This window comes from Macrosteles quadrilineatus, unplaced genomic scaffold (assembly GCF_028750875.1).
Source record: "Macrosteles quadrilineatus isolate MER2022 unplaced genomic scaffold, UCM_ALF_1.0 Scaffold_8__2_contigs__length_117827958, whole genome shotgun sequence".
In the NCBI taxonomy this organism is placed as follows: Eukaryota; Metazoa; Arthropoda; class Insecta; order Hemiptera; family Cicadellidae; genus Macrosteles; species Macrosteles quadrilineatus.
Genome location: NW_026542601.1, coordinates 35,648,869 through 35,903,374, shown reverse-complemented (window position 1 = coordinate 35,903,374; position 254,506 = coordinate 35,648,869). Strand labels below are relative to the sequence as shown.

At 34.9% G+C, this 254,506-nt stretch overlaps 4 protein-coding genes across 7 annotated transcripts; all 4 read left to right on the top strand.

Moving 5' to 3' along the window:
* Positions 1-20,617: 20,617 nt before the first annotated feature.
* Positions 20,618-70,547, top strand: LOC129000317 (transmembrane protein 214-A-like). Its single transcript, XM_054427279.1, has 16 exons — positions 20,618-21,074; positions 37,290-37,477; positions 43,704-43,888; positions 44,458-44,555; positions 48,735-48,923; positions 51,161-51,360; positions 52,175-52,276; positions 53,410-53,521; positions 53,906-53,994; positions 54,663-54,780; positions 55,135-55,277; positions 57,700-57,823; positions 59,104-59,200; positions 64,648-64,816; positions 67,664-67,815; positions 70,236-70,547. The coding sequence occupies exons 1-16, from the start codon at positions 20,951-20,953 to the stop codon at positions 70,363-70,365; spliced, it is 2,220 nt and encodes a 739-aa protein (XP_054283254.1). The 5' UTR covers positions 20,618-20,950; the 3' UTR covers positions 70,366-70,547.
* Positions 70,548-75,632: 5,085 nt separating this feature from the next.
* On the top strand, positions 75,633-113,059 carry LOC129001185 (BTB/POZ domain-containing protein 3-like). 4 transcript variants are annotated; one of them, XM_054428398.1, is made up of 6 exons: positions 75,633-75,700; positions 83,203-83,368; positions 86,260-86,399; positions 87,593-87,800; positions 110,247-110,397; positions 112,218-113,059. In XM_054428398.1, exons 2-6 carry the CDS (start codon positions 83,225-83,227, stop codon positions 112,865-112,867), a joined length of 1,293 nt encoding a protein of 430 aa, XP_054284373.1. In that variant the 5' UTR covers positions 75,633-75,700; positions 83,203-83,224; the 3' UTR covers positions 112,868-113,059. The 4 variants fall into 4 exon arrangements, with proteins under 4 accessions (XP_054284373.1, XP_054284372.1, XP_054284374.1 ...); XM_054428397.1 differs by lacking the exon at positions 75,633-75,700 and adding an exon at positions 75,746-75,818; XM_054428399.1 differs by lacking the exon at positions 75,633-75,700 and adding an exon at positions 75,761-75,777.
* Positions 113,060-142,258: 29,199 nt separating this feature from the next.
* LOC129000316 (uncharacterized) lies at positions 142,259-147,304 on the top strand. The gene is made up of 2 exons (XM_054427278.1): positions 142,259-142,397; positions 143,391-147,304. The coding sequence occupies exons 1-2, from the start codon at positions 142,259-142,261 to the stop codon at positions 147,302-147,304; spliced, it is 4,053 nt and encodes a 1,350-aa protein (XP_054283253.1).
* Positions 147,305-174,844: 27,540 nt separating this feature from the next.
* On the top strand, positions 174,845-245,080 carry LOC129000315 (voltage-dependent T-type calcium channel subunit alpha-1G-like). The gene is made up of 2 exons (XM_054427277.1): positions 174,845-174,918; positions 244,584-245,080. The coding sequence occupies exon 2, from the start codon at positions 244,802-244,804 to the stop codon at positions 245,078-245,080; it is 279 nt and encodes a 92-aa protein (XP_054283252.1). The 5' UTR covers positions 174,845-174,918; positions 244,584-244,801.
* Positions 245,081-254,506: the final 9,426 nt, after the last annotated feature.

The following is a 254,506-nucleotide window of genomic DNA, read 5'->3' as shown; positions in this document are numbered from 1 at the left end:
GTTTTTAAAACACAGAGTGGTTACTCCAGTTATTGCCCAGCCCACCACATATGTTTATAAGCTTTCTGAGTTATTATAGCATGGCATTCGAAGTACAGTAGACTTAACCGGACACCTTTTAACCGTACATCGGTTTAACTGGACTACACTTACACACTTGGCAGAAATATTTTTATCAGCACATCGGTTTAACCTTACTATTACTAATGGTTTTAAGTTACCTTTGTCAGTAGCTCAAATGGTCGTTAAAATTCTACAACCAGGTTTCGATGCTGAGTTGCACCATGATCACGTAAGTCAGCAGGATAACTTCTTGCCGCTTCATGAGTCCTCCTGCCGCCGATAACCGTGACGGGCCCGTTCGATAGATTGACCTCGTTCGTAATATGTTTTGTACTTGTTCGTGTTTAAATGTATGTGTTTTTTACGTAATGTATTGTTTTATAAACTTTTTAACGACGTCAACTTGACCGACATGTGAGCAAGAAGTTATCCTGCTGACTTACGTGATCATGGTGCAACTCAGCATCGAAACCTGGTTGTAGAATTTTAACGACCATTTGAGCTACTGACAAAGGTAACTTAAAACCATTTATTAAGTCTTATAGCTCAGGGGCAGAAAAAACAAAAATGTTTAAAACTTACTATTACTGTTTAAATTAAACAATGACAGATTTCAAGATTTCACATCAAACCTCTTTCTCCATCTGAAGCTAGTGACTACTCCCTTTGGAAAGTTACAAAAAACTTACAACGTCCAAAAATTTGCATTCCACCTATTCTAAAAGAAGACGGTTCTTGGGCCAAAAACAACATCGAGAAAGCAGATGTCTTATTTGCTTCACTTCAAAGAAGTGTTCAAGCCATAATATAAATTAAAACGTTGAACAAGAAATTTTGGAATTCCTCGATTCTCCAAATCAACTTGATTTACCGATAAAATTGTTTACACCATCTGAAGTAGCTTAAGTAATAAAAGACTATTTAAACGGCAAAAAGCCCCCGGTTATGATCTGATAACAGGTAAAGTGTTGAAAGAGCTGCCTAGAAAAGGAATAGTATTCCTTACAGTACTTGTCAATGCAGTTTTACGCCTCGAATACTTCCTAATACAGTGGAAGGTTTCACAAATTGTTGTTATTCCGAAACCTGGTAAACCTTTAAATCAAGCATCCTCGTATCGGCCTATATCTCTTCTTCCCGTGGTTTCAAAAGTTTTTGAAAAACTTTTTCAAAAAGACTCCAAATTATAATTGATGAAAAAGAATTGTTGCCTTCCCATCGAGTTTGGATTCCGCCGAAAGCATTCCACCATTGAGCAAGTGCATAGAATAGTGAATGTAATCAAGGAAGATATTGCTTGAAAATAAACATTTTTGTTCATCTGCTTTTTTGGACGTAGCCCAGGCGTTTGATAAAGTCTGGCACACAGGATTATTGTTCAAAATTAAAACTTTGCTGCCCCATACACACTATGGAGTGTTGAAATCAATGAAATCGTATTTGTCCAAACGCTTTATTCAAATTAAATATCAAGATGTAGTTACATATGTGCATGAAATTGAATCAGGTGTACCACAAGGCAGTGTTCTTGGACCTATTTTGTATATTTTGTTCACTTATGACCTTCCAAGTACTCAGGGTATTACGGTTGCAACATTTGCAGACGACACTGCTTTTTTATCATCAAATCAGGATCCTATTCTGGCATCATCAAACCTTATTCAGGCTGCATTAGACGATTTGTCTCAGTGGCTACAGAATTGGAAAATTAAAGTAAATGAAACAAAATCCGTTCAAGTTACATTTACTATGTCTACAAGAACTTGCCCCCCAGTAACATTGAATAATGTCACGCTTCCACAATCCAACGAAGTTAAGTACCTTGGTATGCATCTTGACAGACGGCTTGCATGGCATTCACACATTTGGAACAAACTACTTCATTTAAATTTAAAATCAAACAAACTAAATTGGCTTATTGGTCGAAATTCAAAATTATTTGTTGAAAATAAATTACTTTTATACAAAATGATATTGAAACCTATTTGGACCTACGGTATCCAACTCTGGGGAACCACTTCAAACTCGAACATAGAAATAGTTCAACGATTTCAACCCAAAACACTAAGGAAAATTTTACAAGCACCTTGGTTTGTCACAAATAAAGTTATCCATCAAGATACAAAATTACCCAATGCCAGAGAAGAAATAAAAAAAAGAAGTGAAAAATATCAAATTTCCAAATTTCCTGGCAGTTAACCTCCTCGATAATAGTGAAGCTACATATAGGCTCAAAAGAGTTAATCCAATAGTTCTTCCAAATCGTTTTTAGTTAAACTTTTTATCGTGGTAACAGAACAACCCTTTTTCCATTCAAGGCTATGGTGTCTTATGTGGTACTTGGATTTAAGAACGGCCCTGCTGCTTCTTTTGCCTTTTCATTATTTGCTTTAATTAGTTCAATTGCTTTATTTTTCCGATCCCAAAAAAATTATGTTGTGTCACATCCAGACACAACAAGTGCAAAGTTGGTTAGGAAACAAGCTTACACCCACTAATTGGGGTTGGATAAAAGAACAATTCCAAAAACTCTATCTAACAAAGCAAAAATACCCCCGCCGCAGCAAACCTGCCGACTAAGCGAATTTCCATTTGTGTGAACTGATTTTCAATAAAATCTATTTAAATAACATTAGGTTTAACGAGTACCTAGGTTTGCTACTACAAGGAAACTAATAAAGCGTGGTTTTTAGTAAAATATTAATAGTTTAGTATAAAATAATAAATTGGACAAATTTGATCCAAGATATCAATAAACAGGCAAACTATATTATTTTACAATATTCTCCATAAGAATAACATGGGAATTTTAAATTTACAATTTTTGGAAGTTTCTCCGTTACCGATAACCGTACAAAAACAATTTGATAGCTTATTCCCTATGTGGGAAATTCGTTACAATGTAAATTATTTGTTTTTTAAGCCCTTTAAAAAGGTCTAAAGAAAAATTAAGAAATTTTGTATTTTGAGGGTCAAAAATGAGAAAACCCGTTTTTTACACCATAAAAGCTCCCGTAAAACCCTGTTCCCATGGTCCGATCGTGCTGGTTCGCGAACTCATTCAAGTTTATCCCGCCTTACACCTTCAAACCAAATTTCATCAAAATCGGAAAAAATTACTCAAGTTATCGCGTTCACGGACGTATATATATACATATATACAAATTTGAACGAACGGTGTTTTTGGCCTCTGGGGACATCAAAATGAAAAAGTAAATTAGTCCTGGGCCTAGGTCTTGCCATGAGACCTACGGTAATAGCTACTTCCCTATAGGGAAATTCGCTAAAAGACCTAGGACCCGTCATAAGTAAGAAACCTATTAAGTAAGAAACCTGATAGCCTATTCAATGGTTTCATGTTCATGCAAGAAATTATGTAAAAATTATTGTGGCTGCAGATCATCTGATTCCACATTGTAATGAGCTATCATGTTCAAATCCATTGCAATATCATGTCGACTCTGATGATTAGCAGTAAAGATCTGTTATATGACAGGTAATAATTATGCTCAATACTCTGTCGATAAGATATTGTACTGTGATTAAAAACAACCTCGTTTGATTAAATGATTCATTGTTAAATTCCGAATCATTTGGTTCAAGTCCTATGCATTTACGATTTTTTTCGATAAAGTTATAGGAATTTGAAATTTGGTTATGAAAAAGAGTAATTTTGAGAAAAAACTATTTCAAAAATGTTAAATACGTATAAAAACAGGTGTTTTGTATTTAAGAAACGATTCTGGTATCAAAAGAGTGCGTCCTCTTTGGAGGCAAAACTAATTTTAACTCAAGGTAGTTTTCATTAAAATAATTGTTTTATTGAAGCATGTCGTAAAAATAGCATTTCAGAAAAGAGACCTCTTGTCGGCCCTATATGTTTATTTCTCCATAAGGTAAGAAAAGGTACCTATTGTCGGGACAGCAAAATTTGTGAGATATTTTGTTCCTCGAAAACTGAACTTTGTTGTAGTTCTCTAAATCCTTTACAATGCAGGACAATTCATTTTTGGACTAAAGTTTGCTTATAAAGTGAATGTTAGAAATGGGACCTCTTGTCGTTATGGCGAAATAAAATTGAGCAACAAGAGGTATCTTTTCTCAGACCGTGCAGAGGCTAACAAAACGATTTATTTCGACGTTCTACATCGTCAATTCGATATTTTAATCGATACTGTCCTGTTTTATGATAAATGTGGTATAACAATCGATAGAAACCTATAATTGCGATATTTTCGACCTTAATTAAATCATCCGTACTGAGCATTTTGCATTGCCGACAAGAGGTCCTTTTGTGGGACCGCGTCTCGTTGTCCCTCCGTCTCGTTGTCCCTCCGTCTACTTGTACCTCGAGGCCTAGGGACAACTAGTCGTAGGTACAACTAGACGTAGGTACAAGTAGACGGTGGCTCACCCGACTAGTTGTACCTGCAGATTTTTAGGAGGTACAACTAGACGTAGGTACAAGTAGACGTAGGTACAACTAGACGTGTATCCCACCGACAAGTAGTATCACCTAGCTTGTACGGATGCGACCAGTTGTCCCTACGACTAGTAGTCTCTACGACTAGTAGTCTCTACGACTAGTGGTCCCTCCGTCTAGTAGTCCCTACGTCTAGTTGTACCTACGCGTATTTTGCGTCCTTATAGTCTAGTTGTATCCATCCTTCAATTCGTTACCCTGTTTAATTGATTACTGCACGAGTACTTTTTAATAATACCCTTAATTAAATCAGGAACTGCAGTCGATTGAGTATGATTGGCAAATATTTTTCACCGCAATACGATGTTTTAGTAGTTTTACAGACGTTAATTGGAGGCTGAAAGCTACGCATTGCTGTCCAGGGTCGAAATGGCAGCTATAGTTGTGATTAAAATTTTCCAGCCCTAGTACCGAAAATCGCTTATTTAATTAAAACATTTATATATATATCATTAAATATACAAGCAGTATATCCCTAATGAATTGCAATAGACCGCTGCCCAGCAATTATGTATTACTATTTTTGCTGATTCCTTTAAATATTTTTTCACATAACCTTAAAGTATTTGCATTGTTTAGTGTGCATATCTTATAGTTTACAATGGATTTCCCAGTGATCAATGAACAATGAAGTGTACAATGAAGTTGAGGTCCAGCGGTTGAAAACTCGACAAAAACTATGCAATGTACTACACATACTTTTCCTTTTAGCGAATTTCCCTATAGGGAAGTAGCTATTACCGTAGGTCTCATGGTAAGACCTAAGCCCGGGACCGATTTACTTTTTCATTTTGATGTCCCCAGAGGCCAAAAACACCATTCGTTCAAATTTTTATATATCTATATATAGATATATATATATATATATGTGTGTGTCCATCCGCACGATAACTTGAGTAATTTTTGTCCGATTTTGATGAAATTTGGTTTGAAGGTGTAAGGCGGGATAAACTTGAATGAGTTCGCGAACCAGCATGATCGGACTATGGGAACGGGGGTTTATGGGGGGTTTTATGGGGTAAAAATAGGTTTTTCCCATTTTTGACTCTAAAAACACCAAATTTCTAAATTTCTTTTCAAACCATTTTGTAGAGCTTAAAAAAACAAATAATTTAGTATATTGAAGCGTTATTATGCGCCTAATTGTTACGGAGAAAATTCAAAAAAATTGTAATTTTAAAATTCCCATGTTATTCTCATGGAGCAGAAGTCAACTGTTGTAGTTTGCTTGTTTATGAAAATATTTTAATCAAATTTGGAAAATACATTAACTTCTTACTAAACCACAGTACCTTTTAACATTTTACATAAAAAAACTTGTTTACCCTCCCTGTTGCAGTAAACCTAAGTACTCATTAAACTAATTCTGTTTAAATAGGGAATAAATGTGATATTTTTAAGGAGACATTTTAGTTTAAATCCAATCAGGCAAATGGAAATTCGCTAAGTCTGCAGGTTTGCTGCGGCGGGGGTATTAACATACACTGTAAATAATAAATGTGATTGGAATATGTTCCATTTGTTTTGATTTTATTTTCATAATTAGTTGTTATTTCGTCACCAGCATAGCAACCCGTTAAACCCATGTTAGTTTTAAACATTTGTAATTCTTTTTTTTATGTCTTTTTAGCCTATTTTAATTTATAAAGGCATTCTGTAGATCGACAGGAAAATACATTTCCACCGATATGCGGATATTTTCTCTGTGATGTTCACGAGCTGATAAAAAGGTTGTAAAGAAACATGCTTGCCTACATTATTGATATATTTTCTCAGTTTTGTATAGTTTGGTGAAAAACAGCAATCGTACCACGGACCGATTTCATCTTCGTCTCGAACTTAAAAATGATCCCGAGCTGAAAAAAGTCATTTTCGGCCCTAGGTACGAAATATACTCTTAAACTATCGTAGGATCGGTGAATACTAAACTCTATCTTGGAATTGCATACACTCGCTCCTATCTTTAAGTTTACGTTGTTGCCATACAATAAATGTATAAATAAACACAAAAATTCACAAGTTTTGTTGTAAGTACCTATATCATGTATAAATAAAAACATACAATAGCATCATGTGTAAGTGTATTCTGTAAAACTTTAAACAAATATTAGTAAAATAGTTTTCAGGTAAACTATTGTTGAATGAATTAGTTTTAAGATGTTAAATTAACCTCGACCCGTGCTATATGTTTAATGGAGTTTGTCCGGAAAAATACCATAGTAAAATTAAATCAAATAAATAAAATCAAAAGCAATTCATAACAAAAGAATAATAGATACAGAATGAACGTAATTTCTGAAAATCGACAGGGCCCACATATGCGAAGCCTGTGCGTGGGGACCAAGTTGACTCAATAATTGGCAATTTGTCATAGTCTTGTAACATAACTAACTACCACTACTATAATTATCAATACATTTTCAAAGGAGAAACAAACGTCCGATTATTTCTAGGCAGCCACAACAGATAACTTTAGAAAACTACGTTATAAGAATTAGAACAACTCAAAATTAAATTGTTAACATGATTTGTTTAGCCTAACGAAGAAAATCATGAAAACCAAATTTAACTCCCATAAGAAAAACATGGGGAGCAATTTCGTTTACGTATAAGCCGAGTGAGATAATAGAAAAATATACGCCGATGCTTGATGGCAAATCTGTGCGTGCATACCTTTAATTTGAGACCTCAATAATAAAAATGGTGGGGTAGCAGAGCCAAACGAATAACCCATTTTCTTAAATTTATAAGATTATTTAATTATTTATTTATTTTAATTATTTATTTATTTTACTTGACTGTTAATACCAAAGCAAAAGCTTCAACTTCGTATGCGTCCGGATTACGAATAAACCTAAAACAATCTTACACCAATTTACCAATAAGTTTAATAAACCAAAATTGCACATACTCCGGACAGATTTCTTATAAAGAGATGCTATGACAATATGATCAAATCTCTATTTAATATCGTTTAGGTTGTGTATTGATTAGTCAGGACATTGATTGAATTGAATAAATAAATATTTAAACAGTATATATACTAAAACATAAATACAGTACAAAACAAACATAAATGTAAAACATAAAACATAAATGTACAGTACATAAATATCCTAAGTGTTACAATAAATTAACAATTATCATTTGTTAAATTAATCAGTTCAATGTTATTTATATAATACGACCATAAAGATAGGCGAATGTCTCTCGTGTTTATTAGGACAATAACACAATATACCTTATTGTTGATTCAGGAACACGCCATGAACAGCTATTTCTGAGAAAGGTGAACGAAATACCTGTTGTAAAATGCAGCCAAAGACATCTGCTACAACGTATTTGACTTAACGTTATTAGTAATCTACAATAGTACAGTTTCTAAATTAAAACTATTTACATTAGTCAGTTCTTTTGGTCTTAACAAACTTATATATAGTTAAATATAGTTACTACCCAAGTTTGTGGAGGTATAATATCGCTTTAAACACGGAGCTATGTCTCTATTGTAATGATACCGGTATTGTTTGCGTATTCTTTCGATCCTTTGGTCCAGCATAAGATAGCGACCAGAAATCATAACGTAGCCAAAATAAAGTGTCTCCTAAAACTAATAATGTTTAATGGTAGCTCAACGTTATTATCTGAAGCAACATTGATTGAAACCCAGATTTGTGTATGTTAAAAATAGTATTTATATGTTACTATAACTTTTACAGTTAAAGATATTTAACAAGGGATTGCGACGTTGTATTCCGCGTTGGATGGTTACTACATTTAGCCATGTAAAACAGGTTAGTTAAACCTTCAAACCTAACAGAACTGAGCGATAAATAATTAATTGTAATTAAGAAACTGTAAATATTGTACATTACTAATAACGTTGATGTAAATAGTGGCCGCTAAGAATGTACATGGTAAGAACAGCATATAGGAATACAACTGAAAAGACCAAAAGGCTGCTTCATACATTTCCAGACTTGAATTTGGCTTAAGTAAAATTTGTCTAGTAATGTATGAGCGACTGTTACATCTACACTCTATCTATTCTATCTATATATTAATTACGTAAGCCGATTCTTTGCGTCAAAATTGTGGTGAGAGACTGGGAAATCGTAGAACGATTGTGGCATCTGTTGTGGCTGCCTAGAAATAATCGGACGTTTGTTTCTCCTTTGAAAATGTATTGATAATTATAATTAAAAAATAAATGATTCAGGATTTAATGGAAAACTTTTGCTTTGTTTTAATTTCAAAACATATGTTCAAGATTTATTCAATTTTTTTTATATTTTATTTTACCAATTTTAATTTTAGATTAATTTATTGTGGTGTTTAATCAATTATTGTATAAAGGGATAAACCTCAACGGCCACTCTTGGAAATCAACCTGGGAATAAAGATGAAATAGGTTCGTTCAGGACAGGCAATATATTTGTTCATTAATCATCAAGTAAGTACTATGACAAGTTCCAATGGGCGGAAACACATAATTTTTTAGAGGAGATTTTAACCAGGTACTCCAAAAAAGGTTCAAATAATATAGCCCAGCATGTACGGTTTTAAAGGAAGCATCCATATATAACAGTAAAACCTAGAGGTAGTTTCCGTTTCTTAAAACCAACCAAAAATATGCATGTCGAAGATTCTGATGAAAAGTAATTAATTGTTTTTTAACTGGGTAATGGAAACCTAACCAGTCGCAAAATAGTTAGGAATCAGCCGTTGAATAGACCCCTTTTTGATAGAATATTTAAAATCAATCGCACCTTTAGGAGGAATACCACCACATAATCTTACACTAGGCTAATAGTAGTTTTTATGTTGATCAGAAACAAATCTAGCGATACGTTTGGTCAATGGGATGCTTTTACTTTACACTAATTTTGTTAAACCTTTCCAAAAGGAGCATAAACGTAGAAATAATAACTTCGTAGGGATGCTAATTTAGCGGTTTTGACCAAGAACTAAGCTTATCTCAACACACCTTTATTTGCCTTTTCATTTTTGACGAAGACGATTTCCAATCTTTCAATCAGGGAAGCCTTTTTATTATCATCATCATCAAACACAAGACCAAAGCTACCTTAGTAAACCAATATTTATTCACAAACATGTTTGCTGCCTTTAGTAGTAGAGTTAAACCTCTGGAGTGATATAAATTATTTATTAAAAATAACGTCAACAAAAGCAAAGAAAGACTAATAACAAACTGTTTCTCAATGAGCTGCAGACAAGCCAAATTTTCCTGGCTTTTGTAGCAAGTTGTTTATAATAAATTGTTGTAAGATTGTATGATTTTTAAAGAAATAAAATAAATCTCTTAAACCGGTGACAAGTTGAAGGGGAGATACAACTAGCCGCAGGTACAACTAGACGTAGGTACAAGTGGGCGTAGGTACAACTAGTCGTAGGTACAAGTAGTCGTAGGTACAAGTAGTCGTAGGTACAAGTAGTCGTAGGTACAAGTAGTCGTAGGTACAAGTAGACGCAGACGTATGAGGTACAAGTAGACGGTGACGTTCCCGACTAGTTGTACCTGTAGATTTTTAAGAGGTACAACTAGACGTAGAGACAACTAGACGTAGAGACAACTAGACGTCCGCACCATCGTCAAGTTGTCTCTACAGCTTTGGACGGGGTACAACTAGACGCCTGTCACCAAAATGCAGCAGGTACAACTAGACGCCGGTACAAGTAGACATCGCCCCCCTTTTGTAACCGAATTCCCAACTCCATTGATCAAAAGGGTGAAGCCCTTGGAAGCGCAAAATCAATGGTGGGATTCCGGCACAATATTGCTGAGGTGGAGGACAAACAATGACAACACAAGAGCTGGCTGGACAAAATATAAATTTATTCAATTCAATATATATAGGAAAAATATAACAATACAACAATAAATAACAATAAACATTAGGCATTGCCCTAGCCAAGATAATAATCAAAGCTTTAAAAAAATTTAAAAATTTCTTTAATAAAACAATTTAATTTAAAATTAGAAATGCTATATTTTGGTAAGCCTGAAACTGCCATAAGGCGAAAACATTTAGATGTACTATTTCAAACAAGTTTAACTTCAGTTAGGTTAGGTGGCCACCTTATAAAATCATTTTTAAAACATTTAAAAGAAATCACATTAGCCCTAGGCCTACATTTAAAATAAATAATCTTTACATTTACAAACATGAAAAAACATTTACGCTATCAACAAATGTGGTCGCCTCGCAAAAATATATTCCAACAATATATTCCAAGCGGTAAAATAACCGTCAAGGGAAAAAAAAATTTTTACCCTCAATCAAGGGGTGTGAAACAGAATTAAGAGAAAAGAATTTAAAATTTGAATAAAATATTAAGGATAAATTAAATTTAGAGAATGAAAGCCTAATTTGTTAAATTGCAGGTAAAAAGATTACAAGGTTTAGTTATATAAGTTAAATAAAAAAGTGCCTATGTTGAGTGAGATTTCTTCATGATGGATGAGACTCTCCGAATGGACTGGACTGACCTGACCGTAAAACCTCGCTGTTGTCCAGGTGGGTTAGCAGGGAGTAGAAGTGAGCCAAGGGCATGGTGGCCGCTCCCCAGACACGGCAGCACGGTGTTAGGCCGGAGTAACTGTAGTCCTAGCGGTGTAGGTGGGTGGTGCACAGGGAGTGGTATGGCGCAGTCCCATCAGAAGTCAGTCCCACCGGAGAATGCTCATAAGGGTGCAGGTTCTAGCATTCTAAAGGTGGCAGGCCGCAGGTGGAGTCACCGACCCCGTGGTATGAAAACTCTACTCGCAGAAATGCTCCATTCCGAGCAGTTGGAAACGGGTCTATGAAATTAAAAACTTCAGGGTTCACAAAAGAAAACTCTTCCGGAAGAAAACCCCGTAGCCTTGGAACAATCTCAAACCCAAAGTCTGAGAAACGGGAGCCACAAAATGTCAGCCGATGAACGTCCAGCAGAACGCAGCCAGTAGTACCAACCACGCAACAATTTAAACAGTGCCGTTGAGCATTGAGCACAACACACGGCACAACCTCCCCCACGAAAACCTAACCTCCCGGGGCAACAACAGAAAACCAGGACAACGACTCTGTCTTCTGGAAGGAAAACTCACTTCCAGGGGACGATTTTGCTGGGCCTAGCAATGGCAAAGAAACAAATTCGACACAACAGAGTAGTTCACATTCCTACACTGCAGGGTGATCAGGCCTACAGGGCAGGAACCTAACCTAACCTAACCTAAGATCTGGTTGTCCCCGAAAAGCCTTCAATTGGGAGATGTGGGCCTTTCTGAAAATGACCCCAGTGTCGGGGTGAGCAAGCCTCACGGTGACAGGAGACAAAAATTTCATGATTTTGTGTGGACCAGACCACCGATAACACAACTTCGCAGCACGCTTGTCTGCAGCACAACTGATTGGATGAGTTTGACAAAACACTAAATCACCAACCTTGAAAGGGTTTGCCTTGCGTCCTTCATTGTACCGTTTCCGCACCCTTTCCCTGCTGGCAATGAGATTTCTCTTAGCAGCGTCCCATGACTTTCGGACGTCACTAACGCCAGGAACAGGTAACAACTCCGCCACTCCCCAGAGATTTGAGAGTGGAGAAGAGGGTGGGTAACCAAGGAACAATTCGAAAGGCACGGCTTTGTGACTCTCATGCCGGGCAGAGTTGAAAGCCAACTGGAGCCACTCAAGTGACTCGTCCCAAGTGGTTTGTTTTTCTGCATGGTAGGCAATCAACGCAGCCTTCAGGTTGCGATTGAAACGCTCGGCATGAGAAGGTTGGGGATAATACGGAGATGTGGTGATATGTTCCACCCCAAGTCCGAAACAAAAACGGTGAAACTCCTTGGAGGTGAATTGAGGACCATTGTCAGTGACAAGTTGGGTGGGAACGCCAAAGTTTTGGAACAGACGGCTCTTCAAAGCCTTGACGGTGAGGCTGGTGGTCGCTTGACGGAGGGGAAACAACCAACAAAATTTTGAGAAGGCGTCAACGCAAACAAGTAGGTAGGTGTTACCTGACCTGCTACGTGGGAACGGGCCCACATAGTCGATGAAAACCTTCTCAAAGGGTCGGCTGGCGACCTCCGAGGCCAACAGTCCAAGTTTGGAGTTTTGTGCGGGCTTGCTTAGACAACAAAGTTTGCAAGCTCTCACCCTTTCGGCAATGTCTCTGTCCATTCCCTTCCAAATGAACTCCTTGCGGATTTTCGCAATGGTTTTGTGAATGCCCAGGTGCCCACCTACAGGAGAAGAATGGAAGTAGGCAAACACCATGTGAACCAAAGCACAAGGGAGAACAATGCGGGTACCGCCTCCATACCTGGGACGACAACAGAGGACTCCCTTGGAGAGGGAGTACGGGGTTTTTGGGGTGCCAGACTCGATGCCTTGCATGAGGGGACCGAGCTCGGGATCAGAACGCTGGTGCGGAGCAATGTCTCCAAACGCCAGGGGAAACTCCAACAGCACCGCACCACAGCTGGGATTTTCTCCAGGTGTGGGAGCGTCGTGATAAATCCGAGACAAGGCATCGGCGATGATGTTCTGCGTACCCCGCACATGCTGTACCTTAAATTTTAAGGCAGAAATTTTGACAACCCAACGCCCTATCTTACCAAGCTGGCGAGGGTGCGCCAGCAGCCAAGAAAGAGCCTGGTTGTCTGTCTCGAGGAAAAACTCAGCATGTTCAAGGAAACGCCGGAACTTGTCAACGCCAAACACCACCGCTAAACACTCCAGTTCATAGACAGACGAAGCTTTCTTTTCTGGAGGTGTAAGGGTGCGTGACGCAAACGCAATTGGTTGTCTGGCACCATCAATTTCCTGGGAAAGCACCGCCCCAATGGCACAGGAGGAGGCATCCGTCTGTAAAACAAACGGCCGAGAGAAATCAGGCATCCGGAGCACAGGTGGCTGCATGATAGCCTCCTTGAGACGCTCAAAGGCCGACTGCTGCGCATCTCCCCATTCAAACCTTGCTCCTTTCTTTCTGAGCGCATTGAGGGGAGCAGCGATTTCAGCCACATTGGGGATGAACCGGAGATAGAAATTCACCATCCCCACAAAACGAGAGACACCCTTTGCGTCCCGAGGGGCGGGGAAATCCCGAATACCTTGTGTCCGGGCTGGATCAATGCGTATTCCCCTGGAAGAGACCATATGCCCCAAAAAGGAAATTTCATTCTGGGCAAAAGTCACCTTCTCAGGGTTTACTGTGAGTCCAGCCTGTTTGAGCCTAGTCAACACGTCCTCAATGTGACGCAAATGATCCTCAAAAGTTTCACTATACACCAACAAATCATCGAGGTAATTGAAAACAAACTTGAACTTGACATCATGGAAAATTGAGTCCAACAGACGGGTCAGTGTTTGAGCTCCTACGGCAATTCCCATAGGCACCCACGTGAACTGATAGAGATTCCAGGGAACACAAAAACTTGTCAAATGTCTCGACTCTTTCTTGAGGGGGATTTGGTGATAGGCCTGATTGAGGTCGAACACAGTGAAAAACTTGGCCTTTCCAAACCAGTCAAAGGCAGAGTGGAGATCCGGTAAAGGCACACTGTCAATCTCAATTTTGGCATTCAACCTCCGGTAGTCAAGAACCATGCGAGACTTTCCATTTGGTTTTGGGACCAAGAAAGCCGCACTTGAGTATTGAGATCTAGAGGGTTCAATGACCCCATCCTTCAACAGATCATCAATAATGGCTCTGAGAGCTTCCATTTTTGGAGGCGCCAACTTGTAAGGTTGACTGCGCACCGGTGTGTTGTCATTGAGCCGGATCTCGTACTCCATCAAGGTGGTGTGGCCAAGTCGCGAAGTGAGAACCTCAGGGAAACGAGAACACAACTTCTGCAAGGCCTCTCTTCGATTCGGCGCCAAATGTTCAAAGGGTTCAGGCTTCTCTTTGTTTTTGGGCCCTTCTTCTAGTGCTACTTCCTTGACCATGGCACGCCCATTGGGCCCTGCCAAAGGCACAAGCACGTTGCGCTTGAACTTGAAATAGCAGCACTCACGTTGCAAATCTACAATCAAACCGGTTTTCTTCAAAAAATTTGCCCCCAAAATACAATCTATCCCCAAATCCTTGGACACCAAAAATTCCCAAATCCAAGAAAATCCCTCAATTTTGAACTTGAAAGCCACAGACAACTGAACTTCCATGGGAGCATTACTTGCTGTGAGACAAGTAATAGAAACCTCCCGAGTTCTTCTGATGGCGCCAGATTCAAGCAAAATCTGATGAAAACCCGAGGAAATGAGACTCACAGCCGCCCCAGAGTCTACCAGAGCAGGGAACATGGAATCTCCAACAGTGACAAAAATGTGAGGACAAACGCTTGTGGGAGCACGGATGCCAAGAGGCGCGACACCCACTAAGCCCTTGGCTAGAGGTTCGCCAGGCGGAACAGATCCCGGCAGCTGAGGTGGTGGAGAGCGGGGGTTTACCGAGGCAAACCCCCGGCATCCCCGTTTTTTGGCACGGCGGGAACTTGTTGCCGACAAAAACGGCGGATGTGACCACGTTGTCCACACCCAAAACATATGAGCACAGGACGACGGGGCACATCTCCGCTTCCCAAAGAGACCTGACCCACCAGAGCACGAGGCGTGCGCTGGTTGGCCTCCCTAGTCCCTTCCACCCTGCGTTGGTCGATGAGCTGCACATTTCTGGCGGTGACAACCAGCTGGTCGAGCTCCGCAAAGGTGACAGGTTTGGAACAAAACACCAGGCGGGAACGCTCTTCCGGTGTTATCCCGTCCAGAATGACCTGAACCACCTCCTCCTCACTGAGGTCCAAACGCAACACACGACTGGCACTGCGAACCTCCGTTCAATAGGCAGCGAGGCTTTCACGAAGCCCTTGCGACCTATAAAACATCTGCATTTTGAGGTCCTCACGCATCCTCCCAGGGACAAAAGTTTGAAGCGTTTGCCTGTGAAATTCCTCAAAATTTCCCTTCTTGGACAGAACCAGATTCAACAAATCAGACAGTGGAGAACGGCAATATGGGATCAACAAACTGAGAAGCAGTGAGTCATCAACACCCGGAATATCCCTAATTCGGAACAAGTCTGCCAAAAATTTCAACAATCTGTGGACTTCCAATCCGTCAACACAAGGCAGAGCCTGCAAAAGAGGCGTCAAAGGGTTGGGAAGCTTGTTGTACGAGGCAGAGGCCAAAGAGCCAGAACACTTGGAGGTGGGCTCGTTTTGTTGAGCCGGAGCGCACGGAATGGGAGAGCAAGAGGCTGGAGCCGGACCAACTTCGGTCGAAACCTCATTGCGACTGACCGGAGTAACTTCGGTCGCCACGTTCGGTTCTTCCGAAGTGCGTTGAGTCTTAGGGCCAAGGGCCGCTAACATCTCTTCCAGGCTCCCATAAAACTTGTTTGAGCCAGGCAAGGTCGTCCCCCTTGAGTGAGCCTACGGTAGCCAACAGGCCAGCGCGTCCCCTCAAATGTCCAATGCGAGAAATCGCTCGGGACCTCGCTCTACCGGTCAAGGGCTCATCTTTCAGTTCCTCGACACGACCATCCCACTCCTCAAATTTTGACCTGCAAGCCTCCAACTCATCAGTGACCACTAAGGTGGGTGGCCACGATGTGACAAACTTGCTCGCTGTCAATCCTCGCAACTGTGTACGCAAAGAGCTCACATCAGTCGCAGGTTCAGCTCCCCTAGCCTTCACCTCAAACACAAGCTCGTCCTTGAGCAGAAACTCGGGAATCAAAGAGCTAGACATTCTGACACCTAACACAAAAATTGACACTTTTCAGACACAACAATGCGACAAATAACAATCACTAACTTCCTAAGACCTCTAATTCACAGATGAGAACACAACCACGGGGCCAACAATCAACATCAGCCTGCCACCAACAGGCCAAAATCAGATTCATGAGACGACCACAAAAACAAATAAATAACTAACAGACAAAGAACAAATGAACCACTATGACTAAACACAAATGCCATGTCCTCCTAACCTCAACAAATTTCATTTGAAAAAATTACCAACTTTATTTACTGTGCAAAAAAAATTTTTTTTTTTCTACTACTTTTATCAACCTATTGCACAGTAAATTGGACCAACCACGCTCTGCTACCATTTGTAACCGAATTCCCAACTCCATTGATCAAAAGGGTGAAGCCCTTGGAAGCGCAAAATCAATGGTGGGATTCCGGCACAATATTGCTGAGGTGGAGGACAAACAATGACAACACAAGAGCTGGCTGGACAAAATATAAATTTATTCAATTCAATATATATAGGAAAAATATAACAATACAACAATAAATAACAATAAACATTAGGCATTGCCCTAGCCAAGATAATAATCAAAGCTTTAAAAAAATTTAAAAATTTCTTTAATAAAACAATTTAATTTAAAATTAGAAATGCTATATTTTGGTAAGCCTGAAACTGCCATAAGGCGAAAACATTTAGATGTACTATTTCAAACAAGTTTAACTTCAGTTAGGTTAGGTGGCCACCTTATAAAATCATTTTTAAAACATTTAAAAGAAATCACATTAGCCCTAGGCCTACATTTAAAATAAATAATCTTTACATTTACAAACATGAAAAAACATTTACGCTATCAACAAATGTGGTCGCCTCGCAAAAATATATTCCAACAATATATTCCAAGCGGTAAAATAACTGTCAAGGGAAAAAAAAATTTTTACCCTCAATCAAGGGGTGTGAAACAGAATTAAGAGAAAAGAATTTAAAATTTGAATAAAATATTAAGGATAAATTAAATTTAGAGAATGAAAGCCTAATTTGTTAAATTGCAGGTAAAAAGATTACAAGGTTTAGTTATATAAGTTAAATAAAAAAGTGCCTATGTTGAGTGAGATTTCTTCATGATGGATGAGACTCTCCGAATGGACTGGACTGACCTGACCGTAAAACCTCGCTGTTGTCCAGGTGGGTTAGCAGGGAGTAGAAGTGAGCCAAGGGCATGGTGGCCGCTCCCCAGACACGGCAGCACGGTGTTAGGCCGGAGTAACTGTAGTCCTAGCGGTGTAGGTGGGTGGTGCACAGGGAGTGGTATGGCGCAGTCCCATCAGAAGTCAGTCCCACCGGAGAATGCTCATAAGGGTGCAGGTTCTAGCATTCTAAAGGTGGCAGGCCGCAGGTGGAGTCACCGACCCCGTGGTATGAAAACTCTACTCGCAGAAATGCTCCATTCCGAGCAGTTGGAAACGGGTCTATGAAATTAAAAACTTCAGGGTTCACAAAAGAAAACTCTTCCGGAAGAAAACCCCGTAGCCTTGGAACAATCTCAAACCCAAAGTCTGAGAAACGGGAGCCACAAAATGTCAGCCGATGAACGTCCAGCAGAACGCAGCCAGTAGTACCAACCACGCAACAATTTAAACAGTGCCGTTGAGCATTGAGCACAACACACGGCACACTTTTTCGCTTTCCACATCACATAATAAAATGAGTCCCACGCTCCACGCATACAACAAAATGCACAATATTTATTCATAAGTATTCACAACCTTATGTATATGTACTAAATGAACTACAGAACGTTAAATATGTTCTATATAAAGCGGCAAATTTAAATACAAAACCAAATACATGTAAATTGTTTTCATTGTTGTGGCGCATAAAAAAAGCCAGAGTCCTGTGAAATCATAATTTACTGTACAATAAGCACTATACGCGAACAAACTGTTTTTAACTATAAAATCATTATAAAGCTTAATGTACAACAACTTTTACATGAAACATTTTGTTGTGCTACCTCATACAAAATCTGCAAAAAAGATGCATACAAATAATCTGAAAAAATTAATTTTTTATATGTTTATTATATTTATATTTTTATATATTTAAATTTTATTGACAGTGTAAAATGTTCTTGTAAAAGATCTGATGCTGTGGACTTAAGTCCTCGAAACGCGTAATTCATTTGGACTATACATAAGATCACTCTGGCAGTATTCAGCTAATTCTATACCTTTTAACAAAATATAAATTGTTTGTTCTGTGTTATCTAGAGACAAAACGTGGGGGCTAAAAGCAAAAGCCGCAATCTCCACTCCTGAAAATTTTACAGGAGAGCCAAAATACAATTTGAGGCGGTGAAACCAAAGTTAGAAAGCTAAAAATTTTTCTCTACCTTCCAAAAATGAATATTTAAAATTAATTAGTTCTTAGAACTCATTATTTTAGTAGTTACACAAGCTTTTAGTTTGGACATTGCTAGTTTTGCTTTTAAGATGTGGATTTTGCTGCTTTTGCTTCCAAGTCTTTACTTAATTGGTTTTGTGATGAATATGTTTTTAACATTTATATGTGAAAATACCTATTTTAACACTAAATTATAATTCAATAGTGTTAACTATAATGTTAGCGTTGCCTTAAATATAGTATTAATTAGGTGTGAAGGAAATAATAAATAAAACATAAGGATTTAAAAGTAACTTTATTACATAAAAACACAGAGTTTCTTAGCGTAATTAAAAAAGCGAATGAAGTCCTTCATTTTTCACTTATTCAACACACACATCAACAACACAGACACAAACATCAACAAGAAGCAGCCATTACTCAAGGTGATCACGTGACTGACCCAAGGACTCTGATTGGTGGAATTGGATTTTGCTGATTTTGCTTCTCAAATGTCAACTATTGAACTTGGATTTTGCAGACTTATTTGCTTTTAAGGCCACTTTTCAAAGATATAAAACAAATATTTCTGAGCTGATTTTGCTTCCAAGGTTTTCATATTATAAAAGTAGATGCAATGGAGCACACAGTGGTACCGATAACTCAATTTCCCAAAAAAATGGACTTTGCAGCTTTTGCTTTCAGCCCCCACAACATCTCAAAATATGAATTACTAGCTGTAACCCGCGGGCTTTGCCCCGTTTAACTTCTTAATTTTCAAGATTATCTCGTTCGCATGGCTCAATCACGTCCTGGTTGAAGTTTGTTCGCTACGCTCACTCACCTTTAGGTTGGAGCTCGTTCGCTACGCTCACTCACCTTTAGGTTGGAGCTCGTTCGCTACGCTCACTAACCTTCAGGTTAGCTCGTTCGCTACGCTAACTCGCCTCCAGGTTGAAGTTCGTTCGCTACGCTCACTCACCTTTTGGTTGCAAATTAGCTGTTGTCATAAATGTAAAAGAAATAATAGTGCTGCACCCTGTTGGTAATTTTTGTAACTTTAATGCTATTGAACATCACAGAACAGAACCAACATGTTTAATTGAAACAGCTGTTAAGATTCAATAATTTCATTTCTCATAAGGTTAACATGGGAAACTCCAGAGCCACTGGGGCGGAGCCCGAAAGGATTTTTGAAATAAGAATATGCCTATATGTTAATCGGGAATGTGAGCTATCATCATGCCAAATTTCAGCCCAATCCGACCAGTATTTTTCGCGTTCACTTGTCACAAACATACATCCATACATCTATACATCCATACATCCAAACTTTCTCATTTATAATATTAAGTAGGAAGTAGGATTGTTTTTATGCTTATGTTATTTTTGTGACGAAACTATCAATACTGTATTAAGGCTAACACGGTTACACTTTTTGTAGAAAATCTTATCGCAAAAAGGGTTAATAAAAGATTGCATTGTTATCCTTACCCGTTTTGAAGTTATCGCTAATTTTCTAAGAGACTGTGAATTTATTTAAAAAGTGGTGGAGAGAGGAAAGCACAGGGGGAAGGAGTGGGGACTTTTGGGGAAAATACATGGTTTAGCAGCATAGAAAAATCCAGTTTTCCCAAAATTACTTCCGAAATTTACCTTATTTATATCTTTATTGACTGGGCTAATAGGGAAATTCGCTAACACAAAACATTTAGTTTTTGGTCGTTTTATAGTACACATTCGTTTATTTTACCTTTAGAACTCGATGGTGTTGGCTAGCTTTATTGTCCTGTCAGACAAGGTGACGTAGATTTTGACACTTGTCCAGTGTTATTGTTGAAAAATCCGTTAGCTTTCCGTTAACGTCCACGCCAGCTCCAGCTGATACTTCGTCGTGGCCTGGCTTGTGTAGCGTCGCTGTCGTTGTCGGCTCGGGCTCGGCGTGTTCGTGTTACCTTACCTGTTCGTTGTGTTGTGTTGTTTATGACATTCCTGTCAACGTTTCAGTGTCAAAAATATTAAAATTTGCTTGATTTACTTGTTCAATAATTTGTTATTTCCAAAATACTCAATAATAATTTTCATTTAAGCCTAGGTATATATATTTTTTACCAACACGTATAGGTTTTGTACCATCTCTAGGCCAATAATTTATCTCGATTAGGCCTAGGTAGTAAGTGTAACTTAGTGTCCCTTCTGTTCAGTGAACTTTTCTATCAGTTTTTAAATATCACCAGATAAAATCAAATCCCTCATAATGTCTGGCCAGTGGGAAGTTGTGGGAAAGAACAAAAAAGACAAGCAGTCGGGAAAGAGTAAAAAGCTGTCCAAAGATGAAAAGAAAAAGTTTGTTGACAATGCACCGAAAGTGGAAGACCTTAGTAAGTAACTTAACGTAAGATAGGCCTAAATTAATAGGCTATCTCCTTAAGGCTTTGGTCTCAAGTTTACCTGAACTAACATAATATGTGCATTCTTTGCATCGTTTTGTGTAATCAGTATGGGCTTAGGCTACTCTCATAACTTAGTTAAAAGAGCCATCAAGGAAACTTGCTTACAGAGACAAGTTACCAGAGACAGTTACCATACAAGAAGTTACAATACGGCAATAAGTTTTAGGGCTAGGCTAAATAAACAGTTTTTGTAGATGCATGGCTTGATCATAGTGTATTCTTAGTTTCAAGTGGTGATAGGCCTAGCTGTAAACTTACCTACAACATAATTGCCATCCTCTTGACCGTTGACCATTTCTGGATAGGTCGCGTCAGTAATGATACAAAAAATCATAAAACTTAAAAATTAAAATTACTTAAACATCTTAATTACTATTAATTAGGCTACGCAGAGGATACGTTAAATAAGTTACGTTAAGGTAAAAGGACGTGGATTAGGTGTCCGGCAGTTACTGTCATAACCTAACCTAACCAACCAAACTTGTTGACAATAAAAAAAATCAAATGAAGGTTAAATTCTGTTCATAAAATAAAATTTTAAATGCAAAAAATTCTAAGAAAAGATGTGCAGTTAAGAAGAAAAAAACATTCAAAGCAAAATCTTCGACAAAAAGTTAAGGTTACCGATAGGATTCAAATTAGGGACCTACTGCGTATCAGCCGAGCTCTCAATCCACTACACCACAAACACCAATGGCTGAATCGTATTGTGGTAATGGCCTTCCGGGCCCCCACAACCCCGTGACGTCACTGCCGGATGCCTAATCCACATCTGGTTACCGGACACATATCCTCTGTGTATTAATTAATTAACTTGAGTTGAGTGTCAGGCGGCATAAAAATAATTAAAAAAATAAACTGTGCATCAAAATAATCGTCTAAGGAAAATTTAAAAGCTCTGTTGGCAACACAACGACTTTAGCTTCTTTACAGAACCCGCAGAGAACCTATGATCTATTAACTTATTGGATAACATTTTTATTTGCAATAAATATTTATACCGTACTGTAAAGTTAAGTTAGCCTATAATAGGCCTTTTTTAGATACCGGTAGGCTTATGTTAAATGTTGATTTTTGGTTAAAGTTGTAATGGCTTTAATTCAAGAAGATGACAGCACGCCACACTCACAGTGAACAGTAGCGTATAGGTTAGGTTAACTTAGTTGGATCAGTTTAGTTTATGATAGACCTATCTTAATTAGGCCCTGTACACATGAGAGCGGCAGCCGCCGCGGTGGCCGCAGCGGCGGCCGCCTAGGACCGTACACATGACAGCGGTTGGAGCCGCGGTTACGCTGCGGTTGCGGTGTGAATTGACCGTCGCTCGACAGCCAGTACTGTATTTACCCAATTACTTTTCTTTTAAACGCGCAACGCTTGACAATTCTTTTCAGCAAAAACTCAACTAACTCTTTCCACGCAATCTTTTTTAGTTTATGTCCTAAACGTATCTTCTTTTTGTACTTCTATAATGAACAGTTCAGTGTCAAAGTTTTCTGGTTCCACAGCAGCACGCATGGCCATTGTAAACTTACACTACGAGCATTACATCAACTCCAGCCACAGTTACACACTTCACCAACACAGAGAGAGAGAGAGAGAGAGAGAGAGAGCGATGTCCATAGGGCAAGCGCGCAGATGTCTGTGATCCTATAGTAGCAACTGCAGTCAACCGCGGCGGCTACCGCCCTCATGTGTACGCTCTCATGCCAACTCTAGTAACTTCAACCGCACGGGAACCGCGGTGGTCGAAGGGAAATCTACGACCGCCGCGGTTTGTTGCGGTTGATTGGAAGTGGACGGTTGCATGTGAACGGTCCCATTTGCTCCTTTGTACTTTCAACTGCCGCGGTTCCCGCACAATGGCAACCACGGCGGCTGCCGCCCTCATGTGTACAGGGCCTTAGGCCCTAGGCCTACCTAATTACAAACCAAATATCATATAGTTTACGGTAACTTAAGTAAAAAAATTGACATTTTGGTAATTATTTAATAGCCTATGTCTAATATACCCAATACTGTATCTTGTAATTTTTTATGTCTACTTACAGTTTTTTGACGCTGAATCCAAAAATACAATCAGTTTTTGTCGGAGAGATTCCTAAGTGACCGTAATTAAATAATGAATATAAAGATTCAGTTTCGTTGAGTTATTCAGATATTATATTCTGAGTCCAAGTTCTAGTGGCGACTAACACTGAAAGGGGAGGATGTTTTGTGGAGTGGAAACAGCTGTTAGTTGTTTACATTCGGTACTAAACAGGCAAAACCACACACGACGACATGAGAGCAAAATCAGAATTACAATATGCAATAATTAGATTTTTAAAAGCAAATGGACTTTGGTGCCGTTTAGAAAATACAATAAATCAAACGATACATAAACTATTAATCACATCGACATTTAAATAAAAAAAAAAAGAATTTATTCTCGTAAAATACCAGTAATAAAAGCTAGGCCATTGCCGACATGATCACCCTCATTCCAACCCTCAACGTCTGTTAATGAACATGCCACAGTGCATAATCCCATAGTTCTTTAATTGTTCGTGGATCAACAGTAGATAACAAACAGATTTGTAATTATTTAACCCATCTTATCAAGAAGTTCAATGCCCATATCAATGTGAAATATGCAGTGCAGCTAAATCTGTTTAAAGTAAATTTATGAACATATTTATAAATACCCCCGCCGCAGCAAACCTGCCGACTAAGCGAATTTCCGTCTGAATTGATTTTCAGTTAAATATATTTTAATAACATTAGGTTTAACGAGTACCTAGGTTTGCTGCTACAAGGAAACTAATAAAGTGTGTTTTTGAGTAAAATATTGATAGCTTAGTACAAAATAAATAAATTTGCCAAGTTTGATCAAAATATATTCATAAACAAGCAAACTACAACATTTGACAATATTCTCCATAAGAATAACATGGGAATTTTAAATTTAAAATTTTTTTAATTTTCTCCGTTACTAATAATCGAACAAAAATACTTTTACATACTAAATTATTTGTTTTTTTAAGCTCTTTAAAAAGGTCTAAAGAGAAATTGGGAAATTTTGTGTTTTGAGGGTCAAAAGTGAGAAAAACCAATTTTTACCCCATAAAACCCCCTGTAAAGCCCCGTTTCCATGGTCCGATCGTGCTGGTTCGCGAACTCATTCAAGTTTATCCCGCTTTACACCTTTAAACCAAATTTCATCAAAATCGGACAAAAATTACTCAAGTTATCGCGTTCACGGACGTATGTATATATATATATAAGTCTATATATATATATATACATATATAAAAATTTGAACGAATAGTGTTTTTGGCCTCTGGGGACATCAAAATGAAAAAGTAAATCGGTCCCGGGTCTAGGTCTTACCGTGCCACCTACGGTAATAGCTACTTCCCTATAGGGAAATTCGCTAAAAATCTACCATTTAAGATGCAAAGAATACAATTGCCTCTCCTGTCAGCGTTTTCTATGTCAATTAATAAAGCACAGGGCCAAATGCTAACCAAATCTGAAATTTACCTACCTAATCCTGTATTCATTCACGGCCAGCTTTATGTTGCCCTTAGTAAGTCTAGGTCATTCAATGGCACTAAAGTTTTCATCAACGAAACTGGTAACCAGAGGGTAGGCCTACTACCAGATGGATTATTTTCCACATCTAACGTGATGTTCAAGGAAGTGCTACTTGACTGACAACATTTTTTTTCAATTGAAGTTTTATTAGTTTATTCTCCTTTAATTTTTAAAATAATTTTGTGGCGCATAGAGCCGCACGGGTGTACTAGTTAAATATGATTATTAGTTTAACGAGCACTTAGGTTTACTGCAACAGGGAGGGTAAAAAAGTGTTTTTTGTCTTTTGTTAATAGTTTAGTAAGATATGATGCAATTTTCCAAATTTTATCAAAATATGTTCATAAACAAGCAAAACTACAAAAGTTTACTTATTCTCCATAAGAATAACATCCTGGGAATTTCAAATTTACAATTCTTTGGAATCTTCTCCATAACCATTAGGCCCACAATAACGCTTCAATATACTAAAGTATTTGTTTTTTTAAGCTCTACAAAATAGTTTGGGGATAAATTGCTAAATTTTAGCCTATGATTTTTGGGTCAAAAATGTGAAAAATCCATTTTTACCCATAAAACCCCCCATTAACCCTCGTTTCCATAGGCGATCATGCTGGTTCGCGAACTCGTTCAAATAAATGTAGGTTTAAACGTTATTTCTTCAAAATTTCATCAAAATCGGATTACTTTTGATTGATCATGGATGGTGTTTTTGGCCTCTAGGGACCTCAAAACAAAAAAGTAAATCGGTCCTGGGTTCAGATCTTATGATGAGTACTACCGTAATAGCTTATTCCCTATATAGGAAATTTGCTAAAACAATGCAATGAGGAGTAAACACATTTTAATATCAATAAAACTGTAAGAAAAATATTTTTATCAATTACTAGTTACCCGGCGCACGTTGTTGCGCTAACAAAATACATCTGTCTGTGTGAAAAGCATGTTTTTTCTACATTTAAACTGACGATAGTCAGGGATTGTCCCTTATTGTTGCCTTATGGTGATTGCGAAAGCAAGACACTAAGGAAATTGTAGTTGCTTAAGATCAGAGGGTAATTCGGATGAAATCATCAGTATTCTTGGGATTAAGACTATAATTAACCCTTAAACCTACCGCCGATAATTTTTGCTTTAATCAATTTTGACGTAATTTCGTTAGTCTGGTAACGATGCACAGCTTCGGTAGATTTAAGTTTCGCATTAGTAGGCCTATTATTGGAGTTTTTTCTTTTAATGACAGTAATGTGGTGGGTTAATGACAAAATTGAGAGGCATTTGAATACCCGTGATAGCAGCACGATTATTATTCACTTAATAATTTATGTTAGATTGTTTGGGTATAGAACGAAAGATAAAAATATTAAGGCATTGTCATCCCTTTTATTGTTTATAATACTTTGATTAAGGTTTTTATGGTTTTAATATTTAACATTGGAGAATTTAAACGTTGTTGAGTGCACAGGTGTGCTGTGATTGGGGTTTAATACATTTGGACTTATTAAAAAGTAAAATAGTTTTCTGTGCTGCTCTCTGTAGAAACACTGTGGCACTATTTCAAATTATGACTAGGCCTAATGCTAATACAGAATGTTGGGATTATTCAAACCTACAAAACAGTTGGTGAAAGTAAACATCTGCTTTTAAAATATATTTATTTGTAAACATTGTAGATCAAAAAGTCTGATATTGGCCCACTTAAAACCCTCTGGGGCAGAGCCCTTTTGATGGATCTGCACCAAACTTCACTCGAACCATCCTTGAAAGATGCTTAATAATGCCTGAAAGTTTCATTACAATCTGTCGAGCGGTTTCGGATCCCATAACGTATACACACATACATACATAACTTACATAGTTCCTCTTTTATAGATATAGACAAGCTGCTATACACGTGCTTTGCAACGGGAAGAAAATGTGGCCTAAAGAGCTATTAAAGTGGTGCTGATGTGTGTTTTAAAATACAGCAACTCTATGATTAAGTTTGAAAATATAAACTGATTTAAAAGCGTTAACGTACTTACTTTCAAACCCCTACTTTTGATATTAATAGATCCATAAGAATATGACAACATACCTTAGTGTAGCAATAGCATCAATTGCTTCATATTGATGCTTTATGAATGACATGTTTCATTACTAGGTGGCGTTCGCAGAGGCATCCACAAAATTGAGCGGAGTCATCAAGGGTTTATATTATATTGTTTTGGTCATACTGCAGTAATACCAGTGGTTTTTAATGCATGCGTTGCGGGTCTAAAGTAGCAATTTTACTCTTTAGGAAGTAAAAAAAGTTTTTATCCTCTATGGAGTAAAAATAGTTTTTATCCTCTATGGAGTAAAAATCAGCTGTTGTCAACTCAGTTGTAAATTTCTATTATAAACGATTGCATGTATCGAAATATGTATCGATTCGTGCTTCAAAATTATTTTAACCTACAGTCAACAGTCTCTTCCCATAGCGTTTTAGCTTTGCAGATACATTAATCCATTCCCACACTCAACACGCTCACCTTTACTACTTCCTTCACCACCTAATACGTCGTGGACCTATTTCCCTCTCTTCCCATAACATTTTAGGATTGCAGATATATTAATGTAATTGCCAAAGACAGTTCCCACACTCTGCACTGCAATCCTTACAACTTCCTTCACCATTTCCTACGTCATAGACTTGTTTCCTTCCCTTCTCATAGCATTTTTGGATTAAAGATACATCAATCTAACTGCCACAGACGGTTTTCACACTATGCTCTTAGTTTACTACTTTCTAAGCCTTTTTCTACATCGTGGACCTGTTTTCATCACTTTCCATAGCAATTTAGTATTTTAGATACGTTGATCTAATTGCCACAAACATTCCACACACTCCGCACTGCTAGCCTTTACTACTTCTTTTACCATTTTCTATGTTGTGGGGATGCTTCCATCCCTTCTCATAGCATTTCAGCATTGCAGATACATTAATTTAACTGCTACAAACGGTTTCCAGTTCCCACACTCCACACTGCTCACCTTACTAATTCCTTCACCACTTCATACGTCTCGGGCCTTTTCTCTTCCTTCCCATAGCATTTTATGAATGCAGATACCTTAATCTAATTGTCATAAACAGTTCCTATACTCCGGACAGCTCGCCTTTACTACTTCCTTCACCACTTCCTACATCGTGGACCTGTTTTCCTCCCTTCCCACAGCATTTTGTGATTGCAGATACCTTAATCTAATCGTCATAACCAGTTCCCACACTCCGGACTGCTCGCCTTTACTACGTTCTTCGCCACTTCCTACGCCACGGACCTTTTTCCCACCCTTTCCATAGCATTTTATGAGTGCAGATACCTTAATATTATCGTCATAAACAGTTCCCACACTCCGGACAGCTCGCCTTGACTACTTCCTTCATCACTTCCTACGTCGGGGACCCGTTTCACTCCCTACCCATAGCATTTTATGATTGCAGATACCTTAATCTAATCGTCATAAACAGTTCCAACACTACGGACTGCTCGCCTTTACTACTTCCTTCGCCACTTCCTACGACACAGACCTGTTTCCCTCCCTTTCCGTAGCATTTTATGATTACAGATACCTTAATCTAATCGTCATAAACAGTTACCACACTCCGGACGGCTTGCCTTGACTACTTCCTTCATCACTTCCTACGTCGCGGACCCGTTATCCTCCCTTCCCATAGCATTTTATGATTGCAGATACCTTAATCTAATCGTCATAAACAGTTCCCAAACTCCGGACTGCTCGCCTTTACTACTTCCTTCACCACTTCCTACGCCACGGAACTGTTTCCCTCCCTTCCCATAGCATTTTATGATTGCAGATACCTCAATCTAATCGTCATAAACAGTTCCAACACTCCGGACTGTTTGCCTTGACTACTTCCTTCATCACTTCCTACGTGACGGACATGTTTACCTCCCTTCCCATAGCATCATAGGATTGCAAATACCTTAATATAATGGTCATAAGCAGTTCCCACACTCCGGACAGCTTGCCTTGACTACTTCCTTCATCACTTCCTACGTCGCGGACCCGTTTTCCTCCCTTCCTATAGCATTTTATGATTGCAGATACCTTAATGTAATCGTCATAAACAGTTCCAACACTCCGGACTGCTCGCCTTTACTACTTCCATCGCCACTTCTTACGCCACGGACCTGTTTCCCTCCCTTTCCGTAGCATTTTATGATTGGAGATACCTTAACCTAATCGTCATAAAAAGTTCCCACACTCCGGACAGCTTGCCTTGACTACTTTCTTCATCACTTCCTACGTCGCGGACCCGTTTTGTTCACTTCCCATAGTATTTTATGATTGCAGATACCTTAATCTAATCGTCATAAACAGTTCCAACACTCCGGACTGCTCGCCTTACTACTTCCTTCGCCACTTTCTACGCCACGGACCTGTTTCTCTCCCTTCCATAGCATATTATGATTGCAGATACCTTAATATAATGGTCATAAGCAGTTCCCACACTCCGGACAGCTTGCCTTGACTACTTCCTTCATCACTTCCTACGTCGTGGACCCGTTTTCCTCCCTTCCCTTATAATTTTTGGAATGCAGATACCTAAATCTAATCGTCATAAACAGTTTGCACACTCCATACTGCTCACCTTTAGTACTTCCTTTAACACTTCCTACGTCACGGACCTCAAGCTAGTGTCGTCATTTGATTATTTTATGATCCATACCACCGTTTATGTTCTAATATCTGTGGAATAATGCTATCAGCTATTTATTTATCTACTGCATTAAAAAGTCAACAGCTGATCATATGTCTTTGTTTATGTGTCAAATACTGCTTCCATAAGGATTACATTGAAACTTTGAGACCCAGTGGGGCGGATTCCTGAGAGTTATTTTTAACGCCATATAGATGTTGGCACTCACCGATATGGTCTTTATCACCATCCAAAATTTGAAAACGATTGATTCAGCCGTCTAGGAGGAGTTTGCGTATTACGAAATGCATAAAAGTCGACGTATAAGAGCTTCGCTCCGCTCAATAATTCTTCAATTTTAGTCAAGCTTCTTCACATGTAGCTTACTATATAAACTAGGTGGCGTTCGCAGAGGCATCCACAAAATTGAGCGGAGTCATCAAGGGTTCATATTATATTGTTTTTGTCTTACTGCAGTAAAAACAGTATTTTTTCATGCATGCGCTGCGGGTCTAAAGTAGCATTTTTAATATTTAGGGAGTAAAAATCGTTTTTAGCCTCTATGGAGTAAAAATCAGCTGTTGTCAACTCAGTTGTAAATTTCGATTGTAAACGATTGCATGTATCGAAAATATGTATCGATTTGTGCTTCGTAATCATTTTAACATATTACAGTCTACAGTCTCTTCCCGTAGCATTTTAGCATTGCAGATACATTAATCCATTCCCAAACTCAACACTGCTCACCTTTACTACTTCCTTCACCACACCCTACGTCGTGGACCTGTTTCCCTCTCTTCCCATAGCATTTTAGGATTGCAGATACATTAATTTAATTGCCAAAGACAGTTCCCACACTCTGCGCTTTTAGCCTTACTACTTCCTTCACCATTTACTACGTCATTGGCCTGTTTCCTTCCTTTCTCATAGCATTTAAGTATTACAAATTCATTTATCCATCTGCTCAAACGGTTCCCCCACTCTGCACTGCCAGCTTTTACTACTTCCTTCACCACTTACGTCGTGGACCTGTATTCATCGCTTTCCATAGCATTTTAGTATTTTAGATACGTTAATCTAATTGCAACAAACATCCCCACTGTCCGTACTGCTAGACTTTACTACTTCTTTCACAATTTCCTATGTCTTGGGCATGCTTCTATCTCTTCTCATAGCATTTCAGCATTGCAGATACATTAAAACTGCTACAAACGGTTTCCAGTTCCCACACTCCACACTGCTCACCTTACTACTTCTTTCACCTGTTTCTACGTCGCGGATCTGTTTCCCTCTCTTCCCATAGCATTTTAAGATTGCAGATACCTGAATCTAATCGTCATAAACAGATCCCACACTCCGAACAGCTCGCCTTTACTACTTCCTTCGCCACTTTCCACATCGCGGACCTGTTTCCCTCCCTTTCCGTAGCATTTTAGGAACGTTGTGACCTTAATCTAATCGTCATAAACAGTTTCCATACTCCAGACTGTTCACCTTTACTACTTCCTTAACCTCTTCATACGTCACGAACCTCAAGCTAGTATCGTCATTTGATTATAGTACCTGGGGACCGAGCTTTGCTCGGGGAAAATCATTAGTTCACTCTGAAAGCACCGTAGTATTGGAGATGCATAAATCCACACATCTACATCCTACACAATTTCCTACGTCATGGATCTGTTTCCCTCCATTCCATTGCATTTAAAGATTGCAGATACCTTAATCTAAAAGTCATAAACAGTTCCCACACTCCGGACTACTCGCCTTGACTACTTCCTTCACCACTTCCTACGTCGCGGACCTGTTTTCCTCCCTTCCCATAGCATTAGGATTGCAAATACCTTAATCTAATCGTCATAAACAGTTCCCACACTCCGGACAGCTCACCTTGACTACTTCCTTCATCACTTCCTACGTTGCGGACCTGTTTTCCTCCCTTCCCGTAGCATTTTAGGTTTGCTGATACCATAATCTAATTGTCATAAACATTTAAAACACTCCGGACAACTCGCCTAGACTACTTCCTTCACCACTTCCTACGTCGCGGACCTATTTTCCTCCCTTTCCATAGCATTTTAGAATTGCAAATACCTAAATCTAATCTTCATAAACAGTTCCCACGCTCCAGACAGCTCGCCTTGACTACTTCCTTCACCACTTCTTACGTCACGGACCTGTTTCCCTCCCTTCCCATAGCATTTTAGGATTGCCCATACCCTTATCTAATCGCCATAAACAGTTCCCTCACTCCTGACAGCTCGCCTTGACTACTTCCTTCACCACTTCCTACGTCGCGGACCTGTTTCCCTCCCTTCCTATTGCACTTAAAGATTGCAGATACCTTATTCTAATCGTCATAAACAGTTCCCGCACTCCGGACTACTCGCCTTGACTACTTCCTTCACCACTTCCTACGTCGCGGACCTGTTTTCCTCCCTTCCCATAGCATTTTAGGATTGCAGATACCCTAATCTTATCGTCATAAACAGTCCCCACACTCCGGACTGCTCGCATTTACTACTTCCTTCATCACTTCCTACGTCACGGACCTGTTTCCCTCTATTCCCATAGCATTTTATGATTGCCTATACTACTTCCTTCACCACTTCCTACGTCGCGGACCTGTTTTCCTCCCTTCCCATAGCATTTTAGGATTGCAGATACCCTAATCTTATCGTCATAAACAGTCCCCACACTCCGGACTGCTCGCATTTACTACTTCCTTCATCACTTCCTACGTCGCGGACCTGTTTCCCTCCCTTCCTATTGCACTTAAAGATTGCAGATACCCTAATCTTATCGTCATAAACTGTCCCCACACTCCGGACTGCTCGCATTTACTACTTCCTTCATCACTTCCTACGTCGCGGACCTGTTTCCCTCCCTTCCTATTGCACTTAAAGATTGCAGATACCCTAATCTTATCGTCATAAACAGTCCCCACACTCCGGACTGCTCGCATTTACTACTTCCTTCATCACTTCCTACGTCGCGGACCTGTTTCCCTCCCTTCCTATTGCACTTAAAGATTGCAGATACCCTAATCTTATCGTCATAAACAGTCCCCACACTCCGGACTGCTCGCATTTACTACTTCCTTCATCACTTCCTACGTCGCGGACCTGTTTCCCTCCCTTCCTATTGCACTTAAAGATTGCAGATACCTTATTCTAATCGTCATAAACATTTCCCGCACTCCGGACTACTCGCCTTGACTACTTCCTTCACCACTTCCTACGTCGCGGACCTATTTTCCTCCCTTTCCATAGCATTTTAGAATTGCAAATACCTAAATCTAATCTTCATAAACAGTTCCCACGCTCCAGACAGCTCGCCTTGACTACTTCCTTCACCACTTCTTACGTCACGGACCTGTTTCCCTCCCTTCCCATAGCATTTTAGGATTGCCCATACCCTTATCTAATCGCCATAAACAGTTCCCTCACTCCTGACAGCTCGCCTTGACTACTTCCTTCACCACTTCCTACGTCGCGGACCTGTTTCCCTCCCTTCCTATTGCACTTAAAGATTGCAGATACCTTATTCTAATCGTCATAAACAGTTCCCGCACTCCGGACTACTCGCCTTGACTACTTCCTTCACCACTTCCTACGTCGCGGACCTGTTTTCCTCCCTTCCCATAGCATTTTAGGATTGCAGATACCCTAATCTTATCGTCATAAACAGTCCCCACACTCCGGACTGCTCGCATTTACTACTTCCTTCATCACTTCCTACGTCACGGACCTGTTTCCCTCTATTCCCATAGCATTTTATGATTGCCTATACTACTTCCTTCACCACTTCCTACGTCGCGGACCTGTTTTCCTCCCTTCCCATAGCATTTTAGGATTGCAGATACCCTAATCTTATCGTCATAAACAGTCCCCACACTCCGGACTGCTCGCATTTACTACTTCCTTCATCACTTCCTACGTCGCGGACCTGTTTCCCTCCCTTCCTATTGCACTTAAAGATTGCAGATACCCTAATCTTATCGTCATAAACTGTCCCCACACTCCGGACTGCTCGCATTTACTACTTCCTTCATCACTTCCTACGTCGCGGACCTGTTTCCCTCCCTTCCTATTGCACTTAAAGATTGCAGATACCCTAATCTTATCGTCATAAACAGTCCCCACACTCCGGACTGCTCGCATTTACTACTTCCTTCATCACTTCCTACGTCGCGGACCTGTTTCCCTCCCTTCCTATTGCACTTAAAGATTGCAGATACCCTAATCTTATCGTCATAAACAGTCCCCACACTCCGGACTGCTCGCATTTACTACTTCCTTCATCACTTCCTACGTTGCGGACCTGTTTCCCTCCCTTCCTATTGCACTTAAAGATTGCAGATACCTTATTCTAATCGTCATAAACATTTCCCGCACTCCGGACTACTCGCCTTGACTACTTCCTTCACCACTTCCTACGTCGCGGACCTGTTTTCCTCCCTTCCCATAGCATTAGGATTGCAAATACCTTAATCTAATCGTCATAAACAGTTCCCACACTCCGGACAGCTCACCTTGACTACTTCCTTCATCACTTCCTACGTTGCGGACCTGTTTTCCTCCCTTCCCGTAGCATTTTAGATTTGCTGATACCATAATCTAATTGTCATAAACATTTCCAACACTCCGCACAACTCGGCTAGACTACTTCCTTCACCACTTCCTACGTCGCGGACCTATTTTCCTCCCTTTCCATAGCATTTTAGGATTGCAAATACCTTAATCTAATCATCATAAACAGTTCCCACGCTCCAGACAGCTCGCCTTGACTACTTCCTTCACCACTTCTTACGTCACGGACCTGTTTCCCTCCCTTCCCATAGCATTTTAGGATTGCCCATACCCTTATCTAATCGCCATAAACAGTTCCCTCACTCCTGACAGCTCGCCTTGACTACTTCCTTCACCACTTCCTACGTCGCGGACCTGTTTCCCTCCCTTCCTATTGCACTTGAAGATTGCAGATACCTTATTCTAATCGTCATAAACAGTCCCCACACTCCGGACTGCTCGCATTTACTACTTCCTTCATCACTTCCTACGTCACGGACCTGTTTCCCTCTATTCCCATAGCATTTTATGATTGCCTATACTACTTCCTTCACCACTTCCTACGTCGCGGACCTGTTTTCCTCCCTTCCCATAGCATTTTAGGATTGCAGATACCTTAATGTATTCATCATAAACAGATCCTAGACTTCGCACTGCTACCCTTGACTACAATGTATCGAGTAATCTAAATATATAAAAGGCAAAGCCCTCACTGACTCACTCACTCACTCACTCATCACTAATTCTCCCACTTCCCATTTACCTAGGAGGCTGAAATTCGGTAGGCTACACCGATTCTTTGGGCATTAAATAGGAAAACTAAGTAGTTTTTATTGTGATCGGGCTTTCGGGCTCCGCCCCAGTGGCTCTGCAGTTTCCCATGTTAACCTTATGATTTTTCATATTTAAAAGGAATTAATGAATCTTAACAGCTGTTTCAATTAAACAAACTGGTTCTGTTCTATGATGTTCAATAGCATTAAAGTTACAAGGATTACCAACAGGGTGCAGCACTATTATTTTTTTAAATTTACGACAACAGTTAATTTGCAACCATAAGGTGAGTGAGCATAGCGAACGAACTTCAACCTGGAGGCGAGTTAGCGTAACGAACGAGCTAACCTGAAGGCAAGTGAGCGCAGCGAACGAGCTCCAACCTAAAGGTGAGTGAGCGTAGCGAACGAACTTCAACCAGGACGTGATTGAGCCATGCGAAGACTTATGAAGTTAAACGGGGCAAAGCCCGCGGGTACAGCTAGTCTTAAGTATAATCTTTGCTCAATATTAACAAGTGATGTTTTTCCTTTTGTACTGTATTTGTAATTTCCTAGTATACTGTGGGTAGTTGGCTTATTATGAGCACATGCTAAAACTTCAAATCTTTTGTTTACTTTTTACTTGTTATTTAATTCAGCCAACATGGTTACCTAGCAACCCATAAGACTAATGTTAAAAAAATGTGATTTTCAGTTTCATTTTTCTACGGATTCCTGAGAGACTTTTTTAACGCTATATAGATGTTGGCACTCACCGATATGGTCTTTATCACCATGCAAAATTTGAAAACGATTGATTCAGCCGTCTAGGAGGAGTTTGCGTATTACGAAATGCATAAAAGTCGACGTATAAGAGCTTCGCTCGCTTCGCTCGCTCCGCTCAATTAAAACATGAAACTTTGAACAATACTTTACAAAACGTATACAACCTCACTTTAAAACCAAACATAACCCTCCTCAATCTACTTAAAGCGCCACAAACATATTTTTCGAGTAAATAAACAAACACCAGTTCATTGTACTGACCAGCTGTTTCAACGGCCCCACCAACTTTCATGATGAGCAACGCACTGGGTACGGGGACATTATTGACGCCACCCATTGCATTACTGTCCCTGTACCCAGTGCGTTGCTCATCATGAACGTTGGTGGGGCCGTCTTAAAATTCCCTTACCTACTTGCGTGCCATTATAGCACTCATAATGTTCTCGCCATACCCTTCACTAATCTGTCGATGATTTTCAATGGCTTTCACACCTTTAGCACTTAAAAATCTAATTACAGCGAGCACTTCACAGTCGGCGGCAGTCTCAATTGGCGGCACCATTTTGAATGCTCGAAACCGGATGTAAACACGGCCAATTTTTCTCCCAATAGATGCCCGTACACAGCGCAAATGTCGAAAATGCCAATCGCTGTGCTGGGACGGAGAAATTTAAAAACGGTACTTAAAAAACATGCCTCGTATATTACGTTGGCTGTAAAATTGGACTGGACGTTGATGAGGTTTTGCTTGTCGTATTTGTGAGCGTGATTTATTTCCACTTCCTCTAACCTGTTAGCCTACATGATTTGTTGCATGTGCGCAGAACTTAACAGTCTTCAACTGGTTTATAATCATGCATGGTATCCCTAATGTGTGCTGCGAAGTTGGATCTTTGAAGGCTGGGCTTGGAACCAATTGCTTTAATGTGCTCTTTGTATCTTAACTTAAATTTATACCCTTATCTAGGCCTACTTATTTACTACTTTCTATATTATAGTATTTAAAAGCAAATCCTGGTCAGCCAACCACAAAGTAGGCATACACTTATAATAATCTTATATATAAAAAAAACATTTCATATATGGACACCTTATTTTGTCCAAGCTATTAGAAAAATTGCAATAGTGTATGAAATAAAACACCTATGGTCTAATAAAAAATAGCCTTAATCATTTGTTGGAAGTACTACCTACTCATTTTGTCAAAGCTCTTTTTCCAAGAACAAATGGGCCGGTAGATCTTTCCACTAAGTGTTGTTCACTGCTCTCCCTTTCAACTCTAGCCAACAATCACGCAATTCGTTCTTCCATTTTATAATATCGCAAAATAAGGTCAAACACAAGGGCGTACACAGATATTAGGCTCCGGGAAACCCGTTACATCACAGAGCGCTCACGGAAGCTACTTCCAGTAGTGACACAAACCACTTCCCAAGGTCAACTGACAACTGGGAAAGGGGTAAGAGTAGCCGAAACTGATTCCGCGAAAGAGGTGCGTGAGGTACGTCAGGCGACAGCCCTGCCGAACGCAAACTATGGTTTTAATAAAGGAAAAATATAGTGACCCGTAACTTCCTAGTGAGGTAACTTCCGTGATGCACCCGATGCCGTTAACGTTAGGTTATGACCGTTCCCCTTGTAAAAAATGTGAAAATGCCATTAGTGTCAAATCACACATAATTGGTTCATAATAGGGAATGGAATCTCAAAGTAATTTGAGCTTGGGGTTGGTGTCTCTTTTGACTTACTTATAATGATTCCATGTTTTTAGTACCATTGGCACAAGTGAAGACATTGTATTCAGCTTTGGACACCAACAAGGAACTTCCAAAACCTGTTGAAAAGGCTGTAAAAACCAAAGAAAACGAAGCAAAAAAGGCGCAAAAGAAACCTAAGGAAAAGAAAGAGCCTGTGAAAGAAAGTAGGCCACCTAAAACTATAGATGCTGCAGTCGCATTGGTAAGTAGTCATTCAAAATAAAGAAATATTAGAAACGTAAAAAATAAGAAACAACTATCGGTACGGTTTCTTTAAAACCTAAAAGAATAGTACCCTTGGTAACCACCAAGGGGGATAAAAGTAGCCTAATAGCCTATCTATTGTAATTTTTTTCAAAGAATAAATCAATAATTTTAGGAATAAGGAAAAATGAAATTTTTATTAACACGTTAACTTAGCTTCAGTGTGAGCTCAGCCACACACGGGGAACATTGCTTCCGATTGCCGCTTATTGTGCCAGTGTTTTACTTCAATTGAGTATAATTTGTTTTCATATACAAAAGTGGAAGGGATTGTTCCAAATTTAGTGTAGTGTGGGGTTATGGCTTGGATATAGTGAAATGAAATAGAATATAATGATAACAATAACTACAGTGAAGCATTGTGGAAGGAACCTGACCTAAAAATTGTGCTTGACGCCTTTTTGATGTTTTTGTTGATGGTGTATCTAGATTTTTCATAACCTACTTTTTCTAATACTAAGAGCCTGCTGTTTAATGCTGCTATCTGTTGAGTTCTTGTAAAACTATGTCCACAACGACTGAAACACAGTACATGTTATAATATGCCTCTCCTATTGGATGAAACTAAATTTAAACATTTTGACACACTCATCTACGCAGCGCTTTGGCTGCTCCCATCACCGGCGCCGCCAGGCATCTAAAACCTCAACCGCAGATGGTATAACAAAATCTTGTGATATGTCTTAAGTGTGTTATTGGTTAAGAATAAGTCTAGCGATTCTTTTGCTAACTTTTTAAGGAAAGACTATGACAAGCATATTGTGATAGAAAATATTCCCAGCTGTTGTTGGACATTGTTATTTTATTTGTTTATGTTGAATGTTTGTAATCATTATTTCATTCTCTAGATTTAACTCTTACTTATGAATTCCATTACCTACTTGAGTTGTCTTACTAATATTATAAATGTGAAAGTTTGTGTGTTTGTTTGAAGGTCAATCACGCTTTAACCATTGGGATTGGGCTGAAATTTGGCATGATGATAACTCATATTCCCGATTAACATATAGGCATATTCTTATCTCAAAAATCATTTCGGGCTCCGCCCCAGTGGCTCTGTAGTTTCCCATGTTAACTTTATGAGTATTCATATTTAAAAGGAATTACAGAATTTAGTCAGCTGTTTCAACTAACAAAGTTGGTTCTATGATAATGCAAAAGTATTAAAAAGTTATAAGATTTACCAACAGGGTGCAGCACTATTATTTTTTACGTTTATGAAATCACCTAATTTGAACCAAGGAGCAACAAAAAACTGTGATAGGCAATGGAGAACTGTCAAAGTAAGATTGTTTACAGTTATGTTCATGTTTTTAATTGCATGAAAAATTTAAAAAAGCAAATTTTATCAAACTGTATTCTCCCCCATTGCAAACGCTAAGTTGGAGTATAACTGCAATAATCATTTTACACTTTTATGCCAACCCCGTACGAAGGACGGGTACTCTGCTAGTGTTAAATAAAGCCTACTTATTCAAGGCAAACAATCTTTATTCTTCAACAATTTATTTAACACAATATCTGTAATCATGGAAAAACATTTTGCTCCTGCAAAACTTTCAATAGATCCAAACTCTTCAACAGCAGCAATGGAATGGAATCACTGGCTCAGGACATTTACAAATTTTATTGAAGTGACAGAAGCAAATGAATCTGAGAAATTGAAACTTCTAATCAACTATGTGGTGCCGTCAGTATATACCTACTTATATCAGTGAATGTTTGAATTTTAAAGATGCAATTGGTAATCTTCAAAATCTATATTGTAAGCCAGTGAACGAAGTAGGCCTATTTGCTCGCCATATCTACTCAATATCTACATATCGCAATATCTACTCGTCAGCAACAACCAGGAGAATCAGTTGACCAATATCTAGAAGCTTTAAAGATACTCAGCAAAGACTGCAATTTTAAAGCTACTTCTGCAGAAGAAAATAGAGATGCATTTGTAAATGGCCTGATTGCTCCACACATTCGCCAGAGACTGCTAGAGAACTTTAAGCTGCCTCTTCAAGATGCTTATGAACAGGCCCGTTGTTTGGAAAGTGCACAACTACAAACCCTCCTATATCAACCCAGCTCAAATCTCAATTCAGTTTTAAAACAAGGAAACTCAATCGTTCAAGACGATGATACAAATAATCCAACCATAGCCGCTACTTCTAGGAGTAATATTAGATGTTTCTTCTGTGGATTCAATAGACATCCAAGAAATGACTGTCCCGCAAGAAATTCTTACTGTAAAGGTTGTGGTAAAAACTTTGTTAACTTTGTCACTTTGTTAAGGTATGTAAGTCTTCCTCTCAAATAAATAGATCAAGTTTTGGTCAAAACTCAAAAATTAAACATATAACTTCATCAGTCATAAGCCACATAAGTTGTTCTTCAAGTTATCCCCTAGGTCTTTCAAAAGCTATTGTCCCAGTTAATGTAAATGGTAAAGCAGCTCAAGACCTAATTGACACTAGTAGTACCACTATTTTCCTGAGTAGTGACTTAGTAAATCAACTGAAAATAAAAACCTATCCTTCTAAAATCAGTCAAGTATCAATGGCAGCTTCTTAGTTAACTTCTAAAACTAAAGGTGAATGCAAAGTTAATTTGAAGATTCTTGGTAACTCATACAATAATGTGATTTTGTACATTTTACCCAATCTCTGTTGTGATTTGATAATAGGTCATGATTTACTCAGTCGTCATTCTAAATTAGAACTCAAATTAGGTGGACCCGAACCTCCTCTTGCTATAGTATCTATAGCTGCTGCAAATGTACCACAAGCTTCCCTATTTGAGCATATTTCACATGATTGTCACCATATTTCTGTGAAATCTCGCCGTCATACAGTAACAGATTATCAGTTTATTTCAGAAGAAATTCGCTCACTATTGCATGAAGGCGTAATAGAACCAACTATATCTCCATGGAGAGCTCAAGCTTTTGTTACCAGCTCCAAAAACCATAAGAAGTGTATGGTAATAGACTACTCTAACACTATAAACAGATTTCCAAGTCTCGATGCTTATCCAATCCCAAATCTTGAAGAAATTGTCAATAAAGTTGCTAACTATGAAGTGTTTAGTGCCATTGATTTAAAAAGCGCTTACCATCAAATACCGATCAAGGCTGAAGATAAGCCTTTTACAGCTTTTGAAGCATGTGGTCAGCTGTATCAATTTACCAGAATTCCTTTTGGGGTGACAAATGGAGTTGCTGCGTTCCAAAGAGTTATTGATGGCATAATCAGGGCAGAAAATCTTAATGACACCTTTACTTATTTAGATGACATAACAGTATGTGGTAAAACACAAGAGGAGCATGATAGGAACCTAAACAGGCTGATGAACGCTGCTAGTACGTATAACTTGACTATTAATGAAAATAAATGTTCTTTTTCAATGAAATTGATTAGTCTCCTTGGATATACAATAAGCAACAAAACCATTAAGCCAGATTCTGATTGGCTTTTACCTCTAAAGAACTTCCCCTTGCCCACAAATGCATCATCCCTAAGAAGGGCAGTAGGAATCTTTTCCCCACGATTTTTAGAAAAGGTTAAAGTTCTGACAACCAGCTCTTTCCCTTTATCCGCAACGGCTATAAATGCATTTAATGAACTGAAACAAGAGATTGAAAATGCCTCAATGAGTCCCATAAATCCTGATCCACCCTTCACTGTTGAGACTGATGCATCTGACACTGTAATAGCAGCAACACTGACCCAGGAAGGAAAACCTGTAGCCTTTTTCTCAAGAGCTCTGTCTATAGTGAACTAAAGCACAGTTCGGTTGAAAAGGAAGCATATGCATTATGCAATCATGGAGTCAGTACGAAAATGGAGACACTATTTGCTAGGCAGACATTTCAAACTAATATCAGACCAGAAGTCTGTCTCTTTCATGTTCAACTCTAAGATATCGGGGAAAATTAAGAATGACAAAATCATGAGGTGGAGACTAGAACTATCAAGCTATAGTTATGATATTGTTTATAGACCTAAACTGAATGTAGCTGCTGACTCTCTATCACGAGTATGCTCGATGAGCGACAAAATGAACAGACTTCATAAATATCCTGAAAGAATGTGTCATCCTGGTGAAACTCGTATGTATCATTGGATAAGAAGCAAAAATTTACCATACTCCCTTGATGAGGTAAGAAGAATGACTGCTTCCTGTGGTTTCTGAAGTAAAACCAAGATTCTTCAAACATGATGGAAAATTAATAAAAGCAACATCACCGTTCGAGCGTCTTAGCCTGGATTTTAAGGGTCCTCTTCCCTCTTCTACAAGAAATCGGTATATGCTAACAATCATTGATGAGTACTCACAATTTCCATTTGCGTACCCATGTCCTGATATGTCCTCTTCGACTGTTATTTGCAAACTGAAACAGTTATTTTCATTGTTCGGTACTCCTAGCTACATTCACTCCGATCAGGGATCTCCTTTTCTTTCAAAAGAACTAAAGGAGTTTCTCACTTTAAACGACATTGCTTCTAGTCGGACTACTGCTTACAACCCTCAGTGTAATGGCCAGGTTGAGAGGTATAATGGTACAATCTGGAGAACAGTAGAACTTGCCCTTAAGAACTATCAACTTGACGTGACAAAGTGGGAATTAGTTCTGGATGAAGCTCTTCAATCTATCCGATCCTTGCTTTGTACTGCCACGAATTGTACGCCACATGAACGAATGTTTGGACATCCCAGAAAATCACAAAATGGTGTTTCCACACCAACCTGGTTGATGACTCCTGGAAAAGTGTTGATGAGACGTCCTATCAGAAACTCTAAGTATGAACCAATAGTGCAGGAGGTGACGTTGCTGGAAGGAAACTCTGATTACGCTCATGTACGATTGCCAGATGGGCGTGAGACAACAGTGTCTACACGCAACTTAGCTCCTTGTGGAAAACAAGGTGAGAGAACAGATTTTGATGATGGATCAACACAGGAGAACCACACAATGGAACTTAATAGCGATGTAAACTTAGTAGACGAAACCCAGAATGTGTCTCATCCCGATCCAGAGGTGATAGAAGAATCTGCAACTCAAGAGCCTCTACAAACCTTAAGGACTGATGAAACCAAATCACAGAGACGAAGCTCAAGACAGAAAAAACTACCTTCTCATCTTAAAGACTTTAAATTATATTAGCGGGGAAGAATGTGATAGAAAATATTCCCAGCTGTTGTTGGACATTGTTATTTTATTTGTTTATCTTGAATGTTTGTAATCATTATTTGTATTTCATTCTCTAGATTTGACTCTTACTTATGAATTCCATTACTTGAATTGTGTTAAATAAAGCCTACTCATTCAAGGCAAACAATCTTTATTCTTCAACACATATTAATTTGTTTTTGGGTCTTTGCATTCATAGATTCTACTTTTACGCAGTGCTCAATTTGTATAAAATAAGGTGCCGTGTGATTTGTGCTATTTATTGTGATTTGTACCAATATTTTTATCTTTCCGAAAGAGATATCAGAACTCGGTTCCGTCGCGTTCCCCGCAAATCGAGCACTGCTTTTCGTATTTGCTTACTTAAACTACACTAATAATCGGGTCTTCAGGGTTCAACCACGTCACAAACTTAAACTTATAACATGAAGCTAACCGTTTTGGACTCATTGCAGGAAGCCATCATTGGAGGAGGCTTCTGTAGATGAGACAATGAGGCTGAAATGTTATAAGTTTATGTTTGTGAAGCAGTTGAACCTTGCAGATAAAATTCGTAGTGTTTGTGTTAGTGACCCAGGAAATCTTAGCTCAAATATGCTATTTGCGTACCTGTTCTTTGTGAATTTAATTATGACTTGTTTACCTCGGTATAGGTTAATACAAGAACAAGAAGTATTTTAATTTTGACCATGACCACTGTATAAAGGTCCCCTACAGTTTGACGTTGGAATTAAGTAAGAATCTAGGTTTTTGGTGAATTTCCCATATAGGAAACCAGCTACTACCGTAGGTCTTGTGGTAAGATCTGGTACCAGGACTGATTTACTTGTTTGTTTCATGATGTTCCCATAAGCTAAAAACACCAACTGTTTGAATTCATATAAAACCTAGTTCTAGTTATATATGTATACAGGGTGTCTTGTAAGTAGGTACAAATAATTTAAGAATAGGTTTATAGAGTCGTTGCACAAAATTGCAGATAACCGCAGTTGACGTGCAGAACGTGCTGGAGGTGGGGCAGGCTAGGTTTCCTGACGCACCTCTAGTGTGGCTCAAAGGGTTTGCTTCGTGGCTCAACACCAAACTGCCTGTTGATCACACGGATAATACGTTTACTGCCAAGAGTTGGGAATACCCTCTGTGTTTGCTACACAAAGATATCAGGTAGGGCAGGGTTCTTCCTACTATTAACTAAGGGGTTTGCTATAAAATCAAATGTATAGCTTCAGCTTGATACTTTCTGTAGCGGTCTACATTTTTAAATCAACATCTGTGAAATCAGTAGACAGAGAAAAACTGCCTGTGTATCTTCTGCGTTGCTATAATTTGTTTAATTATGGTATAAATGAGCTTGCATTAATTGCAAAATTCTTTTGTTTCACACCTCTCTGTGGTATAGTGAGCTGATGTAAACTCTTTTGGTTTTTTCTTCCTATTATTAGCTGCATGGTAGCCAAGAAAGTAATATCTTTTCACATCTCTTGTAAATTAGAAAAGTAAGTAAAATTGAATAAAGAACATTCTCAAAGTTTGTATTTTTATTATAAATTAATTCAAATTTATTGTATTCACTCTACCTTTTTATCATTCAATATTTCTTTCACTTTAATTAATTTTAAAACAATATTATTATTTAATACTAGGTTTTAAACCTCCAACTTGAATATAATTGACCCATTACTTTATTTAACTAGGTACTTAGTCAAAAAAAATTAATCGATAACTGTTGTCAGGTCTGTTCTAAAGAAAGCTTTGAAAGAGGTGCCTGATGCTGCAGTCCAGATGTTCTTTGATTACTGCCTTACGTCAATGGCAAATGATATGACCAAAGGTAGGTTATGAATAATGAGAATTATTTCAGGTTTGAAATAACAGGTTCATTAAGGGGTTTAACCCTCTAGACCACCTAGCCTAGCACTTAGGTGGAAAAGACCTACATTGTGTTTCGGTAATTACTGTATGGGAAAGCAGGCTGAGGTTCACAGTCACATAAACTCAGGGAAGGGGTTGCATGAAATAGTAGTAGTGTCTAGTCAAACTTCTTGTTAGGATCATGTTATACCAGCGCATTTGTCACGGGAAATAGGACGCTAAATTTCCAGGTTAAGTGAAGCTGCAAACGCAGTGGGAACCATGCATCGCAAGGGCATACCCTTGTACACAGATCATTGGTAAGACAACGGGGTCACGGGGTGATCGTCAGTATGACTCGCGGTCACGGCGTGATCGTTGGTAGTATTCCTGAAATTTCAGGACCTGTCCATCCCTACTTATTTCCACGATAGACACCATCCAGTTAGGTGGCTTTTTGTTATGATCTGAATGGATAAGAGTCCACTCCGACACAAGAACACTGAAACACTTTTTTCTTTGGAAGAGATGTCCCTTGGTTGAAAATGCTGTTGGTTGTGTATGATGAAAAATCTTTTGTGTTTATTGTTCTGAAGTACACTCTTTCACATTCAGGTACGCCTGCTGTTCTAACAAAAATCCTTAAATCTCCTTTTGATTTATGCTGCATCCATAAATAAACAGTAAACAAGTTTTTACTGAAGTCTATATTTACAAAAATGTTTACACACACTAGTATCGCGGTCTTATCAATCGGACAACGAGACGACAAAAGTCCAAACAGCCGTCGAACGGCCAAAATGCCAACAACCCCAGTCCATGAAATGAAACCGAGGAAGAAAGACCTCACGCCATAACTCCCTTGGTAGTCTAAAATAGCATTGTGTGTGTAAATACTTTTTTTAAATATAGACTATAGTGTAATAAAAGAAGATGAATTAAGAAGACCTCTGAAGATGTCACATAAGGTGCAGAAATGCATAGGGTGACACAAACATCTTACACAAGAACTCAGGCAACAATGAGTCTAAATCTAATATCATTCAACTGTTTCCTTTTAGCGAATTTCCCATATAGGGAATAATCTATTACCGTAGTACTCATGGTAAGACCTGGATCCGGGACCGATTAATTTTTTTGTTTTGAGGTCCCTAGAGGCCAAAAACACCATCCGTTCAAATTCATATATATATATTTATATATATATATATATGTGTCCGTTAGCACGATAACTCAAGCAAAAATGATCCGATTTTGATGAAATTTTGTACAAACGTGTAAACCTACATTTATTTGAACGAGTTCGCGAACCAGCATGATCGGACTATGGGAACGGGGGTTTATGGGGGGTTTTATGGGGTAAAAATAGGTTTTTCCCATTTTTGACCCTAAAAACACAAAATTATACAATTTCTTTTCACACCATTTTGTAGGGCATAAAAAAACAAATAATTTAGTATATTGAAGCGTTATTGTGCGCCTAATGGTTACGGAGATTATTCCAAAAAACTGTAAATTTAAAATCCCCATGTTTTTCTTATGGAGAATAAGTCAACTGTTGTAGTTTGCTTGTTTATGAACATATTTTGATCGAATTTGGAAAATACATTAGTTTCTTACTAAACTATTAACATAAAAAAACAGTTTTACCCTCCCTGTTGCAGCAAACCTAAGTACTCGTTAAACTAATCCTATACTCTAATACGAGCAATGTTTGCTTGTATGTATGTATGCTTGCACCAAGATCTCGAAAACGGCTCCGACGATTTTCTTCAAATGTTGTAAATAGTTTATTTTTGGCCTAAAAACGAGTTTACTGCAGTTAGAACTGCCAACAAAAATCTAATTACGTAGAAAGATGAAACTGAAAGTCACATTTTTTAACATTAGTCTAATGGGTTGCTAAGTAACCATCTTGGCAGAATTAAATAACAAGGAAAAAGTAAACAAAAGACTTGTAAGTTGTCTATCCACAGTATACTAGCAAAACAAAATACAGTACAAAAGGAAACATCAGTTGTTACCGGTACTATTGAGCAAAGATTATACTGATGATTACTCGATACATTGTAGTCAAGGGTAGCAGTGTGGAGAGTGGGATCTGTTTATGACAATTAGATTACGGTATCTGCAATTTTTAAATGCTCTGGGAAGGGAGGGAAACAGGTCCATGACGTAGGAAGTAATGAAGGAAGTAGTAAAGGTGAAGCGTCTGGAGTGTGGGAACTGTTTATGACGATTAGATTAAGATATCTGCAATCCTAAAATGCTATGGGAAGGGAGGGAAACAGGTCCGTGACGTACAAAGTGGTGAAGGAAGTAGTAAAGGCGAGCAGTCTGGAGTGTGGGAACTGTTTATGACGATTAGATTAAGGTATCTACAATCCTAAAATGCTATGGGAAGGGAGGTAAACAGGTCTGTGACGTAGGAAGTGATGAAGGAAGTAGTAAAAGCAAGCAGTCTGGAGTGTAGGAACTGTTTATGACGATTAGATTAAGATATCTGCAATCAAAAAATGCCATGGGAAGGGAGGGATACAGGTCCGCGACGCAGGAAGTATTGAAGGAAATAGTAAATGCGAGAAGTCTGGAGTGTAGGAACTGTTTATGACGATAGATTAAGGTATCTGCAATCAAAAAATGCCATGGGAAGGGAGGGATACAGGACCGCGACGCAAGAAGTGGTGAAGGAAATAGTAAATGCGAGTAGTCTGGAGTGTGGGAACTGTTTATGACGATTAGATTAAGGTATCTACAATCCTAAAATGCTATGGGAAGGGAGGGAAACAGGTCCGTGACGTAGGGAGTCATGAAGGAAGTAGTAAAGGCGAGCAGTCTGGAGTGTAGTAACTGTTTATGACGATTAGATTAAGGTATCTGCAATCCAAAAATGCTATGGGAAGGGAGGGAAACAGGTCCATGACGTAGGAAGTGATGAAGGAAGTAGTAAAGGTGAAGCGTCTGGAGTGTGGGAACTGTTTATGACGATTAGATTAAGGTATCTACAATCCTAAAATGCTATGGGAAAAGAGGGAAACCGGTCCGCGACGTAGGAAGTGATGAAGGAAGTAATAAATGCGAGCAGTCCGGATTGTGAGAACTGTTTATGATGTTTAGATTAAGGTATCTGCAATCCTAAAATGCTATGGGAAGGGAGGAAAAAAGGTCCGTGACATAGGAAGTGGTGAAGGAAGTAGTCAAGGCGAGCTGTCCGGAGTGTGGGAACTGTTTATGACGATTAGATTAAGATATCTGCAATCCTAAAATGCTATGGGAAGGGAGGGAAACAGGTCTGAGACGTAGGAAGTGGCGAAGGAAGTAGTTAAGGTAAGCAGTCTGGAGTGTGGGAACTGTTTGTGACGTTTGATTAAGGTATCTGCAATCCTAAAATGCTATGGGAAGGGAGGAAAACAGGTCCGAGGCGTATGAAGTGGTGAAGGAAGTATTAAAGGAAAGCAGTCGGGAGAGTTGGAACTGGAAACCGTTTGTAGCAGTTATATTAATGCATCTGCAATACTGAAATGCTATGAGAAGGGAAGGAAACGTGTCCACGGCATAGGAAATGGTGAAAGAAGTAGTAAAGGCTAGCAGTGCGGAGTCGAATGTTTGTGGCAATTATATTAATTTATCTATAATACTAAAATGGTATGGAAAGAGATGAAAACAGGTCCACGACGTAGGAAGTAGTAAAGTTTAGCATCGCCGAGTGTGGGAACTGTGCCTGGCAGTTAGATAAATGTATCTTACATCCTAAAATGCTATGAGAAGGGAAGGAAACAGGTCCTTGACGTAGGAAATGGTGAAGGAAGTAGTAAAGGTGAGCAGTGTGGAGTTTGGGAATGGATTAATCTATCTGCAATCCTAAACTGCTTTCAGAGTAAACTAATGATTTTCCCCAAGCAAAGCTCGGTCCCCAGGTACTTCTATTTAAATAGGGAATAAATATGATATTTTTAAGGAAGCATTTTAGTGTAAATCCTATCAGGCTAATGGAAATTCGCTTAGTCTGCAGGTTTGCTGCGGCGGGGGTATTTTAATAAATATTGGGCTACAGGTCCACATAAACGAAGGCCTACTTCAGCGCCTAACAGTTAATACTTTCACATACTAACCAAGATGAGTGGATTTGCATTTTGATAAGTTTGTTGTTATTTTTCAGGCAGTCCAGTGACGGGATACAAGATGTTGCTACAGTTGGTAGCATCGCAGACTCCATCTGTCGCGGTGGCAGACCTGGCGAAGGCAGCGACGTTACGTCACTCATACCAGAACCGTCCCGCTATCGGATGCTCGGTGATGTGGGCGCTTGGACAGGGCGGATTCAAAGACATCCTTGCTGGACTTCAGGGTAAGACTTTCTGAGCTATTGTGTTTTCCAGAGTATCTAATTAGTTGAATATTCTAGACCAGTGTTTCCTAACATGTGGTAAGCGACCTTTGGGGCTGTAGGATGATCTTAATACAAGAATTATATTTCACATGTATGTCAGGATTGTTTGGTGTATATATACAACTTGACATTAGAACAACCATAAGAGTTTTTGGTAAGTTTAATACAGTAAAACCCCGATTATACGAATTAATTGGGACCGGGGTCAGTCCCGATAAAAAAAAATTAGGATAATCGGACACAGAATGGTAACGAATGAACTTTATTGAGTATAACCAAGACAGAGCTGTTAAATTTAATTGAAGTACAGTAGAGGAACAAATACTGAGATAAATAAAAACAAAATTACAGTACAATATTAAGTTCTTTTCAAAAAGTTCTTTAACAACGCTTACTTATACATCTCGATCAGTGTAAGTTGCCATGACATTGTAGCTCATTTCCGCGCAGCTAAAACCCGCAGGCGCCGGACGGCAAGAAGCTGTACACCGTCACACACTGGTTGCCGCTCCATCCATTTAAGGGCGTTGTCAAAACAGAATTGTTCTTGAAATTGTGTATCCATCCCGTGCTTGTTTTAAAATCAGCTACACCCATTTTTTCACAGAACATTTGCGCCTTTTCACATAAAATAGGTCCTGAAATCGGTTGTCCATTAGATCGTTGGTACCAGGTAAAAACTGCATTCTCAAGCTGTTCATCTTTTGCCTTTTTCATTACTTTTCGCGACAAACATCCATCATCACTTTCCAATGTTGTCACAAAACTTAAAATGTTTTCACTTATTTTTAGCGAATTTCCCTATAGGGAAGTAGCTATTACCGTAGGTCTCATGGTAAGACTTAGGCCCGGGACCGATTTACTTTTTCATTTTAATGTCCCCAGAGGCCAAAAACACCATTCGTTCAAATTTTTATATATGTATATATATATATATAGATATATATATATATAGATTTATATATATATGTGTCCGTGAACACGATAACTTGAGTAATTTTTATCCGATTTTGATGAAATTTGGTTTGAAGGTGTAAGGCGGGATAAACTTGAATGAGTTCGCGATCCAGCATGATCGGACCATGGGAACAGGGCTTTATGGAGGGTTTTATGGGGTAAAAATTGGTTTTTCTCACTTTTTACCCTCAAAACACAAAATTTCCCAATTTTTCTCTAAACCTTCTTAAAGGGCTTAAAAAAACAAACAATTCAGTATATCAAAGTGTTTTTGTACGGTTATTGGTTACGGAGAAAACTAAAAAAATGGTAAATTTAAAATTCCCATGTTATTCTTATGGAGAATATTGTAAAATGTTGTAGTTTGCTTGTTTATGGATATATTTTGATCAAACTTGGCAAATTTATTTATTTTATAGTAAGCTATCAATATTTTACTAAAAACACACTACTTTATTAGTTTCCTTGTAGCAGCAAACCTAGGTACTCGTTAAACCTAATGTTATTTAAATAGATCAATTGAAAATCAATTCGGCCAAATGGAAATTCGCTTAGACGGCAGGTTTGCTGCGGCGGGGGTATTTTATGTCAGTAATCGTAGCTGCCCTGACACCAAAACTCTGCACAACTAATACCTTTCCCGCCACTCCGTTTTTTAACTGGTTGATTATTTCCACTTTGTCCTTTAGCGATAGGAATACATGTTTTCGTTTTGCACTCAATTTTCCTACTTATTTAAACACACATAACCATTAAATAATTCAAATCACAAGTTTGACAAACTCACAACTAAAATAAAATAAAATACGAACAAAAACAAAAAAACAGCGATCTGCACAGTAGGAGAGGGAGGAGCTAACTAACCTAGCTCTGATAGTTCACATGTCATTGGGTAGGGGGAGTGGCTGCAGGTGGATGCACAATACACTCTGCGCATCAAAACACTGCCACGCTGTCAATTCACTACACCGCCGGGTGGGGTGGCATCATCATTGTGTTAACACGACAGTCAGTCGAATTTTTGCACTTGGTTTTAATTTTTTATACTAAGCTTAGAGCCGATTTGGATAATTGGCGATGCGGTTAATCGGTACTCAGATAATAGGCGTTTTACTGTATAATAAAAAAATAAGTGATTGGTTAGAAATTATTTATCTCAAGATGTATGAGTGAGAAAACAAAAACCTCTTGTGTCTGGTGATCGGATTAGATTATCTAACATATTAGTGACTTTGCAGTGTGGAAGCACGTGATGTTCCCAGTGTATCCGTTGAGGAATTACACACACTTTGTAACAGACTACCTCAAGCATCTCCTAGCCAGACATTTAGCCAGCAAAACGATTACAGCCAAACACTACTTGGACATTGTAGATGTGGTTATTTCCTCAACACAACCAGCGAACCACGAGCTGTGGAGTCACTTGAAGACCTTACAGGTACGTGTTGGTTTCTGTAGTGATGTACGATATTTACTAATTGTTACTATCGACTTATTACTTATTAGTAGGGATGGACGGGATTGAATTTATAGTTCGGGACGGGACGGGACGGGATTTTTATTTCCTTCCCGATTTTCGGGACGGGACGGGATGGGATTTTTTCCTGTGCATAAAAAGAAAGATTGGAGTAATGCAGTTACCAAAAAAGGCAAACAAAATCAATTATGACCATTTGCAGCACTGATCCATAAAAAACAAAAAATGTCACAGGGATTGGTATGACTCGCGGTCACGGCATGATCATCGGTATGACTCTGCGGTCATGACGCGATCGTTGGTATGACTCTGCGGTCACGGCGTGTTCGTTGGTATGACTCCGCGGTCACGGCGCGATCGTCGGTATGACATCACGGTCATGGTGCGATCGTCGGAATGTACTTCTTCAAACAAATCTCTTCAACAAATCCTAAGAAGAAGTCCTACAGCAGGACAAAATATTTTTTTCTATATTTCATGTTCTTTTATTGTGTATTTATTAGCCCATGGACTCTAATTTTCTCACAATTAAAAACATTCGTAACTTGTTAAATGTCTTGAAATAATAATATGATTGGTTGATTTACGATTTAACCCAGTTTTACTGGTAAGAATTTGTAAACTTTTGACGTTTAAATAATTTCCTTGATGAAATTGACGAATTCAGATGGATTTTTTCTCCCTTCAAAAAGGTGCCACCTTGCTCACTAATAGCACAAATAACAATTTTTCATTGGGAGTTAATTTCAAAACGTTTACCCTCGTGCTGTTTCAGGAGATATTGTGTAACTCCCAGCCCAGCAACTCTCTACACAGTCTGGTGGAGCCGCTGTTGACAAGACTGAGTAGCAACAGCTCACCTCCTCTTAGGCAAGAGGCAAGTCAATGTAGTGATAAGATACCAGTTATAAAAATAAGCCTTAATAAGATGAGATGATAAGACATTATAGGATAGATAACGTGATAAGACGTTATAAGATAAGATATGTGATAAGATAAGAGTTTTCTCCAGTCTTCACATTAATATTTTACTTCCTTATAAATATGTTTTTGTTGTACTGAATCCAAAACGGCTAATTTCAATGTGCTGCAACGGGCCTAGAAGTTCTTTTAGTCATTGGGGCAACAATGAATCTGCAGCTACCAAAATGTTGAGCGTTTCTTTTTGTATTGAAATTTACTATAGAAAATATGATAATAAATTTAATTGATTTGGATCAAGTGTGAACGTGTCATGGTGAATAGATACATTAAAGAAAGTTGTAAAGAAATATTTATATAACATCTTCTACAAAGGGTAAAAAGTAGTGAAATGTTGTAAAACGGTGATCATTAGTAAAAATTATTATATATCAAAATTTGTCATAATTGTGTAAATTTTTATCTTTTTCCTACAATAATCCTCCTAAATGAGTCATTTTCAAAAACCTCAACTGCCCGTTGTCATAGACTACTTTGCAGAGATTTAACGACAGTGAAGTACTGATGCAGTACAAGTGAAATTAGTGATGACAACAGTGATGAGGTAGAGCAGGCGGGGTTGGTTTGTTATAAGCAAACGTATAATCTCAAAAAAAGCCCAAAATTCCCAACCATCCGCAGTTTGCTATAAAATTCCCACAACCCCTCAATGAAGAAGTGTGTTACCTCAATATATTTATTACATGGTTATGGCTATGGTTTTTTACATGGTGTCTACTGGAAATCACGGATGTCACTGATTTTTCTATAGGGTCACGGAAGTCACTGAAAAGGAAAGGCTTTTCATTTTAAGTCACAGAAAAAAACGGGCCTAGCTAATATTAAGTTCCTCCAGACCTGTCCTTTGTTTTGCTGCAGGCAACGATTATATTCATAATGCAGAATCAGCGAGAATCTATTTTGGGAGCAGGCAACCAGCTAAAATCGGCATTACACAAAAATATTTTATGGACGATTATCTCATATTCAAGTCACAGAAAATTGATGTCCTATATGTACCAAAGGTAAAAGCTTTTTTTGTTGTTTCAGCTGGTCAGATATCTGTGCCACTGTCTGGCTACGGACACCCAGAGTTGGTCTGAGTGGAGGAGAGTCTACACTAAACTACAACCTCAGTCCGCTATTCTCCTTAGGCGTCTCAGTAAGTATGATGACTTGTAGTGTGTAAAGATATAAGATAGTGTCAGCTGGTCAGATATCTGTGCCACAGTCTGGCTACGGACACCCAGAGTTGGTCTGAGTGGAGGAGAGTCTACACTAAACTACAACCTCAGTCCGCTATTCTCCTTAGGCTTCTCAGTAAGTATGATGACTTGTAGTGTGTAAGATATAAGATAGTGTCAGCTGGTCAGATATCTGTGCCACAGTCTGGCTACGGACACCCAGAGTTGGTCTGAGTGGAGGAGAGTCTACACTAAACTACAACCTCAGTCCGCTATTCTCCTTAGGCGTCTCAGTAAGTATGATGACTTGTGGTGTGTAAAGATATAAGATAGTGTCAGCTGGTCAGATATCTGTGCCACAGTCTGGCTACGGACACCCAGAGTTGGTCTGAGTGGAGGAGAGTCTACACTAAACTACAACCTCAGTCCGCTATTCTCCTTAGGCTTCTCAGTAAGTATGATGACTTGTAGTGTGTAAGATATAAGATAGTGTCAGCTGGTCAGATATCTGTGCCACTGTCTGGCTACGGACACCCAGAGTTGGTCTGAGTGGAGGAGAGTCTACACTAAACTACAACCTCAGTCCGCTATTCTCCTTAGGCGTCTCAGTAAGTATGATGACTTGTGGTGTGTAAAGATATAAGATAGTGTCAGCTGGTCAGATATCTGTGCCACTGTCTGGCTACGGACACCCAGAGTTGGTCTGAGTGGAGGAGAGTCTACACTAAACTACAACCTCAGTCCGCTATTCTCCTTAGGCGTCTCAGTAAGTATGATGACTTGTAGTGTGTAAGATATAAGATAGTGTCAGCTGGTCAGATATCTGTGCCACAGTCTGGCTACGGACACCCAGAGTTGGTCTGAGTGGAGGAGAGTCTACACTAAACTACAACCTCAGTCCGCTATTCTCCTTAGGCGTCTCAGTAAGTATGATGACTTGTAGTGTGTAAGATATAAGATAGTGTCAGCTGGTCAGATATCTGTGCCACAGTCTGGCTACGGACACCCAGAGTTGGTCTGAGTGGAGGAGAGTCTACACTAAACTACAACCTCAGTCCGCTATTCTCCTTAGGCGTCTCAGTAAGTATGATGACTTGTAGTGTGTAAGATATAAGATAGTGTCAGCTGGTCAGATATCTGTGCCACTGTCTGGCTACGGACACCCAGAGTTGGTCTGAGTGGAGGAGAGTCTACACTAAACTACAACCTCAGTCCGCTATTCTCCTTAGGCGTCTCAGTAAGTATGATGACTTGTAGTGTGTAAGATATAAGATAGTGTCAGCTGGTCAGATATCTGTGCCACAGTCTGGCTACGGACACCGAGGGTGTCTGAGTGGAGGAGAATATACACTTAAGTACCCGATAACCATATAATAGGTAATAAATCTGAGTTCTTAAACTAAATATTTTTGTGAAAATCCATTCAGATGAATGGACATCGACATAGTCTACTGGTTTACCGCAACAAGTGTATATCAGAGCAAGTGTTAGTGGCCACAAACTAGATCAAAATACACTGGGGAATCCGCAAAACCAGTCAAACCCCTAACAGAAAGACTGACCCTACAAATTCTCATCTCAATGTTTACAGACGCAGACTGGGAATCCGTCAGTTCCCAGCTTCCGTTGAAGAATCTCAAGGAGACTTTGAGGACTTTTAAGGTCACTAACGACGACCTTCACAAGAGCAAGCAGAGAAATGAAGGCCTGCAGGAGTGCTCTAGGCTTTGTGTGGTGAGTGAAACAAAATGTTTGAACCGTCAGAAGTTATTTCAAAATTAAATTTAAATAGATAATTTTTAATACTTAGACAGTCAATAAAATATAATACCCCCGCCGCAGCAAACCTGCAGACTAAGCGAATTTCCATTTGACTGATTTGATTTTTACACTGAAATGTCTACTTAAAAATATAACATTTATTCCCGATTTAAATAGAATTAGTTGAACAAGTACTTAGGTTTGCTGCATCAGGGAGGGTAAAACTTTGTTTTTTTTGTAAAATGTTAATAGTTAGTAAGAAATAAAAACATTTTCCAAAATTGATCAAAATATGTTCATAAACAAGCAAACTACAACAGTTTACTTATTCTCCATAAGAATAACATGGGAATTTTAAATTTACAATTTTTTGGAATTTTCTCCGTAACTATTAGGCGCATAATAACGCTTCAATATACTAAATTATTTGTTTTTTTAAGCTCTACAAAATGGTTTGGAAAGAAATTGCTAAATTTTATGTTTTTTGGGTCAAAAATGGGAAAAACCTATTTTTACCCCATAAAACCCCCCGTAAACCCCCGTTCCCATGGTCCGATCATGCTGAATCGCGAACTCGTTCGAATAAACGTAGGTTTACACGTTTGTACCAAATTTCATCAAAATCGGATCATTTTTGCTCGAGTTATCGTGCTAACGGACACATATATATATATAAATATATATATATATATAAATACTAGCTGTACCCGCGGGCTTCGCCCCGTTTAACTTCATAAGTATTCGCATGGCTCATTCACGTCCTGGTTGAAGTTCGTTCGCTACGCTCACTCACCTTTAGGTTGGAGCTCGTTCGCTGCGCTCACTTGCCTTCAGGTTAGCTCGTTCGCTACGCTAACTCGCCTCCAGGTTGAAGTTTGTTCGCTACGCTCACTCACCTTTTGGTTGGAAATTAGCTGTTGTCATATATAAAAAAAAAATTAATAGTGCTGCACCCTGTTGGTAATCCTTTTAACTTTTATGCTATTGAATATCATAGAACAGAACCAACTTGTTTAATTGAAACAGCTGTTAAGATTCATTAATTCCTTTTAAATATGAAAAATCATAAGATTAACATGGGGAACTACAGAGCCACTGGGGGCGGAGCCCGAAAGGGTTTTTGAGATAAGAATATGCTTTAATGTTAATCGGGAATGTGAGCTATCATTATGCCAAATTCCAGCCCAATCCGTCCAGTAGTTTATGCGTGATTGAGCAACACACACACAAACACACACACAAACATACACACAAACATACACACAAACTCACAAACTTTCAGATTTATAATATTAGTAAGATATATATATATATGAATTTGAACGGATGGTGTTTTTGGCCTCTAGGGACCTCAAAACGAAAAACAAAATCGGTCCCGCGTCCAGGTCTTACCATGAGTACTACGGTAATAGCTTATTCCCTATTTGGGAAATTCGCTAAAAATCTCCTAGGAAGACTTAAAATTTCTTGTTATGAAATTTATATTTAATTTTAATAAAGAATACTTAAAAAAATATATAAACATAAACTCAGTGATGTCATCAAATTATGGGACATAGGTCACCCATAAGCACGGAGGAAGTTTTCACCATGAGGGACGCCGGTGCTCCATGAGCACTGGTGAAAGTGTTCACTTACTCATTACTAATTCAAATAAATCTAAAATGTACCGTCATAGACTAACCAATAGAAGTAGACTTCTCATCCCATTGTAAATTTTGAAGCTTTTTTTTGGTATCTAGTCGACACTGATCGCTAGTGTCGTCACAGTAGTGTCAACAATTTTATTTTTTTTTATTTTAGGGTTAATTTCATGATTTGTGATTTACTGTTTGATTTTAAAACTTGGGTAGCCTACAAGTTATTGTTTATATAGTTTTATTTTGCTTAACGAGGTATTAAATTACTGAAATTACAAGAAACAAATTGTAAACAAAACACAACCTCTACAGTGCACCGGACAGAACTAAAAATAAAATTGGGATCTTCTGTTCCATAAGGATGAGAAATCTACTTGTACAACACAAACTGTAAAGAATATTTCTCCACGCGCATGAAATGTCGCTCTCCTCCGACCGAGCTAGGTGGGTTAGTTGGGAAATGCATGTGCAAGTGCTGCCGAACCGCAATAGGTTGCTGGCGACCCCTAGTGCAGACAAGTTGTTGAACGTCTCACATTTTTTAGAAATTAGTAAACTTAAACTACAATAATATGCAATAATTTGGGTGATTTCATTGTACAAAAATACTATAGAAAGCTATTTACACTAACTTTTCATCATTCAGGTCAATTTAGCTCCTGACTACATTGTTTTGATTGAAATATTCTGTTAGTTTTTCTGAAAATCAACAGAAAAATTATTTTCTCTATGATAATTTTCCTTTTAATTTTTAGGCTCTTCTTGAAAAAATCTCTGGATCCAAGAAATCATTCCCTTGGAAAACCATTGTTTTTGTGGTGTTTTTGGCCGTGGCTGGTGCAGTGGCTTTTGATTCCAAAGTTCACAACGGATTCAAAGGTAAGAACCGTATTTTCCTCCTTAGTTTATCCTTTTTGTCTGAAATGAATTGTAGAATAAAATCGCATAACATGTTTCTTACAGTATAAGAAATAACACAAACATTAAACTTCTAATCAAATTAAGTAACTCTCTTACTCAAGTGTGAAAAGAAAACAAGTTGGCCTAGCGAAGCTAGCCGATGTTTACTGAGCCTAAACTTTTAAGAACGCATTTAATAATGTTTTTAACTCCTGTAACAAAATTAGAAAGACAAACCTTACCATAGTCGCTTATCTAAGAACTATACCTATGCCAAAGCCTATCGTTGAGTATTTTATGTTCCATTTAAGAGGATTTCAATTCAAGGTATTAAAAAATTCACTACCGAGCGTTACAATCATTGCCACAGACCATGGTATACAATTTAATCTTACACATAGACCGGGTGTCACTTGGTTAACAGTACATGCAGACCACGGTCAAAAACCAACAACATAAATAGACAACGGTCTATAGAATCTATTGAAGACAATAGTGAAAATTATTATATTTTTCTTGGAATAACCCAAACGCCGCATATATGCGACACTTCATTTTTGTTTGTGTTTTGATGTGGAAGTAAGTAAAAAAAGAGATTATTACAGAAAAGTTTATAATTGAACAAATATAAAAGCTACATAAGATGATATTGCAACATACATAACTTACTGCATACATACATACAGTGATGCAGCAAAGTAAAGAACAGTTTTTCCAACTATCATATAATGTCACCAATCATCAAATCTAAAGACAAAGCGATGAATTGTGCGTCAGACATCCCTGTGGACCACTGCAGAGAATTCGGTGCCTTTAGATAGACCGTTACAAAGATGTAAGCCTTTTGATAACATTGGAACACTGATGCAAATATGCGTCGTCAGTCTATTTTAATGTAACTAGCCGCCGCATATATACGTCGGCAGTCTATGGGGAGAAACCGGCCATCGTATATGTACGTCGCTGGTCTAGATGAATGGAAAATTTTTTGTACTATTGCGGTAGCAAATGTGTTAAAGAAATATTTATCAACTCATTGTGTTCTTGTAGTCTTTTTGGTGTTTCAATAGGATGGAAGAAGGCTGCCTTAATACTTACAATGAGATAAGAATATACTGTCAATTATACAGTTCTAATTACCAAAATTTAGATAATGAACACGGTTAATCTACTTTAAAATAAGCATTCTTTTGTCTGTACTTAAATAATTTATAGGTAGTTTAAACAATTGAATTTCCTTTAATTATGTGTTATTTTAGCATCCAAAACTGGAGTCTTTCTGAAAGACATTGGAGCTTTGAAGTACGGTGAACAAGCCTTTGACAGAATAAAAGAAGTTTCCATTCAAGGCTACAGGTAAGAACTTAACTTTTTTGTTTAGACTAGCCTACAACATACACTGTCACATTTGGTTGACTGGAGTCATTAGTATGGCTGACTGTTAGTACTTATCAGCAGTCGCCGAGCCAGAAGGCAGGGAGTTTGTATACAAAGAGTTTAGAATCATGTAATGGTGTTTTATTTGTGAAGAGTTCACCTGCTTAATGTATATACCAGGTATGTGAGATCCTCTCAAAATAAACAGTTCACTTAGAAGTTGATGGGATGAGTGAATCGACCTATCAGGAAGTATACAATTTGGATGGGTATACAATGAAAGGACAAAGTTCCTTGGCATTCTGTTGGATAGAAAACTGTTGTTGAGTCATGTTCACATGATCTGTTCAAAAGTTAGTAAGAGATCGTTGTCTTTGTTAGGAGTCTGCAAGCAAATTTGTAGGTCAAGCCAACAGTTAGCTCGAGAGATTGGTAGCCAGATATAGTTTTTGTGTCAATCAGATGATATACAATTTTGTACATTTGTTGTCCTAACACCATTAAGGGTGCGCTCTACCTCAGCTCGGAAATCTCAGAACGATGTTCGAAGTGTCCACCAGACTGCGCTGTGTCGGTGCAACCCAGTTGGAGGGGAAGTGGTGGGAGGAGCTAGGAGGTTCGCGAGTTGACTATTACGCTAGGCACTCGCCCTGCGGAGCTCCCGACGCACACGCGCGCAAGCGCAACCGGGTTCTTGTTCGCGCGTCCGCTTATCTTTTGCTTTTGCTCAACCTCCATCATGCCCTGCCACCGACACTCACTGGCAGCAACGTGACGTTCGCTATCGCTCCCATAAGCTTATACAGTAAAAAGTAAAACATTCCTAAATATTGAGTCTTGTTTGTCATCTATAATATTAAAACAAAACAGTGTTTTTTTATTTCACGATTCTGAATCAACCACTCGACGGATTTTCATGATTTTTGTGTTGAAAGAAAGATAATTTTGAGAACTAGGGAATGTCTAAGCCATAATTTTAGTTCAGGGTCCCAGTTTTTTAGAAATTAAGTTTTAATTTTTAAAAAGTCTAGCAGCCGAAGCTAAGATTCTAAACTAGCTTTTGGCATGAAATAATTTGCTTAACATAACAGCTGTAAACATTCAGCTTTTGTGTCACAAATTCAGCATTTGGATAAAAAATGTAAAGACATACTTAGGGTTGACTTATTTATACGATGTGTAATGCTAATCATTGATACGTTCTGGGGCCCATTTCATAATAAAGTACAAACTAATATTATTAATTAATCAGCTGATAGCCCAATGCAAATCTAATGGAAATTACAAGTTACATGTTGTAACTTGTAACTTGTAGTTTATTATGAAATGGGCCCCTGTAAGAGGATGACAGATTAATTAAATATACATAGTAAAATACTAGGATGTTCAAATTATATTTTAAAGCAATCTTTGTAATCTTCGATTTGTTTTAGAGCAATATAATTTGTTTTTACTAACAGCTGGTTAAATATAAACTATGGAACTATGAAATTATTTTATTTACTCATTTTGTCATTGATTATAGGAAATAAGTAAGATTAGTAGAGATAATTAGACCACAGTTTTAACCAAAATTAATCAAACTACAGTACAAATCTAGGCTCTGTACACGAGTCTCAATAAAAAAGGATAAATGCAAATTATTTTACTGCTACACTTTTCAAAGAAAGATTGACATAGATTGAACACAACGTCAACATTGACCTAGGATACTGCAATTAGACAAACCATCCTTTTATGAAATCGTGTTCAGTTGTGATTACGTTTGGGGGCGCCTGTATCGGCGGCCACGTGAAAATATCACTTTTATTTCAACTATGAATATTGTAGTTTAAATTAACTAATATGGGAAATTACGATGTACATTTATTCAATGAGGGTGGGTAATTATCAAGGATAGAACTGATAACGGTATGGATAATAAACATTGACAATTACGTCATTAGCTTTACTAGTGTGTTTACTTTTTATATTCCTGCTATAAGTGACCAGTTCTTTTTTTCAAATGAATGTTATTTGAACCGAACAGCTGTTTCAAAACCAACTGTTATTGTTTTTACTTCTCTTTGTTTACGCTTATTTATTTAGCAATTAATGCAGTGAAATTGATATAAAAGATAGGTGTGACGATTAGTTTTGATGTTAGGACACCAAAGTTAAATTATGTGTACTGTGAATTTTATTGGATATTATCGTTTTATTTTAGGTCTTTCTATTTAGACCTACTGGAAATTGTGTATAGTAGTTGTATTGTGGTGATAATAATTATGGAAGAAGCAGGTATGCTATGGAAGGTGGTATCGTTGACTAGGTCTATACACTTCTCAATTGACTACTACTCCCTCTACTGTAGGCAACTTATAATCAGTGTGCGTCTGTGCGAATCGGCTGCAAATCTCACTTCAACGCTTTTCATCGTAGCGTTCTTTTTGCATCGTAAAAATTGCAGAATTACTGTTTTTTTTGTAACATTATTGGATTTAAAATACATTTCGTATAGGCCTATGATGAAATAAAAACATATTTGGTCACACAACATTTGATTACAAGATGATTTTTCACATTAACACTGCAAGAAACTTACAAGAAACTGTCTTTATATGTGTAAACTAGCTGATCTGAATTGTACACGGTTTTATTAACTGACTACTGAATTCCCGTACGTAGGACGGGCTAACACCTCGTTATTGAATTAAAAAAAAATACTTTAGTTATACTTTGTAAAGTATCACTACATTAAATTATAATAATCTTAAGGTTTTTTTTAATCAACTGTTATATTTATTTATTTACTTTTGTTGATGTTTAAGATTTTCATTATTATTTAACTCTATTCCAACTGTAGCTACACCGTAATGGGCACAGAATCAGTCGGTATCATATTCTTGGGGATTATAATTATGTAATTAATGTTTACAAAAAAGGCAATGGTGATATGAAAATTTCATTTTTAAAGTATCTTTTATCACATAAAGAAAGAATCCACTTTTTAGACGATTCGTTGACTAACATACGTGGCGAGTCTTGTTTACCTTTTTAATGTTATCTCGCAAATAACGTCATAGCAACCTATTACATACATACGCTACAACATACGCTTGTAAATTTAGTTACCCATCCTTCATAATGTAATGACGTATTTAATGTGTATTATGATAATTAAATGCGAGAAACTGAGTATCTAAATCCCGTAGGCCTAAACTGATGCCTAAATATCGTACAAACACCAGACTATGTACAAGCACCCGCTGCCAGTCGCGGGAGACATTTTTGTTTACAAATATAAATCTGTTTAAAAAACACCTTTGTTCGCGCTATAAATCTGTAATAGTGGTGTTATTTCTTGTGTCACGACAAACAAGATGGTATTTTGAATGGAATTTTTAGCGTCTTATTAACGATGTTAGCATACGTTTTAAAAATTAACAGCAGCATAAAAACTATTGCGAGTAAAAATTTTACAATGCATGGAAATGTAAACAACAAACCTACCAGTAAGCCATAACAATTTCAGAAAGATTGGCTCAGTTATTTGTTTACAATTAAATTTTAAACTTCAGTGTTGGTGCAGAGTTTCTTAAAAACCGGTACTTTTTAGGATCTTTCAACTATATACATTTTTCTGGTAAACAGATTTTTTTTCGTTATTACCACGTAAAATTTATTTAAACCAGCTTATATTTTATTTTTTTTCAACAAACTCGGATAATTCATCTAAGAGATATTTAGGCTCAAATTCGAGTGCACAAATTTATTTCCCTGACAGTAGCCGGCTGAGCTCCTAGCGCCAATGCCGCGCCAAGCGATTTTATGCCCATTTTTAATCGCTTAAAAATGATACAAGCAAACTCCGTATCAAAAAAAGCTTCATATAAAAAATAAAATTCATACTTTAATCTAAAACTATGACGCAGGAATTTTTTTCCTGACCAAAAAATAAAAAAGTTCCTCGCTTACTACATTTTTCATGTTTTTAGTTGTTTTAAAAAACGATCATCAGTTTTAATTTGCCCAAATAAATTATAAAAAATATGTTTAGGTTAAAACAAACTATACAAGTAAGAATCACTGTCTTTTCCAGAAAATAAAAATAAAAATTTGAAATTTTTATGTCGGCAAATAAGTGAAGCAGGGCAGGTTGAGTGAAAGTATGTTCGTGTAAAAGACAGAGGTTCATTCGGCCCGTCCGCCTCGGTATCCTACCAATTCGACTGGTGGGCACGGACCGTTTTTCCACCACACAGCGCGCTATCCAGTAGAGTATTATACCATGGTCTGACCTTGACTAATTGCGTACGTTGTGCACTAGTGTAGTTGACAACTAACAGTTCATACTCAATGTCAGTTGACAATCAATGTCAACTAAATAAATAAAAATACTTCATTCCACATTTAATTCCACTAACTTTACCTTCCCCGTAGCAGCAAACCTAAGCACTCGTTAAATCTAATGTTATTTAAATAGGAATAAGTTTGTCTTACTTATGGAAATATTTTAGTAAAAAATACTGTAATCATACAAGTTGAAATTCGCTTAGTGAATAGTTTTGCTGCGACAGGGTATTTTATTTGTAGACCCGTGTTATGACTTGTAGTGAATTTGAACTTGAAGTTGAATGGGTGAGTGGTCAATAGTCTAGCTAGAACATTTGAGGTATCAGATTCAAGTCCCCAACTTGGAGGGGTTAATTACAAAAATTTAAAAATGCTGTTTTAATACAGTAGGCCTACTATTGAGTACTGGTTTTCTTAAAACACTTTTATTATGGTTGTTATTACAACAATCTCATACCCGACGTTTATAAACAAACTTATATTTTGGTAAAGTTTTAAAGCTGTATCTGTGCAAGCAAGTTGCGTTGGCTGAGTATAACTGTTTACAAAGAGGACAGTATACTCATATGTGTAAAAACGGCGACGACGCAAAGATAGAACAGATCAACTGAGAGGAGGGGAAATATCGATCGATGGCTGTGGTGGGAGAGCCGACGACAGGTTGAGCCGTTGGCCGCATGGCCGCGCCACTGCACGGCGCCTTGAAGAGCGCTTGCAAGCCTTTCGAGTCTGCGTGTTTACATAGTTATCATTCAACTTTTTAGTAAACTAATTCCAGGTTCTTGTTTTTAAGAATCTATTGCAGGTTTCCCGTTTTTTATTTTTTCTCTAAAAATTATTTTAATGTATTAAAACTCATGATAAAAAACGCCTATTTTTACATTTTTCACCAACCTTTGAGCCCAACATTTTCTAAATTATCAAAATTTAAACAAACGGGAAACCTACAATAACATTTAACGAAAAATATGACACCAAGATCTTTTAAATCGGTTCACACTTGGGGCTACAATCAGGAAGAACTAAAACCCTTACATTTGCTCGTGCCAGACGGGTAGAGCGCACCCTTAAGAAGTGTACGATTATTACAGATGGAGTGAAGTGAACGTGCCTCTATACACCGCCAAGGCCAGGGAACTGCTGGGTCCGTATGTGTCAGTTGCTGTAGACGCAGTGACGTCTCTCTCTCTACAAGTGATGGCTGCGGCCAGAGCTGCTGTTCAATATTGTGTGGACAAGAAACCAGTCGTGGAGCAATGGGTGAGTGTACAGCTTTCCGATAGTGGCTATTATCAACTGTGCGGTTTCCATGCCACTATTGGCTAGATAAACTGTCATTTGCAATGTTACATGTCATTTTTAGACCATTCACTACATTCATTCTTTAGTTATATAATTCTACTTCTTTTATTGTACCAAAATTCGCCATATAGCCTATTTAACTAAATTGTCAGAAAATTCATAGCAAATTTAAATTATATTATCCTTTAATCACCCCTCAGAAACCATCATCACATTTTAAAATATATTGTATATATTCAACAATTATTGTTAATAAAAACCTGTAACATGTAATTAAGTCCATAGTTGCAATAACACTTTTATCCAAAATTATTAATATAGTATAAATTATTTCTAAAACCCCAACATTAAATTAATATCCAAAAGCCTGATTATTAGTGCATGTGTAAGTGATGAAGAAAGAAGACAGCTGGCTTCAACAATGAACTTTGATCTTCCTGTGTGAAATAAAAATTTTCCTCCTTCTCAGTTGGGACATGGCAGCATCAACACCTTAAATTCAGTGAGGGTATAATCCCTAACATTTTAAAAAGTCAAATTGATTAAAATTATTTAACTGAACATTAACTTAATAACAGAAGAACAGTTTAGCTTTTATATATACATTTTTTTCATTTCAAAATTGTACTGCCACCTCGAGATTTATATAAATTGGACACTATTACTGAAGATCTGGTGAGAACTCTCCATTTTGTATAGGCTTAGCCTACCTTCAAGAAATTCAACTTAATAGACCTATTTTATTTACTTTCTGATCATCGAACCTAATAATTTGAATTCAAAAACTACTTTATTTTCATCAAGAATAATCCCAGAAAAACCATTTGAACAATAGACCTAAATTCAACTTTGATAAATTTTTCACCTAGTCTATTCATCGTTGGACTTATTTAATTTACCTATCCAAGCCTAAGAGCAATATCAAAATTATCCCATTTTTCATAATAATTGACATATTTTATTTCATAAATTAAATATTTGAAGATCTTTTTAGCCAGCCGAGTTCCCCTCCCTGGGATTTATGTAATTAAACTAAATTGTAAACTCATTGTTATGTTTTTACTGAGCTAGGCTAAACCAAAGATGGCGACCCTGTAACTTAACTTATCTGTTCATTTAAAATCCCATTCATCATTGTAATATATCTTATTCCTAGTTCATTAAATTTTTATTGTTAAGAAATTCTTCAGCTTAATCATTTGTCTTGCTATAAGTATATTTAATCCAGGCTGAACTTAGCAGTAAGTTAAAGGTACAAACCTGAACTAAATTTTATTAACTTAGTCTAAATTATTACAAACACGACACGCATAGTGTTTTCTTTTACATTAAACAAGTCTTGGAATAATATCTCAATGGATTGTGTACCATAGTAAAAGTACAGCATAACACACTTAGATTTTTTAGCGTAATGTAGATCAGAAGGATGTTAAGTTAAAAATGTATCCATTAATCATACTAAATCTCTTCTACAGTTGAACCTCGTTTGTACGAACCTCGTTGAAACGAATTCATCGATAAGACAAATTTTTTTTAATCCCCTTGACACTTTCACATATGTCAATGCTAAAAAACACCTCTATACAACGTAGTAATTAAGTTAAAAACATCCATTAGACGAATTTGTTTGTGACATGGGTTAGGACTGATTAACCTCTATACAACGAATATTCTTAGCACAAAACCTCTACAAGACGAACGTGACCTCTATAAGACTAATTTATCATAATCTTAACCTTCATAGTACGCAGTTTTCAAAACAAACAGAAGCTTGTCTCAACAAGAAACCACCACCCATCCCTCCTCCTTCCTCAGTCATTGTTTGGAGAAACCTCTATAAGAAGAATAACAGCAGCATTAAACCTTGATAAAACGACCCTCTTTATTAAGAATACCTCTATAGTACGAATTTTTCCCGTACCCCTTGAAATTCGTTTTATAGAGGTTCAACTGTATATAGAAAATTATTCGTTTTTAAGCTCTACCTTAAAGGTTTTGGAGGAAATAGCAAAGTTTTATGTTTTGAATGTCAAAAATGGGGAAAAACTATTTTTATCCTCTTAAACCCCCATAAAACCCTGTCCCCATGGTTCAATCATGCTGGATTGCGAACCCGTTCAAAAATAAATATAGCCTGACACGTTTATGCCAAAATTTCATCAAAATCAAATAATGTTAACTCAAGTTATTGTGATAGAGGATGATTTTTAACAGATGGGTTTTTGGCCTACAGGTACATCAAACCAAACCAAGTAGTAAATTGGTCTCGGGACCAGGTCTTTCCATGAGACCTAGGGTAATAGAATATTTCATGTATGGAAAATTCACTAAGAAAGTCGGAATTTAAAACTGAGACATAATATAGCACATTTTTCATATCTGGCTTATGAATACTTAATTTCAAACATCATAACATAGAAATACATATATTTAACTTATTGAACAAAATACATGGCCAACTTTATTCTATAAAAAATTTGTGATTATTGTACTGGCTGAGCTAGTGGCTAGCGCTCAAATTGTCAAATATGCATGACCCTCGTGTGTTGGTTTCAAGTCTGCAAAGTTATTCCTGACAGTTTCCTTTCTATGTCCTGTCTGAAATTTGTGTTGTTTCGTTTCCTGTCTACTCTTGTGTAGCCGGAAGCTTAAAGTGGAACTTGAGTAGAAATTCTGTAACAAATTCACCAAAAAATTTCAACCGCTGGGTTATTGAGGATCCAGTTTCAAGTGTTGAAACACCAACAAATTTAATGAATAGTCAATTTCATAGAACAGTTACTACCTTGTACATCTGTTTGGCAGGTTAACCAGTACGCGCCAGGACTTGCACAGACTGTCACGGTTTGGGCTCACAACTGCTGGGAACTCATCAAACATTACGGGCTCCAAGCTGGAACTTTGGCGTTAAAATATCTCTCTGTATCAGCCGAATGGCTCAAAGAGAATGTTTTTGTGTAAGTACTCACTTTATTGGAATTTCAATTTTCACCATGTATGTAGAGCAAATTGTAATTGACTTGAAGTATGTGAAGTATTCAAGCATTTCATCCTAGTTTAAGATTAAGATTTTTTGGGTCGTGTGTCGTGATAAGTAACGTTGGAGTATATTGAATTTCACTAAATGTTCCCTTAACCAGAATGTAAAAACTTGTATCCGTGTCCGCTTTGTTGAAATGCCAATTTAATGCCATTAGTTATTAAGAATAGTTGCAAAGAGATGCCCAATTTATGAATTTGATTCTGTACATTGAAAATCCCTTTGAGGCTGTACCATTTACCATCACCATTTACCATCCGGTGTCTTCTCCACAATCCAGGGATCGGGGAATCGTCAAACTTCTTCCTGATCAAACTTCAGGGGAATGATGGGTTTGTAGGCCTATTCACGTCTCAGGTGTTGGAAAGTGTGCTCCACAATAAATTCGAAGACTGTATAGTATGGCCTATCTGTTAAGTATTGTTTTAGTTTACTATTGAAGGTGACAGGTTTTTTGATGGTTTTGAGTTGTGGTGGTAATAAATTGAAGAAGTAAGAGCCAGAGTAGTGAGGACTATTGTTGAATTTCTGCAATCGATGTTGTGGCAGGTCTATGTTATGTGTGTTGCGGAGGTTGTATGAATGTTGTTCTGATCTCAGGGTAGGTGTCGATTGTTTTGCAAGTGTGATGGATTCCAACAGGTACAGGGATATAACTGTAAGGATTTTGTGTTCTCTGAAGATCGGCTTGCAGTGTTCATGATTTGGCAGTTGAAAGATTGTCCTTATGGTCTTCTTTTGGATGGTGAGGATGCGTTCCATGTTCCTGTCCGCTGTGGATCCCCATGCAGCAATCCCATAACGCAAATGTGAACAAAAGAGGGAGTGGTAGGCTATTAATGCTGTAGTTTCATTGGCGATGGCTCTAATTCTTCGAACAACGTGGTGTGCAGAAGATAGTTTTCCACAGAGGTAGTCAACGTGGTCCTGCCAGCTGAGATGTTGATCGACATATATTCCGAGGAACTTTGTTGAGCGTGATAGGGGTATGCTGAGGTCATGCCAATTGCCACCAGATTCGTTTTTGTTGTTAGGAGTAAAGTTTACGAGGACAGTCTTAGATTTGTTGATGTTAAGTTTCATAGAATTGCACGTAGTGGTTGCGCTGTCAATTGTTGAGTTTACTAGGTTACTATTGTCAATATGATGGTTGGTGGGTACTACTATGGTTGTGTCATCTGCAAACAATATACAATTTATGTTGCCGTTGAATGATTCTGGTAGGCTGTTGATATAAATCAGGAAAAACAGTGGACCGACTATCGAGCCCTGTGGAACGCCTCTGGTAGTCTTCCTCAAACTTGACTTAATGCTTGAAACAGTGTTTTTCTGCTGGTGCTGAATTTCTACAAACTGGAGTCTGTCTGTAAGGTAGTCTACAATCCAACGCTGGGCTTTGTCTGTAATGTTTAGTTTTTGCAGTTTGCTCATAAAAATATTCCAGTCTAAGTTATCGAATGCCTTTTGCAGGTCTAGAAAAATCCCTGTTGCACTTTTTTTGCCTTCCCAGATGCTATTTATGTCCTTGCATAGCTTAGCTATTGCTGTGTTTGTGCTAAATCCCTTCCTAAACCCATGTTGTAGTACATAAACAATAGTCTTCCAATGTCTGAGGCTTATATTGGCATTGACAAACAAGCGTTCACATACAATAATCCATTGATGTTAAAGGACAGTTCTGCATCCTACATTGCATGGCGTGTTGTCCATGCTTGAACCTACAGCTCTTTCAAGTCATCATTATTCAACCATAGTAGAAGTTCAGTTTCCAGCCTCTCGACATGCACTAACAAATTTTGGAATTTGGACCACTTTTCCTTAAATATGTTTATGATTTTTATTCCAAAAATTACACTGACATAGTCACTAAACAACAACCGAAAAAATTGTAGCATAGCATTATTGTGCTGCCATAGTACTGGATGAGGAGCCAAACATTAAACTCCCACGTCCCACGTTGTGCTTCACATCAAACCACTCTTGTTGCACAAATACAAAATAATTATTAATCTCTGCTGATATAACATTTGCTTTCCAAAATCTTCACCTTTGGTCTTAATATAATTTGTATTATTCTTTAATTTAGGAAAGAAAACACACTTTATTTGGTCAAATATTTTAAGTAATCAAAATAACCTATTACCATAATGAGAATAAGATACCAATTCAGTTTCACATTACTACACAAACAAACCCCAACCTTACCTTCAGCGTATCATATTCAGGATGCTAACTGTAAATCTTATTTTATTTAATGTTCTAATGTAATTCTGTAGCAATAAATTACAAAAAAATAGCAAATTCAAAATTTACATTGTCTTGAAAATTCTTTTTCAGGGGAAAATTTTCTCCAGAAAATCTTCAGAGAGTTACTCTGGAGGCTCTAAACACCACTCAGGCTTTTGCTATTCAGACTATGTCCTGGATCAACAGCAAAATGGTTACAACCGGAGCTGAAAAAGTGTAACCGGCATGCTCGACGCCATCCCAACATGTTACGATGCCACGACGTCGCATCAAAATGATGCAACTGACGTCACAACTCTCACTACACGAGTCATTCCACAAGACTGCCTTAAGGTTTTGGATTTGCATTTCTACTTTTATTTTTACCACCTTGTATATTGTGTAATAAAGTTGTTTTGATTACCTTGTGTTTTGTTTTGTGGATAAATCCCTTTCTGACAGAAAAAAAACATAGAGTGTGTTTTGCAATTGCAGGTATTAAAATATGTTTGCGTATGCACGATTAGACAACCTCGACCGGGCAACATTTGTAGGCCTCCAAACATCGCTCGGTCAAGGTTGTCTAACTGTACCTAAGCAAACATGTTTAAAAACTTGCAATTGCAAAACACCTTCTATGTTTATTTCTGTGTGTGCGTGTGTGTTTATAAACTGTAAATAGTCGACAAACATCGTTCGATGTGAAGTACAAGAATGCTGCTGAAGATGAGCTGTAAGTAGCTCGAAACATGTACAGCATGAACTACATTTGACACCTTCCGGCAAAAGTAAGTAACATCTTACCCGTAGTAAAAATATTAAAGGTGTCAAGGTTGATTACAAAATTAATATAAAATTAATTTGCCAAAGTCAATGCAACGTAATGCAATTTTTTGGGTAGTCTACTTGCAGTATCCAAAGTCAATGGTCCATTTGGTTCACATAATGGATGTTTATTAGCAGACAAAGATTATGAAACAAAAGACTTGTAAAATTATGGCAATTTGCTAATATTTTGTAATTTACAACTTGTAACTTGTTAATTGGTATTTTCTTATGAAGCAGAATATCAGTTTTACAAATTACAAGACTAATATTCTGTTTCATAACAGGAAAATACTAAGTTACAAGTTGTAGATTACAAAATATTAGTAAATTTTCATAATTTTACGCGTCTTAATAGTTATTTGTGTAACTAGTGGTGAAAGTGGCACTTTGCTGCACACGAGAGCAATGTTTACGCACGAGCCGCAGGCGAGTGTGGAATGATCTCGAGTGCAGCAAAGGCCTTTTTCACTCGTGTTACACATTATATTTTTCCTACAGTCACTATAAAGCATATAAATAATTAGTCTTTCAAACACTATGCAACACGTTTTTAGGTTCAGCTGGCAACACAAATGGTGCCCTAGAGAAAGTAGTACCCGCGGTCCATATCACTCCGCTATTTTTCCTCGGCAAGAAATGTGCTCCGCGTTTTGATAATATAGTTCCGTATGTTTTTGTAATTTGAAGTGGTTTCCGCGCCTAAAAAAAAATGCTTAAAAGGTATTTTCTTGTTTATTAAGATCGTAGGAAGGTTTTAAAAACGTTTAAAAGAAAAGTCCAGAAAGTTCAGAAATACCGAAACTATAAACACGAAATGACAGGTTAAATCGTAGTTATAATAGTCAATCAGCTGCTCATAGTATAATTATCTTTAAGTGTTGCCAACCTATTTCCAAGCGTACACGGATTACGTGCATAATGGAACCACGCTGTTTTGTGTTGTTTCGTTGGAATCCTGATGTGCGGCAAAGTATAAACCGTACGGCAAAGTATAAACCGTACGGCAAAGTATAAATATGCAGCAATTAGCAGCTTTCTGTACTATAAACAGTACAAGGAAGCCAACTTTGTCGGGTGACTGTAGGAAAAATTAATTTTTACTTCTTTATTATTTAAGGACAAAATATTTGTAAATATTAATAACGAGGAAAGACCTACAAACATATTTATGATAACCCAACCTACCATAACCGCTGCAGCACGCTGTATAAGGGTGGCTTCCGTTTCAACTCAATTCTCGCTGACATCGCTGCCTTCTGTGAGGCAGAACTCTTCTGTGAGGGGGAGAAGGCCGCTAATGGTAATCATGTCAAATTTGGACAGTAAGTCAATTAAAATATCTTCTTTCCAATCATGTAGTTATTTTTGGTCTCCGTTTAAAAAATCCCTCTAAAATAAGTGGATAATACCAAAGTACCGATTCATACCACACACTATCACCTGGTTTTATAGTCTCAGTTCACACTTGTTCTTACATGCAACATTGAAAATAAAACAGTGTGTAAAACCTATTTAACGAATGAGCGTTTGTGATGACTTTACAATGGTGTTTAGTATGGCAATAATAACATCTAATATTACCCAATAATTCAGTTTGATGTTCTAATTTTAATATAATGTAGGAATTTAATGCTAGTCGAAAACTATTACTAATTAAGTAAAAGCCTATTTCAAAATTAAACAAATCAACAAGCCTAAATTAATAGTTATTCACTAGTAGTTGGAAACAAATTTTTTCTTCTTTAATCTGCTGGACCTGTTTCTTTGAAAACAGTTTATAAAGCCTAATTTAGATGATTTGGAATTTTACAGTCTAGGCCTAATAAGCTAATACGGTTGAAATTGTTTCTTTGCAGTTTGGAGTGTAGGTACAATAATTAAATGTTAGTGTGTCAGTGTGTGAAAATGTTACAACTATATATTTATTACCTCTATTTAAATTACTTTGTGAATTACCTGTTGAATCTTGTATACTTATTTGTTACTTGATTTGTCTATGGATATTTTTTGTAGAATAGTAGCCTATTTAGGATTTGTGATAGATAGTAGATTTTGTAGTATCGATTTTCTTGCACTTACTTAGTCCTGTGCATTGACTATATAACACTACTGTAGTGAGTGCCGTGAAGCTGGCCCGCCCATTCCAGCACACTTTTTTTAAATGTATACAAAAAAGTGTGCTAAAAGTGTGCTCTTTATAACGTCTATTAAAAAAAGTGTGCTCTTATAATAATTATGATATAATCAATTGTATTTGGGCGGGCCAGAATCACGGCTGGCCCGCCCATTTCAGCTACAGATCTATAAACCATACCAAAAAACTGTGCTGAAAGTGTGCTCACAGGAATCATTAATAAAAAAAGTCTGCCGCCCCCGTTACTATACAAACAACCCCTAAATGGTAAGGGTAATAAAATGACCCAGCCCGCCCATTTCAGCTATAGATCTGTAAACCATACCAAAAAGAGAGGTTTAACAACGGTGGAATGGATGTAGGGGTGTTAACAAACGTGAAATGCTCCCTGGATGACATCAAAAAAGAAATACGGTACTCTGATAGAACATTCACACTTAGAGGAGTCGTCGTGTTCATACCTCCTGCAAACGACAATCACGTGGGACACTACACATCATTAGCATTAAGAAGTGACAATATTTGGGAGTTGTACGATGACCTTAGTTAAACCTCTCTTCATCGCTTAAGACCTCAATTATTAAGTGGGGCCCAGACTGAACCTCTCGGGTCCGAATACCCGAACATAGCGCACCCTGAAATTAATAAGAAATAATGTATATTATCCACAATGGTAGTAAAATGAATTTAATCACAAAGGTATAATTGTATGCATTAATGTTTCATGAAAGTATGCGGGCACCTGGTTTTCGGAGGTATAAACACCAGTTGTTTGGTCCCCAAATAATGATGACACCTTGCATGGCCAGCAAAACCCACCAATTAACGTATGTAAAACAGCTAAAAACATCACAGTGTAGTGAAAATTATATTTTCCTACCAGTTAATGTTTCTAATTCATGTTTTTATACCTATTACAGGCATAAAGACAAATTGTTGTAGTAATTCGAAATTGTAAATAGCCTACCATAATTAATTTAAAACACATTTTTGTGGACTTACCTGCTTGGTCATGTCCTCGTCAACAACAAAACATTCAGGAGGAATATTGGTTGTGCCTGGAATTATTTGTGAGCAATACGTTTCTGTGCTTGGGTCACTGGCAATCAATGCTTCTTGCAATCCCAGCAGGTTGTTCGTTGGTGATATTCTTGCAGAAATTACTACCACATTGTTGACTCTTATTCTTCCAGGGCAATATGGTGATGAACAATTGTATGTTTCTCTTAAGGAAGGATATAAATTCATTTTACGTAAAAGAGCAGATGAGTCCATTTCACAGTTCAGTTTCATCACTGCCCCTTTCAGGATGGTTGGTGGAATTGTGTCCAGAAGAATTTCAGCTCTCATTCTGTAAGCCCCTCAAGTAACGCCTGATTTGGCAATGTTCTTCGCAACTAGTAAAATAGTAAAAATGGACTTCCCCCATCCATACTCTATCTATTCTTTCTCTGTAAAGAGGGCTATCACAATATGCTGTTGCAAATGTTTGACATGGCGCATCAAAACTACATGTATTAGACAGTAAAATAGGATTTTCTCCAATTTTAACGATCTTCAATCTTGGGTCGTGTCCATTTTTTAAGATTCCAAGTTTGATGTTCTTGTTTGTATCCTGTAGCATAGGAAAGTCAGGGTTTGGTCTCCAGTAAAATGCAGTCTTTTTCTTAAGTTTTTTATTGAGACCTTTTATTCTTTTCTATAATAATCATCTAAGTTATTGGCTTACAATTCCTTTGCAAAATTAGGGTGTGCTAAATCAATTAAATGGGCGTTAATCAACAAATAATTAATCTTTTTTTATTAATGATTCCCATGAGCACACTTTTAGCACAGTTTTTTTGCATGGTTTATAGATCTGTAGCTGAAATGGGCGGGCTGGGTCATTCTATTACCCTTACAAGTTAGGGTTTGTTTGTTTAGTAACGGGGGCGGCACACTTTTTTTATAAATAATTCCTGTGAGCACACTTTCAGCACAGTTTTTTGACATGGTATATAGATCTGTAGCTGAAATGGGTGGGCTGGGTCATTTTATTACCCTTACCATTTAGGGGTTAGTTTGTATAGTAAAGGGGACGGCACACTTTTTTATTAATGATTCCTGTGAGCACACTTTTAGCACAGTTTTTGGCATGGTTTATAGATCTGTAGCTGAAATGGGCGGGCTGGGTCATTTATTACCCTTACCATTTAGGGATTGTTTGTATAGTAACGGGGGCGGCAGACTTTTTTTTATTAATGATTCCTGTGAGCACACTTTCAGCACAGTTTTTTGGTATGGTTTATAGATCTGTAGCTGAAATGGGCGGGCCAGCCGTGATTCTGGCCCGCCCAAATACAATTGATTATATCATAATTATTATAAGAGCACACTTTTTTTAATAGACGTTATAAAGAGCACACTTTTAGCACACTTTTTTGTATACATTTAAAAAAAGTGTGCTGGAATGGGCGGGCCAGCTTCACGGCACTCACTACAGTAGTGTTATAATATAGTCAATCAATGGACTGGAGGTAGTAGAGATTCGAGAAGTCGAGTCGTGTCGTCACATCACACACATCACACATCACTAGTCTGCTGCTGCTAACCTCATTGTGCTAGATCATTGTTTGTAGGTGTTATTTTATTTTGTATTTTATCGTTGCATATTAGTGTTTAGTTGTAAACAAGGATATTGTCCTTTAGTGTGTTAGTAAATAGTAATAAGTTATTTATTCATATTACTATGGGTAAATGGCATTATTTATGTTCCAAATGTGTTTTTGGAAATGTTGGCCTAGGCCTAGGAATAATTATTGTAATACTTATCCATATAACTTACTATGAGCAAATATTATTATTTATGTTTCTTAGTGTATTGGATACAACACAACACACTATTATAAGCGACAAGTGTTTTTGGGTACAGTTTCTTAACTGGGCTATGCTAATATTGATTGAAACAATCGAATTTAAAATATTGATTAATAATCAATATTTTTAAATATATCAGTTATAAAATAAAACTATCATAACCTAACCTAACCAACCAAACTTGCTGATGGTGAAAAAATCGCATGAAGGTTTACTAATCGAATCGATAGTTTCAATCAATTAGCATAGCCCAGTTAAGAAACTGTACCCGTGTTTTTTTCACTTATTTTATTTATTATTAGTTATTAGTATTTTCGTGTTGTGTGTTAGTAGGTAGGTAGTAATATTTATCCATATTTATCAAGTTAAGGCAATAATGGGTAAATATCATTAGGCCTACAGTTATCGAAAGTGTGTTTGAAAAATTTGACTTTATCTCAAAATCTACCGAACCACAAAATATTTATTTTATTAAAATTCTCTGTTCTTTTGTGAACAAAAAGAGTAGACCTATGCATATGATAGGGTTATAGTTGGGACACCAAAATGGTTTAAAGTTACCGGTAAGTTTACTGTACCTCTGCTTATTTTTCTCAAAATACGGCTAGGCAAATATTTTGGTAGAAAAATCAATATCTGCGTCTCGTGCCACAAATGGTTATGGAACCTTTACTGTATTATATTTCACGTGTAAGTATTTTCTTGTTCAGAAATGTAGGCTATTTCCTACAAATACATGTATAGTAGGCTATCATTTATCATATTACATTATAGTAAAGTACAAAAATTAGACCTAGCAATGAATAACAAATTTTGGCTTTTGTCGAAACTGAAATTTTGTTTTTCTAGGGGTACACTTCCATATCTGTTGGCACAAACAACCGAATGAAAATATCGGTCTATATAGGCTATAGATTATTCGGTTAAACCTAACCTAACTAACCAAACATTATATCGAATTGAACAACCGAATAATCAATATTATTCATCATTCGGTTGTTTGTGCCAACAGATATGGAAGTCTACCCTTTTCTATTCATTCTTACCTATCTATATTTTTATAAAAGAGGAAGTTTGTATATAGCCTACATATATATTTGAACGTTATGGACTCCAAAACCGCTTGATAGATTATAATGAAACTTTCAGGCATTATTAACTTAATCATTATTTAAGGATGGTATGTGTGAAGTTTGGTGCAGATCCGTCAAAAGGGATCCGCCCCAGTGGCTCTGGAGTTTCCCATTTACCTTATGAGTAGGCCATATCACTGCTAGACATTGCTTGTTCAAGACCTACACACATATCACTGCTAGACATTGCTTGCTCAAGACCTACACACATATCACTGCGAGCGATCACCTCTGTCTTCTCTGTGTCTGATACCATAATAGGTCTAAATCACATTATTTGGAGTCTACCATAAGATTTTATCCTCACTTGTACTTAATGTAGCATATTCTAAATAAACTGCAACCTAAGACTTATAATTGAGTTTTAAAACTGTTAATGCATAAATCATAAATCATAAATCTTTATTGGTCATTAAATAACATAGGCTATGTTACAATAGACCTCATTAACAAAAAAAGGGCCATAGATTCTAGATAGTATAACATGGTCTATAACATGGAATCTTCACTAAACTTAAATATAACAAAGACAACAAGAAAATAAAGCTAAAATCATTTGAAAAACACAGAACTATATATATGAAACAAAAGTGAGGTACCTACTTAAACAAGTGTTTGAAAGACTAGGTAACAGTTGACTAGGGACTAAGTAAGAACTAGATAACAATTTTACCATTACAATTGTATTCTGCAAAAAATTCATCTAAACTGTAAAAAGGGTGGTCAGCAAGCCAAACCATCAACTTTTGTTTTAGCCGAGTACAAGGAATGTCAAGTATTTCACTTGCAAAACAATTTACTATTTTTACTGATATACTAGCAAAACTTTGCTGTACTGTTGTTAGTCTGGTGTAGGGCCTATCCAAAGCAGATCTTCCCCTTGTGTAATATGAGTGAAAATTATTTCTTGAGCTAAAGAAATGTGAATTTTGTTTTACAAAAATAACACACTCTAATATATACAAATTTACAGTTGTCAGGATACCTGTTGCTTTAAAAAGAGGTTTACAATGGTCCCTCAACCCTGAATTGGTCAACAGTCTTACAGCCTTTTTTTGAAGCTTTAAAATTATTAGAATGTGGGTGGAGTTACCCCACAGTAACAGACCATACTTTAACAGACTTTGAAAAAAAGCAAAATACGCAGATCTAACATACAAAGGAGGAACAAAATCTCTTAGACGTCTAATTAAAAATAAAACTCTTGACAATTTCTTACTTAAGTTATATAAATGGGTTGACCAGCTTAAATCACTATCCAAATCTATGCCTAATAAATTTACACTTGACGAAAAATTCTTTTCTTCCTCAGGTGTGCGACCTAACCTAAAAACAATAGTTTGAGTCTTTTCAGGATTCATAAAAAACCCATTGACACTGAACCAGTTCCTAGCTTCATTGAGGGAAAGTTTGGACAGCACCATGAGTTCACTAAAGGTACCTTGACTATTTAAGAAAGTGGAGTCATCCGCATAAATCACAGAAGTACAGGACATACATTTATCCAAATCATTAATCATTATAAGGAAAAGAACAGGGCCTAACACCGAGCCCTGGGGCACTCCGCAAAAAACCTCACTCTCATCTGACAATATACCCGCAACATCAACCTGCTGCCTGCGGTCTGATAAGTAAGACTTAAAAAGATTGAGTTCTGTGCCACGGATACCGTAGTACTCAAGTTTATTCAAAAGTAAACCATGGGGAACACAATCAAACGCTTTACTCAGGTCAACTAGAGTTGCCTGGGTAAGAGAGGCGTTTTCATAAGAATTTAGCACATGCTGCACCAAGCGCCTTACCGCATCCGTGGCACATCTACCCGTTCGAAACCCAAATTGCCAATCAGATATTAGGCCATGGTATTCAAAAAATTTCATTAATTGTGATTTTATTATGGTTTCGAACACTTTGCCAATCACAGGAACTAACGAAATGGGCCGGTAACTACTAGGATTCTCCCTCGGACCCTTTTAGCGAATTTCCCATATAGGGAATAAGCTATTACCGTAGGTCTCATGGTAAGACCTAGACCCGGGACCGATTTACTTTTTCGTTTTGAGGTCCCCAGAGGGCAAAAACACCATCCGTTCAAATTCATATATATATATATATTTATATATATATATATATATATATATATATTTATATATGTGTCCGTTAGCGCGATAACTCGAGCAAAATTGATCCGATTTTGATGAAATTTGGTACAAACGTGTAAACCTACGTTAATTCGAATGAGTTCGCGAACCAGCATAATCGGACCATGGGATCAGGGGTTTATGGGGGGTTTTATGGGGTAAAAATGGGTTTTTCTAATTTTTGACCCTAAAAACTTTAAATTTCTAAATTTATCTCTAGACCATTTTGAAGAGCTTAAAAAAACAAATAATTTAGTATATTGAAGTGTTTTTAAATGTTCATTGACTACGGAGAAAATTAAAAAAATTGTAAATTTAAAATTCCCATGTTATTCTTATGGAGAATAAATAAACTGTTCTAGTTTGCTTGTTTATGGATATATTTTAATCAAATTTGGCAATTTGGTTTATTTCATACTAAGCTATCAATATTTCAATTGAAAAAACACACCTCAACATCTTCCCCGTAGCAGCAAACCTAACTACTCACTAAAATTAATGTTATTTAAATAGGAAATAAATCTGAAAATTTATAGGGAATATTTTAGTAGAAATCAAGCCGGGTAAATGGAAATTCGCTTAGTATGCAGGTTTGCTGCGACGGGGGTATTTATAAATTGGAACAACTTTTGAAAACTTCAGTTTTTTGGGGAAAAAGCCAGAGAGCAAGCAGCAGTTAATACTTGCAGTGAGTGGCAACAAGATATACACTATAATAAGCTTTAGAAGGTTAGAGGACATACCATATGCATCTGTGCTGAAAGAGGATTTCATATTATGCACAACACTATATACTTCCTCACAAGACACTGCACTGAACTTGAAGGATGATGGAGAAGCTGGTGTATTCTCAAGTAGTGAAGTGGATGCAGCAATCGAAGGTGTCACCAGTGCCGCTGTCTGCTCCACAGATGACACCAAGAAATCACTGAAGTCTTGTGGAGATATGTATCGTAGGGGGTTGGTGTTTGGCTTCTCCATATTACCACGGATGATGGACCAGGCAGCTTTGCATTTGTTGGTTGCAGATTCGATTTCTATTACATTGGCGTTGAGCTTGGCTGTTGCAAGAGATTTTTTATAAGTCCTTTTTAGGGTCACATAGGTTTCCCTATCAATCTGTGAGTCAGATGTTTTATAGGCATCAAAAGCTGTTAGGACTAAGTCACGCTGTACTTGAAGCTCTGCTGTAAACCAACGATTTTTTCGTCTAGGTTTTTTACTCTGATAATTTGGTAAGATTTTCTTGAGAGGGAAACAATCATTGATAGTTGATTGGAGCTGATCAAACAGGATGGTAAAAAGATTGTTGCTGATATGCCTGCCATCTGATACCAGACCTGGCCAGTCAATATTACCGACAGTAGAGATAAATTTTGCTTGGTTAACAGGACTATAATTCCTCTTTACTTGGTATTCCGTCGTAGGTTTTACAAGTTGTAGAATTTCCACCTTAAGGCAAACTGCTAAATGGTCTGACAAGGCAAAGTTTCCAACGCAGACAGCGAAGTCGCTCCTCTGAAAGTTAAGTGCAATGTTGTCGAGGCACCTCACACCCCATGTTGGCTCAAAGTTGGAACAGAATAAGTTAAAAGAACGCAGAGTGTTTTGTAGAGCCCAGTCGTCTGCTTTTTTTGAACCGACATCAATATTTAGGTCTCCTGCTAAGATATACTTGTAGTCCGGCTTAGTTGAAAGAAGGGTTTGAAGCAATTCCTCAAGTTTATCTAGGAACTGTGATAGAATACCATCAGGTGAACGATATACGGACATTATAACTATTTTTAGGTCAGTTGATATTGCTGCTGAAACTTCAAAGTTAAGCTCATCAATTAAGTTAAGCTAAATTAAGTTAAATTAAGTCAAGCTGCAATTAAGTTATGGCATCTTCTGTAATCATGTGAACACGGAGAACATCTTCCAGGGCCACGGTGATGTTGTGATAACTTCATGTGATTGCAACAACACCTCTCCATGCACCTTCTTCAGTTTTAGTGACACTATAATCATTTCCCAAGATTGCGATTTCTTACTGAAATTGTCAATCATGAATGCGAACCAAAGGAATGCTTTTAATGTATTTTTATTGTAAAAGTATAAAAAAAGACACTCGGCCCTAATTTATAAGTAGTTATCCAAAATCAGTGGTTATTCCAAATTCCTGGCCCCATAAAAAATTAACTGTAGCCTAATGCGTGCCCCAAGGCTCAGTATCGGGCCAGTTTTATTCCTAGTGGCCATAAACGACCTAGAGTTGGAAGGAAGGGCCTTAAGATTTGCCAATGACGCGACTCTCATTACAACCAGAAGAAACCCTAAGGCAGCAGCAGAAGATTCCGAACTCTTGTTTGCTAGAGAGTGGTTCAGTCAGAATAGGCTAAAACTTAATGAAAATAAGACACAGAAACTGATCTGCTCTCTGTCGCCATCGCTTTAACAGGTGTCGAGAAATGTGTCACTGCTTGGATTTACTCTCGATTCTAGTTAACTTGGGGCGACCGCATTGATAACATCTGCAAGAGGTTAGCGAGGGTCTTCTCCGGAAACTCACCAAACTGGTCCCCAAATCCTACTTGATAGTGGTATATCATGCCTTGTTCCATAGCCATGTCTCGTATGGTCTACAGCTATGGGGCCATGCACCTGACTGCCTGAAAATCCTTCGGCAGCAAAAGAACGCTTTGCAAGTTATTACTGGGTAGTTGGAGGCGCAAACACTGTAGGCCGCTTTTATAAGGACGGGCATACTGACTGTCTAGACAGTAACTACATCCTCTCATCTGCAAAATATGTCCATGATATCCTTGGGAAATTTAACAATGCGCAGCCACAACACTAGGTGCAAAACAAAAATCTGCATTCCTTTCCGCAGGCTAAGTCCCAGTTATGGCTCTAATCCTCTACAATAATCTCCCCGACAGAATCAAGCAGCTTGAGGGTAACAAGTTTGCCTCAAATCTTAAGAGCCTCATGAGAGTACAGCCCTTCTATAGTTTGAAAGAGTTTTTCAAGTAAACTTCGATAGCACTAGACCATTGTCCACGCCATCGGTGGAACACGTGTAACTCCATCTTGGAAGTTTTGTAAATAGCCTAGACAACTGTAGAATTCATTGTGTTAAACTACAATTTATTTTGGTTTGTATGTAAATAATATAGCCTAATATCTAAGCCTAAAGTTTCTAGGCATTAAGCACTAAACGAGATCAAACAAAATATTTATATGATTAGAAACATTACAGTTATACTTTTATGTTTATGAAACTGTAAATCAAATAGGTTCAGATAAGATTAATTCTGTCCTAAAGACGATTTTATATTAGATTCATCCACAGTAAACACCACTTTCAAAGCTGTGTCATTGAGCGTACCGCGGAAGCTACCTCCGGGCCCTCCTAACAAAACTCAACATAGTCCATTCCAATAACCTAAAGCGCCAAACATTGAATGCATGTTTTTTCAAAACTAAAATCAGGTTGGATAAGGTGCCAATTTTTTATCCAATCCATTAAAATGAATGAATGAAAATTATTACGGAAATTTTCAATCAAGATTCGAACTACTGTTGTAAAACGTTTTCACATAATTTCCGATGTTTCTGGATCCCGTCGCCACTACTTATGCCTGAACTCACCATCTTGTGCAGACGTGTTCATTTTGTTCTCTAATCTCTTTTGTTACTTCTTTACTACATTAACATTTAAGAACTATTGTGATTTGTGTTTCAATATTCTGGTTTATTTGTAATTTTCCAACTTAGGCTGGGTTTGTAGGACTAACCTTATAATGTTGAAAGTACTTTCTTACTTGAGGACAAGATTAAATTCCAGATCCTGAATAGCTGTGAAAACTTTGTTTTTTTCACTAATTGTGATGGAAAATTGCCGCAATAATTGTACATTTGCAAAAATAAACAAATTTTAGGCCTACTTGTAGTTACACCCAGACAGACTACATCGTCTAATCCACATTGTTTAAATGTTCCAGTGCGTGATAGCAGCACTGCTGCATGATGGAGAATACGTTAGTGGCCAAGGGCCAAGAGACACCTACCACTACCAATACAGACCCTGACTTTATCGTCTATCTATTCGATCCAAAAGAAGAATACAACTGTTACTTTATCGTCGGGAACCCTGACTTGGACAGAGTAGTAAGTTATTGTTTGTAGTTTTATTATAGCTTTGCCTCAATTATTCTCCTCCCAATATTCTCCTCACCGACTATTTTGTTTTAATTTTATGCAGTGCTTGATTTACGGGATGAACGCTGCGGAACAGAGTTCAGCTACCTCTTTCGGGAAGAAAAAAAATATTGGCATAAATAGTTCCGGCACCTCATTTTTTACAAATTGAACACTAATTTTATGTTGTGTGTATTGACGTAATTGGAATTTTTTAACAGTCAAAACCCTGGTCTTGTTACTATCTAACGTCAACCTTATGTTACATAGCAAACTAATTGATAGAAAAATGGTATCATGGTCCGGAATCATTAACCCTCCAAGTGTCTCTAGTTTTGGTCTTAATGTTCGCCCATTTATTGCGCAATCGCAGGGTTTTATTAAAATGTATCTTAGAAACTTAAAAACAATGTAAAGTATACTGTTTTATATATCATTTTGTTTGGAAAATTATGGGCTTCAATGTAACATATAAAACATTACAAAAAAAAATGTTCAACAATTTTTGTGGGGTTAACATTTCTCAAAAACTATAAAATAAATGAAAAAAAAATTATGTTTGCGCTCAATAAATTGTTATAATTTAAAGGTCTACAAATATTTTAAAATAGCCACTTCAGAATTTTATGAGGATTCCAAAAATATAATAATATAAGGAAGTAGATTTGCAAATAAATAAGTTATGGGCAAAAAAACAGATTTCGGTACATAGCGTATGGCTAAGAATGCATAGCCTAACCATAGCTAGGAATCTGGCTGATAATTTACATCAATATCACTACCTAATTCTTCAGGATCATCAACCAGCCCTTCAAAATCACTTAAATCTTCTTATAATGCACCACGTATATCACTACTTTTGATTTTTAACACTAAAACAATGATAAACGTAATAAAACACATCAGTCATCGGTGCGAGGTTAACCAAGCTGTTTACAAATACGCACGCAGCTGTCTGCTACAATTATGATCGGCTCGAGAAAAAAAAGCGCTTAGAGACAGACCTCGGGAGAAAGCTTAGAATCTGCAAAAAAAAAAACAATACCTAACTCAATCCAGTTCAATCCGATTTAGTCAGTCATAGAGCCTTCGCCGTAAACAGTGTTTGTGAGTCGCAAAAGCGACACAAAACACTACACAAAGTGTGTTATGAGTTGCTTTTACGACAGATAACACTCGAAGGGTTAAACTCTGCCCTTGATTGACCCAACAACCTACTTTTCAATTTTTAAAACTTTAACTTACTGTAAAGTGGTTTACAATACCTACCTTAATACAGTTATATTTGCTTGCTTTTGCTATGGCGGCAACTATACTCTGTTTACAAAATTTAGGTGGTTACAGGGGAAGTAATGTATCCCCTTCTGTTGAAATGAAAATTCTTTACTTATACAGGCAAAGTTAGGGTCACATGGCACTCTCTTACACTTATCCTGTGGATAAAAATTTAAATATATACTGTACCATCTATTTACAATATTTAATGTATAGAAAGAAAAAAAAAACAATATATTGGACCCTATTATAAAAAAATATCTCAAAAGCTGATATAAAAACAAACATTTCAACCTGTCAAATCAATTGAATAAGATTTTTTGCTTAATTTTTCCCATTAAGCCAAAAAAGTGCTGGGGAAACTTCTAGTATAGTTTTCAGTTTTAAATCCTTCAGTTTTAAATCAGGAATTAATTGTAAACCATGTTAAGTACCGGGTGATTCAAAATGAATAGCCTGGTTTTAACGCTTTATAACTTTTATATTAGGCCTAAACTTACCGCTATAAAATACACATCAAATGAAAAAAGCATCTCAAAGAGTTTTATGTCTTCCAAAGACACATTATTTAACAAAATCGATCCAGTAGAACTGTAGATTTAATTGTTCAAAGTTAAAAAGTAATCTCCAACTTTTTTCACCACTAAAAATTTGAGGTTGCTTGACGTTTTTGGAAATAACTTTTAAATGGTGAGAAAATCAACCAAACAGGAAGGAAATATTCCGAAAAAGAATAAAATTTCCTACTAGTTACAAGTATAAATTTCTTGAAAATACTCATTAAGGACAGCAAAAAATTGTCTCAAAATAAAAATATGTGAAAATTTACATTTTCAATGTTGAAAATAGACACAAAAAACGGGGATTTTAAATTTTTGTTTCATTCTGGCAATTTTTGGCTGCCTTTACTGAGTATTTTCAAGAAATGCATAATAGTAAATTGTAGGAAATTTTATTCTCTTTTAGAACATTTCCTTCCACTTTGGTTGATTACCTCACCATTTAAAAGTTATTTCCGAAAAAAAAACTTCAAGCAACCTCTAATTTTTAATGGTGAAAAAATATGGAGATAACTTTTTAACTTTGCACAATTAAATCTACAGTTCTACTGGATCGATTTTGTTAAATAATGTGTCTTTGGAAGACATAAACTCTTTGAGTTGCTTTTTAATTTGATGTGTATTTTATAGCGGTAAGTTTAGTATAAAAGTTATAAAGCGTTAAAACCAGGCTATTCATTTTGAATCACCCGGTATAATCAATATTCCCGAAGGCTGAACTACTCTTTTACAAACTGTCCTATAATCTTTGTTAACTCACGTTTAGTCATATTCAACACGTAATATTTTTTTACAGAAATCTGTTATGCTGATTGATTTAATTAAGTATTAAATTTGGATGGTTTGAAACTGAACTCGATCCTGAATATTAGGAGTTTTATAGATTACTAGTATAGATTATTCTGGTTAAAGAAATCAGCTGGTGTTAAGTCAGTATAAGCAATGCTTATTTACTTCATTAGGCAGATATATGGGACAGTATATAAACAAAAGAATGTTCTGTAGTTAACTAATGTTATATCACAGGAGAGAATAGGCGTAGTCAAGAAAATGCTACTTGCCCATAGTGTGGTCCTTAGAGCACAACTGAAGGACTCCAAGCTTGCTGAAAAAGATGATGTCAAAGTCAAAGATATTTTCCCACAAACCTTCAAGAACTTACTCAGGTATGCTGTTAGTTTAATTTTTAATGTTTGCTGTTTTGTTGCATTATAGAGACATGTCTAGGAGCAAACTGGTCTCGTGGTAGAGCATCAGACTTCGGCGCTGATTTCCTGGGTTCAAATCCTGCCAACGACTAATGGGTTTTACTAGTGATAATTAGAGGTGTGCAAGCGGCTCAATTTTCGAGCGTGGCACAAAAGATCGAACACCAGGCCGGAAAATTGAGCTTGAGCCGAGCTTTTACTATTGCGATCATAAAACGTGTCATGATCGTAAAACGAGTGTGCTGAGTTTGATTTGAGCCATCTCCCTTCTACTACTTATCATACACGTAACAGATCCTATATATTAATAGGCAAGCATGTTTCTTAAAAACCTTTTTTTGTAGATATGCAGAGTTCCTTTATAAATTAAAATAGGTTAAAAAATAAACACAAAAAGTTTATAAAAAAATTAAAAAAAAAATTAGCATGGGCCTTATGGGTTGCCATGCTGGTGACAAAATAACAACGAAATATAAACAGCAGATCAAAACAAATGGAAGAAATTCAAAATACATGTTTTAACTTATTTACAGCGGGGGTACAAATAGAGAAGTCTGTACATTATATATTGTTTATTTGCCTTTTCGACAAATGGATGACCTCTACTTTACATAAAAATACACACATTTACAAATTGCACAGTAAAATAATTGGTTTCAACATTCCAAGATATAAAAAAAAATCTCAACTATAGGTAACGCTATCCCTGGTTTTATAAGTGTACAGTAATCCAAATGTTAATAATTAAAAATAGGTATTTACCTTTCTCTACAGCTCAAACTTTTGTAACTTGAATTGCAGCCGTTTCGGCATTAGACGTGGAACATCCAGCTGAAGTAGCGTTGTTATAGTCGAAACACAACACGAACAACATTTTAAATTTATTAACGAAAATGCAACAAATAACAGGCCTATCGCACACACGGTACCGGTTGACATTGCCGCGATCTGAACTGGATGTCGACTAGAGGTTAATCCTGCATCGTTATTTGCGTAGTGGCGTTATCAGCTGACCCTTGTACTCCTGCCTTTTGTCTCTTGTCCTGATCTAAAATACAGAACTATACCTCTAGAAAAATATTTATACTGAGAGTTTGAACTGTAGGTATAACATTTTTATCATTTTACATCATGAAACATATGTATTTCAGATATGTTTACGGGTATGACACCACCGCAACATTAACCTTTGATGAGGCAGATGACTTGTTATATGCAGCAGAAAAATGGCAGATGCTCAAACTTAAAAATAAGCTTTCACTTCGTTTGATGTCCATGCTAAATGTTAGCAACATTTGCAGTCTGATGAACAACCCTGCGTGCTTCACTGTCTTGGAGCTGAACTCAGCTATCAACGAGGTTAGTTTAGTAACAAAGTTAATGTAATATTATAAAATTCAATTGCATTGTTCAGCAACGTACGAAGGCCTGTATTTCAACCTACCTTCAAGAAGATTTTCTTTTATCGCTTTAAAGAAGTCTTATATTCAGACGGAATATTGGTTTTTCCGTCCAAACCAATGTAATTTTATGACCACAATCAATAATTTTAGTGTATTTGGCGAAAGATTGTATAATGTCTGCTCACATATATGTATTGAAATAAAAAATTTAAAGATTTTGTGTGATTTATGTGTGTATAAGGTCAAAGAATTTGTAGAACATATCAAGTAGGTTAATTAAAATATTGTGATGAAAACTGTATGACGGTGCTATACATGTATTTAATGTTGATGGCAATAAATGGATTTGATTTGAATATTAATATTAGTGTTAAGTGCTTTAAATTCAATATTGTTTTTTAGTGATATTTGATTTTGGAAAAGTTATATAGCCCCCTTTTAGTAATTTGTAAAAATTAAAAAAAAACAATATTTTTCACAATATGAACTTAAATCTTTCATAAAAGTATTACTTTGAGGCTTTGAGCTTTCAAATATTTCTTTAAAAATTACAAAATAGCTGATTAAGACTAAACTGAACCCAAATCAGAAAAGTCTTACTGGACATTTTCGACTTAAATTGCTATGTAATGTAAAATATGGTTCTTCGTTGCATCCTACACATTGGTGATGCTCTGTATTTTAGCTATTGATTCTCGATGTATTGACAAATTGTTATTATTAGGCCTTTTTGTAAAAGTCAATTTAATCTGTTGTCATAGTAATCATAGTAATCTGTTGTTATAGTGATCACAATGACAAGAAAGATACTCATCCTGAATCAATCCCAAAATTTTGTAATTCGCATAGGTATAAAATAAATATGACTATTTTCCAAACATTTATGAAATGTTCAAAACCTAAATAACTTTATTCAGATTCCATTATTTCACTGCTTAGTGCTTTGCACAAATACATTTCTTGTGGCACCCCAGGAAACAGCTATTGAGCCATTATTAATCAGCAAGTTTTCTACTGCAACCTCAGGGTTTTTAGGTTCGTGCTTGGAACTCTCTTTTATTACCAATTTCCTTGCTAATAGCCTATTTTAATTTGAAACTTTTTTTTATGATAATAAAGTTAGCCTTTGATTTCTTTTTTTTACTAAATAATTTTATATAGAATTTTGATAAGGTTGTTCTAAAACAAAAGTTTTTACTTGAATCAAGAATATAAATTTTAACAGCTAGGAGGCTACTCGATCCACCTCAGAATTAGGCTAATGTTCTCAAATTGTCCAACACTTAAATAGAATTGTCTATAATAATAAGATGGAGATTACCAAATTTCTTCCAAGTTTCCACATTTCTTCTTGTTTAAACTATTTGAAATAATTAGACTATTGGTTTAGCTTTTCACCTTTTACTAGAAAATATTATAATATAAAAATCATACAAACTAGTTTTTACACTTTCATCAGGCTAGTTCATGGTAGAAGAAGGAAATCCAGTTGTTACCTAACACATGTTTTTCAGCAACAATGTATTCAGGTCTTCTAGATCTTGATGTTCACTGTTACTTTTTAGTCACTTAGGCCAATTTATAGTATATGAAATTTAATTTGGGTAAATTACTTTTTGAGATTATGTTTGGATATATATAATTATTTTTACTTTAGCTTGTGTTTGAAATAGATTTTAAACATAGTATATTTTAAATAGGCTTTTAGGCTTAATTGACTGGTAATAGACTATTTATTTATTATTTAATTATATACAAATTTATGAACTGTTGCAATATCCCCGCAGAAACTGAATATTACATGTAATATGAGGTTTCGATACACAGTGAAATAAATTTTGGTTTGAAATGTGCACATTAACATTTAATAAAAGGAGACTTAACTATTAATGAAGAACGATGGGTGGAACATGGTTATTGAAATACAAATACTTAATCAACACAATTATTGAATCATGAACAATATAACGACAAAATTATAACAATTAATAACATTAAAGATATGAGAAAGGAAGTACTATTGTTTATGTATTGGGGACAATGGGGTAATATGACTTTCTCATCACTATTATTATAGTTCATATGAGTTATTGTTCCTTAACGTCTTTCCTCACTTCACACTTTTTAAGTTAATATTTCATTACACTGCAGAGTGTCTATTTTATGTTTTTTAATTTACATATTTCTTCTGGTATTTAATTCACTTTGTGGAGTGTCTATTTTATTTACATTTAACTATTTACATTATGTCAGATCTTTATGGTCTCTCTACACATACTTTTCATTTATGTTTCTTCAATTTAAAATTTTCTTTAAATATACTGTTATTCTTCATACATATACTTTTGATTATTAAACTTGTATCTTCGGCTGAGGAAGAATATATCTTTTTAGTGCTGAAATGTCGTATGGTCCAAATGTCTTCTTATCATCTAGAGTGCTTACATAAGTTGAATGCCCTAAAATTGTACTGATCTTGAATGCGCCTTCGTAGACTTCCTGTATTTTTACTCATATTTAAGTTAGGATTGTAATAGTTTGTTTTCATATCATTATTAATACTATCATAATTATCTTCATAATATTTATCATCATTATTTTCGTTCTCAATGCTTCGCCTTGGGCTTTGCTCAAATACAAAATTGCAATTTATACCTTCAACAGATACCTCTCCGAACTTCAAAGTAATATTATTATTATTAATCTTCAATTTAATAACTTTTTCTTTAAAATTCATTTCAAACTGCCATATATTTAATACATCATTCCCAATTATTAAATTCCTAACTAAGTTTGGTATGAGTAAAACTTGTAGTTGAGTTTCTTCATTTTCTATCATTACAGGTAACATTATGATTTTAGTTATGCGCTTAGATCGATCTCCTGTAGCGGTTTTAATATGTGTATTTGTAATTGGCAATTCTTCAAAATGACCTATGTGGTGTTTATTTTCTAGGAACCATTTTTCCGATATACATGTTACATTAGAGCCGGTGTCAATTAGGGTATTTATCTTCAATTTATTAATTGTAACACTAATTTCTGGAAAATCAATTTGTTTAATCTCGTGGGAATCATTGCTTGATTCATCTTCTTCACTTAATAAAAATTCTCTGTCACAACAGATAACATCAGTTTCATAACAATTATTTAATTCATTATATACATTTGGCCTTATTTTTCCGAGGGGATTTTCTTGCACTGAAGAGACAATTGAGGGAATATTATTTTGAGGGGAAGTAGTGTGTAGGCCATTTTTGCTCTCAGTGCTCTTTAGTTTAAATCCGACTTATGTGGTTGGTCGGTTTTATCGATTATGGTGGTACAGACTTGTCGTTGTTCTGGGGTCATATAATTGGGTTCAGTTCGGTTTCCGTTCCTACTGGGATAATTATTTGAATTTTGTGGAAATCTGCCTTGTGGGTAAGGGAACCAGTTTTGTTGGTTTGGCCGGTTGTTGTATTGTTGGTTGTGGTTATATGGTCGATTGTTTTGTTGATACTTCATGTCATATCTTGGTTGGTATGCATTTTAGTTGATGTTATTAGTGCGGTCAGGATATCTGTTTTGTGGTTGTGTGTTATAGTTGGGCCTTGGTTCATTTCGGTTTGTCGCTGGTGTATTGTGTGATGGGGAATGGTTTTATTTATTCCGGCGATTTCCGTCTTTTATATCTTCACGCTGGAGGATCGATTCAAATGCAAATATTGTGTTGGCATTCTGTACTATGCGGGCATCTTGTATTAGTTCACTGAAGTGATCGCTTAACAATGTAATAATTTCTTCATCGGTCAAAGGTGGGGACATTGATTTCAACGTTATGACTCTCTCTATAAAGTATTCTGAGCGGGTCAGTTTTCCTCCAGGACGGTACCTCTCGTTTACTAATCTATGTCGAATTCCACGCTGTACTGATTGGCTCCAAAATTTCATGAGAAACATGCTCTCAAACTCATCCCATGTATTAATATTACTTTTGATAAGATAAAACCATCGTGAAGCACTCCCTTCTAAACTCATCTCTATCGTATCGATTAGGAATTCTTTAGGGTCGGTTGTGGGACTCTGGCGAACCAAATTGCGACAGTAATATTTTTGTAGTTTGTTTAAGAACTCTTTGGGGTTGTGTGCTCGTCCAGTGAATTTAGGTATGTTTGAGTCAACATTAGTTCCGCTACCACAAGATACATAAATGTTAGGGGTGAATGTACTCTGTTTAACAGTGGCTTCGTTTTGTAGAGATTCAATCTTGTTATGATGTTCACTTAGTGTTGTTTTCATGTTTTCTATTAATTCAATGTTTTGTTCAACTCTCTCTTGATTTGCTTTAATCTGTGGTTCTAGTTGTTCTTGAATCCGTTGAGTGTTTTCGCTTACTGTGTGTCTGAGTTGTTTATGTTGTGTTTCATATGTTTCCTGAATTTGACTTTGAATATTATTTAAATTAGTATTCATAGTCTGGCTCATCTCTTCCCTAATAATTTGATTTTGGGTATGGACTAAGCTATTTACTTCAGTTTTATGGGCATTTAGATCTGCTATCAGGTCCATTTTTAGATTATAGGAGCTTTCGACAATTTGGGTAGCTAATTTAGATTCAATTAATTTCATTTCCTCTGATTGTTTTTGTTGATTTTCCTTCACATAGTTTAATTCCAATTGTAGTTTATTTTGTGATTCAGTGATAGATTCAATTTTGGTGTCAAGGATTTTATAGTGGGTCTTTATTTCATCTTTAATGCTGGTTTCCAACGATATCATTTTATTATCCAAAGATTGGAATAGCGTTTGAATTTGGGTCATAATTAAGTCGGGTTTCGGGTCGGGTAGTTGAGTGACGGAGCTTGCTGTAGCATGTTGAGAAGCTCGCTGTGATTGATCGTCATGAAACTGTGTTGTGATTGGCTGTTGTGTTTCTGTTGCCGTCGTAAGGAACGTAGGCCTATCAGCTGTCATATTCATTCCTATCATTCCTTGTTCATCGTTCACCGGGACGTTGGTTTGGTCAGTAAATTTTGTTTGCTTTGTGGCTTGGGCTACAATTTCTGATGACTCGGAACCGTGGAATGATCGCTCGTCGAAGGATTTGTTTTCTGAGTGTGTTTGTTGTGATAATGTTTCAGGGCTTCTCGCTGTTAGTGTGCATGATTCATCTTCACTAATATCGCTGGTGTTAGTGTTTGTGTGAATTTCAATGTTGTTGTCGTCTTGATTATGATCGTCACTATCCCCGCTATTTTCGACTAGTTTCCTAGAGGGTTTAGGGTTTGGGCGTAAATTGTATTGACTCGTCATCTTGGATATCTTTAACTAACAGGTGACTGATAGGCTAATTATGAAAGGGGAAACAGGTGGGAATCTTAACTTAGATACCTTTGTAATAGTACAACACTCTTATAGGCTATTCTTAGTTTAACCTAAAAATCACTATTTCAAACACATGAGCTAGGCCTACTTGTTTTATTAGCAAGGTTTAATAAGAGAGCCCCACTCGTTGCGGCGCCAATTGCAACCTCAGGGTTTTTAGGTTCGTGCTTGGAACTCTCTTTTATTACCAATTTCCTTGCTAATAGCCTATTTTAATTTGAAACTTTTTTTTATGATAATAAAGTTAGCCTTTGATTTTTTTTTTTTACTAAATAATTTTATATAGAATTTTGATAAGGTTGTTCTAAAACAAAAGTTTTTACTTGAATCAAGAATATAAATTTTAACAGCTAGGAGGCTACTCGATCCACCTCAGAATTAGGCTAATGTTCTCAAATTGTCCAACACTTAAATAGAATTGTCTATAATAATAAGATGGAGATTACCAAATTTCTTCCAAGTTTCCACATTTCTTCTTGTTTAAACTATTTGAAATAATTAGACTATTGGTTTAGCTTTTCACCTTTTACTAGAAAATATTATAATATAAAAATCATACAAACTAGTTTTTACACTTTCATCAGGCTAGTTCATGGTAGAAGAAGGAAATCCAGTTGTTACCTAACACATGTTTTTCAGCAACAATGTATTCAGGTCTTCTAGATCTTGATGTTCACTGTTACTTTTTAGTCACTTAGGCCAATTTATAGTATATGAAATTTAATTTGGGTAAATTACTTTTTGAGATTATGTTTGGATATATATAATTATTTTTACTTTAGCTTGTGTTTGAAATAGATTTTAAACATAGTATATTTTAAATAGGCTTTTAGGCTTAATTGACTGGTAATAGACTATTTATTTATTATTTAATTATATACAAATTTATGAACTGTTGCACTACCTTCTCTAAGCATTTCAAAGTTATTTTGTAATTGCTTTACTTGCGTACTGCTCTATTATGATTGGGTCCATGGCATTGGTTGGCTAAATCTGGAACTTGCTGACCCCCTCCTAACTTAAATGCCCTATCTTCAAATTTAGTCGATTAGTGGAACTCGCTAACTTGTTCGGTTTCTGAATTGGCTAACTCCGGAACCCACTAACCCGCGCTAGAGCCAGGTTAGCTAGGTCCTCGGCGTAACTCGCTAACTTCAAATCAGAAACCTCGCACTCTGTCCAATGGGAACCAATCACCAAGATTATTGACCAGTGTTGTCGAAATTGTAGTACCTTTGATCGTATCGGTACCATAATGTCGTATCCTATGAATAATTAGGAGTAAGAGCAATGTAGTCGAAGTAAAATAAATGTATAGGCCTATTCAGAATAATGTTTCAGACTACAGTAGACTCCTTCTTATCCGGACTCCACGGGACCGAGGCCAGTCCGGAAAACGGGTTTTCCGGTTAAACCGACGTCCCCAAAAACTTGTTAAAACGGACCGTTTAAATGAGAATAATAATAAGAATAAGAATCTTTATTACCCTTTAAACATTTTACAGTGCAATAGGGTTCGTCATTTGCTACATAATATTAAAATGTAATTAAATATTTCACATGAAATAGTAACAAAAATAATTTTATCAAATAAGTTAAGACAAGCTGGCCTGGTTACAATCTAAAATCTAGTCTAATGGCAGGAAGATGGTGAAACATAGGGCAAAAAATATGAGCAAAATACAAGTCAAAATAGAACGAGTACATAGTAACAATACTAACATGGCTAGATGATAATACCCCCGCCACAGCAAACCTGCAGACTAAGCGAATTTCCATTTGCCTGATTTGATTTTCAATTAAATCTATTCAAATAACATTAGGTTTAACGAGTACCTAGGTTTGCTGCCTACAGGGTAATAAAGTGTGTTTTTCAGTAAAATATTAACAGCTTAGTATAAAATAAATCGATTGGCCAAATTTGATCCAAATATATGCATAAACAAGCAAACTACAAAAGTTTACTTATTCTCCATAAGAATAACATGGGAATTTTTAATTTATAATTTTCTCCGTAACCAATAACCATACAAAAACTCTTCAATATACTGAATTATTTGTTTTTTTAAGCTCTTCAAAATGGTCTAGAAGAAATTTTATGTTTTGAGGGTCAAAAATGAGAAAAACCAATTTTTACCCCATAAATCCCCCCATAAAACCCCGTTCCCATGGTCCGATCATGCTGGCTCGCGAACTCGTTCGAATAAACGTAGGTTTACACGTTTGTACCAAATTTCATCGAAATCGGATCATTTTTGCTCGAGTTATCGTGCTGACGGACACATATATATATATATATATATATATATATATATATGAATTTGAACGGATGGTGTTTTTGCCTTCTAGGAACATCAAAATGAAAAAGTAAATCGGTCCCGGGACTAAGTCTTACCATGAGACCTACGGTAATAGCTTATTCCCTATAGGGAAATTCGCTAAAAATAGATTTTGAAACAAATTAACAAAGGTAAATAAAAATATGACTATATCAAAATGGTTAACATCAGAAACAAGTTACTTAAATAATGTGACTAGAATGGCACAAAGAATTAAACAAGTTAGGCACATTGCGGTTGCTTTACAAACATCAATTTTGAAATATCGCTTTTAAAAAACTCATCTAGTTTGTAAAAAGGGTGGCAAGTTAACCATCTGTACAAAGTACTCTTAAACACATTATAACTAACATGGTGAGAGGTGTAATTAAGTTTGTTGAAAAGTGTTATACCTATGATTTCAAAAGAATTTTTTACCTTACTTAGTCTAGCAAAAGGAACATGAATCAAACACAAATGTTGTAGCCTCTAGTGTTATATGAGTGGAAATTTTCATTTAAAACTAAACTACTGAATTTCCTTTTAACACGTTCGCGGCGGCATGGGAGCGATCGCTCCCATACGGAACCCTAATGCCATCCTGGTGGGTGCGATCGCTCCCAAGCTGCAATGCAGTACGAAATGATTTATTTTTAAGCCAGGATTAGAGCTAGAAACTTGAAACCTCGCACAGCACTGCTCAATAGTATACTGTATTTTGTTGTGGTGTTGGTTGGTAGTAAATCTTCCCGTAAATCCCCGTCTGGCAATCTCAAAATTCTACTTTTGTCCCGTCTTTTTCCCTCCATTTGGCAATACAATTCCAATGGGACCGGCTACGTTACAAGCAGTGCTGCTGTCTGTTGGTGTTTAGCGAACTACGTCGACTCTCGTTGTAAAGCAGGACATCCTCGCACGTTATTTGCTATTTGTCAGCCCGAAATTGGAAAGCCAATCACACGCGGCAATCGGGTTCGTTCGATGCTGAGGGCTGCGCCGGACCTGGGATACGCCCGCCATTTGACGTGCCGCCGCGAACGTGTTAACATGCAACAAACATAGTAAGATGTACATATTTAAAACAGTCATTATTTTACTATCAACAAAAAGAGGCCTACAGTGAGCTTGATAGGGTGCATTATTGACAATTCTAACAGCTCTCTTTTGCAAAATCAAAACATCATAGACATTACTGCCATTACCCCAGATAAGAAGGCCATAGGTCATGACACTCTGGAATAGAGCGAAGTATACCATTTTAAGGTAACTAATTTCAACACAATCTTTTAATTTCCTCAAGAGGCAGATGACCCTACTGAGTTTTTTGCAGACATTACTGATTTGGTGGTTCCAAGACAGTCTAGAATCAAGAGTGATACCTAGAAGGTTAACAACCTTATCCTAATTGTTCTCAGAGCTCTTTAAAGAAAATAAATTTTTTTGTGTTTTATCTAAATTTAGTAACAATATATTTGATTTGTACCATTCATTAGCTTCATCAATCATGTGACTTAATTTAAAATCAGTTTCACTAGCATTTGAACTTGGACCAAAAAAAGTTACATCGTCTGCAAACATTACAGAACTATAGCTAACATTGTATTCCAGATCATTGATCATAATTAAAAACAAGAGAGGCCCAAGAACCGACCCCTGTGGTACACCGAAGTTAACCTCAGATAATTGAGAAAATTTACCATTTGCAAAAACTTTTTGTTGCCGATTGCTGAGGTACGATTTAAAAAGAGAATTTTGAACACCAATTATGCCATAAAATTCAAGTTTTTTCAAGAGAACGCCACGATTGAAGGCCTTGGACAGATCACACAGAACTGCGCAAGTGTCTGTGCCAGAATCAAAACCAGCTAGGACACCTGAAACCAAGCCCCCGACCGCATCAGCCGTAGACATTCCCTTTCTAAAACCAAACTGACTACTAGAAAATAACTTGTTTGTTTCAAAGTAAGAATTTACCTGATCTTTAATAGCGGCTTCAAAGACTTTAGAAAAAACAGGTACCAGAGAGATAGGTCTGAATGATTTAACATCACCTTGATCCCCTTTCTTAAATATTGGCACAACCTTGGACATTTTTAATTTACTTGGAAAAAGGCCTTCTCTGAGCAAGGCATTTAAACACAAGGTGAGAGGCACTTTCACTTCTTCAACCACCAGTTTCACTAAAAAATTTGACACATTATAAATATCACAACTTGTGGTATTTTTCAACTTTGAAATGATTTTAACAACTTCACTACACTCGACAGGCTGCCAGGACAGAGGATGATGTGGTGTCAAGCGATGGCCCTCCAGGAGTTCATCAGGCGTGGAGTCAGCAACAGGGATGTTCTCTCTGATATCAGCAACCATGGAAGAGAAGAAATCGTTAAAGGTGTCGGCATCCGGTGTAGCAGGTTGTTGAGATTTAGGCTGAGTCTCATTCTTGATAACTGTCCAAGCGGCTTTACATGTATTACTGGAAGAATCTATGAATTTCTGGTTGGCTTGCTTTTTACCTTGTAGTAAAGCCATTTTGTAGATCTTCTTTGCTCGCTTATACCTTTCTACATCCAATGCATTTCAAGTGTGTTTGGATAAACTAAACATTGCCATTACATTATCCTTCATTTTTCTTAGCTGTGGTGTGTACCAATTTTTTCGAGCTCTAGGTTTATTCTTGACGTTTTTCTTCACTTTAGTTGGAAAGTAAATATCCATCCATCCAATAAATGTGTTATGGAATTTATTGTACATTTCATCAGAATTAAGTCCTTCCAGCAATAGAGGCCAGTCAATGTTTTGTAGCCTTAGTTTAAAATCCATAATAGCACTCGTTGGTAAGGGCCGGATGATTTTACAGTTGAGCCTATTTTGATCATTAATCTTACGTCCTTTTGTCAGACGGTTAAAAATCCTAAATGATAAAAAACTATGGTCAGATATTAAATTATCAAGCACATTTACTTTAAATTCAGTAGGTACTATGTTTGTAAGCATATAGTCAATACATGCTAAACCTCTTGTTGGTTTAAAGTTTGAACAATAAAGGTCTGCTGTTCTTAAAAGGTTGTGAAGCCTAACAGTTGAAGTATTCAAGCCGTTAGCTTCAATATTGAGGTCGCCGCTAAAAACAATGTCCATTTTGAATTTTAGCAAACATTCAAGAAGCAAGTCTAGTTTATCGAAAAATGTGTTTTCATCCCCACCACTAGGCCTATAGAGGCACACAATTATCAATTTAACATCACATATCTTAACTGCAGTTGCTTCAAAATATCTTTCAACATTAATATATTCCAGGTCAATGGGTTTTACATTAAAGCCTAAGTTACTTTTAATGTAGATAGCAGATCCTCCGTGAATGCCAGATGTCCGATAAAAGATAGATTCAAGTTTGTAGCCTACAAAATTGTAAAGATCAAAATTTTGATCGTTAAGCCAGTGCTCAACTACACAAAAGATTGCATTATCTTCCTCTTGCAGACATATTTCAATTTTTTGCGTTTTATTAGTAATACTTTGTACGTTACCAAATAAAATATTTAATTCATTATTTGTTGATACTAAAGGCGTGTCTAGTTGTGTGTTGTGTCGTAGCAGCTTGTGTTATGGAGGCGTGGCAGCGGGGCTGAGATGGTAGTTTCCCAAAGATTTCTCCATAGGAACTCCATTTAGCGCTGGTACTAGAGTAGGGTCGGGGCTACAGGTATCTGCGATGGAGTCGGCAGCTTCGCATAGAGACTGTTTTTTGGATTCTCCCAGATCTTCTCGTTCTCTGAAGGAGGTTTGCAACTCCGACTTCTGGTTGGTGTCAGAGATAAGGGAAGACTGTGGTGTTTGCTCATTTGGTCCAGCCAAATATTCAGTCAAAGAACCTATTTTAGGTGTTGAGCTAACGCACTGTAGAAGGATGTTAGAAGGCTGGCATTCGTTGATGGAGTTTTGAAGAGTTTTAACAAACTCAATGTGAGACAACCCTTTCCATAAAGGTCTTCTTCTTGTCGGCTGATCCCTTGTTACAATGACAATAGACACTCCCGTACTTCTTCCAAGGTCCATAATCTTGGCGGCAAAATGCTTGAGATCTACGTTGTCCCTTACGCAGCCCATTGGAGAGCATACTAATCTGGAGAAATTTCTTTCCTTTAAGTGTTTCTTCAATTCATCGAAAGCCGCATTGTACTCATGCTCTGAGGGCTTACTGTTGTAGGTGGATTTGGTAATTAGTCATAATTATTTGGTTGCTGTGGACTCTTCAGTGACACAAAACTTGGTGAAGATAAGCCCCCTCCCATATATCAAGTTAAGTTCTCTGAAACCTTTTTTGCTGAGGTCAAGTTGTAATTGTTCAGTGAGTCAAAGTGATAAAACTGATTTTTAGCTTTGTCCAAAATCAGCACGCTCCAATGAGTCCCATTAGAGGATTCGTTTAGATCTTCGGAGTCGTTAATTGGCATGATAATAATATTCTTCTGTTTTACTAACAAAGGGTCAAGAAAGCTGTTGATATCCAGAGTGTTTTTTATAGCACTGACCACCAAAGGGTTTATTATCAAGGGCGGATCCAGAGAGGGGGCACTAGGGGCAATTGCCCCCCTAGAGGATTTTTTTTTTTTTAGATTAAGGAATATGTCGACGTTCCTTATTCTTACAGTTTTATTTTTGATCGGCACCAATGTGAATGAACAGAATTTTAGTTAGTAGAATTTTTTTAAAGAACTAAGCACATAATGAGGTTGAGGTGGCACCACTGGTCTCATAACTCACACCACGGAGGAACGAGAACAACGACAGTAGCGAGTGGCGACAGCGACAGTCCGACAGACAGTTGAGGTTAACTTAACTTCTGTATGCGTGTTTAGAAAGTAAATGAAATAGCTAAGTTTTTTTTATTGTGTTGTTTATATTGTAGTGGTTGTCGTATGAGTATCTACTCAAATAGTGATAATCTTATGGTGTTATCTTCCAAGATGTAGAATTCGTAACTATTTGAAGTAAAAGGTAAGTTTGTTTGTTTATTAGAATTTTTGAGGTTAAGGAATGAATCTGACTAGAGTCTGCGAATGGGAGTCGGCAAAAATTAGTAGTGTGGACGTTATAAATATACTGCATTTTGACCCCCTTAAAATTGACATACATTTTTAAAATTTTAAATAGTGCTTAGGAATAAACTCTTCATACCAATGATATAGCTTTAATTATATATATATAGTTAGTAGAGTCTATAAATATTTGTAAAGTTAACACAAAAGAGTAACACGAAAAACGTGACTTGGAAAAGTTTGTCGGCTACTAAAATTTTTATTTGTTGGTCAGAGAAGTTTCGTCTGTGAGAAAGTTGTAGATAATTAAATATAATTTACTTTTTGTGTTTAACCTTTTTTTTCTATCATGTATATTTTTGCCATAATTTCGGGTTGAACGGAGCAGAAATCCTCATTTTTGGTGCGGCGGATAGCCGCCCGCGGCTCTTTCGTAGAATCACAGTTGATTTTTTGATTTCTGTCGGCCTATAACTGGTTTATTCCAAGCAGGTAGTTGCGTTTTATTATCCTTAATGCTATTAGTTTTTTTACAGCATACAGTAAAAGATAGGTAGTGTTCATTATTGAAAATGGAATCTGCATTTCTGAAGCAGGAATTCTGGAACAATTCTGTAATTTCAAATATGTTGATGTAGCCTATCCTATTTTAATGCCGTGATTTCCTTAGCCGTTATAGATTTTAGTTACTCCTAAGTTACTTATGATGAGTAAATAATTATCTAGGCTATAAACTTAGAAGTCTACTTTTAACTAAGTCGTGTAAATAATTGTCAAAACCTGTACAGAAGTACAATTACAATTACGATACGTAGGCCTATAGCCTAGACTGATAGGCTTTTATGGAAGTCCAGTTATAGCAAAAAACTTTCCACCAAACTTCTTTCTAAACTATGGAATTGTTTAAATGCCGAAAATAATGACTTGATCCTGAAAAAAATTTAAAAAATTTGTTTAAGGATAGTTAAGGGTTTCTACTATTTTAAATATATTGCTTTAATAACTTTTATACTAAAAACTAGTACCTAGAAGAGAACTTTTGTCCATGGTACATTGGTAGGTCTACAGAATTTGGAAAACAATTCTTTCAAATAAATATACATAAACAAATTTCATCAATAAATAATTCAAACGTTTCGTATCTTTTTTAGAATATTTGAGCAAGAGTAGATGGAACCTGTCTATTCACGATGAGCAAAAAAAAGACCGAACTGCAGAACTATTGACTCATTCTTCACTACTCCCGCTAAAAAGATTACTTCTAAAGAAGATGTCAAAAATGTCGAACCGAGTACATCAAATGATTCAATAGCGACGATAGCTTCAGAAAAAAACTATTATCTTTGTGAAAAAGATAGCAAAAATGAAGACGACCCTACCTCAATTCAAATACAAGATGATGTAGATCAAGAGTTTGACGTTTGTGAAAATAAAACTCCATCTACTTCAACTTCACCATCTTTATTATTTAACGTTTCGACCCAACAATCCCATAATGATATTGGTCTTATTAATAAAGATAGCGTAATTGACGACTTAACCAAAAAGACTCTACTTGAAGATCATTGGCAGCCTTCAGCAAGTTATCAGCTCCTTTTTTCTGAGCACAAAGTAGCATGCAAAGATGGCAGCACCAAAACCATTAAACGCTTTTTGTCAAAAAGCCACATAGATGATTACCATTGGCTGGTTTTCTCTCCATCAAGAAAAGGGCTTTATTGTAAATACTGTGCAGTTTTTGCACACAATCGAACAGTCGGCCATAATAAAGGCATGGCTCTTGGTAAGCTGGTATTAGATCCACTACAAAATTTCAAAAATTTGAAAGGAAAATAAAGTGATCTAGAAAAGCACCAAAAGCATGCCTATCACAAGGAAAGTGTTCTGGAAGGAAAGGCTTTTTTGAAAACATATCATTCTCCTACACTTGACATTGCAAATCAGATTAGTTCACAAAGGTTGAAGCAAGTGCAGGAAAACCGAGAGCGTCTAAGACCAATAATTGAATCCATTATTTTTCTGGGACGGCAAAACATCCCTATTAGGGGACATTGAGACGACGGATCCTTCAACGATGATGCATCACCAGATGTCAACCATGGTAACTTTCGTGAACTCCTACAATTCCGCATAGCAGCTGGAGATTCAAAACTAGAGAGCCACCTTAAAAGCGCGTCTTCACGAGCTACCTATATTTCCAAATCTACTCAAAATGAATTAATAAAACTTTGCGGTGAAGAAATACGTGACACAATCGTTTCAAGAATCAAAGAGGCTCGTTTTTTCAGCATTTTGTTTGATGAAACTACCGATGTATCAAATATCGAACAGTTGTCGTTAAGCATTTGATATGTGTATAAAGGTAATCTATTTGAAGATTTCATGACGTTCATTGATGCTTACGATATTGCACTTAAAGACGGGAAAGACAATGCAGCAGCAAGTACAAGTATTGAGCCAAAGCTCTCGGGCGAAGTTCTAGGGAAGATGGTGATAAGTCTCATTACCGAACTGGGCCTGGATGTAAACCACTGTGTAGGAATCGGAACTGATAGTTGCAGTGTCATGGCTTCAGAAGCCGTTGGGGCAGTACGTTTGCATACAAAAGACTGCAAAAAATGCTTGCCACTCTCCTTGCAGTAACCATGCACTGAACAACGCAATATCAAAAAGCTCTAGCTTACCCGTTATTAAATTAAATTATTAAATTAAACACTGTGGAGACTGTTAAGGCTATCGTAGCTTTTTTCAATGCATCTGCAAAGAGACAGATAGTTTTTAAAGATATATCCTGCAGTAGGCTAACTAGTCTTTGTGAAACGAGGTGGATTGAACGTCATGAAGCTCTTATCAAGTTTCTGGATTTGCTCCTGCCAGTGGTTGAGGCCCTAACGAAGATATCTCAGTGGCAAGACCGAAGTACCAGCACCATCGCTAATTCCCTCCTAAACTCAATATGCCATTCGGAGTTTATAATGGGACTACTAGCACTCATTGATTTACTTAAAGAGACTATGCCTTTGAGTCGCTATCTTCAGTCAACCACACTTGATGTATCGAAGGCAGCCGATTGTTTTGAAAGGACAATTAAAATTATTGGGGAAAAAAGGATCCATCCTGAAACATCTTTTAATAGAGTGTACAATGATGCTGTGGAAATAGCCAATAGTATTGGATTTGAAATCCAAATGCCAAGGATAACAAGTCGGCAATCACACAGAGAAAGTTACCAAGCCACGAACCCTAATAGCTATTATCAAAAATCGTTGTACATTCCACTTCTTGATAATGTCATTGAAGACCTCAAAAATCGATTGCCGGAAACAACAATGACAAGTTTTAAACTTAGAATGATAATGCCCAATTGTATTCTAGGGCACGATGGAGACTTCAAGGAAGATGCCAAAACACTAGCCAAAACGTATTCTAACCTCTTTGTTGAATCTGAAGTGGTTATGGCAATGAAATTAGAAGGAGAATTACACAATTGGTCAGAATATTGGAGATCACAACAACTAAAACATGCTTCTTCTAAGGTTCCACAGACTGTTCTTGAAGTTCTAGAAAAATGTGACAGTGACATCTATCCCACAGTTAAAAATCTTCTAACTGTATTGGCTACGCTTCCCGTCAGCAATGCAACCTCAGAGAGAACATTTTCAACTTTAAGAAGAGCCAAAACTTGGTTAAGATCAAGAATGACAGAAAACCGCCTAAATGGATTATGTCTCCTACACATCCTAGAGGAATCACAATTAGCGTGGACAAGATTTTAGAAAGATTTGCAAAATCAAAGGACAGATGATTGGATTTGATACTATAGTATTTTTAAGAAAACTGTCCTGTAATATTAATTATTGATATCAGTTGTATGATTTCACTGTAAAGTAAAAACACTGTTTTCACCAAACTATTTAGTTTTTCAATAGTTTACCTTTCATTTTTCCTTTGTGGTATTTTAGAGGTAAGACGGATTTATATAGATTGCTTTAAAAACTAAGAATTGCTTTTATGTCCTTATGCATTTCAATATAGAGTATAAGAGGGAAAATCTATATTTTAGAATATATTTTTTGCTGTACCGGTAACTCAACAAAAGCGTAGTTGTAACATTCACACGGTATAGACCCAGCACACTCATTTGTGTAGGTAAATTTTTAAGTCCTGACAACCTAACCAACACGGTTGTGTAGGTTAGATGTTTATTTGTTTTTTTGAAGTTTCTGGATCTTTCTGTTGCTCAGACCTGTACGCATCGATTGTGTAGGTTATGGAGATCAGCTGGGAATTTTTGTTTTGCAGTCTGCCTTCATGTCTTATGGTAACACTGATTGTTTTGTTGCAATGTCATAAGATAGGAGAAAGAGGCAACTGTTAAGGTTAACGACTGTTATATTTATGTTTTTAAACGTATACAGGGTGTCCCGGAACTCTCTACCAATATTTTAGGGCATTGTTCCTGGGTAAGAAACATATCTAAATATCATATTTAAATTGTCCGGAAGTCCTTAGTTACTCAGATAGCCGCCATTTTGTTTTTTTTTCACTTATAAATTTTTTTCTGAAGATTGGTTAAACATACGAAGTTGAAACTTTGCACAAACATGTATGACAACTAGACAAAGCTACAAAAAAATTATGACGATTTTTCAAATTCATAAAACAAAATGGCGGCTGTTTAAAATTTTGTTTCTTAAATTACTCGAAAACCGTTGATTTTACAAAAATTTTACAAGAATAACTTTTTTAAGGCAATTTTATTACAAATCGATCAACACCTTAATCTTTAAGATCGGACGAGTATTAACTGAGATATGGCAGTTTTAGTGATACGTGACCGCCGGATATTAGTTGCAGCGCATGCTGAAAGCGGTCACGTATCACTAAAACTGCCATATCTCAGTTTATACTCGTCCGATCTTAAAGATTAAGGTGTTGATCGATTTGTAATAAAATTGCCTTAAAAAAGTTATTCTTGTAAAATTTTTGTAACATCAACGGTTTTCGAGTAATTTAAGAAACAAAATTTTAAACAGCCGCCATTTTGTTTTATGAATTTGAAAAATCGTCATAATTTTTTTGTAGCTTTGTCTAGTTGTCATAAATGTTTGTGCAAAGTTTCAACTTCGTATGTTTAACCAATTTTCAGAAAAAAATTAGTAAGTGAAAAAAACAAAATGGCAGCTATCTGAGTAACTAAGGACTTCCGGACAGTTTAAATATATTTAGATATGTTTCTTACCCAGGAACAATGCCCTAAAATATTGGTAGAGAGTTCCGGGACACCCTGTATAATGCTAATTATTGCTGAAACTGAAATGGTTGATATGGTATTATGAAGGTTTTGTCTTTAAAACAAACCTAATCAATAATTTTAGTATTTGAAATCTAGGTTAAAAACCAACATTTATTCAAAATTTGCTCAGGACTTCAAGCGGTCGAGATGACTAAGATTCCCGGGTCTAAAAGGGTTAACAATGTCACTACAGACTGTGTGCAGACAAAACTGTCTCATTCCAATCAAACTCATCAATGGTTCAGCTGTTCACTACACTACACTGTTCCCGTTCTTTTTCTGACTCTAGTCTAAAATCTTAAATAATGAATTGTTGAATACCAATCTAGGCGGAATTATAATAAATAAATATGAAATATTATCTAATAATAAAACTAGACCCGCTTGTACCATACATCAAGCTAGGTTTATTTAATTGCGTATGTCTCAAAATAGCTTAAAAACGCTCATTTCAGCACATAATTTCCAATTTTTTTTCCCGGGGGAGCACCCAGACCCCCCGGTTGCTCCCCCCGACAATGACTTCTGGATCCGCCCCTGTTTATTATTACATATTCCTGAAGTCAGGGCTAAGAGACGACTATTTAAAATTTCCATATATGGCTGCAGTGTTAGGTCACAAATCCAGCTTGTTCCTAGTAGTTCCGTGGTAATCACAATTTTATTCATCAATGAACTGTCAGTTTGAGTTCCAGAAGATATTAAAGTTTTGTGGGCATTATTTTGTAGAGTAAGGTCTTCAGTAGAAGTAGTTGAGGTTATTGTCATTGGTTGACACTGTACAGAACAATCTATCATTTTAGATTTGTCATTTTTAGGAAGATAATCTGGTATGGGGAAAATCTCTTCTGTAAATTCTAGTAGCCGGGTGTCTGATTCTATAGAATGGTCCAAAACACATGTTAACTGTTTTTCAAGTGTTTCATTTTTCTCCTTTAGTTGCCTATTTTCTTCTTGTAGATCTAACACGGCAGAGGATACTGCTTCATCTGAGTCAGTAGTAAGGTGTGAGGGAGAGTCAGTCAAATCAACTTGAGTTTGTGGTAATGAGGATTCGAAAGATGATTCCAATAAGATCTCTATATTGGTGGACTGAACAGGTGTTGTGCTTTTAGGAGATAATAGTGTCCTCATTGTCACTGGGTGAGGTCCAGAGTGTTTTGGGTTGGTTGCAGTTATGAGTAATATATTTGAGTCAGTCTTTACTGTGGCATTACAGCTCCTACCAAGACAACGCCAGGTGACTTCTCCACTTTTGGCCACATAGTTCTGTCTATATTTATGATTGTTAAAAATAATATTAGGCTTTCCATTCTTTGTGTTTTCGATCTGGAACTCCATCAAAATTGACATATTATTTCTTGGGGTGGTAGTAATAATACTCTTCAAGGTTACCCAATAGAGCTAAACTTTGTGGAAATCAACAAATAAAATGTATTAAAAATAATAATATTTCTTCGCATATGATATTTTATTTTATTTATAACTGGAATAAAATCAAATAAAACCTTCACAGATCAATAAAGAAGGGAAATAGCAGGTCTGGTAACCAGTGTCCAAAGATGAGTCACCAAAGGGTGTTAAAGCTTCATGGAAACTAAAGTTGCTGAGCATCGTCTGCAAGTGCAGACAACTCAAACTTCTTCTTGCCGCCAAATTATAGCTCAAGAGCATAAACAAACAGGAATAAGCAAGAGCTAGTCTCCAACCCAGATCTTGTTAAATTTACAAGTTTAATATCAATAATCAAGACTTTTAATGTAATATTGAAGTAAAATAGATGTCAAAGTTTAGTTAGCAATTGTTCAGTAGTGCTGAAAAGGTGATAAATCATGCTACTTGTTCAAATAAAAATCAACATGCATAACCTCATTCTGGTAGGTAGTAAGTAATTATCGTTTTTACGTTTTTATATTAATGGTAAATGAAAAATAAATTATTTGACTTGTTTCAATATGTACAAAAACACTCACTGTTAGATTAAATTGTTACTGGTTGATCTTATGCTTTCAATAAAACCACTTTTAATAAATAAACTTCTATGAACTTGAGAACACAGTCAATTGCACTTGGTAGGTAGCAGACGATCAGACGAATGCATACTGTATAAGCTAATAATGATTATTACGTATTTAGATATGTGATCACTGGTCTCAAATCTTTCCCACGAGAACAGTTGTTTCAGTACCGCCCACTTCCTGCCAATCTAGTCCGGTTAATCCGATGTGCTGATAAAAATTGTCCGGTTAAAGAGATGTCATTTCCGGCGAGTGTAGTCCGGTTAAACCGATGTCCGGTTAAAAGGTGTCCGGATAAGAGGGAGTCTACTGTATTATTTTTAAGATTATTATTAAACTGGAAAATGCATCAAGTCTTACTCAAATAGTAGCGATGGACGGGATTTTTATTTCCTTCCCGATTTTTGGGACGGGATTTTTTCCTGTACATAAAAAGAAAGTCTTGAGTATTTACAGGTATAGAAACTTGTGACTCGCGGTCACGGTGCACGTCAAAATGACTCGCAGTCACGGCGGGATCGTCGGTATGACTCCACAGTCACCGCGCGATCATCAAATTGTTTACAAGTTTGCCTCCTTTACGAAACACCATAACTTTGGATTTACTTAGATTTACATGAAGATTCCAACATGCACAATAATTAATTAACTAATCGATTGATCCTTAGGTGGAGGACAGTAGCTGTTGGAGAAATAAGAATTATATCATCAGCATACATTAAAATATTCACTTTGACACCCTTAAACAAAACTCCTTCCCCAATCACCTCCGGCATGTTGTTAATAAATAAATTGAACATACTAGAGCTACATACACATCCTTGCCTCAGATCTATTGTTGTATTAAAACTATCCGTAACACCTGTTCGATTCCAAACAGAGGCACTTGTACCGTTGTAATATTGTTTTAAAATATTCTAAAACTTTGTTGAGACACTTAAAGAGGAAAGTTTGTACATTAATGATTTTCTATCTACAGTGTCAAAAGCGGTGCTAAAACTTACCAAAAAACAGTATAACTTTTCCTTTTACAAATGTGCCATGCATGTTAGACAAAATATATATATAGATACTTTACGCCGATCAGCAAAAACATGCGTTCACGTTGAAGCACATTAATCATGCATGTAATATTGTTTTAAAATATTCTAAAACTTTGTTGAGACACTTAAAGAGGAAAGTTTGTACATAAATGATTTTCTATCTACAGTGTCAAAAGCGGCGCTAAAACTTACAAAAAAACAGTATAACTTTTCCTTTTTTTAATTACAAATGTGCCATGCATGTTAGAAAAAAAATATATATAGATACTTTACGCCGATCAGCAAAAACATGCGTTCACGTTGAAGCACATTAATCATGCACCATCCGGGTGGGTGCCTATTCTATACCTGCCTCCTTTTGGGAAACCCTGATGGCCTGGTAGTGATGTTGGGCTAGATGGGCAAACAAAGTAGATCAGGTGCTGGGATCAAGCCCGTTGGGGGTATCTGGGGATCTATCGCCCTGGTTATCCCTGATTTCCCAGTGAATGGGTAGGCCTCGATCGAGTAGTGGTGTAAATAGGGGGTTGGGGGGTTGGGAAATGACGGTCCCCTCTTCCTGGCTTTGATGGCTTTCCTGGCTTTCGGCCTGTCAGGGATTGGGTAGGTCCCAAGTGTTGCTTGCACTGTGTTACGTTCAGAGCATTCCATTATGGTCCTTCAGGGTTTCAGTCCTGGGGTACCCATTTGGAGTGTGCGTGCGACCAAGTAACCGGTATTCCTGGTGTGTCCAAGGTTGGTGCGTAAGCTCCGGCCTACACCATGGGGCCCGGGTTAAATGTTACAGGTACTGGGTAGCTGTCGGGGTGTCTTGGCTCCTACGACAAAAAAACGTACATACATTCAATTTTACATGATGAGTTTTAAATTCAATGATTTTACAGTGAAAATCAAATATATTTATAAGAAAAGTCTTGAAGTGAAACTGAGGGCTAATTTTCACACTGGTTATAAGTAGCTACTTATTGCCTTCCATTGAGTACTGTTAACAAACATATCTTACCCTCGTTTGGCCTCACAATGTAACAACACGTCATACAAGTTCGGCAACGCTCCGTACAGTGGGAGCGGTCGGGTTAGCGACTTCCAGAGTTAGCGAATTCCGCCGTAGGACAAAATCGATTTAGTGAGTTCTGGAGTTAGCCAATTCCTGACAGGGACGGTTTAGCCAGTTCCAGAGGTAGCCAGTTCCACCACCCGACCTAGTTTGCAAGTTCCAGAGCTAGCCAATTCCTACGTCTCATATGATTCATTCACATTGTTAGGTTACTTCACCTGCCTAACATTTAATTCCTGTTGCTTCATTGTTTATGTTTAGATTCTGCAGTTTGAAACAGACCGTGTACTGGCCTCTCCTCAATTCCTGGACCTCTCTTCTAGTGCATTCTTGAGAATACTGGAACAAGAATTTTGCAATGTGCCTGAGATTGAGCTTTGGAGGGCAGCCATCAACTGGGCTAAAAAACAAGGTAAAATATGTATTATTTTATTTATTAATATACACATTTGACATTAAGCAAGTGACTTCAGACATGGTCATATTTTCTGTGAAAAGTCTGGTTTGTCCTTGTATTACCCGCCCTTGTCTAATAATTCATGGGTGATCCTCCAATGGTATGAAGAATCAAATAAAGATTTAGTCCAACCAAATTAAGATCCAAATTTCCCAATGCTTCCTGGAAAATATGGTTATTTCTAAGTTATTCTTAATACTTAATATTTTTATTAGTCCGAGTATAGTTTGGGGCGTTAGTTAGTTGAAACTTACTTACGAGCGCTAGTGCTTAAAGAGGTACTTTTCACATTCGGCCGGTGGTGGCATGATAGCTCAGTTGGCTAAGGTGTTACACTGACGAGTGTAGTGTTGACTTGAGAACTCTCTACCTGCGCTGGTGTGAATCCCATACGTGTGCAATCCATACTTAGCTCAATAATGTGTGGCTTAGCTGGCGGGAGAGGCCCACCTTAAATAAACGGTGTCTGCTCGGGTGGAAGTTGAAGGCATTATTGAGTTTAACACTTTCGCTACTGCAATAGTATGAAAATTTTCATTCACAAGGACCAACGACGCACATATGCGACGGCCAGTTCCATATATGCGACGGCTAGTCACATTAAAATAGACTGCCGACGCATATTTGCTTCGGGGTTCTAATGTTATTAAAATGCTTATATCTTTGTAACAGTCAATTTGAAGGCACTGAATTCCCTGCAGTGGTCTACAGAGATGTCTAACGCACAACTGCGTCACTTGGTCTGTGGATATGATGATTGGTGACGTCATATGATAGTTGGAAAAACTGGTCTTTACTTTTCTGCATCACTGTATGTATGTATGCAGTATGTATGCTGCATTATCCTATGTAGCATTTATATTTGTTCAGTTGTAAACTGTTCTTGAATAATCTGTTTTTTTTTTTTTAGTTACCTTCACCTCAAAACACAAACAAAAATGAACTGTCGCATATATGCGACGTTTGGTCTATTTCAAGAAAACTATGATAATTTTCACTATTGTCTTTGCTGTAGACTGGGCGTCACAAATATGCAACATTACATAAGGTTATACAAATACAAAAAAACAAGAATAAATTATTTACAAACACGATTGTAGCGTATTACAATGTAAATTATCACTGTTTTACAGGTTTTTGCCCATGGTCTGTGTGTACTGTTATCCAAGTGACAGCCGGTCTATGTGTAAGATTCAAATGTATACCTCGGTCTGTGGCAATGACCGTGGCGTCGCATATATGCAACGCTCAGTAGCGAACGTGTTAATAGGAATTGTACACAACGCCTGGTTTGCGTCTTTTTACATTATTATAGAGAACAACATCACATATCTTGCTTTTTTTGCTTTTTTTTAGTTAAATATAGACATATTGTGTTAAAATAAATTTATTATTTATTTATTTATTATTAATTTATTTATTATTTTTGACATAACCTACAAAAATTATTAACAGAGAAGTACAAAACATAGGCTTAGGGTTTAAAGTGTTAGGGAGATTGTAAATAACAGAGTGTGCAGACAGTGAAGTTATAGCTTGATTCGGATTTGATCATGCAGTGTAAGTTTATTTAAGATTGGTTAAGGTTTTGATGGCGCGAATTCAGGAAATTCTGGATTTGATTGTATACCTTAAAAAAACAGTTTGAAAAACTAATTTTCTCTGTATTCGACAAAAACCTATGATTAATTTTGTTTCTAAAAGGTATTATACGAATATTTTCCCCTCTTTACAAAACTGATTTATTTTAATCTCAAATTAACATCTTATTTCAGGAAACTCGAATAGCCAAACTTTGAGGGATCAACTAAATGATCATCTAAAACACATCAGGGTGTGTACAATGGACAATGATGCCATCTTTCTGGAGGTAATTCCCTCAGAAGTACTGACATATAAAGAATTAGCACTAGTGAGCGAATCTCGCAGAACTGGACAAGTACAGCCTGAACTTACTACTATCTGCAATGTGATTAAGAAGCGAGGTTGTCCTATGGTTAAATCTGAATTGATTGTCGAAGAGTTTGTAAAAAAGGGCTATCAACACACTTCGGGATCTTCTGAATTTACACTTACCACTAGAGAAGCCACTATAGAATTGTGTTCTGTCCGTTGTAGCTACAATGATCCAGATTGCAACTACACCCTATCAATCAGGAGAGGCACAGATACCATAGCTACATTCAAAGGAGAGTTAAGAGCCTGGGGACGCATCCCAGTTGATGTTGATGGTGAAAATGTGCAGTTGTCTCCAAACACCTCATACAGGTTTAGGTTTGAGTGTTCATGTAATCACTTCCACCGTGTTAATCTTGTTCAAACGAGGATGTCAGGAAATCACTTCTCAGTTGACTCTCAAACTCAACTTATTCATATTGGAGAAATTTCCTACATAACAATCACCAAGAGAGTTCGATCGACTTGAGCAGTGCAGTAGACAGAATCACCTCAGGTCACTCGAAGTTATTAAGACTTTATAAACATCCCAACTTGATTATCACTAATTAAGCTCATTACTTGGACATTGAAATTATGGGTGTTCAGTAATTTTTTTGTATACAACTGTAGTGTTTGTTATCAAGAGTATGTTTTATATAAAACTAATAACTAGACCTAATTATTTTATTTTCTCAATCCCTCTAGCAAATAACTTTTTTGAACTATTCAGTGCTTAATGCCATTGAAATTTAGGTTTTAATCTTTATTATTGTATTAAGACATTTATATCTATCAGTAAATGCAACTTTATTTTTATGCAATTTTTATTTAAATATTAATCAAAAATAATTAGGTGAAAACCGTCAAAATCGATGGTTACTTTTAAGGTTTCAAGCAAAATCATTTAACTAACAACCGATGATAAATAACTCCTTATTGGAACAATTTGGGTGCAGCGTGCTTTAGGTATGTCCGATCTTAATAATCATTATTCAGTTACTCAAATGAAAGCTGATATTTCATTGAAGGTTCTCAGCTCAAAACATGAAGGATAAGTATTTAGAATTGTGTAAATATATCTAAAATTAAATTAAATATTTGAGAAATAATAAAATGTTAGTTTTTGATTAAGTAATACTGTATCTTAAACTTAACTGATTCAATTGAATAAAAGCCTTAATTTCTAGGGCAGTATTTTAAGACCAAGACATTTAACATAACTAAAATATAAATGCAGCTACGGATAATTTTTTATAAGAGGTTGGCGGCCTTCTTTAACCTTGCATTTGTTCGTCCACATAGACTAACCGCCCATGCTTGGATCGTATACAGCAAAACAGGGTGAGCCGGTACAGTACAAAGGTGATCTGTACTGATAAAATGTTTTTGGCAGTGACCAGAATCCAAACCCACGACATTGCTGCCTTGGGTAAACTAATTGATTGCAGATAAGTCCCAAAATAATTATAATTATTGTTGATTCGTTATTCAGCAACATGCTTCAGGTAGGTATGACCGATCTTAATAATCAATAGCTCGAATAAAAGCTGGTATCTCACTGAAATGTATTTAGAACTGCTGAAATACATCTTTAATTGAAGTAAATATTATAAAAAAAATCAAATTTTTGTTTTTTGGTCGAATAATAACCCAGTAACCTTGTTATAAAAATCAGGGTCTACCTTGCATGAAATGGGGTAGTAGGTTTCTTTTTTTTATGTTTTTTGTAATAGTACCGAGATGCTAAATCCAAATTTTCGACCTCGGCGACCTTCCGGATCACCTCCAAAAAGCTTAAAAATCGGTGGAATTTCGCACTATTTTTACGTTTGTCCAATTTTGACCCTGAAGCATCACTTTTTCATCAAGAACAAGCATAACTATTTTTAAAGTATATTAAATTACCTATCATATAAGACCAAAATGGTTATTACAGGCCTAATAGTTTTCAAGATATGACTCCGCAAACAACGGCTAAAATTACCAAATTTTGAATTTTTTTAAAGTTTGACTAACGTTAACCCTAAAGCATAACTTTATCGTAATTTTTCATTAAAACGACCATAATTACTTTGAAACTGCATTACATTACTCACAATTTAAGACCAAAATGGTGATTATAGGCCTAACACATTGAGAGATATGCCTCTTCAAGGTTCATAAAATAAATGTTTGTATTTTAAGATTCAACTTTCAAGCTATTCAGTTTGGTCAAGTTTTTATAAAGGAACCATAATAAGAAATAAACAAATTTATTTCGTTTCGAGTACAGATTGTGTTATAAAAATTTATTTTTAAATGGAAATAAATCTATTGTATCTGTCTTCATAAACACACACGTACATTGTTACAATAAATGGTTCTCGGGGATAGAACACAGGCCTGTGACGAACGGTATTTATTTATTTTTACGTAATTTTGATTTTAAATTAAACTGTTTACAACATAGAAATACCTAATAATGGCTTAAATACTATGATTTTGAATACAGATATGGCTTTTAAAATAGCATAAAGAGTGTATAAAAGGATTACAACTGTATTTTTTCCAAATAAACCTCATTTCAGGGGTCAAAAACATTACGTAAATTAACTGATTTGACCTAACAAATTTTCTGTCTTAAACTTTGAAATGCTTAAAATTGGCTTAAATATTATAATTTTGAATACAATTATGGTTTTTTAATTGCATAAAGAGTGTATAAAATGAATACAACTATAAGATATACAAATAAAGCACATTTAATAGGTGAAAAACAATACGTAAACATTGATTTTGCGTAACAGATTTTCTGATTTCAACTTTAAAATGGCAAAAAAGCCTTAATTTAATAATTTTGAATAGGATTATGGTATTTTAAATTACACAAAGAGTATATAAATGGAATACAATTCTAACTTAGACAAAAAACTCATATTTAATGAGTGAAAAACATTACGTAAACAAAATACTCAAATTATTTTTGCTAACATTTTACTTTATTTGTTTATTTTCTTACAGTTTATATATTTTTAACTCTTGAAAATGCTTTATTACACTAGAGGACTATACACCTAATGGTATACAACCAATTGAGACTATAAAAAGTCAATAGTTTGCTTCATAAATAAAAAACAAAGTCAGATTTACAAGAATTTATGCGAGTTTTGTTGTGCAAACCATACATTATTTGTTAATATTTTTCAAATTAATCACTATTCATTTGATACCTCATATATCAAAAGAGTACTAGTTGGAGCAAGGTAAGAAACCAAAAATACCAATAAAAACCTATAGTTTACGCAGGAAGTAATTTTTAACACAGGAAAGAGTTAAATACCACCCACAGTGCCAAGGGGACACCTGTGGTCACTATTACCTACAAACAACCATGATATGACTCATGATGCCATATAGTTTTTTTGGTCAGATATTGTAGATATTTGAATTATACAGTATACATCCTGCAGTTAATCCCATACTGATGGGTTGAGGCGTTCAAAAGTTATAGGACTTTGAAATTTCAAATTGAGACAACTTTTTTCACCCAAAAAAGTCATATTATTAGTCTTATTTTCAATTAAGTTCTCAAAATTTGTTACAATTTGTCCTCTTGATTCAATTCTTAAAGGTAAAGCATACCTAAAGGTTGTTTAATCTTATTCCTTATCAAGAAATTGTGAAAATTCATAAGCAGGCGGGCAGATACAGTGTAAGAGTTCCTTATCTGTTATCAGGCTCATGTAAGGATACCTATATCCATGTCCTTCTAGTGTCTGTGCTGTAGTTTAAACAAGTTGGTCCTTCCCCCCACTACTTCTCAATTCATACAGCACAGACAGGACAGGAGGTCCTGAGGAGTGCCAGTAAATCCTGGCATAAAAGAAGTAATATATTGCATGGCAGAACGACAGCAAAGTTGAAACCTTTTTTCACTGTTGCATCTTCATTCTTTATATCAATTCCTCTCGATAGTATAAACATTTTAATTACAATAGGTTTCTTCCATAAAAAACTTATAATATGTTGTTAAAATAAAATAAATTTGTTTATATTCTTATTATGATTCTTTTATAAAATTTGACCAAATTGAACAACTTGATTCTTAAAATTTATAAATAAAAAACTTTTTTTAAACAAAACGTTTTTAAATGCACTAAAAAGTAGAAAATAATTTATAAATATGTGAAGAGTATAAATACTTGTAAGATTAAAACGAAAAACGTGGGGTGCATGCAATAGATAATTTACAATTACCTTCACCTATTGAACTAATGTATTATTATCAATTGTATGCACCCCACGTTTTTCGTTTTAATCTTACAAGTATTTATACTCTTCACATATTTATAAATTATTTTCTACTTTTTAGTGCATTTAAAAACGTTTTGTTTAAAAAAAGTTTTTTATTTATAAATTATTTTCTACTTTTTAGTTTTTAGTGTGTGTGAATGTTAAATATATTTCAAGCATCTATATTAGATTAACACAGAGGCATGTGGGAAATCTAAGGTTTATTTAAGTTTCTTTTCATATAATTATGTATTAGATTGAATGTATGGCCTGCCTACTAACTATAAATATATCAATCCATTTAATTTATTGTTTACTGTATAGAATACTAAATATATAACAATTGACATTATTAACAAACACCTTCATGTCTGCAATCAGATTGTTTATCTTTATTTGAAATGTTTGTTTGTATAAAGAATATCTTTGGAGCATAACCTGTACTTCTTAACATCTGCTCTTCGAACTGTCAAATTTAATGTTTACAGCTGACTTAAATTAATTGATATATTTACATCCTTTCAAAATGTAAACATGAAAAATTTGGAAGCCCATGGGGCGTAGCCCAAGGGAAATATGAAAATTAAATGATATAATATTGCATTGTCATGCATTTGCGAGCTATGTTTCAAATTTCAAGTCTCTAGCTTATCGGGAACATCGTTTAAAATTGATATCAAAATTTGTAGGAAAGCGAGCTAATAAAAACAAGCCCATGGGGCGTAGCCCGAAAGGAAATATAAAAATTAAATGATATAATATTGCAATGTCATCCATTTGTGAGCTATGTTTCAAATTTCAAGTCTCTAGCTCATCGGGAAGTATCAAAATTTGCAAGAAATCGATTTAATAAAAACAAGCCCATGGGGAGTAGCCCAAGGGAAATATGAAAATTAAATTGTATAATATTTTATTGTCTTCCATTTGTGAGAAATGTTTCAAGTTTCAAGTCCCTAGCTCATCGGGAAGTTAGTATAAAATCGGTTGCAAAATTTGTAGCGGACAAGAAAGCGACCTAATAAAAACGTTTTAATAAAATACAAACATTTATGGAAGATTTTATGAACCTCGAAGAGGCATATCTCTCAATGTGTTAGGCCTATAATCACCATTTTGGTCTTAAATTGTGAGTAATTTAATGCAGTTTCAAAGTAATTATGGTCGTTTTAATGAAAAATAACGATAAAGTTATGCTTTAGGGTTAACGTTAGCCAAACTTTAAAAAAATTCAAAATTTGGTAATTTTAGCCGTTGTTTGCGGAGTCATATCTTGAAAACTATTAGGCCTGTAATAACCATTTTGGTCTTATATGATAGGTAATTTAATATACTTTAAAAATAGTTATGCTTGTTCTTGATGAAAAAGTGATGCTTCAGGGTCAAAATTGGACAAACGTAAAAATAGTGCGAAATTCCACCGATTTTTAAGCTTTTTGGAGGTGATCCGGAAGGTCGCCGAGGTCGAAAATTTGGATTTAGCATCTCGGTACTATTACAAAGAACATAAAAAAAAGAAACCTACTACCCCATTTCATGCAAGGTAAAATGTGTTAGGTTACTGGATTATAATATCTATCTATCTATCTATACTATTATAAAAAAGAGGTGGTTGCTGTATGTGTGTATGTGTGTATGGGAAAAGTAAACTCGAAAAATACTGGTCGGATTGGGCTGAAATTTGGCATGATGATAGCTCACATTCCCGATTAACATATAGGCATATTCTTATTTCAAAAATCCTTTCGGGCTCCGCCCCAGTGGCTCTGGAGTTTCCCATGTTAACCTTATGAGAAATGGAATTATTGAATCTTAACAGCTGTTTCAATTAAACAAGTTGGTTCTGTTCTATGATGTTCAATAGCATTAAAGTTACAAGGATTACCAACAGGGTGCAGCACTATTATTTCTTTTACATTTATGACAACAGCTAATTTGCAACCAAAAGGTGAGTGAGCGTAGCGAACGAACTTCAACCTGGAGGCGAGTTAGCGTAGCGAACGAGCTAACCTGAAGGCAAGTGAGCGCAGCGAACGAGCTCCAACCTAAAGGTGAGTGAGCGTAGCGAACAAACTTCAACCAGGACGTGATTGAGCCATGCGAACGAGATAATCTTGAAAATTAAGAAGTTAAACGGGGCAAAGCCCGCGGGTAACAGCTAGTAGTAGATAAATAAAAGATGATGGTTGATGGCAAATCTGTGCTTGCATAGATTAATCGGTTGGGTAGAAAAGTCAAACAAACTCGAAAAGAAAAACCAAATTTAACTCCCATAAGAAATGTGCAGGGAGGTCAGATAAATGAATGTCGATGCTTGATGGCAAATCTGTGCTTATATACCTTTAATTTAAGACAAAAATTATGAAAATCAGTCAGATAAAGACCACCAACCAACTCAAACCGACTCGAAAAAAACCAATATTTTTATTATAGATTAAAAGTCCATAACCTGCCCCAAACCAGTTCGATTTGAATTATTTTTAAATTAAATTAAATTATTATTAAATTACGAGCTGTTGGCCCGTCCTATGTACGGGAATTGAGTAGTCAACTAAAACTGAAGTTATGTAAATATTTCCAAATTAACTTAATACTTATCTTTTAATGACAGTAATGTGGTGGGTTAGTGAAAAATTGGGAGACATTTGAATACCTGACATAGCTCACACGAATATTTTTCATAATTTATATTAGATTGTGTGGGTATAGAACAAAAGATAAAGATATTTAGGCAGTGCTATCCCATTTAATTTTTATAATACTTTTATAAACGTTTTTACTTTTTATGTTTACATATTAATAGTGGAGAATTCAAACGTTCAGTGTACAGGTGTGCTGCGTTTGTGAAACCATTTTTAAGTCATTTTCAAAGAACCAACATTGTCCCTTTTGCATACTGACCCCGTTGGCACGGAAATAGCTGCTAGTAATAAAGTATATTTTGACAAGCTGCTACTCCCGAGATGAGAAGGTGGAAGAGGATAATGCTGTTCCTTTGTTCTGCTGTATCAAATAGGTTGTTACATCTTATTCATTTTAGAATAAAACCTTAATTTGACCACTTATTGAAGTAAGGTTTTTAGTGTTATATAGTCAATGATATTAAGTACCTACTTAACACATGCACACTATTTTGTGTGGTTTGGTTGAAATAATGCAGTGCCAGGAAGTAAAATGTGTGCAAGAAAGTGAAATGATGGTGGAAAGGTAAGTAAATACACAGAATCAGCTACTCTGTGTGTAGGTAACTGTAGAAAAATGAAATTATTAAGTCAAAATTACCTTTAAAAGTAATTTCAATATACCTATAATCTCTATAAACTTAGGGAATTAAGTTTTTCCTGTGGCGTTTGAGAGGACAGTCGTTGTAAAAAGTAGCTTAAATGAGGTTAAATAACCTGCTGAACCCAACTATCTCAATTCGTATTACGGGAACACCATGCAACTACAGGGCTACCTACAACAATGGACTTAGCCATCTTTATAAGCTTAACAATAATCAACAAGTAAATTTGTGACAACATACTAAAAAATTATATTTTAAAGAAAAATATATTGGCTAAAGTCTGTTTACAAAATCTAGGTGATGTAAGGGGAAGGTTTACTGGGTTCCCCACCACTTTTATTTAGCTTAACTAGGTGAAACCCGTCGAAATCGACGGTTAGGCCTACTTTCTAGGCTTACGCTAATTCATCTACGGAAAGTTCGGTGTAGTGGAATATACTTGAAGTAGCTGATTAAATAGTATTTACTATTTATGCCTTTTTTTACAGCCGAAATGTCGTGTTATTTTCAATAATGTTAACAACCCAGTGGGCCACGGTCCATAATACATATAGGCCACTGCAAACTAGGTGTACGCTCATTCTTCCCGTATGGGGACGAAACGAAGCACAAATATTTAGGATAGTGATGTAGGCTTAAATAAAAAAAAACATTGTTGCAATGTTATATTATTTTGAGTAAATTGTGTTAATCGTGTTGCATTAAGTAGAGCATTTCATCATATATATAACTTATTGAAATACGATCGAAGTATAACGTTGATGATTTAAAACAACGATGTCTGAACTAAAAGATTTAAGTAACTGTAACTTTCTGTAACTCCATTTGTACTGTTTCGCAAAGTTGTCTTATATTCGACATTTTATAACGGAGCAAAGCATTTTAATTTGAAATAATGATTAGATAATGTTGACAAATAATCGTTAATTATTCATGAGGTTAGTCCTTTGATTATCCTTGTCAATAACTTACAGCTTTGTTCAAATCATCGTTTAGAGAGTCGAGAGTTGAGATTCATACTCATTTCCGGCCCAAGGTACGAAATAACTTATACTATTTTGGATAAATGCTGAACTAATATTTCATGAAATAGATTATCATAACTTTTAGTTAAGTAATCAGGATACCGGTACCTAGCTATATTGGTTTTAATTCATTTACTTAATAAGATAATAAGTTGACTATATAAAATCACTTCAATTATTTGATTTTTATCGCTATCGTCTACGGGGACAGATAAACTTTTTCAAGTTATATTAATCGATTAAACACATCTATAATCAGTAAGTAGTAGTCTACCGTAAAGGATAACTTGAACAGTATTTAGCAACGATTAGCGTTTGTTGTGCTGTTTGTAGTGTCTTCAGAATAGGATAAAAGCATAGACAAAAAGAATTCTTTATTGTCTATGGTAAAAGCTAGATAGCATCATAGACAAATATAATTTTGTATATGATAGCATATAGCCAAGTCTGCATATGGCAAACCATAAAAAAATAGAAGATTGCTCACTTTTTCACATGACAATATACATACAACCGTTGACTATTGGTATTGGCAAACCCCTTGAAGCTAAATGATTTTAGAGAATAGTCAGACTGGAATTTTGCCACAGAAATGAGATTCGTGCGGCCACCGCTAGGATCGCTTTCACAGCTACCGCTCTACTCCGATCACCCGATTAAGCCGCGCGCTTGCAATTAATAGTATACATGATTATACCCAGTGGCCGCCGCGGGAACTATCCGAAATTCAAATATTCCCAGACTGAATTTTTAACAAAGGCATTGTGCTCCGTATAGGTTTTGTATTCATTCCTATTGAATAGGCCTACTGAAGTAGACATCACATCTATATCGACCAGATGTTGGCAATTTTTTATTTAAAAAATAACTTAGTTGTGTCATAGATAAAAAAATAGTCCCTCGCCTTGTTTTATCTATGGTTGTGTTAACCAGTCACAGACTGTGCTAGTGTCTAAATGTCCTTTTTGTACCTTATATTTTGTGGCTGAGTCGTTTAACGGATTTGACTTGGTAAAACAGTTCTTAAGTATTAACAGAAATCAGTAAATTTAGATCACTGCAATCAGTCTGTGGCTCACATAAACTACGAGGATTTTTCTAAACTGTGAACAGCTTTAACAAGGGAATGGACATTCAAAAGTAAGTCATAGATACAACATAACCAATAATTCATTGTTGTAGCCCCGGAACTGTAATATATAAAATATCTGGTTTTACAATACCTTTATCAGTTCCAAAAGTAACTTTCGTCAACGTGTGTTACATGTTTCGGCGAGCTGCCATTGTCAAACACTTCAATACAGGAAGATGTAGATCCGCTTGAATAGCTTCGTTACAACACATTACACGACATACAACATTTTTACACGACACGTACGACATAAAAATAAAAATAAATACTTGTAGTTTGATAGGCCTATCATGAATATGCAACATTGCCGGTACACGAGCGGGAACAGACTGTCGGTCGGTGGAGGGTTTAAGTCAGCGCTATCTGGTTGAATTATCTTCGTTATCTGTTGTGGAACAGCATTCCTCTCATTTGTGAGGTAGCTGCTGTAAAAATAAATTTAAGTAACAAGAGAAGTCTTAACTTGATTGGAGTGTATCGACCACCTTCAAGCTGTGTGAATAACATGAGACAAGCACTTTCTGTCCTCGAAGAGATATTTCGCTCGACTGCTACAAGTGATGCATCTTTCCTCATGATGGGGGACATTAACATCGATAATTTGGAGCCCTCAACAAGAAAGACCAGGTTTGATGAACTTCTCGCCTCCTTCGATATAAGAAGAGTACCTCTACCTGCAACAAGGATAGCTATCTCTGGCAACAACAGATCAGCAACCTCTATCGATGCTGTTTGCACAAACCTTAACCCTGAGGAAACTGACGTCCAGGGCCGGCTTAACCCATACGCGAACTACGCGGCCGCATATGGCGCCACGAAAAAGTGGCGCCGTGGCGCCAACGGAACAATTTTTTTTACGTGAACAACGTAATTTTGTTTATTTTCGCTCAGAGATCAAGTATACCACAATAAAGGCATTTATTCTGTTTGTACCAACAGCACTTGAAAAATGTGTATATTTGTACAGCACTACAACTCATAAGGACTCAATGCCATTTGCAGTTTCGATTTTGTAGAGAGCTGACACTCGGCAGCGTACGGCGCGGCGCCTGTGGGTTTCATTTCACGACTCACTCACTTATGCTCGAGGTGAAATAAGCAAGCGCGCAGCGCCAATTGTCACAACAAGAAACTTCCCCCTCCCTTCCCTCCCTTCTGTGTATTATCCTAGAGCAGAGCACTACGTTGTATTGTTCTCTTTTATTTTATTTTATTTTATTTTAGTGTATTAGCGTATTAGCGTGTATCGGTATCGTAATGGCGTTGTTTTGATGATTCATGATTGTTGATAAGTGAATGATTACGAGTGTTTTAAGTTTAATTTATAAGTAGCGCATTAAATAAGAAGAAATAAGTATAAACTAAATAAATGAGTAAAACATCTAGCTAGCCGATACTAAGAAAACAATGGCAGAAGAAAAGAAAACGCCTGGCACTTATTATAAAAAGGGTAAGGCGAATTTGGAAGAGGCTGATAAAAAAACAAGCCAAATCAATGAGTAGATTTTTGTTTAAATCATCTGGTGGCAAGTCCAGTCAGCCCAAAGAAGTCACGATAGAAGACGGCAATGACGTAGGTATTTATTTATTTATTTTCCAAGGAAAGATTAAAACAAGCAGCTGATCACAAACGGTAAACATTACGGCATTGCCGTCTTCTATCGTGACGTCATGCTTGACGAGCATTAGGGATTACGGCCTGTTTTTTTTTAGTGTGGTCTTGGTTTTGCTCAAGTTTATATGATGAGTAAAAATGTTAAATTTCTGCGAATAATAAACAGTCTTTTATTGCAAGTATTCTTCTAACCTAAACTTATAAAAAAGTTCTTCCCAAAATTATTGGGAAAAAATTCACAAATACGGTTATGCTATGATATTGGTTTGTGGGGGGGGGGGGGAATCCTAAGTGGCGCTGATTCGGGTGTTCGCTTAACTCTGAAAAATTCCTAGAACCGGCCCTGCTGACGTCCTAATTATAAATGCTGGAATTTCTGACCACACTGCTCAGCTGTGCAGTCTTAAACTGCCTGTGAACAGGGCTAATTCAATCAACTCAACTAGAAGACATCTAAACATCAATAACCTTCTTCAGCTGAAACAAATCTTATCTCTTCAGTCATGGGAAGACATAATGAGTAGTGATGATGTTAATGAAGCCTACAACCGGTTTATTAAAACAACTATTCTAGCACTTGATTCAGCCTGTCCGCGGAAGAGGACGAGAAGACCTAGAAGTTCACGGAAGATTGTCTACGATGCAGAGACCATGGAGATGAAGAGGGAGTATCTGGCGGCCTATGACATTTTCCTGTTGACCAATGATTTGGCAGAAAAACAAAGAGCAAGCTACTTCAAAAGATTATATGATCTGAGGCTGAAAGAAATTCGTCGTGTTCATAGCACCACACACATAATAACCGCTGACAACAAATCCAAAGCAGTTTGGGATATCATCAACAGTGAACGGAAGTTGAAGAAATCATCAACTACATCATGTGTCCCTTTATCAGTGGATGGAGTTGATGTGAATGACCCGTCACAAGTAGCTGATTATTTTAATACATATTTTACAACAATTGCTGATGAAACGCTGAAGCTAAATCCACCAAGAACTCTTGTAACAGCACATATTGATCAACATAGGAATGTCATTGAGCTTAAAAAGCTAGCTGTTGTAACAGAACCTGAAATAAGAAAGATCATCTACTCACTCAAAACAAAAACATCTTCAGGTCTTGATGATATATCGACAAAGGCTGTCAAGTTTTGTTCAGAAGAACTCATCAAGCCTCTTCTTCATATCACCAACCTATCGCTTTGCCATGGTGTGTTTCCACAAAAAATGAAAGTCGCTAAGGTCATGCCATTACATAAGAGAGGAAAAAAAGATGACATGAGAAACTACAGACCTATCTCATTGCTCCCCACCTTTTCAAAGATTTTTGAAAAGGTGGTTTTGGCACAGCTTCTTCAACATCTTGGAGTCAACAAGCTTCTCACAGAGAACCAACATGGTTTTGTGAAGGGGAGGTCAACTATTACAGCTTTAGTTGATTTTGTGGAAACATTAACGGATCGAATTGAAGAAGGCAGCAATGTAACAGCTATCTTTCTGGATCTAAGCAAAGCATTTGATTGCTTAGATCATGATCTTGTTTTGTCTAAACTCTCATCACTCGGAATACAGGATGTTGCTCTTCAATGGTTTTCCAGCTATTTAAAAGATAGATTCCAAATTGTAGAAATCCAGCACATTACCAATAAGGAAATTTCTCGCACAAGATCTAGCCAGCAACCTGTTCCAAGAGGTGTTCCCCAAGGCTCGGTGCTTGGTCCTGTGATTTTTATCCTTTTTACAAACGACCTACCAATGCAAATCACACCTTACGGACTATCTTTTATGTACGCAGATGACACCGTAATTCTTTCTGCTGATAAATCGCTTGATAGTTTGGAAGTGAATTCTTTTATAGCCCTAAACTGTGCCCTTGAATACTGTCATAATAATGACCTTGTTTTCAACGAAGCCAAAACTAAACAGCTAATGTTTGGAAGTCAAAGAGAGGACATTGTGGGGTTGCCCAATATTCAAAAGCACAATTCTACATCACATCTTGGTGTAGTGATCGACGAAGGTCTTACTTGGCGAGAACATGTGGACTCACTCTGTCAAAGACTAAACAGCGCCATCTTTGCTATCAGGAGGATTGTAGCAATAGGTACCCCAGAGGCTGTGACGGTTGCATACCATGCGCTATTCGAGAGCAGTATGACATATGGAATTGTTCTTTGGGGTGGCTCTTCAGTCAGCAATCTCGAAAGGGTATTAGTTCTACAAAAGGAAGCTCTTCGAACCATGAATGGACTACAAATAAGAGATAGCTGCAGAAGAGTTTTTTTCGGAGAGCAAAATCTTGACAGTGGTGTCGATGTTTGTTTATGAAACCGTACTGCTGTCAATGAGGAAAGGTCTACCTAAAAATTCCGATGTTCATAGACACAACACAAGGTTTGCTAAGAACTATAACCTACCCTATCACCGCAAAAAACTTTTTGAAAGAAAACCCTCATACCTAGGAGCGAAGCTTTATAACGCACTGCCGGAGGAGCTCAAGAATTACTCCAAAGCTGAAAAAATGAAGCCCCATTTGAAAACTTGGTTGTCTTCTCGGCCTTTTTACACCGTTGAAGAATTTTTAAATTGGAAAGACTTTGATTTGAATGACTTTTAACTGTACAATAATTGCTTTGTTATTGTACTGAAATCTATTTGTTTAATTGTTGACGCCATTTCAAATCTTGATGATTTTGTAATAAAGTTGTTCTCTCTCTCTCTCTCTCTCTGGTCAGCTGATCAGATTTGTTTCCTTGTTACAGTAGTGTGTTAAAAATTATATTTGACTTAAACTTATATAGTCCAGTAAATCTGTCAGAAAAAATGGGTTTGCTGTGCAAAAGGTCGGGTAGTTCTGATTTTTGGATATGTTGTTAGTATTGGGCCCATAACATAAAATCCAAGTTATCCACCTCGAGATACTGCCGCTCGCCGCGGGGCGCGCCACTTGTTATCGAAATATCAAAACTATGGCAATTCCTATTGTTTTTCACTCAATCTTGCGAACCGTTAAATTTATCGAAAATTTTATATTATTACATTAAAGAAGAATAAATTTGTGACAGTTTAAGCCCAACAGCAAGTATGTAGCGTAAATAATGGTCAAAATACAGACCATCAAAATAAATAAATTTTCCAAATACGAATAAAAATTGTGGTTTTTTTCAATATTTCCACAATATAGTTTTTTGTAGCAAACACCGTATTGATTTCTGAGAGTATGCCAGTTTATTTGCTATTAATAGAAAATAAATGAAAGTATGAATGAAAATACCCCCACCTCAGCAAACCTGCAGACTAAGCGAATTTCCATTTGCTTGATTTGATTTTTACAAACCTATTTAAATAACATTAGGTTTAACTGATACCTAGGTTTACTGCTATAGGGAGGGTAATATAGTATATTAAATAATAATAGTATGATAAGAAACAAATAAATTTACCCAATTTTATAAAAATGTGTCTATAAATAAGGAAAAAACAATAATTAAAAATCTTCGCTATTGTAATAACTTGAGGTTTTTACATTTACATTTTTTAATTTTCTCCGTAACCAATAACTGAAAAAGACATTTTTATGTACTAAATTATTTGTTTTTAAGCTCTACAAAATTCTTTATTGATACAATTGTAAAATTGTATGTTTTGAGGGTTAAAAATGAAAAAAAATATTCTTACCGGCAAAATACCTATAAAGCAACCGTTCCTATGGCCTTATCATGCCGATCATGCTTTTAATAACTCGTTTTAATAAATAAATGTACGTTTACATGATTCAATGATTTATAATAGGCTAAGTCACTTACAATACAAATTAAATGATAAATAGTTCATCTCTTGATTCACAAATAAAAGTAATGTTTGTACGAAATTCCACTAAATCGGATGATTTTTGGGAATCATCGTGCTAACGGACGATAATAACTTTTTTGGATACAGTTAAGTAAAATATTATTTTTTTTGGAGCCGGGGTCTGCAAAAAACTCACCTAGTTTGAAAATTTATTTATTTATTGTACTAGATACAAACTACTGTTCAACGACTGATACCATAGAGAAGGCTATGCTGATACATTAAATGAAAGGTAATAAAATAAAAGTTATTTTAACACTATCACACCTCAATATGCGAACCATTTGTAGCCCTGTAGACATGCAAGCTATTTTTACTCATTTTTATCATTAATATTTTATTATTTGTATTATAATTTATTACCAAAACTATGTTCAAGGTCAAATAGGTGTACGCAACTTATTGCCAACGTATGAAAGTAAAACTTTGAAGTATACTCTACACAGCACGAAATTATTATTACTCATCCATTTGAACAATAGTATCAGACCAAATTCCACACCAGAACTTGTCTGTACGTCTTGTAGTGAAATTTCCGATCTTTGTGAATTTTTTGTGTTCTTCAATATCAATCATGTATTTCAATTCATATTCAGCATGTCCTGTATAGATGGGCGCACTTGGCGTTGAAAAATTACCCGCTGCATGGAAGATCTGTAGAGTGATTGTAATTGGAAGATTTTATTTTTCCTGATCTTTCAGCCTCAATAAACTGTTAACTATGTTAAACTGTTTTATTTTGTTTTCATGTGAAAGTATTGTGCCCAAAGCTTAGCTTAAATGTTTATGTATAAACATTTGACAGCTTTGGGAAGAATAGTTTTGCCGTTGAAGGTATATTTTGAAGGTCTTTTTTTCGGCATGTAAACCTACATTTATTAAAACGAGTTCGCGAAGCATGATCAGGCCATGGGAACGGTTGCTTTATGGGGTATTTCGTTAAGAACGGGTTTTTGGTATTTTTGACCCTGAAAACATACAATTTTACAATGTATCTCCAAACCATTTTGTAGAGCTTAAAAACAAATAATTTAGTTCATTAAAATGTTTTTTTTTACAGTTATTGGTTACGGAGAACATTAAAAAATGTAAATGTAAAAACCTCAAGTTATTACAATAGCGAAGATTTTTAATTATTGTTTTTTCCTTATTTATAGACACATTTTTATAAAAATGGGTAAATTTATTTGTTTCTTATCATACTATTATTATTTTATATAATATATTACCCTCCCTATAGCAGCAAACCTAGGTACCAGTTAAACCTAATGTTATTTAAATTCGCTTGTAAAAATAAAATCAAGCAAATGGAAATTCGCTTAGTCTGCAGGTTTGCTGAGGTGGGGGTATTTTCATTCATACTTTCATTTATTTTCTATTTAATAGCAAATAAACTGGCATACTCTCTGAATCAATACGGTGTTTGCTTCAAACAACTATATTGTGGAAATATTGAAAACCCATAATTTTTATACGTATTTGGAAAATGTATTTATTTTGATAATCTGTATTTTGACCATTATTTACGCTACATACTTGCTGTTGGGCTTAAACTGTCACAAATTTATTCTTCTTTAATGTAATAATATAAAGTTTCGATAAATTTAACGGTTCGCAAGATTGAGTGAAAAACAATAGGAATTGCCATAGTTTTGATATTTCGATAACAAGTGGCGCGCCCCGCGGCGAGCGGCAGTATCTCGAGGTGGATAACTTGGATTTTATGTTATGGGCCCAATACTAACAACATATCCAAAAATCAGAACTACCCGACCTTTTGCATACCAAAATGTCTTATTTTACTGGACTAATAGATATAAACTGGAGTTTGTCATTCAGGATATGGTTGTTGGAATCCAGATTTTTTATTGATTTGTATATTTCAAACTCCTCCAAGACGTCCATTTTATTTCCCTTTTGACAGTAATGTAGTATTTGCAGACCGGTGTTAATGTCATTCATATCGTGATTACAGTCAATAAGGTGTTTGGCAAATGTTGATTATTGTGTGTCTGTTCTCGGGTCTGGGCGGTGTTCTTTATAGCGGGTTTTAAATGCTCGACCCGTTTGTCCAATGTAAAAGCTCGGGCATTCGGCACAATTTATTTTATAAATTCCTGTTGAACTGGATCTATCGGTTTTGTTGTTATGGCTATTGTCCTTTAAGATATTATTTACTTTGTTACTTGTTCTAAAAGATAAGGTGATGTTGTTGTGTTTTAGATGTCTCTTGAGGTTGTACTGGATGTTTTCATTGAATTCAACACAGACGTATTTTTTATCAGGTTGACGGGGTTTTGCTTCGTTTTTCCGTTTGAGCTGGTTGCCGATGAGTTTATCAATTAAACCATCTTGGTATCCATGATAGTTACCAATTCTATCTTGTAATTCTCAGTATTTAGAGGGACATTTAACAATCTGTGAATCATACTATTGTAAGCAGCTATTTTTTGTGAGTAAGGGTGGTAGGAAGTTGCATGAATCGTTTGTGTTGAAGTAGTAGGTTTGCGATAGATGTTGTATGATAATTTTTTGTCTTCAGTTTTTTCTAATGTTAAATCTAAAAAGTTTATCTTGTTTGATTTTTCTACCTCAAGTGTGAATTTCAATTTAGGTGCGATGCCGTTCAAGTAGTTTTGGAGTAGTTCTAATTGCCTGGCATTGCCGTTGAACACTACTAGAGTGTCATCAACGTATCTGAAATAAGATACTATTTTTCCTTTATATTTATTATTAAAACGTTTTTATTAGCTCGCTTTCTTGTCCGGTACAAATTTTGCAATCAATTTTATACTAACTTCCCGATGAGCTAGAGACTTGAAACTTGAAACATAGCTCACAAATGGATAACAATGCAATATTATATCATCTAATTTTCATATTTCCCTTGGGCTACGCCCCATGGGCTTGTTTTTATTAGCTCACTTTCCTACAAATTTTTATATCAATTTTAAACGAAGTTCCCGATGAGATAGAGACTTGAAATTTGAAACATAGCTCACAAATGGATGACAATGCAATATTATAGCATTTAGTTTTCATATTTCCCTTGGGCTACGCCCCACTGGCTTCCAAATCTTTCATGTTTACATTTTGAAAGAATGTAAATATTAAAGTCAGCTGTAAATACTTAAATTTGACAGTTCAAAAAGCAGAGGTTAAGAGGTACAGGTTCTGCTCCCAAGAGATTCTTTATACAAACAAACATTTCAAAATAAAGATAAACAATTGATTGCAGATATAAAGGTGTTTGTTAATAATCTCATTTGTTATTTATTTAGTATTCTATAAAGTAAACAATAAATTAAATAGATTGATATATTTATAGTTAGTAGGTAGGCCATACATTAAATCTAATACATTATATGAAAAGAAACTCAAATAAACCTTAGATTTCCCACATGCCTCTGTCCTAATCTGATATAGATGCATGAAATAGATTTAACATCCACACACATTAAAAACTAAAAAGTAGAAAATAATTGATAAATAAAAAACTTTTTAAAACAAAACGTTTTTAAATGCACTAAAAAGTAGAAAATAATTTATAAATATGTGGAGAGTATAAATACTTGTAAGATTTAAAACGAAAAACGTGGGGTGCATGCAATTGATAATAATACATTAGTTCAATACGTGAAGGTAATTGTAAATTATCTATTGCATGCACCCCACGTTTTTCGTTTTAAATCTTACAAGTATTTATACTCTCCACATATTTATAAATTATTTTCTACTTTTTAGTGCATTTAAAAACGTTTTGTTTTAAAAGTTTTTTATTTATAAATTATTTTGATCTGAAAATATGTATTATTTTTCGATGTGATTTAAATAAAGGTCGGCTAGTATGCCTGATAACGGGGAACCCATTGCAAGGCCATCTGTTTGGGTATAAAATTTATCTTCATAACAAAAATAGTTCTGGTTTAGTACTTCTTTTAGTAGTATCATAACTTCTGTCACGGCTTCTGGTAACAAATTACTATCGTTCAGATGATTTTTTGTTTGTTTTCAGAGTGAAATTTATATAATCCTTTTCTCAATCATAATTTTGTTTAACTACAGTAGTATAGGTGTTTTTAATAGTCATTTTAAGGTCTTACAATTAATAACAAAAAATATTACAAAATTACCATTATCAGGCTCCTCGAGCTTGACAGTTAGCCACTTTGATTCGCAAGTGCATAACTTTATCCAAGTGGTCAGGATGGCTGGGATTAGATGTTCCCAGTTGATGTAAAAGGGCAGAGAATAAACAATGTCCATCCCCAGGCATAACAGCTATCTCTGCAGCACCCTCTGCTACTGAAATTATTTCTGTATGGACTGAGGGAACACATCTGCTAGGTGGTGAGGGAGAAGGATTTGGTGGTGATGGAACTTTAGAAGACAAATTGGGTGAATTTTGGGAAATCATCTCAATTTTTTTCAACGCATGCATTTTATTCTAAAAAAAACAATAAAAACTTGTTATTATAATATTGGAACAACTCTTTTACAATACCCTCCTTATTGTTGAAATTACTTATAGTACTTTGTGTAATGGCAAAATGTTCTGCCTCCTAGAAACTGTCAAATAGTTAATAGCTTAATCTCATATGTTTTTGGTTTTGTGTTATGTAAATAAGATCAATAATGAAGAATGGTTTGAATAGAAATAAAGTTTGTTACAAGTTCATCTATGTCCTTATTTAAAATATGTTAAAAGCTATAATTAAAAGTAATAAAAGTAAAAGTATAACTACAAGAATAACAGAAGGTTATGAGCCCAGTCCCAGTAAAAGCTTGTAACAATAACTAAAAATATTTATGTGAAAATAAAACAGTAATAAGGGTAAGATGACATCAGTAAATAGTGATGAAATAGTGTGCATACAAAAACTGAAAGACTCTAGCACATTTCCTATGTGGCATTTTGAGGTAAAAATATTATTCACTGCGAAGAAATTAATGGACATAGTGGATGGAACAGAACTTTTGGCTGAATGTGGACGTGATGCAGACAAAATTGAGAAATGGAAGACAAAAGATGCAACTGCTAAACATGTAATATTGAGAACAGTTGATAACAAAGTGAAAGTCCATCTCATGCCATGTGAAACAGCAAAAGAAATGTACGATACACTATTGAGAATATACAGAAATTCACAACCGTGAAAATATATGTTTAATTCCACGTTTAATCCATCGAGCTGATGTCACGAAACTCAAAAGTTCGCGGCCAGAATTTTACCCCCTGGTTTGTGACGTCACGTTTGCCCAGGGGGTAAAATTCCAGGGGGATAAAAATCCGCTACCCCGTTTTATGGGGTAAAAATGGGGTTTTCACATTTTTTATCCTAAAACAAAAAAATTTGCAATACCTCGTATAAATAATTTAGTATATTGAAGCGCTGTTGTCTGCCTAACGGTCACGGAGAAAATTTAAAAATAGTGTAAAATGTCATTCTTATGGAGAAAATGAAAATTGTTGTAGTTTACTTGTTTACCGATATATAATGATAAAATTTGGCAAATTTAATTATTTCATCCTATACTATTGGCATATGGTCATAAAACACTTTTTACCTTCCCCGTAACAGCAAACCTAAGCACTCGTTAAATCTAATGTTATTTAAATAGGGAATAAATATGTCTTATTAATGGACGCATTTTAGTAAAAACGCAATCCGACAAGTTGAAATTCGCTTAGTCTGTAGGTTTGCTGAGGCGGGGTATTTGAAGTTATTGCTCATACTATTATTTCCGAAATACTTACCAGATAAAAACCGTAATCTCATACAAACATTGTAAATTTCCTACTCTAAAACTTTATTTTTAGTACAAGGTGCTACCACTATGCAAACCTGATGGTTATAATTTTCGCTAAACAAATAAGACATGGTGAAATAGTTGAAATTAAAGCAAACCTGCGTACTCAGCCATTTCACAACAGTTTTTGACACGTTTTTGACCAAGAAAGAGATAAAAACCGTAACAGCTGAACAATTTTTTGTTTAAATTTTTGCTCCTGTCAATACACTAATACAAACTGTTTTTGTAACATAAAGTAACAAAATAAAGGTGTTTATGTTACTTCGTGCTACTTCAGATAGCCTATATAATACTTTTTTAATAAAGTTATGAGAAAACTGACCGTACTATTGACAAATTAGGTTTAAATGTATAGTTCTAGGTAAAAGGAGATATAGCGGAAAGAGTATTTTGATAAAACAACATTATGTAGGTCGTTCCAGAGATATTTGAAGCCTATGTAGAAGGACAGTTAATTTTTCAAATGAAATATTTATCCCTTATATACTTCAGTACTCCCATATTTTTATTTAGTTCAAGCGAATTAGGCTCAATGGATTTCATCCTTATAAATGTTACTTCACGGAAAACTAATTTAAAAGGTAATTTTAGCTCGTAGTCACAACTTCAACCGGCTCATAGCATAGCAGTTAATAGACCCCTAAAATATGTCGGACAAAGCCGACGGGCAACGGCTAGTGGTTATTTTCTCTTGAGGAAATAAATCTATATGTACTCGTTAATAATCATTTTAAACTTCTAAACAATATCATTGACAAAAAGAATATAGACCTCTGGTTAAGAATATTACGCTGCGGTTATCATATGTTCTGGCGTCCACCACAAGGATTGCCGTGTAGTTACGGCTCACACCGCTGCAGTGGCGCAGCGCAAGTGTGGTAGTGCTGGTTTGTCTTTTTCGTCAACAATGTGAGTGTCCCAGTGTGTTTGTGTACATATAAGTACCTTGAGCGACCCACTATTAAATTAAAACGATGAGATATTTCTCGACATGGTAGTCATACTGCAACTAGCGTCAAAACCTTTGTTGTGGACACGAATATTTGGACAGAAACTGTATGGATCATAAACATAACAAATCATGCAACTGGCCCGAAAGTAAAAATTATTTAAAACCTTACTTAAATAAAAATGGAGATTCAAATTAATGAAACTAAATCTGTCGGGAGTGTTGCTGAAGGTCTAAGTCCCGAAAGGTCTAATTAGACCTTCGACACACATTTTGCAGTTTGTACTTGTTGCTGAGGGTCTAATCTGGTAGTATGTCGAAGGTCTAAGTCCCGGAAGGTCTAAGAGTAAAGTCAATGCAAAAAACTCATCCACTGATACTGTTTTAGACCTTACGGGATTAGACCTTGGGCACACAATGTATATTTTGTAAATAAATAATTATAAAATTAGAGTTGCTGAAGGTCTAATTCCCTGAAGGTCTAAGATTCGAGTCCCTGAAGGTCTAAGATTCGAGTGGCGGAAGGTCTAAGATTCGAGTCCCGGAAGGTCTAAGATTCGAGTCCCTGAAGGTCTAATTCCCTGAAGGTCTAAGATTCGAGTCCCGGAAGGTCTAAGATTCGAGTCCCTGAAGGTCTAATTCCCTGAAGGTCTAAGATTCGAGTCCCTGAAGGTCTAAGATTCGAGTCCCTGAAGGTCTAAGATTCGAGTCCCGGAAGGTACCATCAAATATTTTTTGGACATTCTGTTATGCGCTTCATGGTAAACTAGCTACAGAGCCCGTTGGCGTTTTAATACGACGACCTTTAGTAAAATAATGGTTATAAAATCCATACACCACTTAACTCACAAATATTAATGGTACAGATTAAGCACATAACATTAGAACAACACACCTAACATAAGGAATGCACTTTAAAAACAAATACAAATTGTTAACAACAACATTTAACGAAAGAAAATTCATTTAAATAACACTATAACAATAAGCTGTTAAAATATTAACAGCTGTTACGTATGATTAGATTATGTATGCATGATGGTAAACAAATTATTGCCATCTATTAAAATTATTGGTTTTTATTTTCCACGTAGGGTTAGCTCTTCTACCCAACCGGTTTTCATAGTTTTGGCCTTAAACTAAAGGTGGACGCACCACAGATTTGACATTAAGCATCGGTAGTGATGTGGGCCGGGTAAATACCCAGTGGGTAGGTAAATATAAATTGGGTTTTTACCCGGGTATTTACCCCAGGCCCGGGTAAATACCCAAAAACTGGGTATTTTTAATTTTTATTAAAGTTAGAGAAGATTGAGATGTTTTTTTACAATTATTACCCTGTAAGGATAGTAAAATGATGATAAAATGTGTTAAACAAAATTTTATATGGTCACTACTAGCATTTTACTTCTGGGTATAATCACCATAAATACCCAGGTCTGAGCATAAAGCATAATCGGCATAAATACCCTGGTTGCATGGTTGCACTGGTGCTGACTACTTAAATGATTTTTCTACTTATGAATTTCTATGATAGATAGATGAATTTATTTTATTGAAAGTGAAGAAAAATAATTTTTAAAGTAATAATTATTATTTAGAAAGACAGGAAAATTTAACCTAGTAGTGACCTATGGGGAACATAAACAACTTAAGAAAATAAGGGTACACTTCCATATCTGTTGGCACAAACAACCAAATGAGTAATAATGATTATTCAATTGTTTAAGTCGATATATCGATCGATATTTTCATTCGGTTGTTTGTGCCAACAGATATGGAAGTGTACCCGAAATAATTAAAATTCAATCTGTAGGATGGCAGGATTTATTGATGTTTTTGTTCTAGATCTTTTGTTGGTATCAATATAAAAAAAATAATTTCATAAACTTGTGATACAAAACGTTTGAATCTATAGCACAATAAATCTTTCAAAATTATATTAAGTTGGACCAAAAAACAGGAGATACATTTTTTTAGTAGGTTTATCCAAATATATTATTGTTTCCAACCAAGCGGTAACACAGAAAAGTTTAATTACTTTTAGTATTCTGCCATTCTGCCTATGTCAATCAGGCCTTAGTAATCAGGTCTGTATAGTCTTCCAAGCCATTTAATACAATAAAAATTTTAACCATCATAATTTAATAACATTTGGATATTTATAAATTAAAATAATTTTGTTCATGTTATTTAATTTTAAAAAATTCATGAAAAAATTTAATTTATTGAAAAAATTTATGAAATGATAAAAAATGAAATAGCCACAGCCTTTTTTAATATAGGCTACTATTTTTTAGTAAGTTAAATTTAACTGATGTTACTCGATTTAAGACACGAAACCCCATGCTTTTTAGAAACTTTATGTATTATTTTTTTTAAGTGCTTCAGTAAATCATTAAATAAAAGGTACTAGCAAAGCTTCAAGTTGCTGTAAAAGGTGTTTTAGACTATCCTAATTTATCATGTAATGATAACAATAACATATTTAGGGGTAAATATAAATGAATTTCAATCGATTTCATAAATACCCAAAATACCCGGGTATTTATGGATTTTGGGTATTTACCCGGGAAAATACCCAGGGTATCTACCCCGAGTTTTAAATACCCGGGTATTTTACATCACTAAGCATCGGGCATCGGCATTAATTTTTACTTTTTTCGAGTTAGTTTGGCTCTTCCACTCGACCTATTTTCATACTTCTATATCTTGGATATGGAATTTAAGTTTAAGATTATTATACATTTAAATTATCCTGATCGTTCAATCCAATGTGCATTCGATCAAATAACAATTCAAATAATTCGATTTATAACTTGTCGTGGCCTTGTGTATGCACGCGTATTTTGTTGACTTTGGTAATTGAAAAAGGTTGATTAATTTGAAAAGATTTATTTTACAATACATAATTGATTGATACAAAATGTGTAATGTTGTTGATGACTTATTTAACACTAATTATTAATAATAACACATGGTTAGATGTTTACTTATTGCCAACATAGGATAACAGTCTATTATATATCTATATCTATCTATCTATCTATATATTAATAGGCAAGCATGTTTCTTTAAAACCTTTTTTCTCAGCTCGTGTGCATCGTGGGGTAAATCTACGCATACCGTTAGAAAGCTATTTTCCTGTAGGTGTGCAGAATCCCGTTGTAAATTTAAATAGGCTCAAAGATAAGCACAAAAAATGAGTTTAAAAATTTGAAAAAATTAACATGGATCTTATGCGTTGCCATGCTGGTGACGAAATAACAACGAAATATAAACAGAAAATCAAAACAAATGGAAGAAACTCCAATCACATGTTTTATTTACAGTGTGGGGAAAATATAGAAGTGAGTAAGTTTACATTACATATTTTTGGTCGAGTTTCGACCACTGGACGACCTCTCGTACTTATTTAATACGCAAGCAGGTTTTTTGTGACAATTACTCCTCCGAAACTACTGAACCGATTTACATGTTTTTGGTGTCATTGGAAAGAGCGTAACGTGAAGTTGTGCAGGAAACTTTCTTTTTAGGGAAATAATTAGAGGGTGAGGCCCTGGGGCCCTTTAAAGTTTCGTATTTCTCCATAAGATTAACATGGGAAACAAATATTGTTATGAAACTCCAGCTGTTGTCAGAAATTAAAAGTGAAAAGAAGAACATATGTTAATTGTAAACAGTCAATAAGTTTGCTAATTTAATAGTTAGTTTGCCACAAACATTTACTTACTCGGTTGAAATGAAATAGTTACTATTTGAATTTGGGTTGGCGTAATTATTACAATGGGGAAAAACGAGAGGGCCTGGATAAATTGATATACTAAAAAGAAAACTGAATTAAAACTGTGCTGCATTTCTTAGTAATCATTGAAAGAGACGATTTGCAAACTATGGAAACATTGGAAAGTCATAGAACACCACCAAGGGGAAGAAATAGAAATAATGTGTGTTATAAACACTAAAAAACAAAATCAGCTTTTGAAAAATGATAAGATATTTACAAGAAATGTTGATTATATCGATCTGTTATGTACATCTTGAGTATTCCATAATCTTTGAGTCGAATCTTTTATAGTCATAAAAAATATGACTGTTATTCGTTTTAAAATAACACCTGTAATACTTAGCAATTGCTCGATTTCGAGCAACAGAGACACTCTTTCTTATTTAATACGCAAGCAGGATTTTTGTGACAATTACTCCTCCGAAACTCCTGAACCGATTGACATGTTTTTGGTGTAATTGGAAAGAGCGTAACGTGAAGTTGTGCAGGAAACTTCCTTTTTAGGGAAATAATTAGAGAGTGAGGCCCTGGGGCCCTTTACAGTTTCGTATTTCTCCATAAGATTAACATGGGAAACAAACATTGTTTTGAAACTCCAGCTGTTGTCAGAAATTAAATATTAATAATCAATACTATTATATAAAAATCTAATGGTGTCTGTCTGTATGTGTATTACTAATAGGCGCAAAAACTACTGAACAAACTGGCCTAAAATTTTACAAAAATATAGTTACCATACCAAGGACCATTATAGGACTATTCACGTTTCGATACTGACCGTAGGCTTTGCCCCTTTGGCTTTAAAAGTTGTGAGGTGAAGATTTTAAAAGTAAATATTGATTGGTCTCCATGACTGCAATGAGAACACTAACAATGTTTGTTTACATTTGCTTTGACATTTAAATGTAAACAAGAAGAACTGCCAAACTGCATATTTCACAATTTCAGACAGCTGATACAAAGAAATTAAATATAATATTTTCCATAACTATGAGGTAGGTTTATTCTAACCTTTTATCATGGATTATTTATTCTAAAACTATTTCAATGATTATATAAAAAAAAATATTCTATAACCGTTGCTGTATCAACTCCGGCTCTGCTTTGGATTTGTTTAAAGTGTCTTAAGTTATGAAAATAATGTTATTAATATGATTTCATGGAAACAGAATGAAAATTACAATGTATAGATGTTTTATATGAATTTGGAGGCTACTTTAAATAGATTCGAACTCCTTAACATGTGTTAGATTAACTTAACATAACTTGCACATCACATTGTTTTTTATATGTACATTTAGGTAAATTAAGTTGTTGTGTTTTGCTAAACCATGCATAAATTAAACTAAAGAATATCATCAATAACTAAACTGTAATGTGTCGTTGATTTTTGCTTTTTAAAATCTGTTGTACAAAATCTGTTGTGTTTATGTGTAACTATAATTAATTATCAAATGATAATACAAAATACTCTTGTTTTATCTTAACATAGCTTTCAGTTCACATTTACTTTATTTTATACATTTATTATTTGTGTTTTGCCACACCACTGATTAAATTAAACCAAGGAAAATATCATAAAACTAAGCAGTACACAGTGTTATTTTGTTTCTAAAATCAATGAAATATCTTTACTATGTTTACTTTATGGTAAGTGTGAAAATGTAAAGCCAATGGACGATGGAACTGATTAAAAGAACTGGTTTGTATATTAAGTTGTTTGTTGATATTTTTGTAGAGTACAATCAGAGATGCAATGAAACACTGTATTTGCTGTTAAATTGTTTAGTTCTTGATGCTTTGATAATCATATTAGTTTTCAGTTTTGTCTGCTGTCTTTAATGCTAAATTATTTGTTTACCATTTTTTATAGTACCTATAACTATAGATATAGTTTTCTTTAATATTTAAAAAGACTGTATTGAAAAGGCATAGCAATATTTCTAAAGTTTATAACAGCTGACTTAGTTTTGCTAATGATTTATTGTGAGTGAAGAAACTGAAGATGTAAGGATTTGTGATTTAATATAAAAAAGAGTGAAATTTAAAAAAGAGTTTCATTTAAATTTGATAATTAGCAGTAACTTCAAAATGGAAATTTAAAATGTCAATAATAAATAAAAAGATATGTTATTAAGGGAGATGAAATGGTGGTATCCACTACTTACCATATTCAAAAGTCATAACTTAAACGTTTCTATTAAGGCCATAAAAGTTGAATTTTGTTTCTAAAAGCCTTGGGGGATGTGTAACTATTATATGCAACAAATGTAAAGATTAAAATGTTTCTATTTTGTTTCTATCTTCCCGTTGCAAAGCACGGGTTCAACAGCTAGTATTTAATAATATTTAGTAATATTTAATTATTTAATTCATGTTCCGTATTCAAGCATCTACGCAACCTAGGTGAATCCAGACTTCATTCATATTTTGTTCTGACCCTTGCCCTGTCACGTGATGTCTGGCAATTCCCCCCATTCCCCATGTACTCTTCAACCCGGCATCATGTTCTCGCCATTTTCCCTAGTTTTTTATTATAATATTCCCCTACTCTATTTGTGGCATATAAATTGAACTTATATATTATCGTATGTTTATCTTATGTATTTATTTGTGACACACCTAACAAAAAAGTGAACTGAATAGTTAAAAACTGTATTCAAACTGTTCTTGGTGCAACTACCGGTCGCGTACGCGAAAGCTGGCCAGCAAACATCAAGTGCGTCAACGTCAACGGTCTACTAGACATCACTTCAGTAAAAAGGAAGGTACCAAATCACATTTCTTCCTATTTAAAAGTTTATTATTTTGTGCTCACAGTGTGTCTCTAAAACTGATCTTAACATAATATATCTCACATCCCTAATTTTTTATACAGTCCACCATATCGAAGTTTACCCCCCATTCGCTGGTCCTGTCGAGCCGGACTACATTTGCTAATTAAAATATAATTGATACAGTACAATAATTTATTTCTCAAATGAATGTTTATGATCAGTGTCACATCCCTAACTGGTAATATTTTGTCTTGTGAAACATTATTACGAACAATTTTAATGTCCATTCCTGTTTCATACCAGACAATTATTTTCATGTTCAATTTTGTCACTGCCACCTAAATCACGTCAAGTTAGGCCTACCTAGTTTGTCTTGAAATAAATCAAGCTTAGAACATTTTTCAGGATTGAATATTTATTCACATCTCATCCATAAAATCCTTTTAAATAATAAGGTCTCACAATCAATTCAGCCTTATTATTTGGGTTTATAAATAAAACTGCAAAGTTAGTAGTTATTTCCCTGAAATATTCTATCCCATTGTCCGCCATTTTGCAACAACGTTCTGTCCTTTGCGATACACCTTGGTAGTTGGTAGTTCTCAACTTCGCCAACAGATCGCTCTGCGCTACATGGCAACCAATAACCTACAAGATTAGTGAAACGGTGGAACTGAGGACGAACCAATCACCTGTCTGCTATTAAACTGAAAACTCAACTCATCAAAACTCTGTTCATCTACATCAGCTGTTTGTTTAAATATAACCCGATATTGAATTGAAACATATCAACATAACCTGCAAGTTTGTTTATGTTGTTGAAAAATGAAGACATTATTTATTTAATCAAATACTAATTGAAAAGGGTCCTGAACTGGAGAAAACTGGTAATTATTGTTATTGCTATGCTCTCTTTATTCATTATTGTAAATATTATTGTCAACAGAGATTATTGGTGATAATAACAAATTGATAATTGACTTCACTTTACTATTGAAGTTGAATTGCAAATTGATTTATGCACTTCAGTAGGCCTAGATTTATGAGATCATAATTAATTTAAGAATTTGGGCTATTTTATGAAAACTCATCTATTCTTGTTGTGTGTTATTTAATTTGTTTGTTCATGATGAGATTCACTACCCTACAAAGAAAAGCAAAACTTGTTAAAAACAGGTTTCAGAAAATAAATAAATATTTGTCAAACCAACTTCCTCGAACTGAAGGTCAAGAATTGACTCCTGCTAATATACAGCGTTTACACAATTATAATGAGGAGGTCAGAGATCTATTTACTGACTTTAAAACTTTATTTAATAGAGTTGTGACTGATGACCCTGCTTCTGATTGTGATGAGGAGGAATCATTTTCAATGCATGATGAACTTTCTGACTTGTATGTAGCCCTTATAAGTGACATTAAAGTTCTTTTGCCAGTTGAACCTGTTGTAACACCTACTCCACCTCCAGCTTCTCTGCGCCTGCCTAAATTTGAGTTGCCCAAATTTAGTGGTAACTATGAAGAGTGGGTTAGTTTCTATAATATTTTTGAAGCCTCTGTCAATGCGAATAATTCTGTCTCCCCAGTGAATAAGTTTCAGTATTTGCTTAGTGCCCTGAGTGGTGGGCCCTTAGACTTGGTTAAGAGTCTTAATATTACTCCTGAAAACTATGTGGTAGCCCTTCGACTTCTCAAGGATCGCTATGAAAACAAGAGACGTATTGTCACTCAGCTCGTTACAAAAATTCTGGATTTGTCGCCCATTACTAGTGGTTCGCTTAAGAGCTTGCAATCATTTCTCACTGTATATAAGGAAAATACTCAAGCTTTGAAAAACTTAAATCATGACATTACAACTGAAAACACCCTGTTAGTCTTAACACTTTTAAAGAAGATCCCAGCTGATATTAGAAAATCTTTTGAAGACTCTCGCGCCTTAAACAATGAGATCCCTCTTGTTAATGATTTAATGACCTTTCTTGAAATGGAATTCAAGCGTTTAGAAGGTGCTAGTATTTGTCTCAGTTCACCATCTACCTCAAAGTATTCCACTGGCCAAAAGTGTCCTACAAACATAACTAGGCCTAATAAGTTTACACGTGAAAGTAAGCCACATTTCACCAACCATACAAAAACTGCTCTTGTCGCCACAACCAACTCTTGTAGATTTTGTCAAGCTGCAGATCACAACATATACAAGTGTCAAAATTTCCTAGCTAGAAGTGTGAGTGAAAGATCTGAGTTTATTCGCAAGAATAGGATTTGTACAAACTGCCTCGGTTATCTTCATAACACTTTCAACTGCCCCTCAAGTAAAGTGTGTCAGATTTGCTCCAAACATCACCATACTCTATTGCATGAGCCCACACTTAGTTCACTTCAGTCACAGTCAAGCTATCAAACTAAGCTGTCTCCTCAAAATAAGACCTACACACCTAATTCATCTTCAAAGAATACAACAACTATTAATCCTACTGCTTCTACAAACGTTAACGCTTTTGTAGGATTGTCTAGTCAACTCAATCCAACTAAAACCACAATCCTTCTTGGTACATGTTTAGTTCATGTCTCTTCACAACATGGTCAACATACTGTACTCCGTGCTGTGCTCGACTCCGCTGCCCAACTTACCCTTATATCAGAGAAAGCTATTCAACTCATCAACGCCCCACGTACTCGACTCCATGATGAAATAAAAGGAATCTCTGGTGCAGTTATTAATTCTAGAGGTATCGTACATGTCAACATGTCTGCGATCAATGGAAATCCTTTGGCTAAAAACCATCCTTGTATGGTTTTGAGTAGTATCACATCACCCCTGCCTCAGATACCAGTTTCACACCAGGTTAAGGAATCTTTGAAACATTTTATCCTAGCCGATCCCTGTTTCGATCAGCCTGGAGAGATAGATTTACTTATCGGTGCAGACTTATTTGCCCTAACCCTCACAGGCGAACAGCATAGATTAGGACACAATTTACCTCAAGCTCTTGGAACCATTTTTGGTTTTGTTGTGATGGGCCTCGCTCCTGTAGCCTCTGTAGCAGGAAACTCATCAAACACATTTCCCATCTCACTCTTGACAACTCATGATTTGGATCTTCATAATTCACTTCAAAAATTCTGGACGCTAGAAGAACCTCCAATACGGATCAAGGCTCAGACTGAGGAAGATACCCTCTGTTTACAACATTTTGAAAACACCCATAGACGTGATGACTCAGGTCGTTACATAATCGAGCTGCCCAAGAAACCAAATCATTCCCCTCTTGGTGAATCTTGTACCAAAGCACAATTGAGACTTAGCTCGATGGAAAGGAAATTCTCTAATCAACCCGAGTTACAAAGGCTCTATTCTGAATTTATGGATGACTACATTGAATCAGGTCATATGACTATTTGTAAAGAACCTCCTACCTCTGAATACTATTATTTGCCTCACCACGGTGTCTTCAAGGAGAATCCCCCGAATTCAAAAATACGTGTTGTTTTTGACGGCAGCGCTAAAACTACTAATGGCATATCATTGAACGACATTCTCATGCCTGGTCCCAAACTTCAAAATGATATCAGTGATGTTTTATTGTATTTTAGATGTCATAAAATTGTATTCACCTGTGACATACGTCAAATGTATCGTCAGATCTTGGTTTCTGATAAGGACAAAAGTTATCAAATGATATACTGGCGCGCTAGTCCAGATGATCCACTCCAAACGTACAAACTCAATACAGTTACATATGGGCTTAATTGTTCCCCTTTTATTGCAATCAAAACCTTGCACCAGCTAGTTTTGGACGAAGGTCAACCATACCCACAAGCTTCTGATATCTTGACCAAGTCTATCTTCTATGATGATATTATAGCTGGAGCTGAAGATCTCGATAAAGCTATGTCAGCTCAAAATGAACTGAAAACATTGCTGTCTAAAGGCGGTTTTGAACTCCGTAAGTGGATCAGTAATGCACCCCAACTCTTGGATCAGATTCCAGTCGAACACAAAGAATCACCAGTGGAGTTGACTGATGGTAGTGAGGCCTTCTACAGTGTATTGGGTTTAAGATGGACCCCAGAGACAGACATGCTCTCATACAAAGTAAAGAATGTTGAAGTAGGCCACTTGCTAACCAAGAGAATGATTCTCTCAACAATCGCTAAACTCTATGATCTCCCAGGATTTCTCACACCTGTAATATTTTGGGCTAAAACACTCATTCAATATCTTTGGACCACAGGTCTAAAATGGGATGATCCAATTCAAGATGAGATAAGGACAAAATGGATTTCCTTTTTAGAAGAACTACCCGTGATCCAAAACCTAAGGATCCCACGTTACATCTTTACCTCAACTCATAAGCTTGCAGAACTTCATGGTTTCAGCGATGCTTCGGAGAAAGGATATGCTGGAGTAGTCTACCTCCGTGTGATCAACTTATCGAATGATGTTAAAATTAATCTGATAATGGCCAAATCTAAAGTCGCCCCACTAAAAAGAGTATCTCTGCCTCGTCTCGAACTGTGCGGTGCTCACCTACTTGGAAAGCTCCTGCAATACTGTTCAAATCTTCTTTCGTCCCACATTAAGATTGACTCGATGTATGCTTGGTGTGACTCTACCATTGTTCTTACATGGATACGCACTCACCCCTATCGCTTAAAAGTCTATGTGGCCAACCGTGTCTCAGAACTACAAGAATTAATCTCTCCTGAATCATGGCATTACGTCAAGTCCCTAGACAACCCAGCAGATTGTGCAACCCGAGGACTCTCCCCATCTCAACTCTTAAGCCACCAATTGTGGTGGAAGGGACCTGAATGGTTATACTTGTCATCAGATCTTTGGCCAAAGCCCGAATTCAGTTTAATCACTGATCAAGACACTCTTGAAGTCAAACCAAATCCCTTGAATGTCCTAGTTAACGTTGAAAAGTTAGAAAATGACAGATTTGATTTACTTGAAAAATTGTCATGCTTTAGAAAACTTGTAAATGTCACTGCTTATGTTCTACGATTCATCCATTATCTTCGTGGGAACGCCCGACTAGCTGGACAACTTAGTTATAAAGAGATCTCTTCTGCTAAAATGAATCTCTTCAAACTCATTCAAATTTCATCTTTCAAGGATGACATCACAGCTCTGAAAAAGGGCACTCAGTGCAGCTTAAGACTGGCTCGGTTATCACCTTACATTGACGATAACGGTTTGGTAAGAGTAGGCGGTAGGTTGAAACATTCGAACCTTACTCAAGATGCCAAATACCCAATCCTGTTACCTAAATCTCATAATGTTGTAAAACTGTTGGTCATGCACTATCATCTCAAATATTTACACGCAGGCCCTCAGTTGCTGCAATCGATCCTCACTCAAGAAGTATGGATATTATCTGCTCGTAGTGTAATCAGATCTGTAATTTTTAAATGTCAAAGATGTTTTAAGTTGAAACCTACAAATCAACCTCCACTTATGGGAGACTTACCCGAAACTCGACTACAGCCTGTAAGACCATTCTATCATACTGGCATGGATTATAGCGGTCACTTTGAAGTGAAAGTACACACCACTAGGAATTCTCAAAAGCTTAAGTCATATCTCTGCCTATTTGTTTGCTTTACCACAAAAGCGGTGCACTTGGAAGTTGTAACTGATCTCTCAGTGGACTCATTCATTGCTGCTCTTAAAAGATTTGTTTCTCGTCGTGGACTTTGTGCTCACCTATACTCTGATTGTGGAACGAACTATGTCGGTGCCTCCAAGCAACTGAATAAGACCTTCCAGAATTTCATTGATGAAAGGAATACTCAAGATGCTCTCACTAACTTCGCCCTCGATCATTCAATTAATTTTCATTTCCAACCACCAGCCGCGCCTCACCAAGGAGGCCTTTGGGAGAGTGCCATAAAGAGCTCAAAGTACCATCTCAAGAGAGTAATTGGAGATCAAATTCTAACACTAATGGAGCTGATAAACCTTGTCACGCAGGTGGAAGCAGTATTGAACTCTCGTCCACTAACAGCTCTATCAGCAGATCCATCTGACATCACAGCACTCACCCCAGGTCATTTTCTCATCGGGACATCTCTTGTCGCAGTACCTGAAGTAAATGTATCCGATATTCCTGACAATCGACTAAAGCATTGGCAAACAGTTCAGGCTCTACATCAGCGCTTCTGGAGAAGGTGGCACCAAGAGTATTTGCACCAGCTTCAACAAAGGAAAAAGTGGATAAAGCCAAACAAGAATCTTGAAGTAGGCGATTTAGTCATTATCCATGACCCAAAAACACCACCACTTCTCTGGCCTCTTGGTCGCATTGTGAAGACATCACCTGGAGCAGATGGCATCGTTCGAGTTGTCTCCATCAAGACTTCGAGAGGAATCTTCTGTCGCCCTGCTACCAAGGTGTACCCGCTCCCCTAATCACAAAATATTTCTATTTAATGTCCTATTTCATGTTTATATTTATAATTGTCATATATATCATATCTTATAATTAGGTGTGTCATCATTATCTATTGTGTATATATATCTACATTGTATTACTTGTGCCCATTTATGAGTCAATGAATCAATTTATGAATCTCTGTTGAACCATGTATGGTTTAAGGCGGGCGGCATGTTCCATATTCAAGCATCTACGCAACCTAGGTGAATCCAGACTTCATTCATATTTTGTTCTGACCCTTGCCCTGTCACGTGATGTCTGGCAATTCCCCCCATTCCCCATGTACTCTTCAACCCGGCATCATGTTCTCGCCATTTTCCCTAGTTTTTTATTATAATATTCCCCTACTCTATTTGTGGCATATAAATTGAACTTATATATTATCGTATGTTTATCTTATGTATTTATTTGTGACACACCTAACAAAAAGTGAACTGAATAGTTAAAAACTGTATTCAAACTGTTCTTGGTGCAACTACCGGTCGCGTACGCGAAAGCTGGCCAGCAAACATCAAGTGCGTCAACGTCAACGGTCTACTAGACATCACTTTAGTAAAAAGGAAGGCACCAATCACATTTCTTCCTATTTAAAAGTTTATTATTTTGTGCTCACAGTGTGTCTCTAAAACTGATCTTAACATAATATATCTCACATCCCTCATTTTTTATACAGTCCACCATATCGAAGTTTACCCCCCAATTGGTCTCCATGAAAGCATGAGAAAATTCACAATGTTTACATTTACTTTGATATTTAAATGTAAACAACCAGAACTGTCAAATGCCTATTTCACAATTTTAGACAGCTGATAAAAAAAATAAAACAACTATGTAGTAGGTTTATTTAATCTTAAACTTTATGATAGATTATTTATTATAAATCTATTTTAATGATTATGTAACAGATTTTTCCCGTTGCGAAGCAAAAATTAAAAGTGAGAAGAAGAACATATGTTAATTGTAAACAGTCAATGTGTTAATTATCTATGTTGTTTTAAAAATGTGTGTAGTTTTGGATGTTGGTTTGTGTTTAATGATATTAATTATTGCATTTTTATTTTAAGGATTTGGCATATGAGTATGCATATGATAAATAACACCATTTCAGAGCTCTGTCAGTTTTTGCCTAACTCTGTTCTGTAGAGTTTAAAGTAGCCTACACCTTATTGTCTACAAATTGGCCAAATAACTTAGGTATGGTACATTATAAAAGCTGACAGCCTTTTTAAGTTGACATAAATTGTAAGCTTACCTTTTCCCGTCCATGGGCAGTTTGATAGTTAAAAATTAACCCTTTAAACTGGAATAGGACTGTTATGTAAATTGTGAGTATTTCCATTAGTTAATAATCTTTTAGTTGACTCTTTTAAAATCATCGGAAATTATGACTGTTATTAGTTTTTAAACAAGTCATTTGTGTATATGTAACTCCTGTACTTCTTTGCAATTGCTAGGTTTTTTGTGACAATTACTCCTCCGAAACTATCGAACCGATTTACATGTTCTTGGTGTCATTGGAAAGAGCGTAACGTGAAGTTGTGCAGGAAACTTTCTTTTTAGGGAAATAATTAGAGGGTGAGGCCCTGGGGCCCTTTAAAGTTTCGTATTTCTCCATAAGATTAACATGGGACAGTCAATAAGTTTGCTAATTTAACAGTTAGTTTGCCACAAACATTTACTTACTCGGTTGAAATGAAATAGTTACTATTTGAATTTGGCGTAATTATTACAATGGGAAAAAACGAGAGAGCCTGGATAAATTGATATACTAAAAAGAAAACTGAATTAACACTGTGCTGCATTTCTTAGTAATCGTTGAAAGAGACGATTTGCAAACTATGGAAACATAGGAAAGTCATAGAACACCACCAAGGGGAAGAAATTGAAATAATGTGTGTTATAAACACTAAAAAACAAAATCAGCTTTTCAAAAATGATAAGATACCTATTTACAAGAAATGTTGATTATATCGATCTGTTATGTACATCTTGAGTATTCCATAATCTTTGAGTCAGCCAAAAACATCATAGTGTGGTGAAAAATTACTTTTCACCACACTATGATGTTTTTGGCTGTATTACATACGTTAATTGGTGGCTGAAAGTTACGTTTTGCTGGCCATGCCAGCTGTCATCGTAATTTGGGGACCGAGCAGGTTTTTACGGGCCGGGGCCGCAAAATCAGCTGTCCGCTTACTTACTTAAAACATGAATGCATTTTAAATACACAATTAAAATCCATAGCATTGCAATAGAATTGTGTTATTGTTACCGTTGCCTAGCAACTATTTATTTTTATTTTTGCTGATTCCTCAAATTATTTCTTCACATAACCTTAGTTGTAGTTGTGTTGACTATTAGTGTGCATTATTATAGTGGTGAATAGTGGTAATAGGGTATAGTGTGGTGAAAAATAGCGTTCGTACCACGGACCGAAATGGTTTTGCAGCTCTCGATCGATTTACGTTCTCGACTTCGTCTCGAACTTAAAAACTATCTCGAGCCGGCAAAACCTCATTTTCGGCCCTAGGTACGAAATATACTATTTTGGAGTGAACCATCTTGGAGTGAATGAAACATCTCGATAATTACAACTCTAAAAGTTGTTGCGTTATTGCCTCCTTGTATAGCCTTCATCTATGGCGACGCAATGCCCGCCCGCATCTTAGACCTTCCGGGACTCGAATCTTAGACCTTCCGGGACTTAGACCTTCAGCAACTCTCATTTTATAAACATTTATTTAAAAAAGTTACATTGTGTGCCCAAGGTCTAATCCCGCAAGGTCTAAAACAGTATCAGTGGATGAGTTTTTTGCATTGACTGTACTCTTAGACCTTCCGGGACTTAGACCTTCGACATACTACCAGATTAGACCCTCAGCAACAAGTACAAACTGTAAAATGTGTGTCGAAGGTCTAATTAGACCTTCCGGGAATTAGACCTTCAGCAACTGATCCAATCTGTCCACCTTTATTTTACTCTAAATCGAAATTCTTGTCCTCATGTCACAATAAACAACACACAACTTCCTGAACAAACTTAAATATAGGTTAAATACTAAGGTATCCATTTGGAAGTTAACATGGAAAACAATGTTGTTGAGTCATCCATGTAACTCGATCCTGCAGTGACCAGGATTGAACAGTCGGTCGTCAGTTTTCAAGCCGTGCACGCGCTCTAAATGTTTTCGTGTATTCGTGTTATTGTGTGTCCGTCCTGTGCTTATATGTGTATTATTTATTCAACCCCTGGCGTAATGCAAATGAAGAAAGTTCGTGTTAAATGTGACAATACTATAGTTTAGTGTACCACTACGCACCTGACGGTGGAGTCATCTCCGAAACGGCCGTAGTGGAATATTACCCCTGATTGCGTCGACGGTAAGAATCATAGATATTATTATTAAATTTTCACGCAATCTGCCACACTCAAGAATATGATAATGTTTTATCTCTTACTTCATTTACAATATTTAGGCGGTTTGAGTTTATGTCCCCCCGACACTTTTTTGTACCTATGTTGCTTAATCAGCTGTTGAGCTATTATTTTAAAAGGTAAATAGTCAAGTGGAGGGGTTAGATTTATTTCTTTAATTATCGTCAACGAAGAATTGTACCATAGATTAAATATACGGTAGTCTATGCTAGTACTCACGAATTCACGAATACCGTATTCGTGCTAGTACCGATCCCAATAAAATCTTTTCTGTATTGGTACAGGTACAGGTCCCATCGGCTCCATTCTATATTGCCGTAGATCATAAAAATTGACGAGCACAAGCAGCCTCCTAATCCTATTGAACAATCTGTGTGGGCGTTTCTTGTTGATGACGTTGAGCGCTAGTGTCGACGAAATTCTTTTCTTCTTGTATTATGATTGATTGTAACATTAAACATGTCTTAGGGGATCTGTAAGAATGACAAATCTTTAAATAGTATTTATTATTTGAAAATAAGTTGCCATTTCATATGGCAGATTTATGTGGTAAAAATACAGATCGTCGCCTAGTTTATTTTATTCATGGATGTTTAAATTTGTGAGTGCAAATGTCTAAAAAGGCATGAACACAAATTCTCTTTTTAGATAACAGAACCATTGTCAGACAATATTTGCCGATCTCGTTTTGTAAGGGAATCTAAGACAAGGCCAAGACATTTGAATCTTAGATAGTATATTTTATTTTTGGTAATCATTATATTTGGTTGTAGTACGTAAAATAAACTAGTTGATGACAAGGGCGACCAGCCGACCTGGAAACTCAGAAAATTTACGTGAATTTGGATGACGATGATGGTATAACGTAAATACGCCCGTGATTGCATGTACATTTTGTTAGCACCGGGAAATTAATTTCCGATTAATCATCACCAGCAATTCTTTTTAAGTCGTCATAAGCTAGAAAATCTAAATTGCAATGGTGTGATGAATAATAAGGTATAGTATCTGATCTGGCAAAGCATAGTAATTGAGCGGAGCGAGCGAAGCTCTTTGGGATCAACTTCAATGCAACAAATAGAGAAACATCACTCAATAATGGCTGAACGCATTTCAGCCAAACTTAACCAAATTATTTAGACTAATAGTGAGATGGTTTTTAAACAAACAAATTTCAATTAGATAATGCTAATGCAATTTAAAACGAACTTAAAATTTCCAATTTTTAACATTAGGCTTATGGGACTAAAGTAGCCATGACAGGTTTTTTGTTTACAAGAAAAATGTAAACAAGAGAACCATAAGGTATTTCTGAACTTTCTAGACTTTTCTTTTAAACGTTTTTAAACCATTCCTATGATCTTAATAAACAAGAAAATACCGTTAAAACTTTTTTTAAGGCACGGAATTTACTGCAAATCGAGAAAATATACGGAACTACTTTCTCAATGCGCGGAGCATAAACAAGGAGCGGAGGGATACGGACCGGTGACTACTTTCTTGGGAAGCTATATGTGTTGCCACTTGCCAGCTGATTAGAAACAGCCAATGTTAGAAATCAGGATTTAATAAGCGATAATATACCGAACCCATAGATAAAACATACTCCCTTCGAACCGCATCGAAATCGATATTTAATCCGATAATACCGAATACCTCACAGGTTATATTATATTGAATTACATCGACGGTGCAGGAAGTTATTAGACTTATTAATAAAACACAGATTGAACACTGATCTAATTTAGGCATGTGGGGAAGGTAGGTCGGGGATTATGAGTATTCGTGACTACATTTAAGTGTTTTGAAGTAAGGTTAGCTTAGGAAGGTAAAGTGTAGGTTATAAGTAGGTGATCAGGTTGTTTATTTGTGTTGCACCATATAATTTTTATCTTTTGGAATAGTTGGTTAAACGGGGAAACGATTTCAAAAATGCTTGCATATGGACTTAACAAACCGTCTGCACTGCCTTTATATAAAGTCAATGATTCTAGCAAATTACTACATAAAAACCAAATGAAAAGAACATTTGGATTTGGACCTTTTGACCATAGCAAAACTAACATATAATTTATGAAATGTGAAAAGTTGTATATCATTACTATTCTGTAATATTAATAATTGTTCGGCAAATCCTCATTTTAATGGCTCGGCTGAAAATGGAATCTGCATTTTGTGAAACAGTAATTTGGTAACAATTCAGTAATTTCAAATGTTGATAACAGTAGCCTATCCTATATAAATACTGTTATTTGATTGCCAAGCCACGGACTATACATACGTCCAGTTACAACCGTAATAAGTAAACCTGGGCTTATACAAGTACACTTTTAACCACGGTATGGATAATTGTCTAGGCCTGTCCAGAAGCATGGTGGAAGGACCAGGAGTAGGCTACTAATTTCTAATTATATTATCTACATTGTATATTTTAGGCATTTCTTCCCTACTTATTATTGCAGTATTCTGTTTTCACTTAAATCAGCTGAATGCGATGTTTACTTATTATGTACTTATGTTTAGGCCTACATTTTAGCCATCTTATTTTATTGTTCAATAAGTAAGTCTTTTTGCAGTTTTTACGTTTTTACACATTGAAATACATGACTGATAATTCAGTTCATTTTAGTCTTTTAAAGGTGTTTTACATTTGAGCCTTACATTAAAATAGCCCTACATTTTTCGTATGCCTATGTTTTATCTTTGACTATCAATACAACTATTTAGTCACCAATGTTTATGTTGCACAGTTGAATTTAAATGTAAAATTTCCTCTCCTGTTGTTATAGCCTACAATACTCGTTTTTTGGTACTGTTTTTTATACTTAAATACTTTAACCGATTGTAAGGGTGAAAAATGGAGTCCAATGTTTTTGTTGTAGGCTACCAGTTGAATTTGAGTGTTAAATTTCCTTTGTCTTTTTTATACTTTAATGCCCTTTTTGGATGTAAATATCAGATTCCAACTACTGTAATATTTTCCTGGTCAAAACTACCATAATGCACTTCTGGAAGAGGTAAATTTGAATTATTATAATTTTAGTCAATAAAACCAGCATTAGTAAATAAATCTATTGACTTTTTTACATTTAGTTACTTATACCAAAGATTACATATGCTACGCAAAATGCGTAGCATATGTAATCTTTGCTTATACAAATATCAAATCACGTTTGTTCCGCTCAACTGGCTTTCACCTCTCTGAAAGCAACCCAGTATATAATGGGCGATCACAGATGTTAACACAAACATAATGACAAAACGCTATGTTGAAATTAAAGGCCAAACAACAGCTGATGTAAAACCACAAATTAATGCTTTGTTTTAATACAAACGAAGTCAAAGAACGTCAATTGTAATATTTGAACCTCAATCAATGTTGTTGAAACTAACTCACTGATGTCCTGCAACATGATCAGATTTATCTTCTTGTTGCTTCTCATAGTTCATTCTGTTTTTTTCTTTAAATTTCAAACCGGCACCACTAAGTGCAAAGATGATTTGGATTGTAACAAGCCCGCTGATTTTATTAAATGTGGCTTCTGTAGAGGACGGCTTGCACGATTTTTATTTCAGCTGCAGTTTTTTAATACGGACAAAATGAGAGTTTAAAAATTAGAAATTTTAAAAAAATTATTATAGGCCTAAAACTAAAAAAAATATATAATTATTTTTTTAATTAAACTGTCATAACCTAACTTAACCAACCAAACTTGCTGATAATGACAAAATTGAATGAAGGTTTACTAATAGAAAACCTATTTCTGTTCATAAGATAAAACTATAAATGCCTCAAATTAAATTTTATATTTTTTAATTATAAAATTAAACTGTCATAACCTAACCAAACTAACCAAACTTGCTGATAATGAAAAAATTTAATGAAGGTTTACTAATCGAAAAAATAGTTCTGTTCATAAAATAAAACTATAAATAGCTCAAATTCAATTTTATAATGTTTTAATTATAAAATTTAACTGTTATAACCTAACAAAACTAACCAAACTTGCTGATAATGCAAAAATCTTAGACAAAAAGTTTGTGCCCCCGATGAGTTTCGAACCTGGTACCATAAGATTTATAGCCCAACACGCTAACCACTGGACCACCAAGGCCGATTGCTATGAATCGTTTCATTGCGCTAATGGTGTTCCCTCAGCCAATAGAATGCTCTCATTTTATTGTTATTAAAATAACTGCAGCTGAAATAAAAATTGTGCGGACGGCTTCATGAACCTGAAGGCATTTGTGAACTCATAGACGATGAAATATTTTTTACCAACAGTCTCGGAGACGGGGACGTATTTAAAAGAAACAATCCATGTAAATATGCAGGTGGAAAATGTGAGGCAGGCTGCTTCAGCAAAGATGATAAGGCTTACGATGGCTACGGTGAGTGTGTTTGTCTCTGCCATGATTCTGCCTACGGAAAGCGATGTGAGAAGACGGGAGATATTGGCTTCAGGTATCCAAGCGGTATTCAGTTCTTCCCTCCAATACATATGGAGTTCAACACTCCGGCACCAATGCTCATAAGTGTGGGTCGAGGTCCGAGAGATAAAGCGCAACTGAAGAGATTGTCTTTTCATGTTTACGATCTTGAGAGAGGCTACTTCACTCGGATTAACAAGTTTGTACACTTAGATTATCAGAGCGACGTAAGGGGGTATTGTAAAAGTTTCGTGAATGACACGTATTTGGACATAGATATGTGTCGTTATATAAGTGAGTCTGTGACAGAACACTTGGCCACAGCTCAGATCATACGCCTCTTTCACACGAAGCGGCGCGCGCCGTGCGGCGTCCGCCGTGCGGCGCTGCGCCGGACAAGCGTGTGTCTTCACACTAGTATGGTTTCGTGCGGCGCGCGCCGTACGGCCCTCCTAAATATTTATTATTTTCTGTTCAGTTGTGGCTTTTAAATAATTAATACTCCACTTAAAAGTTCAAATAAAATGAATACTGTAGGCTAATTTAATTTCCGTTCAGTTGTGGCTTTTAAATGAATACTCCACTTAAAAGTTCAAATAAAATTAATACTGTAGGCTAATTTAAAATATAAAAACTAGTGCACCTGTTGCTCGAATTCGAGCAATTGCAAAATATTAAAGTAGTTTTTTTACGAATAATTGTCACAATTTCCGTCGACTTAAAAGAGTCAACTCATAGATGTAACCAATCACTCCACTCCAGTTATCGAAACTGGAAACGAACTCACTCTGAAAACGAACGCTCACTCCACTCCATCTATCGAAACTGAAAACGAAAACTCTCTGTGTATCATGTGTGTACTATGAAAAGTTGTAATTAATACTAATTATTCGTCTGTTTAACCATAGATAAAAAATACTCCCCCTAAAATAATAGAAACAAAATTTCGTCGACACTAGCGCCCAGTATGGCGTACATGAACTAGACATTAAAAACGAGCTTCAAAATTAACAATGGGATGAGAAGTCTACTTGTGTTGGTTAGTCTATGGTTTAACTAAACAAAATCTTGTCTTCATAAGATATACATTGGGATTTTCATGGCCGGAGGGCAAAGCCCGAGGACTTTTACTACAGGAATTGGTGAAAGGGTACACAACAAATACTTAATTTTGACACATCGTTTGTAAAAATCCGTCCATTATTAACAGAGGAGTAGTATTTTATAGAAATCGCCTTCACGTATTATATATAAGTATTCGTCATATCTGAAAATATTGTATTCTAGAAGTTAAAAAAATTTTACATTACGTATAAATTACTAAATTATTAACTTAATACTAAATATTCTCCTCTAGTTATTAAAGAAAAAAATTTGTTTTAATACTTTAAGTTGACCGATTTGCATGGGATGAACATAAAAATATATGTTTTGTAATAGCTTTAAATATATTATTTTCCGATACAACGATATATAATTTCTTAATTAACTGTTGCACCTTCTTGGTCAGGTTGTTTGCCTAAATTGAGACAGCGTAGGGGCTAGGCCGTGCGGCGCGCGCCGCACCGTGTGAAAGCTCCCATAAGAACCAATGCACCTTCACCAAGTGGTCCGGCGTGGACGCCGCGCGGCGCTGTCGTCCGGCTCAAGGTGCATCCGGCGGTAACTCGCGCGCCGTGCGGCGAATTCGCCGCGCGGCGCGCGCCGGACATAGTGTGAAGGGACTCATATACTCCCATAGCCCTACGCCGGATCCGGCGGGCGCCGCACGGCGCGCGCCGCGTCGTGTGAAAGAGGCGATAGTTCCGTTTGACTGGACGAACGAGTGGTTTGATTATAAGCCCTTGTCTTTTTTTTTTAACTCTGGATTACCAAGGTCTTTGATTAGAAAACTCCAAGTGGATACATACTGGGACGAAATGAAATTGTCGGAGAATAATCATCAATACCATGTGAGCTTGCCAGATTATCCCACTAAGAAACTGTTTGTGCGATTTGAAGGATGCGCATACAGTGTTTCCTCAATCATGAGATACGAATATAAAGACAATATTCACCTCCAATACAACCTATGGTGGAGAAGAACGGTTAATATTGACGAGAAGATAGATAGTATTGAATTTGAACAAAAGTGGGAAGCTTTCAAAGTGGAAGGAGACACTGATACATTCAAATCAATAGAAGACTATAGATTTAAAAGTCATTTCTGGAGTATTCCAGCTTTTTATTGGTATGGATTGTACATTATTAATTGTTCGTACAAAGGTTTATTTCACTTTACAAGTTCAAAAGATAGAAAAGGTCTACGTTTAAGGTTTGAGAACTTTAACATTTGTTTAGTGAAAGTTTCATATTCTCCTTTAATTGCTGTCATATCTGGAGGAAGCTCAAGATTTGTCTTTAGACAACAAGCATTAGTCCTAGACGCATCTCGCTCTTCAAACCCAAACACGCGTAATGGCAAGTCGCAAATGACCTTGACGTTTTCTTGTAACTGGACCACAGAAGCTGTGTGCCAACCATACAAAATAACAGATAACTTTAAAGGGCTTTATGAAATTGAGCATATGGTATTAAAAAGCGGTAGAAATTATAAGTTCACCCTTAAAGTTACTTCTGAAGGTTTTGATAATAAGTTAGAGCCAGCTTATGCACATCAGATTATTTCTGTTGGCGACTTGGGACCAAACAAAACCTTACTCCAAAGTATCTTAATTGACTGTGTTTACAACTGTGAGACCAAAACTAATCCGAAAGACATAATTTATTTGCGAGTTGGTGGCCATTGGGCTCTTTTAAATGAAATGACCTTTGAATGGAAAATATTTGAGTTCGATGAGCGAGGTGCTTTACTAAACACTGATTTCTCGGTTGAGTCTTTAAGGCAATTTGATACCCCTTCTTTCATACTGATTTTGAATGAGAATGTTCTAAAAGAAAACTCGTCATACCAGTTAAAAGTCACTTATTCAAGCTCAAACCAGTTTGCGATATACCCTATTTCAACTTCATTCTCAGCGTTACATTCATGTAAGATTTACCCAGAGACGGGAGTGGCAGGGTCTACTGTTTTTAATATTTCTTGTGTGGCCGAAAGCCCTATATCAATGTTTGAATTTTACGATAAATACAGCACAGATGAACCAGATTTCAGCGGACGGATGATTGCCTCTCAATTAACAGGCAATATTGAAGAACTAATTCTTACAAGAGGGAAGGTGGAAATACATTTGATTAACGATTATGGATTGATTACGGTTAGTACCATTGATATAAAGTTGTCTACACCAAACCACTATAATGTTTCAACTGTGTTTAAAGATTTTATTAATGTATTAGAAACGTATAACTTTGGATTACTAAGCGTTGGAGAATCTTTGAAAAAAGCGTCAATATTATCCGACTTGTTGGTTTCAATAACACAGAATAAGCAATTCTATAAGGCAGACATTATTGAAAAGTTAGTGGCATTTATTCACACATTAAGTATAAACAGTTACAGTGATGCCAAGGTGGGTATTTCAACGTTGCATATTATCCTTTTGTCTGCAAGAGAGCCCCTGAGCCTTGAAGGGACGTTGTACACAACTCGTACTCTACACACATTGACCAAGCTTTTCACTGCTGGACTGAAACGTGGGATACTTTGCACCTTTAAAGTACTTTACCAGATTTACAGTAGGATTTTGGATTGCTTCAATATAGTGTTAGAATTTCAAGATAAATATAAAGGCAATGATCTGTTGAACATGAGATATCGTGAACCTGTAGTTTTCTCCCGACTGAAGGAAATATCAACGTTAGTAACAAACAGTTTGTTTCTTCTTCAGTCAGCTCTTGCTTACAGACAATTACCAGCACAGAAACATAGTTTGATTGAATCCAAGGTGGGAAACCTCTCTATGTGGATCAAAGTAGACTTTCCATCAGCACTCAGTAACTTCACTTTGGCAGAATATAGTAATAACTTGTTTCCTGTGTTTATTTCAGGAGATCTTGCACGTTATGTACAACAAAAAGACTTCTATTTATCCCTTCAATTTGTAAATTTCAAATTGAATCCTACTTGTGTGACTAAAACAAATACGGAAAACGTTCTGGATGTAAACATATGTTTCAAAGTAAGCAATTATCATACTTGTGTGTACCCCAAGGTTTTAAAGTTTGGAATTAAAGTGACATTTGTTATTTCTGATCTTATAAAACAAATGGATTTCAAGAATTTTAATATTTCAATAAAGAGTTTAGTAGCTTACCTCTCGGATCCTACTCCACTAGACCTAGAACTTCCTGTGTACAAGATAGATCCGCTACCAACAGCACAGGTTGATGTACAATTCCAGTTTTATGAGAATGACACAGTGTTATTAGTTCTAGCAATGAGAGACATAAGACCAACTTTTGAATCGCTAATGAGAGAAGGCCAAAAAGTTACACCAGAAAATCCGGTGTATCAGATAGTCACTAAACCGACTTACCACAGACATTTTTATTACTTGGCAATTCAATCACATCCAGAAGTAAAGAAAAATTATACGATAAAATATGACATGAAAATATATTCAAAGGCGTGCTACACTTGGCATAACTATTGGGAGACTAGGGGTTGCGAATCAAAAACCGACCCTGATACTGGAACATTGATATGTGAGTGCAATAGACTTTCTTTGATAGGTGGTCTTGTCAAGGAGGTTGATTTCCCGTTGGATGTTGTATCGGACTTTCCATTGTATCTGACTGTACCTAGTGATAACAGAATTAAAGTGTTATTATTATCACTCCTAATGTTACTATTTCTAATTCTCTTTATAATTTGTAAAAAGGCGGATCACCACGATAGGACGAAGAGATTTGTGTCAATTTTGCCAGACAATCTCCCCGGGGATGAATTTGGATTTCTTGTATGTGTGGTGACGGGTGCTAGATTTGGGTCAGGTACAGATGCAGCAGTGGGGATCAAGATTTTTGGAACAAAGAATGACGGCCGGAGACACATTTTGAGCAACGATAAATACGACGTTATGGACGGTATAGGAGAGGACTGGTTTCTTATCTACGAACCAGAGTCACTTGGGAACATTGTTTTGTTGGACGTTTGGCACGACAATGCAGGAGCAAAACCGGACTGGTTTTGTGATTCTATATTGGTTTACGACCTCCATCATAAAGATTGCTACTTTTTCATTATAAATGATTGGATAACTTTGAGTTCAACACGATTCCCTCAAGTATGTTTGTTCCCCACACCCTTCTCTGAGATAACAAGTCCATCGAGGGTGTTTAGTGAATGTGTTAGGTCTGGTTTTCACACTTGTCATGTTTGGCTAAATACAATATTCAGACACCCTAGAGATCCTGTGACAAGAGTAGATAGACTTGCTATCATCATGTGCTTCATCCTCGTCTCGATGGCTGTCAGTATTGTTTTAATATTGATAACTGACACTTACATTGAAGTTGACGATTTCTCATATTCTTTAACATGGCCAATGGTCTATATTAGTATTATCACATGTATCCCAGCAGGTATTGTGGCTTGTCTACTGATGTACATGTTCAGGAAGAATTATAAAACTGTATTCTTCATGGAACAACAAAAAAAGGATTTATCTCACAGAAGAAGAGTGACAAGAGCCAGTATGGACATTGATTATTTAACAGTGCCCTCATACACATCTCTCAGAGATGATCAAACCCATGTACACTACGGCCGAAGACACAAGACATCGCATGATGCTAGGAAACTGAGGTTAGCCGAGATAATTAATTTGAATTTGATGCCCAAGCCATTAGTTCCGGTTCAGTTAGAGGGAGATACACCAAATGTTTTTGTAAGACACTCATGGTTAGTTCTGACATGGCCAGTTGTGGTTATTGTAATTTTTGCAAGTGTAGTTATCACATTGTTTCTGTCCCAAAATATTCCACCTTTGAAAACTAAAAAGTGGCTATCTATTGTGATATTGTCCGTATTAATCCATTCAATAATCTTTTTGCCTTTGAAAATATTATTAAATTCAGCCCTTTTAGCTGTTGCATTCAAACGCATAATTTACAAAGACAATTATACCTTTGATCCTGAAGATGGTCGTAATCTAAAGTTCTTTGGTGATGTGAAGTACTTGAGTAAAATCTTGAGGTTGAAATCTGAATCTATGTACAAACCCCTTCATGAAGTTTTTCGAGAGCAGCACCGACAAAGTATGATGAGGGCTAGACGCTGGCAAAGATTTTATGAACTCATTGTCCATCTTTTGCTTTTGTTGGTGATTGGAGCTTTGCTTGGTTCAAACTTTGCGAGGTACTACCAGACCCACTATCATTTGCACACTTTAACAAAGGGTTTTGATCAAAACTTTAACATTACCAATTATCTTGATTACATACAACACCAGTGTGAACCCTTTCTATTTAAATATGTTTGGTATAATTGGGTAGGGCTGAGTCAAAGCTCTGGACAAAATTACTTTCGGAAGGACTGGATTTACGACAATGTTATTAGAATGATGGGGAAGGTAACTCTACAGCAGTTTAGGATAAAGCCAGGCTGTTGTGAACCTTCAGTTAATGTTACAGTAGATTGTGCAGGACCTCTTGGAAGATGCGCTGAAGATATGAATGAATATTTACCTTACTGGATTAAACCTAACAATCTAAAAGACCACAAACTCTTTGGGATCCAACTGTTTCATAACTGGTCGTATTCACCAAATGACGAATCAAATTTCTCATACAGAGGTGTGACAGGTAGATCCTACCCTAGTGCAGGCTACACTTGGGATCTGAAGGCGTCGGATGAAGAGTTTGAAGTGTCCATAGCGAGATTAAGAGAAGAGGGATGGATCGGCCACTACACCAGAGCTGTCTTAATGCAGACTACGTTATACAATGTAAATACCCGTCTATTCTCCCAAATGACCCTTGTAGCAGAAAAAACTGTAATAGGACAAATCCTTCCTACATTGGTGGTGCATTCTGTGGACATTGTTCAAAGGTTGGACTGGTGGCTGGCATTCTTCATCTTCTTCACATTCATGTTTTGCATTAGAATATTTGTGCTATCTAATTTTGTTGGAGTATTGAGTTTGTGGAAGAAGTGGCGCTTGTATGAGGTACTGATGACAGTGAATGCAATTTTTGTTTTAATTTACTTGCTACTTCATCAACTGACTGTTCCCAGCTATGTAACAGAATATCAACTTCATGCAGAAGAGTTAAACACTTTTGACTTCTACAAGATAGCACATTATTCATTTACTTCTCGAGCCTTACTTTGTGCACTTTATGTTTTAACTCAGATACGGGTCTATTCTTTGTGGAGATTTGGAAAAACTGTTTTCAGGTTTTATTTAACAATTTGTATTTCCTTTAAAAACGTTTTATTTGTCATTGGAGTATACATAGTACTGCAGGTTTTACTGTTTAGAGGTGCAGGATATCTCTTGCTGATATTTATCGACTTTGTTTTCAATCCAAATATGTTTTATACATACAATGCCTATAATTGTAGCAAGGAAATGATTGGGTTTAAAATAGTGAGCTTTATGGCTTCTTTTACTGGTGTTGTTGTTATGATAATACTTGTTTGTATTTTCAAGCAAGCATATAAAACAGCAAAACTTGAATCCGTCTTTTATGGAAGTGTTGATAATTATTTCACTTTTATACAAAAGGAGTTTATAGAAATGTTCAACAAGCCAATGATTCATGAAAAAATCTTGAAGTTGTCATCAAAACATCGATTGTAGCTGAACTTAGAGTAAAACAAAATAGGTTACAGTGGAAGAGTTTTTACCTCATCTAGATGATTATTGTGTCTTGAGTAGTTTGTGATCAGTTTCATGTGTGATTAAAACTGGCCTATTATAGGCTACTAATTAGAGTTCAAAAATATATTTTTTTACAATCACTGTGTATAATTTCCTAACAATTAAATTTGTCAAAATTAAATATTTTTGTGTAGATGCCCCCTTTTAACATAAACCAAGTAGCAAAAAAATGAGCCAAAAATTGTTATAACTCAAGTTTTAAACTTGTATGAAAACCGATATCAATATGACGAAACTTGGCATCAGTTTTGAATTAATTGGAGTTAAAAATTGATGGTAAATAAGTTTTAAAACAGATGAAACTTGTTTAAAAACAATAATTTAAAACTCGTATCAAAACTGTGATGAAATTGTTACAAACTTGTATTAAAACTATTTTAAACTCATGTTAAAACAACTATAAAATGGCTTTAATACAAGTTTTAACTGTTTTAAAACTGATTTTTGACAGTTTTGAGCTCATATTAATACAAAACCGCGATGTCAAGTTTCGTCGTATTCATAACAGTTTTGATACAAGTTTGAAACAATTTTTTCTTTGTTTTGTTACATGGTTAAAGCCTTTTAAAAACTTGAATCAAAACCGTGATAAAACTGTTACAAACTTGTATTAAAACTATTTTAAACTGTTTTAAAACTGGTTTTGAAACCAGTGAGCGGAGTCGGAGAAAAGTTGTCCGCTTGTGAGTGTGTCTGTGTGTTCGCACCAAAAACTCAAGAACCATTGCACTTATAGCGTTCAAATTTTGCACAAATAATTATGACACCATTAAAATTCTAGACGATTCCGCTGAGTAGTAATTATAAAACCATTAAAAAACATTTTAAATTTGTCCCATAAGAATAACATTAGGAGCTACCTTCTTCTTCTTTTTATTTGTTTACGTTTTACGAAAAACAATTTTGCTGTCTGCTAAAAACAGAGAGAACTACTTTTACTCTTAGCTCTTTCATTCATGGAGTAAAGAGTTATGACGCCTATGAATATAGATCATTATAATTTCACAACTTTCAGAATAATAAATTGAACTTTACAATATTAGTCGACAGTTATATACAGTTTAGGTTCAGTATTAAAATTTGCCTTAACATTACAAATATATATGTATATATTTAGAAATAAGCAGCTTTTTACACTATTCAATTTAATGGTGGCATTGACTATTAAATAGTCAAAGATATTAGCATTAGATTTGGGTCGCCGGATTTCTACCCCCGGATATTTACCCCCATGAAAAAACGCCTACGTCATTTTGACGTCACGAGGGGCGGGGCTTATACACGTTTGAGAAACAGCCCGCGACTGGAAATCTACCCCCGGCCATCTACCCCCAGACATCTACCCCCGGACATCTACCCCCGGACATCTACCCCCGGAAATCTACCCCCGGAAATCTACCCCCCGTGGTCAGCTCTGCCGTGTATCGGCCAATATCCATTATGTTGTATAATTGATTTTATAAATTGCTTTACCTTCTTATATCCAGTAGTAAACATGCGATATGTCGATGTCTGTTTTAACATTATCCATATTTATAATTCAATAAGTTGTAACAGTCCTTTTCAACCCCCCATTGTTACTTTCACATACAGTAACAGCTAACGGCGCATGCTAAGCGCGGATCGAAAGTGTTTATCACAAAAGATTGACCAATACGATTTTAATACTATTTAAAGGTTCTTCAAAAAGAAGAGAAACCGGTTAATTATAACTCTTATGACGTACGGTATGGGAATTATTTTATTCATTGAATGATCAACTATATTTTGTAACTAACGCAATAGTCGGTTTTGAAGTGATTTTAAAAATTGATACGTTAAGGATTAACTGAGCTCAATATGAAAGCTGTTAATTGTCAAATGCCCAAGAATAACATAACCCACAAATTAAATCTATATTTTATTTCGTAAATAAGTTTTTGAATTATTTGTTTAAAGTTAAACTTTTGGCTATGGGCAAGTTAATGTCATTTAAGAGATATTTGCCTACATTTTCAAGCACGATTAGTAAAAACACAATCTTTTTGACGTTTCGGGATCTGGAATTTGATCCCGTCATCTAGTGAGAAAGTGCCTAAAACTTAAGAAGATTAGTACCCAACCGAAGCTGAAAAAACACTATTACTATTACAAAATTCCTACACAGAACTGTATAGTAGTCACATCAAAACTCAAAGAAAGACAATAAAATGGTTCCATTTATATAGGCTGATTCAGGTAGTTTATATCCAGCATCTATTTAATCTCCAAAGTTAAAAGTTTCCAGTATAAAACTCTAATGTTGTGTTTTGTTTCTTTTGTCTGATTAACTTAAGTATCACATAAAAGTTTTATCTTGAGCGTTATTCACTGTCGCATTGTAACCGATGTTTTACAGTACATGATGAAGTTGAGTAGTTGTCACTTTAAAACAAGTAAGTTCAATAACATCTAAAGTAAAGTGTAGTATTTCTTTTAGCTTATTCAAGTTTGCTTGTGAAATGAAATGAAATGAAAATGAAATGAAATGAAATGAAATGAAAAATTCTTTATTTTACCAGGCAAAGTTAGGGCCACATGGCCCTCTCTTACACTTAACCTGACAAACTTAAATATAAAATACCCCCGCCGCAGCAAACCTGCCGACTAAGCGAATTTCCATTTGTCTGAATTGATTTTCAGTTAAATATATTTTAATAACATTAGGTTTAACGAGTACCTAGGTTTGCTGCTACAAGGAAACTAATAAAGTGTGTTTTTGAGTAAAATATTGATAGCTTAGTACAAAATAAATAAATTTGCCAAGTTTGATCAAAATATATCCATAAACAAGCAAACTACAACATTTGACAATATTCTCCATAAGAATAACATGGGAATTTTAAATTTACAATTTTTTTAATTTTCTCCGTTACTAATAATCGAACAAAAATACTTTTATATACTAAATTATTTGTTTTTTTAAGCTCTTTAAAAAGGTCTAAAGAGAAATCGGGAAATTTTGTGTTTTGAGGGTCAAAAGTGAGAAAAACCAATTTTTACCCCATAAAACCCCCCATAAAGCCCCGTTCTCATGGTCCGATCGTGCTGGTTCGCGAACTTATTCAAGTTTATCCCGCTTTACACCTTTGAACCAAATTTCATCAAAATTGGACAAAAATTACTCAAGTTATCTCGTTCACGGACGTATATATATATATATATATATATATATATATATATATATATATATATAAGTCTATATATATATATATACATATATAAAAATTTGAACGAATGGTGTTTTTGGCCTCTGGGGACATCAAAATGAAAAAGTAAATCGGTCCCGGGTCTAGGTCTTACCGTGCCACCTACGGTAATAGCTACTTCCCTATAGGGAAATTCGCTAAAAATAAAAAATACAATGACATTTCTTAATCTAATATAAAAATACATCAAGTACAAGTTAAACAAAAATTCAATTTATTTATTTAGCTTGTGTTGTTTTTCTTGTGTGAAATTGTATTTTATTCAATTGGGCGTAAAGTGACTCCTTTTCTGGAAAATAAGGGTTGACAAGACACTACTTGCCCTCGTGAACTATATTTTTCGTTATATTGCAACTATTTTCAAAAAACTAAGTTAGAAAAGGACACTACATTTTCCTACAGTCCCTGAGAAAGTGGCCTTCATTGCACTGATAAGTTATAATTATAAATTATAATTTATAGTAAATGTGAAACTTATTTAAGAAACAAATATAATCTAAATTCAATATCAGTAATTGGCATAATGATTGGTGCAAGAGGGACTATTACAAAATTTTTTGACGAATTTTTAAAAAAATATAATCTTCCATCAAAATTAAAAAATGAAATAGTCATAAAAGTGCTAAAAGAATCATGTAAAATCATTCAAAATCATTTATATGGACAACGTTATTAATCTATGTTACATGTTATTTATATCGTAAATTTAAGTTTTTTTTACTGTGTCTAATAGGCAAAGTTTATTAATAAACTCAGTTTTCAAAATAAAATAATAGCACAGAAAGTTGCTAATTGCTGCATATATTTACTTTTGTCGCACAGTTTTTTTTTGCCGCACACCATTATTTAAACCAAATAACACGAAACAGCGTGCTCTTATTAGGCTGTACGCTTGAAAATAAGTTGGTAACACTTAAAGATATTATGACTACGATCAGCTGGTGCAGCGTTTACCATTTCGTTCAATGTTTGGATCTGACCTAATAGTCCAGGAGCTGAGGGGGTTTGAGCATGCATGAAAGTAGTACGCAATGTTATTGCTGATTATTGTAATATGGACTGTGGTGATCAAAATTACGTATGTCGCCTATTTCAAAAAAGGTCGATAAGGTGGGGGGGAGGGGGCAAACATGGCGGTTTGCGCTATGCATTAAAACGCTGATAGTTCGAAAACGGTAAAAGATAGAACATCGGTTAAAACGTCGTCGGAATTCTAAAAATGTGCCCAACAATAATGGTTATTGGGTCCGAGGTCGTATCTCTATAAATAAACAAGTTATTGTATAAAATATGTAAAAATGGACTTTTCGTGTAGTTTTTTTTTTTACCGAAAGTAGAATTAATTTGTGAGTGTCGCAAAGAAGTAATATCAAATATCTTTGCTGATAGTTGTAATATGGCGCGTTCCGCCATCTTTGCCCCCCTCCCCCCAAGTTCTCGACCACCTGAAAAGTAGGCGACATGCGTATTTTTTATCACCACAGTCCATATTACAACTATCAGCAAAGATATTTGATATTACTTCTTTGCGACACTCACAAATTAATTCTACTTTCGGTAAAAAAAAAAAAACTACACGAAAAGTCCATTTTTACATATTTTATACAATAACTTGTTTATTTATAGAGATACGACCTCGGACCCAATAACCATTATTGTTGTGCACATTTTTAGAATTCCAACGACGTTTTAACCGATGTTCTATCTTTTACCGTTTTAGAACTATCAGCGTTTTAACGCATAGCGCAAACTACCATGTTTGCCCCCTCCCCCCCACCTTATCGACCACTTTAAAAAAAGGCGACATACGTAATTTTGATCACCACAAACCATATTACAATAATCAGCAATAACGTTGCGTACTACTTTCATGCATGCTCAAACCCCCTCAGCTCCTGGACTATAACCTAAAAACGGGTTTGAAAAACTATTTATATGCTTTATAGTAACTGTACGAAAAATTTAATGTGTTACGCGAGTGCAAACTGCCTTTGCTGCACTCGAGAACATTTCCACACTCGCCTACGGCTTGTGCGTAAAAATGTCTCTCGTGTGCAGCAAAGAGCCACTGCCACTTCCCCACTAGTTACACAAATAACTATCCTTGTAAAGATAATCTCTCAAAATGACCTCAAACGTGTTTTAATTTTACTGTTGACTATACACAGAGACTAGCGTGTGTAGACTAGACTAGTGTTTGACGGCGACAGCACTAACGCTGCCTAAACCGGTGGCCCTAACTAAGAGATGGTATTATCATATAGTTATACAACTGCAACTTATTAATATAGTTTTCATATGATTCCCAAAGTTCACGGGAGACTATTTAACCCCAAAACCTAATACCTCAACAATTCATTGTATTCGTATGGATTCTACGTTTTTCAACGTGGACTAATGGAATTAGGGTACTGCATTCGAGGTGCGGCTACAGGAAACCTAATGTCAAAAGTCTGGATGCGAGTGAAAAAAAAAACTCTCACATTCTTTTGCTTTACATGTCCACTCTATTAGTGTATTATCAATGATAAAATATTATACTCGGTGTATAATCAACGATTTTACTAATGCAAATTAACAGCTGTTTAGTGAAATCATTTCGTCTATTGACTATCGTACTATCGGTACGTCTAACTATAACAAGAATGCACCAATAAGCTACAACAGATTAAATCAATCAATACATAATTTTAATACATGATGCAATTGCTTACAATCGAAGTTTATAAGTGAGTTTACGACAGCAGATTTTTTCAAACCACCAAATTGTTTAGTTTCAGAATTAATATTTGAATTGGTAGTTGGTATAAAACACCCGCTGTCAAGGTAAAAACTTGTTCCGTTAAGTCAAATTATTTTTTTTAATTAATATGAGTACAAAAATATTACACATTTTCCCCCAGAAAAGAAAATTACCAAAATCGACAAATTTCTAATGTGAACTGTAGTGTACTGAATCAGCTGATACAATTTAAATGTGTTTTCAATACTTTGTTTACATTGTTGTTTGTTTACGTTTGACATAACACCATAGTTACTTGGTGTTTCAAATATAACTTTTCTTACGAAAATGTCTTATTACTTTACATAATTAACTCACAGTACTACAAATGGCGCAGTCTACTAAACGGACCGACGATTTACGTATAGATGCTTTTGATGGTCATTCTGAAGAATGGACTTACTGACTCGAACGTTTCAAGATTGCATTACGAAACAGAGGAATCAAGAATGAGGATACAAAACGAGACTTTTTGCTAGGGAACCTTGGACCTCAACCCTTCAAGCTAGTATTTGACCACGCACGACCTGATCCCGTCAGTAATCTTCACTTTACAGGAGTTATTGATATACTTAAGAAATACTACACACAAAAATCCGCACCACTATCACAGCGGGTTATCTTTAGTCGCCGTTTCAGACAAGAAGGTGAATCTGTTAGTCATTTCGAATTTGCTTTGCGCGAAATTGCAGGTCTCTGTGACTTTAGTGACAACTTAGACGAACGGCTGAGAGATCAGTTTGTTCTGGGCATCAACAATGATCGCTGGCAACTTGAACTTTTGCGCTTACATGCTACGACAGATACTACATTTGAACAAGTCACAAACACCGCTACTTTATTGGAAAATGTTGACAATCAACAGTCACAATTCCGTAATACACGTTCAGTCAACAGAATAAGCAACAGGAACAAGAAGAATGCTTTCGAAACGATACCGTCGAAACAAGAAACAAAAGGAAACACTTCGAAACAAAACATCGTACATCTTAACAAGAGAACTGACTGCATTCGGTGTGGTTACAAGAAACATACACAAGGAACGAGCTGTCCCGCTGTCGATGCCACTTGCAACGCCTGTGGAGGACTGAATCATTTTGCACGCACTTGTCTTAAAGTGGGTAATGCAGTCATTATCAAAGGTAAGCGACTTAACATGTTAGAGGCAAAAAACTCGTCTTGTAACTCTAGTGTTAAATCTTTTTCTGATACAGATCAAATCCAAGCGATTAATAAAGGGTCGAAAGTAATGCTTTCAGTCAAGTTAAACAATCATACAATTTCAATGTTGTATGACCCAGGTGCAGCGTTCAGTATCATTAGCAGAAACATATGGCGAGATCTAGGAGCTCCTAAACTATTTCCCACAGAAAATCTTAATGCATACACAGGAGTTCTAATTGAAACTATGGGTAAAACGTATGTTTCAGTTGAAGCTTTTGGTTCCAAACGTAAGTTACCGGTAATTGTTGTTAAGAAAAACGATATACCTTTGTTCGGCCTAGACTGGGTTCTTGATTTTAACTTACCACTGCCACCTGGGGCTCAAATATGTACATTGTCCAAACAGCAAACAGAACAAGTAAGTGAACAGATTGTTAATGATATTGTTAACGGTTTTCCAGAAGTTTTCAGTCCCTCTTTAGGTACGATTAAAAATCACAAGGTATCTTTTCACATGGCTTCAAATGCAGCTCCTGTAGTTTCAAAACCACGGCCAGTTCCTTTTGCTTTACGGGAACCTGTGGAAAATGAAATTCAACGATTAGTAGACAGTGGAGTTTTAGAACCAGTCGATGCCAGGAATGAACCTATCATTTGGGCTTCGCCCATAGTAATAGTGGTAAAACCGTCTGGAGCTATCCGCATATGCGCGGATTTCAAAAATACTATAAACAAACATATGCTCCCCGATAAATATCCTATGCCTACATTCGAAGAGATCACCTCAAAACTTACAGGTGGCCAGGAATTCTCCGTCATAGATCTCAAAGATGCATATCTGCAGATGGAGGTCGAACCATCGGCACAACAGTACCTGATTATTTCTACTCACAAAGGATTTTTCAAGTACAAACGCTTACCCTTCGGAATCAAAATTGCCACCGGGGTTTTTCAGTGCAAGATGGATCAAGTACTGGCAGGCTTACATGGAGTCGCTTGTCTCCTTGACGACGTCATAGTCACAGCCCCAACGAGAGAGGAACATATCGAACGTGTCAAAGAAGTGTTAAGACGTTTTCAAGAATCTGGAATTCGTGTCCAGACATCAAAATGTAAATGGTTTCAAGATTCCGTTAACTATTTGGGTCACAGAATTGATAGAGCTGGTATACATCCAACGACAGAACATCTGGAAGCAGTGAAAAACATGCAATCACCGAAAAATGTGAAAGAGTTAAGATCATTTCTTGGGTCGATCAATTACTACAGTAAATTTATTCCCCATTTACAGTCCTTGTGTGTTCCATTACACAAACTGCTAAAGAAAGGCGTGAAATGGCATTGGAACGAAAACCATGAACAGGTAGCAGCAAAATTGAGGCATCTTCTTACTACAACAGACACGTTGGCTCACTATGACGAATCCCTACCTCTCATCCTCGCAACTGATGCGAGTGATATTGGTGTTGGAGCTGCTCTTTTCCAAAAGTATCCTGATGGGACTGAAAAACCTTTAGCTTTTGCGTCAAGGCGCCTTGATCATGCTGAGTGCCGATACAGCGTGATAGAAAAGGAGGCGTTAGGTTTGGTTTTTGGAGTAACTCGTTTTGAACAGTACCTTTATGGTAGACATTTCGAAGTTCGAACGGACCATAAAGCATTGGTTAAAGTCTTCGGTGAACATGATTCAATTCCGACGGTAGTTTCAAATCGAATCGCTAGATGGGCATTAACACTGAGTGCCTATGACTACTCGATCAACTATCAACAGGGCAAAGATAACAAAACAGCCGATCTATTATCAAGATTTCCCTTGCAAAATACGATAAAATCTACAGAGGAAGACCAGGGTGGCAGTAACAAAGCACACCTTTTCCATTTGCGTTCACAGGATCTACCAATATCGACAAAGTGTTTGCAAGAAGCGACAAAAACTGATCCAATACTTTCAAAAGTAGTAAACTATTTAAAAAGGGGTTGTTGGCCTTTGGAAAATAATGAAGACACTAACCTACAACCGTACTACAGCAAACGTGAAGAACTTTCCTTTGAGAATGGAATTCTACTTTGGTTTGGGAGATTGGTCATACCTGCGAAACTTAGATCAAGAGTGATGGAAATACTACATGAGGGACATCCAGGTATTGTAGCTATGAAAGGGAAGGCACGTTTTCAAGTCTGGTGGCCTAAACTGGACAAGGACTTGGAAGAACACACTAAACATTGCAATGGATGTCAAGAAAACAGAAGCAAAGATCCTGAAATGCCGTTATTATCATGGCCTGTTCCTGGAGAAGTTTGGTCACGGATCCACATCGATTTTGCCGGACCCTTCATGGGGAAAATGTGGTTGATTGTAGTAGATGCTCGGTCAAAATGGCTTGAAGTATTCCCGATGTCGTCAACTTCAACAAAGTCAACGATCAAAGCTTTAGAAGAGTTATTTTCAAGATTTGGCTATCCAAGGGTAATTGTAAGCGATAATGGACCACAGCTAACATCCTACGAGTTTCAAACCTTTTGTAAGAGCCTAAACATTAAACATGCTCGAATCACCCCCTATCACCCAAAAAGCAATGGGTTAGCGGAACGATGTGTTCGTACATTCAAAGAACGCATGAATGCTTCAAAAGGAAATGCTGGGACTTTCCAAGAAAAACTCAACAGCTTTTTATTTGCTTACAGAACGTCACTGAGAAGATCTACTGGAAAAACTCCAGCATTTATGATGTTTGGTCGCGAATTACGCTCTAAATTAGACATGTTGTTTCCTGACGTTGAGCAGAAAAACGACGAAGAGTTGGTTCAACAGCGGCTACAAAAACCTGGATCAAAAGAAAAAGTTTTTAAAGAGGACGACAATGTATGGGTACTAGACAAATCTGGAGCTGGTTTCAAGAAAGGAACGATTGTGAAAGTGAATGGTCCTTACTCATATGTAGTAAATACAAATGGACTAAATAGACGATGCCACGCAGATCAACTTCGTCTGGCTTAACTCTTAGAAGAAGGGGGGACGATGTAGTGTACTGAATCAGCTGATACAATTTAAATGTGTTTTCAATACTTTGTTTACATTGTTGTTTGTTTACGTTTGACATAACAACATAGTTACTTGGTGTTTCAAATATAACTTTTCTTACGAAAATGTCTTATTACTTTACATAATTAACTCACAGTACTACATGAACGGTTTCGCTAAAATTTGAAAATCTCAGTCTTTATTCTGCACTGTTACCAAATCACCTAAAAAGATAAATAAATATAAAGTTTATTTGTTTACTTATTTATTTTAATTAATTTATTTGAGTTTATTTTACCTACTGAAGGACAGTTCTGATCACTTCGCAAACAATGGTTATAGTGCAATAAATTTGAAACGTGATTCGACAATATCGAGTTTATAAGTTATAAATCACTTTTAAAGCAAATAAAAGTAATTTAACGTTGCATCGTTTGTTGGACCATTAATTTTTATGTGATTGTTCAGCAATCCGGTGACATTTTTGTTTTCATGAAAGCGACGATAGACATGAAATGTTTCGTTTCAATATAATTTTAAAGGAATTCGACGTTTGACGCATTTCATATGGTTTATTTACAGTTTCACCCTTGTCGGAATTAACCTTCATAATGTAGGAATACGGGTAGATTATTCTTTGAAGATATTTAAGTAAGACTGTTATTACAGTGTTAAAACTGACCAGGGCTAAATCGGTTTCTATAATCAACGGAATCACCATAGAAGAAATACTTTTATTTTATTTGTCAGGGCAGATGTAGGGTATGTATAACCTCAGACTATTTATATATAATTAATATATATAATATAAATATAAAATTTAGAAGGGAATTGCAAATCTTTTGGTTTGGGGGTTAAACGTGGAAAGGCCCAGATTTTACCCCAGAACCACCCTGCCTTTTCAAATGAGTTGCGAACTCGTTCGAATAGGTTCGTATGTTTACATGTTTATACAGTACCAAATTTCATCAAAATCAGACGATGTTTGTCGTTTATCGTGCTAGCAGACACACATGTATATTTCAATCACTCTATTACTTTTCATGTTGCAGAAAACCTATGTATTTAAAAAAAAGTTATTTAATTAGGGAAATTGTTCTTAAAATTTTAAGGAGATATTTTAGTGGATATGATCAGGCAAATGTAAATTCATTTTTGAATATACCTACCTTTCAGTTTTATTTAACTACACTTCCTCAGGTATAAACAAATGGATAGTATATTTTGAGATCATGGACATGGACTAAATTGCAAGACTTATCCACCACTTCCTTACCTTTTGTATTACAAATGTACATTTTCTTTTACCATATCTAATATAAAGCTTAATATTATTTTTTCTCAATAATTATCTATTTTTAACTGAAGACACTATTTAATTCATTGTGTATTTTTTTACCTCAAAATAAATAACAAACAACGGCTGTCACAAATCTTTAAATTGGAAACTACATTGAATGGGAGCCCCACGTCACCGTCGCGGTGGAGGACCTGTTGACTGTCGAGCCCATGTGACGACGTCCGCCGTCAAGCGCTACAGGTCTTGTGACGTCTGCGCACACCAGCGTCGCGACGCCCCGTCGTCGTCAGTCGCTAGCAGGACGTCAAAGTGTCGCGTCGTGGTAGTGAACTGACCTCGGTGTAGTGAAAACATAACCGGACTTACAACACTACCTTGGGGAACACCGATAGAAACAGGTGAGTCCCTAGTTTACCGCCTTGGGGGACCCCGAATTTATCCAGTGTATGCAGAGGGGGTTGGGAGGAAACGCAAAAAATACAAAATGTGAAATAACCCCTGCAGCAAACCTGTATACTAAGTGAATTTCAATTTGTATAGACTTTTACTAAATGCTTTCAGGAACAATACAAATTTATTTCCCGTTTGAATATCATTATATTAAGCAAGTACTAAGGTGCTACAGGGAAGGTAAAAAGTGTTTCTGATCAAATATTATTATTGTATGATGAAATAAATAAATTTGTCAATTTTGATAAAGATATTACCATACACAAGTGAACTATAACAGTTTTCTTTTCCTCCATAAAACTAACACAAATTTTAAATGCAGGCCTTAAGTTCTTATGCATTTTCTCCGTTAGATTCGATTTTAAAACAACAAGTCAATATACAAAGTTATTTGTTTTTTAAGCTCCACACGATGTCCAGATTGGAAATGTCCAAGTATTAAGGGTGAAAATTAAAAAAACCAAAATGTTTTCAAGATTCCAAACCCTTTAACACCCCGATCTTGCTGGTTCGCAACCTCATTCAAGTTTATCTCACTCTAAACCGAATGTGAGATTTGATCAAAATCGGACCAAAACACTCACTTGTATTGTATTTACTGACTAAAATACATGTAAATAAAACACAATATTATTACTGTAACGAAAACCTATTAATCAGCTTGCTATCGGCAACGAAGTTGTGTACAATTTATGAAGATTAAAATGTATCCAATGGAATGAAAATAAGCAAGATTCTTTATTGTTTTTAAAACATATTTTGGAGACGAGGAAATCTAGAAAATCACATTCTTTCAAACTGCATTTGGAAAAAGTTACCAGTTTTATAGTCAATGTAAAGTCCTCCATTTCAACCAAAGCGATAAAAAAAACTCAAGGAGAAAACAAGCGTCGATTAAAAAAGAATAATGACTACTTGTTTTGTTGGAAACAATTCATAAGTCTTTGGATAAGTGTATTTTATATGTTTAAGTTTGTTTTCAATATATTGTAATGTTGCATCACTATTAAATATTTCTTCATTGGGTTTAAATTTTTCAAATCAAGCAGAACGGAAACTTAATTCATCACAATTTCTGTCGTCATAAATATATTATCCTTACAAATCTCCTTATTAATTGCTAAAGAACAATTTGAGGAATAAATAATTAAAATACATAATGTATTTTTCTGTGTGAAAAATCACTTAGCTATTTTTACTTTAACTAGTCATACTAAATTACTACTTGAAATTATATGATGGAAGTTGACATGACAAAACGCAGGTTAATATGACTTTAACGTATGTAAATGGTTTAAAGAATTATTTGAGAAACAAATGCTAAAACACATAATTTATTTAAACAATAACTATCCAATGGTTGTTCACTGGAACACCACACAAGTTATTTGACAGTTTTTCAAATCAAGCAGAACGGAAACTTAATTCATCATAATTTCTGTCGTCATAAATATATTATTCTTACAAATCTCCTTATCAATTGCTAAAGAACAATTTGAGGAATAAATAATTAAAATACATAGTGTATTTTTCTGCGGGAAAAATCAGTGTGACATTTTTACTTTAATCATTTATACCCAATTGCTACTTAAAATAATATGATACAAGTTGACTTGACAAAACGCAGGTTAATATGACTGTAACGTATATAAATGATTTAAAGAGTTATTTGAGAAACAAATGCTAAAAACACATAATTCATTGAAACAATAATTATCCAATGGTTGTTCATTGGAACACCACACAAGTTATTTGAAAGTTTTTGCCTAGATTAGTCATATTATTTAATAGTCACTTTAGTAACCCATCGTGCCATTTTTCATAGTAAGCCCATTAAACTCAGGTTAATATGAATGTAACGGATTAAAAATGTTACCAGACCAATAAAAAATACACTATGTATTCTACAAACTAGGCCAATTATTTAGCCTTTTTAACTTGGGAAGTAATATTTAATCGTCACTAAAATAACACAAGTTAAATACATAAATGTTCTTAAAATGTTTTATTAATAAACAATAAAACATCCTCTAATTAGCAAACTGTACAAAATTATTTCGCCTTTTCACGTAGGCTAGTAGATAAAAATTTTGACCTTAAACAGATTTGAATATTAGTTTAACAGGTTTAATACTGCAAAAAACATATTTTGAGAGAAATTTTTAAGAGAAACAGGTGGGCCACCCCGCAACGGAAGCTGGTATTGATGTTCGTGCGGGCTTAAAACCCTTTTACCGGGTAACCCTACAAGTCTCAGTTTTCAATGTGGGGTGTGCTATAAAACACCAACTTTGGCACAAAATATACTTACGTTGAGTTTTATTTTTTGAACCACAAAATTTACATTTTTGGGTCCAGACCCTAGACCAGTTGCGTTTTCGAATGAAGACTCGAGAATGATTTTGAGAAAAAAATTCGAAGCTCCTTAAATATTTTTGGATATGTTGGGTTCGAACAAATTGTTCATTTACTTACATTTTAACCAATGGAAAAGGGAGTATGTTGTGTAGTATCTTATGTCAATTCATATAAGCTGGTGAGAACAGAAAATTTAATCTGAATCGTACTGATACCATAATTTAAAATACAGTATGACCATAATAGGGGTTTAAATAGGGGTTTTTAAATAATAATACTGGCAATAGCAGGTTCATATCGATGGGATATCTACTAAGTAAAAGTCAGTGCTACTACAGCATATGTACCAGAGTTTATACAGAACAGCGTACAGCAGATTAAAATGTGCTATTCTGTAGGTTAAAAACTATCTAACTTCTTAAAAATAAATATTAATCTTTCTTTGGTGGTTACTTATCACGAAATAACATACAATTACAAACAAGTGGTATATTTCGTGGTTTTCGCAAAATCCTTTAGCCTCTGAAAACAACTTATTATACCCCGAAATATACCACTTTTATAGTAATTGTATTATTTAGTGATGAATAACCACCAAATGATGATTCCACCACGAATAACATGCCGGAAAGAATCAACTCTTAAAAATATTCTTATTTAAATAGACGCATAAAGTATGTAGAATTATTTATAAACCAATTTTAGAACGCAATTACAAAGCTTTATAGTTTTTAAACTAATACTTTATTGAATTCTAGTAGGAAAAGATGACTTAAGCTGTAAAAGTAATAATTATAAAAATTTGACACATTACAATAATCAGTATAATCACTTTGAATAAAAAAGGCTTATCCCCATGAACACAAACAAAAAACTCAATATTAATACTGCTACAATGGAATGAAAAATAAACCCGTTATGTAGTATCATTTAGTATAGCCTACTCGAATATACTCAATAGTATACGTGAAGTTGAAAAACAAATACAAATCCACAAAAGTAAAAATTAATCTAAATAGATGATTACTAATATTGTTTCAACTTATTATTGCATTTTAGTGAGTTTCTTTGTACTATGAGAATTGTGCCAATGTTCAAAACTAGTTGGACACTAATGGAAAAGGGCACTGGGTATTAAAATGTTATCCGAGTTTTGAAGAAAATATTTCCCTTTAGAGATTTTCTGACTTGAAAATATAATATATTTTTTGAAAGTCAAATTATGAGGGCTGCCACAGACCATGTTTACCTGCCTTGCAACAATACGTTTGGCGTAAACGTGTTCTGTGAAGTGAATTGTTTATAACTGTTGTTTCTCTCTACTGTTGTTCTTTGTTCCGGTTGAGGCTAGAACAAACAAACTGTTGCAGTTCTTTGAAGTTTGCTCCAACTAGATATGAGAACTACACTCGCGACTTTGTGTTGTAGAACCTTGGTGAGTTTTAATCCTGGTGTGTGTTTAATTTTTGTTTTCGAAGTGAATCAAATAATTGAATGCAGGAAAATGGTGCTCAAAGGGTTAACCAAAATTATTTATAGTTTATTTATAGTTTTACCCTCAAGTTTAAAAATTTATTTCCAAGCTATTTTGTGGAGCTTAAAAACAAATAATTAACGTACAAAAATGTGATGTAGGAGTATTTGTTATGAAAAAAAAGAAAAAAAATGTAAACTTAGAGTTTCTAAATTATTTATATGGAGCATAAATTAACTGTTGTAGTTTGTTTGTGTATAACTTCACTTAGTCCTACTTTGGCAATTCTTTTTATTTCGGAAGCTATTAACATTTCATAGAAAATAGTCATATTATGTTCCCTGTAGCAGTAAACCTAAGTACTCATTTCACCTAATGCTGTTTAAATAGGTAATGAATTTGATATTTTAAGGATATATTTTGATGAAAATCGAATCACCCAAATGGACATCCACTTGGTCTGCAGGATTCCTGCGGAAGCATCAAATTTGTATTCTAAAACTGGATAGAGTAATTTGCTTTGCATGCTGCAAATAGATTAATCTATTCAGTTATAACATTTTAGTCTGTTTGTGTATCCTTAATGATGGTAAAGTTTGGAGTAATATGTCTACTAAATGTTTGTCTATGATTTTACCAAAATCTAGAGTCAAGTATTTGTACTACTGGTTGGTTTTGATACCAGAGGTCAATCTATGGCTCTCAACTACTGTAGATCTTTTATATGATCCAAATGGTTTAAAATTGAGATGATTTCTCTGATATGGAAAAATGATAAACCCACTCTCTACGAAAACAGGATGGAACTTAACTTACAATTGTCTTCAGCTGATAAGATATATACGTTTATAAGGACGTTATTGGTCATCATGCAGCTTTAGCAGGGGAATAGAATTACGAATCGGAGTATGTTACAATTTTTTTAAATTTATTTATAATTTAAACGTTATTCTAGTGCCTTAATTAAAAATCGGTAAGAATTTGGATTAGGATGATGCATTTTGCGTTCATCTGTCCACTTAGTAAATAAAAAGATTTTATATTGACTCACACTTATAGGCCTAATTTATTGCAACGTTTGTAACCTATTTTTGATCAATTTGTAAAGCTTAAATTCTTTCTAGTATTTTTTTTTTCTTACTTATAACGTGCCATCAACGCTTTTAAAAATGAACTTAGCCAATACATACCCAACTGCTGGATGGTTGTAGCAACCAGATCCAGTTTGTGTTTAATGTGTTTTAGTGTGATAATTTTTCGTTCAAGAGCTTTTGCCCGGATATGAACCAACATCAAAAGCTAGATTTGACTAGCTGCGGTAGTCAAATCGTCTGTGGGAATTTTCACACACACACACTAGACAGGCTGCCAAGTAAGCGCCAAGACCGATCAGTAACGCGGTGATCCGTAATTCCTTTTAACATACGATTTCCGCTGTAAATATTACTGTATATTTATATGCTCGGCTATATTTTACCTAAACTATTTTATATCAGGATTTTGTGAGGCCAAGAAATGAGCTTTATAATTCTTGGCGTGAGTTTCTAATGGCAGCAAAATACCTGGATTTGTTGGAGTAATGTTTTTGAGCGAATTCTATAAAGGGAAATAGATATAAAACTATGAATACAAGGCCGTGAAGTTGATGTGTGGCAACGTCACACCTGCCGGCCTATTGTCATGGTAATAATAGTGTTAACAAACTTGTAAACATAACAATTATGCAGATGCTCCATTAAGCATTTTTGCAACAGCTGCTTCAGTAGGCTGGGGCCGGGACAAAGCAAGGCCCCACTAGAAAAAACAGGCCATGCTGCAGGATCCATGACGTTCAATAAGCTGGGTGTTTGTCAGATTTTAATGGCAAGAGTTTAGTATAACTATCCACCACTGTGACGTAGTGTTGCGCTGCCCGCGTTGCAGCATGGCCTATTTTTCTAGTGTTTACCCTCGGAAATCTACCCCCAGTGGTCAAATCAGAAATATTTGAATTCCGACTTCTAATTCCGAAACAATTACATGTTGATAGTATATTGGGGGTAAATTTCCAGTCGCGGGCTTTTTCTCGACCGTCTATGCCCCTCGTAACGTCATAATGACTAAGGCGTCTTTTAATGAAGGTAAATTTTCGCTACCCCCTTTTGTCTTGCCGCGGCCTTGTATTAGGAGGCCATGGTTTTACACACCTTAACCGAAGCACATTACTAGACGAATAGCGTTCACTATTGTTCGACGAGCATTCGTGAATTTCAACCTTCTTTTTGTCATACCTGCATTCGTTAAATGGATATTTAGAAAACGGCAATATTATTAGCAGTGTTCCGTCATTTGTTTGTTTGTATGGTGATTGTACGAGCGATCGTTGCAAAAATCTACTTCCTTTCCTTTTTGTCGCAATGTTAGCAAGGCAATTCTGTTGTTTTTGTTATCTTTGTTGACAAATTCCTTGGGACTTGTTTTTGTAGCTTTCTTGTGCATTATTGTTTACCGTATATAGTTTTATAATTTATTTGATCTGCTTTGCGTTTGTTTGCATTGATTGATGCTTAAACGCGCGGATGGTCTGGTTCTGTAGCCCGGTAGTTGTTGATCCACCATCAGTATTTATCCAGGAAAATGAATAGAACAGATATAATGGAACCGAATCAATAGAATAGAATGAATAGAATCTCTTATGAAAAGAAAATCCTCTATTTCAACTATTCACTTGAACTTGACTAAAAGTCAAACGATATAAATAAGTAAACAGATAGAATGGAATGTAGTATACTTGCATACATATCATGGTGTGATATAAATCAACCAGTTCAAGCAGTATACACAAGGTATTTAGACAGATTAGTGGTGAAGGCTTGATGTATGTGGTATGAAACTATTGTAGCAACCCCCCTCTGTTGGGCAGGCGAGGGTGAGATACATACTTGGTGTTTGTGGTTGTAGTTACTTGTTACTAAATATGGTACAGAGAAACAATACACCCACCACAGCAAACCTGCAGACTTAGCAAACTTCCATTTGAATGATTGGATTTTCACTCAAATATTTCCTTAATTTTTCAGATTTTCCCCTATTTAAATACGATAAGATTAATGAATACTTAGGGTTGCTGCTACTGGGAAGGTAATAAAGTTAGTTTTTTAGTAAGGTAAGATTTACCAATTTTATCAACCAATATACATAAAGAAGCTATTGTGGTTTGTTTAAATTTGTTCAATACAATTTATGTACTTTTAAATTACATGCAGAAATTGTTCGAATTGAATTTTATTTGAGGAGGGTTATGGTGTTGAGTACATTTTTAGGATGTTTCTTGTAATTTGCGTTTTCAAATTCTGAAGAATTATAATAATTATTTAGGAGTATCATTTCTTTAGGATATTTTACGGATAGTGCAAATCATCATGTTTAATGTCGATAAATCCAACCTAACCTACATTGATAAGAAGTCCTTTACAGTCTACACAGTGGTTCTAATTGTATTCCATTTGGTTGGCGGCCTTGTAACCTTATTGTGGGTTGGCAACCCTGGTCTGGTGTTTATCAGCTGTATCAGCTCGTGAAAACAGTCCATAGAGTACGGAAATAGAAACTCATCCACTAACAAACATTCCACACAGAGTAAGTTAAGATACCTACTGGGTCTTGTGGTTTTATCTTGTTCCTCTAATACTGATGAAAATATAATGCTAGAACAAGAGTTGATTTGTGTTTTGGCAATCCTCTTACAATATTTATCACGTGTTATTATGTATACATTTTATTTGCTCTGTTTTGTTGAAATTTAAAGATAGCGTACGTAAATTTTTATTTGGTATGGTTGAGGATTTGAAAATTTCAATCTAACAAAAGTGATTAAAATAGTTAATGGAATCGAACAGTAAACTTAAAAGGATACTCCTAAGACAAACTTATAGAGTATACTCTTCCATTAGTATTACTGAGGTGAGTAATAGTGTATAATTTAAAGTTTACCCATCATTATAGAATCAGAATCTGTATTCATTGTTTTAGTATACATACCTAAAATAATATTACAGTTCGATTTTTTAAAAAGAAAATTGGATTAATAAATCCTGTGAGATGAAGTTTTGTTTCAAACCAATAAAAACAAAATATCACAAGAGTATAAGTTATTTTTAAGGAGAGAATTCAAACACAGATGTAATGAAATCACAGTGTACACTTCAAATCACTTTAAATCAGTGTACACTTATGCACTTTTATATCGTTCCACTTTTAGTTTTAAGGGGGATTTTAAAAAGACTACGTAAATCCCAGTACTCTCTATTATTTCTGTCCTAATTATTTTTTAAAACTATAGTTCTTGTTAGAGTAATATGCTCAGTAATTTCAATTCAGAAAAATAACGTGATAATTAATGAAATCCAAGAAAAACTACTGGTTGTTAGGGTTACTACGTTTAGTCTTATTAATGTGCTACTAAACTGTCCTTTTTTAAATTAATTATTTCATTTAGATTCAAAATTAAAGAATACAGTATATTTGATCGATGTAAATATTGTAGTTGCAGTGTCTCCTCCCACGATTCATTGTATTGAAAATCAGAATTAAAAATTGTGTGGATAACATAAAACCCTTAAAAAATAATAATAATATTAAAGCTATTAAAAAATTTATATTACTCTATAACGGTTTTTTAGACCATCAACAAAAGACCTATCTTCAAACATTGGGCCTATTGCATTCAGGAGAAAGCACGGCTCAACAAAACTAAGGATGTTTAAATTGGTTTCTTGAAAAATTAACACAACTACAATGCAAACCAACTTTAAAATATCCCATCATTTGACAAAACTTCCTTACAGCCCTGCAAAAAAAGAAAACTTAAAATTTAAAATTAAAATTGTTGCGTACCTTACATTGCCTTTTATACAGTCGGAACACTTTATGTACATTTGATTCAACAATGATCATCTCGAAAACTGTATGATAAGCTAAACATAATTTAAATTCAACAAACTGCATAAATGTAATAGTTATACATTTATATTACGTTTAATCTCCAACCCAAAACGGTTTAGAAAAAGGGCAACATTTTTCATGGGAAGTCAAAATGCAAAATCGCGTCGGGCTGAACATCTGAAAGGTTTTTACCACGGAACAATTTACGTCGCATTGAAAATGTTGAATAATGGTCTACTCTTTTGGCTGTTCCCCCCTCCCTTTAACCCCCCCCCCCACGACACACATTACTTCGCAAACGGCTCCATTCGTCCACCTTTTTATGAGACCTTTACATCTGTTTGGCAAAAAGTGACAACTGAATATAAAGGGACTATTGTGTGGTTATGAATTGGTTTGCCTTTCCTACATCATAACTTGTGTGTGATAGTTGTTTTTAGGATTGAACATAATTCAATTTTAGTTATCAAAAGAGAAGATACATTTTAAACGCTGTACATGTAGTTTTTATGTGTGGAAGATTATTTGCATTAACTTTTAGGTATATTACACTCATCAAATCGCTGACAAAGCTGTGGGTTTCTGAGTTTTTCGTCTTTGTTTTAAATTTAATCTCCAATATTTTTTGAAGTTGTAAATTAGCTGTAAAAGCTGTTTACAACATGGGTATGCTTGACCTAAAATCATAGCCAAGTATTTGTAATATGCTACAAATAAATTGATGTACTGTCTAAAATGTTCAGTTTTTGTACGTGATAAAATTTATTAAGTATATCTTGCTGCAACCTGCAACGTATAACCAGGCTACATACATAAAAATTATATTTTCGGTACCGTACGTCAACTATTATCAATTACAGGGCACTAGAATCAAATAGGTGGAATATAATGTTGAATATTTTTAATCAAACAGTACTAGAACCCGAGTTTATTGACAAGAGTTTTGAATAGAAATCAACGGTAATTCAGAAAAAAAATAATTACGTATACGAGAATTCTAAATACTCGTATTATCATTATCAATTGTATAGCACTACAATTTCCACAACTATTATTTATTGAATGTTTTCTGTGATTGAAGGCAGTACAGTCTTATAAAGTAGAGTAGAGTGTGTAGAATATTGAACACTACTAGTTAAAAGACAGTAGAATCTCAATACGTAGTTTTGAATGTTGACGATTATCAATTGAAAGGTAGCGGAATCTCTATACGAAGATTAAAATGTATACAACGCTAATTAAAAGGCTTCACCTTCTGTTTCAGTAAGGTTATTAAGAAAAAAAGGTTCATAAATATAACTAAAGTTCTTAAGGAAGACTATTCGAAATTTGTTAACAACCAGAATTCACGATTAGAATAACAATCATAGAGGATACTGAAGAGAAAACACATAACCTAGAAATACAGAACAAATCATTTCCCATGTAAGTAACCAAACTAGATCCCTAAACCAAAACCTGGGGCTAACAACTAACCAAACTGTATATATCACTGCATTTACATTTGAAACACGTTTCGGCCTCAGCAAAAGCCGAATGTAATTGTAATTGGTTAAATCTGTTGCAGGGAATTCTCATTGATAAATTGCTTACTTTGGATGTGAGATTAATAAGGCTTCTGTGTAAAGGTGCTTTAACCAGAAATATTCAAAGTTAGCTGCAGTTTATCCTAATTAAAGTAGACATTTAGGCTAGTCGTGAAATAATATAGCCCGCAATTAAAGAATACACCGGAAATATGCAACGATGGAGGGCAAATCGATTTTAACATAGACAGTCTGATCCATCGTATTTAAAATAGTCGTACACAAAGTTTACGCCCTACCTTAAATCGGGGTAAACATATGCTATGCAACGTAAACAGCTGTTTTCAATTCATGCGTTGCGGGTCTTAGCATTGAGTATGTTTTTAGATAGTTGTTTTTACTTCAGAGAGAGAAAAAGAAACAGCTGGAGGCAAGGAAATCAGCTGTACATTTTTTATGTATTTAAAATTCGTTCGTTATCTGCGCAAGAAAATAGTTCAGTTTGAAAAAAAAATATTATTGCATCGATATAAACATGTTTTTGTTTTTGATAGCGTGCCACACTTTATATTTCACTCCAATGACATCTACCGTTTATCGAAGTTTAGATTCCTTTATTGAAATATCAATTTATTATTGTGTTAGTGGAGCAATAAGTAGCGCTTCAAAAATACCAGTAAAACCGTATACGGAAGCAAAACAAGACAGAAATCTTTTTAGGAGCTAATTTTTAAAGGTAAAGAATGACAGTGGTATTTGTCGGCAGTGTCACGGAAGTGAAAACCCCATCTTGGTTGCCAAGAACCTTATAGGGACTTTAAGTCTACAGGATCTAAATTTACGCAGACGATTAGTTTACACAATTTAAAAGTCTTCGGGACTTTGATGAAACAAAACTTTGAGCTTGTATGCGTATGGATCTAGAGGAAGCGAGAAAACTTTAAACTTTGTGCGTAAAAGAAAATTGCTGATGATATTGAAAAGCTATTTACTTTTTACAGCTGTTTATTTTTTGAAATTAAACCAAATAGGAAAATGCCCCCGCCGTAGCAAACCTGCAGACTAAGCAAATTTCCATTTGCTTAATTGGATTTTTACTAAAAATATCACATATAAAATAACATATTTATTCCCTAGGCCTGTTTAGATACCATTAGTTTAATGAGTACTTAAGTTTGCTGCTACAGGGAAAGTAATAAAATGTTTATATAGTTTTATGTTAATAGTACTGTATAGTATGAAATAAACTCAAGTTTTCAAATGTGATGAAAAAGAGTTCATAAACAAGCAAACTACAGCAGTTTACTTATTATCCATAAGAATAACATGGACATTTTAACTTATATCAATTTGAAATGCATCAGCCTACTAAAAGAGATTCACCTGATAAAATCATTTACAGGCCGGAGTCCATTCAGAAGTCAATTTGATTTGTAAAACTACTCGAACGATTTGTCTCCAACTGGAACCGTTACTGGAGACTGTGACAGTTACAAATCACTGTTACTTTGGTTCATTTGCTCCAACCTATTAATCTGAAATTCCAAGGTATGCATTTTTTACCACTAAGCTGATGTTACGTTGAAATGCTAGTGGCAAATGTAACTCTGTACTATAGGTTTTGCTATTTTTAGCCCAGAACTACCATTGCCTATCCTATAATAAATCATAGTACTATACAAAATCGTGTAAAACCTAATCCAAGAACATTTATTCAAATTTTTTTTTAAATAATGAACAATAATGACGTTTTAATTTGGTAACCGTTAATAATGTTAACAGATAAATGGTTTTTAATAAATGGTATGACAAAGATACGCTACATGAAAAGGTAGCTAAAAATATATTCATGATTTTGAACTTTTTCATGATTTTAATATTCATGATGTAAGATATCAAAAACGTCTGTTTGGGAAAGGCCCGTTAAAGCACCGCAATTATTTCCCACTAATTATTATAGAATCAAAAATAATTATGTTTTTAGCTTAAAACCAATTTACATCTACAATAAAAAGCTTCATATTAGAAAATATAAAAGAGAAAATACAGCTTTTATTTAAAAGCCTAAGATTTTTACGAATATTCACCCGATTTTACCATCATTCGGTTAAATTCTTTACTAATCAAAAAAGGAAAACTTCTTCATTTTGGTTGTTTTCAAAAGCAGACAAACTAGTTTGTGTTTATTATAAAATCCAACTAGCTTAAAATTCACTGACTATCTTCGTACATATAAACAATAAACTAGGTACAGTAAATAAATAAAAATAATAATACCTCCAACTATAGATTAAATCTCTGGTCCAACATTATTGAAAATATTTATCACTTACAAGGCCCAATCGGAGACCTCAAACATTGTTTTATTTTGTTACTTCCCCTAAAATAGTTTGACAGCATAAAATTAAAATCAATAAACTAACTAGATTTATTTCGGAACGTATTTTAAGTACCACGTTTATCCATCGGTGAGTGAGCTGGTCTAGTGGTAGAGCTCGGGGCTTGGGAGTGGAGGTCCCAGGTTCAAATCCCGCCAATCACCAATGCATTTTATCTAAGTGATATTGCCACAACCATCTGGGACTAGCATGAAGTAATGTGTAAAACAGTTCCGGGCTGGCACCTAGCGTCCTAGGATGTGAAGGTCGGACCCAGAAAAAACTACAAGCTAAAAAACAATAAAGTTAAACCAAAGACACAACTACATTAGTCAAAGGCTTTGCTCAAATGTTTCAGTTTGCCTCGTTATTTCCTGCTGCGAGTTTGATTAATAGTCCATAATTTAGTGTTAAATTGTTGCAATAAAGCTAACATCCTTTGCCAATTACATTTTTTCCGTGGAATACATGTTTACGAACATTTATTGCTGTTCTTTTATGTTAGTTTCTAATTATTAACAGAAATCAAATTATCTATTTTTGTGCTTATCTATGCCTTAGACATGTTTACGTTTTTTAAAAGCACGGTACATACTAGGTCTCTTTTGTCCTTGGACACTAGACTCGTGCCCGGGATTGTTTATCAAATTCACGTTACTTCAGGCTTGACCTTGGGGTTGCGGCATTAAATGTAGATAAAATCCATTGGTGATTTGACGTGATTTGAACCCGAGACATAAGGGACTGAAGTCACGCCCTCTACCAGTAGACCAGCTAGCTCCCAAACCTGAAGAGGTCCATCGATGTATGAGATGCTGGGGTATTGATGCTATCTAACGTAGCACGTTTGGTTGATAGAATCATTATTTGACTGCCCAATGACAAATCACATCGGTGTACACAATGGTTTTTGCTTGGAATCGAACCAGTGTCATTCAGATGTGAAGGCGAGGACTATTACCACTCGGCTACACAGACAATTATACTTACTTTCAGCAGAATTGTTTTTCAGAAGGAATGGTTTTGTTTAAGTTTAAGTAATCCAAAAGCACAGTTTTTAACCATCCAAACGAGATTTTGAAACTGGATGGATTTATCGAATGCTCTGAACTTATAGCTAGACGCTCATAAATATTTAAACCAGATTATGTAAATTTATCTATGATGTGATATATTCCAAACAATCATAGAACTAGGCTGATTAAAGACAAACATGAAACTATATCGTTGCTACGGACAACTATATTGTGCCAATAGTTTCAAAATACTCGCTAAGTTTGGAAACTGGTTATGTTTCTTGTTTTAGTTAAGATTTTTACATAATGAAACATTTATTATCAATTTGTTCAGTGGTGTGGTGTAAAACTCATCTACACACTTTGATCGGACAGTCCATAGCAAGCAGTAACCTAGGGTATAACAAACTGTAACTCCTAAACGAGTAGCTTTAGAAAAACAAATGCCAAAATTAAGATAATTTTAAAATTGCATCTCCTCCCTAAAATAATCATAAAGTAACAGGGTTTCCATAAGGAGTTTTAAAGTTAGCCAACATATTGCTAAATGTCGGCTATTGTTTAAGATGTGAAATTCCCACTTTAGATAGTCACGAAAAAGTTAAAGTTCTCTATTTTAAGTTTTCTCTAAACATACTCGTTTCTCAGCTTTCAATAGTGACACAGTTAAGTCAAACTGCGTAACAAGTTTAACAATAATAGTGTTTTTGGCCTCTCGGGACATAAAAATGAAAAAGTAAATTAATTAGCTCCGGGTCTAGGTCTTACCGTGCCACGTACGGTAATAGATACTTCTATATAGGAAAATCCGCTAAGATGTGAAACAATCATAACAAGAATGCAATACTAATGGATCAATTAATAACCCAAGATAAAACTACATTACATGAAATAACATGCGAAGCAATAACATAAAAATTCAATATTGCCTCAATTATATTTCTTTGGAAGTATATATTTCGTAACAAGTCTTTCCCGATTATTCATAGCACTACATATACAGTAACACTGTTATGATAACACTACATCATAACACTATTATCATCTCATACAGTATATGTAATAAGTGTTGGCTATTGTTTCAATCCAAAGGTCATGCTATGCTGACATGGATAACAGCTGATCAGTTCGTTTTATAGCTTCGTATTGCTATTATTTTCATTGTTGTCTTGTTCGTTCGTGCCGTGGAACGGTCCCATGGATTTTCGTGTTACGGCGTGTAATTTTTAGTAGAGATTATTGTCTATTTCGTGTAGTTATTGTGATTACTGCGTGTTTTTGTGTCAAGTGAAGTATGTGGTCAAGATAGGAAGTGAAGTAGGTAGGTGAAGTAGGTGAGGAGGCTGAAATTAAAAAAGGTAAATAATAGATTTGTTAAGCTATAAAATGTTTTAAAACTGTAGCATTTGTTACATGGCATTTTGCGATGAGGATATTTTTGTAATTATTTACAGCTGATGCTCGTCATTAAATGTTGAAATTCTTAATCATTTGTCCAAAAAGAATGTGTGTCTAATTAATCTTTATTTGGTATTTGACATTATAAATTTACTACCGTTTCAGCCGTAGGCCTAGATTCAATAAATTCATACGACGGTTAAATTTTAAATTTTACATACCATTGTACGTATTTTAAGGCAGATACGACCGGGGGATTAATTAAGTCTCGAATAATTGGGAAGAATTTTTACTACCGTATCTGAACTTTTATAAAATGAAACCACCTAAGTAATTGAAGAGAGCTGGACCTAGCCTAGACGTGCAAACACAATTCCTTTACAAGTGAAAGATTGGGGAGCTAGCTGGTCCAGTGGTAGAGCGCAGGGCTTCGGTTCCCGAGGTCCCGGGTTCAAATCCCTCCAATCATAATTGGATTTTATCTGTAGGATAATGCCGCAACCCTCAGGACTAGTCTGAAGTAATGTTCCGGGCTAGAACCAGCGTCCTAGAATGTGAAGGTCGGAAAAAATAATAAATAAGTAGTGAAAGTTTATTTTGAGGACAACGTTGATTTATTATAGAAATATCTCTATCATAAAGCAACAACGAGTTTTCATCTATGAATATCAGAAAACTAAACTCAAAATTCAATTCATAAAAACACACCACAACTTAGCTGCTCAAAACAACGTATACATTATTAATGTCCCACGGTGTGTCGTATGTCCGTTAGTCCATTACCTAATGGGTTGGTCATCCCTCTATTGACATATCACATATCACTTAATGGAGACGTCCAATTGGATAGTGTTTGCTCCCAGACATATCCAACAAACTGTGTATCTTGATTTCCGAAATGTATTGAAAGAAACATAATAAACAATGTAATATTGTGAGATCAGTTACTTGGTGATTGGTAACATCTTTGAGATTAGGACATGTTGAAACAATTTCTTTTGATACAATCGTTATTTTGATCTGTTCTTGTAAGGTATGAATTTAACAAAATTCTACTGAATTTAACAGAAAGCGTTGAAATTTTTAATCTCGATGAATCTAACGTTACATAAATTAAACTATATCAAATATAGAAAACGCTGTACGAGTATTTTGCTAAAATATGAATTAAAAACTCTCATTTAACCTAACAAAATTTAAAGTTTCAAGCACATTTATACACATTTTAGTACATTGATATTCAGTAAATTGGTAAAAACAGCAATACTAGCCTATATTGTGTTTCGCAACGAAACGAGTATTTTAAACGTTTATCTTTCAACTAGGTGAAACCCGTCGAAATCGACGGTCACTGGGCAAGGCTTACGCTAATTATTAATCTACGGAAAGTTAGGTGTAGTGGAATATACTTGAAGTGAAGTTGGCTTTTACTCTTGAACTGTTAGGGACCTCCTCGTTTATGGTTGTGCGGCTTCATTGGCAACAAATAATTCAAATTACATAACAATGCGGCATTTGGAAAAAATAATAAATACTATAAATATATTGACATTTACATGCATTAGGATGATGTGATTTAGTTTAAAAGAAATATGACCTTTCTGTCATGACAGTAGCTGTTTAAATAGTATTTACTCTTTGTGCCTTTTTTACAGCCAAAATGTCGTGTTATTTTAAATCATGTTAACAACCCAGTGAGCCACGGTCCGTAATATAGACCACTTCAAACCACTGATTTCGTAATGGAATGTTATATTGCAAAACATGACATGATACAGAAGAAAATAAATTTTAAAGTCAGAAAATAGCATTGCAAATACTTCTTTTTGGACAATTTAGTAACTCCCAATAAATATGTGTTGTTTAAAACACAACGAGAGGTCGTCCAGTGGTCGAAACTCGACCAAAAATATGTAATGTACTCACTTCTGTATTTTCACCCCACACTGTAAATAAAACATGTGATTGGAGTTTCTTCCATTTGTTTTGATTTCCTGTTTATATTTCGTTGTTATTTCGTCACCAGCATGGCAACGCATAAGATCCATGTTAATTTTTTCAAATCTTTAAACTCATTTTTTGTGCTTATCTTTGAGCCTATTTAAATTTATAAAGGGATTCTGCACACCTACAGGAAAATAGCTTTCTAACGGTATGCGTAGATTTTCCCTACGATGCACACGAGCTGAGAAAAAAGGTTTTAAAGAAACATGCTTGCCTATTAATATATAGATAGATAGATTGAAAAATCAACAGCTGTTTCAATAAAAAGTATTATCCACATGGCCAAAATGTAAACAAATTTGTCGAGGGATCTTTAAAGGCTTCTGGGGCAGAGCCCTAAGAGAATTTACTTCGTGTTTCTTTTGATAACTCATCTATAGACCAAGGCCTTCCTTTTGAGACCTCTACCAAGTTTCTACGTCCAGCCGTTCTCTCAAATTAGTGGAGACAAAGTTTCCAATTAAATATTTAGATTTTCCCATGTTAATCTTATGGGAGAAAACCCAACTTTGATGGAAGATCCTGCCCAAACTAATAAAGATTTCAAAAAACCAAAAACACTTTGCAAAACTACAGATCAGGGCCATTTTTTTGACACTAAAATCATCAAAATCGGTTCAAAAATGTGGGAGGAGTTCTGTTCACAAAAATCGGCTTAGCGTATTATATATATAGATTTTGGTTTATACTGATCAACAATGGGGAAATAATTGATTGGATGAATAACAAAAACCCTTTACTTATCGATTGAAACACATTTACCTTGTATAAAAATCTTTATAATGTGTTATTCAAATCTGTATGTCAGAAGATGATTTCCAGTGCGGGTCTAACATTCAGATTGCACTAACCCTTACAGTGTAGGGGTGGGATGGAGTTTGCTAGAGGTAAGATGAGGAGGGTGGGGGGGGGGGTAAATGAAGGAGTTACTTATTCATGCATCTCTGCTGGTAGGCTGCAGTCATCTCCCCAATTTGGGGTTTGCGTAAAATGTTTAAGGTTTGTAAAATGGTCTTTATAATCGCCAGCTCTCTGGAAAATTAATTTTCCAGTTTTATCCTTAAATTAGGTTCTCTTCATGAGTCAAGCTTACACCCATTTTGTTAACTATAGAAAAGCTTAAGTGTTATGCACGAATACTTGAACAGAACCGGTATGGATCACAAACATAAATAAATTAGTTGCTTGCTCGAATCCTATAATAGCATTGACATGGTTTAGACAGTTCCATCCAAGCAATGTTAAAAATATTGTAAATTTTATGGCAAAACGTATAATCAGTGAATAAAAACAAATGGAAGAAATAATCGTACAATCACATGTTATATTTGCAGCGTCGGGTTAAGATAGAAAAGTGTGTACATTACATATTTTTGGTCGAGTTTTAGACCACTGGACGGCCTCTAGTACTACTAAAAAGCATAGATGTTTTACTGCTGATTGAAAATTCGTCATGTATTTCGTTACTGTACACACGCATAAACACCACGAATACCTTCTTGAACAGAACCGGGGTGGATCCTAAACACCCCGGTTCTGTTCAAGAAGGTATTCATGGTGTTAATGCGTGTACAACAACGAAATACTTTACGAATTTTCATTCAGCTTTAAAACATTTATGCTTTTTAGTAGTACTAGAGGCCGTCCAGTAGTCGAAAACTCGACCAAAAATATGTAATCTACACACACACATGTATCTTTACCCCCCGCTGTAAATATAACATGTGATTGTACTGTAATTTCTTCCATTTGTTTTGGTTCTCTGTTTATATTTTGTTGTCATTTCAGCATGGCAACCTACTAAGGCACATTATAGCAATAAAGGTTCTAAGGAAAGTTGTTTTTTTGAAAAGCTCAACATACAGTATTACATTATTAATAAGATTTGAGAAGTGCAGTAGATGCTAACAAGCAGTAGATGGAGAGGATATTAGTTTAAATGAATTCAAAGAAATCAAAATAGGCTAGGTAAAAGAGTTTTAAGGTGTTTAAAAAAGAATCGCCTTTCGTTACCAAATGATTAAAAGTAATGGTGGCTTAGTGTAAAATTTAATAACCTTTATGCGTCATGAAAAAACATTAAAAACAACTATTCATATAAGTACTAGGCTATCTTTTGTTTTTAATTACATGCCAAGAAAGTTGTAAGCATTCCAAAGCTTATTTATCTTCAAAGAATGTCAATTTTGACTTTCTTTAGCTCCATGAATTTACAATTGAAAACCCTTTGAAAATTATAGATAATTCACAAAGAACATGCACCTTTTATCAACAGTTAATGAGTTTTAATATCAAACGTTACGATTTAAGACAGCAACAAGAACATTACGGGGCAAAGGGGCTTGATTTATATTACATTTACGGTACAAGACTGCAAAAAGCCGCATTGGAGCTCGTGCCAAAATAAACAACAACATTTCTAAACTGACGCAATATCAGTATCAAGTGTCCTTCCTATATTAACGAACTAAACACACGATAAAGTCAACAGCATTGGTTAAGTTGATTTTGAATAGGTTACTATTGATATTGATACATTTTAGATTGAATATTACGTATTTTAGGTTCCGTTTAGCAATAATATTTACTGTCTTGTCTTTGGAATAGACTTGTTTACAATGTTTTGATGCAATATAAATGAAATGATTGAAATTCACTTTTTATTGAGTCTTTCCCACTCCTTGAAAAAAAGTAGACCTACTTACTTACCTAATGGGTATAAGGTGTATGCGAATTGCAAAACATCTCTAAAAAGAGTGGTTTTTCCTAATTTTTTTTTAAATGTTAGATGCAGACTAAAAAAAGTCTGAGTTCCGAAAAGGTCAGTTCAGTTGAACTGACAAAAAACGTAAGAGCTAAAGAACTTATAAATTTTACGTCAATGATTTATAAACAGTTGTTCAAAACATACAGTTTACAATAGCATCTTGCTCGTAGTGTAAGGATATATTTTGGTGTTTTTAACTTGTTATGTCAAGTCAAAGTAAAGATGTACAGGTTAACATATTAGGCTCTTTTCTAAAAAAAATAAAAATCAAAAATCTATATTTTTGTTGTTAATACATTATTTGGATAGGTAAATTAGTAAATCATAAATCATGAATATCTGTATTGGTCGTTAAATATCAAATAGAGAATACCTCGTCAACAATGAAAATGGCATCAAAAGGGCCTTAGTTTACAAAATAGAGTTTGAATATAGAATATAGAAAAATAGAGCCATTGAAAAGAAAAACTTAAGACTGGCACAAACACAAAATATAATTTCACTAACTTAGCCTAATAAAGAAAGAAACAAGCCTAATCAACTTATTTACGATGACAAGTGGAAATAGCTCAGAAAGAACCTACACTTTAATGCAAAAGTGATAACAAGAAAATAAAAATAAAAAAACACAGAAATAGTAAGGTCATTGGTATATCTACTATAGCCAACGTAAAATATGCAACACGACTAGAAAACGTAGCTAACAGGAAAAGATTTCATTTAGGAATAGCTGATACCAAAAAACGGTTTGGTACTTGCGCTAGGGAAAATAGAAAATTTAAAATCTTACTTATTATTGACACTAGTACAAAGAGTAATTATAATGTTGGGTAAACAAATACTATTAGCAAGGTTTGTTTTATAATAATACAAGCAGAGTACCCGTCCTTCGTACGGGGTTGGCATATAAGTATAAAATGCTTATTGCATTTATACTCAAGCTTTGCGTTCGCAATGAGGGTGACACAGTTTGATAAAATTTGTTTCTTTAAGCTATAATGTTCTACCACTTCACCTAAACAATAGAAAAAATTAATTATTAAAAATTCGCAAAGTATCACAAATTATTGATGAAATTAAAAACAAAAACATTACTGTAAACAATCCTACTTTGACAGTTATCATTGCGTATCACAGTTTTTTGTTGCTGCTTATTTAAAATTAGCTGTTTTCATAAATAGAAAAAAATAATAGTGCTGCACCCTGTTGGTAAATTTTATAACTTTTTAATGCTTTTGCATATCATAGAACTAACTAACTTTTTAGTTGAAACAGTTGACTAAATTATTTTATTCCCTTTAAATATGAATCCTCATAAGGTTAACATGGAGAACTGCAGAGCCACTGGGGCGGAGCCCGAAAGGATTTTTGAGATAAGAATATGCCTATATGTTAACCGGAAATGTGAGCTATCATCATGCCAAATTTCAGCCCAATCAGTTCAGTATTTAATGCGTGATTGAACTTCAAACAAACAAACAAACAAACAAATAAACAAATAAACAAATAAACAAATAAACAAATAAACAAATAAACAAACAAACAAACACACAAACTTTCACATTTATAATATGCTATATTTATAATGCACATTTATAATACTACTAGTAAGAAAGATTACTCAGTAATGTGCTATACATGTTGCAGAAAAGTCCTATTCAGTGATTAATAAAGCAATACTAAATTACAAAACATCTATATTGACACTAGTATAACGAGTATTTATAATTTTGGGTAAAGAAATACAATTAGCAAGGTTTGTTTTATAATAATACTACTCAGTAATGTGCTATACATGTTTCAGAATAGTCCTATTCAGTGATTAATAAAGCAATACTCAATTACAAAACATGTATATTAGATCACTGAAGTATTACTTTTAATGAATATAAATGAGCTTTTACACAATATTCCCATAGTAATTATTTTGTCGAGTTTTAATTAAAACAAGGCTGGCAAAATGGATGGCTTAAAAGTATTTTATTGGACAGGTAATAACGGATGAAACACTTTTAATTAGTGATATCTGTATAAAGAGATGAACTTATTATCTTTAGTACTACTTATAAAATATCATATAATAGAAAAATAGTTAATATAAATTCATTCGATTGAGTGGCTAGACAACGGGCAGTCATTCAGATTTACTATCCGTTAATTATTAACAAGATTTACAATTAATAAATTACTAATATGATGGATACTTTATTTCATAGGGAAATGTTTTATTTTATTAATATGATGGAAATGATTTAATAAGAGTTTATGTTACAAAATTAAAAAAATGCGAGAATTTTTTAGGTTTCTAACTCAAGTCTTGCAAAAATCGTATGGGAATTGATTTTCATGAACATTTTAAAAATACTGTAAATACAATGTGAACTATTGGGGTTTGGTCATAAAATGTAGTGCCTTTTTATTAATCTAGCCTATGTTCCTGAAAAAAAAAATACTGTTATCAGTAATTTATTTATATTTAACTTTAGCTCATTATCATTTGCATAGGTTAGTTTGGACGTTATAGTAGTTGGAGTTTGAATTTAACTCAGTAAACGAGCTTACACTAACTAAATACTCATGTGCTATTGTTTTTATGGATTAAGGAATGAGTTAAAAGAAATTGTTCTATGGCAACACCCACCAAAAAGTCAAATCATCCACGTAAAAACTCATTTCAGTATCTTTATATGAAGGTTACGCATAAATGTGGAATTCGCCATAAAAGCTACGGGCTTAGCCCCGAAATCCCACAAAATTCTGAAAGATTTTGGGCAGCATTCACTCAAAAGTGATTGTTATTCTTCTATGCAAAATGGCACTAGACCAGACAAAATAAATTGTAATTTGATGAGTCTGTGGCTATCTGTAGCGCTTGTGCTGTGTCGACTCACCCCTTGCTTTTCTGGATACGTTCCACACACAACATAGCCTATGTGGACAGGCAAATGCAAGGTTAAAAGAGGTCGTAAACTTCCTCAAAATATGTTATACTGTCCATCCTATCAATATGGTAGAGTGTTATTTGTCATTTTTTGTTAAAGAGAAAAAAATGTAACCTTACTCAATGTTCTTTAGTATTTCATGAAATAACCCTGCTCAAATTCGGGGTTGAAATCAGGATTTCATAGAACTATTGTGAATGAATTTTGGGCTGGAGTCCGTTTGATTTGTTACTAATTAAGCTTTCAAAGTTGTATAATACAATACAGCAGCCGAGTCGAGTACAAAATGAGAGAAACTCTCCATTATTTATTCATCCACTCTCCATTGCAGTGTATATCTCATTAACTGCTACGAGAGTGGACTGGTGGTGTTTGGTATGAATTATATTTCACCAGAGTTTGGAGAAGTGAAAAACATTGTATTTGGTGAGCCCATAATTTGTAAAAATAGAAGGTTGCGGAATGATTGGAACTATTGTGACAAAGAATGATTTTGGTTTTTTATATGAGTAGTTTAATGTAAATGAAGGTTTGATATCTATCTTATTTTACATATTTTAACGTTGTTAGTAAATTTATTATTTTTCTTATCGTAAAGGATTCGCGTGTTTAATGTGTAATTTTGAACCATATCTCCTAAATACTTACGTACAATCATGTTTAGTCATAAACATTTTCTGTGTAAATATAAGTTTTTGATGTTATTGTAACGGCCTGGGAATGAGAAACACGAGTTGGGACTATATCGGTACTTGCAGTATACCAGTAAAATCTTGGAAGATTAATTCAAAGAACTATTAGAGCTTTAGAATTGTAAAATAACTAAGAATATTTGCAGTTGTGTTCTTTTCTTTATTAATCTTCCAATATTAACAATCTGGGTACTATTTTATTTTTTTACACATAGTTAGTTTTAATTGAGACCTAGACGTGTACATTTACAACAGAAAACACTTTGAATACAATTTAATAAAACATTAAAATACACTAATTTTGCTACAGCTCTTTAACCAATAAAGATACCAAAAAACATTAAATACAAAAATTGTAGCTAATTTTATGGGCTACAATGTGGTTTGTCATGAAACCCATGTTGCTATTTGAAATTTTTGAGATAACAGCTTTTTAAACATCAAAAAGTTTGAAAATGCGTAACATAAGTAAAAAGTTATGAAAAGGGTTGAAACCAGAGTTTTTTGAAAGCTCATTTAGCAATTAAAGTGTTATAAAAATTTGAACCCCCCACGAAATTCCACCTCTTTGCAGTCAAAAGTAGTTCAAATGTTATATTTTTTGTATGTTTTTGAACACCCTGTAAATAGGGATGAAAATAATTTAAATCTTTTTCCACTAAAATACTCAGGACTCAAGGACCTTTAAAATAAGGTACAACATGACCCCCCTTTACATTTGAAAATTTCCCAAAAACCACCCCCACCCCCCAAAATCTACCCTTTGGGGTGATTTTTTGGTTTTGAAAATAATTTAGCTGAATTCCTTGGGGTCAAAATAGGGGGTTCCAGTTGCAATTAGGTTTCCATTTGCTTTCATATTGGAGCTATAGAAGCCGGCCGGGTGGTCTGAGACACCCTGTATAACAGAATGCCGACGTTAGATAGTTTGAGGACCAGGGTATAAACCGTTCCCTTGAAACAGTGATATAATCGCTTGGATAAAATACAAACGAATCGAATTTGTCTTCAATAATTCACACGAAAAAACTAAACCCCAGAAACCATTATGAAGTGGAAATAAAGTAGTAAAGACCAAAATGAGAATGAAAAGACACCAATTCATTGTAGTAATCTATCCAGGACTTAGGGGAATATTTCTGTATAATTAGCCACTTTATCACACTTAGCGGACGAGGGTCGTTTTGTAAATGTGACGGTGCCATTTTTCATTTTCACCCTTTAAGAGGTTTCCATCGGTAAAATACCTTGTAAATTAGTCACGTCTGAAATAAGCCACAGGAAACTAGTGGTAGTTTGTTTAGCTTCTTTATGACTAAGTTATATTATACGTCACAAACATTAAATAGGTACATTCAAGCTATTTTAATTTCGGTCTTCACGAAATAGAGCTGCTAATATATTTAAGTAGTAAATTAAACACAACTGAGCACGCTGACATTATTATATTTTTATAGAAATAACATGTTTCGGACGTGAGTCTATTTCCAAACTTCATTAATAGTGAATTACTACCTTTTTTCACATTATTTGTTTTGGGTAAATAATATTTTTTACAGATGATCTTTAAAAAGAGACAGAATTTGTAAAATTTTGTTGGCTATTGATTATCTATTGTAAAACTTTGTCGAAAATAGGGTTCCTCAAAGGAATTTGGCTATTTAAAATATGATTAGGATTGTTCAAGTTTTCTTTGTATATTATGTATTTCTCAGTTGAATCAATTCGTTTTCCTTTGCTTAGAATTTTAGAGAATTTTCATGTTAGTTTTCTAATTTGTGTGATTGTGGCTTCTTGATAAAAGATGTTCAGCAAAATTTGATTTGATGGATGCTCTGTTGTTGCTTTTTAAAATGCCAATAAAACTGATTTTTTGTCAGAGAATCTTTCAAAATAAGAAACTACCGATTTTGAAAAATGTAGCCTACATTGATTGAATACTAAGTAACACTTAAAGTCAACGTATTGTCTTGTCCGCTATAAAAGTCAATCAGGTATTAACATGTCGTCCAGTCTGCCAAGCGATGTTTATGAGCAGAACGTCATAAATCATAAGAAAGCCATAAAGTAGCTACAGCTGCCATTAATGGCTACGTCATGTTGCAAGGTGCATCTTTGTAGGCATTAGTGAAGGATAATGTCCACAGTACATTCCATGTTCAGTTGGCTGTGGAATTTAGACATTGATGCTTCACTATTATTTACAATCATATAGGTACAAATGTTTATAGTACATTGTACGATTGGATTTCAAAATTTTACTATCCTGTAAGTAAAACAATCTTTCTTTTAAGTTTTTACATTACAGTTTTCTAATATGCATAGAATAAAATTTGTCTTAAATATTTCAAAGAGTCTTGAGCTGTAAGTCAGAAGACATGAATCAAAGAAGCCATTAAAAATGGAAAATGGCCAAAATCTAAACGGTGTTAAAACACCTGGAAAGCTCTTCGATTTAGTCCCCAAAAGGTTTCTTTAGTCGCTTATTGATACAGTTTGTGAGGACTGGTGTTAACTAGACATTTAAAGAGGTTTCGATCCTTAGGCATTGGTATTCAAGAAATTCGATAATAAATTAGGGTTTTATGCCAAAACTAGCTCTACCATTGGAAACTCTAAACCAACTTATCATCCTACTGTAACTAAAAAAAATAATGACTGCTACATGTCATGCCATTTAACGCTTAAGTGCATTTTCTCTCTTATTTGGAAGTAAATTTTGCAAGTGAGCCTTGTTCGTTGGGTATTATATATCAGGGAATAAGTGCTGATCGTAATAATTTTTAATTTGTCTGTGCAAATTTTGATTCCAAAATCGAGTGCGGTTCCGGACATAGGTTTTAATAAAACACAGCCATAATAACTATGAGGCTCCATAGTTCTTCAACTAGGCTCCATAGGCTCCAACTAATATCTTCTTAAATAAAAACTCCAAACTCTTCGTAAAATTAATCAATTAAATACTTAAACGTATAACCTCTACTAATATGCTTATTTTTCAACAATATATATTTAGAAAATACAATTTTTGTTTAAAGAATATTACAACATCATGAAATGAAATTCGAAGTCTTAAAAGTTGCTTCTTTCAATAAAAGTTTCTAGACGTAAATTACAAACGCAGGGGAATTGTTAAACAAGATGGCCAAACTTTAAACGGTGTTTCGGCTTCGCATATTCACTTTGCCAAGCTGTAAATGTAGTCCCTTATTGATATCTGGTTCCGACAGGAAATTTAAGTTACATTTCTATAAATCGTTACAAAACAATATAAACCTTTGGGAAATGGTTGGAATAAGTTAATTTAATTTGTTGAGTTATAATTCTCTGCATTGTTGGTGCAGCCCCACGAGATTAGGGTGTGGAAATGTGATGTATAATTGTTTGCAGAGGGATGGCTGAATAATCATATGAATCTGTAAAGCTATAAAAAATTAAGAGAAATACAGTTTTATAATCCACGTAGAACGCAAAAGTGAGGATGATGTTAAAAATTATAATTCTTCAGAGCTATTATTCGAAAGAAATCATTTACACAATTTTTCACTAATTACCGAATGGATTGCGATTCAATTCAAATCCCTGGTTTATTTTTGATAATAGATTCAGAAAAAGAAATATTCTAAGGAAATAAATTTAGGAACATGATCCTTCAAAGGATTGCAGAGCATCGAAGGTTTAAGATTATTTTCATAATTGTGAAATTGTGCCACCATTCATGAACTGAAAAAATAAACTAATATTTCAATATGAATTTTAAATTAAATATTTTGTAATGACTAGAAAACATTAGTTTTTCTATTGCTTTTATCTATTTTTTAAATGTAATTTTTACTTGCAATAATTGATGAACGTAAATGCTGGTGGGGATACAGAAGGACAATCCGTAACATGTGTGAGAAAGTTACATATAAGACGAAGTTCTACGAAATTATGCAGTTACTTAACAATAAAAATATCAACTTTATACACCAAGAACACATGTTTTTGAAGTACGCTATGAAAACAGTAGCTAGACATTTAATAAAAAGATTTTGGAACATTAATTCTTTGTTCAAATAGTAGTAAGGTGGAATAATACAGATTATAAGAATCTGAAAAAAAAAACACTTGATACGCAAACGTAAAGACAACTTTAATACTCATAAAAAATGTTGTTTGGATACGAAAATATTAAGAACATTTGTGAAATATATAATCATACTTAACCTTTTTTCTCTCTAATGAGACTGATCAGCTATTGAACGATTAAAATAATTTTTAAAGACATTTTTCTCTAAAGTAGTTTTGCCCTCAGTAAACACAAAAGACCATAAATTGTAGTCAGTACGTTACTGGCGTTTATATAAATTTAGTGGACTTTGTTTTTGAAATGTTTATGTTCTGGAAGAATACCAATTCTGTCACCCAGAAACATTAAGTGCTACCGAGAACTGAAAAGATAATGAGAATAACTGCTTAAAAGTGATTTATATATGAAAACTAGGTTGTGTTATAATGTATGTTGCACTCTGGTCTTAATTCACATTACTGCATGGTAGAAAGATTTTGGGTGTAAAACGATGGATCGATCAACTTACAGATTTATAGATATGTTTTGAGTTTTAGAATTGTAATTTTGGATTCCAAATTAAAAAAAAATATTAAGATGAGATAATTGAAGTTAGCTATGGCTAAATCTAACAGCTTTTTTCCAACTTTATGATTAAAATGGAAAAGTTGGCCACATTAAAAAAATCTAAACTCATCCCAAAAAACTGCTATTAAATCTTTTGTATTGACTTGATAACAAACGTTTCTGTATTGCTGTATCTCCATTTTAAGACTGTAATTTTGACTTTCAACTGATAAATGTAAATGTACTTGTCTTGTTTGGTTGGAATAGTGGAGTGCTGCAAAGTAAAATTAGTGCGGCAAAATTAAGTAAATTGTATCAATTAGCTACTTGGCGTGCTATAATCAGTGCAATGAAGCCCACTTTTGTCAGGCAACTGTAGGAAAAATATTTGCACATCCTATTGGTCAAAGTTTACATTCAAAGTGCACAATCCTATAAAACAATTAACTCCGTGCACCACAATCTACTTGTAAACTCACGTCTCAACTTTGAGTTACCTAATAACGATATTGTGGTACTCAACTGGTCGAAGTGGTTGTAATGACGGAGCAGATAAAGACTAAACTGACGCAGTTTAATAACGCCTGTTAATATAACACGTTCCCGCTGTAACCGTTACTTTTATTGCAGCTGTTACTGGGGAATAACCGACAACAATTGATTGCTCGATTGTAGTTTTGTATTTCGTTTTATGGATTCAATTTAACTCTTCGTACCAATATTGATATTAAATATGCTTGTAGTTATGAGCTACTGGAAATTGCACTCCTGATATATATAGCAATGTTCAAAACTGTTTGAATTGTTAAGACCTTTTTTCAGTTTTGTGAAAATGATCTGCCTACAGCCACATTTCACTCATACTTGGAACTAAACATGAAATACGTACTTTGCAATTATTACTTACTCACCTCATCTAAATGAATTGAGACTAGTAAATATAGAATATTGCAAGGACAACCTTGTTAATTAAATAATTAACGGCTTTTACTGAACAAAACATCGTCTCTTTAGTTCCAATAACGTTTGGTTGGTATTAAAAGTTCATTAAGTTACACATTCTTACGTAAATATAGATCGTATGAATTACGAATACATTGGCACCTTAATGAGAAAAACCTCGATAAAGGTGTCATTTTCAAAACACATTGATTTGCTGTTGTATTTTATATGTTATTGTAAACTGGATAAGAAGCCAACCTTAACAAATTTGTTCATCATTCCCATGAGATTCTTCTTCGTGTGGTTCTACTTTATAAGACATGTTCATATGATTCAACATACATTCACTTACATTTACACTTGTTCAAAATATAGTACGACTGCTCCAACTCTTTACGATCGTTAAAGAGCTTCCAGAGAGCATGCAATTTGGAAGCTACATGTATTGAAAATAAAGTACCGCTGAACCATCTGTTCTCAGCTATGGGAGTGGAAGTAACTTTATAACTGTGATTGAGAAGTCTTCTTCTCAAATATGCGTTGGAATCATCGAAATATCTCCCTTAAAAATCAAGTACTGTCTAGAGGGTTCCCTTATCTACACTATCGATCGTTAATTAATTAATATTAATCGATAGTAATATTAATCGATAAGTTAACAAGTTTTACTGACCCAATGAATAAATTTGAGCATAGAACAATTATACTCAAGAAGTACAAGTAGTAGAGTTTATGAACACGTTCAAGAATAACGCTCGACTTAAAAAGAAATCAGTAAAAGTTTGATACAGTGGTTTAACGATACTTATTCTTTGATATCTCAGTAACCCGCCATAAATATCACACATAAATAAGATAGGTAATGGTAAAAATATCGTTGGAACATCAAAGGGAAATATCTCATTTACATTCTAGGAACGAGCAACGAGAAAAAAATGTGTGATATCGAACACTTTCTCACGGCGTCCGATTATGTAGTCTGGACACGCAGTATACACTCGTTTTAGTTAGTTTAGCTTTGCGGCGATTTAAATCAAGTAATTAATTCTTGTTCTCCAATAAATATTAGCTTATAATGGGGTTTTGATGAATTTTCCATGTAGGTAATAAACGATCGCCGTAGGTCTCATGGTAAGACCTGGGCCAGGGACCGATTTACTTTTTCATTTCGAGGTTTCCAAAGTTCAGAGCATTGTAAAAATAGAGTTTCCCAATTTTTGACGCATCGTACTACCATAGATGAAGTAATATAAATGGTGTTTATTTATTCTATGGTACTACCTTCCCTGTGTCAGCAAAACTAAGTATTTATTTGAATTAATGTTATTAAAAAAAGAAATAAAGCTGGCTATTTTAAGGGAATATTTTTGTTAAAATCCAACTAAGTAAATGTAAATTAACTTAGTCTGTAGGTTTGCTTTGACGAGGGTATTATAACTGTAATATTTTTGGTTACTCTTTGTTAATATAATTGATCAGCTGACTTTTAAAATAAGTTTGTTATATTATTTTTGTTCTTTGTTATTGTTTTGATTCCTAACCAAATACGTTTGTACATGAATTTCAATCATTATTTAATTTGTGATTTTTCATTGTTGTGCTGCGGACAGATTTAATTTGTAATTTATTTAATTGGTGATTTTCAATAACAACGTGTTATTTTCTTAAGTTGATGTTGAAAAAACGAAGCTTAAACAAAGGTTAGTACTATTCAAAAATCAACATAAATGTCTTTCTCCTGTTTTTGACTCACGGCTGAAAATCATAGAGTAAATAGAGTAGTAAATAAGTAAATAAATAGTCAATGGTCGAATGAGTGTAGCATTTACGTCTGAGATCACAAAGCCATCTGAATATGGAACGTATTGTGGACATTATCCGTCACTAATGCATACAAAGATGCAGCTTGCGACATGACATAGCCATCAATGGCAGCTGTAGTTACTTTATGGCTTCCCTATGATTTATAACGTTCTAAACATAAACATCCCTTGGCAGACCGAACGACATGTTAATACCTGACTCTGACGTTTTTAAAGGACAAACAGTATTGTTGATGTTTTAAATCGTTTTCGTAGGTCTATTGTTAAGTTTTGAAGTAAGATGAGAATCACTAAATGTATTGCATTTCACAACATCTTTTCATATTTGGTAGCCTATTTATCGATACTTTGCACACAGATTTGCGACCATACCTTATGAACCTGATAGGATAATAATTTGACTGGGGCAGAGTATGTTTACTTCTCTCAAGTTAAAGTTGAATGTTACGCAAGTACAGACGAGTCGATGCAGACGTCTGATGCATAACTCTCAAACTACGAGAGTTTCTACATAGTTCTCGGCATGCTGGAACCGGTCCAAGACTGTAAATCAAATTTAACAATCCTTCCACAAGCAGTTGTAGTGGCTCGTGTACGTTTGACGTTTTATCGTTGATAAAGCTAGATTTTATAAAGTTTCCAATAATTTGAAGCACTCATTCAATAAAATACGTAACCTTAAAAAACGTTAAATAGACATGTACTATAATACAGTGATGTATGTATATCTGCTTTATTTTCATGTGTATTTAACCGTCTTGCCAGTTAATGGTATCAGTGTAAATAAATGTTTTCTAATGTTATGAGGCGTATTTTTTTTCCGTAACGAACATGACCATTTATTTCCCGAAGGAAGTTTTTTTTCGTGTGGGCTTAGGGACTTTTAAGTTATATTGTTAAAGTTTAAAGTACTATTTAAGTAATTAACTTTAAGTTAAGACGTAATGACGCAATTGACAAATGTTATACTCCATCTCTGTATACATGAATATATTGATCTATTTTGTTGCAGGTACATATTTACTACCGGTATGAGTTGATATATAAATTAAGGTAATGTGGATAGTAAATAAGTAATAAATAAGTTTTACGATAAGGATAATTTTACATTTTAATGCATTGAACTTGTTCATCTTTCGTTTTATTCAAATAATATATTTTTGAGAATGCTAGCCATTGACTATTTATAAATGGTCATTGATAATAACACTTTTACAGGGCTTTCATATGTGCTTTATTTTACACATTAAAGACACACCGATTTTTAAGTACATTTTAATTCAAATTCGTCAAAGATATAGCAACCGACAAGGAAAACCTAACAAATTAATTTTTAAACAATTTTGTAGAGAGTGTATGTTAAGATAAGGATGTGACAAGAGTATGTAAGTATTAAAAATAAGCTACACAAACACTTCATAAAGCATATAACACAAAAGAGCGTTAGGTATAATATACCTAAGACTATTTCATGCCTCAGATAAAACACAGGCTGAAATCAAATCAAAGCAAAATGCCTTTTTATTGAGCGACTCCCAGTACAAAACCATTTGCAGAATTAATCATTCATTCGCTTGAATTTTAATAAGCTAAAAAAATTAAGTAAACAATAGAACAAATAAAGTGCATGGACAAATTTTACAAACATAACTTAGAAAACAAATAAAGTATTTGTTACTTCAATAAACACTGATCTCAAAAATATATTTTACTAATCACTTACCGACATAGATTTCTTGTAGGTTGAGCCCGAATAGACGTTTAACTGAAATAATCCATTAAATAGCTAATAGAGGTCGTCCAGTGGTCGAAAACCTAACCAAAATGTAATCTACAGACTTCTCTATTTTCACCCCATGCTGTAAATAAAACATGTGATTGGAATTTCTTCCATTTGTTTTGATTTTCTGTTTATATTTCGTTGTTATTTTGTCACCAGCATGGCAATCCATAAGGTCCATGTTATTTTTTCTAAATTTCAAATTAATTTCTTGTGCATATTCTTGAGCTTATTTTAATTTATAATGGAATTCTGCACATCTATAGGAAAATGTCTTTCCATTAGTATGTGTAGATTTTCCCTGTGATGCACACGAGCTGAGAAAAAAGGTTTCAAAGAAACATGCTTGCCTATTAACAATAAATAGATAAGAAAGATACAGGGTTTAAAGTGACTCTTACATGATCAGAAGTATAGTAACGTTTTTCTTCTAAAGGCCAAATAGTTTTGAAATTAAAAAGATACACGAAACATATTGGTCTTTTAGAAATTTATTTTTGACTTTCTGATAAATATTCATTTTGACATGAAGAATCTTTGCTTATATAAAAAGATAGCTTATTGCGATTGGAACGTTCTTATGAACATTTTCAATACTTTTTATAAAAAAAGAAACCAACTTAGAGTTTAATTGATAGAATATTCATTTTACCTAGAGTAATGAGCTTTAAGAGGTAACAGCAAGCAAATGTCTAAAGAGTTTTTTTTACGACAGATAACCCGCCAAAAAGAATTTCTAATTAAAACGTGTTTTTGCAGACCAAAGAAAGTGTGAGTGCGTCTTTGTAGTATTGTGTGAACATTTCCTGTTTTTGTACATTTGTACGACTGTGTAATGTTGATTTAAACGTCCACTAGAACTCATTTTGCAACCTAAATCTGAAGTAGTTTTCAACTTTGACAAACCCTTTTTTGATTATGTAACATTTTACTCAGTATATTTCTAATGGCTAAACACATCAGATATATTTTTATTTCCAAATAGGATTAAAACATACTAGCATTTTACCTGGTGGTAAGACCTAAAATTTGGACTAGCAATAAATTATTAAGAATTTTGTTTATTTATTTTAAACATATTAAAATGAATAATAAGACTTATTCTGCCTGTCTTTGTAGAAATAGTCACAAAATTTATATATTTTATATTTTAGGATAAATTTCACAGTAAAAAATTGAAAACATCCTGTACAAATTACACTTAGTTAAAGTGTTCCCGGCCATAGAATAGTTTTAGCGGCTTGTTCCATTAACTTGAGAGGATAACGTAATTTTCAAGATAAAAACTCACAAAACCCCTATAGGCCTAAATGACATTAACGTGCTCTAACGTTACCTGATGTCAAAAATAAACTCAGCTGATAAAAATAAGTTAAATATTAGTGGCCTGTAGGGACATAAGTCCCTAAAAAGATCAATAATGTAAAACAAATTATTCTTATATTTAAAGACACTCATAAATATATGTAATTTATGGGTCAGAATAGATATCCCTGTACAACATATCTTTTGTGTAAAAAACAGTTTGTTGATTGTCTTTGTGTGCTTTTGTTGATGTTATTTTCAATAAATAATTTAAATCACTCCATAGGTGTAATTCTGCTTAAATCAGCAAACATATAATTGTTTGTGAATAAATACTGATTTATTAAGGTAGCGTTGGTCTTGTGGCTAATGGTGGTAAAAAAAGCTTCCCTGGTTGGAATTTTTTAAATTGTCTTCGTCAAAAATATGAAAAGGCAAATAAAGGTGTGTTGACATAAGCTTAGTTCTTGGTAAAAACCACGAAATTGGCATCCCACCCAGTTCATATTTTTTAGCTTATACTCCTTTTGTTAAGGCTTAACACAATTAGCGTAAAGTAATGGTCCATTGACTAAACTTAACCCTCGATTTTTTCTAATCCTCTTAAAGGTGCGATTGACTTTACATACTCTATCAAAACATGGGCCTAATCATTTGCTGATTCCTAACTCTTTTGCGACTGGTTAGGGTTACATTATATAACCAAGTTATCGAAACCAATCACTAAATTACTTTTTATCTGGATTGACATGCATATTTTTGGTGTGTTTAAGAAACTTAAAGAAACGGAAACTACATCTAGGTTTTATTATTATTTGTGGATGCTCCCTTTACTATTATATATCATACATGCTAGGCTATATTATTTTAACGTTTTTGCTTAGAGCAACAGACAGTACCTGTTTAAAATCGCCAACAATATTGTTTTCCGCCCATTGGAACTTTCCATAGTACTTACTTATTTAACAAATATATTTCCTGTACGAACCTATTCCATCTTTATTACCAGGTTATTTCAAAGAGTAGCCGTTAAGGTTTTCCACTTTATACAAAATATTGACTAAAGACTACAATATAACTCCCAAATTTAAAATTTAGTAAATTTACAAAGAAAGTGTGGAATAAATCTTGAACATATGTTTTGAAATAAAAACAAAGCAGAAGTTTCCCATTTTATTTTGAATCGTTGATTATTTAGTTAATGTGGTTATTTCATGTTTAACGTAAAAAATGCACTAATTTGAAAAGACTCACAGTAAAATAATTTATTTTAACATTCTATAACGTATATAACTAAAAAGTCTTAATTATTTTAGGTAACGTTTTTTATATAGTACATTGCTGAATTGACTGACAATTAAATCATACAAACGTTAATATTGCGTACCGACTTAGTGATAAATCACGATCAGCTGCATTGAAGTAAACAAAAATCAGCAGTAAATGGCTTTTAATGCTATTCTTATGGAGAAAATTTTAAGTTATATCTCATTTTGAGTTAAAATTTGGGGAATTTCACTATTTTTTCCCACCGTCACGGGATCAAGACCTTTAATTTGAGCCCTCTCCCGTCGTTCTACGACTTCCCAGTCACCCACAATTTTGACGCAAAGAATCAGCTTACGTAATTAATATATAGATAGATACATGGATAAAATATGTTTAATATTTGGTTATGAAAGTAAACATGTCTTGTCACACTAAACAGTAAGCAACTTCTTGCTGTAATCGTTTTATACAAGAAAGTTGTTGTTTACAGCTCGTTGTAAAGTCAGCTGGAGTACGGTAAACTACCGTGTGTAAAGTGTTGTGATGCATAATAATAGAAAATATTGTGAAACACTACTTAACAAAATTTTTACAAGTCAAAGTATATTATCTACAATCTGCTAACTGATAAATCCAAGAACAGGAATGAGTTAGGGTAATCCATGTTTTGAATGTGGCGATAATAATAATAATGTTGCTGGTAATAAAAAAAAAATTAAACTTATCGAACGCAACTCATCCAGGAAGGTGTTTACGGTATTTGCATAAAATCCCACACTCGGAAAGTTACATTTACTGCCCGGCTTGTAGCGTAATATACTAGGCTATTCGAGTTACCAACTAGCCCTTAAAAATAAGACATCAGTGTGCTTAACCACTAACAGTCAAAAAGAGTCCTGACATTTTGTCGCAGTTGACCTAAAACGATGATTGATCTATAACTAAGTATACCAATCTGAGTAGTTATGGAAACGATTTCTACTTGAAAAAAAGACTGTTTTGTCAAAGAAATATGACCTAAAGTCAAACTTTGAAATTTCAATTTAACTTTAGATAGTCAGCTAGTTTCCCTCGACATATTAAACAGCAAACAAAGCTGCAGCATTTTAGATGGATGCGAGATTAACCTGAAGTTTATTAATGTTAAAACACCACAAAGTATATACTTTATAAATTTGTTTGACAAAAGTACTAAATGAAAATATGTGGTAAATGTCTAATAAAAGTTATTATTATAATGCCATTTTACACCACTAAATTAAATTGCTTACAGCTACGGTAATATAGGAGTAAACACATACTATTGTTGTTAGGTCTAAGCATGTACCTCTTAAAACTGTCCTCTCACAACAACTGTTTAGGAACGAATGTTTTTTCTACAACATGATGACATAATATTTTATTCCTAACTGAACAAACGTAGAATGTAGTGATTGCTCTAACAGCAGACAACATCACTGCCATATCAGCTGATGTTTACTCCAGTCCGCCACTGGAGTGGCGCGAGCTAAATCTGTACTGATATTGTTTATGTTCAGGTGTAATGGAGCAGAGTGAGATCCAGACCGTGATTTTGTTGTATTCACGTGTTCCTACTCTTGCCATGTGTTTGGAACGTTCCGATATTGTGGACGGAAAGTTTTAAAAAGAGAGTGTAGGTTTTTAAGGAGATTAGTACTTCTAACATTATGTTCAAGATTATAGCAAAAAGAAGAAATATGAATAAATATACTACTATTAGGAACCAGAATTAATATTTTATTTCATGTTTTACCAAACCCAACATTTTCAACTCGTTAAACAGCGAAGAGATTAAATAAGAAGTAGAATTCTGACTGGTTAAATTTTAATAATGTTAGGCCTGTCCAGTTTCAAGAACTTTTTAATTAAGGTACCTGTTATCTTGGCGTTTGCTGGGAGATTTGTTTTGAAAATGAAAAGAATCCTCTTCAAATTAAATAATATTTTTTTGTGTTAGTCCCAAAACCACTATTGCCACTCGGCCACCCAGATAATTAGACAATCTCTATCTTTCAGCTTTAGTTATTCATTAAGCTTTGTATGTACATAGCCAAAATATAATGCAAATAAAACCCAAATGAATCACGAAAAGCTGCATAAAACAGTTATTTTATGCTTTAACTATTCCCCAAATTGAAGTAAAGTTTCATTCATATTAAATGTAAAGTTTGGATAAGCTATCTGTTCATATAATATTAATGCAGCATTATTGACTTTTGCAATTATTTTTCCTCAGCAAATATTTTATCTGAAGATTGTTTTAAGCCGCGTTTCATGTTCAGTAACGTATGAATGCATTATTATTGACTGAATGTTTATTTTACGATAATGTTTACAGTGGTTTACTCTTTGGATGAAAATTTTATGTCACTTTGTTCTAATAGGCAAAATTTTGAAGTTAACAAAGTAGCTAATTAATTAAAATTAGAATAGTTAATAAACGAAATAGATTGTTATCAAACATGAAATTACTATAGAACTCTTGTTTAGTGATCTATAAGGATGATATAAAGGAGAATATGTTAAATCAATGGTAAAAAACACTGTATTTACTCGTCCAAAATTCTTTATAATAAGTAAAATTATTTAGAGCGGTAATAATCTGTAATAACTTCGATGTGTGCATGAGTTGACAGCGTTTTCTGTTGCAATTTTACAAAAGCTGTGAAACAAAACAAAAAACCCAGGTTAAATAATCACAAAATACGATTCACACAAGATTCTCTTGGGAGTTTACACAGCGATGCAGAGTTGTAATGCATAATTTTCGAGTTGTTATGCAAATCCTAAATGTTCACTTTAATTTTTAGTCACCTTTAAAAAGGTGGCTAACATTATCCAGCAAACATCTAAGTTATCCACAAACTTTATCAATGAAGAGCTAAAGAATCACTTTGTGTGTAAAAACGTGAGGCTGAAACACCGTTTAAAGTTTGGCCATCTTCCATGCTTAATGGTTCCTTTGTGTAAATCTTGATTCATGTATTCAGAATTACAACTTTCATTTAATTAACTGTCCATTCAAGTTTTGATAACTTCTGAATGTAACATGTTATTTCAACAAGTAATATTAAAGTTGTTGCGAAATCAGTAAAAGTAAATGAAGAAACCTAATCGTAAAGTTTAAGTGAAACTATGTGAATATAGGCAATGATGTATTCTCATTGCATAGATCGTAGAGCCATCTGAAAGTGGAACGTAGTGTAGACAATATCTGTCGCTTATAACACCACCGATATGCAGCTTGCCACATGGCGTAGCTACTAAGTGTTCTATTGGTGTGTTCTGGTTGCATTAGGATTAGAAATTTGTTCCTTTGAACAAATCTTCTGAAGAAAGAATTTAAAACCTGACTTACGTGTGAATGGTGTTAATGCGTTTTTAACTGTTTTTTAAACATTTTTTAAAGCATATTTAACTGTAATATCAATCAGAACACTCTATTATTAAACACTGATATTATTTTTAAGATGGGATGAATATTAAAAACAAATGAGGCTTACGTCCAAAAAAGATTAATATTTGTCAGGCCCTAGTCAATTTAATTGTTATAGTTTCTTATTTTTAACTATTGAAATGTAATGTAATAATAATGTTAAGTGCACCACAAAACGCTTTTTTGGTGTCCCGAGATGTTTCAGAGCGTTATAAAGAAATCACCACAAATAAATTACATTTGCATTATGAGTACCAGATCAATGTCGGTGTCTAAACCTCGGTCAAACAACTATTTCTAGTTCTATTAAGTTGTTTAATATGACCAACCTCTCTAAAACCTCATAATTTTTGTATAACGACAATTTACTCCTCTACTTGGTTGGAGGACTTGGTTATATTAATTGTCGACTCATTGCAACACCCATTGTCTTATACTGTCACTGTAATAGTTTGTGTGGTTCTCAAACGATTTCAGTTCTACAATGAGCTCAGTAGTGTCAATGTAATTACATTGTAGTGTCAGCAATAATTGAAATTTAAATTGTGACAATAACATTTAACCGCACTGATAATATCATTCCCTGATATTTTTAGTGATCCATAAATATAAAAAATGTATTTTAAAGTTAACTACCTTATGCTTAAGGTCGAATAGTCATATATGCCATAACAATACATTTCCTGTTATAATTTCCATTGAAATTTCTAAATAAAATAAAAAACATTGACAATGGTTTATTATCAGTGTATTTTTTTCATGCAGAGTTTGTTCGCATACATTTTGAAAATTAATAAAAAAGCATGTAGATTTATAATAAGTCGTGTTTGTTATGAGACAAATGAATGCTAGACACTATTACTTTAAAATTTGGAAAGCTATCATATAGATTATACGAAAAATAGGGTTCATATTATACTTTTAAACCATAATAATATTTGATTTTCTTTCTACCTTTATACTGAACATACAAGATAATTATCATCATGAGGTGTATCTATTACCAGTTGTGTGGATTCCTCGAATAACAGCTCAAGTTCCTCAATCTCATTTGCAAAATACATTCAGCAGTTAGACGAGATCCAGGAGTCGATTTGATTTGTAAAACACTCGAACAATTTGTCTGTGGCTGCTGCTGGAGCCGTTACAAGAGACTGTGACAGTTACAAATCACTGTTACTTCGGTTCGTTCCCTCTAACCTATTAATCTTCATCAACGCGATTCACTTTCTTTTAAAATTACCTTCGCATTGAAACATCTTAAATGTTAACCTACAGTTGCAGTATGGTACATGATGAGTTTTCATTTCATATTTATGAAAAAACGCAAGACATGGAACATTTTTATAATTCTGGTTTTGCAGTTTCTAAGGTTAAGTGGTTGGATTGGTATGAGATACGTAAAAGTTTAAAACGCTTAACTAGTAAATAAAATTGTGCCAAAGCTTTTGCATAACTAAATGTAACGTTATTAAGGATGTTAGGGAACCATCTACTTTATTTCTATTTGCTGTATCGTTATATTGTATTTAACAACCCATAAATTTAACTGGCGTAGTTTTCACAGTGAATTTCTAACCTTTTCTATTGTTTAACTATTCGTGTACAAACAGGATGACAATGATTTCAAATTAAAAAAAGTAAAATAATTTAAAATTTAAAATTATATTTTGTTTATCAACTATGATTAATCAAATGCAAGTTTATTTTCAATTTCAGTTTCATCTACAGTTTCAATTTCAAACAAACTTATAAATCAAATTTATCGCAATTACTTTTTACATTAAAGGTAACGCTAGACTACCTCTAAAAAGCTCTAGAATTTGATGAGGTATTGTTTAATAATGGCAGATTAAACATGTCCTTTCATTCAATCTAATCAAGTCTAATCCAGCGGGTATAGCTTATTTAATAGTTTAAATAGGCGTGAAATAGTAAGAAAGTACATGACGTAATGCATTGGCATCATCAAGGTCCTCACGAAAAAAGTAAAAGTGAGAGGGTAAACATATTTTGTCCTTTTGTAAAATATAAAATATGTAAACGTTTTAAAAACCACTTTCCCTTAGGCATACAACATAGATATTCTATGTTCCATAGGTGTTCTATGTTCTATACATATTCTATGTGTATATATGTTCTATGTTCTATACATATTCTATGTGTATATATGTTCTATGTTCTATGATATAAATGTAAGTTTCATATTTTCCGAAAGGTTTTTTTGAAATCCAACTGTGTAAAAATGTATTGAAAGAAAGTCGGACAATTTATTAAATCTCCTTTAGAACGTTGGTAATAGTTATTTGTGTAACTAGTGGTGAAAGTGGCACTTTGCTGCACACGAGAGCAATGTTTACGCACGAGCCGTAGGTGAGTGCGGAATGATCTCGAGTGCAGCAAAGGCCTTTTTCACTCGTGTTACACATTATATTTTTCCTACAGTCCCTATAAAGCATATAAATAATTAGTCTTTCAAACACTATACAACACGTTTTTAGGTTCAGCTGGCAACACAAATGGTGCCCTAGAGAAAGTAGTACGAGCGGTCCGTATCACTCCGCAATTTTTCCTCGGCAAGAAATGTGCTCCGCGTTTTGAGAATATAGTTCCGTATGTTTTTGTAATTTGAAGTGGTTTCCGCGCCTAAAAAATGCTTTAAATGTATTTTCTTGTTTATTAAGATCGTAGGAATGTTTTAAAAACGTTTAAAAGAAAAGTCCAGAAAGTTCAGAAATAACGAAACTATAAACACGAAATGACAGGTTAAATCGTGGTTATAATAGTCAATCAGCTGATCATAGTATTATTATCTTTAAGTGTTGCCAACCTATTTCCAAGCGTACACGGATTACGTACATAATAGAACCACGCTGTTTTGTGTTGTTTCGTTGGAATCCTGATGTGCGGCAAAGTATAAACCGTACGGCAAAGTATAAACCGTACGGCAAAGTATAAATATGCAGCAATTAGCAGCTTTCTGTACTATAAACAGTACAAGGAAGCCAACTTTGTCGGGTGACTGTAGGAAAAGATAATTTTGATTAAGTTATTCAATAAAAATTATTTTACAATTTTAACAATATTTTTTAAATTAGAACTTGCATATTTTAATGCAAAAAACTCGAAACAAATTACGAGAAACTGGGTTGGTTTTAAACCAGTGTTGTAGCAAATAATGTTTTCACTAAAGTGATTTGCAACTTCAAACTGCTATAATTTAGAACGATAAAGACAACTTGGCTGATATCTATATTGACGTGGAATTCTGCCAGATGTGGTGAACACATATGAAATTTACTTAAATTTTACTGTATGATCATGTCACAAATTATGAATAACAGAATATGTAACAAATAAATACAATTATTGATTTTTTTACCACACTACGATATTTTTTGCCGTGTTACAAACGTTAATAATTGGAGGCTGAAAGCTACGTATTGCTGTCAAGTGTTAAAATACCAGCTGTCGTCGTCATTTGGTGGCCGAGTAGGTTTTCACGGTCCTAGGACAGTAAAATCAGCTGTTTGATTGTTTACTTAAACATTAATGCAATCCACAAACAATGTCCATATGCATTGCAATGGAATTGTTTTATTGTTCCAAGCCTAGCAACTATTTATTATTGTTTTTGCTGATTTCTCAAAACATATTTCATAACATAGCCTTAATGTTGTACTTGTTTTGACTGTTAAAGTACATTATTATTGGGGCGAATAAAGGTAATAAAGGTTTATTGTGTGGCAAAAAATAGCATTCGTACCACGCGCCGAAAGGGTTTTTGCAGCTTTCGTTTTCGTCTCCAAAACTATCCCGAGCCGGAAAACCTGATTTCCTGTTCTAGATATGAAATATACAATTTTGGTTAAGAATGACAGATTCAAAAATTATGTTAAATCGTCCTACTACGAGAATATAAACAAATAAGTTACTTTACACAATATTTTGAATGCAATACTTTACACAAATTGATTTTTGGATTTCGAAATTCTTTTTAAAAACTATTCGTCAATATAAATAATCAATTAACTTAAAATTAAATGCAATCTTTAATGCAACAAATTTAATACCTTCATATTAATTTTAAAATATGGTCCTTGTACTATGTATAATTGAAATTAGAGTTAAAATAACAAACCCAGGATAAGATTGAAAATACGAACTGTCATTTATATTTATACGTAAATATTATCTAAACTGGAAAACGAATAGGTTTGTGGAATCACGATATATAATCCAAAACATATATAAGCATTTTGACAATCGTATTCGTTTAACAAGGATGGTGTTTTTTATACCACTGTTTAACTTCTTTAACGTGTTTATTATCCACTTGCGGATAATAGTATTGGGAAAATTCGTAAATGTTGAAATACCGTTCATTACGGGACAATCAATAAACAAGATGAGGCCGAATATAACACAGCCTTAATGAACACGGCTTCTGTAGTTGGTTAAGTTAGAGAATAGAGGGGAAGTTGAGTAGACGAAGTTGCAGAACTTCCTGAATAGAACATCTTGACTGAAGGACTCCAGTAGGTGTTCTACATGTTAGGATAGCACAATACATATTGGTTTATAGGGCCTAAGCCTTTAAACTGGAACTTGGCCACGACATTTGGCTTGTATGCTAATAATTTGGGCTTAGAAGTGTTTATGAAATACACATTTTTTACCATATTTACTTGATGTTTAAGTATTGAATAATGAGAGTTACTCTATAGTTTCAGGTACTTAAGTGCAAAAAGTTATAAGAGCTTTTTTGGTTTAAAATCCATACGAGCACAGTTCAGGACAAAATATTAAACAATAAAAATAATATAGGTGCATCATCATGTTCTATTAATAGGCAAGCATGTTTCTTTAAAACCTTTTTCTCAGCTTGTGTACATCGCAGGGAAAATCTACGCATACAATAAAAAAATGATTATACAATAAAAATAATATAGGTGCATCATCATCTTCTATTAATAGGCAAGCATGTTTCTTGAAAACCTTTTTTCTCAGCTTGTGTACATCGCAGGGAAAATCTACGCATACTGTTAGATAGATGTTTTTCTGTGGATTTGCAGTCTCCCTTTATGCATTAAAATAGGCTCAACAATAAGCACAAAAATGAATTTAAAATAAAAAAAAATAATATAGACCTTATGGGTTCTATGTTGGTGACGAAATAACAAAGAAATATAAACAGAAAATCAAAAGAAATGAAGGAAGTTCTAATCACATGTTTAATTTACAGCGTCGGTTGAAAATAGAGAAATCTGTACATTACATGTTCTTGGTCGAGTTTTTGACCACCGGATGACCTCTAGTAATGACTGATTTTATAAAAAAATATACAGTGTGGTAGAAAAGTCCCGGAATGGTTTAATATATTTTTTACCAATATAGATAAAGTAATGAGACTTCGTATATCAATAATAGCTATAAATTTATACTCTTTTAAGTTATTATCACTTTTTCATCCCTTAAGGGCGACGGCCCACGAGGAGTCAGACAAAATTCTTAAATAGCAGCATAGGTAGAGTTTGGTATCAAATTAAAGGTCTTAGTTATTAGAATACATTGTCGCAAACCCGAACTCAAAAAGAAAACTGAGTCAAAAATGAAAGCTGTTCAAAGATTCATTGAATTTGTATTGCTACATACGATACCTCATCAAAGGGGCGACCGCGAGAATTTGGAAGAAAATATTAACGTAAGCAGAGTCCGATATGCACATCAAATTAAAGGTCTTGAATAGTAGAATACAATACCGCAAATTTGAGCTCAATAGCACAACTGAGTAAAAAATGGCAGCCGCTCAAAGATTCAAAATGGCAGATTCAAGAAATATTTGTATGGCTGCCTTTTTTGACACAATTGTTTGTTTGAGTTCGGGTTTGCGGCAATGTGTTCTACTAACTAAGACCTTTAATTTGATACCAAACTCGACCTATGCTGCTATTTAAGAATTTTGTCTGACTCCTCGTGGGCCTTAAGGGATAAAAAAAGTGATAATAGCTTAAAAGAGTAGAGATTTATGGCTATTATTGATATACCAAGTCTCATTACTTTATCTATATTGGTTAAAAATAAATTAAACCGTTCCAGGACTTTTCTACCACAATGTATTTAAACTTAAACAGATAAAATATAAATCATATTTATTTGTTCAACGTATTAACACTATTTTTCTCATTTCGTTTGAATAGGGCAAAGAAATAGCTTGAAGAGAACCAACTCTCTTTAGGTGTATATATTTATTCATAAACAAATTAAATTATTTTAACATAACGTACAAAATATGTGATTGCCATGTTACGGCTCCACATGCCTTATAATGTGATTGAAAACTGGATTTATATTATGTGCTTCATTCAAATCAGCCACGGAACATGTATGCCAAACGTTATTTTATAGCACAGAGTTGCACGAGAGTACTAATAAAATGAATGGATTACAATGGTTATCAACATAATGTGTACGAGTTTTAAATAATTTTAAAGTTGTATACTTAAAAAAATAAAAATCCTTTTACTGCTACTATTTAATTGCTTAATCGCAGTAACTCCTCACAAATATCGTACATAAATCAGGTATAGGCAGTGGTAAAAAACGAGAGATACACGGGGAACATCAAAAGGAAAACCGCTCATTTACATTCTGGAAGCGAGCAACGTGAAATGTGTGGTATAAAATACTTCTAAACGGAGTCCCACTATGTAGTCTGAATTCACCAAAAGTGCTACTCTTAGTTAGGTTGATGTGCAAGTAAATAAATTATTGCTGAATTAATATCAGGAATAAGCCTCAAAACTGTGTCTAAACACAGACAATTTAAGCATATTTTCATAGGTTACTTGGAAGAAAAAAAATTCACAGAAAAAAAGAAAGGTAAGATAAAGATAGCTTTAACGGGACCATGCCACTCTTAACGATGTATTCTCTTCTCTCAAGTTAAAGTTGAATGTTACGCAAGTACAGACGAGTCGATGCAGACGTCTGATGCATAACTCTCAAACTACGCGAGTTTCTACATAGTTCTCGGGATGCTGGAACTGGTCCAAGACTGTAAATCAAATTTAACACACAAAACATTCCACAATCAGTCCAGCACTTGTAGTAACTCGAATACAAAGTCTTTTGTCATTTGGTATAATACTCTGGGGATCTAATAGTAATATGGCAATAAAGAATGTAATTTACAGAATCCTTTTTTATAAGTTAAACTTATTGTAAGCCTTTGGTTGTCAAAATAGGTGTAATAACTTTTATTATCTTTATGTTTTGAATGTAACTTACTCTTTTTTTAATATTCTCAGAAGTATTGATAAATTTCACACAAATACACATTTTCATTCTGATAATAAAAGAATATGAATGCGGCAATATAAATACTATCTAATATATAAAATTCTCGTGTCACAGTGTTTGTCTGCAAACTCCTCCGGAACGACTTCACCGATCGTAATGAAATTTGGTGTGTAAATTCTGTAGGTATGCGAATCGGACGTAAACTATTTCCCGTTTCGAAATTCTTAAAAGGGCTCCGCCCCAGTGGCTCTGGAGTTTCCCATGTTAACCTTATGAGAAATGGAATTAATGAATCTTAACAGCTGTTTCAATTAAACAAGTTGGTTCTGTTCTATGATGTTCAATAGCATTTAAGTTACAAGGATTACCAATAGGGTGCAGCACTATTATTTCTTTTACGTTTATGACAACAGCTAATTTGCAACCAAAAGGTGAGTGAGCGTAGCGAACGAACTACAACCTGGAGGCGAGTGAGCGTAGCGAACGAGCTAACCTGGAGGCGAGTTAGCGTAGCGAACGAGCTCCAACCTAAAGGCAAGTGAGCGCAGCGAACGAGCTCCAACCCAAAGGTGAGTGAGCGTAGCGAACGAACTTCAACCAGGACGTGATTGAGCGATGCGAACGAGATCATCTTGAAAATTAAACGTAACGGTACTTTCTTTCCATCGGTCTGTCTTAGGGGAAACTTATAACTTAGGCGATACGAAGTTCGCCGGGTCAGCTAGTCATTCAATATAAATACAATACTTCAGAAAGGAATTGGTATCACAATCTACATTACTTTTTCACGAGTTTTAAAGTCCTTGTCACATGAAATACATGCTCACTAAACTAAAACAAATGCTCAAAACACACCTTAGTTTTTTGGCTCTATTTTAATTAGATTTGAACTATATATCACTTGAACTATATAACTTGACCATATTGATTGCATATGCGTAGTTAGTGTATTCTTTATGTAGTTAGTGTATTCTTATGTAGTTTCCTGTATTATTGACAACTGCTGTCTATACATAATTTTTATGTCATACGAATACGAAAATTAATTATGATTTATAATTTATCATGTTTGTTTTGATATTTTTTTTGTCAAATCGTTGATGATGTAAGTTTTAAGATAGCTATAAAATAGTATAACCTAATCTTAAATCTTTTTAATATTATCATCTTGAGTCACTATTTATAAAGTTAGTATGAAACTTAAATCACATATTATGTGAAACAATTCGTCGTGTTTTTTAGTTCCTTTTTTGCAAGCTCGTTACGGATTAAGACATAACAGCAAAAATAACTCTAAAGTCAGTTTTTCTAGGTAAAAAACACATAAAAAATTTCATAGTAAAATCTGTTCTTTCAGATGATAGAAAGTGTGAATCTTCTTTGTGGCAAAGTGTGGACATTTTATTATGTTCACTTTGATGCAATGGTAATGAATGAAAAACAAATTATAGCTGAACCCCAGAAAATCATTCGACAATATTCATCACTAAGGAAAATGTGCTTAATGGATTGATGATCCAGTAAAAAGATGTATAATAATGCTGTAATATCTTGTACAAGATAAAACTTAAACTATCTAGCAAACATCAGTCTTCACAAACTTTATCAATAAGTGAGCAAAGAAACACTTAGGGGAGTAAAAACGCGGAGCAAAAACACCGTTTAAAGTTTGGCCGTCTTCCATGCTTAATGGCTCCTTTGTGTAAATCTTGATTCATGTCTCCGGACTCACAGCTTTCAATTAAATATGCATTAAAATATTGTAAGATTATATCATCAGCGGATATTTTACCAAAGGAATAACCAATTCTAGAAGTCTGAGGAGTTAAGGGGAAAATCCGATCGTGAAAAGAAAGGTTGGAATAAATATATGGTACTGCTGTAGCAGTACTGTTTAGATTACACAGCCATCTGAATATGGAACGTACTGTGGACATTATCCGTCTCTAATATGCCTACAGAGACACGGCTTGCGACATGACATAGCCATCAATGGCAGCTGTAGCTACTTTATGGCTTCCTTATGGTTTATAACTACATGGCAAAATAAACATGTATCGACAGAGCGTTATACCTGGCTCAAACTTTAAGGTTACGATAACGTTAACATATAATCTGTGACGAAATAACAATTCCTTCACACAGGTCTTGCGAAAAGTACAATATTTATTTATATAAAAAAAACTTGAATATTTATAAATTACAAATATTCTCCTTTTGACAAACCACTTTAGAATACTATTTTATCTTGAAATTATTAAGTAAAAAAAAACGAGAAAGATCAAATTAACTTTTTTTGTTTACTGTGCATAATGATGATGATTTTCAGGAAAGTTGCCGATTTTCACACAGGTTTAAGCTATATGCGAAAACCATACCTAATGATAAAACAGTTTATTGCGTTACCAGTGCGAGACGAAGTTTAATGCGGAATTACTATACTATAACATATTACTATACTATAACATATACTTATACGGTAAACACATATTGGATGAGTGCTGCCATACCTACACTACTATAAAGCTGAAAACCCCTCAAAATCCGATACATAAAGAAGGTGGGAAAATCTGTTTTCGGAATGAAGTCAGGCGTAAAACGTCCACTAATATAGTCACGAGGATTAGAACAGAAAATGTATGGATGATAAATTGAAAAACTGACTTCTCTGGCCCGAAAGTAAATATCTGTTTAGTATTTTTCAAATGGAATCATCATAAAACGTCCAAATAAGCTGGTCCGACTATTAGTATAGTCATTCGGGCCAGTGACGTCATTTATAATATTCAGTATGGCGAACAATCATTTTGCGATACGAACCTCGTGTATGGTAAACTACCTTGTGAAAATATCCCATTGTTACATTTTTTATTTTACTTCAAGTTATTTTAAGTGAAAATGTAGCCACGTCTTGATGTAATGTTTAGCACAAAAGAAGATGTAATATTATTAATTAATGTTTTACAAACATATCCATCTAAATAAATAAAAATACTAAAATCAACTGCCAACTTTTGCTAGGAAATTATATTTTGAAGAAAACAATAAAACTTATTAATTGATAAACCTCACAATCTTCTTCGAAATATGTAATTTTTTACTTAAAAACATAATCTAGTCTCACAAAAATGCAGTCATTGTGAGTATGATCGACATCGCTGTCTGAAACCTTTCCAAACACTGATTTCTGGCAACGTACGTTGCTTAATGAGACGACCCTTCACAAAACATCATCATCCTGTATAATGAGTCATTTGCTACACTACTAGGTCGGAGAACTAGGATGAACTCATTAATGACTCATTCTCAATACACTATAAATGACTGAAGTACCTTTCTAATACTCGTACGGTACGGGTTACTTAATGAGATCAGTTGCATCCATTTCCAAAGTAGTTTTTACTTTTTCCCCCTATACCATAGTATATGGAGAAAGTATTGTTTTCGTCAAAATTTTCGAGTTTGAGTTTTGAGTGGATATATTCGTTTTGGGTCCCCCTGGACCCAAAAAAGTGGTTTTCGAAGTGATGTCTGTGTGTGTGTGTGTGTGTGTGTGTGTGTGTGTGTGTGTGTGTGTGTGTGTGTGTGTGTGTGTGTGTGTCTGGATGTGTACAGAGCTAGAGACCACACCTGTGGTCCGATTTCGATGAAATTTGGTATGTAGGTTCTAATCCATGGTATCTCCAGGCGTTTTTTTCATTTTTTTGAAATTTTCATTTTTAATGGGGATTTTCCCATAAAAACCCATAAAAAACCGGGAAAATCGGATTTTCTCAAAAATGGCCCGAACGATTTTGATAAAAATCTAGTATGTTGTAGCCCTTTAAATTCTGAATAAAATGGTACCAATCCCATATCTGTAAAAATTACGGTTCAAAAGTTATGGTAAATTATGTTATTTTCCAATAAAACCCCATAAAAAACAAAAAATAGGATTTTAGACAAAAATCCGGCTTTGATTTAACATAGTACTTATGTTATGGTCCTTACAATTTCGATAGTTTTTCATTTTTTAGAAATGTTATTTTTAATGGGGATTTTCCCATAAAAACCCATAAAATAACGGAAAAATATGATTTTCCCAAAAATGGCCAGAACGATTTTGATAAACATTTAGTATGTTATAGTCCTTTATATTCTGAACAAAATGGTACAAATCCCATTTCTGTAAAAATTACGGTTCAAAGGTTATTGTAAATTCTGTAATTTTCCCTTAAAACCCCCATAAAATAACAGAAAAATCGGATTTTCCCAAAAATGGCCCGAGCGATTTTGATAAAAATTTAGCATGTTATAGTCCTTTAAATTCTGAACAAAATTGTAGAAATCCCATTTCCGTATATTTACTCTCACCACTTACACATGATAAAGGTTGTTGACAAACTTATGGGAGAAAGTATGTGTCAGAATGCTGATACCGTTTATTTAAGGTAACTATTGAAATACATTTCTACAAAAGGGTAAGAAATTCAATTTAAAAATTCAAGTACATTTTATTTTTTAATTTTTGTTGTCATTTGTACAGGGCTGGAATTTTTACGTACGTCGTTATTAGCATGCGATTTTTCCGCAAATATGGAAAATTGCACAGTTTTCATAGTTTACAAAATAAACATAAAAACGGGAAAATCTCACAAAATTGGTCTTGTTTTATATCATTAAAGTTATTTGGAAAGTTTAAAAAAGTTTTACCAGCTTGTGAATCATTAACATATTTTTGTATTTATTTTCAACATTAGATTTGGGTTTTTAAATGGAAATATATTTGGAAACTTTTTAATCTCCAACTTCTTGGACCTAGACATATTTGCAATCGTGGTCATTTGCTCAATCTCATTTACAAAGTACAATCTATCAAACAGTTAGAGGTGATCCAGGAGTCAATTAGATTTGTAAAACCACTCGAACAATCTGTCTGCGGTTGCTGCTGGAGCCGTTACAAGAGACTGTGACAGTTACAAATCACTGTTCGTTCCCTCCAACCTATTAATCTTTACCAAGAAAAAATGAATGACTTATGCATTGCAATGTTAAATTTTACATTCTCATTTACATCCTAGATCTCATTTACATGCATTTAAATGTTGATTTACTTTTATACTAAATAGCAAGATTTGGATACATTGCTACATACATCTTATATTTGAATTGCATCCAGTTAGGTACGTAAAGTTTGCATATATAAACGAAGGGAATCTATATATTAATTTGAAACTGTTTTTCTTTGTCATAGCTAAATTGAGAGAACGGCTGGGCGTAGAAACTCGGTAGAGGTGTCTAAAGAAAGGTCTTGGTCTGTAGATGAGCCATCAAAAGAGAAACGTGGTAAATTCCCTTGGGGCTCTGCCCCAGTGGTCTTTAAATTCCCATCCCATGTTATTCTTATGGAGGAAAAACTGGGTTTTTGTCCCAGCTTATTTGAGAGAACGGCTGGGCGTAGAAACTTGGTAGGGGTCTCTAAAGAAAGGTCTTGCTCTATAGATGAGCCATCAAAAGAGGAACGAGGTAAATTCCCTTGGGGCTCTGCCCCAGAAGCATTTAAAGTTGCCTCTTCAAATTTGTTTACCATATGCGTAATTCTACACTAATTTTTAATTAAACAGCTGTTAATATTTAAATTGTGATTTATTGAATTTTTAAAAATGAGGTACAGTATTTGCAATGGGTTTTTCTGATAAAAAAAATGTTATTCTGCATCGTGTCATGTTTTGCAATATAATGTTCTATTACCAAATCAGTGGAAAATCCTAATATCACAGTAACTCTTAAAATTATTTCTTAAGGAGTTAACTTATATCTATCGTATGGCTTGGTTTCTGCCTTTTTTTACCACTTCTTGGAGATTGTACGTAGGTGATAATCTTTGGCGTATTGCATCTGTAGACGAAACTTGGGTTGGTGAAATTATTACAATGGAAAAAAGCGAGAAATCCTGGACAATTTGATATAGGCTAAAAATAAAACTGAATTAACAATATGCTACATTTCTTGAGCAATCATCGAAATAGCCGATTTGCAAACAATGGAAACATAGAAAAAGTCATAGAACACAACCAAGTAGAAGAAAAGAAATACAGTAATGTTTTTTTTTATTTATTTATTTTTTTTTTTTATTTATAATCGTTATTATAGACAACCTAATGCGGCTATGAGAGGGAAAAAATTGTAGAAACACTAAAAAACAAGATCAGCTTTTTGAGAAAAGATAAGATATTTACAAAAGATTTTGATTAGGCTATATCACGATTACTAGAAAAAACCCGGTATGGATCATGAACTTAAGGGGGCTAGCCTAGCTAAAAACGCACGTTTATAGAAAACATTTTGCTGTGAATACACTTTTTGACCTAGGACTTTGAATTTTTCAGGGTATTTTAAGCACAAATCTGGGCATATAATCATGTAAAATATTTTGAAAAATGTTGATGAGTTCGGGAGTTATGATTAACAAATTAAATTTTATATTTGTAAAAACCTAGGTAACCATTTTACACATTGTGCTTTTTTTAATTTAATTTACACAAATAAATTTGGTATGGTTCTTTTCCTTATGCCTAGGGCTATAGCCTGAACTAAAAATATGTTAATATAATTGAATTTGGTTAGTTGGCTTAACATTTTAGATTATAAAAAAATATTTTATTTTATTTTTTGATAAATTTATATATTTTATTACTTAAACCATACCTACTGCTATAATTCTAGTTCAGGTCATAGGTACTGATGGTATAAACATCCTGTAAAAATTTGGTAATGATATCTCAACTGGCTTAGAAGATATCATGTAAATAGTAAGAAAAAAACACTAGTTTCGGAAAATCGACGGACACTTGCCACAAGTCGCGGACAAGTATTGGACTAACAATGAAAAGGCATGTGCACTGATAAATGTTTTTGGTCATATCTCAACTAAAAAAATAGATATCTTTATAATTCTGGTACCAAACTGTTCAGAAAGAACTCACAAAATAAAAAAATACATTTTAAAAAAATTTAAAAATTTGAAATTTTTTGCTAGGCTAGCCCCCATAAACAAAATGACGTTGTTGGCCCGAATCCTATACTAATAGCATTGAACATATGTTTTAGCAGTTCCATTTAACCAATGTTAAATCATGTTTATTTTCGGGCCAAAAACGTCATTTGTTGATGTTTATGATCCATACCGGGTTTTTTCTAGTAATCGTGGGCTATATCTAACTGTTGAGTAGATCGTGAGTATTTCCATAATCTTCATGAGTCGCCTGTAATGCTAAAATTTAATTGGCTTTACATAAAGATTAATACTGAATGGTTTAACAATCTTTCGGCTTATTTATGTATGGAACTGTAAACATTTTTGTAATTGTACTTTTTAAATGATTCATAATAAAGTTTCATTACTGCTCAAAGTTGAAAACTATTTTAAATCAGCAAAAGTAATCAATTAGGTAATTTTAATTTACAAATAAGTCTAAAACGCATACTTGTTAGGTTGGAATAAATCATATTCTCCCCAAAACGCTTTACACAGTATAATATATATTTTGACATTGACTTGTTCAGGTATTGATCTAGATTAATCAAGTAGTAGTTTTGATATTATAATAAATAACAGGAATAGTTGAAAATATTAGTTAAATTAAACGTTGAAAAATAAACATACAATTCTTTAATTTTAAATTAGTTTCGACTGTAAAAAATGCAAGTAAAATGCGTTTTAATTCTTTTATCCAATTAAATTTGTTTCCAGACCACTTCACAGAAGCTCAAGAATTTAATTACAAATTGCTTAATACTCTTAGAACAAAGAGTTATCTTCGATTAATCTAATTAAGCAATCTCCTTTCAACAGAAACAGTTTATTGAAATATTTCATCCAATGGATTTAAATCATCAACTTCATTGGAAACATTTAACAAACAACATTAATCGATCTGGAATATTTGCAAGGGTGAAATAATTCAAATCATGTTAATGTATTACATTTTTAAAGTTGTTTAAAGTATTAAATTTGAATATGTGTGATTGAGAGATTTACACACAGAATCTTAGAGCTATATGCATTGTTTAAAAAGGAAACTCTTACTTGTCAACTTATATTAAAATGTTGTAAAAACCATCAAAGTACAAAATGGCGCCTAGTGTAAACAGGCCTTAGAAATTACAGTATAAAAAATATGGACGTTAAAAATGCATAATTAAGTAACAATAATCCGAAATATCCGAAAAGTAGCAGATTAGAAACAGAGTCGTAACATTGTGTTTTAACTTAAGTGATTTGTAAACTCCAAACCGTCATCGCTTGAACGACGAAGGCAACTTCACTGATGTCTAAGTTGACGTGGATTTCTGCCAAATATGCTAGACAAACATGTGTTATTTTTGTCAATCCATTACACTAACTTGAAACCGATTTTAGATAGATACGTATGGATTGAACATAACATAACATTTGGGGTGCTCTGTCGTAAACGCAACGCTTTGTCGTATTTACTATAGTTTATGATTGTTTCTGTTGTCACTGGTTCGTGTCGCAGCGAATACTATACATAATATCATTGACCACAACTAATTACAATACTAAAAGCAATAATTATCACGTTTTTAGCGAATTTCCCTATAGGGAAGTAGCTATTACCGTAGGTCTCATGGTAAGACTTAGGCCCGGGACCGATTTACTTTTTCATTTTGATGTCCCCAGAGGCCAAAAACACCACTCGTTCAAATTTTTATATATGTATATATATATATATATATATATATATATATATGTGTGTGTGTGTGTGTGTCCGTGAACACGATAACTTGAGTAATTTTTATCCGATTTTGATGAAATTTGGTTTGAAGGTGTAAGGCGGGATAAACTTGAATGAGTTCGCAATCCAGCATGATCGGACCATGGGAACAGGGTTTTATGGGGGGTTTTATGGGGTAAAAATTTGTTTTTGTCACTTTTGACCCTCAAAACACAAAATTTCCCAATTTTTCTCTAAACCTTCTTAAAGAGCTTAAAAAAACCAAACAATTCAGTATATCAAAGTGTTTTTGTACGGTTATTGGTTACGGAGAAAACTAAAAAAATGGTAAATTTAAAATTCCCATGTTATTCTTATAGAGAATATTGTAAAATGTTGTAGTTTGCTTGTTTATGGATATCTTTTGATCAAACTTGGCAAATATATTCATTTTATACTAAGCAATAATTATTTTACTTAAAACACACACTTTATTAGTTTCCTTGTAGCAGCAAACCTAGGTACTCGTTAAACCTAATGTTATTTAAATAGATCAATTGAAAATCAATTCAGCCAAATGGAAATTCGCTTAGGCGTCAGGTTTGCTGCGGCGGGGGTATTTTATAATATAGCGGCATAAAAAGTTCGGTTATGATTCTCTACAAAGAAATTACAATTAAACACTATACATATGTCACATTTCGCATAGTTTATGTTTTTGGAGATTACCTTTCTATTTTCGATAATATCCTTTCTTTCAACCTTCTAATGTTTTACTTTAGAAGGTACTATTTTAGTGACCGCTAGAAACTATTATACACATAAGTATGGATTCAAAAATATAGTTTTTTTAATAGATGTTTAATAAACGACCAATGGTCTAATACAATACGGGTCCAATACAATACGGATCCAATACAATACAGCACCATAATAAACATGAGTTAGGGAACTTGAGATCAGAGGAGAACTTGAGTTAATCTTGTTACAGAACTTCCTGAATAGACCATTAACTAAGACATAATTGTGTTGTACCAATGAGTATAACTGTACCCTAGTAAGGTGTACTACATTTAGTACCTTCTCTGTGGTCAGCATAAAACTAATGTTGTCGTTTTAAGTTATAAACATGAGTTAGAATTAAAACACGGTTTTGATTGTTTTTACGGAATCAAAACGTTTTTTATAAGGATTACCGAACTTTTTGTGCCACACTGTTATAAAATACTGTGAAAAAATGTATTAATGTTTTTTATTTACATTCGTAATTTTAGATAGGTAATTAAATTATTCTAAACAATTGATGACGTATTAACAAAATAAATTTTCTACTCATACTCGAACTGAAGTCAATAGTATCCCATGTATTCATTCTTGATTTTTATATTTGCTCAAAGTTTTCTTTAAACAAACCTTTATTTGATTTATACGAGTTTTTAAATCTTTGAATGCATCTAGATTGTTGTTTCAGATCAATCCCTTTTTAGATGCATGTGTTTATGAAAGCAAATGTATAATTATATATGATTTCGACTTAAAGGTAATATATCGCAGTACATTACACCTAATAATATAATCGATACATTTCGTTAATAATCACTTAATCTTTTTACCGTATTCAAAACTATTGCTAGTTAATAGTGTCTCATAGTAATTCTATGAGACACTAATTAATAATTAATATTTGATAATAATTAATAATTGTGTATGTATCTTCTGTTATCTTGTATGCTTAAAAGAAGAAAACAAATCGATAGGTTAAACAAAGGTTAGGTTAGATAGGTTGGTTAGGTAAATGTAGATTTAGGTAGCTTGAAAACGAAAGGAGATCGCCTATCTCCATAAACGTATTCTGGTCAAAACACTTATCGTAGGAAAATTTCATTTTCCTACTGTCACCCGACAAAGTGGGCTTCTTTGTCGATTGTACAGAAAGCTGTTAACTGCTGCATTTACTTTTTTTGCCGCACACTTTTTAATTTGTCGCACAGTTTTTACTTTGTCACACACCAGTATTCCAACCAAACAACACAAAACAGCGTGCTTTTATTATGCACGTAATCCGTGTACGCTTTGAAATAGGTTGGCAACACTTAAAGATACTACTACGACTACGATCAACTGGTGCAGCGTTTCCCATTTCGTTCAATGTTTGGATTTAACCTAACCTAAAAATGTGTTGTACAGTGTTTGAAAGACTAATTATTTAAATGCTTTATAGTAACTGTAGGAAAGATATAATGTGTAAAACGAGTACAAACTATCATTGCTGCACTCGATAAACTTTCCACACTCGCCTACGGCTCGTGCGTAAATATTTCTCTCGTGTGCAGCAAAGTGCCACTTCGCCCACTAGTTACGCAAATAACTATTTACCCAATACTGAAATGGTCATCCTCCGAAGTTATGAACTTTATAAACACTCGGTATTTTATAGACACAAGTAACTAATTAGAGGTGTCCTAATGTTAGATAAAAAAGCCGAAAACTTTTCAACATTTTTTTGATATTTTTTAGTATACGTAATTTTAATAGGAAAGAATGAATGTCAGCCTTACTCTGCTACACAAACCATACAAATGACAGTCAGCACTAATGCGAGATGCGAATGACGGTTTCAGTTATGAGATTCGCCTCGTTATAGACACGTCGTTTATGACGTTGCAAACTCCGCTGTGAGTGACGTTGCTCGTTATCATATCGTTTATTATTCTTATGTTAAACAGCTGGTTCGGCTGTTGCAAACGCGTTTGTTGTTGAAATGCTACCATGTAAGGGATCGTGATCGTGACTATAAGCAAGCTAGCCGTATAATAGTAACATCCTATTTTTTTAGAAATCTTGAAATAAATTTATACCCATACAAAATAATAAAAAATCTTACCTTGATAAATAGATACGTATGTGATTAAAATGGTTTTGCTGGAAAAATATCTATATACAATATCAGGATTAAAACAATCTACATGTTAACAACACAGACTATAAACTCAAAATTATAGAACTATTATCAATTGACTGTATGAAATATTTTCCTAGTTAACATCAAAACAGTCAAAATGTTTACCAAATTACTCATAAAGTTGCTTTACAAAATTTTTTCTCCATCATGCTACGATGAACCTTTGATCCAGGGTATTATACACAACCTTCAAAAACCCTGTTTGGATATAATTGAGCGATACAATTAGAACAACACAAATGAAATTTGTTTTGTAGATTCTATTGCAATAAAAAAAATATTTAAATTTGAAACAAATTATGGTTACACTAGTGATTTTACACGTTTTTCCAGCAAACAAACAAAATATCAAATAACACAATTCTGTATGCCTTGGATTTGATATTGATGTATTTTTATCAAATCTTTCTAAAGTTTTGCAACCATACAATCCTCTAAAACCTTAATTGTATAAGCTTACGGTAACAACAAAATACTAAGATTGACACAACTTTCACTGTTTTTTATTTATTTAGAACATTGTTTAAGACACTGAGTGTGTAAGATGTGGCGTGCTGTGTTTGCGTGATCCAAAGTTACTCTCTCAGATCGGAAACTACTCAAGGGATGTCTTGTTCAAGTCAGACAGACACCGATTGTTACTAGATAGAACCGGAAACAAACTCAATTTCGTACCATCGACATGTTGATGTTGTCAATAAAGATTAGTGTTAAATACATATTTAATTGTTTTCATCAATTGCTTCAATAATTATTTAAATTGGCAATTGCTTCAACCATAATTTAGCGGTGTTAATAAATTGAATTACTTTCGAAACTATGATATCGTGTGTGGCGCCATATTAGTCTACGAATTGTGTGACTGCTTAAGGGATCATAGTTTAAGTATAATAACATAACTAGGTGAACCCGTGCGAATTCGCACGAATAATAAATTATGATATTATAGCAACGTCGTTAGAAGTTGCGTCGTTGTATCGACGTTGGTCTTGAGCTCGATCGTTGGCTATATCTAAGTTCTTTTTGCTCTTCAGTAGGAGTATTTTAAAGAACGGAGCTCATCATGCTGAAAACTTGCGCGTATGGATTAATATCAACCATTGTTGAGTCAAAATGTGCATGAGTTCAGTGCTGCAAGAGCCATTAGCTTTGTTTAGCATTCTTTCTTGAACAGCGGTTTCGACGTCGTAGATACAAATTTGGGCATATGTGGGATGCTCCCCTTCTGACGGTTGTAAGGTGCCAATTGAGTGATAAATTGTGTCGTGCACCTTAAACATGAAAGGCCCTCCGCTGTTATGTTCTTCAATTTTAGCTCGAGTGCTGACCATTGCGAGCGCAGAGTTGTACGATCTAATGTTCTCTTTGTAGTTTCTACTCAAATGATTTCCTCCATTTAGTAGGCTCTGGATATAATAGCTCTCTCGGTATGGTGATAGATTCACTTTTCCTTTATGGCAGCAGGATGAAAATCTTTCTCCTCGTCCTCTTTGTTATTCTTTAAAGTGTAGCACACCACATTAAATTTTAATGCCATCTTGCCAAGTGAATGCTGCTGAGTTATTGTATTTGTCAGTGTAATTTTGTTAGTACACGTTGCCACTAACCGTTTCAACTCCTCGTCTGGGTTCCTTACGTTTTGCATTGCTTGCAGTATGTTGACTCGCCGTGTCCGACCAGCAATATTTCTTTGTCGCCAGGTCCTTGGCATGTTTAAACGAAAATTAAATGTAAAACTTTTCTCCCGTCGTGTCCTATAGGTAACATTTCCTTGCTGGGTTTCTAATTATTTTTAAAAACATGCAAACTGTTTACATTTTAAAACAAAACAAAACAGCTGGAATTTATTTTTTAACTAATGTATTTACATCTGTTTCAGAATATAATAACATTCAAATCAATAAAAATGTTATCCTTATGGAAGGAACTTTGAGGGCAGCGCACGCCCTTAAAAAGATATATTTCGAAAATCTAAAGCCAGTTTGCACATCTACACACCTAGACGAACATTTTGGTATATAATATGTGGGGTTAAATCTTAAAATAAAAAAGCCTTATTGTTCACAAAGTTTCATGTCGCGTATTAAATATATAGATTGCTGAATTTGTTCCATAACTTCTTTGCTGTAAAGATATTTAAGCATTTAAAGCTAAATAAATATTTTACTCCCTGCGAACAAATCAATATTTACAATAAAGTCAAGGTAATTTCTTGTTTAATATTAAATCAGTGACCACATTTTTCATGTCTTTTAGTAAAGAAATGTAAGCTGTAATTTATGAAACATTTAATCATACAATCATAACATGAATAAAGAACGACTTGACGCTAAACGCTCGGCAATGATAGGAATAACGCGTTGAGTGCGTCCGTCATTTAACCATAACTGTACATTACGATCACGCGAGATGCCACTTATCTATCGGGGTTTGATATCAGCAACACGTGTGTGTCCTAATTTTAACAGGACACGTTAGTATGCCTAAATTTGTTACTTTACTGACATCTCTCTCGGAACAAGATGTTAGTGCTATTTATGCTATAATCTTCTTCAAACTTGTCACAAGATCGTTTCCTTAACGTTACCATAAATAAACCATAGGTGTTACCAGACCCACAATAAGAAATATAACTGTAGTGGATAGACATAAGACGTCGTGGTTATACATTTTCTGTTAATATATTTTCCTATTACAAACCTATTCAAGAGCTGATTATAAGCTCATTTTGGACTTAAATAAGTATTTATTCTATAACTGAATGGAAATTACCACACTGCTACACCTATAAACACTACGCAAAATAGTTCATTTTCGCTTTATTCATTCCCGCTCGCTGAATCAGCTGATTTCAATGTTGGCGTTTCTACTGTATAAAGTACACTAATGACATACGGTAAGCAAATAACGTAACTTAAATAAAGCAACCTTAACATAAATGACTTTTTATAAACAACTAAAAAAGTCAATCCGTGTGTAATGATGGGTTTATGGTGATAAGAAAAATCCTGTGTATTACGATCACAAACAGTCATTTCCACTCTCGAAATGTATGGCCGTACTCAGCTAAGCTTCGTGTGATCGTGTGGCCATCTACAGTTCTCGAGCGGCAATGAAAATTCGTGTGAAAGCAATATTATTAATGAAAAATATTAATCTATATTACTAAATACTTAAAAACTATTTCGAAACATGAGGTGTCCATATGACAAAAAATACTTTAGATTAAATTAAGTACCTAATGTGTTTGACTGAAGTTTGTTTATAAAACAGAAGAAATTTCTGACAATCTCCGGGAAACATCTAGGAACAAACTTTGAAATCTGACAAGAAGCGTTTAAAAACTTCCCAACTGTCGTCAAGTAATTAGTGTTATAAATTCAATCAATTGTTTGAAAGTGTTTCACCACGTTTTTGGAAATGTTTTCTCAATTTAATAAAACAGTGATGATTTTATTTCTAAACACGTATCATTTTTTTTTTTAAACAGTGATCCAAACCGAAGTTTTTACTTGAATTTAAAATTACGCTACTGGTGTGTTTCTTATATTTTACATAGTAAAAATGTGTATTAAGTTAAAACTCTTCGAAATGTATGGAAAACAAATATTTGTATGAATATCAGTAATGTCCGTATAAAGCCTTTTCTATCCAAGTTAATTTTGTTTGATATAGTATAGGACCCGAACCAACCTTATTAATTCTATGGTACAACTGATAAATATTTATACTTTACACACTTTCACGGTATTATTTTCTTGTTATAGCTATTAGGAATGGATAATAAAATTATTGTTCATGATGTAGAGTGGTGAAGTGGTGAAGTCTTGCTGATTTCGTCCATTTGATGCAATAGTAAGGTGAAATGTAATTATTGGAATTATGTGCAATAAGTTCAGATCGGAAATGACGCCAAAATCAAAAGGAAAGCGCGCCAACTCTAACCGGAAGTTGGCAAATTGTCAACAATCGGTTGAATCGCTTCTGCAGATTCATTCATGGAGTCATAAAATATACATGAATACTGAAATTTGTATTCTACTAGTTCATTGGAATGTAATGTGAATTATCAATTGTGTGAATTAGACTATAAATGAAAACAAAGATTTTAAAACCTTAAAGTGTTGTGTTTTCTCCTTAGTAAAAATATTAATAGCTATTTGTGTGTTCGTACGTCATTGCAGTTCGAGAACTGTAGATGAAGCTTTAGCTGAGTGTCGAGGGCGGTAATTACGGTTTGGGTTTGTAATACACACACTAATTTTTCAACCACCATAATTAACTTGTAACAACACACAGATAAACTTTTTAAAAGTATATACAATTTCATTTAGGTAATGTTTTTTAGGTTTTTTGCTTACCGGTTGTTATCTTACGTACCGGATCCGCGGTTGTGATTGGTGTAGAATTGCCAACTGTGAAATCAGCGGTAATCATTCATTCCCACCCTGGAGCTTAAATGTAGCTATTTTACGCACTGTTTACAGGCATGGCAATATGATAATTTCCATGCAGCGGTAGGAAGAATTAATTTCCTGCTGGAGGTCAGCATGTAAAGCCTAGTCAATAATGCAATTTATTATTGAAGTCCTTTGGATTGAAGTGTTGCGGTTCTTTGGTTTGTGAATACTCACAACTGACAACCGATGTTTTATTTATAAGCCATCCATTAGGGCACTACAACAGGTTATTGATCGCTGAGCAGCCGCGTGATGGATTTATACTTGAACAACAATAGATTTATACATAACTCAAAAGTGAATAGGACACTGGTTTTTAAAAGTGAGCTTGAAGACTGTTAAATATGCAGCTGGTGTTCCGGATCTGTAAACTTATCTTTTGTGCTTATCCCCATTGTAAATTCAGTGTAAAATGGTCTGAAAAAATCGAATAGTTTGCAAAGTGTTAAAATTTTGTTTGTTGTAATGTTGTCTGTGAGCCAATTGTTAGTATTTTCCATTCCTGAAGAAAAGCACACGTTTCACAACGTTTAAACACTATTAGTTAGTTTCACAAAAAAACAGTTTGGTATAAAAGTAAGCACACTCATCTAAGATTTCTTTAGTCAAATATTCTGTTGTGACAGCACCTGTCCGTGCAATATTAAAATAACCACGAGGATGTCAATAACCTGCATAGGTACATTTTCACGATTTCTTCTCATACGATCTCTGTTATTAATTTACTCAAAATATGATTACAGCCTCTCAGGCCAAGGAAACAGTCAACCTGGAAAGATAGCAGTACAATTATTGATAAGCAATGTTGTTAACTTATTAGGATTCCACTACACTGGAAATATTATAATGAAGAGGTAAAAATTCCACTAAAAAACGAAAAACTCTAAAATTCTACCTCTAGAACGTATTTAATCGTAACGTATAACTTATATCCGGTGGATGTAAGGTACATATTGGTATTATACTATTTATCTTTGGTGTGAAACTCCTAATAGAGACAGTGTTAAACAAATCGGTAAACCGTTATTAGTGAGCAGCAAATATTTTTTATTCTTCTATGTTTTGATTATATTAGGAAATCTTCATTCTAATGTCTTGTGTACTCTTTGATAATTTAATTAAACATCTGATTTTTCTAATATGTTTTTATTGTTTTTGTCCTTTGTTATTGTTTTGAATTGTAATGTTTGGTTTATACTCATGATTTTTTTCCTACAGTTACCTGGCATAGTGGACTTTCTTGTACTGATTATAACACGCAAAGTAGCTAATTGCTACATTTTAACCCAACCTAAAACGTCTTGTTAAGTGTTTGAAAGACAAATTATTTCAATAGGAAAATAGTAGTAGGGAAAATATAATGTGTAACACGAGCTCAAAGTGCCTTTGCTGCACTCAAGAAACTTTCCACACTCGCCAGTGGCTCGTGCGTTAACATTTATCATTTTTCAGCAAAGTGCCACTTCGTACACTAGTTACACAAATAACTATTTATTGTTCAATCAGCTATTTTACACTCACAATTTGCTCTTAAATGTTTAACTTTCTGTTAATGTTATCTAAACAGAATGTAGTTGAACAACTTTAGGATCAGGTTTGCTTTTCTCATCGAAGTCAATGCTATTACATTTGAAATCGGAAGCTAGAGAAGGGTCACACAATCGAGACAAAGAGCTTCTTGACAGCACCCTTCGTGAATCTCAACATCTCTTAAGGGTATTTTCATCACGTCTTGATTCCGGTGAAGGTTGGGTATTCAATTTCGATAAGTAAGTGTCATTTTACATAGCAGGTTTGAATATTAGAATGTACGCCGTCATCTAACTTTTATTTGTTAAATTTATGAAAGTACTTAGACATTCAAACCGTGTTTGTGTTGGAACCAAAAATATAAATGTTGTTAAAAATACTATTTTCTATTGCCGAGCTTTTGTTAATTTTAAATCCGCTTTATCATGTACTATTAATATATGTAGTCAATAGATGTATATGTTTAAAAAGTGTTATTGTAATATTATATACTTTGCTTTGTAATTATGTAAGTAATTACGAAATTGGCATTTCCATTTTTTAATTTTCCAAATATTCTGTTTTTAAACGAAATATTAAACCGTATTTGTTTTAAATTGTGTAAAACAAACAGGAAAATAAGTATGGCTTTAGAGAAATCAAAATGCTGTTGGTTTAAAACTGAATAAAATAAGAAGAAGCAGAAGGAAGAATGATATTACATAACAAGTTATAAATTACACTAGATTATAAAACAAACCCACTGATTTTTCAGATTAATAAAAACCAAAGAAGTCAATTTAATTTGAAATGCGCTCCACAATTTTCAGTGGAAAACTTGAGGTTAATCTCACAACCATCTTTAATGCAATGTTTTGTTTGCCATTCAATATCTCCAGGGAAGATAATCTGAGCAAAGTTAAATTACTATTTTAAACTTTATGGTGTTTGACTTTGACTTTGCAATTTCGTACTAGCAGAAACATGTTTACTTTCTAGATACCATTGATTGAACTACTCCCTTCTAAATTCATCTTCTTTAAATAGATCACCTGAAAAAGTATTATTTGTTTTTCTACACCAGTGGTACTTGTTAAGGTTCTAAAAGGTAACGGTTTAAACCCTGGTCTATATAAAGTTGACCTTATGTTAGATAGCATCATTAATTGGTAGTCCAAGACATACAGCATTTGGGTTCAGAAACGTCCTCACTTGGAATCGAACTAGCGACCGTTGAATTTTAAGGCTAGTAATAAAATCACTTGACTAATTAAATAGTAATTTTGAGTTATTTATTTGATGGTAATGTTTACCCATGTCAATATCAAATTTTATAGTTTTGTTCTTAAATTTACCACGAAAAAGAACCTATCAACTCGCTTAAACAACTTGGTCTCAATGGTTACAGCTTTTTATTAACTAAGACATGAAGCACATATGTAGTTAAACATTTTAACATAATTATACTGACTAACGTAAAAACATGAGAAATCCCTTAACAGGCTTCATAGAACCTAACTGCACTAAAGACTCCTCGAACGTTTCAAACGTCAAATCTTTACTGTAATTTTTGTACAAAGTAAACAAGGTTTGAAGCAACGCGGAAACCTTCTTTAGTAGTGTAAATAATAATATAAAAGTGAAATAAACTGTATTATCGAGAATATTTATGGGCCCAATAACAGTAACACTACACCACAAAGTATTAGGCCTTAATGAATATAGGCTTATGAAATACAAACTAAGGGTAGAGGAAACGAGAATCTCTGCATAGCTACCGCAATGTTCATTGTAATCTTAAGCTTTGTTTTATAGATATCCGCAACGTTGAGACGATACAATCTTGTACCCATTATTAACTAGAGACTTTCGAATTGAGTTAGCAAAAATTTGGTTGCTCTTATGCAAGAAGGAAACGCAAAAATTTAATAGTTTTAAATAATTTTGATCTACTGTAATTAATGTATTTTTATGAATTTTGCACATATACATCATTATCACAACACAGGTTAGCCTGGTGATTAAGATATAGACTACTATTTCACAAGATACATCTTCAAATTCCGCTAATCATGAATCGCAAATCTAGAGAAATATAGGTTAACCTTAACACAAGAGCATATTTGTATGTTTTTAGCAAATTTCCCTGTAGGAAGTAGGTATTACCGTAGGTGGCAAGGTAAGACCTAGACCCGGGACCGATTTACTTTTTCATTTTGAAGTCCCCAGAGGCCAAAAACAACATTATGAAAGGTGTAAGGTGGGATGAACTTGAATGAGCTCGCGAACCACCATGATCGGACCATGGGAACACGGTGATTTATGGGGTAACATTTTTTTTGAGCCTCAAAACAAAATATTTTCCAATTTTTCTCGAGACTTTTTTACAGAGCTTAAAAAAGAAAAAAATACTAGGCCTATATTAGGCCTAAAGTGTTTTTGTACGGTTATTGGTAACGGAGAAAATTAAAAAAAAATCTAAATTTAAGATTCCCATGGTATTCTTATGGAGAATATTATAAAAGGTTGTAGTTTGCTTATTTATGGATATATTTTGATCAAACTTGGCAAATTTATTTATTTAATACTAAGGTATTAATATTTTACAAATATCCTCACTTAATTAGTTTCCTTGGGGCAGAAAACCTAGGTACTCGTTAAACCTAAGGTTATTTAAATAAATTTAATTGAAAAAAAAAAATTAAATCAAATGGAAATTCACTTAGTCGACAGGTTTGCTGCAGCGGGGGTATTACATTTTTACATTTGGTAATGTTTATTGGTTAACCTTGTTCAACAGAGGAGAGTTTACTTCTTTTGCAGAACACCTGACAACAATAATTTAAATTTAATCTTTTTTATAAACTACTTTTCAGACTTATGTGGAGAACAAAAGGTTAAACAAATTATCTAAGCCTCTTAAAAATACAAAAATCTAAACGCAAAGTAGAGTTTTATTTTGAATCCTGATGAATCTGGAAAATTAATATTTAATTTTAATTATGTTCAAGTTTTTCAATTTTCTATATTGGTATTTGGCACTCCCTAGTTAGACCGGAAATGAACTTAATCCACATACGTCTCACACTTGAGTCAATCAAGTGTTCAACTTTTTCAGAAAGTTCCTGAGAAAAACAAGTTGATAAATGAAAAGTTAAACAGAAACCACTTTACTAGAGACAACTTGAGTTGTCAAACTATATCCGATCCCTCGCTTTATTTGATTCTTCTAAAATAATGTTTCCAAGTTTTGTTCTTTAAGGAAATATTCTAAAAGCTAAAAAAATGCAATAAACATTCACATCTAAAATTATGATATAGCTAGTTTGAACAATGTACAAGCCACAAAACGAATCCATTTGAACACGTCGCACATATTATTCCTGAGCGTCAAAGGAATTGCGAGAATGGATGGCTAAGTTATTGGGTTCTCTTGCACCGAAATAATACCCGCTTCAGACAATCTACACCACTCTGCATTACAATCCAAACATATCCCGTGTTTGTATTTCAAACACGTTTAACGTTCTTGGATGTTAAACTCTGTTTAAGAGAACAAAGAGCGATTTCGTGAACATTTTGGAACAGAGTTTAACATAACAGTTCCATTCACCTTAGTTATTTATGTATTGCATAATTTATGTGTTAGTGATTTATTGCCAATTTAAAATTGAACATGAGTGCTGCAGTGAGTTTAAGGTGAAAAATCAAACCCATTAGTGATTGAAAGTATAGTATTATTTCCACAAATGAAAATACAATTGATGAAATTATATTTTTTGACATTATGTTATAGATAAAAAGACTAATATGTTTGGAATTCTCTAGTATAGTGTAAGTAATCAAGTTGTCCTTATGTGACCTATTCTTTGGAGGTTTTATTTTTTTTTGATTTAGCTCAATGTGAAATCCGTACCTCTGCGACAAGCTATTTTCACGTAACCGATTTATTGATAATTATCTGGTTTTGAACCAGAGAGTCCTAAAAAAAATTAAAGCTTTGACAAATTGACAAGCTGCACCTCACTCTTGTCGTCTAAATATTCTTAAAAAAATATTATAAATAGTCTAAAATTCCAACCTCTCGTATCGTCCCATATTAACGTTTTAAGCATACAAACTTCAATATTCAAGATTCATCAACTAGGGCCCATCAAATAGCCGAGGTCTTTTAAGCAGCCAAACTCTACTTAGTGGACGAAGGCCAAGTAGACTTTCGCGTGTTGATAACACCTGATGTCTTGATGACAGTTAAGTAAAACTTCATGGCTAACTTGGACGAGTACTGTAAACTTCACTACAACTTTTGGCCTTTGTCCAAACACATAAGTGAAATGGTACTTACATTCCCAAGGCCATTTATATAGTAAGCTTAAGAGTAAGAAAATCGTTCACCAACTTTTTTAACCTCCCAAACTAAAAAGACATATTTAACTGTAAACCATTTTGTTTCCATCAACTACTGGTATCATAGTATGAACTAAACCCTTTGACTATCAATCAATAATCAATGCTAAAACCCTCAATTCTCCATTTAAGTAAAATCATAAGAATAAAATATATTATAGTTAGTTGTGATATAATGCAAAACAATTTAATATTGTTGCATTGTAAACGTAGACGATCTTTTGGCAACATTTTAGGGAGTGGAGAAACTACAATAACATACACCTACAGTATAGCTCCTAGTGTTTCAATTAGAATGTCATTTAATTCGTAACTTCCACAGCAAAGAGGAATACAACCTGATTATAGTTTGTATCAAAAGATTCATTGAAATATACAAAAACCAACATATGTTTTAATATGTAATTTAAAGACTCCATTTTAACCATAACAATTGTTTGAGTTGATAGAATAGCTTGTTAACAGATATATTTTAAATTGTATTATGTCATATGTTAGAGAAACAAAGAGAGATTAAAGTGTCCAACACTTTGATACCTATTGTTATAATACAGTCATTAAGTTTGCTCTGATTCTACACTTGTATCGTATGTATATCGTGTCCTGATAACTATCATGTAAAGATTAAAGATTGTATACATGGATATGTATGGTATTATGGTATTAATAATTTACCGATTGTCCGATGAAAATCAACAGTTACATCCCTTGATATCGACTCTTGTACATGCAATAAACTCATTCATGCTTGCGACACATTCAAAACACCCTGAGCTGAAACGCAATTCAACGTATCTATAGACAAACAATATGTAATATATCAATAAAATCAAAATATTGACTATGAGGAAATTCCTTAGAAATACGATGGCCCTCATAAAATTATGTAATTGTTGTGACAAATAGTTATTATATATCATGCTTTTAAATATTCAGTAGAAATGCGATAGTAACATTATTACGCAGTACAAATTGGTTGCAGGACTCAGAACACCTTGAGTAAAATACTGCATCCACATGTAGAATATTGTAACAAATTTCACGCTTCGGGCATCTACAAAATGAATTGTAACAAGTGTTACAAGTTTCGAGTTGTTACAAGTTTCGAGTTGTTACAAGTGTTTGTAACACATAATAGTGTATGAATGTTTACATCGGAAAAACTGTAAACTTTTTTAAACGTTTCAAAAACCACACATGTAATTGGAGAAACAACAAATCGGAAAGATCAAATATCGCACAACACTTGATCAAAATGGCCACTCATTAGGGAAAGACAATGTATGTTTTTTAAAGAATTGTAAGAAAGAAAATGTGATGATTGCTTGGGAAGAAGGGACGCCATTGGGATTCTTCTCATTTACCTATTGGGTTTGTTGATGATTAAAGTGTCTAATCGAAATCGATTACCTCTTACCACATCTTTTACATGTATTTACCGTTTTGTGAGTCAACATTATAGGTGTAAATATATTATTACATAGACGGATATCTTTTTTTTTGAGATTAATGTTGTATCACCAACAATTTCTAAACTAGCATCTTAAAAGAAATTGAATTTTTATTTAACCTTTTATGTTTCAGATTACCGTTCGTTGATGTGACTCTCAACCATGTCTCCTCATCCCGTCTCTTCGTCAACGTCCGTTGTCCACTTGCGCCCGACGAACTGCGCCAGCAGCGTGACGTAACAAATGGCGTTCAAGTGATAGTGGCCGTGCGCAATTCGGTCGGCTTAACAAAACTTGGCAGTGCGGTGCCAGAATTGATTGTGTGTTTATGGCGTGTAGCAATCCAACATAATGGCTTTGCAATATAATTATCCGCGATATCCGAGACATCATGGAACTAACAGTGATCCTCTGCATGGATCGGACTCTGACGTGGCGGCTTTGTCAGATCTGGAGGACGACGATGAGGAGGACGAGGACGAAGGGGAGGAGGAGGAGGAAGAGGAACTCCCTTATCCAGGGTTCGTCGCGATCTCCATGAAATACCTGGATCAGACGTCCCGACCGAGGAGCTGGTGTCTGGCGATGATCACGAATCCATATCCTTTTTATACAGCAGAAGTAAACTAGGGTGCAGGAGTGTATTTAAAATTGGTAAATGCCTTATGGTATGCGAGAATGCAAAATTGCAATGTAGACAATAATTTGAGCAGGCGTGACTGAAACGTGTTCTAAAGTAGTCAAAAGCACATAAACATTATATAGGGAATTTTTAGAGTGTTTACATCTAAAAATTTACTTAACTGAATTTGAGTTTGATTAAAAATATACCTGATCATACATGATGATAACGAATCCACATCCTTTACAGCTAGTAAACTAGGATCAAAGGAAGTACAATTTTAATATTGGGTGAATGGGTTGAATATAATATGTATAAAATAATTTTCTTTTAGATTAGATCGTAAACTTTAGGTACGATAAGGGCTTTACTTTTTAACTAAACAAAATTCCGAAATTAAGTGATTTTTTGTGGTTATATACACTAAATATAATGCCATTTCTATTAATATTGTTCATACCATTGACTGCATTATATTCAATGGTCATACGTACGCGAAGTTGAAATATAAATATGTCTTAGTATATTGACATGCAAAATAATTATTCACAAATCCAAAACTATTAGGCCTAATCACAGTAATTTCAAACTCTAAAGCCATATTTTCAACACAACTCTAATTTACTATGGGGGTTTTCTTAGTTTTACTTCTGCAAAATGTGTTTTCTAATTCCAACAGCTATCTCCTCTACTATTGCCCTCTCTTCATCTGATCTTCAAAAATATTTACAGGTAAGATTTGTATTTAGCTATTTAGCAATATGAATGGTATGGTTGATTTAACGATAATTGTTAATATTACAGTAAACTATTTTTAACAACATTTTGTTTTTAAAATAATTTTTGAAGCCTCCATATAGTAGTGTATAACCTTGGAGATTATGAACCTATAAGTGAGACAAAGGCAGTTTAATATTATTTCAGTACCTTTTATGGTACCGTGTGATGTATTTTTTAACACATTTTATACGTTATCATTTATAAGCAGTACTCGTATTATCTTTAAAACTTATACGACTAATCACATCAAACTACTGATCAACCTTTGGTATAACAGCCAAAGGGTGGAGCTCACCGTGTAAAATGATCCTAAAATAGAGACACATTCAGTCTACCACCACGTATTGTAGCGGAACAGGATATGAAACAGTGCAAACAAGTTTCAGACTGTCATCGAAACACTAGTTGCTATTGGCATTGACTTTGGATACTGCAAGTAAACTCTCGACCTATTTTACCATGTTTATTTGTCTTTCAACAAAACTGGTATTTCTTTAAGTTTTTTTTTGTAAGGAACACTTGTTTTCTGTAGTGGTATCTAATGACGACTTTTAACTAAAAAATATATGTATCTGTGGTTTATAGATAGAACCATTAATTGATACAAATAGTGTCTGAGTCTTAAATAGATCTTCATATTTAAAGAAGAGCACTAAAACTACTCGGGAACCCAGAGATTTAATAGGTACCTATATTGACTATTGGAGACTGAAGTAGACATCCCATCTATATGGATAAGCAGTTGTCGTTTTTTATAAAAAGAAGAAATTAGTTGAGTGATCCAGTCACAGAATGCGCTCTATTTCCTACCTTACCTTTTTTCTATCAATAATCAAAAATACCACCCTTATCTATTTAATAAATAAAATACTACCAAATATTCCTAATTCTAAAATATTCAGACAAACAAATAACTATGTTTCGTAACGTATTGTACCCCATCAATCATTACTAGTTTATTGGATCTGAGCAGCAAACAACGGTGTAAAATTCAAGATCGACTTTTATGCTCCGTAAACTCTAATGCTTAATGAGGTTTGGTTTTAAACGGTCGTAATCTTGTTTGCTGGTCCAGAACTGGGACTGGTGAGCCGCGAACTAGTGTATAAGGTCTGTATTCATTGCTAGTGTAAACACTTGTATTGAACTGATTACACATTTTAAACGTATAAGGACCGTAGAGGGATCGTATTAAAAACATTTAACAATTATTTTGTTTTTATTTTGAGTTTGTCAACGCTATTGCAATTTTCCTGGGTTTTTGTAAGGGTCCTAACCCTGTTGTTACTGTCTTATCCCAACCCTTAGTATCATTAATTGATGGCCCAGTGACACACAATGGTATCTGGTTCAAGAATTTAGTTTGCTTGTAATTGAACTAGCGGCCTTCAGATTTGAAGGGGAGCATTATAACCACATGTTACTCGTCTGTAGTTCGTCATTATTTCCATACCGAATCCAATAGCATAGAAAAATACTTAAGAAAAATCAATTCCATTTAGTAGTACCATTGGTTGTGGAATTGTGGATACTGAAATATTCATCTCGTGTGTATAGACTAGTTTATTACACAAAGTGTATGTTGAACAACCCACTCATAAGAGTACTACTATTGAATTTATATTTATTGTTTAGTTTTTTACACTGTGACGGTAATTCGGGATGTAAACTTTGGTAATTATAATAATAAAGGGTCATTTCATCTAAGCAGGACTATAAAGTTAGAATATTGGAATGGAAAGGGTGTCTCAGCACCAAACATTGTCGGTGTATTTGTAATAAAATTGGTTACAGCTTCAAAATGTGGATGATGATGTATACTTCATGGCACTATATATTTAGTCGATGGTTGATTGTCAACTTTTAAAAAATTCAAGAATATTTTATATTCTGTTATATATAAGAAGGGGGTTCCCTACCTCGAACTGTTTTCAATTTTCTGCGACCCCGGTGAGTTTAGTTGGAACTACAAGACGACAAAATATTACCTAGGATTGCTGTCTGCTGGTCCATTTAACATTATTGTGGTCCCTCCGCGAGACAGTAGTTTCGATAAAGGCCGCTAGAGTCCGTCAGAATCATAGCACTTTTCGCCGTGCAAGGTTTTACGCGGTTTCATTTTGCACATACAAAAAAAATCTTTTCTTGAAACTAAAAGTTACTTGATATTTTTAGTTAAATTTCGCACTAATATTGCTTTATTAAAAATCGATAATTTCATAAAAAGATATTATTATTTAACTGTAAAGTTCACTAACTTTGACAAGTCGTTGCCCTTGATTGCGTAAGCATAGACATTTTTTAAAAAGCAAACTTAGTAGAACCACTCTTTATGTACAAAATGGTGTTTGGTTCACAATTTAAATGTCAAAACTAGAATCGCTATATGATACCGCGCGAAGCGGTTTTCTGACGTTTTGTGAAAAAGTAAAATAAATCATAAACGAATCATGTTTCCTTGGAATAGTTAGGTTATCTGTTTAGAAATATTTTTTCATATAATTTTGCTAGTTTTCTGTTTACTAAAATTTTTTCACCAATTGCAATTTTTAATTATTTGGCAACGAAGGTTGGTTTGGTTCCGAATTAAATTTTCCAACAACACGAGGTATGCAAACATCAAAGTGAAATATTTGGTTGGGGACCACAAATAAACAGATTGTATTGGTACATTTTAAACCACGATGTCAGAAGAGTCTTTGATCTACAATAAACATGCATTTTCAACACAAAGTTTATGATTGGTTGAAGGGTTAAAGGAAACACTCGCAATACATGTAATATTCGAGTCCAAATGTTGTTGAGTATTCATGGGAGATGTTAAATCGCTTGTGATTACGACTTGCATGTCGTGACTTGTATGCAATCAAAGAATAATTGAAACAATTTAAAATTATAAAAATAATAAATCGCCTAATCCAATCTAAATTGTCAATGATAACTTTATTACATTCGCTCTTTTAGGTTAGCAGAGAAGATTAGGTCGGGAATTGATTATTATTGGCGTTTTCTTCGTCATATTCTGTGATCAGTTAATCTGTATTTGTTATTTGTTTACCAGCAATCGTTTCTCGTGGTATGATTCTTTTCTTTAAACGAAGACGTGTACCTCATTCAAGTTTGGTTCAAATAGTATTTTAACATAATTTTATCATCAATACAATCTACTCTTATATTAGTTCAGTTTCAAAAGATCTTAGCACAACTATACAGTTATGCTAGACCGATTTTATTAAGTAATGGGTCGTTGGAAAAAAAGCTCACTTACTATCAAATAATTATTTGCTCACAGACTTGCAAATAATTATGAAAAATAGTTTTTGTTAGTATTTAAGGTGAAAAAACATGTTTCCGAAACTAAATACATTGAAAATAGGGGTTTTTACATTTTTTATTTAGAGGAAAATTTTTGGTGCCTTTTAAGATTTTCAAAAAATGCTGAAATAATCATACTTTGTAGGAAATTTGATTCTCTTTTATAATATCAACTTTTGGAGATTTTTCACCATTTTAAAGTTATTTGCAAAAAGGCTAAGCAATCTTCAAATTTATAGTGGTGAGAAAATACTGAATTAGAGATATTATTGCTAAACTTTGTACAACTAAATCTAAAATGGCAAATTTTATCAATTAATAGGTCAATGAAAAGCTTCATTCGTGTAGATTTGCAAATATGAAAGTTTTAAAATTCTTAGAAAGATATATAGTTGTAATGGGTTTGCCGGTATGCATCATCTAATCAAATGAAACATGTGTTAATAATATAACAGCTGATTCTTGCATTGTTATTTCCTTGAATTCTCTTTGTTAACATTTTGTTGTTCACAATTTGAATTTGTAGTTAAAAAATGTTTTCTTACGTTATGTGTTTAATCTGTATACCTTCCTTTTATTATTAGTGAGTAAAGTAGTACAATGTATGTACAATGTAGTACAATGATATGTCATGTATTTCATAACCATTATTTAACTTTATACCGTAGTTGTATTTAACCAGAACGGACTCTCTTGATACAAAAATTAAATACAATAAATACAAGAATGCTGCTAACTATGAGCTGTAAGTAGCTCGAAACATCTACAGCACGAACAACACATACATTATGATATCGTAAAAAATAGTTAATGTGTCAAAGGCATGTAAATTAGAAATTAAAAAAATAGTCATCAACGATCAAGAGTTGGATATGATTTCAGGTATTTCGCAATTGTTTGATAAAAAGTGTACAAACATTTAGTTTGGAAACGAGGTTTGTTTACTTTTGCCATGAATGATAACAGTTCAGGTAATGTTTGATTAAATCAAAAACAAAAACAGTTACACCAGGATGACGTCGACATGAACGGGATATCTATTCTTAAAATACGCGTAACTGTATTTAGATTTTGGCATTGGTTTGATCGATATATGAGATATGTTAATTAATCTGGTTTTAATCACTTTTGCAACCATTGTGTTACACATTGGGCACTTTTATTTGATTATTTTTACAAATACGAATAAGTTTAATCCATATATCTTTTAAACAATAAAACAAAGTAAAGCCAAAATGGGATCGTACATTTATAGTGTAAACCCGTTGTTTATAAAGCGAATAATCAGTATAACACTGATCCCGGATTACATTGTCGTTGTAATCCTGTTGTTTGTGGACTTAAATTTTCTGTTTGTGACTACCTCATTATTTGCACTTTTGGACACTGATGTAACTAATTAAAAAAATATTCGTTGATTTTGCACGTGTGATCGATCAGTTTAGAAACAAACATTACCTTAGTGCAGTATTTTCTTAAATTAAATGGATGTGTAAAAATCATACTTGTAATGATACTTGTAAAATCCTATGTAATGATTAAAAGAAAGTAATTTTTATCATCCACCTTCTTACCCAAATGAACGATTGGCAGATCTTAAACAGCTTACGAATCTCGCCCACGAAAACTCATGATATGACTTACATCAAATACACGTCCAAAAGTTACATGCAAATTGCAAACATTTCCATGATATTAAATCGCATACATGCTCCGTAATCACATCCAAAATCATATGATACCCGTTAAGATCCCAGTAACTACATTAACATAAACATTTTGTGATGGTAAGTTTTTGGGACGAGTACTTACAGTCCATTTAAATTATGTTAATATTTATCTCAGTCATATTTATTTATTCTTACGTTAAACATTATTTTTCAGCACATACTATTTTATTTCTGGCTCGAGATTTTTCGTATGAGCTGAGTTTCTTATGTAATTAAATTCGCAGCTATTAACATAGTTTAGTAATAAAAAAATTGAAACGATTTGTAAAATAATTTTTTTAAACTTTGTTTACTAGCTTATATTTTATTCAACCAATGCACAATAGCATATTCTAGAATAGTTTTTAGAATTAAAGTAGTTTTAATAAGTACCAGCAATCGATTTGGCGTGTTTTGATTGGGGATGAAATAGACAGGTTTAAAATGGAATGGTATAAGAATTGTGGTGAGAAAATTACTTCAACATTCTTTATATAGCAGTCTACACATATTTTACTCCCCAAACTTTAATATCATTTACATTTGCACCGTTATACTTTCTTATACATTTTCTACCGTAAGCTTTTTTCCATCAAAAAGAGTATTAGAAATAGTTTTGAACATGTTTTTATTGGCTTACATTGTACACACCTTTTACTGATCTTAATACACTATTGGTATCTGGTGCTTCCATAAATCTATTTATTAGTTCTAAGTGTACATTCTCAAGTGGCACTGCTCTACAACTATACAACATTCAACCAGATGAAGTATTCACCATCTAGCGTTTACAGTTTACCTGTCCTAGTTTTGTCTAGTAAACAAGTTTATAGTTGTTTATAGTCTGCAGTCTTGTGATATTGGTTTTCGAGTTACACGAAACAGTCCTTACGTTTTATATACCTCGTTTATGTCCAGATAGGGTTGTCAATGCAAATGGGGTTATCAATGCAACAAGTTATATTCATTTAATGTTACATTCGTTTTATCAATTAATTGCCGACTTCCTAGGTCCACCAATGTAATAATTGAATGTAATAATTGTTGATTGTGTGTTGTTGATTGTTGAATGTTGTTGTTGATTGTAATAATGTAATGTTTGATAGTTTTTGGCATTGATAGTTGGTGGCATGCCTTCCTAATCTTTCCTGAATAGGCACATTGCATGCGTACCCTATTTTGATTATAAAATGGTACGGAAAGTAAATAAAAGAAACGGCTTATAACACTTAAAACATATATTTACACTTATACCGTTACTCACAAGACGGTAAATATACAAAAAAGATGTTAAGTGGTGATCGGTTTCGATTGGAAACTCCAATCATCATCAGACCCAATAGGCGACCGATTCACCTATTGGGTCTGATGATGATTGGAGTGTCCAGTCGAAATCGATCACCACTTACCACCAAAAAACACCAATTTGGTGTTTGGTGTAAGACCGGTCCCGGGCCTAGGTCTTACCATGCCACCTACGGTAATAGCTACTTCCCTATAGGGAAATTCGCTAAAAGTGTTTTCTGAGGTAATTTTACATTAAGTAATAAACACTACTATCTTTCATAATTTAATAATTCAACAAAACTCATTGAGAAATCAAACTAATCGTGATTCAACACTCTGAGAGCTAAATTACCTGAATAAAAACACGGCCTCAACAAAACTAGAGACACGACTAATTAAAACAAGAACTCCTTGTGTTTCCAGTAATTAACGGTGTTACATTGTCTTCAATCTGGGAAAAGATTTTTGCTATAAATTAAATTCTTTTAGCGAATTTCCAATATAGGGAATAAGCTATTACCGTAGGTCTCATGGTAAGACCTCGACCCGGAATCGATTTACTTTTTCGTTTTGAGGTCCCTAGAGGCCAACAACGCCATCCGTTCAAAATCATATATATGTGTACGTTAGCACGATAAGTCAAGCAAAAATGATCCGATTTTAATTAAATTTGGTAGAAACGTGTAACCTATGAATGTAACCTACATTCCGAGTTTCCGAATCAGCATGATCGGACTATAAAAACGAGAGTTTGTGGGGATAAAATTGGTTTATCCTATTTTTGACTTTAAAAACACAAAAGTTTGCGATGTCTTTCCAAACAATTTTGTAGAGCTAAAAAAACAAATAATTAAATACTGGTATATTGAAGCGTTGTTATGTGCTTAATGGTTACGGAGAAAATAAAAAAAAAACTTCAAATTTTAAATTCCCATGTTATTTTTATGGATAATACATTTAAACTGTTGTAGTTTGCATGTTTATTAAAATATTTTGATAAAAATTGGCAAATTAATTTATTCCATCCTATACCATAAAAATTTTATAGAAAACACCTTTTCCCTTTCCTGTGCCAATAAACCTAAGTACTCGTTAAACTAATGTTATTTAGATATAGGGAATGAATATGACTTTTTAAGGTGATATTTGAATGAAAGTTCAATCAGGCAAATGGAAATTCGCTTAGTCTGCAGGTTTGCTGCGGCGGGGGTATTTAATTTTGATGTTTTAGTTTTATTAGCATAATGGAATACGCTCGGAAAGGACATTATTTTTAATACAGATCTTCTTATAGAATTAATTTTTATGGTAAAAAGCAATTCTTCAATTTTTTCATCATCATAATTCTTTTTATTGATTTTTCTCTCAAGGGGTACATAAAAAAATACATTTCGAAAATATAATTACATGAAAAAAACAAAGGTTGGTAAATTAGTTTCACTAGTAACTAGGTAAATAAATAATTGTTTCATTATAATGTATTTATTTACTGGTACTCACATAGATTCATAACAAAAAACATCTAAAACATCTGCATAACGAAAAAAAAAAATTTTTATAAACTATATATCTACATAAAACTTTACTTATAGTACGTATGCAACTTAATAACTTTTCAAGTAGGCAATTAGTACATGCTATTGTAACACTACTCTACAATAGCACGAAACTGAACTGAACTATTAACTATTATGAAATATTAACTATTTTAATATCAAAATGTTATTCTTTTTTTTACATCCATATTGACACCATAGAAAGAAAACTACATTTAACACAAACGCATTTTGCTCTCACTTCTCAAACGTCTTAAAAATTAAACATTATGACGTAGAACTATTCCTGCAGTGCAATTTCACGTAAGTTACCTCCAAAAGGGATATTAATGTTCAAACTTTGTCAAACTTTCTCCCATTATTCTTGAGGCGCCAAAAGCTTAACTGAATGTCAACAAAGTTAATTACATAATAACAACTTGTACAGCCTGCTTAATTGTGCTAATGGAATCACATAAACAGGCAAGTCATTTAACAACAACTTTCTGCGTTACTAATTACCTTGAAATGGTTTAAGCTTTTAAGAAATTAGTCTAAAGTTTTTAAAGTTGAACTGCCTTAAAATATGTCATAAATAATTTTTGTCTGCGTTTTAGATTATTAATAGTTTCAGGTATAAATGTAGCACATTAGTTTGTGCACATAAATTTAATATGTTTTAAGCCAAATTATTGCTGTTTTTTTAACCAGTCGTTTTTGCCCACTGAAACGTAATACATGTTTTTTGTTCCAACAGTATATGCAGGGTTTTCTTAGTATTACTTTAGAGAAACTTTAAAGTGCAGAC

Excerpts from the sequence above, each read along its gene's own strand:
- LOC129000316 (XM_054427278.1), top strand. The coding sequence starts at position 142,259 with ATGCATGATGAACTTTCTGACTTGTATGTAGCCCTTATAAGTGACATT. Across the intron at positions 142,398-143,390 it reads TGAGTTGCCCAAATTTAGTG|GATTGTCTAGTCAACTCAAT; the intron begins GTAACTATGAAG and ends ACGCTTTTGTAG.
- LOC129000315 (XM_054427277.1), top strand. The coding sequence starts at position 244,802 with ATGGCTTTGCAATATAATTATCCGCGATATCCGAGACATCATGGAACT.
- LOC129000317 (XM_054427279.1), top strand. The coding sequence starts at position 20,951 with ATGTCTGGCCAGTGGGAAGTTGTGGGAAAGAACAAAAAAGACAAGCAG. Across the intron at positions 21,075-37,289 it reads ACCGAAAGTGGAAGACCTTA|TACCATTGGCACAAGTGAAG; the intron begins GTAAGTAACTTA and ends CCATGTTTTTAG. Across the intron at positions 51,361-52,174 it reads GTCACTTGAAGACCTTACAG|GAGATATTGTGTAACTCCCA; the intron begins GTACGTGTTGGT and ends GTGCTGTTTCAG.
- LOC129001185 (XM_054428398.1), top strand. The coding sequence starts at position 83,225 with ATGATGGAGAATACGTTAGTGGCCAAGGGCCAAGAGACACCTACCACT. Across the intron at positions 86,400-87,592 it reads ACCTTCAAGAACTTACTCAG|ATATGTTTACGGGTATGACA; the intron begins GTATGCTGTTAG and ends TATGTATTTCAG. Across the intron at positions 110,398-112,217 it reads CAACTGGGCTAAAAAACAAG|GAAACTCGAATAGCCAAACT; the intron begins GTAAAATATGTA and ends ATCTTATTTCAG.